The 275,264-nt window shown below is 34.8% G+C and overlaps 7 protein-coding genes and 1 long non-coding RNA gene across 10 annotated transcripts; 1 reads left to right on the plus strand and 7 right to left on the minus strand.

The window, feature by feature from the left end:
* Positions 1–9,904: 9,904 nt before the first annotated feature.
* On the plus strand, positions 9,905–16,401 carry LOC138323235 (four-domain proteases inhibitor-like). Its single transcript, XM_069267669.1, has 6 exons — positions 9,905–10,029; positions 13,463–13,832; positions 14,529–14,660; positions 15,215–15,376; positions 15,749–16,033; positions 16,210–16,401. The coding sequence occupies exons 1-6, from the start codon at positions 9,996–9,998 to the stop codon at positions 16,253–16,255; spliced, it is 1,029 nt and encodes a 342-aa protein (XP_069123770.1). The 5' UTR covers positions 9,905–9,995; the 3' UTR covers positions 16,256–16,401.
* A 6,198-nt stretch (positions 16,402–22,599) lies between these two features.
* Positions 22,600–33,968, minus strand: LOC138323244 (autophagy protein 5-like). The gene is made up of 7 exons (XM_069267679.1): positions 33,752–33,968; positions 32,594–32,721; positions 32,370–32,448; positions 30,277–30,439; positions 27,695–27,786; positions 26,940–27,048; positions 22,600–25,046 (listed from the first exon to the last, which is right to left on the minus strand). Exons 1-7 carry the CDS (start codon positions 33,857–33,859, stop codon positions 24,901–24,903), a joined length of 825 nt encoding a protein of 274 aa, XP_069123780.1. The 5' UTR covers positions 33,860–33,968; the 3' UTR covers positions 22,600–24,900.
* Positions 33,969–61,439: 27,471 nt separating this feature from the next.
* On the minus strand, positions 61,440–67,674 carry LOC138323263 (uncharacterized). The gene is made up of 4 exons (XM_069267726.1): positions 67,515–67,674; positions 65,195–65,261; positions 64,813–64,931; positions 61,440–61,924 (listed from the first exon to the last, which is right to left on the minus strand). Exons 1-4 carry the CDS (start codon positions 67,567–67,569, stop codon positions 61,734–61,736), a joined length of 432 nt encoding a protein of 143 aa, XP_069123827.1. The 5' UTR covers positions 67,570–67,674; the 3' UTR covers positions 61,440–61,733.
* Positions 67,675–77,460: 9,786 nt separating this feature from the next.
* Positions 77,461–112,902, minus strand: LOC138323252 (xaa-Pro aminopeptidase 1-like). Of its 3 annotated transcripts, none has more exons than XM_069267711.1 (22): positions 112,665–112,902; positions 103,194–103,315; positions 94,634–94,744; positions 94,012–94,075; positions 93,495–93,599; positions 92,801–92,893; positions 92,359–92,505; positions 91,501–91,596; positions 91,229–91,316; positions 89,541–89,673; positions 88,738–88,860; positions 88,329–88,412; positions 88,171–88,221; positions 87,456–87,517; positions 86,532–86,681; positions 86,102–86,162; positions 83,984–84,053; positions 80,798–80,902; positions 80,019–80,096; positions 79,668–79,744; positions 79,221–79,319; positions 77,461–78,670 (listed from the first exon to the last, which is right to left on the minus strand). In XM_069267711.1, exons 1-22 carry the CDS (start codon positions 112,705–112,707, stop codon positions 78,464–78,466), a joined length of 2,169 nt encoding a protein of 722 aa, XP_069123812.1. In that variant the 5' UTR covers positions 112,708–112,902; the 3' UTR covers positions 77,461–78,463. The 3 variants fall into 3 exon arrangements, with proteins under 3 accessions (XP_069123812.1, XP_069123802.1, XP_069123793.1); XM_069267701.1 differs by lacking the exon at positions 83,984–84,053 and adding an exon at positions 85,156–85,225; XM_069267692.1 differs by lacking the exon at positions 83,984–84,053 and adding an exon at positions 84,159–84,228 and having other exon boundaries at positions 112,665–112,901.
* Positions 112,903–123,089: 10,187 nt separating this feature from the next.
* Positions 123,090–125,979, minus strand: LOC138310237 (uncharacterized). The gene is made up of 2 exons (XR_011206378.1): positions 125,890–125,979; positions 123,090–124,632 (listed from the first exon to the last, which is right to left on the minus strand). It is a non-coding gene; the product is annotated as an uncharacterized lncRNA (long non-coding RNA).
* Positions 125,980–134,747: 8,768 nt separating this feature from the next.
* Positions 134,748–186,447, minus strand: LOC138323268 (tyrosine 3-monooxygenase-like). The gene is made up of 11 exons (XM_069267738.1): positions 186,201–186,447; positions 151,159–151,425; positions 147,880–148,066; positions 144,888–144,976; positions 144,459–144,526; positions 143,115–143,165; positions 140,623–140,768; positions 140,151–140,286; positions 138,698–138,824; positions 137,687–137,916; positions 134,748–135,098 (listed from the first exon to the last, which is right to left on the minus strand). The coding sequence occupies exons 1-11, from the start codon at positions 186,261–186,263 to the stop codon at positions 134,930–134,932; spliced, it is 1,533 nt and encodes a 510-aa protein (XP_069123839.1). The 5' UTR covers positions 186,264–186,447; the 3' UTR covers positions 134,748–134,929.
* Positions 186,448–200,386: 13,939 nt separating this feature from the next.
* On the minus strand, positions 200,387–224,038 carry LOC138321298 (phenylalanine-4-hydroxylase-like). Its single transcript, XM_069264934.1, has 15 exons — positions 223,865–224,038; positions 220,834–220,908; positions 218,746–219,117; positions 218,218–218,257; positions 214,432–214,442; positions 213,844–213,939; positions 211,462–211,529; positions 210,184–210,234; positions 207,877–208,022; positions 207,045–207,180; positions 205,030–205,156; positions 204,691–204,786; positions 202,686–202,819; positions 202,103–202,218; positions 200,387–201,571 (listed from the first exon to the last, which is right to left on the minus strand). Exons 1-15 carry the CDS (start codon positions 224,036–224,038, stop codon positions 201,495–201,497), a joined length of 1,719 nt encoding a protein of 572 aa, XP_069121035.1. The 3' UTR covers positions 200,387–201,494.
* A 3,544-nt stretch (positions 224,039–227,582) lies between these two features.
* LOC138323276 (protein henna-like) lies at positions 227,583–244,772 on the minus strand. Its single transcript, XM_069267750.1, has 13 exons — positions 244,619–244,772; positions 237,804–237,917; positions 237,281–237,470; positions 234,791–234,879; positions 234,438–234,505; positions 234,192–234,242; positions 233,047–233,192; positions 232,478–232,613; positions 232,023–232,149; positions 231,507–231,602; positions 231,033–231,166; positions 230,554–230,669; positions 227,583–229,172 (listed from the first exon to the last, which is right to left on the minus strand). Exons 1-13 carry the CDS (start codon positions 244,670–244,672, stop codon positions 229,123–229,125), a joined length of 1,371 nt encoding a protein of 456 aa, XP_069123851.1. The 5' UTR covers positions 244,673–244,772; the 3' UTR covers positions 227,583–229,122.
* Positions 244,773–275,264: the final 30,492 nt, after the last annotated feature.

Raw genomic sequence — 275,264 nt, forward strand, 5'->3', positions numbered from 1 at the left:
TTTGAACTCGGGACTTTTTGGTGTGTAATTACGGGGAAAGTTTGATAACATTTTATAATATATGTACCCTAATTTTCTTTTGTTGATTACACGGACCCTGAAAAAGATACGGACTTTTATGCGGCATTAAAATAAACTTTTCCACGTTTGTGGAATATCCCTCTCAAGGAAGCTAAATCGGATTTAATCCTCCTTGATTAAAATGACAAAACCATGTACCTTTGCTATTGGAAATTTTACGTCCCCTCCCGGCTCAAATGTTTGTTAACATTTTTTTATGCTTTTTTTTTTAAAATTCAATAATGAATGCAGAATCAAATATATATGGAAGGCCAATCAATTTATGTGTATATAATTTATTAATTTAATATTGAAACATGTTTTGTTTTGCTGAAAATTTGCAAAAAAAAAAAAAAAAATAATATCAATACAAAATATTCATGAATTGTAATTTGATTGTTGTTGTTTTTGTACTTGCTGAAAATGAGAAAAAACCGTGTGTGGAGCAATAAGTATGTTAAAATTTGAAGTTTTTTACAACTGGCTGAGACGAATTAGAATTGACTATAACAGTCACCTGAATATCCGATATGCAGGTCAGTTATACATAATGCTTTTTGCTTTTAAACAAACAAATAAATATGTCCTCCTATATAAACTATGGTAAAGACACCTATCTACCCCTGGGGAAAATTCCGGAGACCACCAGGGCCCTGACAAATTCACAATATTGGTATGAGGGCCTCTGTCGACCCTGCCATGTAAGCACAAAAGCCGTGTCTCTTACACACATACTGTTACAATGTATTAGATTTCCTTGAAAAGCAAATTTGGGGGCTCTCCGGAAGCTTATAACTGATTGTTTGGAATAATATAATATGGAAAATATACTATGAAAGAATGAGTATTGCTAACAATATTTCAAATGTTGGAAATGAAACCAGACGTGATCCGCGGACAGTTATTTTTCCCCCATAACTCGTTGTGACAAAACGACTAAGCGTTTTCTTTTGTAGTAAAGACGTAAGTAAGAACAAGTCACGTGACTTATACCATTCAATCATGCTCATTGGCCGAAAAAAAATAAGGACATTGGTATTACACATTGTAGTGGGTAACCTAGTGCACATCACATTGATGTGTGTGTTAAACTTCCAACTAGAGTCATTTCTCTGGACATGGTATTTAAATACATACTTTCGCCTTATGTTCTCTGTGTTAAATAGTATATTTAATGAGCCCCCTAAAGCAGGTAAATAATTATATATAAATATTAAATTTCTGAATTCTGAATACGAATACTTAGCCGGGAAGTAGCCGATCTTCGCTGATTTTAGATTAGACGGTTTAGACCCTAGTGAATTGGTCAATTCGTATTATATCATTTATTTACCAAAACGTGAAAAAGGCAGCTTTACACTCATTTCGTTTCATTTATTTGTAGTAAGTAACAACAGTGCATATGTGCAAGTCAAATGATAAGCATAAGCCAATATTAATAATATTTTGGAGTCCTAAAAATTTTTCAAACTAAATCAATTTCGCTCCGAAGAAATGGCAACAGCAAAGACTCATTACCCCACCATATTTGGCAGTAAACACAAAATCACGTGATCACTAGTGTTACCCATGAAAACAATTTTATATACGCCCAATGGACATTGAATGAGTATAAGCACGTGACTTATTTTACTGCGTATTGACTACAAAGAACGCATGTTTTTACACTGAAACGAAAATAGATGCAGATTGTATCGCGAGTTGGAGTTTAAAACCGCGTCCCCGGAGGATATTAGCCCAAAGTTTGAATTTGAACCATTAAAGACCGTAACAAAAATTTCGTTGTGCCTTTATATAAGTGTATCGAGGCAGAGATTTACATTTCAAATCTCTGATCGACGGGGTCATATTTATGTAAACAAGTAAACGCTGGTTTCCCCAACGTGATTGTGTGACCTGTACTGTGACCTTTATGGCTTTTAAATTACGTAACTGGTTTTTTTTCGGATTCACAAGAAACATACAACATAAAAAAAAATCTTTTTTTTTTTATTTTATTTTTTATTATTTTTATTTTCATTCCATTCTTTTAAATATAGTATAGTACGGGATTTGTACTACATGGACTTTGGTACGAATGCCAATCAACAAAACACACACAGAGCTTTGAAACGAATTTTCAACCCACGGTTATATATATTCTAATAATTCGTTGTACACTTCCTTAGCTCGGGCTAACAGCTACGTACACCGCAGGCTTACAGTTTCATGGCCGGGATGTGCAGGATCCACATTTTTTTTTAAAAATCAAATGAATAAACGACTTGAATTAACAAAATCAACGTCGATCTACTGCTGTATGGCGCCTTGTTGCATATACACAGTGTGCTCTATGAAAGGTGTCGGCCTTTGATTTCCACTTTCAAACACGCAATGTCGAACATCTTTTAGTTTTAGATGTCGACATCAATAACTGACTAAAGTCGGTGTCACACCCGAGCATAAACACATTAATCGCCGAGTTAACCGACTGTCCTACATAAATATCTTGGATTCATTATGTGGGCATGTACATGTGGTAAGGTCGACATATTCTTCTGTTTATGTCGACATATACCGATACATGAATTTCGACTTAATGCCTTAACGGTGTCGACATTATTAAGTCGTAAGTCGGCAAATCGATGGCAGAAATATGCCACCATAAAATTGCAATATTTTCTAATTTTCGGATTATACGGGCCTTCGAACTATTAGGCCTTAGCGGTTCAAGTGACCTTAAAATTAACAGATGACGATTACTGCGTACTAAACAGACGGCGTGACCAGACCATTATTACACGATTATCATATAATAAACAAATTATTGAAATTCATAGTTCAGAGAAAAAATACTTTGACAACTCTCGGTAAAGAAATTGCTATATAAATTTCTTCATCTAGGTACAAACACATGCACACAATTATTTTCATTAGCAATCCAATATGGCGAGTTGTGATATCCATTGTTTGCGAATGTGCACAGGAAGGCCGACAAGTCGACACCTCGACAACACGACAAGTCGACAACACGACAAGGCGACAACACGACAAGTCGACATTTACCGCGACAACACGAGATTCTGTACGCGCTAATTAGCGTGTTTGAAATGTCGACTTGTCGTGTTGTCGACTTGTCGTCTTGTCGTGTTGTCGACTTGTCGCGGTTCGAAAACGCGACTAGTCGACATTTTAACTGTTAAATCTCGGGTTGTCGCAGTTTGAGACCGCGACAACTCGACAAGGCGACAACACGACAAGGCGACAACACAACAACACGAGATGGCCGTAATCAGCCACCATAGTTCGGGTATCTATGATAGTGCAACTAATAGTCAACCTCCCTCCTAGTCACATGTTCAGGCAGGCATGCCAGATCATAGCAGTGTGTGCGTGTGTCAGAATTATCCTGAGGCACTAAATCTTTCTTCGAAAAAAGCCACATTCTTCCAATATAGAAGTTAATAGAATATACAATGTAGGGTTGATGCTATGCATTTCTGGCCCTGGTTGTAGCGTGGTATGAAGGTTTATTTACACGAAGGTGTAATATTTCTAGAGAGCTTGCCAGGGGGAAAAATGAGGGTAAATAATATAAGACTCTTTCATATGTGGATATGAAGAATAGAGATATTCTACCCATGGGTCACAAAATGTAGTAAAACCCGAGGCTTGCCGAGGGTTTTGCAACATTTTTATGATCCCGAGGGTAGAATATCCCTATCCTTCCTATCCACTTATGAAATAGTATTTTTTCGTTCATACCTCTATGTTTTATTGCAATTTTACAACTATAATATCCCGCTATTTTGAAATAAATTCGAAGAAATTCACGACTAGAAGTAATTTTCCATACATGAAAAATAACGTGATATTTTCAACACAAATTCCGTTGTTTTCTTCTTTTATAGTGAAACCAGTCATATTTGTAAAAAAAATGCTGAAATTTTACCAAGGAAATAGAGAGTTTGTTGACGCCGTGACGTCACGAGGCTTTATTGCATGGGTAGGCATACAATACAGCCTCATGCGACATGAGTGTATTGCCCTGGACCAGCCAGTATTACACCCGTATGTATGAAAGAAATCCCCATAACTCACTGCCATCGGGAACATCGATGACTGATTATGCCAAATTATGGATGATTCACTACTTTTTTGGTAAATATTAGTTCAATTCGTGATTGGTAAAATTCGTCCGTCATTGTTGTACAATCAAAAGGAGAGATAACCCCCTGTGAAAGATGGGTGGTCACCTTTGAGGCACGCCCCACAGGGCAGTATTTTATTTCCCCCCGGGATAAAACGATGCTTTATTTCTCGGCCATGTGATATGTTTCCACTAATAACAAACACTTATAAAGATGAGTTATGATAATAAAAGTAATAATATTTTATACTGCCGTAATAAACGTGTCAGAGCGTTAGAAATAAACACTTTCTTTCAGTATAAATGTTTCTTTTTATGGCCATATTATTCAACAATTATGTCTTAATGGTCGCAGTTCAGTCCCCGTATATTATTACATAACACAGGCACCACATTGTCGTGGCCTTCGTCATTTTGCATTATACCTTGTTCTAACAAACAAAGAAAAAATACTTTTAACTTGTTAAAGGGACAATTTAGTCTTAAGATGTATTAAAATTTGCATATGTATCGGAAACAACCCAGTTCTAATGTAATAGAGTAGTTGTTATTATTATAAAGCTCACTAAGGTGAAATGTGTGTGAAATGTTGAATTGCTCGCTGTCCGCCATTACACAAATATTGTGAGCGGACGTCTTGCATGCCGAGCCCTGGCAAGTGACAGTGGAATGATGTAAACTTTGTCTAGAAATGCTGAAATCGCTCTTACAGTAGTGTGTGTTTACCTTATAAGGTGCATGCTCTTGTCTGATAAACATTTCCATCAACTCCTCAATGGTTGTATTTTTAACCTACCTTATTACGGCTCGGTTATGGGTACAGCGTATGTATTGTACCTCCTTAATCCCATTGCTATACGATTAGGAATTTCAACTTTGTCAATTAAAATAATACTACTAACATTTATGCCACACTTTGTCTGTAATAATTTAACAAAATTGGCGACAAGCAGAAATAGTCTATCCACTTTAAGAAATTAATTAAGTGTGTTTTTTTATCCACTCAGCATCCTCATTTTATGAAATTAATGTAAAAGTAAACTTGGAGCAAGCGAATCAAATTAAAAAAAACAATGTGTACGTCTTTATATTGAACTGATCGTTCATCGCTGGTGTCATTTGATTATTTACGGGAATGTTTTTATTTACTGATGAATAATAAAATTTATTCTTAGTTTTCATACTTAATACGTCTGTCTGCCTTTTTTTCTTCGTACCTTTATACAGAAAAAATCCGAGGATAGCCAAAAACCCGACGTTATCATGACGTCACAATAGAGACATCGACAATCCGTATCGATTATGAATAATAATTCCTTAGAAAATCAATGGAATTATAAGCATAAGCAGTATCTTCTATTTTCTTCAGGATTTGAAATCAATTTTGTTTGCAAACTTTGGAGAGAATCTGCTACGCGTAATAACAGAATTGACTGTACCTAGATGTCATCAATAGCAGGTTTGACTGTACCATGATGTCATCAATAGCAAGTTTGACTGTACCACGGTGTCTTCAATAGCACGTTTGACTGTACCACAATGTCATCAATAGCAGGTTTGACTGTACCATGATGTCGTCAATAGCAAGTTTGACTGTACCATGATGTCATCAATAGCAAGTTTGACTGTACCACGATGTCTTCAATAGCAGGTTTGACTGTACCATGATGTCATCAATAGCACGTTTGACTGTACCACAATGTCATCAATAGCAAGTTTGACTGTATCATGATGTCATCAATAGCAAGTTTGACTGTACCACGGTGTCTTCAATAGCACGTTTGACTGTACCACAATGTCATCAATAGCAGGCTTGACTGTACCATGATGTCATCCATTGCAAGTTTGACTGTACCACGATGTCTTCAATCGCACGTTTGACTGTACCACGATGTCATCAATAGCAGGTTTGACTGTACCACGATGTCATCAATTGCAGGTTTGACTGTACCACGATGTCATCAATTGCAGGTTTGACTGTACCACGATGTCATCAATAGCAGGTTTGACTGTACCACGATGTCATCAATTGCAGTTTGACTGTACCACGATGTCATCAATAGCAGGTTTGACCGTACCACGATGAGAGTGCATAACACTTTATTTTTCATTGGAAAAACAGCATTGTGTAAAATCTCTCTTTGAACAGTCCCATGTTTGGATACCAATTTCGGCATCCTGCAGTTTGTATTCTTTCTCTTCTGTGACCAATAATTAGCGGTATAAGGAGCTTAAAATACTTCTTCTCTTAGAAGTTCTGTAGATAATTTTAGTAACATCATGCACTTTTGACCTTCGGCATCACAAGTAAATATAACGAATTATGATCAACTGTTGTCAAGTGTATTGTCTTTGCGGGCAGAATCTATTTTATAACTGCCTTAAAACATAAAAGCTACCAAAGCATGTGGACAACATCGTTTATGATCTGTACCAGATTAAGGTCAATCTTGACATCAGATGCCCACAAACGATCACAGCAAGGACACAGATTTAACAAACGGCACTGTTATCTCACTGGACTTTATTCCCTGTTGTACACAGGGCGCAACGATATTTGACAAGATTTCTCAGAGTAATGTCCACAGACAAACACGTAAACCATTCATAACATGTACGCATGTTTATTTTTGTTTTGTCCTGGATTAATGTCGATTTATAAAAGAAAGACTCCTTTGTCTTAGTACATGAATATAATACCAGTAAAATAAGGAGACGATATCAACTTTATATAAGACGAGAAAAAAATTACACAAAAACTTTATCCAATACTTTAATGAAACATTATGAAAACTTTAGTTATAAAGAAACATTTCCAAAGCGCTGTCATCAAAGAAACATAGCAAATCGTCAAAATTTGTGACGTCGTCGACAATAATTATCGCATGTAATGATGACGTCACGTCAATTGTCTAGCGTGTGAGCCGTCTTTTTTCCTGCCCCGGCCAAAAGACAGTTATCTTTTCACGAGCAACTGGGGGATAGCACTGTCAAGTATGGGAGAAATGTCAGTGACCTCCACTTACATATAAAATGCCTAAAAGTCTTAAGTACTATCATCGTTTATACACTATACTGCAATAGTGCAGATATCCAAATACTGTCAGATGGTTTTCTATGGACATCGATCATTATTCATTACCAGTTTGACTGATCATATTGGGGAACGTTTCTGACTGCAGTGTAAATGGTCGATGTACGCAAGTAGTAAAATGATATATCAGTATATGTAAAGCCTATATATAACTATAGTTTGTGGCATCAGAATAAGTTGGAAAAGTAGCGAGGCCAGTTCTAAAAAAATATAAATAAATAGATAAATAAATGGGAAAAAAACCATTAAAAACGTAAAAAAAAAGTTTTAAAATGGATAATTAACATAAGGGTTTGATTTTCTTTGACTTTTACTCATCTCTTCCTGATTTTTTTTTACATTAAGATACATATTATTAGAATGCTACTCTGTAAATCTATCCCTATATGACTTCATACAATCTTACAAGGACATGCGGATATGATCGATGACGATCGCTTTTGTGTATGGATACTTCGAAATATTAACATTTGGTTTTTTTCAGACTGGTAAATCAAAATAGTCCTTTGTTGTGGCAAGGTGACTAACTAGACAGCGCCATCGTTAGATGATTTCTCAGTTTTACCTAGGAGTCAGAATCCACGGGCTTCCCACAAGGATTCGTGTTTAATAAGTACTAAAACTAAGGAGGTACCGGGGGATTCATTGTTGGAAATCATGCCGAAGAGAATAGTTATTTCACATGTTCAATTGCCTTTTGTGATAAAGGACGTGCTAACAAGTCCTCCAATGACAAAGAGATAGGTTATATTTAGAGCCGGTAAGCTATTTCAATAATTTCTAAAGCGATATTTGTCATCCTGTCTTCTTGGTCAAACTGGATGTCCACTGACATGTTTGTACCTAGCGGTCATATGATGTGTCGGTAATGACAATGTTTATGGCAATGTGACAAGGCTAACGAGGTGTTATTGCAGCACATAAACACAGATGTCCTCAATAGCAAAACCAGGCGTGCTGTCAATGCCACACCTACCATGTTTTATATGTCCATGGTTCCATAGGGTTTCAGGGCTCTATTTAGAAGGTAAGAATAATACCTTTATATCATTGAGGTATATGTTTAACTTCAATCGGTAACAATAACAGCATTCAGATAACTAAGACGGAACAGTAAAAAACTTGAACCAACTTTATAGGATGCCCTCCGAGGCTATAGAGGGAAACTCGTTCTATCCATAACGATAACATAAAAAAAAACAAAAAAAAAAAAAAACAAAAAAAAAAAAAAAAAAAAAAAAAAACATTCCCAGACAGTAACGACAGGGATATACAATATTCATTGCGCCTGACTTATGTGTCCTGACATAAATGTTGAAATCTTCATCCAATCGTAAAATTCCTTCTCCCATGTTCTTTTTCTGTTGTCTAGCTGGTGGTCTTACGTCTATCGTTGTTCCTGTTAACTTGTGTACAAATCAACGTGAGTCCGTCAATTTTGACTTTATATAAAATGGAAAAATATACCTTACAGTAGATGTATTTACACATCGTTCCCTTTAATGAACATTTTTTTTTATTTTACTTTATTTATGTTACAGTAAGAATGAAAATGAACAGCGCAAAAAACTGAAGTCGACTTTTATCATCAAGAAATGTCATTATATTTGGGGATTAGCCATCCTACAGAAAAACTGTAATTAGCTACAACAAATTCAATGAAATATGGTCCCGCTAACATCATGAGATGAATTTACCATTATATTTTTAGTGTATCTTTAAAGAGTATTTTAGCGTCTTTAAAAAAGAATTACGTAAATGTATAGGGTAAAAGCAATTCTCCAAAATCTATGAGTCTCTGTACCTTTCCTTTCAGATAAACCATTTGCATTTTATCCGTTTTTCAGAGAGTCATATGACGACAGGAAAAAAGTCAAATGATCAATCCATATCTGTACAATAAAGAAGTTTGCTTTAGAGTCTAGAGATCCAGTCCGTCAAATGTAAGGGGTAATAGGGAATAAAATATTTACACAAAACTTCACCAAGTTATTTTCACTTGTGAAGTTGTTGTTATGTACACAACCATAATCTCGTCAATCATGATACACTTAAGGTATAATCAGCAAAACGTGAAGCATTATTATCTCAATACTCCGGGAAATATCCCTCTCATATTTTGATAATTTCGATTTTTCCGGATCATCAAGTAATTGATGAAACTCGCTGTATATAATGATGGATTATACGTTTAAATGAGTAAATCACGACAATTATCGGACATATTTGACAAAGATCATGAATTAAAATTAAAAGGTGAGATGGACTAATAGCGAGCAGATTGAAATAATACGTTGTGATACGCGACATACCTATTTCATACAACGTCTCCATGACCAATGGGAATTCAAGATTGCAAACGTATAAATAACAATAAGTTGAGAATAAATCATGAAAGTTGTTTTTGTATGCACCGTTGCTTACAGTATTGCTTATGCCCTAGTGGTATGAAATGATGAATTAGTAATAAAAAAATAAACTGTTATGAAAAAAACACTCCAACCTAAGTACATCCATCTGTTAAAAATAGACCAGACGATGTTGCGTTGGGGAGGTAAAAGTAATGTCTATATGGCTCAGGACGCTCATACAAAAGGCCGTTCTAAGTGCAGTATCGCTAGAATGTCTCCCGCCGCACACTAGCTGACTGCACCAACTAGCGTCTGGAGTGCCGAGAGCGGTATTTTATCCCAACTCATTGTTTTCATCAAAATGACAAAAATCACTCTTTTACTTTTTTTACTAGGTAAGTAGAGTACTTTTAAAAAAACGTAAATTTTGAACGTCATTTTAAAGTTTCAAAAATCAACAAGAAATAATATAATGTATATGTTATATATTAAATATATCTACTTATTTAACACAGAATCAGAATAATTATAAAGATAAATTATTCCTTAAAGGATTTTGCATGAAATTCCAATGGGTAAAATGGCCGATAGTGAATAATATTCGATACGATAATGTTAAATTGAAACAATAAATGTACAAACCGCCACACCAAATAGAATTGAATATATTCAGTAGCTGTATCACAAAGTGGCGCTTCTGATTGTGTTTAAGTTTTTATATAGATCTAGCATTTACCTGACAAATTTGGCATATCTACTACAACATGCTTTTAAAATTCTTTTCCTTTTAGTAAAATTGTGTGGCAAATAGTACTCAATGGTTCGCAAATTAAGATAACGATTTTGACATTCTATTTTACTAAACAAGAGTCGAAATGATTCAAAATAAAATGATAATATGTTGCAGTATATAATTACTTACAACCTTATAACAGATTCTTTTATACATAATTCGAAACAACAATACAATTATGTGAAAAATGAAATAACTTAAAAGAATGCATTGCATAAATAATGTACACGTAAATTAAAAGTCTGTAGTGTAAAAATCATTACCATTTTCTATTATTTGAAAAATATATTATCATACTATATGAATTGTAATCTAACAAAATAATCAAAATTATTTCTCGTGCTGTTTCGATGACAAGACTGCTATCAAATTACCAATATTTATATTGTGTTTACATGCCCTCTGGAATGCATCCAATCAACCAACGATTCGGCTATTTGAAGTGGTCAGTGGTAGCAAATTGGTTGATCTGGATCTCGAATTGTTTTCGTATTGATCTTGTGAATTTATTGCCTTCTTCGGCTTCAACGCCTTTCTGGTATTCTTTGAGGCGGATTACAAATCCCGGACATGATACGCGTAGCATTCTGTGATGTCTTCTTTGAGTATCTTATCCGTCGGATCTACGAGGATATTGCCAAGTTGCATGGTGGTAGCAATGTCATGAGTACGAGAGATCTCACGAATGGTCTCAGATAGCCGTTTATGTATGGAATGACTACTTGGCCTTTATGACTATTCTTGTCGTTGGTTTTCCTATTTCCCCCCTTTTTCTTGCTTTCTTTTAGTTCTTTATCTACCTTCTCAAGTGCTGAAATGGGATATTCTTATGTTTTCATGGTCGAGGGTATGTGATTCTGTTATTTGATTTTGCACTGTTGGTCCGTTAAATTCATCGTGTAGCATATTTTCAGCAGTATACGGACGACATCCAACTTCTGGTGTAAGGGGTTGGTGTGATTGGAGGTTGAGGTACATTTTGTATGTGTTGTTTTGATTTGCGGTAGACCAGGTGCAAAATAACTAAAAGAGTATCAAGGAGGGGCATTTATATCTTCCTCGCATGATACTGTTAGTGATGTTCTAAATATATCGCTTCCACAAACTTGCATTCTACCGAGGCAGTCGCTATGTCCTCATTCTCCAGATGTTCCATACTAAATGTTGGGATCGCTACCCGTGGCACATGTTGACCAATGTACAAATGTCGAACAATGTAAAAACAGGTATAACGAACATCAAACTCTAGGTATAGTTTGATGACGGATGAGACTACTGCCTTAGTTGGCTTATAATACGAACAAAATGCGTACAGAAGTAAATTAAAACGTTTATTAGTAAAAAAAATATTATGAAAACAAGAAGCCTGTGAATCTTTGTGTCTTAGTAATAAAAACAAAACTAGAAATTTTTGTTACTATCCGTTTCCCAGTGGTTCTTGCGTTAGAATATTAATTTGTACGTTGGCCAGGCTGATCTGTGAACTTTGTTACATGAGCTACAGTATTTTATTGTTGTTACAAATATGACACTTAGTTTATCGTTATGTTTTATAAATCCGGCGATAAAATTGGAAATAAATCTGACAAGGTATTTTCCTAACTTACATACGGATTGGCAATAATAAACGACATTAACTTCCCCACATCGTTCACGTTTGACATTTGTTATCATGTCCAAGAAAAAACTTACCAAGTGAGCATTCACCATAACCTCTCCGGACAATGGGTTTGTAGCTTACTGACCATTACGGTCACTGTACGAAATCAACCATAGTAAAAAAAGAGGCACATGTTTCCCAATCCGTTCTTGCTAATACATCTCTCCTAGATATAACAACAGAATTATAACCTATTTACAGTTTGTAGTTTTACTCTGTCTGATAATAAGTAATGAACCAATGGAAAATGTATGGCTGTAGCATGAAACAAAGTGTTTGATGTATCATATAAAACTGTTTAATATTCTTCATGATTAAGAATCATTTTTGCATTTGCTACCGACAGAGCATAAACGATACTCATTATTTGAACAATAACTTATGCTTAATCGTGTATATATATGGCTAATTAACTCAAAACTATAAATGAAATGTAAAAAAAAAAAAAAAAAAAAAATGTAACTGAAGAAAAATACTGATTCGTCTGTTTCTGTTTCCGACAGAAAAAAAACATTCGTCAGTAGTGTACCATCGTAGCATCTTAAAGGTTTTAGACCCTTTTAAAGATGCTCCACCGCTGACAAATGGTATTTTTTCACTATCAAAAACAGAAGCAGACGATTTAGTAGTATTTTTCTTCTGTTACAAAAGTTACTTACTTTACACCATTAACACCATTGAAAAGTTTGAGCTTCTAATTTTACTTCAAGTTAAAAATATGAAAAATAATTAATTGCATCCCGAAAAAATTCCGTGGCACTATATTCTATATGAAATGAAGTACTGATTGCGCATGCACCAAAGGCGAAATAAATTATTTCATATTATTTTTGTGTTAATTAGGCATAAATATACACGATTAAACACAAATTATTGTTCGAATGATGAATATCATTTATGCTCTGTCGGCGGTGGAGCATCTTTAAAGTATCGACATTTGGTTTGCCTATATAAGTCTTCCAATGTATCCATAACATAGTTGGAAAAATAGTGTTAATGCATCGGACCTTACGTTAATAAGTACTACTGTTGACTTGTAGAGTGTTGTGTTATTTGTAAATTCTGGGAAAATATGCAAAAAAAAGGCAAATACAATGTATTTCTATTTTTACGGTACATGTTTCAATTTTTTAATATAAATTTTAGTTTTGAACATATATGGTACATTTTGAACAAATATTTATAGCTTTTGTCCATATATATTTACATTTAAATAGTTTTGAATATATATTGCACTTTTATGAATATGAAATTAATATTTTTGAACCGATTTCTATGTCTAAGAACAAAATTTTGACTTTTAAGAACACGCATTTTATTTTATAAATACTGTAAAATTTCTCGTTCCATAGTAGATGGTTATTATTTTTCACAGGCTCCATTGTTATTGTACAATGCCAACGTGCACCGTCAAGTCGTGGCGGACCACCCCCGCCACGGAGGGGAGGAAGGCCTCTCCCGCCCCCTAACACGAGATATCAAGGTCCCCCACAACCCCCACAAAGACGTATGCAACCCCTACCTCCGCCACAAGGTAGACCAATGAGCCCCCCTAAAAATAGAGCCATGCCACCTCCACAATTCATGCCGCCACCAGCAAGTACATGGGGAAGAGCACGCCCACCTCCTCCAAATCCTTATAGGGCACCAAACAGACCCCTTCCACCTCCACCAAGGAACTGTTCCTGGAGTCCGCTGTGTGGTACGGACGGACATACCTATCCGAACATATGCCAGATGCCACCGTGAGTAAGGATGAAACCAATAACTAATTATAGTGTAAAGCAAGACTTAATTGATGAATTATAGTGGATCTTGTCACCTGTGTAAGGTAAAGAGGATAAATCCGTTCTATAGTCTAATAAGTCCGCTTAACCCGCTTATATCAGTCGTTTTTATTTATTTATTTTTTGCCTAATTTATAGGCAATTTTTTTTTTCGGCGGACTAGTGTCTAATTAAAGATAAGACAAAAAACTGTATACAAGTTTTGTGAAAAAGATTCAAATACAACATTCAACAAAATTATACAAAAGACCATTTGTTAGTCTGTGGAGTCTAATCCGGGCAACAATGAAATGTGTCTGACAGTATTAATGGGATCTAATGTCATTTGGCAGATATCCCTGAGAAACAAACAACTAGGTGGCCATTTGAGGTGTTGTAGTGGACATGTTGACATACACTGTAATAGGTGTGGACTATTTATTAACCTTGTGTGTATATTTCACCGTTTCTCAAAAGTGACGTGCAAGGACACTTGTTATGAGTCTCGTGTGATTGACAGTATATATATTTCATTTTCTCTTCACAGAATCATTTCTTCAAGTTTATCCGTCTATCCATTGTACATTATAATGCTAGAAGTAAAAGTGTAGTTTTCAAACAACAAAATCATCTGAGCGTGTCGATTAAGTGTTTCAAAATTTGCCATTTTAACAGATATGTAAGAAAGGCTTGTGATGGTAACTGCCCATGCTTTGTCCCTCCTCCATGTGGATGTGTCTCCACATATGCACCAGTGTGTGGTACCGACGAACACACGTATGACAATTACTGCAAACTCAGATGTGCGTAAGTATATCGAAAGACAGACCAAATTGCGTATCATCGCCATGTACCATAATAGTCAATGATGTCCACTGACTAAGTTAAATTGCAATAGGTTTTTATTTTACAAAGTCAAATAAAACCTCAAATTATATCAAAAATACTGATATTTGCATCTATAATGCAGTGATAGGAGTACACACAGTCAAGCAAAGAAGCGAAGTTGTGGTCTACAATTTCATTTCATGTTTTAGAGTGTTATTCTTAATAACAAAGTGACTTCATATTCAGATATGTTTTCATCTGAAAAAAACAAAAGGTTGTTCAGTGTCATTCATGTCTATCAGTGATTTAAAATGTACTCAAAGCTTAATCAAACTTCACAGCTTTTAAATAGATTACTGAAGAAAGAATCACGTCAAAATGTTCGCCCATTTGATATGTCAGACTTATTCAAGATATACTTCATAGCTTTGAATCAATTAGTCTACCTACGATGACTTAGTCCATGATAGACAGCAATTAGGTAGCTATATAGGAGTTTTGATGCTTCATCATTTACACGTTTTCGATTATAGAAACCAAGTAGAAAAGTGTAACGGCCGTTGTCCGTGCCCAACGCCCGCTCCCACTACGAAGGCTCCCACAACTCCTCCCTGCTTGTGCGAGAACCAGCCGTACAATCCAGTATGCGGCAAAGACAGCAGGGTATACAACAATGACTGCGAAAGGAAATGCGCGTGAGTAAAACTTTGTAGGGGTAATCAAGCGAAATTACATTAATTGTGTGACAAAGGTTAGACGGTTATACCAGTCTCGCACAATGTATCAGGTAACTTAAAAAGAGGTCTATGCTCGATTTATATGAAATCACCGAAAAACTACGTGTATTGGTTCACTCCGACTCGATTTGTATTCCATTGACATACCATAACGATATTTTACCTGTGGAGAGACACTAAAACTATTTCCTAATTTTTCTGGTGTAATACTGAATTATGCTGTATCATGTTTTCAATTAGAAAAGTAAAACTAAATTGTACTATTGTATATGTGTTCTCTTAGAGAAAAGTAAATCTAAATTGTGCTTTTGTATCCGTGTTTTCTTACAGAAAAGTAGAGCTCAATTGCGCCGGAGTCTGTCCATGTGAGAGAGAAAATGGTCAAGTGGAGATCGAAGGAACGCGCCACCCACCACGTAGCACCGCGCCACCGCCACCTCCTACCGTCGACCCATTTGCTTTCTTTTTCCAACCTTTCCTTTTCCCGACAGTTCAACCCGTTCTACCTCCTGTGCAGCAAGAATCGAACTCCTGTTCACAGTGTTGGCTGGATGGCGAGCGAGTTTGTGGTGGAGACGGACGCACTTACTTTAACGACTGCTTTGCCCGTTGCAAGTAAGTAATATATTTGACCATTTCATAGTAGCGTATATAACCAAGTAACCAGGAGCTCTATGCCTATGTACATATCGCCATTTTTAGTGTTTGATATTCTTTTATATGTCATAGTGGTTGGTAAAGGAGATATCATATTAGTTTTCCATCTACATGTATCTGTACTTTATTTCCAGTGACGCCGAAATCAAGTGTTACTCGGAGTGTCCATGTGGTCAGTAACCCTCGCATGTGAGACGTTTATGGTATATCTATGCCAATCTATAGCGCACAGGACTGAACCAGTAAATTCGGACCATGCCATTCACACAAAACAAAGTGTTGTCAATAGCTTCATGTGTATTGTCCATTTAATTGTGATTAAAATCGTTTTGTTGCAAGTTCGTTTTCCAGCTGGGGGATCTTATTGGCGGTGAAATACTATAATAAAATATCAATAAGTCTTTGGTTTAACGGTGAAATACGATAATAAAATATCAATAAGTCTTTGGTTATACGGTGAAATACGATAATAAAATATCAATAAGTCTTTGGTTTTGTTATGTGTTTTATACAAGCCATAAACTCGATTATTGATTGCTTGCCACGTATTTAAAAAGATATGATCCCGACTGTCTTCATATTAATGGAAACAAATCTGCTTTGTATGTTTGCCCTACTATGTGTACCTGTATGGGTAAACGATCGAAACGGTACCTATAGGAGTAGATGATCTTTAGCAAAACAAGTATTTTCTTGTTGAATTCCCAATACTAGTATCATTACATGTATTATTTTGCAATTACATGCTAACCGATAATCAAAGTACTGAAAGTACTGAGAGCTTAAGGCAAGTGAAGAAATTTAATTTGCAGGTATTCAGATGAGTAGACATAAAAAACAAGTGTTAGCTACCCAAAAAGCTAAGAAGGCTACCATACAGTATTGTTTATTAGGAAGCAATGATAGGAAAGCTTGACAAATTGTTCTTTTCACAGTTACCTAGGGTAGCTGCCATAGTTCTTATTCTCATTTTTGAATAATGATAATTCAAATGCTTTCACATTCAATGTAAAAGATTATCAACTTCATGATATTCATGAAAGGGCCACTAGGCTACCTTTCCGAAACAAAAAAATTAAATATCTTTTTATAACGATTATAATATAATAAATTGAAGTTTTGCCTTGTGGCGCAGAAATGGTCGACTAACCCATTGTAATTATGACGACGCCAGGAACATAATACAACCTGCGATATGAAACTTAACCTTTTATTTATTTCAATAAAGTTGTTCATAATGTGAAGAGGGCCTTTTCCTTATGCTAACAAGTTTTCCGTCAAATATACACTATACTGATATACATTTACATGTACTTGGACAAGTTGGTGAAATACATAGTATACAAGCATAACTTTTCGGTTAAAACTGTACTTTACTTTAGCGCATACAGATCCACAAATATCCCCTAAGTAAAGCCTAACTTTGTTTCAGCATCTCCCATGTACCGACATTTTTTACAAGTAGGTCATGGCCATCTAGCGTACAGTACCAGTTAGGCTATATCTAGATGCTCCACGTGCTCCCGGCAATGTTTCTATTCAGTACGTGTAGCGACGCCTTATGTGATTTCTGAGAATAATGTCCAACAACCAGAAAAAAACATTCAGACTTCTCTGGGTTTATCTAATGATAATTTGTTTGCAATGATTTCCCCACTGGTACCCCTTACACACATGAAATCTTCAACAACAAGTAACCAATTTTTTGTTGGCCCTGCAGGTAGGGCGTTAGAATTGTACCTGCTGCCCTTATTGCATGATCGTAAAAGGTGACTAAATTTAGGATCTTATCTTTTCTATTCTTCCTAACTTACTTTATCTTTCCCAATGCCTCCATTGGCACCGCCTCACTTTTGGCCTTGAGATGAGCGTTCGCCCCTGTGAGGAAGGCTCTGGGTTCTGTTCCCTGGCCGAGACAGACCAAAGTCTATAAAAGTTGTAGTTTCCGCTCCTGCTTAGCGTTCAGCATAAGGGGAGTGGGACGACTGGTTTGCCCGTTGTCAGTATAATGTGACCGGTTGGGGAGTGTTGTTTGGTGTCTTCAGTTGCATGCTTCAGTGATATAGCACTATAAAAAGGGCAACAGTTCCACTATACAAGAAGACACAACATGAATTTACTGCAGTCTCCCAAAACACGCACCTCGCACAACATTCACGCAACACACTGCATACATAGGAGGCCATAGCTGTTAATAGGACGTTAATTAATCAAACAAACAACACGCGTAAATCATTTGGGAAAGCCAATCAAAGTGCAGTGATAGGGAAGGCCACACGCCCTGCGCCATACGTGCATTTGTTGGATAAATGACGCATCAAAAAACATACTTAGACATTTTGATTGATCATCGGTAAGATATTATGGTTTTTGAGACGGACCCCGGTTTCTAAACACGATGACGTAAGGTCTTTTTTTATTGGTTCCCCACCCGCTGATTTGTCAAATGTATACAGAGGTTATATGACATGTATTACAAACCACTACTGCATTGAAATATCGAGTTTTGTTTATCGTTTTTTAAGATAATGTAACTATTTATCGTGTTCTGCCTTCGAGTGTAAGCGGTTTTCATCTAAATAAGCGACTTGTCACGTGACACTCAGCAATGGTATAAGCGGTCCGATGTAAACAAAGATGTCATAACGCAAAATCTGATACTGTTCGGGGAGTTCCCTGCCTTAGAACCTAGATGTAAATCTGATACTGTACTTGCTGGTCGAAATCATCTATGAGAGATAATTTCCATTCTTTTTACTCAACAGCTTGAAAGCGACAGAGACAATTTCTTTAGCATCCCCCCGATGTGGTCGATCACATTCACGTAACTTTATCTGAAGAACACCTGAACAACGCAACCACGTGCATTACGCTAGTAATCTTCAACATCCCTTCCGTATTTGGAGACAGAAACAGTTAAATTCGTAAGCGTTCATTTCGTTTTGTTTCTACATTAAATAAATTGGTCTTTGGGTCGGTATATGAACTACATACCACTTATGTTTCTGATTTTGTATTTGACAAACAATGACGCATGAAGTGAACTAGGTAACATGGCTGTGTATTTCTGCTAACATACATATAATCAATGTTTTGTTTTACAACAAGAAAAAAAAAAAAGTTTAATATTACTTCTAATTTTGAAGCAGTTTCTGGTTAAATTATCAGTGAACAAATTCATCTGCTAGCATTATTTACTTATTTGCTGAATCAACAGTACACTGACTAATGAGTGACTAATAAACATTGATGATACATGCTGATGTTAATTTTTGTTTTCGCCTCAATGTCCCTAGAAAATGTTGTTTTGGCGCATTGTCTGATCAAATGTCCCATCGAAATTTTATTTCAAGGGGACATAGTCGCATAGTAACAAATCTCCTTCCCTATCACTGAAGTGAACTGTGTTTAATTATGTTTATTCAAAAATACTTGAATAAAATAACATAGCATAACATAACAAAACATTATTTTTATTTTACTCTTTAGTGATACATGTCCATCTGAACGTATGCTTTTTGATATGTTTTTACATACCGTAAATCTGTTCAATTGCCAATTTACTTGAAACCTGCAGTCCGCTAATTATGTCATGTTCATCATTAGATGTTTTGCAACACTACGGTCAATTAGACAGAATTGTAACCCTAGATCTGACAACAAAGTTGTCTAGAGCTTTATATATCTGCCATTGCAGCTAGTTAATACATGCCCGGTATTATTTCACTGCTTCTTGATAATCTCAATTCTTCAACATTTTGAGTCTGCTGTGGATGACTAGGAAATATTTGGTCCTGTTATTTTAGAATTTAACAAAATATGCAATAATTTCAATAAAAAGTTATAGAGTCCTCTAACATAAACTTAAAGAATTTTGTTCAGTTCAAGTCAGTTGTGGAGTCTTGTTTACAAGTAATTTGAGTTAATATATTAGCATCATTTTTAATCTTTTTATTTTTAACTTTTATCAATATTTTAAGCTCATGTTTCCAGTTTTTAAATCAGAGATAATAATTGTCTTAATAAAATCTAGCCTTATTAGTGATTACACTTGTCTCTTAAACTTCATATACACACATGTATATTATGTACAAATGTATTGTGTATGCATGATTGTGTAACAGGAGAGGAGAAAATGTAGCGGCCAGACCGGGATTCAAACCCGGGACCCTCAGAACACTAGCCGAGTGCTCTACCGACTGAGCTACCTGGTCTCCGATGATTGACCCAGTCCAATCCTGCTACACTCCTCCCTCCTTTCTCGAAGTCTTCATCCTCGAAGACATACGAGAATCTTCCAAATACCACCAACGTGGGTTATTTAGTTGGGTGCAAATTTTGTAACAGGAGAGGAGAAAATGTAGCGGCCAGACCGGGATTCAAATCCGGGACCCTCAGAACACTAGCCGAGTGCTCTACCGACTGAGCTACCTGGTCACCGATGATCGACCCAGTCCAATCCCGCTACAATTGTATCTCTATATTGATTAGCTACTGTTGTAGCAGAGTCAGTCAGAAGGTGATATCTTTTCCTCTACAACAGTAGCTATATATTAATTGATTACATCAATATGCTAATTCATTGTCATGTATGTTACACACTATACAAAATCCTACATACTGTTATGTTTTGTGATGTGACACTCCATTACCACGGTATCAATATGGACAATTTGGCAAATTAAATCTGTTACACCTACTGAATTAAATGCATTAAATTGTATGTCATAAAATTAGAAAATAATGCTAGCAGTTAATTTTTGTCAACTTCGAATTTGAAAAGGAAACTGCTCCAAAATATAAAGTGTTCTTGTTCTTGTAATAAAATAAAACATCTATATCACATACGTTAGCAGAAATACACAGAGACACGTAAGTTCACTTCATGTGTAATTTATTTACTGTAGACAGGTATAAGCAAAACGAAATGAACACTTACGATTTTTGCTGTTTCTGTGTCCAAATACGAATGGAATGTTGTAGGCCTTGATTATTGCCACACGGGTCGTGTTGGGGAAGTACCCGGGTACCCGTCAAAATACACGTAGGAACCATGTGTAGGCTTCCCGGTCGGGCATCCGTCAAAATACTGACGAAACATACTGATACTGAGTGTTAGATGTCTGTGTAAACGTAAAATTCAGTAACAAGAAGTATAAAATAGCACTCTTTTGTTCTATTTTACTCACAAAGGATGACACTTCATCTGCTAACGACATGTTCACAAGCAACATTGTTGCAATTCTTATTTCCCATGATCGGAGAAGTGATCATGAATGGCGCACATGTTTACTTTCACTATCGGTATGCTGTATATGACAACACCAGAGGCTATCCGAATGAAGACTACGTCACTCTTTTGTACTTCCTGTTGCGCATGTGCAGTAAACAACATCTGTCACGGACATTCTGGGATCTGTCAGCTTGTTACATTACGATTGTATGATGTTACCGATTGATATTAAATTGATATACCAATGCCATTTGCAGTATTGGAGAATAAATCTCTCACATTTCATTATGATTACATTGAAATTTGCTCCATCTGCAGATCGCCTCAAACAACATCGGTAAATTGTACCACTAAGCTAACTCACGGAGTTGATACGTTCACATAGGAATACGTTCACATACTGTAGGAATACATGTCGAGTATCTAGGTACGGATCGGATACTCAAATTCGGGTACACGAGGACAAAATTTAGTACCCATACCAACCCTACTTATACATACTTAAATCCTGTCAATTCCTTTATTTAGTGTTATCTAAGCTTAAACTAGAAGTTCATCCTATATGCAAATGATTGGCGAGAATTTAGGTCATCGATCGCTATCATTCATGCAAATTATTCTCCCTATTTTCCATTAATAGACAATGATATTATAGCTTTGGACACATTTTTGAAACTATAACACTTAAGGAAATACTACAGATTTTTTTCATGCAATCGTAATTACACCATGACAGCATATTTGCTTTAGAAAGCGGATTTTTTGGACCTGAGGTGTAGTACTTTTTCACGCTAGGTGGTGTCGTAGTCGAAAAGGAATTTCCAGTATTTCCGGTATCGCAGGCAATGACAAAACGCTGTAAGGCTATATAGCCTTAAGCGTAAAAAGTGCTTATGCCATATCTTCGGCTCTGTATCAAGATCTTTGTCGCAAAGAATTAGTATAAAAATAATGAGGAATGCTTTCAATAATATTCTGCCAAAATAAAGACCTATCATGAACAAATGAAGTCCGAGTCTGCCTTTATGATGTACGATCCTGTTTTTAAAACTGATAGTCCGACGTACAAAAAAGAACCCCATTTATACACAAGTTATGCACGATATTATCGAAATAAAAGTCTTACTGTCACATTACGATTTCATCCAGATATAAAAGGCCCATAGGCCTAATTATAAAGGATCATCTGACTATTGGCACAACAGAACACAGTCAAAGTATTCGATAGAAAAGGCTGAACATGCTCAGTTTTCGTTCAACTAACAATTAATGCATTGTAAAATAAGAACCCTTTAGTAAGTTGTAAGCGTCTGATGTATTTGACAACTGTGACCTTAAAAAACACCAAAATCATTCATTTGAACGAACTTGGTAGCTTTTTATTTGAGCATGCTACAATCCCATATTGATTGTGGCATTTAATGATTATATGCTGTTTGATCCCCGTGGCCGTGAATTTAGGTCTAGGTTAACTACATGCCAAATAACTGATCTTTTTCAAACATTTTAGGCTATTTGACCCCTGTAACCTTGAAAGAAGGTCAATATCGTCCATAAGAGCAAACTTAGAGCCTAATATCAGTAAGGCACATGGATATGTCTCAAGGTCTCTTATTATCAATAAGAAGTCGTTAAAACAAATTAACCCTATTTGACCCCTGTGACTTTGAATTAAAGTGAAGGTTATTCATGTGAAATTCATGGGTTTTGATAGCCATCTGACTATTGGCACAAAACAACAAAGTCCCAGTATACAGTAGTGGCTTACAATAGGTGATACAACGAACAAGCTGAAGCTTTAAGTTTCCAATATTATTGATGACTTTGACCTTAATAGTAGGTTAATTCTACTATGCTACAGGCTCAATATAACTACTGTAGGCCTCAAGAAATTGAAAATTTTAGCCTATTTGACACCTATGAACTTAAATGAAGGTCAAGGCCTTTGTTTGAAAAAAACTTCATCCCTGCATGCATTTCAAGATTTTAGTCTATTTGACCCATGTGACCTTGTATGAGGGTTAAGGCCATTCATTTGAAAATACTTGCTAGCGCTTCATACCTGCATGCTACAGACTAAATATCAGCACCCTGGGCTTTTCGGTTATTGAGAAGAAGTAATTTGAATGATAGATTAACACTCGGAAAACAATGACGAATGGAACATGATAACTATAATTTGTCTCCTGGTGTGACCTAATAAAAGAAAATGAAAGTTTATTTTACTTTGTTAAACATATCAGTAAAAATTACAATATAGACAGTGTGTCAGAAAAAAACCCATGGCCAGTCATAAACGTAACTGTATGTTAATCTGAGAGTAATTTTTTACACTGATAATACAAATGTACAAAATGTACTAATTGTAACATTCGCTTAATTAATCAGGATTCCTTGACTCTGTGCTCTAAATGACCCTTTATGCACAATGAACACAAAGTATAATTCTAAAATATTTAATGGTGTATCAATGATTTCATTTTTACATTTAGAATTTCTGAAATGATCTCTTAAAGAATACTCCATGTTTTAGAGTCCTTTAACAATTTCATTTGTGTATGCACGACACCTCACCCCTTCGTAACTGGATTGTTAAGCTGTCTAATAAATAGCTCATTTTAGAGTTTTCTTTTGCAAATGTTTCTATTAAAGGTGTGTGTGTTCAATATTATGAATTGGATTTCAAGAACACTTTTGCTCCTTAAGCTTTGGTAACACAATTTTTAAAATGATATTCCTTCAGTATCCTTTTTGGGAGAATTTATAATTTCCTGGCGGGAAATATTACTGAGAATAGTGTATTTCAATATTGAAATCTTTATTTGATATCAATAAGAATAAGATTTAGGGAAACTTCTTGAGCTAGTTGTGCGTAACTAATGATTAATTATCGCTATAACTACATGTTAAATCATTCTGATTTGATGACCATGTAACCATATCTGTTATGATAAATGGAATGCATATCAGTCTTTGGCTCAGGTGAACTAAAAGCGACGTTACACATAAATTAAAAAATGAAAATTTAAACAACTGCCTTAATATTAACTTGAAATAAGCAGACATGATCTCTATATATCAAAAGCTACATAGTTATCAAATGTAGCAGAAAAGGAAGGCTCTAATACACCTCCTGAACATTTCCTTCAGGAATGAACATATTTGCTAGCTTTATTTTATACCATAGATTTCCCTATCAGTTTGTATTTCCTTGAAAATTCATCATTTTTCAGTGCCAAATGCAATGCATTAAGTTCAATTGATGTCAGAAATTAAGTATATTAAATTTGAGTTTTCAAGTTTCAGGTGCATTGAAAAGTGATTTTTAGCAAACATACCATATACACATGAATTACTACTGCATACCCTTTATCGTAAAAGTGAATGTATTCAGCAATATGTAAACAAATCTTAGCACAGGGTATAACGTCCATAGGTCACACGTACATCATAGTCTAACACTCACAGTTTCATAAACATCAGCAGCATTGTAAACAAGCTGAACGCTTAGAACGTTAATAGATATGACTGATCACTCATACATGTACACACAGAAAATTATATTATTATCAACTAATGGGTTATGATATTGTCAGCCCTTCTCCACTTTTGGTCTGTCCAATAAACATATGTGGAGGTAATTATCAGGATAGCTAAGGTGTTCTGACATCCAAAGTAGGGGTGTATCCAGACATGGCTCTACTCCGTGAAGAACAACTCTTCTAGAAAATGTTTTATCTGTAAATACAAAACATGCATTCTACTTAAACTATAGCCTTTAAATCCTTTTTTTTTCATATGGGTGATATAGCTTGATTAGTTTCTCAGAAACAAATTTATTATTTAACATGAATTTAACCAAAACAACCATTTTTAGCACTGCCCCCTTGGAGATTTGAACCATCAAATGAAACCATTTTGAATCACAACTTCATAGGTATGCTACCAGTCTTTGGTCAGCCCATTTGTACAAAGATTCCCATCTCACAAGGATGCTGCAAATGCAATATAAGTGCTATCCAATGCTTAGTTTCAGTGAAGTCATTTATATGGAAATAGCCAAACTGACACTTTTCCAGGCCTCAGCCCTCATGCCCCCGGGGGTTCAGCCCTAGCATTTATACAATTTTGAATCCCTATCCTATAAGTAATATATCAATGCAATATAAGGATGATACCATTGTAATACAAGTGCTATTCAATGCTTAAATATGTAGTTTCAGAGAAGAAGTCATTTGTATTGAAATGGCCAAAATGACCTTTAAAGCCCCATCCATCAGTCCCCTGGGGTTGGTCCCACTATTTGTGTCACTTTCAATCCCAACCCCATTAAGATACTACAAATGCAAACAAGAGGCACAGAGGGCCTGTATCACTCACCTGGTTTGTAATGTTAAGTTATGTTCTGAACCCAGGTTCATTGTTTCTTTTCTCAAGAATTTTTACCTCCAATATACCTATTGGGTCCCACTCTTTCTGTTCCACAGGGTCAGAGCCAAAATTTATATAAATTTTGTTACTCATCCCCACAGGATGTTTCTGCTCAAATTTGGTTACAATCTAAGCAGAACTCTATGACAAGTAGTGATTTAAATGATTTATCTCTATTTCCCCTATTGGGCCCCGCCCCTCCTGCCCCCAAGGGGTCAGAGCCAAAATTTATACAAACCCTGTTCCCCTTCCCCCAAGGATGTTTCTGACCAATTTGGTTAATATCCATGCTGAACTCTATGAAAAGGAAATTCAGAGAAGAAAGCCTTTATATGGAAATAGTCAAATTGATCCTTTTTCAAGTCAGGGGGCCTGGCCTTTGGTTCCCAATAGTAGACACCAAAAGTCATTTAAAAACTATTGGACTTGTGTGATCCTGAATGAAGTTAAAGAAATTCACTTGAGCAAACTTAATAATGGCAAGAAGTCTTTTAATATTCTTTTTCATATAATTTGTTCCCTATGACCTTAAAGGTCAGCCCAAGTCATAAATTTGAAAAAAAACCTTTGTAGTTCTTCTCCATAATTGCATGGTTTTCACGATTTTGAATAACAGTCGAGGTTTTTAATTTGATCCTATTTGGTAGCCATTCATCTCAGGATTCTTCTGGCCTAATATCCGGTATATTTTTGGCATGAAGTTGATCAAAGAACAAGAGGCCCAGAGGGCCTGTATCGCTCATCTGGTTATTGTAATGCTAAGTAATGTTCTGATTACAGGATCAATGTTACTTTTCTGAAAGGAATTTAAAGATTTACCTCTAATTTCCCTAGTGGGACCCATTCTTTCTGCTCTAGCAGGGGTCAGAACCAAAATTTATACAAACTATGTTTTCTTCCCCCAAGGATGAATCTGGCCAAATTTGGTTACTTGCCATGCAGAACTCTATGACTGGTAGCGATTTAAAGGATTTACCTCTATTTCCCCAATTGGGACCGCCCCACCTGCCCCCATGGGGTCAGAGCCAAAATTTATACACACCTTGTTCCCCTTCCCCCAAGAATGTTTCTGGCCAAATTTGGTTACATTCCATGCAGAACTCTAGTGGACCCCTGTGACTTTAAATAAATCTAATTGTTAAAAGCTTATATGGTAAAATTCATTAAAATTCTTAATTGAAGTCTCATCAATATCTTTACCTTCATTCCACATATTAGGCACAACTTGCATTAGGAGGTCCCGGAGAGTTTGGTTGTTTCCTTCTGTCGAGACAGGTCTAAAAATCTGTTGTATATAGCACCTCTCGGGCTGTGATATGAAAAATCAACAATAATATACAGTATAACCCTTCTAACTCAATTTTGCATTCCTCAAATACCCCCATCCCCCATCAATGAACTGATTGTGTGGTCAAGACTGTACCCCTATATGATTTAATGTAATAAAACCCTGGATTGCTCATTCCTACCTAAATATTCAATAGTTATTACTAATTTGTTGTTAATAATTTAATTTGCATACCGATATTTCAGAAAATGCATTTTCATAATGCTTCTATCGTACGGATGCAGAAGTTGTTGATTTGCGCAAATAAAAAAAAGGAGATTTTCTGAATGAGTGTTCCATAGTTTCTTGTTATTAATATTCAATTTCAGTCCTATGCTGACTAGTCTATTTAATCTTTTAAAAGTATGCAACTTATTTTATTATTGATTTGCATATGATAAAGATCAATTATGATATTCATCTACATATATATCATATTTTCTGGATAAAAAGCCGCAACATTTTTTCTGTGCTGATTATAATTTAGAGAGGCTTACATGTGGACAAAACTAAAATCTGACAATGATTTTTAAAAAAAAAGTTGTTTCTTGTTGGTTTAGGATAATCTTACATTGAAATTATCTTTGGGAAATTATTCAAATGAAATACATGTATTTTTTATACTTACCATATAAAATCTATAAGGGATACTCTTAAACATATCTTCTCCTGCTGATTCCATTAATTTCTTATTGACTGACCAAAACTGATCAAATTTCTCTGCAAAAGAAATATGAATTAAGGCAAAACTTTATAAGAGTGCTTGCTGGGCCCAGTTTCATTAACATTTCTTAACTCTAAGGAATTCCTTAACTTAAATTTCCCCGTAGAAAAGCATTACAAAAGTTAAGTAAAGAGCCCTGTTATTTCTTGTTAAGTGTCAAAATTGATTGATTTAAACAAGAATTATGTCAACTGTTTTAACCAGAACTTACATATGTTCAATGAGGAAAAGTACATTATAACGAAAAGAATTAAGTGAAAATCTTGATGAGATTCCTAAACTTAATTTTGACAAAAGCCTATATAGCTCACTAAACTCAAATCACTGATAATTATTTGGAATAGGTCAGTAACCCCTATTGGAATGAGAGGACCAAAGGAATTTAACTGTCATCTGACAATAATTGGAAGTTTGTACAATTCATATTGCTTCTAAAACTAATGGCATCAAAGTAAGTCTTTTAATATTCTGTAAGTATTGTTTGCATCTAAATCAGAATGCAATTATAGTGAATTTACAGGCAAAATGAGATAATTATCAAGTTGTTTCACCTATTTGATCCCTGTGACCTTGAATTATTTAAGTCCAAGTTCATTTATTTGAACAAACTTTGATTTGTAGTGCTGCATTCCAGCATGCTACATGCCTAATATCAGGACTCTAGGCCTCTTAATCATTGACAAGAAACCATTTACACTAAGCCAAGGCTCTAATTAATCATTGACAAGAAACCATTTACATTAAGGCTCTAATTAGTCATTGACAAGAAACCATTTACACTAAGCCTCTAATTAGTCATTGACAGGAAACCATTTACACTAAGCCTCTAATTAGTCATTGACAAGAAACCATTTACACTAAGCCTCTAATTAGTCATTGACAAGAGACCATTTACACTATGCCTCTAAGTCACTGACAAGAAACCATTTACACTAAGCCTCTAATTAATCATTGACAAGAAACCATTTACACTAAGCCTCTAATTAGTCATTGACAAGAAACCATTTACACTAAGCCTCTAATTAGTCATTGACAGGAAACCATTTACACTAAGCCTCTAATTAGTCATTGACAAGAAACCATTTACGCTAAGCCTCTAATTAGTCATTGACAAGAAACCATTTACAAGAAGCCTCTAAGTCACTGCCAAGAAACCATTTACACTAAGTCTCTAATTAGTCATTGACAAGAAACAATTTACACTAAGCCTCTAATTATTCATTGACAAGAAACCATTTACAAGAAGCCTCTAAGTCACTGCCAAGAAACCATTTACACTAAGTCTCTAATTAGTCATTGACAAGAAACAATTTACACTAAGCCTCTAATTAGTCATTGACAGGAAACCATTTATAAGATTTAAGCATACTAGATCCCTGTGACCTTGAATAAAGGTCAATGTGACCTTGAATGGAGGTCAAGGTCATTCATTTGAGCTTCCAAACATGCTACAGTCCCATTATCAGGCTTCTAGGCTTCTTTGTTATTCATAAGAAAGTGGTTGTATTAAGATATTAGCCTACTGGACCCCTGTGACCTTGAATGTGGGCCAAGGACAATCATTTGAACAAATTTGTAGCCCTTTATACCAGCATGCTAAGGGCCCAATATCAAGTTTCTCTGACTGTTTATAATGCACAAGAAAGTTGTTTAAAGATTTTAGCCTGTTTTGTCTATGTGATAAACAGTATATAACTACGGTGGTTATAAAACAAGAAATTCATTAAGGGGACAATAAAGTGAGGATTCATCTGTTACATAACGACGAAACAAAATAACGCATATATTTATTGTTCTACATTTCTTATGAAACATGTAAATATAAAATTTGAAAATATCCACAATGTTGTGAAGTATTTTTAAATTAATTGAAACCATTGAAATCCAAAATCGTATTGCAATACCATTTAGCAGGTACAACAATGTACGCTGTACTCAAACTTGAGCCAATGTCATATGAATTAAACAAATGCAATACGTAACCAACAAGAAGTTGGTGAAAAAGTTTTTGAGACAGGAGCATGCACATAACACGGTAAACACACTACTGTAAACTCGATTTAAGTATTTGTAGACAAAAGTTTCTTAACTCCACTAGCAAGGGCCAGGGTTTGGCATACAAGACACCCCACCATAATATATAATTGCGGACAGCAAGCGAATTTGAACATTTCACACACATTTTTTCACAGTGGGCTTTTTTCTGGTGGCATATCACAGTAAAACCAACTAATCTCACTTTCATTACTAACAACTGATTTGTTTCTGATATATGTGCAAATCTTAATGTACTCTAAGAATGAATCGTCCCTTAAAACTCATTAAATATATTAATATGCCTCTTAATATCAAAATATGGGATGTGTTTCAATATATGTTATATTACATAGCTACGTACTCATGTTAGATCCTGTACAGTATTTGGATACCAAGCTGAGTACATTTTTAATGTTTACTTCACCAGTTAAACAGAAATCTAGACATACCATGCAGGAGACCAGACCAAAGTTGCTTGTGATCACGTTTCTGCATACTGTTGATAACCTGACCACGATGTTTGAGTGTATCTGCTTCTTTAACTGTAGAAATGAAGTGTGATTCCACTACATCTTTACTGCTACAGTGTAGCAAGTCCTCTTCAGGAAAACACTGTGGATAACATAAGACTTTAAACATGGGGGGCCGTATAACGGTCATCTGAGAAACTTTTTTTTTACAAAGGATGATAAAAAAGCTTACAGTATTTCATAGCAAAAATTTAAGAAAGATTTCCATTTTGATCCCCGCCCCTCTGTCCAATATGATGGGATAGGCCTCATTCATTTGAAATTTGTTTGTCCTCTCCAAATAATGTTTCACACCAAATTTGGTTGTTATTCATACAAGCATTAAAGGCCCACTACCTCTGCAGAGAAAAATATAACAGTTTCTTAAAACCATGAGAAAATATCTATCACCAAATATATGCAAGATTTTTCTGCATATTATATAATAACAGTGAAGAGTTATTTCGCTGTTTTGCCATCTGGCGCAGTGGTAATCAACTACCGCGCAGTATCTAGGATGTTGGCGGGAAACATAAGACATAAGCCTTATGAAAATTAACATTTTATTTATTTTAATCAGATTGTTCAGAAGGTGATGATAAGTGTTTATTAGCGGTAAGTTCATAACTTTTGCGACTCAACAAAATTATAGATCTCGTTTTACATTCCCATTTTATAAAATTAAAAGCGGTTTCAGAAAGGTAGTGGACCTTTAAGATTTAAAGGAGCTGATTAATAGTTGACAGAAGAAGTGATGATGGACAAGTGGTGATGGACAAAGTGGTTATGGAAAAAGTGGTGATGGACAACCTGGGGATAGACAATGTGGTGATGGAAAAAGTGGTGATGGACAACCTGGGGATAGACAATGTGGTGATGGATAAAGTGGTGATGGACAAAGTGGTGATGGATAAAGTGGTGATGGATAAAGTGGTGATTGAAAAAGTGGTGATGGACAACGTGGTGATGGACAAAATGGTGATAGACAAAGTGGTGATGGACAATGTGGTGATGGACAACGTGGTGATGAATAAAGCGGTGATGGACAAAGTGGTGATGGACAACCTGGGGATAGACAATGTGGTGATGGACAACATGGTGATGGACAACATGGTGATGGACAAAATGGTGATGGACAAAATGGTGATAGACAAAGTGGGGATGGACAAAGTGGTGATGGACAATGTGGTGATGGACAATGTGGTAATGGACAACATGGTGATGGAAAAAGTGGTGATGGACAACCATGGGATAGACAATGTGGTGATGGACAATGTGGTGATGGACAAAGTGGTGATGGACAATGTGGTGATGGACAACATGGTGATGGAAAAAGTGGTGATGGACAACCTGGGGATAGACAATGTGATGATGGACAATGTGGTGATGGACAAAGTGGTGATGGACAATGTGGTGATGGACAATGTGGTGATGGACAACATGGTGATGGAAAAAGTGGTGATGGACAACCTAAGGATAGACAATGTCGTGATGGACAATGTGATGATGGACAATGTGGTGATGGACAACATGGTGATGGACAAAGTGGTGATGGACAACATGGTGATGGACAATGTGGTGATGGATAGAGTGATGATGGACAAAGTGGTGATGGACAACATGGTGATGGAAAAAGTGGTTATGGACAAAATGGTGATAGACAAAGTGGTGATGGACAATGTGGTTATGGACAATGTGGTTATGGATAAAGTGGTGATGGACAATGTGGTGATGGACAAAGTGGTGATGGACAAATCGGTGATGGACAACGTGGGGATGGACAATGTAGGGACAGGCAACGTGGAGGATGGACAAAGTAGTGATTGGCAATGTGGTGATGGACAAATTGGTGATGGACAGTGTGGGAATGGACAAAGTGCTGATGGACAAACAAGTGATGAACAGATTAACACACATTTGACATCATAGTTACAAGACCAAGCAAGTTAATCATTTATCTATACTGACTTAATTAATCACATATTATTTCTCTACGACATCGTAGGAATTAGGTATGAAGTGGTTATACACACCTGGAAATGTACTGTTACACACCAAGGCAAAATGTCTTTGCAGGCAAACAGGTCAAACAAAAGTCCAATAGGATAATGCCTGCAAGAAAAGAAATCATAACATTAAGGTATTATCATCACGAACTTTGCTTATGCTGATAAAACATGTCAAAATATGTGTCAAATTTTATATTTTATGGAATAAGTCTTCATTCAAACAAACTGAAAAATCCATATATACTCACCATTTTAAAGGTTGACCCTCATATTCAAGCCACATTTCACCCTGCTTTTCTGAGGAAACATACTTCACAAAATGTTTTTGGATTTTATCTGTTACTAAGGGGAAGTAACTTAGACGAGGCATCATCAACTGTTGAAAAATTATAAGACAACGGTTTAATCAACAGATTACCAAAAGGACCTTAAAGATGCTCTATCACCAACAGAGCATTAACTATACCCATCATTTGAACAAAAACTGATGCAAATAGTTTGTTATATGTGTTTAATTAACACAAAAATGGAGCATCTTGAAAGAAATCATATCAGTCAAAGTACTGAAAGTGTTGTATACAGGTATTCCTTATTGCTATTTGCAAATATTTCCCTTTCAAAAATGTTTTAAGGATATACCGGTAGTAATTTAAAAATTGTTAAGATGGATCATGGCACCTGCCATTGAATGGTCTTCACAGTCCAAGATAGGTGAGCCAAAATCTGATTGAAACTAATTTGGCAAGAGGATCTTCAGTATATTTTAATTATAAGAAATTTCTTCTACAGTACATATACTTTCCAAGAAATAGTGATACAATTAGTCCTAAAATGAAATTTGCATATAACTTAAGGCACAAAGAGGAACCTGCAAATGAAATTTAGCAGTAACAAACTTCAACTACATGTATCAAAATCAAAGATGGCTACCAGTCGGTCATCTTGTTGACTAATTGACAGATCAAGCTCAAAATGGAATATGCACAACTATAGGTCCTATATCGTCAATATAACATTACATTACCTTCATTTTCATATTTATACAGTAGTTTAAGAAGTTCCTTATTACAATTGCAAGCAAAGAGTTTTTAATAAGGAAAATTAAGATACAAACCAATTTGTCAATTTGATTTGATAAATTGATATAGCTGAAGGATTAATTCTTAAAATATTTAGCATGGTTATAAAATGATGTTAAGCCCTATCAATCAATCAATCAATCAATCAATCAATCAATCAATCAATCAATCAATCAATCAATCAATCAATCAATCAATCAGATATACTTAACGTTACAATTTATCACTTTTTTTGTGTGTACATGTACCATATTAGTTTCATTCATTATTTGTAATTCAGAACTCCTTTACACTTGGTGTTTATATACATTTATAAGGAATACCGACATAGACAGATTCTGGTTGCTCTGATTCTACATCATCTGGAGATATGGAAAAGCACACAGGTATTCTTCCTTCCCAAATCTCCCGCATTATTTCCCGGTCTTCTGCCATATCTTGATTTAATCCACCATCATTTCATCAGCCATATCTATATATATAGTAAATCCACCATCATCTCAAGACTCAATGCCAAGGCAAGCAAACTGAAAATCATACAAATCAATATTTTACATTTTTGTATTTAAGGATTAAAGTCTCTTTCTGGTGGTTCTATCGAAGGATAAAGTTGAGTAGGGTATCGATATTTGGAATGGACCGCGAAGCGGTCCATGAAACAAATATCGATACCCTACTCAACTTTATCCTTCGATAGAACCACCAGAAAGAGACTTTAATCCTTATATTTACAGTCTTAACTATTATTTTCATAGCTCAAAATTTACCCTTAATAGTGTTTATGGCATTTATAAGACTAAAATTGAATTATATCGTTTGGTTCCGACAGGCATTTCGAACAGCCACTTGAAGTGGCGGAAATTCCCGCCAATTTATCAATGAACATACCCAATAAAATGAGTTCCGTCTGATGAAGCATATATCTGAGGTTTTCTCGGTATGGAACTATAAATCATTTTATTTATCTGTTGTTAAAAACACCATGGTGCAAAGCAGTTTGGTTTTAATATTTTGCTTCGTATGATTTCACACGCTTACACAATTCATAACGTGGCAGGATATTTAACGTAGTTGTGACGCGGCGTCCGATTCAAACCGCCTGTGTCAAGGAGGTGTGACAAACAGAGAGAGTTTCTTCAATTTCGTGATCACTTGAGTTCTACTTAATCAGTTCACGTTTGAAATTTCTTGAATACACGGATGTTTACATAGTTCCATGTCATTCTTTCCGGATTTTTGAGATTTTCAAATGTATCGGACGTCGTTTCGAGGAACATGTACAAACACAGGTAGGCCCACTACTGTAAACGTTTACTGTACCGCTCTCAAAATGTTAGCTATATTTATATTGTTGTTTTAAACACTTCAATAAATATTAGAGGTATCTATTACAAGTATTGTAAAGCTACAATTGAAGGATTCCGTTTCATTGATATTTCGATACACCCAAACGTACATTGTGTATGTAAGTCCTACTCTCGCCGATTCACAGTAGATTCTAGATAACGTACAGGAAATGCATTGTCGTGCTAGGTCGTTTTGGTTACACTTATCCAACTCAAATACTGGCGTGTTCTGACATATCTTATCCATTCGCGTACAACCAAAGATGTTAAAAATACGAATATAATGTAGATCTAGGCTACATGTTGTAGAGAACAACACAGACTCACAGACACACAACATGTAAACATTGCGACGTCATCGGAATGTGCAAAACTGTACATTGTACAACATTGTTTATTTATCATACGCACGGAAGCATTGCTCAAAGAGGTACGGTAGTAACATAAACAATGTAACTTTTCTACATTTGTATTTACACACGTACATGTATATGTGTTCAAACCTATTTTGATACATGTACATGTTCATCGAACGTACGTTCGGTTACTGTACTGAAAACACCAAAAGTTTCTGATTTGGACCATCATAAATTCATCCGCGCGGCTCCAAATTGCGCGTGACATACTCAATTTATCGAGAAATAAAGTTGAGTAGCCTTTGGTTGAAATCAACGGGGTTTATACTATCAATTCACCACTGACTGTAAATATTTTACAATGGAATCAAAACCGAAAATTAATTCAATATATGTAAACAATATGTAATTATCCAGAAATGTACAGAGTTTTCCCCCAAATTATACAGAATATGCTATAGTTCTATTACAGTAACACTTACAGTAGTTGAAAAGTTATGATCAATATTCAGTGTTCAATGATCAAATAGTTTATATTCTGCTCTGTAGTTACAAAATATAGCTTGACTGGTTCTCCAAAAATTGATACACTATGGCCAGTTGGTATTTAAGTCTATTTTCAAAACAGTTTGAGCTGATATCACTGTATTTTGTAAGGGAGTTCCAAAATACATGCCACTCTCAAAGAATATGAATAGTTTTTCCCAGTAATGAGTTTGATTGCTGTCACTCCGGGAAACATTTTTTTTTATAATTTCGTTTTTGTTATTTTTTTTGTGACAATTAATTATAATATATAATATCTGACCATAATTTCATACATTATAGGGACAATTCAGTCTAAGAGTACAATTAAATTAGTTGGTTTTACTGTAAACTGACATGCCAAAAAAGCTCACTGTAGTGAAATGTATGAAATGTTCAAACTCCCTTAGCTTACTGTCCGCCATTACACATTTTGGTCAGATGTCTTGCATGCCGAACCCTGGCCCATGCCAGCGTATTAAAGAATTTTTTGTCTAGGATCTACTCAAATCGCTCTTGCAGTAATGTGTTTACGTTACTAGGTGCATGTACTTGTCTAAATATAATTTCACTAACTCCTCAGTGGTTATATATTACATTTAAATAACGTACGTGACTTTGGCTCGGGTATGGGTACAGCATACATGTTATACCTGCTTAATCGTATTAATCAACATTTTGGAATTTCAACGGCATCAATAAAAAAACTTAACAATGTCATAGGATTTGTCTTTAAATGAATATAGAACGATACATTTATGTCATATTTTGCTTCCTGGTTACGTAACATAATTAGCCTCATTGAATTATCCCTTTAAAGAGGTAGTGTAATGTGGAAGCAAACCTTAAATAAAATCATTGATTAACCATAAAAAATACTATAACACGAAGCAAAAAATGTTCCGGTGCGTCATTTCACATATAAAAGGCGTTAAAAGTAATCTCCGTTCAAAAACATACCTTTAGAATTTTCAACTTTAGGGAATTCCCCTTTTTACCGGAAGTGACGTACTGTGAGCAACAGATTACGTCTGTGTTGTGACAACACGATGGCTTCGTGCTCGATGCGTATCCATTTGAAAACATTGTATTATAACTCATCGCCTTTTTATATTTGAATTTATCTTTTTACGTACGTATACAGTTTTTTTGTATTCCTAAGCTGAAGTTTTTTTCATGTAAATGTGATAAAAATGGCAAGTTTTCGGCACAAAGGATGACGGTGCATTGTTGCAGCAGGCTGCAGCGGTATCAGGACATCTCGCACTTGGAGACCTCGGTACTTGGGTTTTTTTCACCTCGACATTTTCCCGATATCTCGGAACTTGTCGGTATCTTTGTCGGTATAATGATATAAAGATACATCATTGGCCTAATATTTAATGCCTCAACTATAAATCCTTGTTATATGAAATACTGCAGTAGATTCTACCCCTTTTATAATTTACAGAATACGAACATAAATTGTAAAAATTAAGATTGATTATAATTTTCGACACTTGTTTATACATGTACAAGAATAGTTCTCTTTTCTTTTAAAACTCTAACCAACGACGAAGATCTAAATCTTATGTCATAAACACACGTGTTTCATGGTACAATAATAATGTACATTGTAGTTCAGACTTCCGAATGTGTCAATTTACGATATATTTATACATATAAATATTCATTAACAACCTTAATGCATGTTATCATTTTTCTTTCAAGTCGGTTAATTATAAGCTCTGCAGTTATCTTTCATATCATACAATAATTAGTTTACGGCAAATTAAATCCTTAAAAGTATCTGTCAGTGATTAATGGTAAAAGATACATGGAATGTAAATTATGCTGTCGACAGACTTTTGAAGCGTGTAGTAACTTACAAAATATCGACTTAATCCCGATCTTAAGTACTAGTTAATCGGTAAGAGAATGAAATATGCTTCAATTTCTTGATTTCAGCATTTTTGAAGATGACATCTGACAAGTGGTATTTTTTTCTCTATCAAAAACAAGAGAAGACGACTTTACACTTAGTATTACAAAAGTTACTTGCTTTACATCATTACCACCATTGAAAAGTTTGAGCTTCTAATTATACTTCAAGATAAAGATATAAAAAAAAAATAATTGCATCCCGAAAAAATCTGTGGCACTATGTCCTATATGCAATGAAGTACTGAATAAGTATGCACCAAATCAAATTAATTTATCATTTGTGTTAATTAGATACATGTATATACATACGCGATTAAACACCAATTATAGTTCAAATGGTGAGTATCGTTTATACTCTGTCGGCGGTGGAGCATCTTGAATAAATTGGCTGTAATTTATTTTTCTGATATTCACAACTGGAATATTTGCAATATATTGATCATCGTATCGCTATAAGTCTATACAATGTAACAACCTGTCATTTGACACGAACACATGCATTTTTATGTAATAAATCTTGTACCGAAGTACATGTATATGTTGGGTTTTTTTTTTTTTTTGCGGGAGGTCGCCGTAGATCTAGAGGTCCCGCCCCCGCCATAGCATTGGCTACAAGCCTCGATGTTCACGTGTCAGTCAATTATAATTACCAACTGATTGACGAGGTGTGTTCCATTGGTTACTGAATCATTTATTTCTGCAACCAAACCGAAGCATATGATATGAAATGTGTCGCTATACAGAAATCTTCAAGTATATGTTGCAAAAAACTTTAATTTACGTTCCGGGACTTGTATTTTGCATAACCAGAATAAAATACCTATCACTGTAAAATCTACTAAATTTGATGTATACGCCGTAAACTCCCTATGAACGGAGCAAATAGTGAACAGCTAACTTTAATTTGATTGCTGTAAAATCTTGCGATATTGGAAATTAAAGCTCAGATATGTCAATGTCTGAGGCACGTTCATGTCTTCTCAGTAACAACTTACAAATGTACCTAGCTTCAGTTAACATTTTATGCAGAGAGAACGTGGTAAAACTTTCTTGTACATATATGTTTGTGGTTAAAAAAACTGAAAAGTTACGTGTATTTGGCCTATGACATTGTCGAAATCAATTCTTTACGTTTGCAAATTGCAATTAATTGTAAAATCAGATTTCCTGGTATTGTATAATTTTTTTTAATATATTTCATGCCTTTTGACATATTTTTTAGTTGATTGTCACAGTTTCGTTATTTAACCAAATTTAATTAAATTCCGTATGATCGTAGATAAAAATTTGCAGATTCCATAATAATGGTATGATTTTCCGTGGTCTATTTAATTTATATTTTAATGTTACATGCATTTTTATCGCCAGCGGAACATGATATTGACGTCAATTTTTTGTTAAGCACTAACACAGAATTTATGGAAAATTCGTTGAAAAACGAACGTGAAATTCGACTGAAAATTAGTCAAAATGCATTAAATATCATATATAAGAAAAGTATCAATAATATACTAAAACGAACATTCTTAAAAGTGTGCAATATAGCGATTCCCCTTAATAAAAAGCTATTCCTTCGTTCGCGGTACCGCCAGGTGGTCGCTCTCACTGCCTTGAATGTTGCTCATATGACGTCACAATGCTTCGAAGCCAAACCGGAAGTTGCGTTGATTGTTTTTCAAACAGGTGCAAATGGGCAAATTTCGATCTTAAATATCTCGAAGATTTCTGGATCGATTTTCATAATTATTTTTTTGTTTTTGTTGGATTAAAATTTTCTTTCTGAATAAAGGAAGGAACATTTCCATTACACTACCTCTTTAAGTTATAGCATTCCTTATTGTATACTCCAATGAACATTTTGTTGGTAGTTTCTTAAACATATAGCTGTCTGCACACAATAAAATTCTACAGTTCAGGTAGGCATCTTAATGCTCTTAATTGGACATTTTCATAGCATTGGATATTTTTATAGATCTATAACTTGACAGTTCATATCTTTAGACTTTACAAGGTGCATGCATGCAATTACAAGAGGCCCAGAGGGCCTGTATCGCTCACCTGGTTTTTTGTTAGTAATTATCAGAAGACTCGACAATTAGAAAAAATAAGCAAAATTGACTCCCAAAGTTTAATTTTGAATCACAACCATACAATGATGCTATTGATACCATATTAATATGCTATCCCAATAGGGCTGCCGCGGTTAACCGGTATATTGGGGTATTGCGAATATAACACCACCAAAAATATTGATACCGCGAATACAGTTTACCTGTGATACCGGTTTTTTTTCGATATATTTTTATTGAGTATTCATTAATTTCATTAATTTGATATAATTAAGTTAAAACGTCCTGTCATTAAATCAAAAACCCCAGCAAGTTGTAATTTGTTTTCCTTTCCGATAATATGAAGCCATGTGGGTTTCGTTTTCATTCGGATTCTTGATGGTCGGTCAAACGTTTGTAACTAACGTGTATAATGTTCAAAATGAGTTCAAACATTTGCTTGACGTTGAGATATTAAACAATATGAACATTAGGCTAGGGGTTTCTGAATATTAATCAAGTTGAATTCGCTCCTTCAATCAAACAATACGGGAATATATAATTTCTCTTAAAAATAAAAAAAAAACCACATTTAAGGGGTGCCGAGTGAAATACCACTGGGCTGCAGGGGACTTTTGCCACCAAGCTAATTCAGGCTTCATCGTCTCCACCACACCAATTTTCAGAATTTTCCCTACACGTTGTCAAAAAAACAACCTCTTGACCAAAGCGAAAATCAAAGCCACCCTTTTGAAAGGTGTAATCTCGAATCGGTAAAAAGGTATTTTTTGCCAGGGGACAAAATTGTAGTAAAATTTCGGTTCAAGTATTTAGGTTCAAAAGTTGTAAAAATATTTGCAGGGGGGGGGGTCACTATCATGTTTAGATATTGGGCAAGTATTAGGTTACGAATTAGTTCCTGTAGGCCTTGCTTTTTCAACAGGGAATCGTATTAAATTTTTACACAAAACAACTCATTTTTTAACATTTGAACATTTTTGTTACTAAACAACAACATGTTGAAAAAATCGATGTTAAAAATACCATAACATAGCACGGTAATGTTATTGATATAATGTAAAGGGTGTTTTTTATTATGGATTATATACCAAAAATTAAACACCAAGATATGTTAAAGGTCAAAATATTTGTCATTTATATCTCACACAATACAGTTGTTGTGTATCACAATATATGTGGTACGCTTATGTCGTATCGCGGCAACAAAGCCCTACTATCCAATACAAAGGTTCTGAGACTAAGTAATTATATGAAAGTAGTTTAGCCTTATTGACCTTTTTGGACCTCGACATTCTATTTGCCGTCTAAGCCCCGGGCTGTCCAGGCCCTATCATCTGTACAATTTCAAATCCCAAACCTATAAGGGATGTATACCCAATTGCAAATATAAGTTGGCTCTTTTCCGTTCCTTAGTTTTTTGACAGTGGGAAGGAATGAGTCGGGTTTATATGGAAAATAAGCTTAAATTTTTAACCCTTTTTGGGGAACCCCCACGCCATCCAGGGGACCCCGCCCCGCAAGTTATTGAGGCGTATAAATCCCATGTTTTAAAGTTGCAGAGGGGAAAAAAAGTTCATTTTATTATGGAAAATTTGAACACATTTGGACCCCGTCCCCCTTCAGGGGGCCCCGCCCCGGGGTCATAGCCCCTATCAAATAGCCCCTACAATTTGGGAAATCCCCAACCCTATAAGGGGGGATGCTAACCATTGCATTATGGGTGCCTATTTTTACCCATGGCCTTAAGTTTGCAGAGAAAGAAAAGGGTAGGTTTTATGGAAAAAAGCACAAATTGGGGGACCCCTTTTGAGGAGGACCCGCCCCCTCAGGGCATCCCGGCGGGGGGGTCCAGCACTATCTTATTCATACGCTACTATGAAATGGTCAAATATATAATTACTTACTTTGCAACGGCAAAGCAGTCGTTAAAGTAGGTGCGTCCGTCTCCACCACAAACTCGCTCGCCATCCAGCCAACACTGTGAACAGGAGTTCGATTCCTGCTGCACAGGAGTGTAGAACGGGTTGAACTGTCGGGAAAAGGAAAGGTTGGAAAAAGAAAGCAAATGGGTCGACTGGTAGGAGGTGGCGCGGTGGCGCGGTGCTTACGTGGTGGGATGGCGCGTTCCTTTCTCGATCTCCACTTGACCATTTTTTCTCTCTCAACATGGACAGACTCCGGCGCAATTGAGCTCTACTTTTCTGTAAGAAAACACGGATTACAAAAGCACAATTTAGATTTACTTTTTTCTCTAAGAGAACACATATACAATAGTACAATTTAGTTTTACTTTTCTAATTGAAAACATGATACAGCATAATTCAGTATTACACCAGAAAAATTAGGAAATAGTTTTTAGTGTCTCTCCAACAGGTAAAAATATCGTTATGGTATGTCAATGGAATACAAATCGAGTCGGAGTGAACCAATACACGTAGTTTTTCGGTGATTTCATATAAATCGAACATAAACCTCTTTTTAAGTTACCTGATACATTGTCCGAGACTGGTATAACCGTCTAACCTTTGTCACACAATTAATGTAATTTCGCTTGATTACCCCTACAAAGTTTTACTCACGCGCATTTCCTTTCGCAGTCATTGTTGTATACCCTGCTGTCTTTGCCGCATACTGGATTGTACGGCTGGTTCTCGCACAAGCAGGGAGGAGTTGTGGGAGCCTTCGTAGTGGGAGCGGGCGTTGGGCACGGACAACGGCCGTTTACACTTTTCTACTTGGTTTCTATAATCGAAAACGTGTAAATGATGAAGCATCAAAAACTCCTATATAGCTACCTAATTGCTGTCTATCATGGACTAAGTCATCGTAGGTAGACTAATTGATTCAAAGCTATGAAGTATATCTTGAATAAGTCTGACATATCAAATGGGCGAACATTTTGACGTGATTCTTTCTTCAGTAATCTATTTAAAAGCTGTGAAGTTTGATTAAGCTTTGAGTACATTTTAAATCACTGATAGACATGAATGACACTTTACAACCTTTTGTTTTTTCAGATGAAAACATATCTGAATATGAAGTCATTTTGTTATTAAGAATAACACTCTAAAACATGAAATGAAATTGTAGACCACAACTTCGCTTCTTTGCTTGACTGTGTGTACTCATATCACTGCATTATAGATGTAAATATCAGTATTTTTTATATATATTTGAGGTTTTATTTGACTTTGTAAAATAAAAACCTATTGCAATTTAACTTAGTCAGTGGACATCATTGACTATAATATTATGATACATGGCGATGGTACGCAATTTGGTCTGTCTTTCGATATATACTTACGCACATCTGAGTTTGCAGTAATTGTCATACGTGTGTTCGTCGGTACCACAACACTGGTGCATATGTGGAGCCACATCCACATGGAGGAGGGACAAAGCATGGGCAGTTACCATCACAAGCCTTTCTTACATATCTGTTAAAATGGCAAATTTTGAAACACTTAATCGACACGCTCAGATGATTTTGTTGTTTGAAAACTACACTTTTACTTCTAGCATTATAATGTACAATGGATAGACGGATAAACTTGAAATGATTCTGTGAAGAGAAAATGAAATATATATACTGTCAATCACACGAGACTCATAACAAGTGTCCTTGCACGTCACTTTTGAGAAACGGTGAAATATACACACAAGGTTAATAAATAGTCCACACCTATTACAGTGTATGTCAACATGTCCACTACAACACCTCAAATGGCCACCTAGTTGTTTGTTTCTCAGGGATATCTGCCAAATGACATTAGATCCCATTAATACTGTCAGACACATTTCATTGTTGCCCGGATTAGACTCCACAGACTAACAAATGGTCTTTTGTATAATTTTGTTGAATGTTGTATTTGAATCTTTTTCACAAAACTTGTATACAGTTTTTTGTCTTATCTTTAATTAGACACTAGTCCGCCGAAAAAAAAAATTGCCTATAAATTAGGAAAAAAATAAATAAATAAACACGACTGATATAAGCGGGTTAAGCGGACTTATTAGACTATAGAACGGATTTATCCTCTTTACCTTACACAGGTGACAAGATCCACTATAATTCATCAATTAAGTTTTTGCTTTACACTATAATTAGTTATTGGTTTCATCCTTACTCACGGAGGCATCTGGCATATGTTCGGATAGGTATGTCCGTCCGTACCACACAGCGGACTCCAGGAACAGTTCCTTGGTGGAGGTGGAAGGGGGTCTGTTTGGTGCCCTATAAGGATTTGGAGGAGGTGGGCGTGCTCTTCCCCATGTACTTGCTGGTGGCGGCATGAATTGTGGAGGTGGCATGGCTCTATTTTTAGGGGGGCCCATTGGTCTACCTTGTGGCGGGAGGTAGGGGTTGCATACGTCTTTGTGGGGGTTGTGGGGACCTTGATATCTCGTGTTAGGGGGCGGGAGAGGCCTTCCTCCCCTCCGTGGCGGGGGTGGTCCGCCACGACTTGACGGTGCACGTTGGCATTGTACAATAACAATGGAGCCTGTGAAAAATAATAACCATCTACTATGGAACGAGAAATTTTACAGTATTTATAAAATAAAATGCGTGTTCTTAAAGTCAAAATTTTGTTCTTAGACATAGAAATCGGTTCAAAAATATTAATTTCATATTCATAAAAGTGCAATATATATTCAAAACTATTTAAATGTAAATATATATGGACAAAAGCTATAAATATTTGTTCAAAATGTACCATATATGTTCAAAACTAAAATTTATATTAAAAAATTGAAACATGTACCGTAAAAATAGAAATACATTGTATTTGCCTTTTTTTTTGCATATTTTCCCAGAATTTACAAATAATACAACACTCTACGGGTCAACAGTATTACTTATTAACGTAAGGTCCGATGCATTAACACTATTTTTCCAACTATGTTATGGATACATTGGAAGACTTATATAGGCAAACCAAATGTCGATACTTTAAAGATGCTCCACCGCCGACAGAGCATAAATGATATTCATCATTCGAACAATAATTTGTGTTTAATCGTGTATATTTATGCCTAATTAACACAAAAATAATATGAAATAATTTATTTCGCCTTTGGTGCATGCGCAATCAGTACTTCATTTCATATAGAATATAGTGCCACGGAATTTTTTCGGGATGCAATTAATTATTTTTCATATTTTTAACTTGAAGTAAAATTAGAAGCTCAAACTTTTCAATGGTGGTAATGGTGTAAAGTAAGTAACTTTTGTAACAGAAGAAAAATACTAAATCGTCTGCTTCTGTTTTTGATAGTGAAAAAATACCATTTGTCAGCGGTGGAGCATCTTTAAAAGGGTCTAAAACCTTTAAGATGCTACGATGGTACACTACTGACGAATGTTTTTTTTCTGTCGGAAACAGAAACAGACGAATCAGTATTTTTCTTCAGTTACATTTTTTTTTTTTTTTTTTTTTTACATTTCATTTATAGTTTTGAGTTAATTAGCCATATATATACACGATTAAGCATAAGTTATTGTTCAAATAATGAGTATCGTTTATGCTCTGTCGGTAGCAAATGCAAAAATGATTCTTAATCATGAAGAATATTAAACAGTTTTATATGATACATCAAACACTTTGTTTCATGCTACAGCCATACATTTTCCATTGGTTCATTACTTATTATCAGACAGAGTAAAACTACAAACTGTAAATAGGTTATAATTCTGTTGTTATATCTAGGAGAGATGTATTAGCAAGAACGGATTGGGAAACATGTGCCTCTTTTTTTACTATGGTTGATTTCGTACAGTGACCGTAATGGTCAGTAAGCTACAAACCCATTGTCCGGAGAGGTTATGGTGAATGCTCACTTGGTAAGTTTTTTCTTGGACATGATAACAAATGTCAAACGTGAACGATGTGGGGAAGTTAATGTCGTTTATTATTGCCAATCCGTATGTAAGTTAGGAAAATACCTTGTCAGATTTATTTCCAATTTTATCGCCGGATTTATAAAACATAACGATAAACTAAGTGTCATATTTGTAACAACAATAAAATACTGTAGCTCATGTAACAAAGTTCACAGATCAGCCTGGCCAACGTACAAATTAATATTCTAACGCAAGAACCACTGGGAAACGGATAGTAACAAAAATTTCTAGTTTTGTTTTTATTACTAAGACACAAAGATTCACAGGCTTCTTGTTTTCATAATATTTTTTTTACTAATAAACGTTTTAATTTACTTCTGTACGCATTTTGTTCGTATTATAAGCCAACTAAGGCAGTAGTCTCATCCGTCATCAAACTATACCTAGAGTTTGATGTTCGTTATACCTGTTTTTACATTGTTCGACATTTGTACATTGGTCAACATGTGCCACGGGTAGCGATCCCAACATTTAGTATGGAACATCTGGAGAATGAGGACATAGCGACTGCCTCGGTAGAATGCAAGTTTGTGGAAGCGATATATTTAGAACATCACTAACAGTATCATGCGAGGAAGATATAAATGCCCCTCCTTGATACTCTTTTAGTTATTTTGCACCTGGTCTACCGCAAATCAAAACAACACATACAAAATGTACCTCAACCTCCAATCACACCAACCCCTTACACCAGAAGTTGGATGTCGTCCGTATACTGCTGAAAATATGCTACACGATGAATTTAACGGACCAACAGTGCAAAATCAAATAACAGAATCACATACCCTCGACCATGAAAACATAAGAATATCCCATTTCAGCACTTGAGAAGGTAGATAAAGAACTAAAAGAAAGCAAGAAAAAGGGGGGAAATAGGAAAACCAACGACAAGAATAGTCATAAAGGCCAAGTAGTCATTCCATACATAAACGGCTATCTGAGACCATTCGTGAGATCTCTCGTACTCATGACATTGCTACCACCATGCAACTTGGCAATATCCTCGTAGATCCGACGGATAAGATACTCAAAGAAGACATCACAGAATGCTACGCGTATCATGTCCGGGATTTGTAATCCGCCTCAAAGAATACCAGAAAGGCGTTGAAGCCGAAGAAGGCAATAAATTCACAAGATTATACGAAAACAATTCGAGATCCAGATCAAACAATTTGCTACCACTGACAACTTCAAATAGCCGAATCGTGTGGTTGATTGGATGCATTCCAGAGGGCATGTAAACACAATATATAAATTGGTAATTTGATAGCAGTCTTGTCATCGAAACAACACGAGAAATAATTTTGATTATTTTGTTAGATTACAATTTATATAGTATGATAATATATTTTTCAAATAATAGAAAATGGTAATGATTTTTACACTACAGATTTTTAATTTACGTGTACATTATTTATGCAATGCATTCTTTTAAGTTATTTCATTTTTCACATAATTGTATTGTTGTTTCGAATTATGTATAAAAGAATCTGTTATAAGGTTGTAAGTAATTATATATTGCAACATATTATCATTTTATTTTGAATCATTTCGACTCTTGTTTAGTAAAATAGAATGTCAAAATCGTTATCTTAATTTGCGAACCATTGAGTACTATTTGCCACACAATTTTACTAAAAGGAAAAGAATTTTAAAAGCATGTTGTAGTAGATATGCCAAATTTGTCAGGTAAATGCTAGATCTATATAAAAACTTAAACACAATCAGAAGCGCCACTTTGTGATACAGCTACTGAATATATTCAATTCTATTTGGTGTGGCGGTTTGTACATTTATTGTTTCAATTTAACATTATCGTATCGAATATTATTCACTATCGGCCATTTTACCCATTGGAATTTCATGCAAAATCCTTTAAGGAATAATTTATCTTTATAATTATTCTGATTCTGTGTTAAATAAGTAGATATATTAATATATAACATATACATAATATCATTTATTGTTGATTTTTGAAACTTTAAAATGACATTCAAAATTTACGTTTTTTTAAAAGTACTCTACTTACCTAGTAAAAAAAGTAAAAGAGTGATTTTTGTCATTTTGATGAAAACAATGAGTTGGGATAAAATACCGCTCTCGGCACTCCAGACGCTAGTTGGTGCAGTCAGCTAGTGTGCGGCGGGAGACATTCTAGCGATACTGCACTTAGAACGGCCTTTTGTATGAGCGTCCTGAGCCATATAGACATTACTTTTACCTCCCCAACGCAACATCGTCTGGTCTATTTTTAACAGATGGATGTACTTAGGTTGGAGTGTTTTTTTCATAACAGTTTTTTTTTTTATTACTAATTCATCATTTCATACCACTAGGGCATAAGCAATACTGTAAGCAACGGTGCATACAAAAACAACTTTCATGATTTATTCTCAACTTATTGTTATTTATACGTTTGCAATCTTGAATTCCCATTGGTCATGGAGACGTTGTATGAAATAGGTATGTCGCGTATCACAACGTATTATTTCAATCTTCTCGCTATTAGTCCATCTCACCTTTTAATTTTAATTCATGATCTTTGTCAAATATGTCCGATAATTGTCGTGATTTACTCATTTAAACGTATAATCCATCATTATATACAGCGAGTTTCATCAATTACTTGATGATCCGGAAAAATCGAAATTATCAAAATATGAGAGGGATATTTCCCGGAGTATTGAGATAATAATGCTTCACGTTTTGCTGATTATACCTTAAGTGTATCATGATTGACGAGATTATGGTTTTGTACATAACAACAACTTCACAAGTGAAAATAACTTGGTGAAGTTTTGTGTAAATATTTTATTCCCTATTACCCCTTGCATTTGACGGACTGGATCTCTAGACTCTAAAGCAAACTTCTTTATTGTACAGATATGGATTGATCATTTGACTTTTTTCCTGTCGTCATACGACTCTCTGAAAAACGGATAAAATGCAAATGGTTTATCTGAAAGGAAAGGTACAGAGACTCATAGATTTTGGAGAATTGCTTTTACCCTATACATTTACGTAATTCTTTTTTAAAGACGCTAAAATACTCTTTAAAGATACACTAAAAATATAATGGTAAATTCATCTCATGATGTTAGCGGGACCATATTTCATTGAATTTGTTGTAGCTAATTACAGTTTTTTATGTAGGATGGTTAATCCCCCAAATATAATGACATTTCTTGATGATAAAAGTCGACTTCAGTTTTTTGCGCTGTTCATTTTCATTCTTACTGTAACATAAATAAAGTAAAATAAAAAAAAAATGTTCATTAAAGGGAACGATGTGTAAATACATCTACTGTGAGGTATATTTTTCCATTTTATATAAAGTCAAAATTGACGGACTCACGTTGATTTGTACACAAGTTAACAGGAACAACGATAGACGTAAGACCACCAGCTAGACAACAGAAAAAGAACATGGGAGAAGGAATTTTACGATTGGATGAAGATTTCAACATTTATGTCAGGACACATAAGTCAGGCGCAATGAATATTGTATATCCCTGTCGTTACTGTCTGGGAATGTTTTTTTTTTTTTTTTTTTTTTTTTTTTTTGTTTTTTTTTTTTTTTGTTTTTTTTTTATGTTATCGTTATGGATAGAACGAGTTTCCCTCTATAGCCTCGGAGGGCATCCTATAAAGTTGGTTCAAGTTTTTTACTGTTCCGTCTTAGTTATCTGAATGCTGTTATTGTTACCGATTGAAGTTAAACATATACCTCAATGATATAAAGGTATTATTCTTACCTTCTAAATAGAGCGCTGAAACCCTATGGAACCATGGACATATAAAACATGGTAGGTGTGGCATTGACAGCACGCCTGGTTTGCTATTGAGGACATCTGTGTTTATGTGCTGCAATAACACCTCGTTAGCCTTGTCACATTGCCATAAACATTGTCATTACCGACACATCATATGACCGCTAGGTACAAACATGTCAGTGGACATCCAGTTTGACCAAGAAGACAGGATGACAAATATCGCTTTAGAAATTATTGAAATAGCTTACCGGCTCTAAATATAACCTATCTCTTTGTCATTGGAGGACTTGTTAGCACGTCCTTTATCACAAAAGGCAATTGAACATGTGAAATAACTATTCTCTTCGGCATGATTTCCAACAATGAATCCCCCGGTACCTCCTTAGTTTTAGTACTTTATTAAACACGAATCCTTGTGGGAAGCCCGTGGATTCTGACTCCTAGGTAAAACTGAGAAATCATCTAACGATGGCGCTGTCTAGTTAGTCACCTTGCCACAACAAAGGACTATTTTGATTTACCAGTCTGAAAAAACCAAATGTTAATATTTCGAAGTATCCATACACAAAAGCGATCGTCATCGATCATATCCGCATGTCCTTGTAAGATTGTATGAAGTCATATAGGGATAGATTTACAGAGTAGCATTCTAATAATATGTATCTTAATGTAAAAAAAAATCAGGAAGAGATGAGTAAAAGTCAAAGAAAATCAAACCCTTATGTTAATTATCCATTTTAAAACTTTTTTTTTACGTTTTTAATGGGTTTTTTATTTTCCCATTTATTTATCTATTTATTTATATTTTTTTAGAACTGGCCTCGCTACTTTTCCAACTTATTCTGATGCCACAAACTATAGTTATATATAGGCTTTACATATACTGATATATCATTTTACTACTTGCGTACATCGACCATTTACACTGCAGTCAGAAACGTTCCCCAATATGATCAGTCAAACTGGTAATGAATAATGATCGATGTCCATAGAAAACCATCTGACAGTATTTGGATATCTGCACTATTGCAGTATAGTGTATAAACGATGATAGTACTTAAGACTTTTAGGCATTTTATATGTAAGTGGAGGTCACTGCCATTTCTCCCATACTTGACAGTGTTATCCCCAGTTGCTCGTGAAAAGATAACTGTCTTTTGCCGGGGCAGGAAAAAGACGGCTCACACGCTAGACAATTGACGTGACGTCATCATTACATGCGATAATTATTGTCGACGACGTCACAAATTTTGACGATTTGCTATGTTTCTTTGATGACAGCGCTTTGGAAATGTTTCTTTATAACTAAAGTTTTCATAATGTTTCATTAAAGTATTGGATAAAGTTTTTGTGTAATTTTTTTTTTCTCGTCTTATATAAAGTTGAAATCGTCTCCTTATTTTACTGGTATTATATTCATGTACTAAGACAAAGGAGTCTTTCTTTTATAAATCGACATTAATCCAGGACGAAACAAAAATAAACATGCGAACATGTTATGAATGGTTTACGTGTTTGTCTGTGGACATTACTCTGAGAAATCTTGTCAAATATCGTTGCGCCCTGTGTACAACAGGGAATAAAGTCCAGTGAGATAACAATGCCGTTTGTTAAATCTATGTCCTTGCTGTGATCGTTTGTGGGCATCTGATGTCAAGATTGACCTTAATCTGGTACAGATCATAAACGATGTTGTCACATGCTTTGGTAGCTTTTATGTTTTAAGGCAGTTATAAATAGATTCTGCCCGCAAAGACAAAACACTTGACAACAGTTGATCATAATTCGTTATATTTACTTGTGATGCCGAAGGTCAAAAGTGCATGATGTTACTAAAATTATCTACAGAACTTCTAAGAGAAGAATATTTAAGCTCCTTATACCGCTAATTATTGGTCACAGAAGAGAAAGAATACAAACTGCAGGATGCCGAAATTGGTATCCAAACATGGGACTGTTCAAAGAGAGATTTTACACAATGCTGTTTTTCCAATGAAAAATAAAGTGTTATGCACTCTCATCGTGGTACGGTCAAACCTGCTATTGATGACATCGTGGTACAGTCAAACCTGCAATTGATGACATCGTGGTACAGTCAAACCTGCTATTGATGACATCGTGGTACAGTCAAACCTGGTACAGTCAAACCTGCAATTGATGACATCGTGGTACAGTCAAACCTGCTATTGATGACATCGTGGTACAGTCAAACCTGCTATTGATGACATCGTGGTACAGTCAAACTTGCAATGGATGACATCATGGTACAGTCAAACCTGCTATTGATGACATTGTGGTACAGTCAAACGTGCTATTGAAGACACCGTGGTAAAGTCAAACTTGCTATTGATGACATCATGGTACAGTCAAACCTGCTATTGATGACATTGTGGTACAGTCAAACGTGCTATTGAAGACACCGTGGTACAGTCAAACTTGCTATTGATGACATCATGGTACAGTCAAACCTGCTATTGATGACATCATGTGGTACAGTCAAACGTGCTATTGAAGACACCGTGGTAAAGTCAAACTTGCTATTGAATGACACCGTGGTACAGTCAAACTGCTATTGATGACATCATGGTACAGTCAAACCTGCTATTGATGACATCTAGGTACAGTCAATTCTGTTATTACGCGTAGCAGATTCTCTCCAAAGTTTGCAAACAAAATTGATTTCAAATCCTGAAGAAAATAGAAGATAGTGACTATGCTTATAATTCCATTGATTTTCTAAGGAATTATTATTCATAATCGATACGGGTTGTCGATGTCTCTATTGTGACGTCATGATAACGTCGGGTTTTTGGCTATCCTCGGATTTTTTCTTTATAAAGGTACGAAGAAAAAAAGGCAGACAGACGTATTAAGTATGAAAACTAAGAATACATTTTATTATTCATCAATAAATAAAACATTCCCGTAAATAATCAAATGACACCAGCGATGAACGATCAGTTCAATATAAAGACGTACACATTGGTTTTTTTTAATTTGATAAATTTGATTCGTTTACTTTTACATTAATTTCATAAAATGAGGATGCTGAGTGGATAAAAAAACACACTTAATTAATTTCTTAAAGTGGATAGACTATTTCTGCTTGTCGCCAATTTTGTTAAATTATTACAGACAAAGTGTGGCATAAATGTTAGTAGTATTATTTTTTAATTGACAAAGTTGAAATTCCTAATCGTATAGCAATGGGATTAACATACGCTGTACCCATAACCGAGCCGTAATAAGGTAGGTTAAAAATACAACCATTGAGGAGTTGATGGAAATGTTTATCAGACAAGAGCATGCACCTTATAAGGTAAACACACTACTGTAAGAGCGATTTCAGCATTTCTAGACAAAGTTTACATCATTCCATTGTCACTTGCCAGGGCTCGGCATGCAAGACGTCCGCTCACAATATTTGTGTAATGGCGGACAGCGAGCAATTCAACATTTCACACACATTTCACCTTAGTGAGCTTTATAATAATAACAACTACTCTATTACATTAGAACTGGGTTGTTTCCGATACATATGCAAATTTTAATACATCTTAAGACTAAATTGTCCCTTTAACAAGTTAAAAGCATTTTTTCTTTGTTTGTTAGAACAAGGTATAATGCAAAATGACGAAGGCCACGACAACGTGGTGCCTGTGTTATGTAATAATATACGGGGACTGAACTGCGACCATTAAGACATAATTGTTGAATATATGGCCATAAAAAGAAACATTTATACTGAAAGAAAGTGTTTATTTCTAACGCTCTGACACGTTTATTACGGCAGTATAAAATATTATTACTTTTATTATCATAACTCATCTTTATAAGTGTTTGTTATTAGTGGAAACATATCACATGGCCGAGAAATAAAGCATCGTTTTATCCCGGGGGGAAATAAAATACTGCCCTGTGGGGCGTGCCTCAAAGGTGACCACCCATCTTTCACAGGGGGTTATCTCTCCTTTTGATTGTACAACAATGACGGACGAATTTTACCAATCACGAATTGAACTAATATTTACCAAAAAAGTAGTGAATCATCCATAATTTGGCATAATCAGTCATCGATGTTCCCGATGGCAGTGAGTTATGGGGATTTCTTTCATACATACGGGTGTAATACTGGCTGGTCCAGGGCAATACACTCATGTCGCATGAGGCTGTATTGTATGCCTACCCATGCAATAAAGCCTCGTGACGTCACGGCGTCAACAAACTCTCTATTTCCTCGGTAAAATTTCAGCATTTTTTTACAAATATGACTGGTTTCACTATAAAAGAAGAAAACAACGGAATTTGTGTTGAAAATATCACGTTATTTTTCATGTATGGAAAATTACTTCTAGTCGTGAATTTCTTCGAATTTATTTCAAAATAGCGGGATATTATAGTTGTAAAATTGCAATAAAACATAGAGGTATGAACGAAAAATACTATTTCATAAGTGGATAGGAAGGATAGGGATATTCTACCCTCGGGATCATAAAAATGTTGCAAAACCCTCGGCAAGCCTCGGGTTTTACTACATTTTGTGACCCATGGGTAGAATATCTCTATTCTTCATATCCACATATGAAAGAGTCTTATATTATTTACCCTCATTTTTCCCCCCTGGCAAGCTCTCTAGAAATATTACACCTTCGTGTAAATAAACCTTCATACCACGCTACAACCAGGGCCAGAAATGCATAGCATCAACCCTACATTGTATATTCTATTAACTTCTATATTGGAAGAATGTGGCTTTTTTCGAAGAAAGATTTAGTGCCAGGATAATTCTGACACACGCACACACTGCTATGATCTGGCATGCCTGCCTGAACATGTGACTAGGAGGTTGACTATTAGTTGCACTATCATAGATACCCGAACTATGGTGGCTGATTACGGCCATCTCGTGTTGTTGTGTTGTCGCCTTGTCGTGTTGTCGCCTTGTCGAGTTGTCGCGGTCTCAAACTGCGACAACCCGAGATTTAACAGTTAAAATGTCGACTAGTCGCGTTTTCGAACCGCGACAAGTCGACAACACGACAAGACGACAAGTCGACAACACGACAAGACGACATTTCAAACACGCTAATTAGCGCGTACAGAATCTCGTGTTGTCGCGGTAAAATGTCGACTTGTCGTGTTGTCGAGTTGTCGACTTGTCGTGTTGTCGCCTTGTCGTGTTGTCGACTTGTCGTGTTGTCGAGGTGTCGACTTGTCGCCTTCCTGTGCACATTCGCAAACAATGGATAACACTCGCCATATTGGATTGCTAATGAAAATAATTGTGTGCATGTGTTTGTACCTAGATGAAGAAATTTGATAGCAATTTCTTTACCGAGAGTTGTCAAAGTATTTTTCTCTGAACTATGAATTTCAATAATTTGTTTATTATATGATAATCGTGTAATAATGGTCTGGTCACGCCGTCTGATTAGTACGCAGTAATCGTCATCTGTTAATTTTAAGGTCACTTGAACCGCTAAGGCCTAATAGTTCGAAGGCCCGTTAATCCGAAAATTAGAAAATATTGCAATTTTATGGTGGCATATTTCTGCCATCGATTTGCCGACTTACGACTTAATAATGTCGACACCGTTAAGGCATTAAGTCGAAATCATATCGGAATATGTCGACATAAACAGAAGAATATGTCGACTTACCACATGTACATGCCCACATAATGAATCCAAGATATTTATGTAGACAGTCGGTAACTCGGCGATTAATGTGTTTATGCTCGGGTGTGACACCGACTTGTCAGTTATTGATGTCGACATCTAAACTAAAAGATGTCGACATCTGGTCTTGAAAGTGGAAATCAAAGGCCACCCTTTCATAGAGCACTGTGTATATGCAACAAGGCGCCATACAGCAGAGATCGACGTTGATTTTGTTAATTCAAGTGTTTATTCATTTGATTTAAAAAAAATGGGATCCTGCACATCCCGGCCATGAAACTGTAGCCTGCGTGTACGTAGCTGTTAGCCCGAGCTAAGGAAGTGTACAACGAATTATTAATATATATAACCGTGGGTTGAAAATTCGTTTCAAAGCTGTGTGTGTGTTTTGTTGATTGGCATTCGTACCAAGTCCATGTAGTACATACCGTACTATACTATATTAAAAGAATGAATGAAAATAAAAATAAAAAAAAAAATAAAATAAAAAAAAGATTTTTTTTATGTTGTATTTTCTTGTGAATCCCGAAAAAAACCAGTTACGTAATTTAAAAGCCATAAAGGTCACAGTACAGGTACACAATACACGTTGGGAAACCAGCTTTTTTACATCCCTCGATCAGAGATTTAAATGTAAATCTCTGCCTCGATACACTTATATAAAGGCACAACGAATTTTTGTTACGGTCTTAATGGTCAGATTCAAACTTTGGGCTAAAATCCTCCAGGGACGCGGTTTTAAACTCCCAACTCGCGATACATCTGCATCTATTTTTCGTAGTAAAAACATGCGTTCTTTGTAGTCAAACGTAGTAAAAAAAGTCACGTGCTTATACCTCATTCATGCCATTGGCCGGAATATACAATTGTATGATGGGTAACTAGTGATCACGTGATTTTGTGTTTACTTCCAAATATGGTGATAGTTTGCTTGCCATTTCTTCGGAGAAATTGATTTATTTGAAAATATTTAGACTCCAAAATATTATTAATATTGCATGCTTATCATTTGACTTGCACATATGCACTGTTTTACTATAAATAATGATCTGAAATGAGTTGTAAAACTGCCATTTTCATGTTTTGTAAATAAATGATATAATACGAATTGACCAATTCAATAGGTCTAACCGTCTAATCTAAAATCAGCGAAGATCGGCTACTCCCGGCTAAATTCGTAGAATTCTAAATTTATATTTATATATATTATTACCTGCTTTAGGGCTCAGAACATATACATATAACACAGAGAAAATAAGGCCAAAGTATGTATAAATACCAGGTCAGAGAAATCACTCTATTTGGAAGTAAACACACACTCATGTGATCACTAGTTACCCACTAATACAATTCCATATTTATTTCGGCCAATGGCATGAAATGAGGTATAAGCACGTGACTTGTTTTACTACGTTTGACTACAAAGAACGCGTGTTTTGTACAATTATGGGGAAAATCCTCCGCGGATCGTGGTTTCATTTCCACCATTTGAAATTGTTAGCAATACTATCATATCATAGTTTATTTTCCATATTATTTCCAAACAAATAGTTATAAGCTTCCGCATAGCCCACTTAGCTTTTTGGGAATCTAATACATACATGTATGTACACATATACTAAGAAACACGGGCTTATGTGCTTACATGGCAGGTCTCAAGGCCCTCTACCAATATTGTGAATTTCATGGCCCTGGGGTCTCGGAATTTTCCCCAGGGGATAGGGTCTTTACCATAGTTTATATAGGAGACATATTTATTTGTTTGTTTAAAAGCAAAACATTATTCATAACTGTGTATATCGGAATTCAGGTGACTGTTAGACATTCTCAACTATCATCCATTTGTAAAAAATTCAAATTTTAACAAACTTCTTCTCCACAACACGATTTTCTCATTTTACAGCAAGTACAAAAACAACAACAATCAAATTACAATCATGAATATTTTGTATTGAATATTATTATTATTTTTTTTTTTTGCAAATTTTTAGCAAAACAAACATGTTTCAAATTAAATTAATACACATATTTGATTAAAGTGAATAGTCGGGCAAAGAAAACCAGTCTAAATGCGTCCATTGGCCTTCCAAAAGTTCTCACATATTAATACGACGGCCAAGTTCTGCTTAGTTTCCCAGTTCTGACCATTAAAGTAAAGAACAGTTGAAAGCATTGAAAGCGAGGCTGCGTGGAAATGTAACCACGGACATATTGAGCCGGGAGGACGTATTAGAATTTCCATACTTTAAATTAATTTCTTCGTATGCAGACAGATTTTGACGAGAAATTTTATTTTTCCATTTCATAAGAAATTACACTCGATACATTCACACCATTTTTACCGACTTTAGCCATCCTTGCCCGACTGTTCACTTTAATATATTTGATCTGCATTCATTATTGAATTTAAAAAAAAAAATTAAAAAAAAACACTTTATAACATAGCAAAGGTACATGGTTTGTCATTTTAATCAAGGGAGATAAATCCGATTTGAAGGATTTTCCACAAAGTGGAAAAGTTAAAGCCGCATAATCCGTATCTTTCAGGGTCCGTAAATCAACAAAGGAAAATTAGGGTACATATATTATAAAAAGTTATCAACTTTCCCCTAATTACACACCCAAAAAGTCCCGAGTTCAAAAGAAATTAATGATTAAAAATTCGATATCCAGAGTGTTTGAATAATTCACTTTCCATGCATTATTCAACCAAAATTTAGACTGGTACATTTCCTGGTCAACATCAATTATAATTTCAACACAAATTTATTAGATGATGTTTCAAGTAATGGTCGAGTATATATACATGAACTTTGACATCTGCCATGGCACAACATGTAATCTTCAATTTATCAATGTTTCACAATCAAAGTCTACTCTAAGCCTTCTGTTTCAGATGGTGGAAATGAAACCACGATCCGCGGGGGATTTTCCCAATAATGGCACAAAACACGTTTTCTTTGTAGTCAAACGTAGTAAAACAAGTCACGTGATTATACCTCATTCATGCCATTGGCCGAAATAAATATGGAATTGTATTAGTGGGTAACTAGTGGTCACATGAGTGTGTGTTTACTTCCAAATAGAGTGATTTCTCTGACCTGGTATTTATACATAATTAGGCCTTTTGAAGAAGATCTTATTTTCTCTGTGTTATATGTACATGTATATGTTCTGAAACCTAAAGCAGGTAATAATATATATAAATATAAATTTAGAATTCTACGAATTTAGCCGGGAGTAGGCGAACTTCGCTGATCCTAGATTAGACGGTTAGACCTATTGAATTGGTCAATTCGCATTATATCATTTATTTACAAAACGTGAAAATGACAGTTTTATAACTCATTTCAGATCATTATTTATAGTAAAATAATACATATGTGCAAGTCAAAATTATATGCATGCAATATTAATAACATTTTGGAGTCTAAATATTTTCAAATAAATCAATTTCTCCGAAGAAATGGCAAGCAAACTATCACCATATTTGGAAGTAAACACACAATCACGTGATCACTAGTTACCCATAATACAATTGTATATTCCGGCCAATGGCATGAATGAGGTATAAGCACGTGACATTTTTTACTACGTTTTTACTACAAAAAATAGATGCAGATATATCCCGAGTTTGGAGCTAAAACCGCGTCCCGCGGGAGGATTTTTAGCCCAAATGTTGAATCTGACCATTAAGACCGTAACCAAAATTCGTTGTGCCTTTAAATAAGTGTATCGAGGGATGTAAATATTTATGTATATATATGGACAGGGCAAGCTAACAAGTAAAGCTGGTTTCCAAATGGGTATTGCGTATCTGTACTGTGACCTTTTTGGCTTTTAAATTACGTAACTGGTATTTTTCGTGATTCAAAAAAATGAAATCTTGAAAAAATAATTGTAATATAGTATAGTACGGTATGTACCACATGGACTTAGTACGAATGCTAATCCACAAAGCACACACACAGCTTTTAAAGGCCCATTACCTTTCCGGAGCAAAATATAAAGGTTTCTAAAAAAACATTAATAACATCAGAAAATGCATACCGATGACCTAAAATAAGGTTATGACACCAAACATATGCAAGATTTCCTGCGTAATATATGAAAACAGTGGAGAGTCAATTCGCTGTTTTGCCGTCTGGCGCAGTGATAGTCAACTACCGCGCGGTATTTAAGAGGACGGCGTGAAACATAATACGACCCGCGTTATGAAAATAAACATTTTATTTATTTTAATCAAATAGTTCAGAAGGTGATGATAAATGTAGTATTAACGGTAAGTTAATAATTTTTAAGACTCTACAAAATTATCGATCTTGTTTTACATTCCCATTTTAAAAATTAAAAGCCGTTTCGGAAAGGTAGTGGGCCTTTAAACGAATTTTCAACCCACGGTTATATATATATTAATAAATGATTATGGCCAAGAGGATGGAAATTCGTTGTACAAAGCAGAGTCCTTTTGCACTCTAACTTCCTCAGCTCGGACTAACAGCTACAATGTGTACGTACACGCAGGCTACAGCTGCATGGCCGGGATATGCAGGATCACAATTTTTAATTTTGTAATCAAATTATGGTGGCATATTTCTGCCATCGAGTTAATTTAGGTCGACTTAGGGTAACTCAACTTTGACTAGATAGTTATGTCGACAAGTCGAGTTATAACATGACTTGTTGAGATATTTATGTCGGTAAGATGAGTTTTAACACGACAAGTCCACATATTCATATTGGAAAGTCGAGTTACACTATCGCGACTGACTATCGTGGATCTCGTCGTAATAAGGTAAGTCAATTTTCCAGGATGTAAGTCGACTTTCCGTAATGTAAATCGACTTGCCGACATAAATATCTCAACAACTCATGATATAACTCGACAGGTCGACTTAATTATCTCTGCAAAGTTACGTTACATAACTCGACCTAAAATAACACGATGGTAGAAATATGCCACCATATCAAATATATAAAAACTTTTCTGAATTAACAAAATCAACGTCGAACTCTGCTGTATGGCGCCTTGCTGCATATACACAGTGCCCTATGAAAGGATGGCCTTTGAATTCCATTTTCATGACCAGATGTCGACATCTTTTAGTTTGGATGTCGACATCAATAACTGACAAGTCGGTGTCACACCCGAGCATAAACACGATTAATCGCCGAATTACCGACTTTCTACATAATTATCTTGGAATCATTATGTGGGCAGGTTCATGTGGTAAGTCGACATATTCTTCTGTTTATGTCGACATCTTCCGATATGATGTCGACTTAATGCCTTAATTATGTCGACATCATTAAGTCGTAAGTCGGCAACTCGATGGCAGAAATATGCCACCAATATGGTCTATGGTATAAGCACTGACTTCAGTTTTCCATATTCAAAGATAGTGGCTATTTCATATGATTTGCGCATGAGTAACAGGAAGGCGACAAGTCGACAACTCGACAACACGACAAGTCGACAACACGACAACTCGACAACACGACAAGTCGACATTTTACCGCGACAACACGATATTCTGTACGCGCTAATTAGCGTGTTTGAAATGTCGACTTGTCGTGTTGTCGACTTGTCGTCTTGTCGTGTTGTCGACTTGTCGCGGTTCGAAAACGCGACAAGTCGACATTTTAACTGTTAAATCTCGGGTTGTCGCAGTTTGAGACCGCGACAACTCGACAAGGCGACAACACGACAAGGCGACAACACAACAACACGAGATGGCCGTAATCAGCCACCATACCGAACAATTCCAGTCTTGTAGAATAACCTTTAAGGATTTGAAGGTGTCACATTTAGTTTATTAAATGTCCATTCTTTTATAGTTCTACCACACTGACACATACTCCAACATGCGTGTAACGTCACCAGGTAGCATAACAAACTAGTCATACTACGGCGGGAAGAGGAAACCTGTCATCACATTCCAAAATTCGACAAAAGATATTCCCAGACCAGTATTCCTAAACCACATCACTCCTCAAATTGTATGGGTTTCAGAATTAAGAACAAGACAAGAGAGACATGGAGTTATATGTGCCATAATTTTCATATCGGTACATCAAGAATAACTCTTCATATATTAATAACCACTAATCTATAATATGTGTCGATAATGTTTAGAATTCAATTTCATAAATTCAACTAAGAGCTCAAAATGAACTTTAATAAGTAGTAATACCACAAATAATATTTCCGTCAACTGTGCAACAAAGTGAATACACACTGTCAACCAAATGAACTAAATTCAGGTCTACAGCATCATTTCACATATTTACAGCCAGTACAAAAATATCAGAAACAAGTTTTTTTTTATCATATTTTGATTGCAAAATCACTGTGGAAAACTAGATTTTTTTTTTCATTTCGTAAAACCTTATTTGAGATTTGAGACAAAAATGTATATAGTATTGTAAAATTACCATTGGCATACTAGTAATTTAGAAATAGGCTTCAAATCAGCTCAAAATAGTTTTCAAATGTGTTAATAGTTTCCACATATAGCACGATAACCAAAATCGAGGGCAAAAGTCAGGAAATAAGCCACATTGTATCTATCGTAATTGTCAAATCGTCAATGAAATGAATCGAAAGCTTTTACTACAAAATATAACTTTATTGCAAAATGAATAAATATTAGTTGCATGTAGTTAAAAATAACATTAACAATTTTCATATTTTTTCATAATTGTTATCAATGATGACGTGGCATGTTGATGAGGGATCAGGACTGTGTGGATATGGTGACGTCTGGGTAAGATGGCGGATCCTTTGTGTACGGTGGGCAGGTAGACACCGACACTTTAGGTAAGGCTGGGTCGCACTGGATGTCTGTAAATGTGTATGGTGGCGGCGGGTCAGCATCCGTGCCATCTTGGACAGTAAATGATATCGTTGGTATTCGTGATGTTGTTGCTGTGTAAAACAAGTATTGATATATTATATTTTTGCTGTAAACCGTCTTTCTATTGCTTGCGAATTACTTTCGCAATCCAAATGAATTCGCGAAAGTTTATCTCCGCAAAACTAACATCTATATCATTGTTGAGATTGGAAATTTTCAGTCATGTTGTAAATTCCGCGAATGTTACTCTTCGCGAACTTGTTTTGAAATGGAATTCGCGAAATTAAGTAGCCGCTAAAGAAGGTTGGTTAACAGAATTGAACCAATGCACATGGAGAGCATATATAATTGATTCTAACACATACCAAGATATAAAAATATAGTTCGGAAGATTGTAAAATCCATCTCGGTATAGCGTTTAACAATTTAAAGATTATAAACATATATTTGGAATGTTATTTTCGTGGTACTATAGTAGGAAAACAATAATAGGAAACAATTTGATACTTATCCAAAGAAATGTGTTATATTTGTATCTCAGTCTGGAATCACGTGACCACAAATGTGATATTTCAATAAATCAAATGTGGCGGAATCATCCACAAAACGAGAGTGAGACAAAAATTGAGCAGAGCATTTAAAGTATGATGATGATGTAGTATCAATGAAGTGTTTCGAATGCTCTATTTTTCTCACTGTATAATTGTTTTATTTTCTCATCTTGAAGAAATTGTGCATTAAAATGTATATTTATTTTGTGTAACATGACAAGTTATTGTGTTGTATAGGTACATGTGGTATGAAAATATATGCAAACAACCGCTAACCTAACACCTTATACAATTTATTAAAACGGAGGCAGTATACCATGATATAAAATAACCAATTAACATTTATTTCCATAACAACTTTGACCCTATATATGTAAACTAGATTACTTAATTTCAAAGTGTGACAACTTCTAAGTAGGAAAATATCATCTATTTTAACATCTATAATGCTGTAAGTGCAAACAAAGAGATATACTAGTAATTTTTTTAAATATATGATATTCCGTGATTTCATAATGTTCAGATCTACTCTGTTGTTTACGCCAAAATTACTACTAATGATCCCTACTATTATTTTTGTTTCAGTCATTTAGGAATTGGTATACAAACACATGTAAATGATCAATGGAAATAGGTTTTGATAGAATGGTGTGTATCCATACACCAAATCAGAATGGCAAATTCCCATGAACTGGCTTATGGATCATACTTAAAGTTATATTTCATGCTAATTTCACTGTAACGATATGTCGCTTAAACATTTGATATTTGAACATGAACAGGTAAATTGATGATTTAGCTCCCCCAAAGCATATGTCGGCCTATAAAAGAACCAAAATCTAGGGACAATATATTCCTAGTTTTGAATAAAGCGCCGTCAATCACCGTCCTGTTCAGTACCTTCGGTTTTTGTCGGAATTCCGAATCGTATCACGTGACTGACGTCCACACGACCTGCTCGTGGTGAGCCAGGTAGCTAGCGTAAGTGCACATGTGTTTGTTTACGCTTTCCTTCTGGCTAATATGAGCAAATCATGCTGGTATATGTCCACAAAGTGAGTGAGTATTTGAAATATCTTATTCACACATTGCTGTAAAATATTGTATGTATCAAATATTGTAAAGTTCGATCATTATTTTCTATGTAGATCCAGTCTGCTGTGGTCGAACAAATATTTTGTTTATGAAAAATTGTTGACATCTTCTCTTGGTTTCACAACTCTCGTGTTACTTCGAGGTTGTCGCGGCGATGTTCGGAAGATTTCGGAAATAATCGGCATCTTTCGAGACAATTTTTCACGTTTACACATTAAAAAGATTTTTTACGTTTATAATAAAAAATGCTTCCAGTGCTGCAACCTTTATAAAAAGTGTTAAATTAGAAAGTTTAACACTCAGACAGACGGAGAAAAATGTGTATAACACTTGAACAGTTTTCACCATGACAAAAAGAGCGAAAGTTGTAGACCATAAACTTTAAAGAATAAGCATATTGATGTTATCGATATAGATTTTCAGTCGCGGGTAATAATACATAAAAAATTATATTATTGCAATAAGAATGGAGAAGGTAAAATGGATAAACTACATGAATCATTTTCTCCAAACAAACTTAAGTCGAAAACTGAGTTAAGTCAAAATGGTGATATAAGTTACGTAAGGAGAAAAATTCGAATGAAATTTTGGTAATAATTTCCTCTATTTTCATTGCAAATTCAGAGAAAAGGAAAGCTACATATATTATCTTCGTCGGTCATTTGGTGTGGTCGGCAATGGGAAAGATATAAACAAAATGTAGAAAATTGCGTATCTAGTTAATCTGCTATTTGATTCATGCAAAGCTCACTTTTGTGGTCAAGTGATTTCCGAAAGTCTGAAATAATATTTGTAATTTCCAACTTTGTAACTTCAAAGTTAAACATAAACAAACGTCAATGGAGAAGGTTGTTAAGTAACTTTATTCTAAATCCCCCCTCCTTTAACCGAACTGAAATATGTATGAAAGCAAAACTGCCATTTATGTAAACTTTAGTACAAAGGTAGCAAGGTGTCTGAGTGACAGGAAATCCATTATTGTGAAGCGAACTGTGATTGTCACGTAAAAGATCATACAACGAGATGCTGTGGAATGTGTATTGCGAATGTTTTAAGGGAATTGACTATGTCTTTATGATGAATATATCAAAAAGGCAAATGATATATAATCAAATTTCAGCTCCCTGTCGAATGCCTTTCTGTAAATTCTAATGTGACTTTTACAAAATCTATATCAAGGCTAGCTTTTTATATAGGCCATGTCATTTTATAATTACATCATAGATATTTGACATCATGCACTGAATGCTTCGATACTTTGTTGTTAATGAATTATCCTTCTACATTATAAGACCGATATACGTCATACTCACATCTTGAAAATTTCCTTTGGCAAGCCCGGATAGCATGTGATATTATGAAGACAGTCAAAACGAGTATGATAAGAGTAATAACAGGGGAGGCGTAGAATAAAATCACATTAGATATATCTCTGGAATAAAAATGAAGCCATAATAAAATATATTTTTAGTATTACCTTTGTATTTTATAATTTCTAAATAGTAAATATTTGTATGAAATATTCTTCATAAGAAGGTAATACAATAATATATAAATGATTTACCGGGGATTTCAGATTATTCCTTAATCATAAATTCTATATAATTCATAAAACACATTTTTAGGTAAAGTGGCATACAGATTGCTTCACAAAGAAGTTCATATTCTCAATTTATGTAACATTAATACACTCACGTTTGGGCAGTCGTTGTGAGTAGTGGTGACAGTGTTGTACTGTGGTAGATTTTTTGTGCTCGAACAACTGCAAGTTAAAGAAAATTATATTAGAAATGAGGATGAAAAATGCATTTTATTTAAATTCTGAACAGAAAGCTGGAAACTTAGAAGAGACCTTGATGACTGAGTAATGGACATTTGATTTTAATTAAACTTAATTAGATTTGTCTTTGTCAAACAATTTAAAGTATTATATAAGAACTTTCATTTTATTGCGAGTATTTTTTTTTATCATATTTACAATACGCATAGCTTCGGAAATAAAACAAATATTTATATATAACATTCATTTTCAAATACACCGTTTGTCAGCTTCTCTGTAACAGTTCGTTATGAAAAATTGACACGAATGAAATTGTCTTGTTTTTTGCCAGATGAATTGAAGCTGTTGTGAGTGATTTTCTCCTCTCATTTCAGATATTAAATTTTCTTTTTTTTTTTTTTTTGAAAATTCATCGTGGACGCAATGTAATATAAAATAAAAGGGAAAAGGTCTTATAATTCTTCACAATTTGCAAATCAAGAGTATTGGTTCAACATGTTAAACCACTGTATTTGACATGCTTTAATGCCAAAATGACAGATGGAAATGCAGAAACACTGTTCAAATAGATCATGGCATTATAACATGCCGAAACACTGAATTTAACATGCGAATACGCCATATTAATATACAAAAACACTAAATTCGGGGTCGATATAATTATAGTAATTAGTTCAACTTATCATTATAATTAAGTCTATTTATCGTGATAAATATGCTTACTTGTCACTATAATGAAGTCGATTTATCGTAATAATTAAGTCGACTTATGATAGATAAGGCGAACTTTCTTTATGATTATCTCGCCAAATTTCTCATAGTAAGTCAAAATACATGTACGTTAATTAAGTTGACTTATATTATGTTAATTACTTTGCTTGATGTAATATAGGTCAACTTATCGCTATACTTTTGGCGGATCTATGGCTAAATGTTGAGTGATGGCAGGAATAGGCCACCATACATAGCATAACGAAAACAGGAATTCATGTAGTATATGTGAACCATATGTGATCAGCTATGGCGTTCCATTGTTATATTATGCATGTGTATGAGGTAATGTTTTATAGAGTTAAATGTACGTCGCTGAGTGTTTTAAATAGGCTAATCCAAACTAAGTTCGCACACATGTGTATACACTGTAAATGAATACTTATTATTGTAGAAAATCGGGTTCAATACATAGTTATGTATGTGTTGTAAAGAAAAGTCCGTTACGGGTAGGATCCGTCCTGGACCTCCAGTGGTCTCAGGTCAGTCATTACATTAGACGATCTGTTTTACTCCAAGGATATATTTATGTAACATGGCTCATGCGTGAGGAGGGCCATTGTATAAGTATAAATATCGAGTGATGATGTTTTTCATAAATGTTTATATATCTGGTTCGTCACCAGTAAGTAATATATAGACGGTATAAATCAAAACTTTATCGGCCATTAACCTCTAGAGTTGTTAATTACGTGGTCTTCATGAATTAAACAACGGTGACCATAAACGAAGACACTCGTTATCTGTGTTATTTGTAGACGAAAAAGGTAGATGCATATATAGGCATCTTGTTGCTTGAATGACATTTTATGTGTGACAGTGGGGGTAGTAGCCTAAGTTTATTGACACTGCTTTATCTCAATATGTCACAGTATCTGTATACATGTATGTCATCTTTACACGCTCAAGTATCTAACGTTTCAATTTTTATTGTAATGATAATGGCTGCATCATATTCAGTTGAAGCTTCATAATTATACAGGCAGAACATTTGCATACTTTGTTTTACAGATGAAATACTAAAGTATATAACTGTTGTCAACTCAGCCTGAGTATATTTAAAGTTTTCAAAACGAATTACTATTTGGTTTCTAAATGACATTAATCAAGTAAAAGCGTTACCAGGTTTTTTCCGGAAGTTATGACGAAAAGAGTTTCATGCATTATAGAAGTAAAACATAATAAACAGAATTAAAATGTAACAATGGTTATCGCTTTGACTAAACTTCTTTTTATATATTTACGACAATAACTTCCTTATTTGTTAGGAAGTAATTTCAATATAGCATAATAGTATATGCTTACTTTATAGCACTGAAGCACAACGTAGATTTGTTGATTTGTTGTAGAACAAGTGGCAAATGGCATATACAAAAATGTACCACCATTACATAATCACTTAATACAATTCTAATATCTATAATACATTTTAAGTAAATATGTACACAAATCGATGTCACATACCTTCTATAATGTATATCAATATCAAAATCACCGGTTCGATAGTCGGTCCTGCCATGGTCTAAAACTAAATTGCACACATTAAGCCTAAGACTTCCTGTAAAGTGTGTATGTATATTGATATACTAAACAAGTACCCGTGAACGACCGATAAACAGGGGCACTGGGGTGGAACGGTCAACTATATAGAGGCACACGTGAACTATTACATGTATATATATGTGTGTATTGTATACGGAGTCGACTCAAAAATACAACCCAGCACCACTTATGTTCAGTGAGTTATACAAACTACAATAAAATGGGAAATATGAGTAGTAACTAAACATTACACCGAGTTATGTATGAAGTAAACTAACATTTATGTTGACCTTTTTACTGTTCCAAAATTATAGTTATCTTAAGTTAAATGCGTCAGTGATGAATAGTTCAGCAAAATGTTAACAATTATGTGTTTAAATTGATCAGAATCTATTGTTATATTTTTTAAATATTTATACATACCGTCTTCGCACAGGGTTATCTCCCTTACGGTTAGATATACATTGTGACGTCATTATTTTGTGAGCGAAACTCTTGTCGTTTCCTCTGAAAAGTATGACATTACGCTCGCAAACAGATGACATCATAATCAATTTCTGTCCGCAAGGGTAGATAACTATGAAATACGCCAAGATAGAATATTATGATCCAATACTTACTGTCTGCCAAATGGTTTTCTCCCGTGAATGTGTTAATATGACCATATAATTATCGTCGTATATAAATATTCCTGACCTGGTTTCTATTGACACTATCGTGCAGCTAGTAATCACTACTTTGGTTCTAATGTCTAATTCATAATATATGGTATGGGTGTTTAAATGCAGTCAGATAATCATAAAACCAGTATATTATTTTTGTTTTGATATCATTTATAAAGATTATTTTTCATATTTGTATTCTTAAAAATGAGAGAAAGGTAATATAAGTAAAGTAATAAGACTTTCTCTTATTTATAAATCTTATACATTTGAAGTCAATGTTGCCTGCATCATCTTGGCGCTTCTTCTTTAAGAGATTTTTTCTTCATATGTATATTTATATTTGAGTCGTATCATTGTGTTGTGCTATGGGCTCTGCCCGATAATGTGTGGTGAATATGTAGATATTCACATGATTTTTTTGTCTATGTTACACGGATTATTGTGCACAGAGGCAGTGCGGCCCATTAAACATACAAGTATTTATATGACCTTGGTATAAACAATGACATTGTCATATCATATAACCGAAATTATTTTGTCTTGATATCCATGTAGTAATATCGTATTTCGCTATGTAATGCACGATGGCGTTTATCTATTTATTTTTTGTTGTTGTTGTTTTTTTTTAAATTTTTTTATGAAAGTCATTTAATACAAACGTACCACAGTCACCGACACGTACATCATCAAATTCTTTCTGATATGTATCTTTTAATCTTATCATATACATACCCATTTACAGCCCACTACTTACACACTTACATGTTCAACATAACGACAAACAAGACAGTTCATGCATACAGTACTACAGATGTACGCTAACTGGAAAGTACTTACACTCCTGCTTATTTGAATTGCATAATAACAAAATATCTATCACATTTACTTTAAACATAATATACATCCACATTCTCTTACAGACATCTACTAGTTTATATACTTGAATATTACAATACTGTAATAGACAGAGCCAATCTTACACTCACTTACATACGCAAGAAGATTAAGAAGAGAGAAAAGTTAGAAACGGATGGAGTTAAAAGGTGATGGAGATTTTTTTTAAATTCCTATCCTATTCACGGAATAATAGGATAAAAGGAGAGATAGAGAAAACATAAAGGAGGATGGAAACTATAGCAACCCCTTAGAGGCTGGGTGGTGGGTAGGGTGAAGATCAATTAATGCACAGATAAAAGAGGAAAATACTAACCTTAACAACTCAATGAAACAAATAAATTCGTCTTAATTAAACATTTGCATAAGTTATCCCACTTCTTCCACTCATCTAAAATCTTGTATTTTGTAACCTAGATTTTTTTGTTTATAGTTTTTTTATTTACTTTTTAGTGACCTACAATAGAATACAGACAATATTGGATATTGAATGATTTATTTAAATATCTACAAATATAAATGTACTGCTTTATAAATAAAATAAATTGATTCTCAACTTTAAAATCTAGACTGTTGTTATTATATAGCTTACCAAATATAAGAGTTTGTTTATTCATTGTAAAAGAAATATAAAGTGTAATTAACAGCTCATCAAGAGTTTCGATAACATTTTGTACTTCATCACAATCCCAAAATAAATGCACAATTGTTTCTCTATCAGAATGGCACATATAAGAAAAGGGGTATTTACTAATTTGATTTAAAAAAAATAGAGATTTGGTTCTTAAAATGTGATAAAAAAATTATGAACTGTTGCCATTGAAGGTTTTTGTTATTTGATAATTAAGACTCTGACTTCAAGTGTTTCTGTGGTATTTAATAATTCATGAAATATTTGCACTCCCTTAGGCGAGGTCAGTCTGCACGTCTCAGCTACAAGCATTACCTCAGCTCCTTCCACCACCTGGATTTCGACAACCTCAAGATCTTCGTGCACTCCCTCTCCCACAATATCGGGATTACAGCAGCATCATGGCGCCTAATCTCAATACAGTCAACCCAACAATCAACATGGTTTCCCTGGTAATGTTCATCCTCTTGGTGATATGTACCTTTCCTGCCCAGGCAACCAACAGAACCACACTTAGGGATGTGATACAAGAGGTTCCCCTAATCGTAACGAACTCATAAATCCTACACTAAAGGTAATATTTCTGAGTGTTTGCGGACGACCTAAGTCGAAATTAACGGAATTCGATCAATTAATTAAATCGTGTGACATTCTTCTTTTCCTAGAAAGTAAATCTAATGAATTTGATGTTTTAAACTTACCGAAAGGTTACTCATACTATGAAAGACACCGATCTAAATTTAAAAGACGATCGGGTGGTAGCGTTATTGTATACAAGAAAAGTATTGAATATTTACTACATTTTAAATCTAGTAATTTCTAATATGTACAATGGTTAATAGCATCGAAATCCTTGTTAAATCTTGACTAAGATATATTACTCGGTAATGTCTATATCCCATCTGAAACTCTAGATACTCAACTATTGACGCCTTTTCAGAAATAGAGCAAGAAATGACTATTTTTTTGTAATAGCAATACGCATGTATCACTTATTGGAGATTTAATTTTAAGACTCAGTTGAGACAAGATTATATTGAGCCTGTCGATAGCCTTTTTGATGTGTTAGTTATTGATGAAAATAAACATTTATTCAATGTTTTACATGGTTTTGAATAATTAAATGGAATGAAGATAAAGTAAATGTACTTCTAGAGTGAACAATTAAAAAAATAATTGAGTTTTGTAAGAAAATTAACATGTACATTGCTAATGGTACAATTGGAAAGGACCAATTCATAGAGCAAACCACATGTAATCTTATTGTGTCATCTGAATTATTCAATTGAATCAATGAATTTGAAATTTCTTATTTTGATCCTTTGTTTTCGGACGTACATTACAGGATTGAGTTAAGAATTTTTGGAACTCCCACACATTGCCAAGTTCAAGAATGTCCTAATAAGAACACGGACAATAATGGGTATATAAAATGCAGAAGTGATTTGAAAGATGATTTTATTGAGTATATTGTGAACGAGCAAAACGATAGTATGGATCTACTAAATAACGCAGTAGATCTTATAGTTATAAACCTGCTGACCACATTTCGCGAGATCAAATAGATAATGTCATACACAACATAAGCAATATTTTCACAACGTCAGCTTCAAAGGTATTTGGTAAAAACATTATCGTGCTAGAGGTAATAAACAGACCAGTAAACCATGGTACAATAAACAGTGTGATAAATTTGGGAAAGAATGCCATGCAGCAAAAAAAGAATATTGTCGGATAAAAAATGAAAACAATTTAAAAGAAATTTAAAAAAAAGTTACAATATAAAAAAGAAAGACAGAAAAGTTACAAAAAGTACTTAAAATATATGGAACAGAAAATAAGAAACTCTCCGAAACATGATACAAAATATCTTTGGAATATCTTAAATAAGCTATCAGGTAATGAGAAGGTTAACAAAGCTGATCTAACTATACAGGAACTCTCTGAATACTTCAAAACACTTCACAATAACGAGTTTGAAGAAGATGAAGAGTTCCTAATTGACGAAGTAACCGATAATACATATCCAAATTTTAACGAAGACATAAGCGACGATGAGATTAAAGAAGCTGTAAATAAATGAAAAAAAAACTAGTGATATTGGTGGCATTGTCAATGAATATATGAAACATACTTTACACACATTTCTTCCAGTATATTCGAAAAATTTTAATGATGCTCCGCCGCCGACAGAGCATAAATGACATTCATCATTTGAACAATAATTGGTGTTTAATCGCGTATATATATTTCTAATTATCACAAAAATAATATAAAATAATCAGCATGCCTTTGGTGCATGCGCAATTTGTACTTCATTCTGTGTAGGATATAGTGCCGCGGAATGTTTTCGGGATGCAATTAATTATTTTTCATATTTTCAACTTGAAGTTAAATTAGAAGCTCAAACTTTTCAATGGTGTAAATTAAGTAACTTTTGTAACTGAAGAAAAATTTTGATAATGAGAAAATATTATTTGTCAGCGGTGTAGCATCTTTAACATTATACTTAACACAGGTCTAGTTCCAACAGATTGGACTATCGGCATAATTAAGCCTATTTATAAAAAAACAAAGGTGACTACTACTCTAGTTTCGTGCTTAGGTAAGCTTTTCAGTTCTACCATAAATGATAGACTTACTAAATTATCAGATGAAATTAAACTTATATCACAAGCACAAGCCGGGTTAAGAAAAGGGTACTCAACAACAGAAAATTTCTTTTTATTACATACTCTTATCTCTATCTATTTCTCTACAAACAAACAAAAATATATTGTACATTTATTGATTTTAAAAAAGCCTTTGATACGGTGTGGCGCGTTGGATTATGGAAAAAAATCTTTCTCTATTAAAGGGATTTTTTTTAAAAGTTATATTTTATACGAACATACAAAATCCTGTGTACGCAATGGAAATGAAATGTCAGATTTTTTGTATATGTAATGTTGTGGTTAAACAAGGCGAAAATCTCTCTCCGTTTTCTATTTTTCTTAATGGTCTTGAATAGTATCTTCACCAAAACAATGTGTCATATTTGAGTGAAATTGATAGTTTATCTGAAGATGATCTTGGTATGTTTGTGAAATTATTTGTCATTTTATATGCAGATGATACTGTGGTGATGTCAGAATCACCTTAAGGTAGGTCCATACTTTTGAAAATCGCGCCAATTTATATGACGCTATACCGGAAGTTGCGGGGGTTGTTTTGAATTCCAGAATGGTTTCCGATAACCCACGACATCACACTTGGATATTTTTTCAATGGGTGAAAATTGTCTACATATAATATTGAATGTTTAAAATCATTAAATAAATCAAATAAAAGCAGTGAAGTGAAAACTGTATGCTATCTCTGTGGTTTTTGCGGTCGATGTCGTAAATGGGAATGGATTTTTAAACACCGGAAGTGGCGTTCGTCGCTATAAATCATAAGAGGGGACCCGGCCGGACCGAAATTCCGGAATTCTAAAAAAATCGCATACGGATTTCCTTTAAACACACAATTTGGAGAAAATCATAAAAAAAAACAGACATAAACCAGATATAATATCACAAAAACGTATGAACTGATGTGGAATGTTTTTTGCGGCACGATTTTCAAAAAATAGTCAAATATAACCCATCTTAGCACTGGATGAAATGGGGGTAGGGTTGCGAGTTACAAACTTCAAGCTTACAAAATTGTGAAATTTTGATCGAGGACCCCGTGTTTTTATATGATATTTGAAAAACATATTACCTTGGGCATATCATATACAAATATTGTGAAATTGACATGGGTTTTCATTTCCTTTTTGGTCTATTCATTGATTTTTTACGGGCGAAAATATGGCAAAACATGATAATTACGTAGAGAAAGGGTCCTGGGAAATAACAAAAATTAGTTAGCATTTGTAAAAATAAAATAGTTTTGTATATTGTTCTATCGTAAGAAATTTAGGACAAAAAATCAACAGGATCGAGACTAAATTCACCCTAATATTACAGAAAACATAATTTTACGAATTTTTCTATTTTCAGTCAGCAAATTTGCATGGATGGTATATTTCAAGCTCAAATATCTCAAAAAGTAGTTCGAGAACACCCATTTATCTTTACAGATTTGAAATCTACATGAAAAATGCAAGAAAATAAGACCTGTTAGAAAAAAATGACATGGGTTTTCCCAAAAGTATGGAGCTACCTTAAGGTCTACAATGTGCACTTGATTGGTTTCAAAGTTATTGTGAAGAGTGGAAACTAACTATTAATACACAAAAGAAAAAAATAGTAATTTGAAAAACGCAAAAGTAGACGGCAATATAATTTAAAATTATTTAATGATCAAATAACTCGTGAAGATTCTTATCCTTAGTTTGGTATATTGTTCAATTACAACGGCTCATTTGCTAAAACAAAGAAAAAATTAGATGACCAGGCAAAGAAAGTACTGTATGCGTTGTATACGGAAATTAGAAAACATCCCATTATCAATAGATTTACAATTGAAATTATTTGACTCACTTGTATCTCCTATTTTGTTGTATACCAGTGAAATCTAGGGATTTGAAAATGTAAGTATCATTGAGAAATTTCATTTGCAATTTTGTAAAAAAAAAAAAGAAAAATCTTCATGCTCGAGATAGTACTCCTAATTTTATGGTTAATGGATAACTTGGTAAATTTCCTTTAGAAGTTGAAATCAAGATACGGATGTTAAAGTTTTGGCACAAATTAATTACAGGGGAGATAACCTTTCTAGTGTATTTTATTGCCTTACACTAAGAATGCAAGAAAACGATACTAAAGAATGTAAGTGACTTGGTCATATAAAATCACTGCTTAATGAAACGGGTTTTAACAATATATGGCCATTTCAAAATACAAGTCCGATGAATAGAGCATTATTTAAAAAAGTTGCTTAAACGACGTTTGTGTGATCAATATATTTAAAATTGGTTTTCTATTCTTGAAACATCGTCTCGCGGACAATTCTAGTCTACCTTTAAAAAGCCGTTTAAACTTGAACCATATTTAGTAAAGCTTGATTTCAAAGAACGTGTTACAATTAGTTTAAACTTGAACCATATTTAGTAAACCTTGATTTCAAAGAACGTGTTACTATTAGTTTAAACTTGAACCATATTTAACAAAGCTTGATTTCAAAGAACGTGTTACTATTAGTAAATTTAGGACCTCGAATTTAAAATTTCCTATTGAAACTGGTAGATGGGCTGGTATACCACGTAATAACCGTATTTGTTTACTATGTAATAACGGTATTGGAGATGAATATCACTACTTATTTCAATGAAGTAATGCAAGTGTAACTAATAATAGGTATAAATATATTCCTTAATACTATTATACAAATCCTAGTTTACTAAAAGGAGGTATGTTTGAAATCTGTAATCGAACTCAACTAACAAGAGTCAGTTATTTTCTTAAACAAATAGAACAGTTATGTATTTTAAAGTGATCAAAAAGTATGGCGTACTTGTTATATACACCTGCATTTCGATTACTTGTATGTTATTACTTCTTATTATGTTGTGATATAGCTGATTATATATGATATAACATTGAATATACAATTGTATAACTACTACATGTACATGTTCAATCTATTTATTCTCTGTACAAAGTATTAAGCGTTCAAGTTTAAGTACGAACTTAAGTAAAATTGAAATATATTTAGTGGTTATGCAATTGTATTACACTGCCATGGCTACGCTAAAAGTCAATGATATGAATTATTCAACATATACAATTATAATATTAAAATATTGATAAGGTTGCTTGCCTATACTACAATCATACATAACTATCGATGACTATTTATTATATTCTCTAATGTACGTAAAATATATTTACCCTGTCTGCCATGTATGTTTTGTATAAATTGACATCTTGTGGGGCACACAAAGGAGTGCCCAGAGTGTATTAATAAAATATGACAAATCTTTGTGTTTCCCAGTAATGATGAGATATGTGTCGGCAAAACAGGATATAGCAATTCAATACCACTTGTGTTAACAAATTGTAAATATTTTTAATGGCAGACAATATTCAATTATATTTCAATATATTTGTATTTATGTTAAATCTAACTGTTAACTCTTTATACTGAAAGAGAATATTATAGAGACGATATCTTTCTATAAATCAGTAAACACCTTCGTACCAGTTTCAATAAAAGCCAGCCTTACCCCAAATTCGTATATTGTTGTTAACCAGGGATAGTTATCACGTTTCAATGTGTTTGCAGACTTTTGACATTACTTTTTTGTCGTTGTTTTGATAAATTTTCTTGTAAAACTGTGTGTCCAATAACACTGTCTGTTATCTGCATTTTATAAAGTTAAGCGTTCGTTATGACGATATCACCTTCTTTCTCACATTAACTATACTATCATCGTTTATATGTATGCATACAATAAATAAGCAGATTTCGGAATCGGAAAACAAGCCCAGAGTTTATTATTGTTTGTCTGGTCTCATTAGATTACTTTTTTCATTTTGCTTTGATAAGTTTTTGTCTTCATAGGTGATCTTTTCAAGAGTTTCAAAGACAAAATCTTGTGATTTACTCCCAGCTTTTTTATTATTGCATTTTGATTAATTCTTACTAGATCCACTTGGTGCAGCTGTGTGTTATATATATGTGTTTCTCATATGTATATTTCATTGACCATCAAGTGTGTTACCGGAACTTTGTACGTTGTTTTGTATTGTTCCGGAAATATGTGTCCGGCCATCACCGGAAATTGTTAGGCACCTGGGACAGTTGAAAATAAATGTTGGAAGAAGACTGGCGTCTTTTTGTTTCACTGCAAGCGAGTCCCCATAACTAACTAATTTAAACACGACGTGTGCAATAGTTCAGTTTGCCTTTAAATGTCCGAGTGTATTCCTTGATATCAGGTTTTAGTTTTTGTGGATTATATTTTGAGGATGGTGTGTATTTTAGTCCTCTTAATAACAGCTTAACTTTCTTTTCTTTTCATTTAGAGTATCGGTAGACAGATTTATCATTTTCGGATCTATTCGTTCATTTTGGACCTTTGCCATTGCCTTGGTTTGCGGGTGCCTAAACTAATGTCTGGCGTTTCTTCCTATGTAGGTAGTTCCTGTTCGACGGATCTTTTTGTTGATAAGTTCGACATTATAATTCGTTTCGTTTCTTCTGATTTGTCGAGTGTATATTTGTGCTCCAGTAGGTGTATAGTTGCCAACCCTTTATTTTTCTTAAAGATTTTGATGTTAGTTCCTTGGCGATTGTGTACATAGTTTTGCTGGTTGTCTGATACGGTTGATGTGTTCTTGTACGATTCCCTTGCAGCTTGGTTTTTGTGAACACCCATTTGTGTACTACCTGCGAATAGCTCTATGGTTTCATGCGTTTGGGCTGGCGTTGATTTAGCTCTGTGGTTTCATTTGTTTGGGCTGGCGTTGATTTAGCTCTTGGTTCCTGTTACTTTCGTCTTCTTGTCGCGTTCGAACGCAAATATTTGGGTAGATTTCCGTAATACTATGTTTTTGTCGCGTAAATCGACCATAAATATCTCACCTTTTAAAAACAAAAGCAGACTTTTATAGAAAACTTTAATTCGGTTAAAATAAATATCAAGAGACACTAGATAATAGGGATGCTGAAATGTTGTTAAAAGTTATGTATAAAGTGAGAACGACAATTAGATCGTTATCTATATTTTATTTGGGGAATTAAGTTGGTACAAATTAACATTATTCATGAACAGTGTTGGTAACAAGAGGCCCAAGGGCCTGCACGGTCATCTGACAATGCAAACTACCCTTTCCTTAGAATCATACACCTGTGGAGCAGTTTCAGCTAAATCGCAATGATAGTATTTGAGAAGAAGTTCAAAATGTGTTTTCAAGATGGCGGCCATCTTGAACAGATCAACCCGAAAAATAATAGTTATAGTTATAATAGTTATTTCAGGAAGTTTCAAGTAAATTGCCCTGTTAGAACATAAACAGATGACCTTAAATACAGAGTATAAAAGATAATAAACGTGTTTTGATATATAACTACAAATGAGTTGTACATTTACAAAATCATTAATTATAAATGATTAAACATATTTCTTAGATATGTGTTCCCTGTATTTACTGATAGATGTTTAATTGTAATTCAGATAGGAATCTTTTATAGCATATTCATATTATACATATACATTGTATATGAATAAATGTATTATTATCCTACAGCATTAGTACAACACATGTAAAATAGACTGTACATTGTTTTGAAAAAGCTATTTGGTGTAACATGTAAAATACATTGTTTTGAAATAGCTATTTGGTGTGACCAATGTAAACGACATTGATTTGAAATAGCTATTTGGTGTGATAGTAAAAGACATTGATTAAAATAGCTATTTGGTTTGACAGATGTAAAATACATTGTTTTGAAATAGCTATTTGGTGTGACCAATGTAATCTACATTGATTTGAAATAGCTATTTGGTGTGATAGTAAAAGACATTGATAGAAATAACTGTTTGGTGTGACAGATGTAAAATACATTGTTTTGAAATAGCTATTTGGTGTGACCAATATAAACTACATTGATTTGAATTAGCTATTTGGTGTGATAGTAAACGACATTGATTGGAATAGCTATTTGGTATGACAGATGTAAAATATATTGATTTGAAATAGCTATCTATTTCAAACAGATAAAAATAAGAATTGAGAGATAAGAACAGCAACGACCAAACTAACGAAGGCGGTCAGCTGACTTCCGCTTCCGGTCTCGTTTTCTAAACTCATAGGAACTGTCCGCGCAGACAGCCAGGCTGCAGCTAGAGCGTCATCACTCAACAAAGGTCCAATGGTGTCCTGAACAGTTCTGTGGTAGGCATTGATCCAGTCAACCTGAAACATGATTACAATGGATATTTGCATATTACAGAGTTAGCTCCCTTGCGGGTACGTATCCATTGTGACATCCATATTTTTTAATGCAATTCACGTCGTTTTCTCCGAAAATTATGACGTTACGCTTGCAAAACTCATGATTTCACACCTACCCGCAAGTGCATAAAACATAATGTAATATGCAAATGAAGATTATATTGCAATACAATAATGTGATATATGGCATAATTCTGTACTGTTGTGTTTTTGTATTCATTATTATATTCAGGAATACTGAATTGATAATAAATTAAATAGGTCATGATTTACCCCCTAGGAGGTGTTCAACAACTGATATATACCACTCAGCCATAAACATAAACAAGTGCAAAATAATTCAAAGAAATTTGTATATCATAAAATATATAGTATATTTACCTAATGCTCATAATTGTTGATTGTATGATAGTAACCCCACATCAGACGAAAAACCGATGGTAATTAAACATTATAATATATATAGTTAATTATAAAACACTGACTCATCGAATTAAGATTAATGACAAACCTCTCTTTGACTCAATAAAGCTTTATTGATAAGGTGTGGCTCGTACGGTACCATGGTGACTGTCTCAAAAGTAAGAAATGTAGTTCCGGGAAACTGATACTGCAAAAGGAAACTTATTTCAAATATCGACAAACTTTTATAAACAAATTTCAGTGTAATAGACAATCATTTGAAAATATATTTTCACGAAATATTTATATAAACACATGTGAAGTTATTGAGGAAAGGGAGGTGACTCTTATTGATGTATAATCCACGAATGGAAGAAAATTCAGGATCAAATTTGAACAATAAAAATGCATTATTTTAGTAATATATGGAATTAATTTTTTGATATGCTCATCCATTTTCTACCTTGCATCATGATTTGTTAAATTGCCAGCAGCACTGATGAATATTATAAGGATTCAATTTAATCTATGTCTTTGATTTCTGAGATGTATCTACCTTTGTCGTTGCTTTTTTCACCATGACAATATTTTCCAAACGAATTCCAAATTTCCCGTCCTCATAATAGCCCGGTTCTGTTTGACATAGAGTACAAAACAAATAAACTAATCATTTGTTCAAGTATACGATATAGTAAGTTTGTTGAAAATACAAAAACATAAACTAGGTCGAAACGATAATTCCTTGTCAAAGATTGATTAAGAAACAAAAGATAAATTTTAGCACAATATATCTTCACATGTATGTGTGAAAATACATTCATATGATTCGGACGAATCATTCTTTATAAAACAGGACTTGTTTTAAAACCCGGAACAATCTTTCTCGTACACAAAAATATATATTTACCGTCGGAGAAAAACTGGAATTCATCGAGTGGTTCATCGTGGATAAAACTCGCATGAGACAGGGATATCCTTCCGGGTCCTGAAACATTGTGGATTGATAGTTATTTGTTAATTTAATGATTTTCAATATTAAGATAAGAATTAGCTTCGATCGGCATGGTTTGACTTTGTAAACCAATATTCAACGTGGTGAGCACGTCCTGCGTGATCATGCTATGTTGACATCAATTTGTACTCTATTGGTACCATGTAGACATAATCCGGAAAATGTACACTCTATTGGAGACACATTACAGGTGCAATTCAATTTGTTGTTAATTTTGTTGCTTCCCATCATTTCAATCTATCAGTACAGGTAACACTAGTAATTAATGAGAATGGGAAATGGCAAACTTAAAGATGCTCCACCGCCGAAAGAGCATAAACGGTACTCATTTTAACAATAATTGGTGTTTAATCGTGTATATATATGTCTTATCAAATATAAATTAAAATAATTTATTTGATTTTGGTGCAGTCAGTAATCCATTCCAAATAGGACATAGTGTCATAGTTTTAATTATAATTAAGCTAAAACTTTTCGATGGTGGTATGGTATAAAGTAAGTAACTTTTTTAACTGAAGAAAAGTACTCAATCGTCTGTTCCTATTTTTGATAGAGAATAAATACCATTTGTCAGTGGTGGAGCATCTTTAAGAAAATTCCATTCATCCTGATTGTTCTTTTATTGTTTTCGCATGCAAACTTACGGAGACGCTAAAGTAATGTTACAAACGTACCCTCGTGGACACTGAGGAACATCCCTATCCCATGGCCCGTACCATGTCGATACTGCAGACCAACATCCCATAGAGGCCGTCTGGCTATTGTGTCAATTTCACGGCCTAAAAGGAGGATAAATGTTAGGATGGACAGAGATATTAACTTTTAATATATTTATTTTTCTTAAAAGGTTGCCCACTGAAATATCGATTAATAAGATGTTTATTAAGGCTTTTATTTAAAATTTGAACCAGCAGTTTTGTACTCTCAATAACTCTACAGGACTGGTTTTCTTAAAATACAATTTTACACACATATTTTCAAAGCTTGATATTGTAATAACAAACAACAACGAAGTAAACTAAACCAGATTTTTTGGATCCTCAAGATTACCTGTACTGTAAATCTAAGAAAAAAAATCTTCTTCTGAATCCTCAATCTACGTTCAGCTGATTATATAATTCGCTAGGGGAAAGAATTATTCTATGCCTATATATATATCAAAGACATAATAATGTTGATGACACTAGCTTACACATGCTTTTTAGTAAGATAATATGTGATCAACTGAATCATATTTTAAAACTACAGTACTTTTATGCATTTTCTCAAAACATTATCTAAATATTATCTACATGCAGTAGTTATGTTTTATCGTACATGTATACATAAAGTCTTATATTCCGAACGTGTTGGTGCTTATTGGAGATCATATTCGCTAAACATGATACATGTAGACATCTACATACACAATATACATGAAATATACTTCCACATTGTGAACAAACATTAGGGGTGGGCAGAGGGAGTGATGAAAATATTTCTGTATTTGTAGCTGCTTTTATACCAAAGGGTTACTTAGCAAAATTGGAATATCTTTATTTAATTATGTATCTTCCTTAAAGCACATGCATGTAGATTAATTAACAACTGTCAAATATTCACGGTTTAACGGAGAATAACAGAAAATGTTAACAATCTTATCTCTTGATTGCTATGAAATCTCATTTTATTTAGTACGAGAAGGTATCGACATATATCAGACCGTTTGTATGAGTAATGCAATTTGCTTCGCAAAATATACATATAGATGTAGCTTATTGTTATATTAGTCTGGTCAAATTCAAAGATCTGACAACATTTTTCAAGTTTGTCGAAGCTTCACCTACCTTTGATTTTCACCTGGTATCAAGCTTTCGGCAAACCGAACTAAGTACAATCTCGACAAATTCGCCATTTATTGACTATACTATCCTGATTTTAACGTTAAAAGGTCAGAAAAAATCGTTTGGCGGATCTTCATGGTCACAAAAGAGTTTTCATGTGCAGTTCCGAATGCAATTGGCCCGAGGAGGTCCAAGCGAATGGCGCATTCGATCATGCACTATTCGGTACGTCCTTTAAGCACTGATGTCACTATTTTTAGGTATCTGGCTAGCCAGAGACCTTAAGTTATAGGTTCTGGAAACTACTATTTTGCGAACCAATCTATTTTTAGTAACCGTGATGTGTTCTCAACTTATCATCTGGAACATAAAATTTGTGAAACAATATAATTTTAGTAACAGTGACCTTTGTGGTTGACCTTTTGACCCCAAATTCACTACCAAACTGTATTTTCCCATATCCTACCATTGTGTAAAGTTTGATTAAAATCCGTTGATTTTTTCTCAAGTTATCGTCTGAATTTTTTTTAAAGTCTATATTTTTAGTAACAGTGACCTTTGGAGTTGACCTTTTGACCCCAAATTCAATCCCAAGCTGTATTTAATTTCCCATATGCTACCATTGTGTGAAGTTTGATAAAAATATGTTGATTTTTTCTCAAGTTATCGTCTGGAAACGAAATCCGGACGGACGGACGGACAGAATAAACACTATAGTCCCCTCCGGTTTCACCGGCAGGGGACTAATAAACTACAAGAGTACAACATTGCCAGGGACCTACGAGGTCATTGGCTTCTAGTTTAATTGCATTGGGGTATGACCCCGATGAAGTTTACAAATAGTGACATCTTTTTTAGAATAATCAATGACATAAAACACGTTTTAATGTACAATTCAATTGATTTTTTAAGGGATTCTTTTTTCCAATACGCAACGTCAGTGTATCTATTGTTACGTCACGATAACGTCGGGTTTTCGGGCCATTCTCGGATTTTTTTTCATAGAGACATAGAAAAAAAGAATCGGCAAATCAGAAAGCGAGAAAAGTAATCACAAATGAATTACTTAAAGAGGTGTTCATATGTTTGAGATGTTTTCTATGCCAAAGTCTCAGAAATAATCAGGCTTTGCAAGTTGTAATTAGGTAAATAAAATACTTTCTTAAATCGACATGAAACATCAATTAAACAACAGGCCCAGAGCCATGTATCGCTCAACTGTTTGTTATGTTCAGTAATATTCGAAATCAAATGTACAAGACTTAGTGTTTAATGTAAATATTTACTTCCAATTTCCTCTATTTGAAAATACCCTTCAGGTCGCAGGAGGTCAGAGCAAAAAATTTATACAAACGCTGATTCCCTTAACCCAAAAATGTAATGGCCAAATTTTGATTTCAACAATTGGACTCTGTCTTATCCCCTTCTCAAAAGAATATTTTGGCCAAACTTTGTTACAATCAAGGCCGACATAAACTGTATATTAGGTAGCTATATATAGAATTTACCTATATTTACTCCTATTGTGTCCTGTCCCTCCTGTCCAAGGAGAACACATCAAACATTTATTTGTAGGACTTTCAACATTAGCTTGAACACCACAATTGGTGTAAATCCATCAGCTACTTTATAACTGGTAGCAATTTAAAGTTATTCCCTCAATGAAATGTGAACGGACGACGGACGCCGCTCCATGGCTTGCTTAAGTTCATCTACCTTTCGGGCTAAGACAACATTTAAGCAAACAACTGATATATTATAAGCAACACTTCAATAGGATAGATACTTATCACTGCACTCAAGCTGCATGCAAGAAGAACAATACATCAAAGCTTTATAAGCAAATATTAAGCGTACTTGAAGGGCTACACTGCAGCTACACTAACCCATTTGAGTGAGTGCATATTTCAATTTTCCCCAAGGGTACATGCTTAAACCACACATTCAGTCTATACTATATAGTGTGTAAGTGTGCTTCAGTCATAAACCAAATATACACTATGCTGGTGTGAATCATGAAACGACTGGTAAACTCACCTAAATGACCTCCAGTAAACACAAGGTCAGCTAAGTCCACGTGGCCCATAAGCACACGTGTATAACATTCCTATATCAAAAAGACGCTTCATTATTAACATGTTGCTGTAAAGGCTATTATGTGCTTTACTTGAATACATAGAATAGCAAGCCATGCACATGGGCATGTGCTTACCAACATGACCGTTGACAAAGACGAGATCGGCGAAATCTACATGACCCATAAGAACACGTGTGTAACACTCCTATAATAAAGAGAGTGATATATCACTTAATGGTGTCTCCCCTGTCGTCTTATATTTTACTCAGATACCTAAGACGTATATAATTTTTGGAAAATGATAAATGAACAAAGCAATAGTCTATGTAAAACAGACAAAAAAACAAAAAACGAAAAAAAAGCCTCGGGGATTCATTATGCCACAGAATATTGGATGAAAAGTTTTGAAATATAAATTTGTTCTTTAGTATGTGTCCCACGAATTAAATTAAAACAAACAACCAAATCATCATTCTTTGAACATATTTATATTATAAAACAAAGTGAGAGTAAGGAACTCTCAACACTGTCATCTACAAACCTTCGGCACAGTTGTAAGTACGTGGATGTACAAATGAAACGATTATTTATAGACTAAGTTTAAATCACTTGTATGTTAGTTATAAACTTCACCATTAAATTCATTAAACAAATAAAGACCCATCGAAACGTTGTAAAATAAATGATTGGATATAAGCTATAACAAAAGCACGAAGCAATACATGGTCATAGAAAACATAATCCACTACGGCGGTTTCGAGATCCCAAACTGATGTGGATAAAGTATTATTTACCGTTGATTATCCCACCTTCCGGTGATGGTGACGTCATCTTTAAACATCAATTTTCGTGACGTCATCATCACAGGCAGGTGGGACTAATCCACGGTAAATCGTATTTCCCCTATGTCGTTGTGAGATTTCGAAACCGCGTATTGATGTAGTTGTCAAATCAGTGTTGTGAGCATAGGATGTGTCTAGCAATAGAACGATATGCATTAATCAATGCATTTGGATAAAAGTTAAAATATAAGTTGCATAATATAAAGCAATAACATAGACTAGCGAATACATAAATACTATCACAATAAACAGACAAGAGTGACAGCATAGTGATATCCTCCATCACTTACCATAGAGGTTGGTCGGCCACAGAAATATGGCCAGATTGACATGACCTTTTAACACTAATGTGTAACATTCCTGTAAAATGTACACACCAATGTAACATTGCTTTATAATGTAGCATTTATAAACATTTTTCATTGTGTCGATATTCTTATCCAAAGAGGATTTTAAATCCATTTGTTTGCAAAAGTAACTTTTGGTGAAAACACATCCTTTTGACATAGTTTTAATTTGAAAATAGAACACTTCAATATCAAGAAAACTTTACCACACTAAATTACGTTAATTTTCCAAAAGTTAATTCATTATATATTTTTGATTATGATAAGTACATAACCTGTATCATTCAAGTATTTAAACAAAAATAAATATGCAAATAAGCACCCCTTCTCTATCTTCCATCAAATTATATATTTTCTAAAACATGCTGAATGATAGCTAACTTGATGGAAGTCTACGTTGGTGAAAGATCAACATTTCTCCCATACTTGACAGGGTTATCCCGTGGTTGCTAGGGAAAAGATAACTCAGACAGTGACGTCATCAATACATGCGGCGACTATTTTACGCACAGCGATGTCGACTGAATTTTTACCATTTCTCGTTAAAGTCTGGGAGAAAAAATAATCTTACATGGGCCAGTCAGGTGGACAGGAATACCTCAACCCTCGTGAAAGATTTTGATCATCAACCCTTGACAAGCCAAAATCTTTCACTCGGGTAGAGATATCCCTGTCCACTTGACAGATCCATGTAAAATTCTATTAATCAATAAATATACATTGCATTGCATAAACTTTTTACTTTTACATATTTTTATTCTGATAACATTTATGTTGAACAAAATCCTAATGAGGCGTTAACGCAGCAAATATGTTAAAATGATTCTTCAGCTTTAAACTTTGAAATTTATTTGAAAATAAACTATATCTGTAATGAATGGTAACCTACCTTTTCAAATGCTGTGGGCGTACCGAAATGAAATGTTCTGGTAACATCTGTAGTCCCATCTCTGTTTCAGGTAAGGAATAATACATAACTGTCGTCAGACACTACACGTTATATTTAAATCAAAGAACGTCATTCTTTCATGAAGAAAATTCATTAAAACCATTGTTTGAAAATGTTTGCACTATTAAACATTTTCGTTTGAAAGTGTGATGTTACAGAACACATATTCAATATACAAACTATTTAAGATATTCAAAGACAGTTAAATCTAATTTTAATTTTAAGGTTAAATTGATATTTTTGCATTTGGTATTATATCTTAATACATGCAGGAACATGGGGAATTACTACAAGACCACGTGATTACAAGTTGGCTATCCCCACGCTTACCCCATTGAGATATAACAGAATAATGAGGTTCCAAACTTACAGGTACTGTCCACCGGAGTCGAGGAGGAACATGTCGGAGGTAGTAATCGCCTTGTCTGTATCATTGGTAGGGAAGTAGTGTATTACTGCTCCATTGGAGCCCGAGCCGGCTATGGTTGAGAAACTGAGGCCACGGTTGTCCTTAACAGCCCTATATAAACAGATAAATATCACAATGGTTTTATGATAAAAACTATCACCATGGGATATAGAACCATCGGAATGAGAGTTTAACATCCAACGGTAAATACAAATAACCAACCAAAAAGTCAACACAAAGATACTCCTTTACGGACGATGGAAGTCTGCCCAAGAACCATTTATGATGAAACCAAGTCTGTTATGAAGCAAAATTACAGTACACCCGTAGAATATTTAAAATGTTCCAGGGGATGCTATGGTAAAATTAAAGATGCATGTTTATGACGGGATTCGTTTTTCATCCAAAACGTTATCAGACTAGTATTTTATGTCATTAATGATATTATAAGAAACTCAAATTACGATGACAAATATTTCGGTAAAAAGTCATGAGAGATCAGAGGTCCTGTATAGCTCACCTGGTTAAGATAGCAAATACATTGTACTAGAAAAACTCAAGATGATATCTTGAATTCCCAAATCTACAGCGTAGGGATGCTACCAGTCAAATATGAGTTATATCTATTGCTTAGTTTCAGAGACAAGAGTTTCTGATCATATAATCCCATCAACGATAATATCAGTAGTAGAGATGTAAAGGAATTCGCTCTATTTTTCCTATTGATCTCCTCCGGTCCCTGGGGATCAACATCTTTATGACTTGAAGACTAGAGGACGGACGGCGGACGACGGGCGACGGGCGACGGTCGCCACGGTATATCATAAGGTTACCTGGTCCTGCTTAATATTGCGTTATGTTTTCAAGGTGGGGTGTAATACTCACAGTCTATGCTGTTTGAGGTCGGCCGCGGCTCCAACTTCTGTCCAACGCTTTCCTTCTTTTACCTTGAAAGAATGAATATTCCTTTGTCCACATGATTTGCTTTCGTATTGAAAATGTGGTGAAATATTGGTTAAAGCGCATAGTCTTTGATAAAGTTATAATAATTTTTACTTCTTATGATTACTAACATTACTGAAAGTAAATCAACACATTTATTCATTCTACAGTACTGTGCCATAAGTATGCAAATACCATCATTGTCCCGTTGGTTTCAGTGCTTTTTCATATTTTTATTTTTTATTATTCTAATGAGGTATTTCATTCAATAACAAAGAATTTTGAACTGGTAAAAGAAAACACTTTCTTAGTAATGTTTTGATATAAAAACGATTGTTGTCCGTGTTCTAGTTTTCAAACTACACCAGAAGTTGTAGACTCAAACCTTTAATGACATCATTTCCTTCTTTATCCATACAAAATCATGTCAACAAAATGCAGTCTCCATCTTCAAAAAATGGCATCTTTGCAACCAGTTTATGGAAAATATGTATTTACTATCAAAATTGACATTTTATTTCATCCGATCACATTTTCTTTTTGGCAAAGAAAAAACACTAAAAATAACCCACCAAATCCAATGGAAAAATTGTTATTTTCATACTTATGGCAAGGTATAAGGTAGTACAAAAGTTTACAAACTTGGGACTTCACTTACTTCTTTCTCAAGTTTTGCCAGAAATTTGATGAGGGCAACTGCATCTCGGATCTGAAATGAAAGTAAAGGGAACATATAATTAAAAATAATCTAGGTTTCAAGTAATCTAGAAAAAATTATTCATAGTAGGTCATTAAAATTAACATGTAGTTACATACGTGTGAGTTTCTCATGCCTTGTTGTTCCACAGTGTTTTTCTGTGCCTTCTGCAGAGCCGCCGGTGTGTTGTCTTGTATCACTCTCTGAAATTACAATAATCAATGATCATTTATATATAAATAAATTATTTGAATATCGATGTGATAGTGCTAGCGTTCTAGGTATATTGTGAGTGAGTGATTCGCCATCAGTGAAATTTAATATAATCGCAGAAGAGTCTTAAATATAATACAATAATAATAATAATACCAACTAGTTAATTAATATCCCTAAATTGTATTAGACTCTTTCTTTAGGAACACGTTCAAAGTCCCATATACTTATTCATTGACTGAACACTCATTGATTCTCTCTCTCTATGTATATGCTTAATAGTATCATTCCACGTGCTCACGTGCAGCACCTTACATCGGCTGGAATGCTGTTATAAATAGCTCGGCTACACCCAAAGGACACCCACGCATAACCGTTTGTTGATGACACAGCAGCAGTTAGGTCTGTATTTAGTTGCTGGGTGCTGTATTCTTTAACCTGAAAGTTGCAATCATGATTAAGAGATGATAAAAATTGGACCACTCTCCAACATGTATTAAATTGGTGTAATTGTTTCGTTCAAAATACGAACGATACATTCAGAGCACACAGAAAAATTAAACATTTTATTTGACTAACATTTTTTATTGATTCTTTTGGAAATGTAGATTCATATTTTTGCTGAAAATAGAAGAAAACATATGTTGGCATGCTTGATTTTGAATTTAAAAAGAATGCGATGTTTACTATTTACTTCGTAAATTCTATCGCAGAGTAGATATTGAACATCAAATTTTGATTAGATTGAGATACTGTGAATTTAAGTATAAAATATGTTCCACCGCCGACGAATGGTATTTTTCTCTATAAAAAAGAGAAGACGAATCAGTATTTTTCTTCAGTTAAAAACGTTACTTCATTACCACCATTGAAAAATTTAATTCAAGATAAAAAATAGTATAAATAAATAATTACGACCCGAAAAATCCATGGCACCAAGCCCTATATTGAAATACGTACTGAGTGTACATGCACCAAAAGCAAAATAAATTATTTAATATGCATTTTGTGTTAGTAAGACACAAATAAGCACAATATTATTATTGTTTAAATAATGGGTATCATCTGTAATATTTTGCCCCCTTTTGATTGGCCGATATCAGGGGTATTACACCTACTGTAACACACAGTCCTGTACGTCCGCTACAGGAGCCGCTCGCACCAGTGTTAAGGTGCTCTTGTACCGTTTCTGTCGTCGCAGCATCTGTGGGTGTTGCACCCAGCTTATTGGCAAAATCCTTTATGTATAATCTGCAACATGTACAACTTTAGCATATACCTCATTATCTTGCTTTAAAATTTAATCGCGGACAAAACAATTGAATATATTTAATTAAGATCATTTTTTCTACTTATAAAAGGTATCATATTAGGTATATGAAGTTGTTCAGTAGAACATTTAATTTTAGAGTTTTGGTTTTACGATGTAAGTTGGTAACGCGGGAATTCACGATGTGTGATAACTTTATTTTTTCTGTCTTCCTCGCTAATACATCTACTAATGAAAGCAATTTGAACCTGCACCACTTTGTGCTTTGGCAATTGGAATCAAACATATATATAGTATATCAAATTGAGCATGAATATCAATGTCATAAATCCTTCCATCACATAATTAACAGTGGAAAAACTACTCAGTCATGTATAACAAGGGGCCAAAATGAGCTTTAACGGTTATCTGAATAGTAATACAATACACCATATAGGAATAGTACACAGAGACAGAATAAAACACCAAATGGGCTTAAACACTCACACTTTCTTTGAATAACAATTAAGACATTGTATACTAATTTAATAACTTTTCAGTTTCAATTGTCAGTTTTTCATATAATTGACCTAATAGGTCAAGGCCATTCTATTGAACAAATTTAAAGTGCTTCGTCTAGCATGCCACGTGATCTACATCCGAATAATTTAAGCTTTTAACTTTTTGAGAATTTGTTTGAAGATTTTCATCTACATGGTCTACATGTATTTGATTTTTCTGACATTGACAGTAGGCTATCCTTTAATCCAACTGGTCACAGGTTCAATACCTGGTCTCTTGGCCTCTTAATTATTGATAAGAAAATTGTAGCCTATTTAAATCTTGTGACCTTGAATGAAGGTCAAGGACATCCATTTGAACAAACCTGGTAACCCTTCATTCCATCATGCTACAGGTCCAATATCTGGTATCTAAACCTTTTAATTATCAGCCATTGACAAGTTCGTTCTTAATGATTTTACCTTGAATGAAGGCCAAATACATTCATTTGAACAAATATGATACCATTTCATTCAAGCACGCAACATGCTATCAATGGGTCTCTTGGCCTCTAAGTTGTTAAAATATTTAAATAGTTCAGCATATTTGACCATTATGACCATGAATGAATGAAGGTCAATGTCACCCATTTGAACATACGTGACATCCTTCCATTCCAGAATTCTACAATACTGATATCATGTCTCTATATGCTTAGTTATTCTCTTAGTTATTCATTAAATGTTTAAAGTTTAAACCTGTTTGACTCCTGTGACCTTGGAATGACGCTCAATGTCATTCATTTGAACAAGTCTAGTAGCCCATTGATATATCAGTGTCATGGGCCTTTTGATTATTGAGAAGATATCGTTTGAATGTAATGTTTATGTACGGCGAACGACGACGGACGACGTATGATGACTACAGGTATAGGTCAGGCTGACCCTTTGGTCACATATGACGTAAAATAATCAAATTATGAGGAAACTACTAAATGCAAACTTTATAATCTATTACCACGATCCCAAGTAAGAAGTAAGAGGAAACACTACTTACATCGTTGTATTAGCAGCCCTGTTCACAATGGCATACGAAAGGAAGAACGGATTATAGTCAATGTCGGAGGCTCGTAAGTTAAATAACCCTGGAAGGTTAACACAAACAAATATAAAACCATTTCAAATAATATCACATCATGTTGCATCAAGAAGTATTCAACAGCATTCAATAAATTATCCCGATGAAGCAATATTGCAGAAATATAATTAATGTGTAGAAAGTAAGAAAAAGTACAGAATCGTCATATCACAAATGATAAAAACAATTACATGCTGTTTCGTCTAGTCCTGACACGATCAGTATATCTGCATCCTTTTCTGCCATGGCTGTGTGCATATCGTTGATTTTGTCTTCCCAAGATTTCCCTGATACATAAACAAAAACAAAATACTTTATGAATATAAATAAATCAAAACACAGCATAAATTCTTTTGTTCTTTTTGTGTCATATTTATAAGAATTTACCAACAAATGGTCTATCAGTGACCTGTAGCCGGTTTATACTAGGATTTTGGACCGCTGACTGGTTTATATGTGATAATATTTTGGACAGTCACTGATAATAAACCAGTTAGGTATATTCGTATTACAACTTTGAGCGTCCAAATATAAACACTATTGCAAAACACTTTTATATACAGCTGTACTACGACGGCACAGAGGTGACACAAGAAATATATCTTTTAATGTAGGGTGAAAAATGTATTTAAATGAAAACTATTTTTATTGATGGAAGGCAAAAAATATTTTATTTCATGTATTTCGATTTTTTTTTATCTTTTACGCGAGCATGTAAAACTTACGTGAGCACATAAATTTTACTACATGAGCACGAAAAATTTATTATGTGAGCACGTAAAACTTATTATTTGAGCACTTAAAACTTATTATTTGAGCACATAAATGAAAAACATATTTTTCACCCCACATTGAAAATATGATCTTCGTCTTACATAAAAAAAGTATTTTTGTCCTACATAAAGAAATGTTTTTAGAGTCACCTCTGTAGTGTCGCCGTAGAATTTTCCTTAAAGTAATATTCTTAGCTAGATCCCAAATCATGTCTAGTGAAAGCTATATTTATATCTCATTCTTCCTCATATTTCCCTTTCCACGGTTACACGTACCTGCGTACTTCAGAGGTAGGGCGTTGATCGGGGAGTTAGGTTGTGCTGGGCGGCCAGTAGTCCAAATCTGGTCTATCAGGTCCGGGTTAACTCCTCTCAAAGTTATGCCTTTTTTGTCAAGCGCTGTCGACATTTCGGTCCATTCAACTAAAATGTGAAGAAAACGTGTTTACAGCAGCTACGTTGAAAAAAGTATATGATTGATTTAAAGTCAATAAACCTTCTGAATTGTAACAAAATATATCTTATTGTTTTCAAAAAGGTTTCATGCTATCCGTCCGCAAACAGTTTATAAATTAAAACTAATTAACATTGTATAGTCGATTATAGTTAAAATTACATTACCTTTGGCAAACTTACTTGCAGAAACTTATCACAGAAACAAATGGAAAAGTAATATAACTTTAAGATGATCAGATCCGATTAGATCTTTCTAGCTTACTGTTTTTGATCAGATAGGTGTTGACTCCAAAACTCTGACCGCTCATCAAATTGGCCTCTACCCATTCCGTAACTGAGGGGACACCGTCCTCCCCTACAACGCAATTAGAATTGTTGCAAAACTGTTTTAGATCTTCAGTGTTGGGGTCAGTGATTGATATTTCTTTTACAATATCAGATTTTGACATAACTCCATTTCTACCAATATTGTTTAAAGATGAAAGTGTAATGATAAGGGAGACAACTCTTGTTATTCATATTGGCGCCTGATTTATAGATGTCCCAAGTATTTAAAAAATACCATTCGGAAGTCTGCAGTCTTCTTTTGCACACCAAAGTTGTATAACGCTGTACGATAACCTACATGTGACTAAAATAACACATACCGCTGTTCAAACAACAATGCGCTTTGAAATGCAAGAAAATATTCTACGTAACACGATCGTTATGGTGCGTTAAAATAACTTTTTTTTGTCACAATTTTTCAAACATCACTCATTTGTTACCAAATTTTCAACTTGAAAACCAAACAAAAATCATACCTAATAAAGTCGAATGTTGTGACTTTGAATGGAAAATGTTTTTAAGTTAAATGACTGTACGTACATGCTTAAAAAATGTGACATACCTTATTTTCAAATAGATAAACCTTTGAATCAACTTTTACAAAGACTAAGTATCTCGTAGGGCCTGACCTTGTTTCATTAATATCCAATTACAGTCGAGTTCGTCCTCAGCCTGGAGAAAGTACCGTCCGTCAGTCCACATGGCAGCTTTATTCCCCAGAATTACAGCACGACCTTAAAAACAAATATATACTTTACTCCCCAGAATCACAGCACGGCCCAAATAAATCCTGTAGAAAACACAGCACGGCCTGCAAACAAATCAATATTTATTTCCCAGAAACACAGCTCGACCTGCAAACAAAAAATTCTGTTTTCCCCAGAATCACAACCTGCAAACGAAAACAATACTTTACTTCTCAGATCAACAGCACGCCCTGAAAACCCCCCCAAAAAACCCACAATACTCTACTGACGGAAACGCGACGGACGGAAGAGGAACGCCGCACTAGCAGACATGAACATAAACACATAATAAACATGATAACTACTTTTTTGGTTATTATGATATCCCCAGAAAGAGTTAAAGTGGAATGATAATTACAAAGGCTTTCCTTACTAAATGTGTAAATAAAAGAAATTATACCTGCTGATCCCGACATTCCAGAAATGAACTCCCGTCGAAGGTCATAGTTCGAAGGGTACTCACTCTAAAATTAGAAACAGACGAAAGCTTAATGATGTTATAGCTGAAGTTGATTACCCTTGTCAAACTCCTAAACAAGCACGTGTTAGTCGTTATATAATATTATTATGCTAACATTACACTTATCTTTACGAATACATAGTTTCTGTTAGCCATAAGTAACAGACGATATGTTTATTTGAAGGCGGAAACTTATAATTAATTACAAAGATATAATGTCGTAAATAGTGCGGTTTAATTACCAGCTACAGATATCATTTTTTTACAAGCATAATACCTTAGAAAAACCTTTTGCGGTGAGCTTTACAATTATTATTAAGCTCGTGTAAAACTCGTTTGAATTAAAAAAAATGATCGGTTGATGATTTCAAAAAAGGGGGATTTCCGTCATTCATCAGGAAACTACAATTTTCATTTGTTATATTAACCCAATATAATATAGCTAAATACCGACATTGTGTTTCAATTAACTTACAATCAGAATGATCATCGCTTTGTACGTATTTTTATATAATGTTATTTTATCGATAGCATATCTCTAGATCTCATTAGTTCTACTAACCTGATGAGCGTCCTCCGAGGGCACGAGGTAGCCACTGATACCGGCTGCTGTAAAACGGTTACGAAGATCAGACAATCGTTGGGTCGTATCAACCTGGATGGCGGGTGCAGTCTACAACACGTACATTTATGTTTAGTTATTATGGTTTGTATGTATTTGTGGAGTCTACAACACGTACATTTATGTTTAATTAGTATGGTTTGTATGTATTTGTGGAGTCTACAACACGTACATTTATGTTTAATTATTATGGTTTGTATGTATTTGTGGAGTCTATACACAACACGTACATTTATGTTTAATTATTATGGTTTGTATGTATTTGTGGAGTCTACAACACGTACATTTATGTTTAATTATTATGGTTTGTATGTATTTGTGGAGTCTACAACACGTACATGTGTAGTATTTTATACATTTATGTTTAATTAGTTATGGTTTGTATGTATTTGTGGAGTCTACAACACGTACATTTATGTTTAATTATTATGGTTTGTATGTATTTGTGGAGTCTACAACACGTACATTTATGTTTAATTATTATGGTTACTATGTATTTGTGGAGTCTATACACAACACGTACATTTATGTTTAATTATTATGGTTTGTATGTATTTGTGGAGTCTATACACAACACGTACTTTATGTTTTTATGTTTAATTTATGTATGGTATACTTTTGTTATATTATGTATTTGTGGAGTCTACAACACGTACATTTATGTTTATTATTATGGTTTGTATGTATTTGTGGAGTCTACAACACGTACATTTATGTTTAATTATTATGGTTAGTATGTATTTGTGGAGTCTACAACACGTACATTTATGTTTAATTATTATGGTTGGTTGTATGTATTTGTGGAGTCTATACACAACACGTACATTTATGTTTAATTTTAGTTGTATTATGGTTCAACTCATTTGTTATATTATGTTTGTATGTATTTGTGGAGTCTACAACACGTACATTTATGTTTAATTATTATGGTTTGTATGTATTTGTGGAGTCTACAACACGTACATTTATGTTTAATTATGGTTACTATGTATTTGTGGAGTCTACAACACGTACATTTATGTTTAATTATTATGGTTTGTATGTATTTGTGGAGTCTATACACAACACGTACATTTATGTTTAATTATTATGGTTTGTATGTATTTGTGGAGTAACTCTTATGGTGTATGTATTTGTGAGTCTACAACACGTACATTTATGTTTAATTATTATGGTTTGTATGTATTTGTGGAGTCTACAACACGTACATTTATGTTTAATTATTATGGTTTGTATGTATTTGTGGAGTCTACAACACGTACATTTATGTTTTATTATTATGGTTTGTATGTATTTGTGGAGTCTACAACACGTACATTTATGTTTAATTATTATGGTTAGTATGAGTATTTGTGGAGTCTACAACACGTACATTTATGTTTAATTATTATGGTTTGTATGTATTTGTGGAGTCTACAACACGTACATTTATGTTTAATTATTATGGTTAGTATGTATTTGTGGAGTCTATACACAACACGTACATTTATGTTTATTTGTTTAATTATTATGGTTTGTATGTATTTGTGGAGTCTACAACACGTACATTTATGTTTAATTATTATGGTTTGTATGTATTTGTGGAGTCTATATACAACACGTACATTTATGTTTAATTATTATGGTTTGTATGTATTTGTGGAGTCTATATACAACACGTACATTTATGTTTAATTATTATGGTTTGTATGTATTTGTGGAGTCTATATACAACACGTACATTTATGTTTAATTATTATGGTTTGTATGTATTTGTGGAGTCTATATACAACACGTACATTTATGTTTAATTATTATGGTTTGTATGTATTTGTGGAGTCTATATACAACACGTACATTTATGTTTAATTATTATGGTTTGTATGTATTTGTGGAGTCTATATACAACACGTACATTTATGTTTAATTATTATGGTTTGTATGTATTTGTGGAGTCTACAACACGTACATTTATGTTTAATTATTATGGTTTGTATGTGTTTGTGGAGTCTATATACAACACGTACATTTATATTTAATTATTATGGTTTGTATGTATTTGTGGAGTCTACAACACGTACATTTATGTTTAATTATTATGGTTAGTATGTATTTGTGGAGTCTACAACACGTACATTTACGTTTAATTATTATGGTTAGTATGTATTTGTGGAGTCTACAACACGTACATTTATGTTTAATTATTATGGTTAGTATGTATTTGTGGAGTCTACAACACGTACATTTACGTTTAATTATTATGGTTAGTATGTATTTGTGGAGTCTACAACACGTACATTTATGTTTAATTATTATGGTTTGTATGTATTTGTGGAGTCTACAACACGTACATTTATGTTTAATTATTATGGTTTGTATGTATTTGTGGAGTCTACAACACGTACATTTATGTTTAAGTATTATTATTTCTATGTATTTCTAGAACAGTCTCAAAGAAAATAATCTAGCCAATGCGTGGTATTAAACACAAGTTTTTCTCTTGTCATCATTGATATTATGCAGGATTACATAGTAAAAACATTACATTTCCTTCTTATATCTTTTTTGTTTTTATCTTTTTCATCCTTTCTTTGTTTCTTTGTTATGGTTTCTAAGGAAACAGATAGGTATAGGTATAATGGCATTGCTTCTGAATCAGTTGCTTTTTAATTTTTTTTTTGATTTACACAATGTATTTGAATGCTCTGATAAAATGAAAACTTCTTAAAAGAACAAAATCAGTGTTTCACATGGGCTCCATGCCACTTATTGTCACTAGACCACGGTCACGCCTACATTTGTGAAGTGTCTTAAGATCTTCGAGGGTTTAAATCTTAAATCTGGAGCAAAACTAACTTGCTTTTTACTACGAAGTATTGCAGGTTTTAAGAGAAAACACAATTACAGTAAAACACGGCTTAACTAAATCACTTCGTTATAATTATAGTTCGTAATGTAAACATTGTACATATTACATTCATGTCATAGGAACCTTGATATGTAATGAGAATCACCACGTCTGAACCTCACATTCATTGTATGCTGTTCATAATAAATGTGTTAACTGTTTTTATAAACTAAACATATACGATTTAATGTACTCTTAGACTGAATTGTCCCTTTAACTGTATTTATAAACTAAACATATACGATTTAACGTACTCTTAGACTGAATTGTCCCTTTAACTGTATTTATAAACTAAACATATACGATTTAATATACTCTTAGACTGAATTGTCCCTTTAACTGTATATATAAACTAAACATATACGATTTTAATGTACTCTTAGACTATATTGTCCCTTTAACTGTATTTATAAACTAAACATATACGATTTAATATACTCTTAGACTGAATTGTCCCTTTAACTGTATATATAAACTAAACATATACGATTTTAATTTACTCTTAGACTGAATTGTCCCTTTAACTGTATTTATAAACTAAACATATACGATTTTAATGTACTCTTAGACTGAATTGTCCCTTTAACTGTATATATAAACTAAACATATACGATTTTAATGTACTCTTAGACTATATTGTCCCTTTAACTGTATATATAAGCTAAACATATACGATTTTAATGTACTCTTAGACTGAATTGTCCCTTTAACTGTATATATAAACTAAACATATACGATTTTAATGTACTCTTAGACTGTATTGTCCCTTTAACTGTATTTATAAACTAAACATATACGATTTAATATACTCTTAGACTAAATTGTCCCTGTAATAACTGTATTTATAAACTAAACATATACTATTTTAATGTACTCTTAGACTGTATTGTGCCTTAAACTGTATTTATAAACTAAACATATACGATTTTAATGCTGTTGTGACAGTCTCATCAGATATTTAATATCAATTGAAATATATCTTACAATTATCATAAATGTATTTAAGACACTGTTAGCGTACTTTAAGCGGTAGTTTTATTTTAGCGGTAGATTTTTTAGCGGTTTAATTTTTAGCGGTAGTTGTTTTTTGCGCTTTATTTTAGCGGTTGTTTTATTCTAGCAGTAGTTTTATTTTAGCGGTAGTTGTTTTAACGCTTTATTTCAGCGGTTGTTTTATTTTAGTAGTAGTTTTATTTAGCGGTAGCTTTCTTTTAGTGGTAGTTTTATCTAAGCGGTAGTTTTATTTAAGCTATAGTTTTATTTTGGTGGTAGTTTTATTTAAGCTCTAGTTTCATTTAAGCTCTAGTTTTATTTTGGTAGTAGTTTTATTTGAACGGTAGTTTTATTAGTAGTAGTTTTATTATAGCAGTGGTCTTATTTAAGTGCTTTTCACGCTGCCTTTGAAGTGTTAATTCAGCGCTGAAATTTGTATAATAGTATTTCTGGTATTAAACCAACGAATTGTGCTAATTAATATCCGCGCTAACAAACCATGATTTACAGTTTTCGCATTTGCGCTAAAATGAGTATGTTTACAGTAGTGTTGCCTACACTGTTAGACCAGGGAAATTAAGGAAGACCCGGTGTATATACAGTAACATTAGTATATACAGTTACATTTCCTTTGATTGGTACTCTCTACGAAGGTCGAGATATTTACGTAAGTGGTTTAAGTTATTCTGCTGAATCAATGATACATGTACCTAGGATTGTTGTATAACTGTTATTTAGTATGAGGATGTAAATGTACAAAATACTTTCATTTAGTTAACAATTTTAATAAGAACATTACGCATAGAGAATATGTTTTTAAAAATGTCATTTATTTAAAAATTTACTTGATTTATTCTTTCTATCTTCAACCTCACATGGTTAATGCATTCATAAAGAAGTTCAAGATGTCAAATATAATCGACTTGTTGACAATGATCAATTACTGCTGAATGACATGTTTTTCCTGTGCGAGGATCCCGCTAAGGGATTTGTTATCAGAATCTGAAGTGTGTATCTGACCTAAACATAGTATGTTTATTGTCTCTGCAAGATAACAATAGTTCCAGAGACAATAGAAAAATCTTACTGTTATAATCTGCCAAGTCAAACATCAAAAGACCTCAGTAAAATAACGACTGGAATCGTTTCAATACCTCCCTGGTTATCTTCAATACAAACACAAGGGAGAGGATAAATAACGCCAAGGTGTCTGTTGTTTCATTTTGAAGAGATAGTTAAGATAAGCTATTGCGGTCAGTCTCATAAGTGGACCAACTACTACGTATTATAATTGACGGTCCCCTTTGTCACTGAAAATAATGTTATCCCGATTATAAATATTACACATTGATTGTAGGAAAACGACAAAGAATGTAAATATCATATCCTATATTTCACGTTATAAAACATATCTCAAAAACAGTCGGAAGTCGAAATAACCAAAATAACAATCTGACTTGCACACAGACTTTCAGAGCTTGGTCCCTGTTTAAATGTTTAAAAATGCCACATATATTAATACAATGGTGAATTTATTACTGACTGATGTACAAGTAAAGCTTGTTTTTGTAGTGTTCCAGCAAACTTAAACATGTCACCAAGTCACTGTAATTTATACTGGTGTACACAATTCCATACGATAATTGTTTAATTCTCCAAGTATTAATTAACTATTCCTCATATAAGATATACTTTTGATAATAATTACAAAGTATTCGCAACAGTTTATACTTCATCCATGGGTTAATTATCACTGTTAATCATGGAAATTAGCTTGTATATTAAGATAAGTAAATATAAAAACAATATTTACCCCACGTGTCAGGTTATCTAATGTGATTAAGAAGTAGATAATACTATTAATTATACTTTTAAAAGTTTAATGTGAACAATGTAGTTTTCAGGGTCGAAATGAAATTACAATATGATTTTGATGTTTTGGATTAATAGCGCAATTATGTAGGTCACTAACTGAAGTCATCGCATCAGAGACAAAGAGGTTACGCTCATTTTCTTATGACGGAAGGTAATGACAGAAGATAATCTTTACTTTAACACCTCTAAGTTATTAATTCTAATTTATTTTTCTTGATCTTGCAATAAATTATGATATGATAATATAAGGATCGAAGTAAGTCCGCTGATTAAAGAATTAACCTTGTTTACATGAACATGATGTTCTATCTTAAAATACAAGTACAGAAAGTAAAAACGTTGATGTGACAAGAAATAAGCTCAAAGAGATAACTAAATGTCAATTTTAACGTTTTAGTGGTGTATTATCCAGCAAGCCTTACAAAGATATTTAATAATGCAGAAAATAACCTCTCATATCAAAAGAGGAACTTAAAAACTATTATAAGACACATGATAGAAAATTTGACAGTTTCGACAAGAACTACACATGTTCAGAGCAAGTGTCATAATCTTATCTATAGTAATGAAATCATGTTGTCGAGAAATAACAAGATTGTAGTTTTGTTTGTAATTATTGATATTGAGAACAATGTCATGGAGACCTAAAAGCATTGTAAAACAAACTATAAACAAGAAATGCTTTATTCTCAGTTAATACCAGCTTATCTAATACTTTTTACACATAACAGCAGTATTTCCGCTGTCGCTGAATCGCACCTTTACAAACTCGAAATTCCTTAAAATAACTCAAAAAGAATTTTGGCAGCTACAGAATTCCTGTTGTGCATTTTTTTGTCTAAAAATAGTGTGTAGAATGTGATATTAACCTTCCCCGTTAGGTGAGTAGGATGTGATATTTACCGCCCCTGGTAGAAGAGAAGGGTGCGGTATTTACCGTCCCCAATAGTTGAGTAGGATGTGATATTTACCTCCCTTGGTAGGTTAGTAGAATGTGATATTTACCTTCCCCGGTAGGTGAGAAGGATGTGATATTTACCTTCCCCGGTAAGTGAGTAGGGTGTGATGTTTACCTTCCCCCGATAAGTGAGTAGGGTGTGATATTTACCTCCTCCGTTAGGTGAGTAGGATGTGATATTTATCGCCCCCGCCAGGTGAGTAGGGTGTGATATTTACCGCCCCTCGGTATGTGAGTAGTATGTGATATTTACCTCCCCCGGTAGGTGAGTAGGACGTGATATTTACCTCCCCCGGTAAGTGAGTAGGATGTAATATTTACCTCCCCCGGTAAGTGAGTAGGGTGTGATATTTACCGCCCCGGTAAGTGAGTAGGTTGTAATATTTACCTCCCCCGGTAAGTGTGTAGGGTGTGATATTTACCGCCCCCGGTAGGAGAGTAGGGTGTGATATTTACCGCCCCCGGTAGGAGAGTAGGGTGTGATATTTACCGCCCCCGGTAGGAGAGTAGGGTGTGATATTTACCGTCCCCGGTAAGTGAGTAGGTTGTAATATTTACCTCCCCCGGTAGTGAGTAGAGTGTGATATTTACCGCCCCCGGTAGGAGAGTAGGGTGTGATATTTAACGCACCCGGTAGGTGAGTAGGTTGTATATTTAACGCACCCGGTAGGTGAGTAGGTTGTGATATTTACCTCCCTCGGTAGGAGAGTAGGATGTGATATTCACCGCCCCGGTAAGTGAGTAGATTGTGATATTTACCGTCCCCGGTAGGTGAGAAGGATGTGATATTTACCGCCCCCGGTAAGTGAGAAGTATGTGATATTTACCGCCCCCGGTAAGTGAGAAGGGTGTGATATTTACCTTCCCCGGTAGGTGAGTAGGGTGTGATATTTTCCACCCCCGGTAAGTGAGTAGTATGTGATATTTACCGCCACCGGTATGTGGGTAGGGTATGATATTTACCGCCCCTGGTATATGAGTAGTATGCGATATTTACCTCCTCCGGTAGGTGATTAGGATGTGATATTTACCTCCCCCGATAACTGAGTAGGGTGTGATATTTACCGCCCCCGGTAGGTGAGTAGGGTGTGATATTTACCTCCCCTGATAAATGAGTAGCATGTGATATTACCGCCCCCGTTATGTGAGTAGTATGTGATATTTAACACCTCACTGTAGGTAAGTAGGATGTGATATTTACCGCTCCCGGTAGGTGAGTAGGATGTAATATTTACCACCTCTCTGTAGGTAAGTAGGATGTAACATTTACCGCCCCCGGTAGGTGAGTAGGATGTAATATTTACCACCTCTCTGTAGGTAAGTAAAGTAGGATGTAATATTTACCACCTCTCTGTAGGTAAGTAGGATGTAACATTTACCGCTCCCGGTAGGTGAGTAGGATGTAACATTTACCGCTCCCGGTAGGTGAGTAGGATGTGATATTTACCGCCCCGGTAAGTGAGCAGGATGTGATATTTACCTCCCCCGGTAGGTGAGTAGGGTGTGATATATACCTCCCCCGGTAAGTGAGAAATATGTGATATTTACCTCCCCCGGTAAGTGAGTAGGATGTGATATTTATCGCCCCGGTAGGTGAGTAGGGTGTGATATATACCTCCCCCGGTAAGTGAGAAATATGTGATATTTACCTCCCCCGGTAAGTGAGTAGGATGTGATATTTACCACCTCCCGGTAAGTGAGTAGGATGTGATTTTTACCTCCTCCGGTAAGTGAGTAGGATGTGGTATTTACCACCTCCCGGTAAGTGAGTAGTATGTGATATTTACCGCTCCCGGTTGACAATTTGGTCTATCCGATGGTGACATGTTACGGATTCTATTCAGTTCAACCGTTGTACTCCGTTTAGATCGCTTACGGATACCATCATCGACGGTTAGCACTGAAGCACCTAGAAGTGAAAAAGGCACTAAGTAGATTTGGGTACAATGATATAGTGGTATAAAATGAAAACAACTGTTAGTTATGCGGGTTAGAAAACATTTTCATTCGTTAATTTTCACAAGCAGCAATATATTTTGTTCAACTATCACTGTAATACCGATTTCTTTCACAACAATAGCAAGCTTTTTTGTAAGAAAGTTCCTTACCGTTTTGATATGATCGAATATAGAACAAGAGGCCAATGGCCTTGTAGCACGATGGTCTAGTTAATTAATGTTCAATGATTGGTTTTCACTAATATTCTTGATTAACACTTGCACTGTTTAAACTAATAATTAGGAAAATTCAAATGACGACTGGTATTTTTCTTCAATGTTGGTATTAATATCATACAATTTTTTCAAGACGGATGTCATTTCACAAATGTTACTTTATACAAAATATAGATCAACAGTTTTATAAACAAGAGGCCCATGGGCCTTAACGGTCATCTGACTATTGGAACAATACAACAAAGTAATTTAAATATTTTAGCCATTTTGACCCCTGTGATCTATGAAGATCAAGGTCATTTTTTTAAAACAAATATGGTAGCCCTTCATCCCAGCGTGTCACAGGCCCAATATCGGTCTCTAGGCCTCTTAGTTATTCACAAAAAAGTAATTTCAAGACTTTAGCCTATTTGACCCCTGTGACCTTGGATGAAGGTCAAGGTCATTCATTTGAACAAATTTGGTAGCTTTTCATCCCAGCAGGTCACATGCCCAATATCAGGTCTCTAGGCCTCCTAGGTATTCTCAAGAAATCTTTTAAAGATTTTAGCCTATTTGACCCCTGTGACCTTGGATGAAGATCAAGGTCATTCATTTGAACAAACTTGGTAGCCCTTCATCCCAGCATGTTGCAGGCCCAATATGAGTATCCTGAGCCTTTTGGTTCTTGAAAAAAAGTCGATTAGAGACTTTAACCTATTTGACCCCTGTGACATTGAATGAAGGTCAAGGTCATTGATTTGAACAAACTTGGTAGCCTTTTATCCCAGCATGCTGTAGGCCCAATATGAGTATCCTGGGCCTTTTGGTTCTTGAGAAGAAGGCATTTAAAGATTTTAGCCTATTTGACCCCTGTGACCTTGAATTAAGATCAAGGTCATTCATTTGAACAAACTTGATAGCCCTTCGTTCTAGCATGTCAGGGGCCCAATATCAGGTCTCTAGTCCTCTTAGTTATTCACAAGAAGTGGTGTAAAGATTTTAGCCTATTTGACCCCCTATGACCTTAAATGAAGGTTAATGTCATTCATTTGAATAAACTTGGTAGCCCTTCATCCCAGCATGCTACCGGCCCAATATCAATACCCTGGGCCTTCTGGTTCTTGAGAAGAAGTTGTTTAAAGATTTTAGCCTATTTGACCCCTGTGACCTTGAATGAAGGTCAAGGTAGCAAACTTGGTAGCTCTTCATCCAAGCATGCTACAGGCCAAATATCAGTACCATGGGCCTTTCGGTTATTGAGAAAAAGTTGTATGAATGAAAAGTTTACGCACTGCGCACGGCGGACGGCGCATGACGACGGACGGTGCATGATGACAATAGGTCATCCTGACCCTTCGGGTCTAATGACCTAAAAATGCATTGATTTGTACAGAACAATTTTTTTTCTGAGTAGGATTTTAGTATGGTCGTATTTACATAATATTGTAATATTATAAAACATAATTAGGGAAACTTTTTTCTATGTGATTGTATCTCTTAACTGCCTTAATCTTTTCTTAAATTTTATTTATTTAGTATGAAGTGGTACTGTCAGCCATATAAGTTTCCCATAATATATTGCGTTTCTCATTTAAATATTACTACAGACAAAGAAGAAATGAAATGTATTTTAATTCCCTAAAAATAGAGTTTATGTCTGTTTGTCGCCAAATTTTACCAGTTCCGTCCTAATCTATAACTACATGTCTCTGCCAAATTTCATTGCTGTTTATGATATCCTATTCACAAGGTAATTTTCAAAACCAGGGGTCATGCTATAAGCTACGATGGAGCAAAAACAATTTGTACGAACTAATACAGCTTCTCTCTAATCATCATATTTTGTCGTAAAATGTAAATTAGCGGAATTATTGGTAGGTAAACATGATTGAGATAGTAATCATGGCAACCTTATCAGTTACATATTTGAAACTCTAGCTACTGCAAACATGTATAACAATTAAATTACACCATAAACTTATATTGCCGTATTTTGATTCTAGTTATCGAGGTAAATACCACCAGTAAATTGCTTTACTATCTCGGTGATTAGACATTTTATAGTGGTTCTCACAGAACATGTCACCATTTAACAATATATTGCACCCTATTACGAGCGCATCGGAGGATCATTTTTAAGGAATATGATTTAAGTTGTACAATAAAACGAGGCATTTTTTTTTTTTTTTTTTTTTTTGCATTTTTCTATTGAAATATAACTTGGAGCCTATTATTTTTTTAGTTCACATGCGAATTTTATGAGTTTAACGTCCTATTAACAGCCAGGGTCATGAACGGACGAGCAAGTTTTGTTGGTGGTGAAACGTTGACATACAATATACACATTAACTAGTCAATCCAAAGAATGATATTAACCTGGCCCAATATATGGGATACTACCAATTAGATTAGAAACGAGTGTTGTGAATGCAGTTACTGCAATCAGAAACTAGGTGTTTGTGTTTACATTCTGGGAATGCCATATTGTCACAAATTTTCTGTTTGGTTGAGAACAATAAAGAAACGACTTTATAACTCACAAATATTGGAATAATTTTTAGTTTTCAAAATTACCCATTTACTATCATTATTTTCTTAATTCGTTCAGCTAAATTCCATATATATAAATACAGATGTAACAATGATCCACTTGGGGATAAATGAAACAACTGTGAAAATGTGTGAGTACATGTTTTTTTCAATGATTATATAATCGTGTTTTACTAACAGAGATTCATACTTAAATGCCTAGATGTAACAAACAATTCCCACGCCTTCGATTCCTTCTTATACTTCTGTATTGGTTTCAGTATCTGTGAGGAATATGTCGTAAACATATTTTGAAAGAAAAAAAGACTGGGTTTCGTTGTTTTTTATTTCAAACTACATGGTAACCTTTTTTTTATTTCACACTACATGGTTCACACTACATGGTAACCTTTCAAATACAACATCGTTCGAGTTTAAAACAAATTTTTGTTCTGTAACAATTACAGTTCTGGTAGAAAAAATAACCGGTCGCTGTGCCTTCCATATTATTGGGATTTCACCTGGCTATACATAATCTGACCTTTGACCTGCATTTAATATCAACTTAATTCTTGCCTATATATAATAAACACTTAAAGAGATTTTTATTTTCGGGCTCCTTTTATATCAAGCAGGACTCTGAGACATTTGACATACCAAAACATTAGGCACATGGGCCTCAACAGTTATTTGACTATTGCAGACAAATTAAACATAATTCGCTTATGCGCGTTATGTCTGCAATCCTGGGAGAAATATTGGACCATAAATCGGGCAAGAAGGCAGGTCAATGTTTAATTCAGACACGTGTAAAGCAAACAATTAATATTTTTGACTTACATCCGAAGTGTTTTTGATTAGATAGTCCATCGATAGTTTTGTTTTGATAGAGTATTCATGAATATCGTCTGAATTATAGTTTCATACTTTTAAATTGAATATTTATATGAGAATCTGAGCAAAAACGAAGATGTGTGTTTTCCCCTGGTACAAGTATAATATGTAACTGGCACATCATTATACGAACCCAAGGCACCATCACGGTAGTAGGTAGAGATAGATACTACGAACGATATTCAAGGATAAATATGGAAAGAAAACATGTTGTTGCATTATCTACATATTTAATCTGACATGTATAGAAAAACATCCCTAACATGATGCATTAAGGTGAAGGATGGTTGATTCACGCAGACACCTATTGGGTATCATAAACCGGCGTTTAATGTAAAAGGATATATTTCCATCAGCCTCACGAAATGTTAGCACGAGACGTAACCCAGATATGTAGCATAATATGAGAAAATTAATGCATTATCAGCACAACGCGATATTACATAGTCTCGACTAAGTGCGTATGGCTGTTACCGATGTACAGGCGTATTACTGTACAGTCATGACACAAATCGGTTTACAATTATTTCAAAATAACAATTGGTACGTTATATAGATAAGCCTCAACCTGTACAATTTGTGGGGGAGAGAACTGTATCGAGGCCCGTCAGTGCCGGGATCTGTTCTCTCTCCCACATATTGTACAGTTTGAGGCTTATCTCTAACTTAAAACATAGCAAATCTTTGTGTTAATAAAGTTCACTTTTATATCTAATATAAGCCAGTTTTTTTTTTTTTTTTTTTTTTTTTGCTTTTGTCTATGAGCTCAGGTAACTCGTCTATTGTGCATTCAACCATGACAAATCCGATATAGACAATGACAACATAGAATTACCTTTGCCTGGGTTATATGTGATGAATATCATTCATGAACGGAATGCATAAAGCATGCTTTTGTGTTGGACAACTATCTGTAAATTCATTTTCACCATGTCCGGCAACAGTGATGAAGCGATATTACTTTCTCAATTTAAGCGATGTATAAAGTTGGCTTTAATGACTTTTATTGCTAAAAGGACATTTCTTTCCAATGTCTGATGTGGTAAAGAATGACATATGAAACTAGACTTGCAATTTAGGCGTTAGTTTGAAAGCGTTTAGCTAAAATGATCGCATATAGCAATGATTTTCAGGCCAGTTCAAAACAGTCGGTGGCCCCAGAACTTTCATTAAATTCAGAGGATTTAAAATTTCGACTTCTCTAAGGACAATTTTGGATGTATTTATACCATGTGCAATTTCATTCAACAAGCTAATGGGATTTAGGTGAAATTCTGAAATATAGTTAAAACACCAATATAAGTGTAAAAAGTGGTGTACAAAACAATAAAGTCTCAGAAAGCGGAGTTAATGTTGTAGATAAGCGTTAAATGGTGAATTCGTCATAAGATAGAAATTTCTATACAGAAATTCTGTGGATGTGTTTAATTCCGCATCAATAGAGGATTAAATTCTCTTCATATTCATCATGTGAACTTTTTTCGCAATTTGAATTAAAAGAATAATGGAATATTCCGGCAGGTTGTGTGTTGTGTGTTAAATAATTATGGGATTATGCCCGGAGATGACATACTCACCCGTTTTGTGTAAATCTCCCATAAGTTACCTTTTACTGTGTTATAAGTGACTGTCTTATATTAGAGTCACATATAAGACAGAAAAAGGTAACATATACGACAGTTACAGGTAATGGTTCGATAATCCGGGAGTTAAAGTATAGAAACAACAATAAATGACATTAGAACTATGTTTAAAAACCAGTGATAGTGTTGTCGCTTGAATACGAATAAATCTAACAGTGCAGTGAGATTAGTCTAAACAGGAAAATGTATATATATATAAAAAAAAAAACTATTGTGAGGGCATGTTCGCGTGTGATAAGATTTCATTGACAAATAGCGGACATAAACCGTCTCGAAAAAGCGTCAGACATGCGTAGAACCTTATCCCTATATATTGCGAACCTAATCCGATGTGGAAGATTAACCAAATACGCTGGCCTTCTTTAATATTTAAAGGCATATTATATGGGATTGTATCATTAATCAAGTATGCAAATTAACTTCCATGGGAACTTATTACGTATTGTGTAAAAAACATATGACTAGGATCATTTAAGGAGTAAAACAAATGGTATCATCAAGTTAAAAATGACTTTTACTCATTTATTTTTTCGTCGAATCTGTATTGTACATGAACTGGTTATAACTAACTTATTAGCCCCATATCTCAGCATGCTACATACCTAATAGCATGTATTTAGGCTTCCTGATTATTGACAAAATGGACAAAGAATGCATACTATTTGACCTATATGACCTTAATATGAAGGAAGATCAAGTTCCTTCATTTGAACATCCTTGGTGGCCCTTCATCCCAGAATGCTACACTAGCCCAAAAAGTCGATTAAAGATTTCAGCCAATTTGACGACTGTGACCTTGAATGAAAGTTCCTTCTTCTGAACATCTTGGTAGCCCTTCATTCTCGCATGCTACAGACCTAATATCATATATCTTGGCATTTTATTTACTGACAAAATGTCATTTAAAAATAAGCCTATTTGACCATTGTGACTTTGAGGAAAAATCAAAATTCTTCATTTGAACAAACTTGGTAGCCCTTCTACCTAGCATGTCACAGGCCAGATATCATGTCCTCAGGCCTCTTAATTACTGGTAATAATTAATAGTTGAAAGATTTTAGCCTATTTGACCCCTGTTGCCTGAAATGAAGGTCAAGTTTAAGGTTAAACATAAGAATAATATAACTTCGTTTATGAGTAAGAGATCACAGCGACTGTAATATTATTGCCCTTTTAAATCATTCAGTGAATTTCTTTGTGTTGAGGCTGTTGTTTGATTGGTCAGCGCGAAGTAATGAACTGCGCGTGTAATCCAGATTTACAGTCTCTCCCACCACGATGAAACCTGAATGACATTGGAAATGTAAGAATGAAACAAAAACCTCTGGTAGATCAGGAGGAATCATTTTGGGTTATTCTATACTACACACCTTACCCTATTTACTGTATTTAAGTATATCATTACAAATCTAAGTGCGTAGCCTATTTTATGTAACAAAGAATATGGGCGTTATACCAATATAGAAAGAAGTGAGTTTGTGACCTTCATCGTGATATTGAGGATGAATTCCATTTTATTCTCGTTTGTCCGATTTACCAAGATATTACAAAGAAATTTATAAAGAGATATATATGTATTACGCGGAAACCCTTCCGACTTATTAAGTCAAATTTTAAGTACTACAAATATAGAGGACTTTAGTTTGCTGAGTGTATGTAATGGAACTACTCTGAGCCAACATTTAATGCAAATATGTCCACTCTACTTCATAAGTGCTGTGTCCTGTTAGTATGCCATTTATATTTGTGCATTCAATAAGTTGAAAAACTTCATGCAATAAAATAATTTGACTTTTTGACTAACACTCTTGACTTATTTTCAAAGCAGGGTTTATGTTAGCCTTGAGTAAATTGTAGGTCATAAAGACTCATTGAATTGTTATGTAAATATGGAGTCACAAATTGGCCTATACTGTACCCGCATAAGCGAGGCAAGCCGAATGACGGGCTTGGCTTGTCGGTGCTAAATAGTGACGGATATTATCGAAAATATTTTGAATATTCTTAATCATTATATTGTTGCTAAATAAACGCCCATTGTAATATTTTGAGGTATTAAGTGTAACCGTGGTGTTCAAAGTCAAAAACGGATTTTTTTTTGCTGTGAAAAAACTAATAGGAAAAATGGATTCACTATAGAAGTTTTGATATGAAGGCCATCCTGTATGACAATACATGTCATTGATATTACTCAATAGATCTTTTCATTTTCACCTCACTCAACCCCACCCTCATCCCCCCTCCCCGCAATAAAATACATGTAAGTGAACTTCAATCATTTCTTTTCTGAATGAAGATGCTTGGTCACGCGCTGACCTCTGAGCGACGTCAGAATACATTTTGACATTGAAATTACATTACTGGCCTAGTTTCTTTGCTTCTTCTTTGGCTTACATTGACGATTATGTAAAGGTGAATCTGTAGGGATGACAGAGCGTGATAGGGATTAAATTGAGATTTGTTTAATTTGAGGAAAACGATAAAAGATGTTAGCAAAGATTAGGACATGAGGGCTTCAACGGCTACTTCAGGAATATATCCTCGAGTTTGGTGTACTATACTGCTGCTACAGGGAAGACATTCCATCGAGTTATTGTTTGTGGGAAAATAGCATTTGTAGGTGTCCTTTGTAGCAGTTTGTCTGAATAAGAACATGATTTGTGTTTGTAGCCGGTCATTTAAGTTGGTGCAGCATGTCTGTGAATGAACATGTGTCGTGATTTTATTTGTTTACCTACAGTATCTGGTTGCTTTCCGGTTTTCCCTGTCTGATGAGTTTGGTTTGTGTTGTGGGGGCCCATATAGAAGAGCAGTAATTCAGTTTGAGTCTTACTAGTGCTTTGTATGCGTGTTCTTTTATGTGTAGTGAATTAAGTTGTGCTTATCTATTTATTTATTTTTTTGCATTTGTGGTGATATTATTGTCCCTATTTTCACTCGGCCTAAATATTTACTTGAGTGTGTGGAAAGTGTAGTGGTTAGTGTTGGTGTATTTGTTAGTCTAGTATTATGGTGATGATATTACGTTACGCCCTTCAATTCTGAATGAACGTTTTGCGATGAGACGTATTAGTGATATCGTTGTACATTAAGGAAGACAAACAAAAAAGTTTAATTGAGTGTTTGTTAATGTGTGGCATGGCCGAAATCAGTCATCATAAAATAATCATACTTTGATAAACGATTTATTTCATTTTGTCCATCTATGTATCCTGTTATGCATGTAAGGTTTAAATTTAAGACCAGATTACTTTCTTAACCTCCCATGCGTAAAGTAATAACACTCACCAGTGTACAGGTCATTTTCTTTGAATTAGATATTCAAATTTAAACAAACAATAAAGTATTTGAACTTATTTCATAACACATGTACAAAGATTTATGCTCAACAAACAAATTGTCTTTTTTATCTGTACGTATATATGTACATAAGAAAAAAAAAGAAATAAAAAAACACCACAGAATGTTATGAGAATTCTAGATCATCACACGTACGTCTACATGAAATCCGAGGCTTGATTTCAAGCCAGGCCTATTTGCGACTCAGGCTTATTATCGAATCTTTTGAATAATAGAACAACACATTCGCAGTTTTATATGATGCACTGGCTTCAACATTTTTTGTAACAGGTGACACATTGTACATGTAGGAACTTGTAGTATTTATATGTTCCTTCTTGTTTGGATGCTTACAAAACTTTTGTTTAATATATTGGCTTAAAGCTCATCCATACTATTGGGCCCCTCCTCAAATTCTGTATTGTGACATAAACCATACACCTGACTGCCACATGATGTATGTATTAGCGGCCTATCTGTTTTACATATTACCGCCGCGTACAAACGTGCATCCGAGCATCCGTCCCTCCGATACACCTTACACGATGTCCTGATAACGGATTCTTAGGGGGAAGGGGATTACGCTTCTTATGCCCCGTGTGTCTTCAAAATGAACATCTTCGAAGGAATTAAACTTTTTTCTCTATAGTCTAAATAAAAATAATATTTCAGCACAGTGCATTAGATGTATACTTACCACAGACAACGACAAATACGAAGAGCAAGCTAGCACCCCTCATGGCTGCTTGGAGCGATATTTACTCTCCCGGTAACTTCACCTCTCTTTACAGCAGTAGTCCCGCAAATTATGTTGTTGATATTCAGTTGGAAGAGCCATGCGTCAGTGATACTCAGAAGAGGCGAAAGGTTATGGGGTCAGAGTTCAACAACCTCTATTTAAAGGATTTTTGTATAATTGTTTTCACGTTACATGTATTAAGTTAAATGTATGATGTTCTATATTTGTCTTGTTTACACTAGCTGTTGTATTGTCTAAAGCCTATCGTGTAGTATGCAATGGTAAACGGGTTTTCTTCCTAACAAAAAGTATATAAGAAGAAGGGAGATCACTCTCCATTGTCTATGCAACAAAGTGTTTCATTTATCGGAATGGATCGAGTAATTAGCATATATACTTTAAGACATTCCTGCATATAAATTCGTATGCGTGTAACGTAAACATGTATACTGTATCTGTATGTATCTATAATATCATTACATTATCTAATAACAGTGCGAATGGGTGAACTTACTACCGTAATCTCACAAAGGACTCTTTTTATTTCTTTATTTCATCAAAATATGAAGAGCAATAGACATAACATAAAATGCGCATACATCTCACACGACATAGACAGGAAAGATACTTCGGTTACGCTCCTTCAATAATGACACACATCGTTGACATAAACACTTTATATAATAATAACCAGGGCTGTTAACTATATACAACACAATATGTAATAAACAAAAAATGATCATTCGGGGATATAATCTATTACATACAACTAATGAGTTACACTCCTCGTCCTATATCATCCTAGAGTTTGTACAATAATGAATACAACACAAAGCAATGTAAATAGCAGGTATATGATACTACACTGTGAGGTTGCCCTTTTTGGCTCTCGAATCATTTGATTTCTTAAATTACAAAAGTATGAAGAAATAAAATTGTTGCAGTTGAAATGTTTAGTACATCCTATATCTACATGCAATATGCCTACCATCCGAAATATGCATAAATTAGTTAAATTTGAAAAAGAAGTAGTTTTTCTCTCAGCGCAATCTTGATCAGACTCAATATTTATTCAGGATTTGTAGGTACCTCAGATCTTTATGGTTTCTAGATTAAAACAAAATCAACGAAATTTTTCATAATTTTGTATATTTATGATGGTTTCCATAACAATTACAGCTGCAATGTTACATAACCATCATGCCTATTGTATCAAGGATTTACATGAACATGTACTTAAAATTTGATATTCAACAATTTAATCACCAGATATAAGATTTAAAAATTTGACGGATTTGAGGACCAAAGCAAGCCCAAATCATACAAAGTCCATTCAGTTCAAAGTAAAAATTTCCCCATATATCAATATTTCGACCTTTGCCATTACTCGCGATTAAACACGATACTGGTTCAATAATGGAACTTTGCTTTATCCAGTGCACAATTGCAATTAAAATCTTATTTTTGTGATAGCCACCGATATGACAGTAGCATAAAATATGCTGAAATGTGTGGATTCTACATGATTACAGATACTGACGTTATCACATTAAACACGAGTTGTCGAGCCAGTTGGTGTTCCAGACTTGACCGGAACAAGAACGTTATACCATCGGTCAGGGCAAAGTTATCACTGTTTTTTTGTTTTGTTTTTTTGTTTTTTTGTTGGTTTTTTTTTTCATTATCATTCCGAAACAAAACATGACATTTTTTAAAAACAAGAACAACATAAGAAAACTTACACCGATGGTCTAATTAAGATGAGTTTACAACACTATCAAATGCAAGTTTTCCCTGCATGATCTATGTATATAGAGTGTTTGTAATTGTACAGTGTCGCCCTCATTTTTTTCCATCCACAGCGTAAATATGGCATCCTAGCTACCATTTTCGTAATCTTGTGACCGCGAACAGCTAAATATAAGCTTCTAGATTTGTACACTTGTGACCTCATTCCCATAGTATCACGTATTAGTCGGAATCTGCATTGCTAGGTCTATAAACACGTGCATGGTATTTAAATTCAAAGGATTTCAACTTCTGGACCCAAGCTGGAAAGGTAAAGGTACCGAAAAGTCTTCATTATTTCTTCACTGACCTCTGCTGACACCCTGTTGACACTGGTACATGTACAATGGAACCTTGCACATTTTTCTTTACAAGATCATAACTATCATACCTATAGACGAACTTTAAGACAGATATCCCTATTTTTAACAAGAAATTTCAGAAGGGCTCCGAATCGGGACTTTGAGATTGGTTGTAAAACACATTTACAAATAATGGGAATGCCATGCCAGAATGCCACGGACCCGTTATATTAAGGACATACATACGAGAATGGAGACTTCCTCTTAGACCACTAAAAGGAAATCATTTCACTGTTTTATTTCATAATTCAGGCGTGCTGTATTTCTTTCATGAAAAGTTGGCAACATTTCGCAGAATCCATGAATCAAGTCAACGAGTTCTAAATTATCTGAAACGTCTTTCTGTGTTGCTTGATGCAAAGCTCCCGGACTTGTGACCTCTCTCTTATGAAACTTCATAGAGAAGATGGAAATGCATGTAAAGAATATGAATAAGTACTATGTACCATTATCAGCCTTTCAACGTGATGTGTTGACAACTTGGATGATTTAATATGGGGGACAGTGTTTACCTTTTACAAGACGCTGATTACATCATAATCACATGATGCGAAGACATGCACCATTTTTGCATTATTCTTTGAGCAATAACCAAGCTGTGAAAAGAGCAATGTTTGAGACCTTAAGCCTGGGGGTACTCAAACCCAAGTGAAGAATTGATGAAAACCACAAAAATCGTAGCCATGTACCATAAATTCAGTGAGTCCGTTTATATTTAATATATATATATGTGTGTGTGTGTGTGTGTGTGTGTGTGTGTGTGTGTGTGTGTGTGTGTGTGTGTGTGTGTGTATTTCATATGTGGATGACATTATGCGGTATAAACTTCATATAAAACCCTTCTTAACTGAAGCTGATGTTATGTTCTCAACGAATCAGCCAAACACATGGCTGAAAAGTAAGGACACTGTAGAAATTAACTACAGGATGTATACTAATATGTAGATAGAATACCAGAGTTGTATAAGCCGCGTACAGACGAAATAAAAAGGGGGCTTTTAAGAGACACTTCAAAAAGAAACAAAAAGAATTGAGCAAGCTTAAAATCGCATTTGATCTATTGCCATTTTGCTTTGGGGGTTTTGGCAGACAGTCAAGTAACATGGAAGGACAGAAAAAAAAAACTTCAAAATAGCATGTTATTTTCATGTATGGAGAATTGACTTGCAGTCGGTGTTTTCAGCGAACTTATTTCAAAATACCTATTGTAAAATTACAACTCACAAACACAAACTTCCAAACGCAGCCTACATTCTTTATTGATTCTGAATCAGCCATTTGTGGTTTATAATGCGGGGCCTTTGAAAATTTTTTTGTAGTTTTTGGGAATGAATTAAAGAACACTCTGCTAAAAATGAAAATTGATAAGAGTCCTCACTCAGACGGTTAACCATTGGATTTTTTGAAAGTATTTATGAAATACATACCTGAACTACAATACCTGATACATTTGATACCAAGGTAGCTACTGTATAACATACGACAGCATTGTTATTCATTAGGCCTTATCCCTTTCATAATTAACAACATGGCTATCTAATGAGTAGTTATATAATGACCCTAAAAGAATTTGGTTTCCAATTAGGATTTACATTTACGGACATATGCTATTGTAAATAAGAAACACTTTTGTTTGATCTACACAATGTAACCTACTTGAAAGCCGCACATGTAAACGTAGATAATTATATATTAGTCCTAATTTCTAACTCTAAAATTCGTATCACTATCACATTATATCATATTATTTATAAGCACTCTTTTAATGCTACTACTAGCTCCAAGCGTTGATGGTTGTAATACAGAATGAATTACAGAATACTTGCTGCAAAATCATTTGTATAAAGAATTAGTAAATCAAACAACAATCTATTTGCATTTTGTAAAAATATCGAAAAACAATCGCGCATATATTTTGGGACTGTGAAAATGTAACTTGATTGAACAACTAAGAATTTCTATAATTGCTAATAATTTAGGTTTTTAGATTTGAAAAACAGTATTTCATTTTCGGGATAACGCACATACTAATTTTCATATTGAAAATTTGATACTGCTTCTAGTGAAACAATACATTAACAACTATAAACGTCATGAAAAGAAAATTAAATTAAACAGTCAAAAAATATATGAGAAATTAACATTAACTTAAACCTCAGAAGAATCATGTATCCATTAGTAATTAAACCACAAACACTCGCAAAAGTCAAATATTGATTAAATATCTAAATAGTAACCTTGGAAAGACATCTGACCAGGGTGTGCCCCCTCCTCCCTTTCTGTCATGTCCTTGGTGTGTATGTTTTGCTTTAACAAGAATATCTCCACTAGTTCACTTTGAAACTACACTTCTACGAAGGGAAGTAGCTCTTGATAGAAGAGCACATTTGAGCAATAATTGGTGTATAATCATGTGTATATCTAATTGACACAAAAATGATACAAAATTATTTATTTTGCTTTAATGCACTTCATTACATATACGCCATAGTGCCAATGTAGTTTTTTTTCCGAACACAATTAATTATTTTTGATATTTCTATTTTAAAGTATTAGAAGCTCAAACATTTCAATGGCGGTAATGGTGTAAATTAAGTAACTTTTGGAACTTCAGAAAATACTAATTCGTCTGCTCCTGTTTTTGATTGAGAAAATACTGTTTGTCAGCGATGGAGCAACTAACGACTATACCATTCTCGATATTCCAGGGGTTCCGATCACTTATGATCTCTACACCCCTGGACTATCTCATAGTAAAACTGGAGGCAACAGAACAGAACAGGTAATTTAGTCGTTTGATGTACATCAAAAGAGCCGTATAACGGTACACTTTGGTCGGCTATGTGGCTTTGATGTTAGGCGTCGCCCTCTCTGTAGTCTTCAAAGGGAATATTTGCTGGCCCTCGATTGGTCAAATGTTTTCCGTTGAGCTACCTTCAATTTCACTATGAGATAGTCCAGGGGTGTAGACATCGTAAGTGATCGGAACCCCTGGAGTATCGAGGATGCGGCTATACTAACATTGGGCGAATTAGTCGTCTCACTCCCGGTATGCTGAGCGTTTATAGACTTTGATGTGTCTCGGCAAGGGGATAGAACTCAGAGCCTACATCACAGGGGCGAGCGCCAAACAGAATGACAAAAATGAGGTATAAAGTCAGTTAGGAGAGGGGAAAAGCTAAGATCCTGAATTTAGTCGTCTAAGTTACGAATCAATAGGGGGTACAATTCTAACGCCCTACTAGCAGGGCCTCAAGCGTTTGCGGACAATACGTTAGTCCATTGAGACATTACGATTGATTAAGAGGCATGCTTACAGTTTATATAATGGTATGTTTGCATTATTGAAGATTTCACAGGTTGTATGTTCCAAGAGAGACAACTCGTAGGTAATCTTTGTATTGCCAATGTTCACAACTATCATTGTATAGGCCGCTTTACCTGCCTATATTATTAGAATTTTGTTTTCCTAATTAGGCAAAAAAAAAAAAATGAAAAAGCCTAATAATATAGATAGGTTTAGCATTGTACATGGTCAATGGTTTAACATTGTACATGGTCAATGGTTTAACATTGCTCATGGTCAATGAAAGTTATTAGACAATTTTTACGTTTACTATTTATCATATTATGGGTATAATACTTTTTCATGTATAAATAATTTATATTCGGCATAATGGTTAGTGACATGGTTAGGAAAAAGTAACATACCACACTACATTGCACTGGCACTTGCACTGTCGAAGTACTATCCGATCGTGCAGGTTTTTTTTATATTTTCTAAATATGTTTATTTTCGGCATTGCTGGTATATACTGTATATTTTCAGTAGTTTGCTGGAGATTTTGAATTCCATGTTCATCGGATACTTCTCAGATCTTGCTTCCGGATTGATCTCCGGTTTGCATCTAGTACGCTTTAAAAGTATATTTAGTTCAGATGTTAGACAGAGAAATCTTGATGAAATGCTTGCAGTTAGTTTCTCTGTGGGTTTTCATGTCTAAATCAGATACACTGTTCCACTCACATTAGACATTACCATGTACATTCTTGAGCGTGATTTATTAGTGATTATATTACTGTACTTTACGATGGACAGAAACAAAGAACTATACGATGTACATGAATACTTCAGCTTTCATAGGGGTAAAGAAAATGATACACTTTTCATAAAGTGGTAAGGTTCTTCTTTGAAATGCATGTAACATTAATATGTATATCATTGCTATAAGTACCATCTTGGCATTTAATCGTTTTATTAGCCCAATGAACCTTTTCTAAATTAAAACAATAACTAGACGATCGTTCAACATGTTCGTATCATTTTAATAAAGATCTTACCCTTGCGTCCGTATATCATATTAGCTCATTTTTGTTCGTTTATTGTTTTTCATTCATCTTTGTTTTGTATCGTTCGGTTTATTATTTCCCACTGTTGAGGAGCTTACTAACTTGAATGAACATGTCTTTTAAGATCTTTACTGTTGTGGTCTCAAACCACTTTGTCTTGCTGATGATTGATGGTGGTTTTCGATGTAGTCCAGAATGTATAAGAATATTCATTTTAAAAAAAGGTTAGATTTAGTAGTTTCTATATTCATTTTCCAGTAATCAGGCACATTTGTAATGTCAGTGGGATTTGATTCTGTTTATGTTTTGCACTTATGACTTACCTGAATCTGTTAGTAAAACATTTTAAGAATTAAGTTTAATATACCTCTTTGTTAATGTTAGGGGCGTATATATTTATCAATAACACTTCTTTGTCATCCTTTTTCATATTCATAATAATGTATCTACCATCCACATCTTTACATCAATGAGTTTCTTGTAAAAAATTACATCAATATAGCTTTCGTAGCAGATGAACATATTATCACGTTTCTTCTTATTGTTAAACCCGTTATCATTACTTGATATAAATCGTAACATCATTATTATTATATATTTTTGTGTTTTTTATTTTGTATAAAACACATTATTTTTTCAAATTAAATTATCCTGTCAAAGTGAAATTGTTGAGCGAATTTGCAACCCAAATTTTGCTCCTATTCTTACTATAAATTATGCTGAATATATTTTCATTATGCATAATGAGATAGAACCGAAATTCGGTCGCAAATTTAACAGAAATAATGTGTTAAAACATTTCATTCCATTAATATTGTTAATACTAGATCTTTAAGATCCAAGTTAAAGTCTTTTACATAATATATTGAGAGATACAATACATGTTCGTATCATACATACTGGATTAGTGTTTTTGGCTGTTTGCTTTCACTCTCTCTTGAGATAGATGACTCACTCCTGGATTTATTTTTCTCCCGAGCAGTGAGCGCCTCCAGTTTTGTTGTGTCATTCACACAGTCTAGGAATGTATCTACCATCATCTTTGCTCCTTTGGTGTTCACATAAGGCCGTCTTTGTCAAACAGTTTACCGTTGTGATCCCTTTATCTAGAAATTCTGTACCATTATCAATGAATTGGAATTCATGTTTTTGACAGATCTTCTGAATTAAAGAATTTACAGTTTTTTTCCCGTTGATCTCCACTCTGTCCTGTAATGTTCCTCGGTAGGATGCTTTGTGGCTCGCAGTCTTGGATTTTTCCTATGGCTTATATTAACTATGTCGTGATTGTTTGTGTTTATGGCCACGCGTAAGGATGACAAAACAGTTACTCTAGTAAAGCAGTAGCCAAACGAGTAAAATGACAAAACACGTTGGCAAGTGCTTTTTACTAAAGCAGTTGCCATGACAATCACCACAAATATATGTACAACTACAGTTTAGTAAAGCAGTTGCCATGTAGGCTGATATGGGCCATCGTAGATCTGAACCATCATATATAAGCATTCATATTCACACATTGTATGTTTTATGACAATTTGTGATGGTGAAAATTACAAGATATACAACTTAAGGCTCTTGTATGACCGCATTTATAGTATACATTCATTGCTTGGAGCCATATACAAACTTAAGGATATTTGGATGTTAGAAAATGTGCAGCGAAGAGCTACTACGCTACTACATGGATTTAGAGGTCTTCTCTTTGGAGAGCAAAGTTAACATAATCAGCAATTAAACACAGAAGAACTAGAGGGTATTTAATAAACGGTTTTTTTTAAGATCTCGAAGAAAAGCTTTGACGAAAACGACACCTCAAACTTGTTTGTCTACGATACCAATGAAAGAACACGGGGACATAATTCGAAGTTGTACAAGCAGCGTTGTAATTCAGAACTCAAGAAAAGAAAAAACTCGTTCACTTTTAGAGTAATTGATACCTGGAAAGGATTGCCAGATTCAGTCATGAACAAAGAAACAAGGAAAGAATTTGAAATCCTGCAGGACAACCTATTTTTATAAATTACATTTTTACTTTACCATTGACGTTATATGATCTGTGTAATATGTCTTATCATATGGATAGAGAGGCTGTCAACATACGTTCATACATTTTCAGTTAAATTCAATTAAATTCAATTAAATGTCAAAATAATCCAAGAAAAGGAATTTCAGTTTTTTTAAGTCTCGCCCCAAAATAGACCTTGTATTGTAAGATGCTAATCTTGCATTATATATTATATATCACATGAGATATTATAGTTCTCTCTATAAAAGCCATCAATTTTCGCGAAAATGTTTAGTAATGATTAATCGACACGTACGTGTTAATGCATCAATTCTAAGAGGAATGATGTGGAACTAAAATTTTGTTTTAATATACATATATCAAGATATTAATCAGGAAATTAAAAAAGGAAGAACCTGTATTTTAACCAACAGTAATTTGCTTGAAACCTTAAACGGAAACACATGACTTTGTATGAAAAAGACCACAGGAAAAGTATAACGTGTCATCGGAAGTGACGCGAGTGCATTTAGAATGTCTACATTGTACATCCGAATAACTGTCTACAAAGGAATATGTTAAGTAGTTTTAATTAACATTTGATATGCAAATTGACACGGCTCTTTTTTTTCGCAGGAGTAAAATTATTGAATGCTGTTATTAACAAATATCAAAGATCTATCGTATAACTAGGATATGTCATCTATATCATACAGCTAGCTATGATCCGTCATACTGTGTTGCTAGGACCTATCATCTGCTGCTTTTGCGGTTTGTATCAAACTTGGTGTAAAATTCGACTATACAAATGAATGTCAAAGATAGATTAATGTTGTATGGTCTATGACTTGCTGGTTTTTTTTTTTTTTTTTTTTTTTGTCAAACAAAAAGCATTTAGTGTTCTACACATATTTTCTGCTGCCTCATAACTTTAAACAATTAAATTTAATATTGATTTCACAAAATTACACATTTAAAATAGCCCAAAAGTCTCCGAACTGTTCGATCTGTACGGGTATTGCCGATGTTGGTCATGTGATACGACTCGGGAGGTTCCGATATAAACAGTTATCGATCGCCGATGTCGGTCACGTGCTGCAACTCTGTTTTCCGATATAACCCGAAAGTTTTAAACATGACAATGGTCTATGGCCGCTTTTAAAATACATGTCATTCCTTCCCTCTATCTGAATGCTACTAGGTATGTCGGTGCTTTTGTGGATCTGAATCATCAGATATATGCATCCTTATTCACACATTGTACAGTTAGAGTAAAGAAATACATGAAATACAGCTTTAAGATAATATGATGGTACATGTACTTATTCACGTACCACGTGATACCCGATAACGTTTGTGCGGGACTAGTATCTCCAGTGGTGATGGAACGTAACTCTTTGTAATCTTCCTGCTGAAATGACGTTATCCCGCGATAACGTCATTTGACGTCATTCCATTACCAATAGAAACAATAGTCCCGCTCAAACGTTATCGGGTATCACGTGGTACGTGGATGAGTCCCATTCATTGAGAATAAGACAAAAATTTGATTGACGAAAATCACAAAATGTATTAAGTCCATTAGCCCTCGGTCATTATCTGTAATTTTACAAGGGCTATATAACACCATATGGACCTAAAACAAATGTCCTTAGTTTTTATATTAGATATGCCGTTTCTTTAACAAATGTCAAAAACAATCTCCAATGGGCATATTAAATACAAGAAAAAACATTGGTCAAATAACACCACCCTGAAGAATGCAGCATTTGGACAATGAAAAATTGGAAACACCGAATTGATATGCAATATACATGTATAGAAAGTCACGTGACGATGTGTTAGCCAATGAATATAGTGGAGAATCAGAGCATATTCAATTTTTGTATATGCTTTATTTCGTTTTTTTAAACCCGAAACATACAAAAATACAACATGTATATTGTCGTTGTTATACAAAATTATCAATGGAGGGATACTGACTTAATGGCACATGCACAATTATGATTTCTTTACATTAACAGAAGCTATGATTACATTTATACTTCTACATTTCGATTACATTCTGAACTGTTATGCTATATATTCTAAAATACAATGTAGCGTTTACTGGATTCAGTAGTTTGGGTATGGTCCTTTCATCAAATAAAAGGGATATATTTGATCATATGTCTATACAAAAGCTAATATTATTTCATTAAATATATCAATATATGTACATCAAACAAAATATTACTTAAACAAGAGACTCAGAAGGCTTGTATCGCTCACCTTGGTTATTTCAGCATGACAAGCTTTTGTTTGTTTGATTGTTTGTTTGTTTTAATATCCACGTCATTGTAAAGCCAGATTCATTTAAGAACGTGCCAGATTTGATGGTGGAGGAAAACCGGAGAAAAATCACAATTCTCAAAGATGCTACATACAAAATAAGGGCATTCTCAATATTCAAATAATAAGTAGTTTATAGCAATATAAACAAACTGGCCTATTTCTGCACCGCCCCACAAGCCTCATGACCAGCTCGCCCCGCCCATTTGTACAATTTTGAATTCCCACCCAATAAAGATACTAAATACAAGGAGACGAGCAATATATATTGGTAATTTTCAGAGAAGATGTCGTTTGTAGCAATATCATCAATTGACTATTTTGTCCTTGCAATGAGGCCCCAGAGGAGTTAAACCTACCAATTCATGTGTTTAAAATGTGTTTAAATTTCAATCAGCGGTTTTCATGAAGGAGTCAATTTTGTAAATTGCTGACGAACGACGAATATCGGACAACGGACGCCACGGTATGGTATAAGCTAACCAGTTCATTCAAACTAGACGAGCAAATAAAACAAAGAATGAAAATTACATGAATTTGCTGAAATAGTCAACGTTTGGATACATTTTGCTCTTTTCGTCCACCAACAGATAGGATGTGTGTGATAATAGACAAACTTTGTTGGGAGAATCTGTACGTCAACTATGATGTTTCCTGATGTTCATCGAGGTAATCTCCGACAAAGCCAACTCGGACCATGTTTTCTCTTGCAGCATCAGCACCAAGCTTGGACATGCGTAAGATAATACAATTGTGTGCTCTGTATACACAAAGGGGTGTTTTTTCCTTCTGTGTGAGGTCTTTGTCTACCTTTTTCCTTTGTAGACAAATCATTTTCTCTTCATTCTTAACATAAGTATATTTAATTCCATTTAACTCGAAGCCTGTCTGTTGAACCGCCTCTAGCTCCTTCCCTCCCGTTGTAATGATCACTCCTAGTTTTGCAATCTGTTCCTTGGGAAAGGAAAGTGCTTCAGGGTGCTCCGCATAGGGTACTCCATCTGTGTTATATATCCCAGCAATGTAGGAGTCGTCTTGTCCGTCTATTCCTTTCAATGATGTCTGAACATATGCCTTCCAACTCATTCTGTAGAGACACACACATTTGAATTTTTTTTTTCTTAATTGACTATGAAAATTCTCAATTTTAAATGTCTCCTTTTAATATCATGTTGGACGTCTCTTGTTTTAATTTACTGGTCCATGTAAATTCATAAAAATGGCCAATATCTCATAATTGAGTATTAATCATACATTGTTTATATGTATATATTATATTCTTACATAAACCACATTATTTGGCGATGTGTAAACATAGTTTGATACCATTTCCTAGTACACTGATATAAGCTACCATGGCCACTATGTAAAGCAGTTCTTCAACAAAACTACGGGGAAAGTATAACAAAACTACGGGGAAAGTATAACAAAACTACGGGGAAAGTAGAAGAAAAAAAATATAGATAATAATGAAGCTAATTACAAAACAAAGAGAACAAAAAATATAGATTGTAAAGAAACTCATTATAAAACAGAGAAGAATAAAAAAAAATATAGATTGTAAGGAAACTCATTATAAAAAAAGAGAATGAAATAAACTATAGATTGTAAGGAAACTCATTATAAAACAATGGAAACAAATTCAACTAAAATTGTATAGATTGTAAGAAAACTCATTATAAAACAAAGGGAACAAAATGAAATATGAAAATATAAGGAAACTTATTATATAACAAAGAGAATAAAAAAAGATAGATTGTAAGGAAATTTATTATAAAACAAAGGGAACAAAATAAACTATAGATTGTAAGGAAACTCATTATAAAGCAAAATCTTAAAATCATTTAATTTACATTTCTATTGGTTAGATATTAAGGGTTATTTTTCCATAGATCAAAAGAATTGTATATCAAGCATTATGACGTCATACATACAGAACAGTTTCGCGGGACAATGTAAAAGCGACACAGACATTGGTCAAACTGAATTATTAGATAAGATATCAATGTGCCACACTTAATGTGTTTATTGTGTAAAAGTGAGTAAATCACGGAAGTTCATGCCTAACTAGTACCTGATCGAGTTATTATATTTTGGGTTTATGAAAAAATATACAAAAAAAACCTCAAGATATTGGGAATAATGCTTAAATAGACTTTAGATTGTTAGGAAACTCATTATAAAACATAACAGGTATTTAGACATACTTAAACGCTGGTCATATAACAGGCATCACAAAGAAAAAAGTTAAACCCGTAAAAAAATATAGTGTATGGATGCATGTCTGAAATGTTTTAACCAATGCACGGAAGAAGTTTTATGTACAACTCAGCAGTCAGCTTACCTTGTTAACGAGGTGTAGATATAGACCGATGCCAAACTTAAACCGTCGCCGATAGGTAAGGATACTGAAGACCAGACAGTTCGAAGTTGCAATATAATCGGATATGCAGGAAGAGAATATCTACCGGTAACCGGATATCGCCATACGCGACTGACAGGCAGAATGTGTTGTGACGGAAATTGAAGTTGACTGAGCATACTTAAGAACTTTTACTTAAGTCAATCGTTTATAAATCGAAATTATTCATATCAGAAAAAAAGACCGAAGTGTTTGTATGCATATATACACAGCTAGACATCTGTACATTTGAAAACATATATATGAATCGTGAAGACGGGAAAAATCTGTGCGAACATTGCGAACATATATAAGAAATAATTACGGGGAAGAGGCAACGGGTCGCCAGCAAGTAAGACAGAAAAACTCTTTCAAAAGTAATCAATTCATCTAAAAGAAAATTATCAAATATCATATCATTTCATTGGCAAAGAGACTAAAGTTTTGTCCAACTCCTATTAAATGCAATAATGAATAACTTTAAAATTTTGTATAAACAAACTTAGACTTTGTGATAAATTTGCGTAAGAAGGCAAAAGCTGAATAATTGAAACAGCTAATTTAGTTTATAACAAATCCGAATATAAATCCCCCCAAAAATTCAGATAGATATTTAGAAGATGTTATTGATAGTTTGAAGGAGAATTTTTTGCTTACAGATACCCGGGGGTTAGGACATTCTGATCATATGACATATGATTAAGGTCAGGTCGGAGTCCTTTGAGAGTTATGAGTGGGGAGGGGGGTTTAAACAGGAGAGTCAATTTTCTGTTTGGTCCAGTTTTGTTAGAACCAAATGATATTTTTGAATGATTTTTCATGAATTTTAATGCATTGTTATGTTGAAAATAAAGCAAATTGTAAACTATAACTTATTGTTGAAAAATAGGTCACAGTGGACCAAATTGGCCTAATTTCATTGCGCGCCCTTCGCGGATTATCTTGGTATGTAAAACTGTCATGGCGGCGTAAGGGGTCATCGGGACCTTACACTGAAATCGGCATTGAGATTCACTAATTGGCACATTCTGATTTATTCTCATCCAGTACGAACATTCAAACAGAAGAAAAAGTTCTTCACCACAAGAAGTGTGAGATATGGCTTGAACTATGAGGCAATGGCATTTGCTAAATATGTAGAAAAGAAACCATAAAATAAATTCTAAACAAATATTGACATGTTCTAGTTAATAACTCTGATGTTGACCCTGTAGTATTGAAATGTAAGACACTTATAGCAAGGTGAGGTATATGTCCAATTATTATTGAATACAGTACATACAGTGTTTAAAATGATTTGCAATTTACCGTAAAGGCAAACATGAATTGTAAAACTAAGTGTGTGATAATGCTATAATTTGTTCTCTGTATGGTGAATGTTACATCGGTCGAACTTGTAATGAACTAAGAATACGCATGACTGTTTATAGACAGTATCAGTTATTGCGTTTGAAATGTGAATAGACTGTGTGCGAGAGTGAGTGAGAGTGTGTGTCTAATTTTATTAGCATGACTGTTTATCGAAAGTTTATGCAGTTATTGCTTTTGAAATGTGAATAGACTGTGTGCGAGAGTGAGTGAGAGTGTGTGTCTAATTTTATTAGCATGACTGTTTATAGAAAGTTTATGCAGTTATTGCTTTTGAAATGTGAATAGACTGTGTGCGAGAATGGGTTATAGTGAGTTTAATTTTATTATCATGACTCTTTATTGATAGTACATGCAGGTATTGCTTTTGAAATGTGGATAGACTGTGTGCAAGAATGAGTGATAGTGTGTGTTTCATTTTATTAGCATGACTCTTTATTGACAGTATATGCAGTTATTGCTTTTGAAATGTGAATTGACTGTGTGCGAGAATGAGTTATAGTGAGTTTCATTTTATTAGCATGACTCTTTATTGACAGTATATGCAGTTATTGCTTTTGAAATGTGAATTGACTGTGTGCGAGAATGAGTTATAGTGAGTTTAATTTTATTATCATGACTCTTTATTGACAGTATATGCAGTTATTGCTTTTGAAATGTGAATTGACTGTGTGCAAGAATGAGTTATAGTGAGTTTAATTTTATTATCATGACTCTTTATTGACAGTATATGCAGTTATTGCTTTTGAAATGTGAATTGACTGTGTGCAAGAATGAGTGATAGTGTGTGTTTAATGTTCTATTGACAGCCAGGGTCATGTAACGACGAGCCAGGTTTGTTTATTGGGAGAGCCAGATAACCCGGAGAAAAACCACCGATCAGCTGTCAGTACCTGACCTTGGATTCGAACTCGGGACTCAAAGGTGGAGGTCTTGTTGTAATCTGTCGGGACTTCATAACCACACTGCCACCGCGGCCTCCAATGTCTATTGGGTGAGAGTCGCTACATCATGTATGTTGTATAATAAATGTTTATAGTATGGAATGTCAGTGGTAGGAATGACAGACAATTTATGTCCCCTTGTTATATACAATTCTGTTGCAAAATGTAATTTAAACGGAAGAATTTAGACAATAACCGTAAAATTAGAATGGAATTGTAAGCGTGTCACTAGATTATTCACTGTGTATGACCAACAAAAACTCTGTAACGACATCGATGATTTGTAAGTTATTGTTTTATTGTATTTAGTCCTCCTAAAGTGAACTCTAGCTGAACGAGCACGTAATGGAAAGCATGTGCATTGTTTACGAACATGCCTCATGGATTGCAATTCAACTCTATGTGATAAATATACACAGTGCTCCCCTTAATGTGTGAAATGCACGAAGTCCTTGTAAAAGAAGTAGACTCCGGCTGATGCTATTATTAGGTGAAGATAGGCTTTCCGTTTATTTCATTTTGCAACGGCAGTGCACAAGGCTCGTAAAAGATGCCGCATGTGAACGCTTTCCCAGTAATTTGAAACCAGAACAGACACATATATTTAGTTTAATGTGATGTGTTTGCCGTTCTATTTCGCTGGTCAACTCGACCCCTGGGAATTCTCTATGACGATTTAAAATCATCATTGTTCAATGGGCACGAATGCTTGGATCTGTGTCTATCGACATTCCCCAAAGTAATCTAATATCAAATATATTGATTAATAGTTCATAGGCATTGAACGTGACTAGTATGTGTATCAGAAAAACTACCCATGCGGAAACACTCTAGAGTTCTGTTCTGATTCATTTTACTTTTACTTATATTTTTTCTGATACCAAGCTTCCTGTGCCTAAGATAAAATCACAGCAAATATCATTTTCAGCAGAAACATTTAGAATGAGATTAAAGATACACCAAACTTAACTTTGATGTTCAATAGATTCATTGATCTTTCATCAATTTTGTTTCGAAAACCTGAATATTCCATTTTCAATTAGTCTCATAATAAGCCTAATATGCGTCAGGATTCCCGACTGTTGTGTCAAATAACTGCCTTTACTAGATTTGATTTTAACTTTAAAATATTTAGGCATAGTGTGTAGGTTGTACTAGTGTGATAAAATGTTTGTAAAGGTGTTCTGTTCATATTAGATCTTCTGAAACGAATCTCCAATTTGGAGTGATTTTATCTCATGAAAATAACACCCATATGTAATGTATAAGAAATGCGTATAGTTTGTAAAGTACAAAATAATTTGTTATTAATCTGGTGGACCAACAGTTTACTAGAAACTTATGTTTGAATGTAGCTTTACAAAGCAGTGAACTTTTTTTTCTCGGAATCATAATCAAACCAAAGGAGGGTCCATTACATTTTATTTAGTGGTCTCAAAAGCATTATACATTGTATTTTACAAACACGTCATACATCAACAATGTACACTTAAAGTCCCAATATACGTATCATACAGACATTTATCATGATTCAGAAAAATGTTGAAATAAGACTAAATCGATCAGTGTAAATATGGACGGTAACGTTCAGAGTCTATGATAAAAATAATCAAACAAATTGAAATAACTTAAGTCGGTCCCACACTTTACTCTCGCGCTTCATGTTGAATTTGCCTCTGTTCAGCTGGCATTCATTTTGGCTATAAATGCCAACTAAAAGACGTTCAATGCTTATATTTACATTTGGTTATAATTGTATGACGAAATCCCAAGGGGTTTTCCATCTGTAATAAATTCATCATTAGTTATCGTCAATGATGGAACAGCCCTTTGGACAGCCGTTTCCTGTGATCGCTGGCACGACAATGGGAATCATTCACGCCAATTATGTCATTTTAACAACGATATAAGCCTTAAAGGTAGGTTTCGCCCAATGAAATATAAAGACTACGAAATTGAAATTTATCCTATACATAGAATTAATCTTCAGATCATTTTCAATGCATACAGCGGACAATATGGGTGGTCAGTTGCCTAGCTTGACCAGGAAAATACTCCTCTAAAAATAGAGCGAAGTCAAGCTTTACATAGAACATGACGTATTTTTTCCAAAACGAGGCCGCAGCAACAAACGGAAGCGTGCAACAAAATGCCAGATAGAAGTGACAGTCTTGCCACGGCATGTTTAGTTAAAAAACAACAACAATAAATCGAAGTGCGAGGGACTGTTTATACATATCATATCATACGCTCGCTAACTTTGTACACCAAATATACACGTAGTTAGTCTGCGGCTGTTTGTGCGCTGGCATATGTGTTGAAATTTAACTCACCACGTGCAATGCCGTTACACGAGTCCCAACAGATCCCGGCAAGTTCCGCTTGAGATGTGGCTTCTGTTTCTTCTATTGCTACATGCCATCTCTGAATTTAATTCCCTATAGATATCCTAGGGTGCTACCTAATCCATTATAATTTCCTCCACTTTGTTGCCGATTCAGATATATTTTTTCATCGCACACACTTTCGTTCAGCCATTTTGTTTACTTTTAGTGCGTGACAATGCGCATGCGCCAAACTTCGATCAACACAATCCATCGCAGCTTCATTTGCATATTATTTTGTCTGACGGACACCGTAATAAATCAAGAATTTCCTTCAATTTTGTATTCAAGACACATTTGTTCAATCTCAAACACATAAAGAAATTAAATTGAGATATTTTAATATGTATTTTTCATCTTTTCTTCCGCTTATCGCATTTCACAAAAAAAATATTTATTTGGTTGGGCGAAACCTAGGGGATGTCTCAGAAACAATTTTTGAAAAAAAAAATTCGTTTTTATTTTTTTTTAAATTTCAACTGCATGTTTTTAACTTGCATTGTCAGCTTTAAGTGGGTCCCACACTTTACTCTCGCGCTTCATGTTGAATTTGCCTCTATTCAGCTGGCATTCATTTTGGCTATAAATGCCAACTAAAAGACGTTCAATGCTTATATTTACATTTGGTTATAATTGTATGATGAACTCCCAAGGGGTTTTCCATCTGTAATAAATTCATCATTAGTTATCGTCAATGATGGAACAGCCCTTTGGACAGCCGTTTCCCGTGATCGCTGGCACGACAATGGAAATCATTCACGCCAATTATGTCATTTTAACAACGATACATATGTATAAGCCTTAAGGCTTCTGGAGGCGTTTCCTGGCACCACGTGATACCCGATAACGTTTGTGCGCGACTATTGTTTCTATTGGTGATGGAATGACGTCAAAAGATGGTATCCCGCGCCAACGTTATATCAGTGGGAAGATTACAAATAATTACGTTCCATCACAACTAGAGATACTAGTCCCGCACAAACGCTATCGAGTATCACGTGGTACGTGAATTAGTCCCATTGTGACGTCACAAGGATATTTACGTCAGATTGTTACATAGTGGGACTGCAGTGACTACGTGACTAAATGTGACGTCATGGTGACTTCTCACATGAAATTTCCGACTTCTGTTCGACAACAATCTTACGTTCTATGGTGACCAGTTGAAATGAAGCCATGTTTACAAGCATTCCGTTTCAATAACTGCTGTACTAATGCTACTAAAATCATTATAGATGTCCTTGGTATAATTTTTTACTACATCTGCAAATGGTATCAATATCAGCGGTCTATTTTAACCTAGGTTTACTACAACTACATGTAGTTACGTATATTGGGACTTTAACACGAAATCAGACCCCTACAGTATGTACATATCGTTACTTCCATTCCTGACCGCTACAACGAATACATAACAGAAATCATTTAGTTAATCCAAATCTTGACCGCCACGGCGCTTATCGATCATCAATTCCTTCCATATTCCACCCAACCCACTACGGCAAGTACTGATGGTTAATTCCATCCCTGCCCACCACTGTGAGTACTGATGGTTAATTCTATCCCTGCCCACTACGGCGAGTACTAATGCTTAATTCCATCCCTACCCACTACGGCGAGTACTAATGCTTAATTCCATCCCTACCCACCACGGCGAGTACTGATGGTTAATTCCATCCCTGTCCACCACGGCGAGTACTGATGGTTAATTCCATCCCTACCAACTACGGCGAGTACTAATGGTCAATTCCACCCCTGCCCACTACGGCGAGTACTGATGATTAATTCAATCCCTGCCAACCACGGCCAATACTGATGGTTAATTCCATCCCTACCCACTACAGCGAGTACTGATGATTAATTCTATCCCTACCCACCACGGCAAGTACTAATGCTTCATTCCACCCCTGCCCACTACGGCGAGTACTGATGATTAATTCAATCCCTGCCAACCACGGCCAATACTGATGGTTAATTCCATCCCTACCCACTACAGCGAGTCCTAGTGCTTAATTCTATCCCCGTCCACCACGGCGAGTACTAATGGTTAATTCCATCCCTGCCCACCACGGCGAGTATTGATGGTTAATTCTATCACTGCCCACTACGGCGATTACTAATAGTTAATTCCATTCCTGGCCACTGTAGCAAGTACTAATGTTTAATTTCATCCCTGCCCACAACAGCGAGTACTGATGGTTAATTCCATCCCTGCCCAGTACGGCGAGTACTAATGGTTAATTTCATCCCCACCCACCACAGCGAGTACTAGTGCTTAAATCTATCCCAGCTCACCACAGCGAGTACTAATGGTTAATTCCATTTCTGCCCACCACGGCGAATTCTGTTGGTTGATTCCATCCCTGCCAACCACAGCGAGTACTAATGGTTAATTCCATCCCTACCCACCACTGAGAGTACTGATGGTTAATTCCATCCCTGCCCACCACGGCGAGTACTGATGGTTAATTCCATCCCTGTCCACCACGGCGAGTACTGATGGTTAATTCCATCCCTACCCACCACGGCGAGTACTAATGGTTAATTCCATCCCTGCCCACCACAACGAGTACTGATGATTAATTCAATCCCTGTCCAACCACGGCCAGTACTGATGGTTAATTCCATCCCTGCCACTACTACGGCAAGAACTGATGATTAATTCAATCCCTGCCACCACGGCCAATACTGATGGCTTAATTCCACCCTGCCCACTACGCCGATTACTAAAGGTTAATTCCATCCCTACCAACCACGGCCAATACTGATGGTTAATTCCATCCCTACCCACTACAGCGAGTCCTAGTGCTTAATTCTATCCCCGTCCACCACGGCGAGTACTAATGGTTAATTCCATCCCTGCCCACCACGGCGAGTATTGATGGTTAATTCTATCACTGCCCACTACGGCGATTACTAATAGTTAATTCCATTCCTGGCCACTGTAGCAAGTACTAATGTTTAATTTCATCCCTGCCCACAACAGCGAGTACTGATGGTTAATTCCATCCCTGCCCAGTACGGCGAGTACTAATGGTTAATTTCATCCCTACCCACCACAGCGAGTACTAGTGCTTAAATCTATCCCAGCTCACCACAGCGAGTACTAATGGTTAATTCCATTTCTGCCCACCACGGCGAATTCTGCTGGTTGATTCCATCCCTGCCAACCACGGCGAGTACTAATGGTTAATTTCATCCCTACCCACCACTGAGAGTACTGATGGTTAATTCCATCCCTGCCCACCACGGCGAGTACTGATGGTTAATTCTATCCCTGCCCACCACGGCGAGTACTGACGGTTAATTCTATCCCTGTCCACCACGGCGAGTACTGACGGTTAATTCTATCCCTGCCCACTACGGCGAATACTAATGGTTAATTCCATAATTTCATCCCTGCCCACTATGATAATTCCATCCCTGCCCAATACGGCGAGTACTTATGGTTAGTTCCTTAATTTCATCCCTGCCCACTGCGATAATTCCATCCCTGCCCAATACGGCGATTACTAATGGTTAGTTCCTTAATTTCATCCCTGCCCACTACGACAAGTACTGATGGTTAATTCCATTCCTGCCCACTACGGCGATTAATAATAATAGTTAATTCCATTCCTGCCAACTATGGCAAGTAACGATTGGTACATGCAGTAGCTGGGAAAATAAGACCGTCTTCATTTGGATACCATTATAATTAAAGGGACATAACTCGTCAATCCTTAAAGTGCTTCATTATTTCTAATGTGGTTTGTTTTTAAACTTTGTTTTTAATATCTTACTTATTTTGCCTTAAATTTGGTGTTAAAATATAAACGAACAAGATCATGATTTTATCTTAGTGATCTGGCTAGTTTGAATGCAACATGTTTTACTTTTACTTTTTATTACTTTTACGCCATGAATTATGATTTGTATCCATTAAACAAAGGTTTTCGTAATGACCACGTTGTATGATTTATGTAAAGATTGACCAGCTTAGGTTCGTATAAACAGTAACTAATTAGGTTCAAATTATGTTTGGGCATGCCAAGACTCGTAGACTTAAATAGACGTAAACACAAATAGGAAAGTTTTCAACTGTAAATAGAACAAGTGATCTGGATATCATACATATGTATATGTCGCAGGTTACGTATCGATACATAACAAATGTCTGATTAATGATGAATCTATCAACGAACTCCTTATTATTGACAAACATGTTTAACGTTAGTATCGCCATTATTGCAGACCACCATGCCAAGATCATGTCCGATCGTTCAAATCCAGCAGAGCAATTCAGTCTCACGACACAATTTTCAGTACCTTCGTAGCTTTTTGAAGATAGCCGATGTCATTCCGAACGGCTAAAGCAATGGCATCTACAGTTTCCCCTTTATCTAGTTGTTGGATAGTCTGTGTGTAGGGATCGTACCGTACCTCCGATCGACGAGGAATATTGGCCGCATATTGTCTGAAAAAAAAACCTAGTGTGTTATCAGACAAAAACAACTAAGATTTCAATCGCGATCCATCCTAATAAGCAAAGGTACTCAAAAATTACTTGTAAAAAAACCCCAATACATTGCAAGTCTAATCGATCAAAAAATCCCTTTAACGGCTGTTCTGAAACTTTTGTTACAATATCATGAGTGTTACAGCTTATAATTGTTACAGTCGTTATGTTGCAGTAATTCCTTCTTACACTTAATGAGTGTAACACGCTAGTTATAAAAACTCCATTACAGCTATCTAGCCTTTGAGTGTAAAACAACCTTTACACCTATCTATCCTTTGAGTGTAACATACTCGTTATAAAAAAACCTTTACACCTATCTATCCTTTGAGTGTAACATACTCGTTATAAAACCTTTTACACCTGTCTAACTTTTAGTGATCAGGTGGTAGTGGTTAAGCCACTCGTCTTCCACCTAGCCGGACTAGACGTGAAAAGATCAGTGGTCACCTACCCGAACACGTGGGTTTTTTCTACGGGCACTCTTTCATCCTCCCCATTGAAAGTGATTTGTTTAAGATGTATAACATGTTTCGCAATAGATGTAAAATAAGTCAGGTTTATATCATATATAGTGAAAATTAGCTGTTAACAAAAACCTGCAACGCCTGTCTAACCATAGAGAATTTATACCAGTTATAAACGTCAGTTATACCTGCACAAGGACCTAGTCGTTATTTTTTAAGGATAGGGTAGCGTAAAGAATGCTCAACAATCAGAATTGTCACAAGTCCAATGCTTTCAGTTAGTTCTTTTGAATTCAAAACCTAAAAAAGAATGATGCACTATCGATTTTAAAAATGTAGATGTACCGATTTTCAAAAGAAAATGTTTTAAAGAAGCTCCAATCGCCGACAGAGCGTAAATGATACTCATTATTTGAACAATAATTGGTGTTAAATCGTGTATGTATATATGTCTAATTAACACAAAAAAATCATATGAAATAATATATTTTCCTTTTGGTGCATGCAAGGTCAGTACTTCATTCCATGTAGGATATGGTGCCACGGATTTTTTTCGGGATGCAATTAATTATTTTTAATAATTTTATCCTTTTTTTAATTGTATATATTAACATATATACATATAATTTTTTCAATGGTAGTATTGGTGTAAAGTAAGTAACTTTTGTAACTTAAGGAAAATACTAATTCGTCTGTTCCTATTTTTCATAAAGACAAAATTTATACCATTGGTCAGCGGTGGAGCATCTCTAATGTGTTCATGAGACACGAACTTTCAATAGGAAATGATAGGTATATGTCTTTTAGGACCCTGTTTATTGGCAAGTGCGTGACTTAATCACGGGTGTGACCAGAACGTGATGTGTACGGGCTACACATATGACTCGCCAACCGTGCCAAGACATGAAACTATGTCAATAACAAAATACCACATCGTTAAAGCCAGTAGACTGACAAACAGTTGGTAATTATATTGACGTATTTATATCGAAATTCGTGACAAAGATTATATAGCTAGCACTACGAGTTATCGAGCGGTCAGTTTGGGTTTGGCAGCGCCTAATCTGCCCAATAGATTCCAAATTTCACACAATACCAATGATCTTTTATCATATTTATGACAGAAACTCACTGACATTATCCGATGGCAATCTATTATTGAATACTTCCAATGGAATCTGATTCCAGTAAATGTTTTCCCATTATGACTATCGTTTCAAACCTTGTGAATGCCACTGTATAGACGTGAGGTTTCCATGAATTGATATTTATCTGATGCGGGTAATTAAATAAATGCCATTAGAACAACAAGGCCAGGCTTTATTTATATCCGAAATCATTAGCAGATGATTAGTAAAACTGCATGGCGTTCGCTTTACACATTGGCGTCATTGCTGGCACCGGGTTTAGTTTTTAATGTCGTATTTTCATCAATCGTCTTTCGTCATCTTATTATCTTCCTCATCTTATTCTCTTCCATGTACATGTATTTAATTGAGCACAATTTGCTATTACATTAAAATCGTCAGAGGTGCGGTGGGGATGGGATACAGAATATGGGAATTCAAAATCTACAGCAAGTCAGGAAGGGATGACTATTGAACTTGTGTTAAGATAAGTTATCTTTGGTAGAACAACAAGCCTTTGTTATGCCGCCAATGTCGGTGCAATTGTCATTGGCGGGTTTATGTCCCAAAATGATGGATAATTTATCTTACCCATACGGAGCTAGTAATACTTTATATCAGAAGAATTATTTACACTTATTTTCTTTTTCTTTTGGTCGAATCCGTTAGTATATTTTTAATCCTTGTCAGTTTATCATTGTGCACGAACGTTTTCATCCAATACATTTTTTATATCTAGAGGCATCCTGGATACCTCAGGGGTTATTTTCAGTGTCGTTATATCAACCACTGGACGATCTCATAGTAAAACTAAAGGCAATTCAGGAGAAGGAAGAAAGGGCCTTGAAATATCAAAATAGCAAAATAGCAAAATAGCAAAATGTGTCCATTGACTTATTATTATGTTGACTTCCAGAAAACTGAAGGAAATAAACAACATTGTGTTACCTACCTCATCTTATGCATCATATCATCAAACGACTCCACGTAGAAATAGATTGGCTGAAGATCATCGTCCGTGTATTCCTGTACGGCCGTTTTAGCAGGATCAAAAGGACGCTGGTCAGGCGCATCTGACAGGGCATGTTTCAGTTCGCCGTACGATGATAGCGTCCCAGCTCCGTACGCCCGTAATTCGCCATTTTCTTTACACAAACCGAACTCCACTGTAAACCAATATAGCTGGAAGAAAATATCGATGGTCATTACTCATATCAGTTTCAAAACGTTTGAATCGACAGATAAATAATCTGACGAAAATTATCTTTTATTTGATTTGTAATCTCAGGTGACAAAACTGTCAATACATTTTTATGAGCCATTACCATTTTAATTGAGCTTTCACCAATTATTTAAAAAAAATTACTGTACGAACAAATTAGAAATAAAAGTTTTAAATGTTTGATGTATTTTCTATACTGGTTAATGAAAGATCTTTATTTTTAACAATTGATCGCAAAACACTGACGATGTTTTTAAATTCGCATTTCTAACACGAATCGAACATTTATACAAACAATTGACGTTTGTGTATGTTTGAACACAAGAACAAAGAGAGATTGAATTTTTTTTTTCGATCTAAGTCCTCTACTGTAAAAATAATCTCTATAATATCTCGGCATCTTGATAAAGAATACTTCAAAAGGTGCAAGAAACTTGGATCGATACGGTTCTAAGTAAGACAGTTATGTGCTGTCAAAGTATATGCCATACTATAAGACATATCGGTCTCCCCACACATGTCCTATCTAATACCCCGCGCTGGAATGTAAAATAGTTGTTGTAAATTTGCATTTGATTTATTTAGGGGGGAAATGTGTTTTTATATTCAAAACGACTGAAGTTATTAAACATATATACAAAACATCACTATTTTTAAAGATGTAAAATACATTTCGTAGTTGTTGTCTGTTGATAAACTGGAATCGCAGATGGTCAATGAAATGCAAGCATTTGATCTCACCGTTGCAAATTTCTCAATATCGGCATCAGAAGCCCCGAGTGTGGCGAGACCGATTTCCTGTGAAAATTGTGCAAATTTTACGTCAGCTAGCATTGGCACATGTCCTAAAAGTTCATGAATGCAGTCTCTGCAAAACAAAAAATAATTCTTGTTATGCTTTTAATCGAATTTTGTATATCATAGGTTTGCATATCAAAAAGACAATGAATCTCCATTGAGTATTCATAAAAAACTATATATTATTATAACCATATACTGAATGGACCATTTAGTCATATCGTGTATCAGGTACAACAGTAAGCTACGTTACAGCGCTGTCAAGGCTCTGTGAGCAAATGGAACCTGACATGGGGATAATGTAAACGTATTTTAGTGCAATTTTAAATTCAAACGCAAATGCGAATATCTGTTAAGGATGATTTATGAGCGCTGATATAAATTTGCGCAATTCGGTGGTTCAAAACCGCTAAAATAAAACTACTGCTAAAATAAAACTCCCGCTTAAATAAAACTACCGCTAAAATACTACTATCGCTAAAATAACTAAAATAACACAACCTCTAAAATAAAAGAACTGCTAAAATCAAACTACCGCTAAAATCAAACTACCACTTAAACAAAACGATCACTAAAATAATACTACCGCTAAAATAATATAACCGCTAATATCAAACTACCCTAAAATAAAACTACTGCTAAAATACTACTACCGCTAAAATAACACAAGCTTTAAAATAAACTACTGCTAAAATCAACTACCGCTTACATAAAACTACCGCTTAAACAAAACTATCGCTATAATAATACTACCGCTAAAATAATACAACCGCTAATATAAAACTACACGAAAATAAAACTACCGCTGAAATAAAAATACCGCTAAAATAAAACTACCTCTAAAATAAGACTACCTTTAAAATTATACTACCACTAAAAATGAAACTACTGCTAAAATAATACAACCGCTAAAATAAAACTACACTTAGATAAAACTACCGCTTGAATAATGCTACCATTAAAATAAGTATGTTGACAGTATGTGTATAACTCCCAAACGATATAACTTCTATAATGGAATTAATGGCGAAAAACAGTGTTATCTTTCCATCTAAATTCAATTGTTTTATTACCTTGCTAAATTCCCCCTGTAAAAACATTCTTTTAAAGATAATTTGTCCGATTGATGTTCAAACGTCATATTAAAGTCGAAACTCAGACTTAAGTCCAAACTTAGACTGAAGGTTTCATGATTCCGGGTACAGACTAATATAGAGGCATTTCCTATGCGGAAACAGTCCTCATTAATCGTGATTAAGTAAAGAGAACAAAGTAGTTTCACGCGGGCACACACGCCAGATAAACCACCGATCAAATTAAAACAGTTGTTTATGTAAATACAGAACCCACACCAAAGGATTCTAAGGAATATAAAACCACAGAGATAGTTACTTACGGTTCCGGAGAATGATCTGGCTTGGAACCATGACGGACATACTGAGTACATTGGAAAACACGGAAGGCAAGGCTAGCCAAGAAGTCCCTTGCTGACAGGAGTCCGGAAACAGGTCGAAGCTGGAATCCGGTTCTTCCTGTAGTAGATGATAGTTGATAGCAGAATTAGTGAATTTAAATAAAAAAATTAACATTGATTCTTCTCGATTACCATGAAAAGGTAAATCGCAATAAGCCAATCTGTCAAATGTTCTGGGTTTTTTAAGACATAAGAAAGATTAAAAAGTGCTATTAGTTGTTAGTTATATCGACAAAATCTTGCAAGTCGGGAACACCGTTTCTGAATATACATAAGAATTGAATATTGTCAAATTTGAAACGATTCGTTTGTCACAATTTGCCTTCTAGTGAACCAAAGTCTAGACGATAGGAATCAATTTATCAATTCAAAGTGAATGTTTTACGTATCTCACTTTTCAAATAATTGGATACGTCTTCTAGCTGAGGAATCCTAGTTGGGCAATATCCACATTCTTTCTCGAGAAGTTTGAAATTTTCTCTGTGTTCTTTGCATGCATGTGTCGGGAAAAAGTCCACAAGGCGACTATAAACATGGTTCCTAAAACGAATAACAAATTAATGTTTACTATTTGATTGCTCCAATCGTGCGTACCTTCTGTAAAAGGAGTAATGTATTAAATACTGTCTCTGTCACTCTGAGGACAGAGTCGCTAGTAGAAGCATTGCGTATTATGCCGATGTTCCTAGCGCTGGTTAGGGTTTAGCTTACACACAACCGTCTCTCATCAATGATTATGGAAACAAAAATGAAAAAAAATGTAATATATTGTAAACTCACTCTGTCCGGCCACAATTACTATATATAAACTAATCATACCGAAGTCTAAAGTGATATGATTGACATTCAAAAGATGACTTTTGTGACGTCACTAATGTTATCCTGGACACTGATCACCGTCTGTTCATTCTTATGGATAAGTCCATTGTTAATTTAATAGGTTTCTTTGTCTAACCACAACAACTTTAAACGAAACCATTAAAATAAGTAAATAATGTCTTTTTATGAATTCTATGGTCTAAATAGAACACAGATATTTGGGTTTATGAAGTCATAGACAAAAACAAAAGCAAAAAAAATCATCATACGAGTATATAACTATTGAGAATTAGTTAAATCTAAATAACTTAGTGAGGTACTAATTATAGACCCTCGTGCTTTTACTTATTTTTACAATAAAACAAACTCAGTTGTGGCACATTGATATTTTGGATAGTTGTTTAATTTGGCCAATGGCTTTTAATATTTCCCGAGAAAACGTTATGAAGTCTTAGTAATCGACGTTCAATTATTTCAATATACGAAAAAATAACTTCAAACTTCTAACCAATGAAAATGAGTTGAATAGATGAAATTAAATAATTATCTACTAAAACGTTAATACCCTTACATAGATATATACATATATGTATATACAAATAGTTATCCTGATTTTTTTCGATTTATTAAAAAAGCGTGTGAATCCTTACGCGAACAACAGTTATTGATCAAGCTGCATTGTCAAACGTTACAAGTGCTGACGCATCACCCCCACAGCCTCCCATGGATGTGACATCGCCACACAATCGTGTAACGATCGTTCTAGGACATTTTGATGACCGACGTTACATTAACACAGAGAGATAGATTCGATCGAACCCCTTAACTACAGGCATTGAAAACTATCGTCTGTTTGTAATAAATGGCTCGAGAGTAAATGAGGGTTTTAGTTAATGTTGTGTCAATAAGAAAAATACACCCTTCATGGTAGACATTGCCATGAAGCATTGATTTAATTTTGTAACTGATATAAATTAATAATTCAACAGATTGAATGTTTACCCTAGTTGAGCAAACACTGTTTGTCGTATGAACTGATACAGCTTCCCCTTGATTCCTATATTTATTTATTGATCTGAATGAGTATTTATTCTGTCCGGGACTGTTTGTATTACTAAAACAACTTTGACAATGGCAATTTCATAAACAACGGGGGTGTATTATCTGAACACATATCCGAATTACACCTTGTCCACCGGAGTGGACGGGCCTATCATTTTATACAGCAGACCAATTGTTGGTGACAATAAAATCGCATTTCTAGAGTAATTTAGTTTGGCTATTATGATATTAATGACAATATGTTTGCTCAAATAGTCATATGATTGGAAATTAGTATTGTATCACCTGAACATAAGAAAAGTCAATAATATCTTTTACCTGTTGTATTTATTATCGTACTATTAAAACAATATATTTTCCTAGATTACACACGACCACTCGTTTGGTTAAACTTTGTATACCCCACTACACACTTTTGTTTCTATTAAGCTGTGAAAATTGATTGACAAAACATAGGCAAATATATTCATACGTAGAGATATAATGCTTCACGGATATCGATAACCAGATATTTTGTTTCATTATTGAACGATCCAAAAAATTCCATGTCTATAACGAGGCCATTTGCTTCGTTACCTTCAATATCAACATTGTATAACCACCAAGCCGTGGTGGATTATAAAGTGAGAAAGCCCACAATGTAGAACGAGGTGTGAATTACATGATGATATGGTCCAGATTTTACACTTGAAAATCGAATAAAACATACTTTTGATATTTCAATAACAGGTAGTCATAGATTTTTAATAAAATCAATGTATTCCATATTTTTGTCATATTAAAATGAAATGTTCTCTTGCATTTCAATATATTTACATTGTCATTGTACCTTTATATTGCTACTAAACCCAATGTATGATAATTTTCAGTATTTACATTGGCGGCTATGAGGCTAGTACTAACATTTCATCTGAGTTCAAGAGGTCACAAATAGACTGGGTTTGCGTTTCGTTATGAAAATTGTTAACAGAAAGGGAGTAATTATCTACATAAGTATATACGTACCATGTCTGTGTTTCTTCCTCTGTGTACTCGACTCTTGGGATAGGCTGGCCACTGAAGGAACATTTTATTAACATCAATTTCTCATCAATTTATTTCTATTATGATTTTCTTCTTTACTTGTATAACAATTTAGTGGTTTTTTTTGTATATATTTTGCATCTATTTGTATGACCATCATCCCCCTAAATCACATATAGATGTTGGATTGTACTAGTCTTGTTGGAATGTAAGTGATGTAATAACAACGCTGACTAACGGAACAAAATGTGGATAATAAGTACTGTTACATGTACCAGTCAGGGCAATTATATATTACATTGTGTAATATATATATCACTGTCTTATAACATACGTGCCCACCATTTCTGCACATTTCTCTCCAATCCTATCTATCTGAGCTCGTTGTTCAAAAGAAGATGTAGGCTAAGCACAGCATAATGACAATGTTCACATTAAAATAAAAGAAATCTTGTAAAATTAACTTCAAAAAATTACAGAAAAATCCGAAGAAATCCGTTCTATACCTTCTTGCACATTTTAAAGAATAGATATTTACAGGTTTGGCGGCAAAAGAGAAATGACAATTTCACTAATCATGTGATTAGGTTTAAGGTCGGTAATACATATCGGTCGTTATCAGTTAACTCCATATCTCGTGACATGTACAGATATATTTGTTTTTTAATTTTTCATTTTTATCAGACATTAGACAGCCTGGATGGCTTAACTTGATCACGTTTTAATGCAACGTTGCATAACTACAATGTCCAATAAAATTGACGTTTTACATTTATAGCGTACATCTTCACGGTGCTATTTTGAAATGTTTTATTTTTCTCGTTATAAAATAATACTTTTGTTTTGTTCTGAACCATCGTCTTTAAGTTAATGTTTTAAGACCCCATATCAAAGCATTTTCTAATGAATTCCCCAATCCATCCTAATTGTCCTGTGCCATGATAACCTATCGATAAATACTGAGATGAAGGTTTGATTCCACTTATCAAATGCTAACACGAATCACTAGAAAATATATTGAAAGGTCGTAAGCTAAGTAACTTACCTGGTTTCAAAGGGCTCATTGGGATAGTGTATTGATTTCTAGTAATGTATTCATACGCAGTATTAGGCTATAGTTTATTGAACTTTGTACTTTGATTTGCTCCTTCAACATCAAAATGCTCTTACGTTTTATCTATTTCTAACAATAACTTCAAAGTGTTATTTTTATACCGATGTTTTAATGAATGACAAACAAGAGGACAAATAAAAAGTCATGGCCATTTACTGAACGAGCACTCCATTGTATGATAGATTATTCACTGTGCTTTTAAGTTTACATACTTTCTGTATTCAAATGCAATGTCGGCGATCGCCTTCCTCCTTTCACGGTACTCCATGTCCGTAAATCCCTGAAAAATACCGGAGACGGAAGTCGGGATACATCTACTACCATTAGCTAACTACAGCGACATTAATTAAGTTGTAAACTACTTCCGGCGGTTGATAGAGCCAAGATTTATTTTCGAATCTTAAAACATTTCGGGACAATTATCTACATATATACAAATAAGATAGGACTTTTATGGGCCTATGTGACAAGGAAAATTGCAGAACATACTGAACCTAACAGTTATCAATGATTTACAGCTTCATTCGAAGGGTGGTTTCTCAAGCGCTAATAAAAAGACCTAAGATCGATAAGGCTAAACTGAGATGTGAGACACGGCTAAGAAACAGTGTACGTTGTAAAGAATATAAATAATCACTTACCGGATGATCATAATCCAGATCGGGCTCGAACTTAGTAACTAAGTGTGTACAGTTGTCTAATTCCGAAATGTGACGTGGAAACCAATCATCTTGAAAATAAAAAATAGATAGATATGTATGAAATTTAATTGGACATAAGTGAATGGTACAGTGTATATGAAAACGAATAAAATAGAAAATTACAAATTCATATTTAACTACTTCAAAGCGGTACAGGTTAAACAATTCAGTTTCATCCACACCTTGATACTTACATATAGATGTATCCACACCTTGCTATATAAAATAAATCCACACCTTGATATTTATAAATTATAGATTTATCCACACCTTGCTATAGATAGATTTATCCACACCTTGCTATAGATAGATTTATCAACACCTTGCTGTATATAGATTTATCCACACCATGATAAATATAGATTAATCCACACTTTGCTATATATAGATTTATTCACACCTTGTTATATATAGATTTATCCACACCTTGCTACATACAGATTTACCTATACCTTGCTATAAATAGATGTATCCACACCTAGGTACATATAGATTTCTCCACACCATGCTATATATTTATCCACACCTAGCTATATATAGATTTATCCACACCGAGCTACATATATATTCATCCACACCTCGCTATATATAGATTTATCCACATCATGCTACATATAGATTAGTCCACACCTAGCTATATATAGATTTATCCACACCGAGCTACATATATATTCATCCACACCTTGCTATATATAGATTTATCCACACCGAGCTATATATAGATTTATCCACTCCTTGCAACATTTAGCCAACAGACTGCAACTCCCGGTTCTATTTCCAAAGGATCATGCAAGTATCTGATACCCGAAATAAGTTTAATGGTTTTAATGACTGCCGTGGGATAAACACAAATAAATGTAACGGTTTGTAGTGACTGCCGTGGGATAAACACAAAATAAATGTAATGGTTTGTAGTGACTGCCGTGGAATAAACACAAAATAAATGTAATGGGTTGTAGTGATTGTCGTGGAATAAACAAAAAATAAATGTAACGAGTTGTAATGACTGTCGTGGAATAAACACAAAATAAATGTAATGGGATGTAGTGACTGTCGTGAAATAAACACAAAATAAATATAATGGGTTGTAGTGACTCTCGTGGAATAAACACAAATAAAAATAATGGGTTGTAGTGACAGTCGTTGGATAAACACAAATAAATGTAACGGGATGTAGTGACTGTCGTGGAATGAACACAAATAAATGTAATGGGTTGTAGTGACTGCCGTGGAATAAACACAAATAAATATAATGGGTTGTAGTGACTGTCGTGGGATAGACACAAATAAATATATAGGGTTGTAGTGACTGTCGTGGGATAGACACAAATAAATATATAGGGTTGTAGTGACTGTCGTGGAATAAACGCAAATAAATATAATGGGTTGTAGTGACACTCGTTGGATAAACACAAATAAATGTAACGATTTGTAATGACTCTCGTGGAATAAACACAAAATAAATGTAATGGGTTGTAGTGACTGCCGTGGAATAAACACAAATAAATATAATGGGTTGTAGTGACTGTCGTGGGATAGACACAAATAAATATATGGGTTGTAGTGACTGTCGTGGGATAGACACAAATAAATATATAGGGTTGTAGTGACTGTCGTGGGATAGACACAAATAAATATATAGGGTTGTAGTGACTGTCGTGGAATAAACGCAAATAAATATATAGGGTTGTAGTGACTGTCGTGGAATAAACGCAAATAAATATAATGGGTTGTAGTGACACTCGTTGGATAAACACAAATAAATGTAACGAGTTGTAATGACTCTCGTGGAATAAACACAAAATAAATGTAATGGGTTGTAGTGACTGCCATGGGATGTACACAAATAAAAATAACGGGATGTAGTGACTGTCGTGGAATAAACACAAAATAAATGTAATGGGATGTAGTGACTGTCGTGGAATAAACACAAAATAAATGTAATGGGTTGTAGTGACTCTGTGGAATAAACACAAATAACAATAATGGGTTGTAGTGACAGTCGTGGAAAACAAAATAAATGTAACGGTGTAGTGACTGTCGTGGAAAACACAAATAAATGTAATGGGTTGTAGTGACTGTCGTGGATAAACACAAATAAATAATAGGGTTGTAGTGACTGTCGTGGATAGACACAAATAAATATATAGGGTTGTAGTGACTGTCGTGGAATAAACAAATAAATATAATGGGTTGTAGTGACTCGTGGATAAACACAAATAAATATAATGGGTTGTAGTGACTCTCGTGGAATAAACACAAATAAAAATAATGGGTTGTAGTGACAGTCGTTGGATAAACACAAATAAATGTAACGGGATGTAGGACTGTCGTGGAATAAACACAAATAAATATAATGGGTTGTAGTGACTGTCGTGGAATAAACACAAAATAAATGTAATGGTTGTATGACTGTCGTGGAATAAACACAAAATAAATAGGGTTGTAGTGACTGTCGTGGAATAAACACAAAATAAATGTAATGGGTTGTAGTGACTGTCGTGGAATAAACACAAAATAAATGTAATGGGTTGTAGTGACTGCCGTGGAATAAACAAAAATAAATATAATGGGTTGTAGTGACTGTCGTGGGATAAACACAAATAAATATAATGGGTTGTAGTGACTGCCGTGGGATAAACACAAATAAAATAACGGGTTTGTAGTGACTGTCGTGGGATAGACACAAATAAATGTAACGAGTTGTAATGACTGTCGTAGAATAAACACAAAATAAATGAAGGCTCTGGCTTATCATTAGAAACCATTATATAACCTTAACATTGTAGTTTTCACTGGGTTACGATTAACAGCAATTGGGTTTAAAATGTCATTTTAAAAAGAATAAAGAGTGAAATATATACACCGTTGTGTACATATTATGAGAAAGAAACAATGTGTAATTCAAGTGAACTAGAATATATTTATTTACCTTTTTCCGCGGTGTGCGATTGTTCATTTAATATCACAATATCATTGACTTGTGGGTTCTGACGTAATAAATTTATCAATGGTGTCCATTTTTCGCTCGTACTGATGGCTTGCAGCAGAATTTCATATTCACAGCCGGTTTTCTTAGACTTTCTTGACTCGATATGATCGATGGTAACATTGGTGTTCTGTAAAGTCAATTATTTCCAAGATGTTAAATAGTTATATACATTAGTACCAGTGAACCTTGTAAAGACGTACAATTAGCATTAGTTAAGGCCACAAATGCCGATATATTAATGCTTAAAAATAAAGTAAAAAATGCAAAAAGTTGTATTCCACCTATTGAAATGATCGGTATATGTATGATTTCATAGATTCATATTATCTGTATTCTATATAAGAATCTACAAGACTAAAAATTTACTGTTTTACACAATTTTCATTTGACAACTTATAGAAATACTATCAGAATGTATACAACCATCCCAAATGTTTTAAACCAAATTTCATAGCAGATGAAACTTCATTGTTGCATTCAGATTTTCATCTGCTTATTTTAGAAGGTTTTGCATTTTCATACTTATATTTTACGTATTTCATCAAAAGTAAAATTATCCTAGGTATTTTTATTTTTCAAAAACAGTCTTTCCGTACATTTTGATTGATATTACCCAATTTACCAATTATCCTGCAGATATGCAGTCAAACTTCTTTAGTTCAGCAGACAGCATCCGATAAGACTTATAAGCTATGCTACAACTATAATGTTTTATTTTGTTTAGAAACACAAACAATATGTACATCAAATTTAGTCTTTTATGGTATGGCAAACGAATACATGTTTAGTATTTATCAATCTCTCCCTTACTCTGTATCCTTGTTTTAGCATACACATTTCACTAAATTAAGGTCTATGTTATTGTTTACACCATCAAATGTTTTTTTTGGATGTATCCAACCCTCGCTTTAAGATATCATGTATAATCTACAAAAAAGGTGAAGGAATTTATCAATTCATCTTGGGTATCTTTTAGCCAATTGAAATAAGCAATACATATATGTTTTCCCGAAAATTGTCGTATTATTTACATACGGTATACCGGTAATTCAAACATGATTCAACTTGAATGTTTTATATATTAGAAGAGAAGAAGATATGAAGGGGACTTTGGGCGAGAACTGGAGTAAATAACCCCCAGCAAAGGCAGTTATGGATAACATGACCATCAGCACAAAGACGAATTCATTCACCGATGCTGACAATGTTAGCAACACACGGATGGACACTATCGACAGAAGTGGCTTACCAAGAAAATACAAGACCTGGATATACCAATATGGAGTATTACCAAGGGTATTTCGCCGTTATAATTCTATGATATACCCGTGACAACTGTCGAGGAAATGGAATGGCTGGAAAGCAGGTACCTTAGGAGAGTGTACAGTTCTAGAGAAGTAAGCTTCAACTTCCCCTAACTCTTAGAGTGACTACGGGTAAAGAGTATGGATATTAAACCAGAGTTCGTGAAGTGGCAGAACAAACACGATTGGTTAGAGCTACGGGTACGAAGACATGGTAAGTTGGCTGAATTCGAAAAGCCCCAGCCAGCAGAAATTCTCATGGATATAATTTGGTATCGGAGGCTAATACTTCAACTAAAGTTTGTTTGCGACGTATTGCCGACTCCATCAAACATGGAAAGATAAGAAAAGACTATCCAGCTTCTAAACAAACTATGTGACAGACTAGTCAAATTGGAGCATAGCCTTCCTTCTTGCTCAAAGACTCAGGCAAATGGTCGATGCACCTCCAAGGATTGTAGTGGACAGCGACAAAACAATTAAGGAAGGAGGAGCCAGCTGAGGACGGGACCATGGTGCATCAATGCCATTCATTAAGAGAATAAATCACTTAGCAGTTTGTATTTGGTGTGTTCTAATGAAACAAGCTATAACAGGAGTGCTAACAACGCCTATAGACTGTCTGTGGTAACACATACAAAGTATGGAAGGAATGAAAATCAACAAGAAAATGCAATGATTCTCCATCTAGATAATTTAGGTATTTGGACCAAGACCAAATCTAGTGGAAAATTTGTAGCTAAGCATATCAGGTAAATTAGTGTAAACTCATTTGTTAATGTACCGAGACGGACTTTAAAGACATACATTGCATGTACATCAATAATTAAATCAATTGTATGCTTTGTTAAGTACAGGTGACACGACTAGTTAATGAGAACATCTTTACGGAACAAGGCACAGTACATCATTCTTTTAACAACTTGAGGAGTGTAAATTGCGTTTAACAGTGGTCACGTACTTCAAGCATTGTGCTTTTCCAACATATGGATGCAATATCGCTGTTCCTATTAATATAACACTTATTTATATATAAAAACGAAATTGTGATTTATGAAGATTTTATTAGGTACATACATGTAATTTAGAATATGAATGATACAATAAATGTTTAATTTGTTCATTGCCTAAACCAATAGTATGATATTGAAGTCCTATTTCAGAGTCAACATATGACCATTTATGAATGAGAATAATTCACGTACCACGTGATACTCGATAACGTTGTGCGGCACTACTATCTCCAATGGTGATGGAACCCAACCCTTTATCATCTTCCCGCTGAAACGACTTTAGTGCGGGACGTAATTGTACAACGTCATTCCATTACCAATAGATACAATAGTTCCGCACAAACGTTATCGGGTATAACGTGGTACGTGAATTATTCCCATTAGAGGCTTTCTCAAAACAAATAAATGTGAAAATGGTCCTTTCAAGCTGCCATTGATAACGTTAATACATTCCTTTATTTGCATTGATGTAATCGGTTCAATGATGCCACTGATAAACACGACTATTTACAATGATCAATTAAAGTGTATATGTTTGGCAACAGCACCAAGTAAGAACGGGTCTTCAAGTTCAATAAGTGTCTCCCTGAATGACTTCAGTTAAACAATTCGTCTAGGAATTAAATGTCACGGATAAAATGAAGTTCATTTTCCAGAATTATCAATGGCCTGTTGTATTCCGCCATTATCTTACTGCGTTTAATATGTATCCCATGATTGGAGCTTCATTTTGAAATAATGAATTGACGCTTTCAAATAGTGTCGGTTTTTTTTCCATTTATTTATTTATTTCTAAATCAGGAGAGATACTGTTCCTTCAAATCTTGTAACAAAATAAAATATTAAACTCTTTACTTGTCATTTCTACATACAAGATGCCAACTGAAATAATTCAAACTTACCTCAAACACTCTGAGAATTTTGGCGAGAGAACTGATTCCATCTTTAAGAGTAATGATGATGGTGGTGCTGACTAGATTCCCTGTTTCTGTGGGGGATACTTTATCACCATTCTGAATAAAAACTTCTTCCTCTTCGCTTATTGATCCTGTTGTACTTGTCTTTTCTTTGACACTTAAATGCTTTTCTCGTTTTTGAAACTCAATGTTCGTAACTGTCTCAAATTTTGCATCCTCTATCAAACTCCTCCTTCGCCAAGATCCTCCGTGCTGCAACCGCAGAAAAAAAGAAATAAATCAATGAATCAATTTTTTATCCAAATTTTGGATCAGAATATTTATGTAAACATGGTTGGAAAGCAAAATCCAGACAATTATGCTAATTTAGGAATTATATATTCTGATATCTTTAATCTTAAAAACGTAGTCTCAAGTGGAATACACTTGTAATTTGTTTATTTTTCATTTTAGAGATGCAAAATATCTATAAAACTTCACCGATGTTCCAACACTCCATCAAGTCCAAAGTAGAAAAATAACTAGGAAGTGGATATGAATTTTAAAAAAACCGAATATCAATAACGGTTGGGTTTAAGTATAATCTACGCTGTAAGCGGATTAATGTCCTTTAGAGTTATGTTCGCAATAAGTACAAATATCAGAGAAACTATGTTGCTACTTGTAAAGCTGTTTTGCCCCCTCATTACCAACATAATCCAATGTTTTCAATACAACCCATAGAACCAAACTGTACATATTCTATTGAGGCATCCCCAGGAAAACACACCAGACTCATTGACGTCATAAGATTAGTTAAGATTTAGTAGATTTCTCATTCTATGAACTAACATAGTAAGCAGAATAAACTGTCGATTCGTGCCCATTTATGGCCTAAAAAATTGTCTGAATTGCAGAAAGTGAAGCTATGTATAGAACAAACCGGAAGTAAAGGTCGTTAAAAGATTCAGCGTCAGCGAAGCGTTTAAATCTAAAGACCGCAAAGGTTTTAGTACATGTACATGGATGTTGTTAGTTCATATTAAATTCGAAGGTATGTTGTCACCACGAACGCTTCATGAGATTTTCTAACCAAATGCATTGGAAAATTGCGAATAAGCAGATATCTTGATTTGCTTGAAATGGTTTTCCTTTTGCCTTTTTCCTTCTTTGATTATCTTATTTTGTTTTCGCTTTAACTATCAATTTTAATACTGCTATAATTGACATAGGTCGTGCAGGTTATTAAGAAACTTTAATATTTCCGATGACAGTTTTGAATTCTTATATTTTTTTCTGCGGTGGTAGGTTATAAAGTCAACCCAATTCAATATTAACTTCTTATAATTATACATTGAAATCCCGATTGGTATTGTTCTGGTTTTATTTCTTATTATTTCAACCCTTTTCAATTAATCTTATTAATCTTTTGAATACTTCAATACGTCTACTGGCACGTTCGATTTTAATCGGTAACATTCAAAGTCAAGGTCACAAACTAAATTAACAATATTTTGTCCGGCTATATATCCACCTCCCAATCCGAACGATTTTTTAGTTTATCAATATTCACATATACTTGAAAGTATGAAATACAGTGGCTATTTGTACTTTTCTAAGGGACTGTTTGTAGTAATGTCAGATAGATGTGATCTGCGTACTGTGATAGTAAGACTTAAGAGTGATTTATTTGATATCCTAGTTCTTCTGTTATTTCTATATGATAAAGTTGTATAATGTAATCGAATCGTCTTATCCATAGTCATGTTGATAATAAAATATGATAAAAGGTTTATACATCTTTATAAAATGATATTAAGTAGTGTTTTATAGCGTTTCCAGACCTCAAAACCCTAATAATTTATCTCTGAGTTTTCATGAGATCAAATTAAACCCCTTTCCAAAATCTACCATTAAAACCAAACCTTGAACTTTCTTTTCTTTTGTGCATTGCATAACGTCATATAATATATATATATATGTATCCCTATCTGGATCTTATTAGTTAAGTTACCAAGAACATATCGCAATAACCTCATCAGATGCCCTTAAATTATATACACGTACAAGATCGAGTGTTAGGTCTCCAGTTCTATAGCAATGCAAGCAATTATACCATAACGCTGTGTAATTGATTGTTCCTAATGTGTAATTGATTGTTCTTTAAATTATATATATAGTATCCATATATCAAAAAGTCATGTTATAGCTCGACTTGCCGACATAACTATCTGGTCAAAGTTGAGTTACCCTAAGTCGACCTAAACTAACTCGATGGCAGAAATATGCCACCATAATATATATCCAAAGTTAATGTTTTGTCTATTTCATCAATAACAATCAAGTCATCTTATTTTCTAGATTCAGAGATCTCATGGTAATCTTTCTTGAATAATTACGAAATTAGAAAAAAACTGTATTTATTAAATTTTCGTAAACACATTTAAATATTTGAAAATATTCTCCAGCTTAATGATATAGCTCCACCTCTGAGTTGTGCTTTTGGAATATTTTTGACAAAACTTTCTATTTTCTAAACAGCAAAAAACATCTGGTACGAAACAACGGGTACATATGAATCTTTTCTATAGTTCATATGGTGTTAGATCGCCCACGGAGATTAAATACAGTAATGACCAAGGTCAATATTTTAAATTCTATAAGGGCGATATAACACTATATGGACCGAAACAAAGGTTCTGATTTTTATATTAGATATGTCGTTATTTAACAAATGTCAAAAACAATCTTTATATTAATTGCATAGAACGCCACCCTGAAGAATGCAGCGTCTGGAAAATGAAGTTGGCAAAGACATAATGATTCAATGTTTCTAAAAAAGGAAACACCGAGTAAATATGCTATATATTGAATGACACGTGACCATGTATTAACTAATGAAAATAGTTGGAAATCGGGGTATATCTAATATTAATAATTATCCATTTATTGTGTGATACAATACACTGTACACATAAAATATTACACAACTATAGTCAAATATTACTCCACTAAAGACAAATATTACATCACTGAAATTAAATATTACACCATTGTAATACAATATTGCACCACTAATCAAATATTACACCATTAATTAAATATTACAACTCTGTAATCAAATATACACCACTGCAATCAAGTATTATAGCACTGAAATAAAATATCACACATCTGTAATCAAATATTAACAACTGTAATTAAAAATCACACCTTTGAATTTAAATATTACATCACTGTTATCAAATATCACACCACAGCAATTAAATATTACAGCACTGAAATTCAATATCACACATCTGTAATCAAATATCGCACCACTGAAATCAAATATTACAGCACTGAAACTCAATATCACACATCTGTAATCAAATATCACACCACAGCAATTAAATATTACAGCACTGAAATCCAATATCAGCAATTAAATATTACAGCACTGAAATCCAATATCACACATCTGTATTCAAATATCACACCACAGCAATTAAATATTACAGCACTGAAATCCAATATCACACATTTTGATCAAATATCGCACCACTGAAATCAAATACTACAGCACTGAAATCCAATATCACACATCTGTAATCAAATATCACACCACTGAAATCAAATACTACAGCACTGAAATCCAAAATCACCCATCTGTAATCAAATATCACACCACTGAAATCAAATACTACAGCTTTGTAATCTTCAAAACAATATAATAAAATATTTCAACATTTTAAGACCCCTATAATCAAATATCACACATCTGTAATTAAATATATCAGCACTGTTATCAAATATCAAAGCTCTGTAATCAAATATCACACTTCTGTAATCAAATATTACAGTAATTTAATCAAATAATACTTCACTGTAATAAAAAAAATCACACCACTGTAAACAAATATTGATTCACCTTAATCAAATATTACAACACTGTAATCAAATATCACACCGCTGTCAACAAAAATCACAGCACTGTCATCAAACAGTACAATAATGAAATTATATAGTACATTACTGTAATCAAATATTACACTACTGTAATGTTTAAACCACTTTAACATAAAAGTACACCACTGTAATCAAACATTAAACCACTTAAGTCAAATATTACATCAATGATATCAAACATTAAACCACTGTTGTCAGACATTAAACCATTATAACCAGACATTACGCCACTGTAATCAGACATTACACCACTGTAATTAGACATTACACCACTGTAATCAGACATTACACCACTGTAATTAGACATTACACCACTGTAATCAGACATTACACCACTGGAATAAGACATTACACCACTGTAATCAGACATTACACCACTGAAATCAGACATTAAACCACTGCAATCAGACTTTGTACTGTAATCAGACATTGCATCACTGTAATCAGACATTAAACCACTGTAATCAAACATTTTACTGTAATTAGACATTACATCACTGTAATCAGACATTAAACCACTGCAATCAGACTTTGTACTGTAATCAGACATTACACCATTGTAATCAGACATTAAACCACTGTTATCAGACTTTGTACTGTAACCAGACATTGCATCACTGTAATCAAACATTTTACTGTAATCAGACATTAAACCACTTTAATCAGACATAACACCACTGTAATCAGACATTTTACTGTAATCAGACATTACACCACGGTATTCAGACATAACACCACCGTAATCAGACATTAAAAAACTGTAATCAGACTTTGTACTGTAATCAGACATTTCATCACTGTAATCAGACATTTAACCATTGAAATTAGACTTTAAACCACAGTAGTCAGACATAACACCACTGTAATCAGATATTACACCACTGTACACAAACATTACACCACTGTAATCAGACATAACACTACTGTAATCAGACATTAAACTAATGTAATCAGACATTAAACCACTGCAATCAGACTTTGTTCTGTAATCAAACATAGCATCACTGTAATCGGACATTAAACCATTGTAATCAGACACAATAAACCACTGTTATCAGACATTACACCACTGTAATCAGACATTTTACTGTCTTCAAACGTTTCACCACTGTAATTAGACATTTTACTGTAATCAGACATAACACCACTGTAATCAGACATTACACCACTGCAATCAGATATTAAAACACTGCAATCAGACATTACACCACTGTAATCAGACATTAAACCACTGCAATCAGACTTTGCACTGTAATCAGACATTAAACCACAGTAGTTATACATTACACCACTGTAATCAGACATTACACCACGGTAATCAGACATTACACTACTGTAATCAGACATTAAACCACTGAAATCAACATCACATCACTGTAATAAAACATTACACCACTCTTATCAGACATTAAACTACTGTAAGCAGACATTACACTACTGTAATCAGACATTAAACTACTGAAATCAACATCACATCACTGTAATCAAACATTACACCACTGTTATCAGACATTAAACCACTGTAACCAGACATTAAATTACTGTAATCAGACATTAAACCACTGTAAGCAGACATTACACCACTCTAATCATACATTTCACCACTGTTATAAAACATTAAACCACTGTAATTAGACATCACTCCACTGTAATCAGACATTAAAACTGTAAGCAGACATTAAACCACTATTAGCAGACTTTTAACCACTGTAGTCAGACATTAAACCACTGTTTTCAAACTTTAAACCATTGTCATCAGACTTTACATAACTGTAATCAGACATTACACCAGTGTAATCAGACATTACACCAGTGTAATCAAACATAACACCACTGTAATCAGACATTACACCAGTGTAATCAAACATAACACCACTGTAATCAGACATTTAATCACAGTAATCAGACATTAAACCACTGTTATTTAATATTACATCACACCAACAAGCGTACACGCATTACAGGAGTATATTGGCGTGTCCTTGGACCATATCATCCCCAGCAAACATCACGCACATAGGACGTGTAATACGTCGCCCCTGTCACTCTCCTGCGTGCTGATTTAATCAGACATATCATGACCCACGTTGTTATCAGGTTTTCTCGTGTATTGATTCCATCACTATCTGTTCCCACGGTCATCTAACACATGGGTAGATAATAACGTAGATTTGATACCAGTGTCGTCTGTAGATAGACCGCTGATAGTCGTCTTATAGGAAGTGGTAAAAACAATCTCAAAATTTCTCTTAATGACATTGGATAATAAATCACTATAGGCTATTTTTAGAAGACTTTAAATCGTTCTGAGAACATACCATACATGTTTATCACAACTTGTACTGACAAGTCTATCTGTGATTTTGTGATTGAAGATATCTTAATTTATATACAAAAAAATTACTTTGGAACGTCCTAAGCGAGTTATACTGAAGACAATTAATTAATCAATCAAATACTTTATCTATACCGGATACAGCTTTTCAACACTTGCCGCGACTGGTTGATCGCCCAGATTCCTTGAATTCAATTTGCTCTGCAAACACGGCGAAAACGTCACTTAGCTTTTATCATTAGAATCATAGCTCGATTCCGATTTTCTTTTTAGTTAGGCTTAACACCATTATCATTACACGATTTTGCTCTTTAACTTGTAAAGCAAGTAGCGGAAATGGCGAGCTTACAAACGCGCCGAGGCATGAAAAACACAGTATTTGTATGGTATTACCGAACCGAAGGCGGTGTATCAGCAATGTAGTTAACATGGGGTCCGTTTGTTTACCGGCGTCTAGTGGAGCTCTTTAACCGTTAGACTAACCTGATGACATTTGCAAACTAAATATCGCGAGCTTTAGAAAAAAATCTTGTTTGTGCATTAGATATCACATTGTGGGAGAGAATTTAATGTTCCGAGCATGGCGCTGGGAATGTCGATATTGGAGAACTTGAGAAAAGTTGTTTCGACAGATCTGTCACAAAGATCTACAGGAGATGATTTAATCCCATTTCCATTGTTTTTTTACAATGTTACGTTATACACAAGATAATATCCCGCAACTAGAAACAATAATTTGAAAGTGCATTTTCATATCATCTCAGAGCTCAATAACTATAATGATTATCATCCGTAAGATATCAGTGGTTATAAGGCACTGATCACAGGAGTGTAACTCTCGTGGAAATATCGCCAGCATCAAGGTTATCGCATTCTACATAATACAAACAACTAAACCAAAGAGCGACACCCGAAAATAGATAGATCGCTTGAAACGTTATGGCGAGTTATATCAATAATAATACGTTACTTGTCGTAAAGTCGCTTATTTACATTCCCTTTTAATCGAAATAAATGAAAATAGATGAAGTGCTATATTTGTCTCCGGATACCATTCTAGGAGTTTGTGATTATCGATACAAATGAGTAATCCACATATATAAATTAAAAGGGGCTGTTCTCTGTTCAACAACGAACGCGACGGAATGTGCGTTTTATTATATTATAGACATACATGTTCAAAACATAATAGCGTATTCCCTGCATCCTTGCAAATACATTTTTTTTATTTGGTGTAAATCCATGAATATATGTGTTTAAAATTGACAAGTAGATAAAGACTAGGATTTTTTATTTAAATGTGACAAGAATTAATTATATCGTAAATTGAAAATGTTGAAATGCTGTTACCTGATCATCCTGGTTTCGACATTTCAGGTATTTATTTGGAGTTTATTACTTTAATCCGTTGCATAAATGCTACCGAGGCAAATTTTCTTTGGATCTATTTCACATGAAAAGTTCACATGGAAATGACCTGACAATTCCAATAGTCATTTTATATTTGAAGTCCAATTCAAGTCAAATTAAGGTCATATCAACAAGGAATGGACGTCCTCGTCCCTTTTAGGTCAATTACAATTGTAAAGAAATTCACCTGAAATGGACCCGCAATAGCATTATAAAACAAGAAATACCAAAGGAAGAAAATAACGTTGTGGCAAAAATATAATAAAATGAATAAAGAATTATTTAGATATTATACTAAATATAATCGTTTACTTTCTGTAAATTAGCAATTTTCCCCTGGAAATAATTATGACCTAACTCGGGTATGTCTGGAAGTTATGTGGTCTGCTGTAATTTTGAACGATTAAGCTGTCCAAAAGGATTTCATGTAACTTCACTGAAGTGTGCTTAACATTGCTTCTTTAACTATATTTTGTTTTGCTATGGCAATCTAAATAAATAAGTTTTCTAAACAAAAGGTCAATAAACCTTTATAATATGTTATGTAAGACCATTAAGTTCTGTATTTCTCAAACACATAGACAGCCGTTGCTTGTGATGCATATCCAACTCATTTAATAACTGATGTTCATGTCACTAGTACAACATGTAACATCAGGTGTTTAATTACCATATGTGTCAAAACAAAATTAAAACAACAAAATAGTTTATTAATTTTACTCTTATTGTCTATGGCGTGCCGAACGTTGTAAAATTCAATAAGTAAAAACATTTGTGTTAGAAAAATTGTTTGTAATATATCGTTATATGTGTTAAATATTTCTAATTTGTGTGTAAAAACAGTAAATGTTGGTATAAATTCTGTGTGATATATTACAATTTTTTTACACAATTGTTTTCACTTATTGAATTTTGCAACGTTCAGCACGCCATAATTGTCATTATGTACCTTTTTAGTTTGTTATTTTTAATTAATTTATTTTGTATAAGCATATCATTCCAAAATTATTTATTTTTAAACGATCTATAACTAATATTTAAATGCTGATTGAATTTAATTAAACAAACATGCCACAAATCGATAATAGTCTGAAGAAAAACGTGTAAACTATCGATTGAAAACACCGAACATTACACTCTGCCACATAGATAAGTAGATGTTACATTGGTTACATTGTATAACTACAGCTACGTATCCGCTTCCTCTCGTGTAATAACCGTTCACGTTATATTATCTACATAATGTAAATTCTGATTGTACTTTAAATAAACCGTCTTCGCGGTTTATGATGAGAGTCCAACTCAGATATTTGTGTTACATCTCTATAATCTAAAAAAGTATACAAATGAATACTTATAATTCAATTTACTATAGCTAATCTCTTCAAATCTCTAAATTTACTTTGGGACTCTTTTGTCTATGAAATCATTACGCCGTTATCTCAGTCAATCAGAAGTGACGTTACAAACGGTGACGCCATTTTTCCTTTATCGTGTAAAGTAATTTCAAAGCCAATGAAAATGCTCTTTTCAAGCAAAATTGAGTTCTATACATACTTTACAATCATAAGCCATCTTTCGACAAGACATGGACGATTGTATCCTACAATCTGTGTTTGCTTATTAGGCACAAATCATGTTCATAAAGAATGAGCGTAAGCCATCGCCCAATTCATCAACTGATTGCCCATTGACGGGCTAAAAGGGAAACAAACAGCGCAACAGGTGAATAATAGCCCGTCACACCTGGCTTTGGTATTCCGGAGGTATAGACCGGTCCCTCAAGGAGCGACTCTAACAACGCTTATTATCTAATATTAACACAGTAAATCAGACATCATGCCAGAATGTCAACCAACGCAACAACTACAGCATGCAACAAACCGACACCGGAAATAGCAACTTCCTTAACACTAGCACAAGTACAAGAACAACCAAAGTACATAACTCGCCCAGGTACTGCAACATAAGATTGAAGAAACATTTAAAAGTGGAACATTTTTCGGTTCACGTTTGCTTGAAACATTTTCTGGAATTGATCGTGGACCAAGGTAGCTCTCCATGTTTAATAACACGGTATAAAACACAAACGGTGACAAATGGTATGGTTATAAATTGATTAGGCCACTGTACCGTAGTCTGGTAACTCCGATATTTAACAATCCGCTACACACTATCATACCATTTCTAATCCTAGCTATATTTGAGTAGATTCAATATAATGTAACTTACCAGATTTATTATGAAAACCGAAGTAGTTATGAAATAGATCAATTACTTTATTGCAAATGAGTAATGAAATAAACCAATGGACAGGCCCAGACAATTTCTAAAAAAATGATAAATATCACTCATTTAAACACTGTTTATAAAATAGCCTCAAAATGCATTAAAAGTGAAACTAAAATGTTTTAGATTAACTAATTTGTGCAGATCAAACACGGTTTGATACAGGCAAAAATACAACATAAGATTAGTGTATGATATAAAGCAGTTTGCACAGGGAAAATATTCCAGGTATGTTTCTTATATTTAGATTTAACAAAAAGTGTTTGATAATGTGTATTGAAAATTTGTAAATAAAGTATTTTAGTTTTGGTACAGATGTCTAACGAAACTAACCATGCTGATGACACTATGACGCGGTTAAGTTTCACCTTGACACGTGGTGAACCTTTTAAATAGTAAGTCTTGGGATTATTGCTGCTGCCGAAAGAGTGAAGGACAACAGCTTGGACCCGACTATATCAAGACTCTCATAGCTTCCCGTGACCAATCAAAACTGAGTTTACATTTTATTAATTGGAGTGTGCAAGATAATTAAAACAATTAACCAATGAGGACGAGCTTAACAAAGTCGAACTTATAAATCGTGGTATGTCATTGATATGCACCTGTGCAAAACACACAGGTTACTAAAACCTTTATGACAATAACCATTCCAAAATCTATGTATGTAAAATTTTATATTCTATTTCAAAATTGTATTTCTTAATTTAACTATAAGTAAGATTAAAGTCCATTCGTTATAAATTTACACAAAATAAAATAACAGTGTTTTTTACACTTTGACAACACTCTACTTACACCGAATGCTTCAAAATTATCGCTACAAAAATCTGTCAATAATTGAACACTTATGTAAAAAATGGCTTTAAAGCTTTATATTGAAAGTCATTTGAATAGAGCGCATGACTTACAGAAGTAAGGCAGTTCTAACGTACTAAGTTCGTTATACACACATTACAGACATCTTATAAGAACGTTAATGGGGAATGAAAATAACTACATTATAAATATGAAGGGTGAGGATGAATAATAATAAAAAAATATTTTGTCTTTATAAATAAAACAATAACAAAAACACAAACCCTCATATTAATGTGCATATATATGTGTGTGTAATGCTTACTTGTTCCCGGACATTGCCCATCGTATACGAGAGCGTATGTCCCATGACACAACATTACAAATCATCCCAAACTAACAACTCATTTGGAACACAAACACTACGCAATGCTAAAACAAACACTTTCCCTTTTATCGCAGGCGCGGACGGATGAGAGCGAAGCCCCTCGATAGTATATAGGATTGGGGGCTATATAACTCAAGTACCTTAGTTGGCTAGAGACTATATTTACATGACCAGGCGTATTGGGGAATGATGACAGGGGTTCACCCATTGTTATAGGATAATTACTTTGAGTTTTGTTTTCTGCTGCCATCACAATGAGATCAAACCATTTACGAATGTCAATAGATATTGATTGCTGGAACAACAAACCCTGATACTGCGAGTCACCCTGTCTAATTCCGAACGCCTACGATAACAACATTTTAGTAAGGATTTGTGTGTTATTGTTCAGATTCCTGAACCAAAAACCAACAACGAGGCGTCCTATATAAAAGTCTATACTAGGAGATTTCATCTAAACATACCGATGATTTTTTTTTAGTTTTAACATGATTGAATGATAAAAATAAACTACAGTGTATATGGGGTACGGACAAAAGCTCTCTCTCCCCTCCCGACAAAACAAAATACCCTTAGGACAGAAGCAAAATTGTTCAAAATAGGACATAATATAGAAATTTACTGGATTATAAAGATTTTGATAACAATTTGATACATTGATATATTAATTTATAGAAAAAATGTAAAACAAAAATGATGTTATACTAATTATGACACTATATGATAGAAATATTTTGGAATTAGACAAACTTTCCTAATCATCTACATAATCCATGCAAGCATCAAGCTGTTAGCCTGGTAGGTGTGTTATTATTAAGAAAATATTAATGGCTTCTTGTATATATAACATTCCAATGTCTATATATACATATGTGAACATGTTTTGTTAATCTTTCTTTGATACTAATAACTCAAAAATAAAAGCAATTCAAATGATCACATCATAATTATGATTTTTTGTTATGTTTGACACGTACTCTTCTCTAATAACACCAAAATGCACCAAATAGCAGATAAATATTAAAGAAATATTAAAACAAATAAGAAAAGCAAATTACTTTACAAAGAAAGTCCTTTTGTCCGGAGGAACTTTTGTCATAGGAGATTTTGTCCTAAGGGGCTTTTGTCCGCGGGGGGCTTTTGTCTTACACTCGTGTATACATGTATATAGATGCTATTTCATTTATATCATTATGACGTCACAACAACGGACTTCCACCACTGATAAACATTCAAGCTTATATATTACATCAATGCTATACGTATTGAATCTGAAAATTCATGAATAGAGAATCTATTTTATTTTTGCGTTTCCAGTCTTAATAAACATCCTTTTTATGATGTTATTACAAACATCTGCATTTCTAACGAATTTTTTTTTAAATCGCCAGTGCGATGACATTTTTGCCATATCAAGTTCATTTCTACTGTAAACCCTTTAAAGGTTCACTGTGATGGTAAAATCAAGAATGTAAGATGGTAGTTTCATTCATATGCTCTGACTATAACAACACTATAAACTTAATAGTGCTAAAAGATTGTTTTGTTTAAACATTGCTATTTAATTTCATTCCCTATCTTTTACAACATTCAAAAATACAGTGAGACTATATAATATAGTTAGATAACTACATAGTTATGAAGTTCTGATCAGGATACACATCGTACGAGTAAGAAAATTTTCAGTGTTTGTGTAACAAAAGGATTACTTAGACTATACTTTCCAACCCGAATTTTTTTTTTAGAAAAATGACAAATGAACCTTTTTAATGTGCTTAAAATGTTATATCTTGATAAATCTAGGTTCGATTTTCTTACAAATTTTCTGAATAAATACAAACATGTTATTCTCCTAGCTTTCCGTAACAATTGAACTTTACAATTTTGATTTGGTTTGTTTTTTGTGAGGATTTTAGGGCGTTTTAGAGACTCTTTTTGCCTCGTTAGAACAAAAATATTCCAACAATGAATTATAAATGCATCACATCTGTAAATAAGACATACATCATAGAACATTGGTTTTTAATTTACAGGAACAACATAATACAAATATCCACTTTGAAAGCTAGAAAAAAGAGATTCAATGTCTTCGAAACTGTCACAGAAAATGGAAACCAACATGGTCATTTGTTTGTTTAGTTTTACGTTCTATTAACAGCCAGGGTCATGTAAGGACGTGCCAGGTTTGTTGGTGGAGGAAAGCCGGAGTACCCGGAGAAAAAACCACCGATCAACGGTCAGTACCTGGCAACTGCCCCACATGGGATTCGAACCCGCATCCCAGAGGTGGAGGGCTTGTGGTAATATGTCGGGACATCTTAACCACTCGGCCACCGCGGCCCCTTATGATATAACCCGTGATAGCTCAGTTGATAGAGCGGAGGACTGTAGTGGTAAAACTCAAAGATGGTCATTTGATAAAACAAGTATAACGAATATTGAATTATGGGATGTGGGGAAATTTTGGGTGGCAGCACCACACCACGTGGGCAATTATAACCTTATGCTGTTTTTGTAGCTGTAGTATTTTGACATATAAAAGAAATGATGAAAAGTAACAAATATTGTAATGAAGAAAATGTAAAGCAACCGAACTCCAATTGTAGGTATTGTAGGTTTTAGGAAGAGCAACCCATTTTAAGCTACAACATATCATAGAAAGTTAGTTATCAGGACTTTGTTTAGCGGCGTTTAATCTATTAATACGTGGTTCATATGTGGTAGGAATAAAGTTTGCTGCTTTCTTAGCAAATAAAATGGAGTTACTTTGTGTTGCTATTACTTAAAAAAAACACTGATTTTGTCAATTTGTCATACTTATCAGAAAATTAATTTGGAAGATAATGCTTTATCTTGTCGTGTTTATGCTCAAAACAGTGACATTCTAGTGAAAAACACATACATAGTGTCAAAAAGCTATCTTAGATTAAAAACAGTTCAAAAGCAAGCCCCATCATATTATTTTTATTCCATTTCTAACTTCAGTATGAACTACTTTTTCGAAGAATCTGTTTTAAAAAGGTTTGTCATCGGAAATATTGAGTTCTCAACATAAAAGATCTTTAATATCCGCTCATCATTTCCTATTGTGGTGCAATTATTTAAAAATAAATGAATAAATAAATAAATAAATTGACATACTTATGACGATAGTGTCACAGTGTCAATTAAATTCTATAGAAGAACTTGTATGGTATGAAAATGACGTATCAAACATTAATGTCCGATATCTACGTAGTGAAAACACCACCTTGATCAATAGCCATTATATATGTACAGATCTAAAATGAAATATATGTATGCAACTATTTATCTTAATATCTTTTATTAGATTTAAACTCGTTCATGTTTTAATTATTGTTTGTGTCCAACAAACAAATTTGCATTACATGATAGTTAATACGATTGCACATGCAATAATGCCATCAGCAAAAATCATGCAAACTAAAGCAAAGATGGTAGCTGAAGGCTAAATGAAGATAAAATCAAATGTAATACACCCCGCATTTATGTTCATCCTATGGCGTGTGAGAATAACATGTATCATCAACATGACCGATGTTACTACGACAAACGGAAGTGACATTATGTAGAGTTATTTGCAGTTGTACTTTGTTAAATAACAAAAACAAGATTTCTGATTGAGCCTCTCATAAAATAACAACCAGTGAAAAGAGATTTCTTAGGTTGTTTATCAAGAAAAATGAGGTGGGACTCGGGTACGAGCTTTTGGTTAATAGGCATGCCATTATATATTACCTCTAATAAATTTCTTCCTTTTTTCGCCAATTGAATTAAATTTGCGTGGCGTGATATATGCACACGGTCAATGATCATATTAACCATTCCATTTAACATGAAATACTGTACAAATCACACAAATGTTAGTTGTTAGTGTAGAATACAATTATACTATTGTTATTATTATCATTATTATTTTATCTAGTCTCCCTTCGATTTAATTATTTATCTCTTTTGTTATTCATTCCTCTTCTCATTTTACCTTTCTTGTTACGTTCTTTTAAAGGTTGTGTTCAGAACGGAACAAATAAAGTGCTTCCGGTTAAATGGTGAATAATTAACAAAGAAAATCAACACATGAACGGTCGGAAGCTGACTGGTGATCTGGAGGTGAAGGTGAGTGGTAGATACTTTGGACTACCTAACCATCGTTGCAAGAAGACGACACTCATACAAAATTATTTGATTGAGGTTGTTGTTAGGTCTACAGGATATTTTAATCGTGTAAAGACGAAGCCATTCTAGCCTAATTGGATAAGGAAAGTAATAACACCGGCCTTGAACATCTTTCGTTTTACAGAGCTGACATTGAACCCAGCTACATGGTTCCATATTATTGGACTTTGCTTTATGACATTGTATTATTGCATATGACAGTTATGCTATGAACACAAAGATGTCTGGTGTCCGGCCGGGGACCAGGCCAAAATCATGCCGGGAGACATTTTAAGCCTAATCGGATGGAAGGGGGTGGCCAAAACATTAGATAGTCAACCAAAGCCTTTACAAGTTAATAACCACTCGGAAATCCACGTGTCAATATTGCTAGGATTGAATTGAAATGGCTATCAAATATCTTTACATGCTTTTAATGGTTTATTTCAATAATATTTCAGTCATTCACAAAGAGTACTAGTCTTTGTTTTAATTTCTGTTGAACAAATGTATTCAGGTTTTGTCAGAACGAGCCATGTACAATTTGTCAAGCTCGTGGTTTTATTGCTAACACTCCATCTGTAGAAATACATTTTAATTCATTTCGCTCAAATGACAGAGTGTAACGTTTGAGAGTGAATTATGTCATCAATTTATTATTGAAATTTCGAGGGCGTCCTCGTCCATATTTTTTACGCCGTTCTGATTAAAAAAAGAATAACAAAATCTGAGAATAATATTTAATAAATGTCAAACGCTCTCCTTTGCTATTCATGTGTCTCAGCCAGTGTTCTTTCTTAATGAAAAATCAATCTAAGTTAAATAAGGAATCCCAGCTTTAGACAGGCTGACAGATATGTTAAGTGTCGGCTCTCTTAACATGCGTTGTCTCGAAAGGCCAGAGATTCTAGTGAGATTGCTTCTCTTATGGATAAATTTCCGGTATTTCGACTTGGTCGGATTGACAGCCTTACTGCAGTGTAGCCACATCCAATATTGATAAGGTTGGTAACGAAATTCCCGGGACAAAGCCGCAATTTCCTCTGAAGCATTTAATCTTTTTGTTCGTTCTTCAAAGGGATGAAGACAGCAACTGACTTTATTACGGGGAACTGAACGAGATCCTACTTTAGCTTAAGTGACAAAAATAAACAAAATAATCACTCTGCCTCCTATATGTTACCCTTCAGTTTACTACAGATACTATTTTTTCTGGATTTTTGATAATGTTTTTACAATTCGAACCTTTATGATACCACACAACGTCAATCAATAATGCGACACGTACATTAAATACAAATAGGTCATTTATTAACTTCTAACTTGGATCAAGGACCTCTTTAATGTTCGTCGTCTTTATTCATTCACCCCTAAAGTCATATTTAGACTCTTCTAAATAAAACACTAGCCCTGTCCATTATGAAGTTGCAGTGGTGAATGGGCATGATTTGTTTTAAACCAAATCCATAGATTCGCTTTATATACAACACACTTAGAACAACAAACAGTATGTCAAAATTTCGCCAAGTTATGGCTTATAAAACTTTTATAACTATAAAGCCATGTGAAATGCGATACTTATTCCAGAATAGATATACACGAGCCTTTACATTGTATTACTTCAAAGAAAACAAAACTCTCATACAATTTTCATGAAGGTGTGATTATAAATAAATTGTCTTTGAGGCCATACTCTATGTCGCCTGTATCTGGCGAGACATTTTTATAACAAATTTTCCATTGACTAATATACAGCAGGTGGACTACCAACCACCACAGGAACAGTACTCCACTACGGTTATTTGACCTTAATTGGACTACCAAATAGTGAACTACGAGTGTGAACATTAATCACCATGTACACACTATTCATTGTCTGAATGGATCACTAATACAAGATTAAATTCTATGCAAAATGCTTCTATTTTGTTGTCAAGTGATATTATGAAAACGAATACAAAACAAGAATCAAGTACCAATCAATCTCACTATTTTTCTTGTGTTCTGTTTTTATCATAACAATTTTCCCTAAACGAACCCCCACCCCCCAACAACAACAACAACAACAATTTCCTTATTATAGATCATTGATCACTTGCCAAAGAAAGATTATCTTACTTTTTAATTGTTACATAGTTCTTTTCTCTGACAGAAACAAACAGGAATTTATTTAATGTACAATATGTTTCCTCTCTGTGCTATAGGACAATCAACGGTTATTTTATGTTGCTGCATGGAAATACCCCTATGGGGAGGCTGAAGTTTGAACTAAACGGAACTCGGAACCAGTCCCGAGTTCCATTTTACTTAAACGGAACTCGGAAATAGGAGTCGATCGAAAACTAAATTAAAGCGGATTTACCACTACTAATTCATGAATAAAAGACAACAGGCAGCATTTCTAATATGTCCAAAGCACATTGACTGCTTTTATCTAAAATGATAGAGCATTTCCTTAAACGGAACTCATTTTACTTAGACGAACTAGGTCCACGGAAATAGGAGTTATTTGAAAACGTATTTAAACTGACTCAATCACAAAGTATCTATGACAAAACACAACAGACAACATTTGTAATATGTTCCAATCACATAAATTGAATTTCTTAAATTTCATTTTAAAAACCAAATCCTTAAACGGAACTCGGAACTGGTTCCTAGTTCCGTTTAGCTTAAACGGAATTCGGAACTCGGAACCAACTTCAGCCTCCAAATGCACTTGTGTGACTTTTCCAAATGCTGAAGCAAAAATTCACAGGGAATTCTATCCCTCTCGTTAAAACAAACGTTAATTAAAATAAGTGTTTTATTACAGACTTATCAAATCCCAATCTTTACGTTATTTTATCTAGGTCTTCAAAATACACACACGATGAAAGAAATACCTTTATTTAATTTATTAACTCCAATTCAACTCTGCACAAATAGTGTTTCTAAAGTGAATGTAGCTCTTTGTAAATGACACCGATGAACGTGTCCTCAATAATTTGTTGCAGAGATACAGATCATTGGTGTGGCCCATTACCTGCTGATGACAGGGTGATCAAGTGTAAAACTTCTTTCTCATAAACTCACTGGAATAAACAGAGTGCTGGATTATATATATATATTTAACCATTGCCTCGGCCGGGAATCGAACTTAGGACCTCTGGATTATAAGTCTGACGTTCAATCGATCGAGCAAGAAACTCTGGGCAACATGGTATTTTTCCAGGGTCGGGTTAGATCGAACGCAGTAACATGTATAGTGGCATCGTGGTATGTGTTTACTTCTACAAAAAGAAGGGTACCTATAGCAAACAGGAAACATAAGCTAAACAAATTTATTGAACTTATTTCATCAAAGCAAAAGAATTGATAATAGGGAGACACTCAAAAATAAAATATGATAGGAAATATGATGTTGAAAAAAAGGTATCAATTAAAAATGGATATATTGAGAAATGACTTTTTCTCATTTTGTCATAGAAAAAAGCATTTGAAATGAACATATAATACCTATGTAAGTTTTAAACTTCCTCTATTTACCGAGTTTTATGAAGTTTTGTATTAGCAAAGATATTAAACAGTTAAATATAAATATTGATTTTCCACATTTACACGTTTAAAATAGCTCGGAAATCTCCAATGCACGTGATGCAGCTCGGTTTTCCGATATTATCCGGAAATGTGAAACATGGCGTTGATTGTGGCGGTTCTTTCAAAATTTGTGAAAGGATCTCTTTCACGAACAATGGAAATTTGCCCACGAACCAGTTTTATTAAAAATAAATATTATATGTAGCAACATAAATACAAACCTTCGAAATACATTTAAAAAATTCAAAAGGTCCCAAAAGGGTTTTTTTAACACAAAAACTTGTAATGGTGTGATTTGATGCCATCGCCAACACTTTGAAAGCACAATATTTTGAAAAACAACAACATTATATATATAAACCAATAACAATATATAGGTTATAAAATCATATATTACTTGACATTTAATGTAACTAATGAGTATTAGATAAAATTAAGAAATTATTTTCTTTGTTTTCTCAATTTTATGATTGAAAATGGCCATGATACAACCATGGTTTAATATTGCTAAAAATAGACCTTGCAATATTATAACCTTTAAACAACAAATTTACCCGCCCACATATGTTCTGAAATTTTCACAATATTTACTTCAAGTAATGAGCCAACGTTTAGAAAATATTTTTGGTGCACTCAAACTGGAAGTGGGTGAATCACCATTGTTAATAATTGACATGGCCGAAAATAACGCTCAAAATTTCAACATTTTTGTCTTAAAAATGTAGCCAAAATTCTATATGTTACATTTTGCCTACAAATTTGTGATCATTTTTTATTTTTTATACTCTTTAGAAAATAATACAGTTTGACGATATTAAACATTATTTTGATACCTTTTGGATCAAAAAGGGAACCCTGTCACACACCTATATTGGGCAACTTTAATTTGGCCATAGCACAGGCCTCTGGGACCTTTAAAAATTTTAAACGTATTTCGAGGGTTTGCATTTATGTTGCTCCATATGAGGTTTAATTTTAATAAAATTGGTTGGTGGGCAAATTACCATTGTTCGTGAAAGAGGTCCCTTCCTGCGACACTTACCACCACGTCTATAGTTTATTGGTGCTTTTAGGCATCTGAACCATCATATATAAGCAATCATATTCACACATTGTATCTTTTATGACAGTTTGCGATGGTGAAAATTACAAGAAATACAACTTTTATAAGCCTTTCTGGTAAATTAAAGATGTGGAATGCTTTTTTTTGTAGATAATACCCTGAGTTACTGATTGAGAAAATCAACTTAAAATGAAAATCTGCTATTATTGAATCGCTGAAAGGTAACATTTGGTTTGAGTCGGCCTCCCATGTAAGTATAACAAGGAGGTTGTAATACAAAAGATGGCGACTTTCATAAAGAAACAATGAATCTATTACGCTTGTATTTTGGTAGTGAACAGGAAACATCTCCTGGATATTCCAAAGAATGCCGTGTGGTCCGTTCTGTGGTCGTGGCTTTCAATGATTTTACAAAGCATAAAGCATATTAAGCTTAAATCAAAAATCAATACAAAAGATAAACATCGAACACTTACAACTCTAATCTTGCCGGTCAGTGCTCAGACACTTATGCTAATTATACATGATTAGCGGGTCCAAGTGTCATACCTGGTTGAACCTTCCAACTTTGTTTAGTCTCTTTACAAAATACAGTGTATATTTACAACATTCAACAAATACAACATAAAAGAGTGCCCGTTATATTACTCGATTAACTTAGTGACAAACCGATATAACCACTGCGGTTATAGCAATGTCAAATGTATAATTGTAAAAGTTTTCTTTGTTTTGCTAACTTTTCCACAGAATGGCACTAAAATCTTTATGATATATGCAATTTGTCGTGGTGGGCTTGTGGTGATATGTCGGGACATCTTAACCATTCGGTCATCGCGGGAATGAAGCATGACGCCGAACATCACCAAGAAAAAAGAAAATACGACCGGTCACATTATACTAACAATGGGCAAACCAGTCGTATCACTCTAATAACAGTGAGCGTTAAGCAGGAGCAAAAACTACCACTGGGACAGAACCAAGAGCCTTATCTATAGGGACAAAGAGTACAATTCAAAGGACTAGAAAATTCGGTGGATACGGGATCAAAATATGGGTATGAACCAGTACGTTACAGGCAATGTGTGTTACAGTGTATTATACACATCACCAGCATCTGTCATGATTAGTGTGTTACAGTGTATTATACACATCACCAGTATCTGACATGATTAGCGTGTTACAGTGTATTATACACATCACCAGTATCTGACATGATTATGTGTTACAGTGTATTATACACATCACCAGTATCTGTCATGATTAGTGTGTTACAGTGTATTATACACATCACCACCAGTATCTGACATGATTTAGTGTGTTACAGTGTATTATACACATCACCAGTATCTGACATGATTAGCGTGTTACAGTGTATTATACACATCACCAGTATCTGACATGATTAGTGTGTTACAGTGTATTATACACATCACCAGTATCTGACATGATTAGTGTGTTACAGTGTATTATACACATCACCAGTATCTGACATGATTAGTGTGTTACAGTGTATTATACACATCACCAGTATCTGACATGATTAGTGTGTTACAGTGTATTATACACATCACCAGTATCTGACATGATTAGTGTGTTACAGTGTATTATACACATCACCAGTATCTGTCATGATTAGTGTGTTACAGTGTATTATACACATCACCAGTATCTGTCATGATTAGTGTGTTACAGTGTATTATACACATCACCAGTATCTGTCATGATTAGTGTGTTACAGTGTATTATACACATCACCAGTATCTGACATGATTAGTGTGTTACAGTGTATTATACACATCACCAGTATCTGACATGATTAGTGTGTTACAGTGTATTATACACATCACCAGTATCTACATGATTAGTGTGTTACAGTGTATTATACACATCACCAGTATCTGTCATGATTAGTGTGTGTTACAGTGTATTATACACATCACCAGTATCTGCATGATAGTGTGTTACATGATTAGTCACCAGTGTTACAGTGTATTATACACATCACCAGTATCTGACATGATTAGTGTGTTACAGTGTATTATACACATCACCAGTATCTGCATGATTAGTGTGTTACAGTGTATTATACACATCACCAGTATCTGACATGATTAGTGTGTTACAGTGTATTATACACATCACCAGTATCTGTCATGATTAGTGTGTTACAGTGTATTATACACATCACCAGTATCTGTCATGATTAGTGTGTTACAGTGTATTATACACATCACCAGTATCTGACATGATTAGTGTGTTACAGTGTGTTATACACATCACCAGTATCTGTCATGATTAGTGTGTTACAGTGTATTATACACATCACCAGTATCTGACATGATTAGTGTGTTACAGTGTATTATACACATCACCAGTATCTGTCATGATTAGTGTGTTACAGTGTATTATACACATCACCAGTATCTGACATGATTAGTGTGTTACAGTGTATTATACACATCACCAGTATCTGACATGATTAGTGTGTTACAGTGTATTATACACATCACCAGTATCTGTTCATCCAACATGATTAGTGTGTTACAGTGTATTATACACATCACCATATCTCAGATTATCAGTGTATTACACATCACAGTATCTGCATGATTAGTGTGTTACAGTGTATTATACACATCACCAGTATCTGTCATGATTAGTGTGTTACAGTGTATTATACACACACCATACATTTAGTGTGTTACAGTGTATTATACACATCACCAGTCTGTTATCTGACTGACATGATTAGTGTGTTACAGTGTATTTATCACCATACTGCAGATTATGTGTTACAGTGTATTAACACATCACCAGTATCTGTCATGATTAGTGTGTTACAGTGTATTATACACATCACCAGTATCTGTCATGATTAGTGTGTTACAGTGTATTATACACATCACCAGTATCTGACATGATTAGTGTGTTACAGTGTATTATACACATCACCAGTATCTGACATGATTAGTGTGTTACAGTGTATTATACACATCACCAGTATGTAGTGTATAACATCACCAGTATCTGCATGATTAGTGTGTTACAGTGTATTATACACATCACCAGTATCTGTCATGATTAGTGTGTTACAGTGTATTATACACATCACCAGTATCTGTCATGATTAGTGTGTTACAGTGTATTATACACATCACCAGTATCTGACATGATTAGTGTGTTACAGTGTATTATACACATCACCAGTATCTGTCATGATTAGTGTGTTACAGTGTATTATACACATCACCAGTATCTGACATGATTAGTGTGTTACAGTGTATTATACACATCACCAGTATCTGTCATGATTAGTGTGTTACAGTGTATTATACACACACCACCAGTATCTGACATGATTAGTGTGTTACAGTGTATTATACACATCACCAGTATCTGTCATGATTAGTGTGTTACAGTGTATTATACACATCACCAGTATCTGACATGATTAGTGTGTTACAGTGTATTATACACATCACCAGTATCTGTCATGATTAGTGTGTTACAGTGTTATTATACACATCACCAGTATCTGACATGATTAGTGTGTTACAGTGTATTATACACATCACCAGTATCTGTCATGATTAGTGTGTTACAGTGTATTATACACATCACCAGTATCTGACATGATTAGTGTGTTACAGTGTATTATACACATCACCAGTATCTGTCATGATTAGTGTGTTACAGTGTATTATACACATCACCAGTATCTGACATGATTAGTGTGTTACAGTGTATTATACACATCACCAGTATCTGTCATGATTAGTGTGTTACAGTGTATTATACACATCACCAGTATCTGACATGATTAGTGTGTGTTACAGTGTATTATACACATCACCAGTATCTGTCATGATTAGTGTGTTACAGTGTATTATACACATCACCAGTATCTGTCATGATTAGTGTGTTACAGTGTATTATACACATCACCAGTATCTGACATGATTAGTGTGTTACAGTGTATTATACACATCACCAGTATCTGTCATGATTAGTGTGTTACAGTGTATTATACACATCACCAGTATCTGACATGATTAGTGTGTTACAGTGTATTATACACATCACCAGTATCTGACATGATTAGTGTGTTACAGTGTATTATACACACCACCAGTATCTGACATGATTAGTGTGTTACAGTGTATTATACACATCACCAGTATCTGACATGATTAGTGTGTTACAGTGTATTATACACATCACCAGTATCTGACATGATTAGTGTGTTACAGTGTATTATACACATCACCAGTATCTGACATGATTAGTGTGTTACAGTGTATTATACACATCACCAGTATCTGACATAATTAGTGTGTTACAGTGTATTATACACATCACCAGTATCTGACATGATTAGTGTGTTACAGTGTATTATACACATCACCAGTATCTGACATGATTAGTGTGTTACAGTGTATTATACACATCACCAGTATCTGACATGATTAGTGTGTTACAGTGTATTTTACACATCACCGGTATCTTCCAAATCCTGAACAGACCAAGTATTATATAGTCAGTCGGTGATTAACTGTGTGACTATGTCTAACCATACTCGGTCCCAGGGGCAACCACAACAACCAGGCAACAATTATAAACGTTTTACAAACGCTGTATAAATCGTCATTAGGCTGCAGATTAAAGTGTTCCCATTGTGTTTGGCGAGTATCTGTTTCATCAAGGTCGTTTTAACCTGTTTTATCGATAGCAAACTTCGTATGGACCATAGAGAATGGCATTCAGCAAAAATATGCATTAATGTCGTAAATTGCAATACAATGACAGCAAATTAATACTTAATAAATGAATATCCTGTTTCTGAGGGTAAAATGATCCTTACTGGTTAGCCATCGTTTGGTGTTCTGTTACGTGTAGATCTGGTTGTTTTACATTATCTATCTCATGATCAGTGGTCACCCGGGTTCATATTATCACACGCGGTCACAAACGTTTCTTTTATATATTGTTGTCAATAATACATTTAAAGGTAAAATATATTTACATGTAGGTGGTCAGTACCAGTAAAACTGTGCTGGAATATGATGAACTTGTACTAATGAAAATATATTTCATATTATGGTATTTCCTTTTTTATCGTATAAAACAGCTGTCCCAACAATGACCTTCGCTGCAAACGTTGAATGACCAGCGCCAAATATGGCTACAGATGAATGTTAGTAGTACATATATTTTGAGTGTCTATTTTGTAAAAACAAAATGTTACAATCACCAGATACCACACACCACATGTCTATATTCCGAGATTGCAATACATGTTGTATTATATCCTCGACTTCGCCTAGGGTGACAGTGATATCCTAGGAATGACTTTAGGCACTATCACCCTCTAATGCAGGTAGTATTTATATAATGTTCCCCAACAAGTGACTGTTGTTTATCATGCATGTTTACCAAACTCTAGTTAATAATTCACAAATTTTGAAAAGACGCGAGCTTTAGCGAGTGTCATTTCAAAACTTAAAAATAAACAAAAGTTTAGATAAATATGATAATTAAGAGTCACTCGTTGGTGAACTCTCTTATTCCATAACTTATAACTCTATGTATTTCTACTATTGTAATCAGTTGCTTTCTATCACATTCAGGGAAACTTACAGCCACATAGCGCATCATAATACATATCTGTCATAAACTATAGCAACCAAATACCAATATAAATCAAGAGAGGTTAACAATTACCAAAGAGAGTCGCCCTAAGTGTTTACAAATACTGAGATGTGTAAACATAATCGATAATTAACTGATATATAATTCATCATATGATTTTTCCATTGTGAAATATACAATGTTATGTGATAAATATAATTTCCCATGAATTTTGGAAGGAAGAACATAAATCACCTCAGAGAAAATCCTTTGAAGTATATATTCTTTCTATTCGACATATATTATTAACGAAGTATTTCTACCGTCTTTATGTCACTTAAATTATTGCAGAATGATCTGTAAATATTCGTAAGCTCGATTCATACAATGTACTCAAAAACAAAGCATTTTTAAACGATGATTTCATTTCAGAATATACCTTAATGTTACTTTGATAGAAAGAATAGATTAATTCGTATACGACGTCGATTTTTATATCTATTTGCATTTTATTTTTTTTTTTCAATTACACATAAGTTTTCAGATTGTAAATAATTAACATAAGTTTCCTTGTGATGAGTGATTAAGTTAAGATAAGACTATGTTTTGAAGTAATAAAGAGAGAATTTAGTCTGTGAATGCATAAAAGTTTTGTATCAATTATACACACTGTGACCTGCCGACAAATGTTTACTGTGATCTGCAGGCGCGTAGCTACTATACACTCCCGTAGTCCCGTGCATCCACATCATTTTCCTGATCATTTTAAAATTGATACTGATTACGTTTATACACAAAATCTATGAGTGAAAATATCGTTTTACCTGAAATACAAATAATGGCATTGAGAAATACTGTCATATTCGGAAGTCATGGATTTTTCACTTTGCTGCAAATACTGTGAGCCGTGATACCATTGCTGGGGAATGAGATGTGTTTTTTTTACTTGAAATGATCCAACTTGATGCAGATAGATTACATCAATATATGCAGTGATGATATTCTTATTATATTCTAGTTATTCATATTGTATATTTTGTTCTTTGTGTTCTAAAATGTTTTATTCATATTTTTTTATGTTATTATATTGAGATGATACATGTATATTTGATATTTACATCGTATCTTTGGTATATGAATAACATTAGTAATATAACATAAATATCAAAGATATAATGAATATCGAAACCTAGATTCGCTCAAGATTCGCTCAATTCACATCGGTGAAATGTGACTTGTTGTGGTGTATTGATGGTTCTGTCACCTACACCAAGGTATAACGTACTTAATTTGTAAATTTCAAAGTATACAATACAAATAATAAAGTATACAATATAAATAATAAAGTATACAATATAAATAATAAAGTATACAATATAAATAGTAAAGTATACAATATAAATTGCAAGCATAGAATAAATATATCGCCACTGCATATATAGCAATGTTTGACACGCCTTAGGGAAGAGGGTAACCGGGTACGTTCAACTGAAAAATTGATTTGCATCCATATTATTTCAACCCAGGCTACACCCCTAATATGTGTATGCAACGCGAATAATACATGTAGCTCGTTCGTTGCCATTATCCATGGAATTCAAACCCGAACCCACGCCAGTAGACCTGAGTAAAGCACCTTAGTACTTCTTAAACCACTCTTATAGTAACGTTCCCTTTTCAAATGCTTAATCTTGTCTTAAAGTAACTTTTCCAAAGCGGCTCTTAATTGACTATTTTGTATATGTGAATGAGTAAACTGTATTTGCATTAAGATGAAAAATGGATATATACCCGCAAGGGAGATAACTCGGTAATATTCAAATACGAAATCACATCGTTCTTGCCTGATCTTATAGTAATACAAATAGAAATTTCAAAGATGTCAATTAAAATTGTCAACAATATTGTGGGATTTGTCAATGTATAATGTTTTATAAAGTACATATAACTATAGTTGTATGTAACATTTAGCTTAAAGATTATGTGACAGATTTTTACAGATATGTTGACAACTGGCGTAGTCTCCAGTGTCGATATTTAAAAAAAAAAAAAAAATCTATTAAATGACAACCTATCATTAGACCAGCTTTTTCATTCAGTGCCGATTGACAATATTTTTTAATGAATGTATGTTAGTAATATAAGTTTTAAGTGAATTATCTTCAACATCTAAGAAAGATGTTTTATGTAAACCGCTGGACCATGCTGTGCGTGTTTGTCGCTAAATAGTATGCGTCACAGGTTCAGACACTCTAATTAGCACCGATATTTCCGGATGTCAGGTTTCTCTATTAAACGTGCCAAGTCTCCTCCGATTTTAAACTCAAAGTCACCCTTTTAACTCTAATCTAATGAAGCTAAAAGTCAAGTTCTGTAAGAACTTCATATTTTCGTACAAAATAATATCCTCAACGGAGACTAACTACGAACAGTTGAAAACAAGTCTCGTGATTGCAATCAACAACTTGACACAGGAGAGGAAACACGCTACAAGGGTGACGTTTTATTGTGATGATTTTGGTTTTGAATGATACAGCATTTGTTGGCGAATCAGCGTGTCGTAGCTGGCTACATAACGATCCTTTTGAATTCAATAGAGACATAAAGAGACAAAATGGACAATAAAATCTTTCATTTTGGCGGAATTATCAGGGGATCGTGATACACAGAAATCACTTGTAATGCGTTCACTGTATAACTTCACATCAGTTGCCATGGTATTACGTTTTACACAAGAGAATAGCATTTTATTTTATTTAAAGGACGTGACGTACAATTGTATTGTTCATATGAGACGGACACATGCTTGGCTCCATGTATGTAATGACCCGTTAGGTATTTCTAATGAAGATCTGAATGGAAGAGATTATCAATACTAACTTATATAATATTTAACAAACAACAATAGGGGATCGGTGTTTTATCACCAATCTATCCCAGGGTTCATTGCGGCCCCACATTTAATCAGGGGATCGCAATGAACCCTGGGATAGTATGGTTTTACCAGTTCAACATATACAGAAAGAAAGATTAACTAAGGTCAAAAACATATGTGTTGCCATATAAACATATAGTTACAACACATAATTTATATACTTAGTGTTTTGTGAGTATGAAAATTTTGGCACGTACATGTATAACTTTGCTTAATGTAAGCCCGAATAATAATGCAATTTCTAAATAAAAACATCTTTTAAAAGTGAAAAAAATAGTAAATGCTATATCGCCAATTTGGTAGGAGATAATGCCGTTTTTATAGCACCATCACGCTGTAATACACAGCCTTGGTCATTGAAGTGAACAACTTACCCGGTTATATTATGTTATTGATAAAGGACATAGATTTAGAGTCCTTTATATCATATAACAACACAGCCAAATGCTGTGTAGCGTAATTTACATTATTTGATTCCCATTATACTGTTGGCCTTTACATAACTATTCCAGCTTTTGTTTTCATTTGTAAAAATTGATCTAGCCTTGAAGAACATAAGATGTAACCTGTTTTGTTATGTATATTTTATACACTGAAAACAATTCTGATTTTGTTTTTATAACAACTAGCAAGGTTAAAGACATTAATGTATGAAAAGCTACTTATAACATAGTCTTTGTATTATCTGACAGTGCGATCTGGTGAATCCTTCTACATCGATGATGTTATACCGAGAGGATCCATCAGCCCTTTATTTTTACATGCAGCAACAATTCCTATTTTGTTTATTTCTTCTAGTTGATTCTAGTATTGCTTATTTCAATATATTATAAAATTCCTAATTCTTGTTTCAAATATGTCACATGTGTGTTAAAATATAATATCCAGCGTATAAATAATGTTTCTAATCTGCGAGAAAAATAATAGGTAGCTTCGATCGGTGTCAAATCATTCTATTGCGTATCTATCTGATTTTCATTCTTTATCACATACAACTCAATCGCCTTCATGGTCATGTTTAATCCAAGTACCATCCAGTCGCCTCGCTCCGACTTTGCCATACACACGTGTTATCAAGTCACCCCCCTCGCTAAGTCATACACATGTGTTATCATGTCACTTCCCTCGCTATGTCATACACACGTGTTATCATTTCACCTCCCTCGCATTGTCATACACACGTGCTATCATGTTACCTCATTCGCTATGTCACACACACGTGTAATGTCACCTCCCTCGCTATGTCATAAACACGTGTTATCATGTCACCTCCCTCGCTATGTCATACACATGTGTTATCATGTCACCTCCCTCGCTATGTCATACACACGTGTTATCATGTCACCTCCCTCGCTATGTCATACACACGTGTTATCATGTCACCTCCCTCGCTATGTCATACACACGTGTTATCATGTCACCTCCCTCGCTATGTCATACACATGTGTTATCATGTCACCTCCCTCGCTATGTCATACACATGTGTTATCATGTCACCTCCCTCGCTATATCATACACATGTGTTATCATGTCACCTCCCTCGCTATGTCATACATATGTGTTATCATGTCACCTCCCTCGCTATGTCATACACATGTGTTATCATGTCACCTCCCTCGCTATATCATACACATGTGTTATCATTGTTATCAAGCCACCCCTCGCTATGTCATACACACGTGTTATCATGTCACCTCCCTCGCTATGTCATACACATGTGTTATCATGTCACCTCCCTCGCTATGTCATACACATGTGTTATCATGTCACCTCCCTCGCTATGTCATACACATGTGTTATCATGTCACCTCCCTCGCTATGTCATACACATGTGTTATCATGTCACCTCCCTCGCTATGTCATACAAACGTGTTATCATGTCACCTCCCTCGCTATGTCATACACACGTGTTATCATGTCACTCCCTCGCCTCGCTATATCATACACATGTGTTATCATGTCACCTCCCTCGCTATGTCATACACACGTGTTATCATGTCACCTCCCTCGCTATGTCATACACACGTGTTATCATGTCACCTCCCTCGCTATGTCATACACATGTGTTATCATGTCACCTTTCTCGCTATATCATACACATGTGTTATCATGTCACCTCCCTCGCTATGTCATACACATGTATTATTCATGTCACCTCCCACGCTATATCATACACACGTGTTATCATGTCACCTCCCTCGCTATGTCATACACACGTGTTATCATGTCACCTCCCTCGCTATATCATACACACGTGTTATCATTGTTATCAAGCCACCTCCCTCGCTATGTCATACACACGTGTTATCATGTCACCTCCCTCGCTATGTCATACACACGTGTTATCATGTCACCTCCCTCGCTATGTCATACACATGTGTTATCATGTCACCTCCCTCGCTATGTCATACACACGTGTTATCATGTCACCTCCCTCGCTATATCATACACATGTGTTATCATGTCACCTCCCTCGCTATGTCATACACACGTGTTATCATGTCACCTCCCTCGCTATATCATACACATGTGTTATCATGTCACCTCCCTCGCTATGTCATACACATGTGTTATCATGTCACCTCCCTCGCTATGTCATACACATGTGTTATCATGTCACCTCCCTCGCTATGTCATACACACGTGTTATCATGTCACCTCCCTCGCTATGTCATACACACGTGTTATCATGTCACCTCCCTCGCTATATCATACACACGTGTTTATCATGTCACCTCCCTCGCTATGTCATACACACGTGTTATCATGTCACCTCCCTCGCTATGTCATACACACGTGTTATCATGTCACCTCCCTCGCTATGTCATACACATGTGTTATCATGTCACCTCCCTCGCTATATCATACACATGTGTTATCATGTCACCTCCCTCGCTATGTCATACACATGTGTTATCATGTCACCTCCCTCGCTATGTCATACACATGTGTTATCATGTCACCTCCCTCGCTATGTCATACACACGTGTTATCATGTCACCTCCCTCGCTATATCATACACATGTGTTATCATGTCACCTCCCTCGCTATGTCATACACATGTGTTATCATGTCACCTCCCTCGCTATATCATACACATGTGTTATCATGTCACCTCCCTCGCTATGTCATACACACGTGTTATCATGTCACCTCCCTCGCTATGTCATACACACACCTCCCTCGCTATGTCATACACACGTGTTATCATGTCACCTCCCTCGCTATGTCATACACACGTGTTATCATGTCACCTCCCTCGCTATGTCATACACACGTGTTATCATGTCACCTCCCTCGCTATGTCATACACATGTGTTATCATGTCACCTCCCTCGCTATGTCATACACATGTGTTATCATGTCACCTCCCTCGCTATGTCATACACACGTGTTATCATGTCACCTCCCTCGCTATGTCATACACATGTGTTATCATGTCACCTCCCTCGCTATGTCATACACACGTGTTATCATGTCACCTCCCTCGCTATGTCATACACACGTGTTATCATGTCACCTCCCTCGCTATGTCATACACACGTGTTATCATGTCACCTCCCTCGCTATATCATACACATGTGTTTTATTCATCACCTCCCTCGCTATATCATCACATGTTTTCATGTCACCTCCCTCGCTATGTCATACACATGTGTTATCATGTCACCTCCCTCGCTATGTCATACACATGTGTTATCATGTCACCTCCCTCGCTATGTCATACACAGTGTTATATGTCATCCTGCTATTCATACACATGTTATCATGTCCCTCCGCTATGTCATACACACGTGTTATCATGTCACCTCCCTCGCTATGTCATACACACGTGTTATCATGTCACCTCCCTCGCTATGTCATACACACTTGTTATCATGTCACCTCCCTCGCTATGTCATACACACGTGTTATCATGTCACCTCCCTCGCTATGTCATACACATGTGTTATCATGTCACCTCCCTCGCTATGTCATCATATCCCATTCATACACGTGTTATCATGTCACCTCCCTCGCTATGTCATACACATGTGTTATCATGTCACCTCCCTCGCTATGTCATACACATGTGTTATCATGTCACCTCCCTCGCTATGTCATACACACGTGTTATCATGTCACCTCCCTCGCTATGTCATACACATGTGTTATCATGTCACCTCCCTCGCTATGTCATACACATGTGTTATCATGTCACCTCCCTCGCTATGTCATACACATGTGTTATCATGTCACCTCCCTCGCTATGTCATACACCGTGTTATCATGTCACCCCTCGCTATGTCATACACACGTGTTATCATGTCACCTCCCTCGCTATGTCATACACACGTGTTATCATGTCACCTCCCTCGCTATGTCATACACATGTGTTATCATGTCACCTCCCTCGCTATGTCATACACACGTGTTATCATGTCACCTCCCTCGCTATGTCATACACATGTGTTATCATGTCACCTCCCCGCCATCCATTGTTATCTGTCACCTCCTCGCTATATCATACACACGTGTTATCATGTCACCTCCCTCGCTATGTCATACACACGTGTTATCATGTCACCTCCCCGCTATTCATACACATGTTTTATCATGTCACCTCCCGCGCTATATCATACACATGTGTTTATCATGTCACCTCCCCGCTATATCATACACACGTGTTTATCATGTCACCTCCCTCGCTATATCATACACACGTGTTATCATGTCACCTCCCTCGCTATATCATACACATGTATTATCATGTCACCTCCCACGCTATGTCATACACATGTGTTATCATGTCACTTCCCTCGCTATGTCATACACACGTGTTATCATGTCACCTCCCTCGCTATGTCATACACACGTGTTATCATGTCACCTCCCTCGCTATGTCATACACATGTGTTATCATGTCACCTCCCTCGTTATGTCATACACATGTGTTATCATGTCACCTCCCTCGCTATGTCATACACACGTGTTATCATTGTTATCAAGCCACCTCCTAGCTATGTCATACACACGTGTTATCATGTCACCTCCCTCGCTATGTCATACATATGTGTTATCATGTCACCTCCTTCGCTATATCATACACACGTGTTATCATGTCACCTCCCTCGCTATGTCATACACATGTGTTATCATGTCACCTCCCTCGCTATGTCATACACACGTGTTATCATGTCACCTCCCTCGCTATGTCATACACACGTGTTATCATGTCACCTCCCTCGCTATGTCATACACACGTGTTATCATGTCACCTCCCGCGCTATGTCATACACACGTGTTATCATGTCACCTCCCTCGCTATGTCATACACATGTGTTATCATGTCACCTCCCGCGCTATGTCATACCCACGTGTTATCATGTCACCTCCCTCGCTATGTCATACACACGTGTTATCAAGTCACCCCCGCGCTATGTTATACACACATTTTAACATGTCACCTCCCTTGTTATTTCATACACATGTGATATAATGTAACCTCCTTCGCTATGTCATACACGTGTTATCATGTCACTTCCCTCGCTTTGTCATACATATGTGTTTTTTGTCACCTCCCTCGCTATGTCATACATATGTGTTATCATGTCACCTCCCTCGCTATGTCATACAAATGTTTTATCAAGGCAGCTCTGCATGAGATACATTATAATGACTGGAACGTAATACACAATAGATCTGTAGGTGATTGATATATTAGATATGCTGTACACATCAAAAATGTTTACTGTTAAAAGTTCTAACTAATTAATCCCAATGAGAGGTTTTGTCAAAAACAATAATCTACATGCGAGATCAACTTTAAAACAAGTATATCACTGATAAGGAGTTTGAGAAAACTCCTAAATATCATATTTGAATACATATATTACGACTTAGTAACAATGGTTATATAATGTTATCCTACAAACTAAACTCTATATAAAATATAGTTAAACATGAGAGAGAAAATAAATAAATATAAATACAATACAGCAACAAGGTTGACACACATTTGTTATACAAGGGTAATGATTTGTGCTTTTTATTATGTACGTTTACACAGACGGATTTCTGTATCTTAATAATATTAAGCTTGCCACATTCTTTACTAAAAGCAATTATTATGAAACGCTAAGATATATGTATCCAACAGAATTGATGAAAATACATGTTTTTAATAATAATATCATAAAACAGAATGGTTTTGTCTGATTTTAATCATATTAGAATAATCATTATGTTATTTTTTTTATAATTCTTGTGATATACAAAAATGTATGTGGAAACAAAAAACAGCTAAATAAACTTCATTTCGAACTTCATCATACATGTATTTGAATCCGACAAGAAGACACATTTGTATTGTTTAAATTATACATTTTCGTGAAAAATCCATGTGAAATATCTGGATGGTTTAAAAAATATGTATCAATCTTCTTCAGTTTAAAATGGCAAAACATTTTTATTCAACATTATAAGATGTTTGATACCTCGTGCTGTGAAGTGTACTTACCTCTTGGCTATAACTCTTTTGGAAGGCCAATCTCCTCTTTACTGTTTCTGTGTCCGTCGACATGATTATGTTGCACAAATATTTCAACGAAGAACTAATATTAGTGTATATTGAAGAAATATACTTGTTTGATAGATTCAGTGAGTTTAAAAGTTCACAAGATCGCACTAAGATTGGTAATTAATTTGATAATCAACAACGCTACTCTGTTGCGTGCCAACAGTAAACTGAGCGACTGCAGAATGCGGACCGGCATTTGAACACTATTGGTGGAGTAAAACTGTTTCTCATAAATTATTCCGAATCGATATATTATTGTATGTTAAACGTGTTCCAAAGATTGGCTCCTGTCTCTATACCGTAGTATTCATCAGCATTGATTAAGCTATAGAATAATTCTAGTACAAACTATTGTGAATTGAAACCAAAATCTATAAGCTCTGATGCCAAGCACTGCTTTAAAAGTGCGATATATATAGGGTGTGTTTGCTAGGTATGTATCGGGACATCAGAGGCCGGAATACTAGTGAGTGCCACTATCGTACAGAGCGTACCACACAAATATTCCAAGGACTATTCTTCCTAATGATAATATATAACAACAGTAATTTCTTACCTTCGTACCCTTTATTTCTTACTTCATACAAGTTAACTCTCGCTTCATATGATTATGCGTTTGTATACTCTTTCACACTGAACATATCTGCTCAAAGTTGTTAGACGCGTAGTTCTATTTGGTAAAGTCTATTTTTGTGATATATTTTATACACTTTCATACATGATTCGAAGTAGTTTTCATATTTTGTATAATGTATGTTCCCAAGTATTTTAAAAGAAAATCCTAAAATTATGTGTTGCTATTTTTTCTGGTATTATCATTATAGAGTGTACAATCGTCTATAACATTGCTCAAACTGCACTGTACGGTATGGTAAAAGGATCCGGACCATGATGTTTGGTATCTATTTCCGCTTGCGGTTTCATTCAAAACTAGTGAGTTGCAAATATCATAGCTTCATAAAAAGCTAAGAAGGCTACCATACAGCATTATTTATTAGCAAGCATTTTTAGGAAAGTTTGACGGATTGTTCTGTCACAGAAGCTGGCATAGTTCTTATGACAATGCAAAATATAATCAACTTTATGATATTTATGAACCTTTCCGAAACAAAAGTTAAAAGTTTCTTTAAAACAATTGTAACATACAAAGTAATAACATTGATAACGACGAGCTAGGATACAGTTACAACACCGAACAAATTCAAATCTATATATTTGAATTATCTTTGATTTAAATGTAGGCACAATTTATCACAACTTATAAAAGCCTTCTCCCAACAACAATGATATATAAATAATAAATGCGATAAATACAGATAAAAATTAGATAATGAATAAATACATATACATATTTTTAGAGAGAGTGAGAAAGAGAGAGGGGGAGAGAGAGAGAGAGAGAGAAGGAGAGAGAGGGGGGATTGAGGGAGGGAGGGAGGGAGAGAGAGAGGAAGTAAGGAAGAAAGATATTCTGGAGTTGATCGTTATGCATCCTATACAAAAGATGAAGTTGTCTTCTCTTCTTCTATCCGACCAAGTTTCTAGTTTCAAATTGTAAGGCGTAAGCACTTGCATATGATGGAAAACCCGTGACAATTCTTGCAGCTTCGTGTTGGGCTTTTTCTAACTTTTCAGCTTCTAAAATATTACAACCATCCCATAATTCACAGGCATAGTCTATGATTGGTAAAATGAAAGTAAAGTAAATTCTCAATAGAGCGTCTCTTCTTAAAATGAATTTCAATTTTCTCATAGTATTTATTTTTTGCATTACCCATTTTACACTAGAGTTCAAAGTTACACCCGAATGTGTATGACTATCCGTACAGTCTAAAATATTTCCGTCAAAGTCAAGTTCTAACATTTCATCTATTTCATTTCTATTCGAGATAAAATGTACGTCGGTTTTATCAAGGTTAAAAGTGACCAACTTTATAAAAAATATAATATATAGATTTGTTAACAATGTGCAGTGCCGTTTGTGTTGTGTACTGGTGTTTGAACAAAGGAGGTCACTGACATAGTCTGCATGGGAGTGCGTAAAGGTCAGGTCCACGTTAAGGTTAATTGCACATTTTGAGATTTATCTGATGTGCGGGGTGTGTTTATATAGTACAAAGTGTTTCTATTGTTTCTATACAGTAACATACAGATCACGTAAGGCGGTTTGCTAATGGTATGAACTATGTTTTTGTATCCTTCAAATCCTACTATTACAATACATATTTATATATTTCAATTTTAGTTTGTGGCATATTGTTTCATAACTCTCAATTACACACCTTTTGCTTCATATAACGTGAAGGGCTATATGACTATAGGAAGGACAGGATATTCTACCCGAGGGTCACAAAATGTAGGACCCGGTCTGGCCTAGGTTTTACAATATTTTGTGATCCTGAGGGTAGAACCTGTTCTTCTTATCCTCATGTGTAAGGATGTTCATCTCTCACATCTAGACCTTATAATCTCCCATCATTCTGATTGTGTCCTAAGTTCTAGGAAAAGTGTTACTGCAAACCATTTTATCAAACATGAAAAATATGCGATATTTTAACCTATTGGCGTCTTTATAACAAATTATACAGATACTACAAAATAGATCGTACTGATGTACGTAGTGAGTTGTTATCAATACATTGTTTGCTTTACACGATCTTGGATTGTTTTTACTCAATCGACAGGCAATTGTCTAGGTATAAACACATACATACATGTAAATAATGTACCTTGATACATGGCTAAAACATGGAAATCTAAACATATGGACCTCACTATCGCCGATATACCCCGACTTGAACTTGGATGTGTATAAAGACGGTAATGGACGAAAGATTTCTGTTACAAACCTTTATTCAATTTTTTTTCTATTTATCAAAGTGAGTTTCCTAGATTGTTGTGTTTTATGTAATGATAACGATATTTTCTTAGTGTTGTTCTGAATATTTTGCTGGTATTTGAAATTTGCGGAATCCAATAGAACGGCGAATATAGCGGAAATAAACCACTGCGAAATATAAACGTTATGCAGTTGTTCTTTTCATTTGTTTATTTTCGTATTGAATAGTTGAACAGTTAATGAATCGCGATAAGCTTCCATTTGAACCAAGGATCACAATGTTAGTGTAAACCTTTACATTTAAAATAAATAGTCGTATAAGAAGCCTTCGGTTCTGATTTAACTCATTTTTTCTTCATTTTTCATATTGCATGATGTCCATACAGCCGTGTTTCCTTTTCATCAAATGCATAATGGTTATATGTAAACCCAGAAAAGCTACTTTTTACTTCAAAGGTTTATGTTTTTTAGCATTTTCATATTTAGAATTCAGTCAAGTTACAAGTGTGCGAAAATACACGCTATTAATTATTAATAGAGTGATTGTTTTGGGTGAGATTATATTATATGATTTCATCTCACAGCGAGGCTGTTTTTCCATGGGGAATCAATGTAATATGCGGTTGTAATTACAGCTGGGTAATTCAAAACATGACCGCGGGTATTAATAGGATATTGCACTAGTAAGAACTCACTGGCAGTGTTATTGTACAACAAAGCATGTTTAAATTATCTCGTAAATTAACCAATTATATAGTTAAAAGACGGGATAACGACGTGATCGAAAATGATATTGACATAATGTGGGAACATTTTTTTCTCGGCATTCATTTATGGTTTAAATTCAGTTACTAAGGGTTTTTTTTTCTCCTTTCCTGTATAATATTTTATATAAGGTAGGATTATTACAATGGTGAATAAATTTGTCGTTCCTATCTCATGCGGCTGACGTGATATAGGGTGCAGCTATTAAAGTATTTACACTGAAACTTGAAAAATGTGGGTTGATATTTACATTCTCGATGATTCCAATCCGACCATTTCAACACATTTGAGTGAAAGGCTGCACTTAACGTGCGACTGAAAAGATTTAAAGGCAGTCAGCAGATCCGTAACTATGACCTTTGTGCAGCCTAATAGAATCTCTGTCCCTCATTTCATCTCACATTGTTTTCAGAATCTCACTAAGAGCTATTGTACACGTAAAGGTTATTGCATGGCTTTCAAATAGGGTCGAGAAATCATGCAAAAACTGACCAACTGCAGGCTTTTTAACCTCGACCGAAAAGATAGGTTCCATCTCTATACCCCAATATCGCATTGTTCTCTGTTACCTGTTCATAACATGCGTGTGAGTACGTTTTGATACTAGGGGTGTTCGGCTCATCAAGTAATAATCAGTTTGTCATTACCCATCGGATGTAGACTCTACTGTGGTAGCAAGAAATTTATTGGATACACTTTTCCTTTGTGAGAGATTGAAAGTAGTGACATTCCTTCGAATGTAGCATGACTAGTAAGCTGTAATGGTGTTCATGTGAACGTACCTGTTAAAACCCCTAACTGGTTAAGCGTAGGACAGAATCAATGACAAACGATTATTAGACATAAATAAAGTAAAAAAAAAAAAAAAAATTGAAAGCATCATGATTTGTCTCCCTTTCCATGAAACTGCATTCCACAGAAATGTGTAAATGTCCTGTTCTTTTACCATTGGCGTCCAACTAAAATCCATGAAAGGTGGTTTGGAAGTCTCGGATTGAGATTAAGGAAATTAAAAAAAAAATGTTTGTTGTTCTGTAGTACATTTGAAAAAATTCAAAGGAGTTTGCGATTGTGTTTCTTTTATTCCATATTTGATCAAATTTTACCTTTTTCATTGTAATAAACGCCCACAAAAAAGGATTGTGATCAAAAGTTATGATCTGTACCAAGTCTTAGTGAACATACCAGGCGACCAGGGACTCCAGAAGATAAAGTTAGCTTCATTGACAATATCAAATAGTCCAATCTTAATCAATCACTTGTCAACTTCATACATGTATGTAATATTACTTTATTAATTATGTTATAATGTTTCATATGGATTTGTTTTACATTGACTGTCACAACATTTGCTATTTTTACGTCTGTTGTTCAATATTTGTATTTTTGTCAGTTTTATAATTTGTGTCACCCACGTACACATATCCTGTTTGTTACTAAGAAATAGGAAAACAAAAACACTTCCTGTTGGTACAATGAACTTTAACGTGTTTCAACCTTACCTATAATCATGTCATATGCGTGAACGTGTTGTTTTTACGCTTCTTTATCTGTTAACACGTAAGGTAAGTCTAATAATGCGAGTCAAACGAGTACAGGTCTTTACGTTCAAACTGTGACGTATTGTTTAAGGATTTATTCGTGAATTCGTGATATCTGCTTTAATAATTAATAATCGCTGATGGTCGGGTGATACATTCATCAATTATTCAAGAAAAAAATCTCTAGCGTGACTGCAAGGGTTAGAGTGAACCTATTGGCAAAACTCATTTAGAAGTTGGGGGGATGATTAAAATATATAACTTGCCTGGTTGCTAAAAATTGTGCATCAATTTATGAACTTTTATTGCTTCGCCAAGGCTAGATTTTGAAATATGAAAATACGTTAGAAAGCGGAGGATTTTCATATCAAAGCCGTAAGCGGCAGATGGATCTTAAAAATGTAACGTGGTAGAATTAACATAGATGTCTTTAAACCAGCAATTAGTACGTGTATTTAACGGGTAAAATAGGTTTCATTCGAAACAGCTTTTACAAGTAAAATCGAAATGAAAAGAAAAAACATTCTATAATGTTTTATTCGTATCGTTTGTCTTTGAAAATTGTTCATCTATTCACATTTGAAACAGAAATTACATATTTTCTAAAAGAACTTCTTATATATTCTACTCTTGTAGAGTTTATTAATATTCTTTACTTTTTGCTAACGTTTCCCTTCGTTTGATGAAGACTTTTCATATTATAGTTGTTTTAAATGACAAAACTATAACTTTTATAGTGTTTAATGCAAATATTGGAAATTGCAAATATAGGCGAATATTGTTATACATATAGTTAAACCGTTTATAGAATTACAGGACGATAACATACATGAAAGTTTAGAAGACTGGAGTATTGAAACATGTATGCGTGTATTTGTGATTCATTGGACGTAGAGACACATTAGACTTCTATCTTAGCTGTAATACACAGATAATCCTAAATGTTGACAAAGACATTAACTGACGTCTTCACTTGAAAAGGCCTACAGATATACAGTCCTAAGAAAGCATAATTAGATCGCTCATTCACCGGAAACGGAAGTCTGGCGGAAGATGATGTTGGATGTATTTGGTCGATCAATTTAGGCTGGAATTGTAGCTATTCATGACTTATACAGCTGCATCCACAAGGATGGATATACCACTTATTGAAGCTGTGATAAGAAATTCGGATTTCAAAATTATCATCTAGTAAACATTTCTAAGTGGAAATGTCAAATAAGATTTTTGAAAAGTATGAAAATAAACAAGGAAATATCTTAACATGTATAGATTGAAATAAGACATTAACATATGTCGTCAATGTTAAATTAGGAAACATCGCAATGCTGTTTTGATAATACCTCTTTAAATGCTGACATATTCATTGATTTTTCTTTGTTAATTTGGATAGTAAATTATCCCATACCTGACAGGGTTATCCTGCGGTTGCTAGGGGAAAGACACTCTGTCTTTTACCGGGGTAGGGAAAAGACAGCTCACACGCGCTAGACAATAACGTCATTGATACGTGCCTAGATTATCGTCAAGGACGCAATTAATTGTCAACATTATAAAAATAATTTCTAATCTGTTTTTTTTTAAATATGGGAGAAAAATTATCTTACATGGGTCTGTGAAATGGACAGGGATATCTCAACCCTCGTGAAAGATTTTGGCCGCCAACCCTTGGCAAACCTCCACTTGACAGACCCATGTAAGATTCTTTTAATCATAACTTTAACAACTTCTCATTACAATGTATATTTCATTTACGAACATTTGTAATTTACATCAATATTAATATTCTAATATCTTCTCCGTTGGAAAGCAATATATGACAAATATTGTTTACAAGTAATTCAAAACAGTTATTTTGTATTTCATTGTCTCCAAATGACGTTGTGGATTTTTTAGTTATAATTTTATCAGTACCGTAACTATTACAGCGTGAAGTCACTTAGATGGTAACTATTGAATTATTTATATTTTCACTGCATCCCTCCTATGTGATGTCACTAAGCGCACACGACATTCATCAGTCTATGACCTGCCATCTGCTTATGATGACGTCATTATCGCTGTGACGTAACAATTGTCGTACCAGCAGATGGCTGTTCCGTTTTTGACGAAAATGATTTTTCATTTGTATAGATGCCAAATCTCAACAAATTCAACATGAAGAGCTAGATGAGTGCTAACTGAAAGACGTTCAGTGCTTAAGTAGACTCATCGTACATCAATGTCATGCTACAGATGTACCGATTTTAGGTCTTATTACAACTACAGAAAATCTCTAATACCTTTGCAAGGTCAACCGTCCTCATTGTCTCAATACAGGGGAGGACGCTATGTTTTCCGAGGTACGTGGTTCTAGAGTTTTTTTGCACATTTTCAGAAATACAAATAAATGTTTTGAATTTTTTATTAAAAATTTGATTTCATTTTGCTATTAGTAATCTCTAACTTTTAGTATCAGTGATGGCGCCTTATTTGAATTAACTTATATTTTTAATCCATTTTCATACACAAAATAAATGTCGTTATGTCTTACTTATCCTTTACAGAGATGATGACTTCCTTTACTAATGATATAGTTAATCTGACCGGAGCACTCGACATTGATGCAAGTTTTTTCTGTGTACTTCTACACATGTGCAAATCAAATAATACTCTTCCTTGTGATAAAAAAAGAAAAATGGGTTTGTTTTTCCAATGATTTAGTTTTAATATTCCTCATAGCACTCAGTTTAGTTGAATAATACATTTTAGTATCGTGCATTTGTTGATCGATTAACTGACTGCCACTCCCGAAACACTTAATTCAGAGCTTTGGTAGCGGATCAGCATCGCTACCACTCACCTCATTTATCCTAAATACCTCTCTTAGTGCAATTGGTTTTTATTAATCCAACTTGCCAACTACAGAAATAAAATGCTTCAATAACTATATCCCATTAGTTTTTCATTGGATAAAATAACCATTCAGATGACTGAAGCACTTTGGGCGCCATCTGTACACCATTCCACAATGGCGGTCGATGACTTCCGGAAACCCCGCACAGCCCACAGAAAAAGTTAACATAAATAGTTTATTAACCTACTATCGGTCTGCGTTAAGTGTCGCGTTAACGATTTTCTAGAAAGGACGGCGATGTGTTAATACAATACTGGTATTCGTTTAATTAAATGTATATAAATCCGTGGGAGTGAATGTGTCAAAGTTTAATCAAACATTCGGTTTTCTCGGGCGCCGTCGTGGTAACTAATGACATGAAATATATTTGTTTTAAACCCTTTAGATGTGCTTTAATAAGAATGTTCAAAAGTTGTTCGGAAGGGTCTTTCATTCAAGCAGTAAAATGATCCCAGTCGAAAGTAATCACGCTGAATATAAATATCGGGACGGGTTCGGTTGTGACACTGTCTTCCGCATTATATAACGAACTCCAGTGGAGTGTTCACGTTAGTATCAGGAATATCGGACTGTTTCTGCCTAAAAGCGAATATTTTTAAAAAAAAATGTAGAAATATAAGGATTCTGAACACAAATGCTTAATATATAAACGGAAAAAGTAGAGGTTTTGAAAATTAGTAAATTCACCAAATTATTTGAAATTTTTGGAGGTGATTTTAATAATTAAATATCATAATATTTCTGTAGCATTAACTGCATTTATAATGACTCATTGATTCAATGAATAAAAGTAGTGGGAGTAGACTTGTCGTCCTTGCTGTCAGTGGAATGGCATTGTCCTCATTGTAACAGATGTGATATTATGATATTAAAAGGAAAGTTATTGCTATTTTTATAATTTTGAACCACTTTCATCAGCGACAGTTTCCCTCAAAATGTAAATAAAATCAAAACACTTAAATGAAATGTTAACTCAACATCGGTAAATGAAATCAGAATAGTGACTTTGTAGTGAGACTAATATCGAAATATGAAGCGATTAAGAATCCAGGTGGTTCACAAGATTAAGTGTTTGAAGCTTCATCGTCGACAGATAGACCAAATTCAGGTAAACTCATCAATCTAAAAACAATATGGAGCAGTGACAATCGAACGCTAGGTATACCTAGAAGAGAAGCTTTAGTTTGGTTTCATCCTACAATGGGATTAAATCGTACAAGATCACTTAATACATCGGCAGTCGTCGTCGTCCTGTGTTTGTTACTTGTTCTTCTTCATTTACAGAAAATAAGAAACATGAGAAATTAAAATTTCTGAACACTTTGTAATAACGAACAGTTATGGAAAGCACTTCGCTTTCATAGTAAAAACATCATCTTTTCGTTTGAAACATGTTTTTGTAAATTATTTTGATCAATATATCTGCAGTTATAAATAAGGTTACATGAAAAATAGCATTGTAATGGAAAACTACAATATCATTGTGAAAGGGGAGTAACTCGACTCAGTAGCTGTAATCTACAAAGTCAAACAATGATTCGAGCAATGATTTTAGCTATTTTGATGTAAAGAAGTATCCGTTATAATAGCAATTTCTGTACAATATTAATGAATTATTTGTATTTTTGTCAGTTTTTAAATTTTGTCACCCACGTACACATATCCTGTTTGTTACTAAGAAATAGGAAAACAAAAACACTTCCTGTTGGTACAATGAACTTTAACGTGTTTCAACCTTACCTATAATCATGTCATATGCGTGAACGTGTTTGTTTTACGTATCTGTTCGTAAGGTAAGTCTAATAATGCGAGTCAAACGAGTACAGGTCTTTACGTTCAAACTGTGACGTATTGTTTAAGGATTTATTCGTGAATTCGTGATATCTGCTTTAATAATTTAATAATCGCTGATGGTCGGGTGATACATTCATCAATTATTCAAGAAAAAAATCTCTAGCGTGACTGCAAGGGTTAGAGTGAACCTATTGGCAAAACTCATTTAGAAGTTGGGGGGATGATTAAAATATATAACTTGCCTGGTTGCTAAAAATTGTGCATCAATTTATGAACTTTTATTGCTTCGCCAAGGCTAGATTTTGAAATATGAAAATACGTTAGAAAGCGGAGGATTTTCATATCAAAGCCGTAAGCGGCAGATGGATCTTAAAAATTTAACGTGGTAGAATTAACATAGATGTCTTTAAACCAGCAATTAGTACGTGTATTTAACGGGTAAAATAGGTTTCATTCGAAACAGCTTTTACAAGTAAAATCGAAATGAAAAGAAAAAACATTCTATAATGTTTTATTCGTATCGTTTGTCTTTGAAAATTGTTCATCTATTCACATTTGAAACAGAAATTACATATTTTCTAAAGTAACTTCTTATTTATTCTACTCTTGTTGAGTTTATTAATATTCTTTACTTTTTGCTAACGTTTCCCTTCGTTTGATGAAGACTTTTCATATTATAGTTGTTTTAAATGACAAAACTATAACTTTTGTAGTGTTTAATGCAAATATTGGAAATTGCAAATATAGGCGAATATTGTTATACATATAGTTAAACCGTTTATAGAATTACAGGAAGATAACATACATGAAAGTTTAGAAGACTGGAGTATTGAAACATGTATGCGTGTATTTGTGATTTATTAGACGTAGAGACACATTAGACTTCTATCTTAGCTGTAATACACAGATAATCCTAAATGTTGACAAAGACATTAACTGACGTCTTCACTTGAAAAGGCCTACAGATATACAGTCCTAAGAAAGCATAATTAGATCGCTCATTCACCGGAAACGGAAGTCTGGCGGAAGATGATGTTGGATGTATTTGGTCGATCAATTTAGGCTGGAATTGTAGCTATTCATGACTTATACAGCTGCATCCACAAGGATGGATATACCACTTATTGAAGCTGTGATAAGAAATTCGGATTTCAAAATTATCATCTAGTAAACATTTCTAAGTGGAAATGTCAAATAAGATTTTTGAAAAGTATGAAAATAAACAAGGAAATATCTTAACATGTATAGATTGAAATAAGACATTAACATATGTCGTCAATGTTAAATTAGGAAACATCGCAATGCTGTTTTGATAATACCTCTTTAAATGTTGACATATTCATTGATTTTTCTTTGTTAATTTGGATAGTAAATTATCCCATACCTCACAGGGTTATCCTGCGGTTGCTAGGGGAAAGACACTCTGTCTTTTACCGGGGTAGGGAAAAGACAGCTCACACGCGCTAGACAATAACGTCATTGATACGTGCCTAGATTATCGTCAAGGACGCAATTAATTGTCAACATTATAAAAATAATTTCTAATCTGGTTTTTTTAAATATGGGAGAAAAATTATCTTACATGCGTCTGTGAAATGGACAGGGATATCTCAATCCTCGTGAAAGATTTTGGTCGCCAACCCTTGGCAAACCTCCACTTGACAGACCCATGTAAGATTTTTTTAATCATAAATTTAACAACTTCTCGTTACAATGTATATTTCATTTACGAACATTTGTAATTTACATCAATATTAATATTCTAATATCTTCTCCGTTGGAAAGCAATATATGACAAATATTGTTTACAAGTAATTCAAAACAGTTATTTTGTATTTCATTGTCTCCAAATGGCGTTGTGGATTTTTTAGTTATAATTTTATCAGTACCGTAACTATTACAGCGTGAAGTCACTTAGATGGTAACTATTGAATTATTTATATTTTCACTGCATCCCTCCTATGTGATGTCACTAAGCGCACACGACATTCATCAGTCTATGGCCTGCCATCTGCTTATGATGACGTCATTATCGCTGTGACGTAACAATTGTCGTGCCAGCAGATGGCTGTTCCGTTTTTGACGAAAATGATTTTTCATTTGTATAGATGCCAAATCTCAACAAATTCCACATGAAGAACTAGATGAGTGCTAACTGAAAGACGTTCAGTGCTTAAGTAGACTCATCGTACTTCAATGTCATGCTACAGATGTCCCGATTTTAGGTCTTATTACAACTACAGAAAATCTCTTATACCTTTGCAAGGTCAACCGTCCTCATTGTCTCAATACAGGGGAGGACGCTATGTTTTCCGAGGTACGTGGTTTTAGAGTTTTTTGCACATTTTCAGAAATACAAATAAATGTTTTGAATTTTTTATTAAAATTTTTATTTCATTTTGCTATTAGTAATCTCTAACTTTTAGTATGAGTGATGGCGCCTTATTTGAATTAACTTATATTTTTAATCCATTTTCATACACAAAATAAATGTCGTTATGTCTTACTTATCCTTTACAGAGATGATGACTTCCTTTACTAATGATATAGTTAATCTGACCGGAGCACTCGACATTGATGCAAGTTTTTCTGTGTACTTCTACACATGTGCAAATCAAATAATACTCTTCCTTGTGATAAAAAAAGAAAAATGGGTTTGTTTTTCCAATGATTTAGTTTTAATATTCCTCATAGCACTCAGTTTAGTTGAATAATACATTTTAGTATCGTGCATTTGTTGATCGATTAACTGACTGCCACTCCCGAAACACTTAATTCAGAGCTTTGGTAGCGGATCAGCATCGCTACCACTCACCTCATTTATCCTAAATACCTCTCTTAGTGCAATTGGTTTTTATTAATCCAACTTGCCAACTACAGAAATAAAATGCTTCAATAACTATATCCCATTAGTTTTTCATTGGATAAAATAACCATTCAGATGACTGAAGCACTTTGGGCGCCATCTGTACACCATTCCACAATGGCGGTCGATGACTTCCGGAAACCCCGCACAGCCCACAGAAAAAGTTAACATAAATAGTTTATTAACCTACTATCGGTCTGCGTTAAGTGTCGCGTTAACGATTTTCTAGAAAGGACGGCGATGTGTTAATACAATACTGGTATTCGTTTAATTAAATGTATATAAATCCGTGGGAGTGAATGTGTCAAAGTTTAATCAAACATTCGGTTTTCTCGGGCGCCGTCGTGGTAACTAATGACATGAAATATATTTGTTTTAAACCCTTTAGATGTGCTTTAATAAGAATGTTCAAAAGTTGTTCGGAAGGGTCTTTCATTCAAGCAGTAAAATGATCCCCGTCGAAAGTAATCACGCTGAATATAAATATCGGGACGGGTTCGGTTGTGACACTGTCTTCCGCATTATATAACGAACTCCAGTGGAGTGTTCACGTTAGTATCAGGAATATCGGACTGTTTCTGCCTAAAAGCGAATATTTTTTAAAAAAAATGTAGAAATATAAGGATTCTGAACACAAATGCTTAATATATAAACGGAAGAAGTAGGTTTTGAAAATTAGTAAATTCACCAAAATATTTGAAATTTTTGGAGGTGATTTTAATAATTAAATATCATAATATTTCTGTAGCATTAACTGCATTTATAATGACTCATTGATTCAATGAATAAAAGTAGTGGGAGTAGACTTGTCGTCCTTGCTGTGAGTGGAATGGCATTGTCCTCATTGTAACAGATGTGATATTATGATATTAAAAGAAGAGTTATTGCTATTTTTATAATTTTGAACCACTTTCATCAGCGACAGTTTCCCTCAAAATGTAGATAAAATCAAAACACTTAAATGAAATGTTAACTCAACATCGGTAAATGAAATCAGAATAGTGACTTTGTAGTGAGACTAATATCGAAATATGAAGCGATTAAGAATCCAGGTGGTTCACAAGATTAAGTGTTTGAAGCTTCATCGTCGACAGATAGACCAAATTCAGGTAAACTCATCAATCTAAAAACAATATGGAGCAGTGACAATCGAACGCTAGGTATACCTAGAAGAGAAGCTTTAGTTTGGTTTCATCCTACAATGGGATTAAATCGTACAAGATCACTTAATACATCGGCAGTCGTCGTCGTCCTGTGTTTGTTACTTGTTCTTCTTCATTTACAGAAAATAAGAAACATGAGAAATTAAAATTTCTGAACACTTTGTAAGAACAGTTATGGAAAGCACTTCGCCTTCATAGTAAAAACATCATCTTTTCGTTTGAAACATGTTTTTGTAAATTATTTTGATCAATATATCTACAGTTATAAATAAGGTTACATGGAAAATAGCATTGGAATGGAAAACTACAATATCATTGTGAAAGGGGAGTAACTCGACTCAGTAGCTGTAATCTACAAAGTCAAACAATGATTCGAGCAATGATTTTAGCTATTTTGATGTAAAGAGGTATCCGTTATAATAGCAATTTCTGTACAATATTAATGAATGATTTTTAATTTTTGATTAATTTCCAATTAAAATCTAACTCAAGGTATATGGCTTTTGTATTTTATTATATAAGCTTAAGTACAATATACATTTTTTTATCATTATATAGATTGATAATCTTATATTTACTATAAGATTATAACAAGAAATCCCATAAACAGAACAAAAAAGCACCAAATGGCTATGAACTAAAAGGCCATATACAATACTAAAACAAAACACGGGGTGTTTTATGACATAAAACTATTAAAGTATACACTACTGCCAGTACTCCAGTTCTATTATACACACATATTCAAGTGTAATTTATTATTACACAAATACCCATAGCTTTATATATATGTAAATTAAATAATTCTATGAATAAAAAAAGAAAAAAACTTGTAAGTGTAACAGTTGTACAGTATCGTAACAAAATCTTTACGTTACCTTAATTTCAAAGAATCCAAAAAGGGGTAAGAAAGGTTATCAAATGTTTGGCAGTTTGATTAAGAACCTTACCATGATGACTGAGTCTTGTCCCACACTGATTGAGATTATTTCCTCTCAACCTGTTTGTTTTCTGAGATGTATTTATTGTTGATAATACATAAATACACATTGACGTGATGTATTTAAGTGCCATATATGTGGCGTCAACCCAGTATTGTCGTGATGTCCAACAATTGGTCTGTTCGTGTAGGTTGTATTGCCATGGGTAAGATAGTTTTCTTATCTGGACAAAGACGCCTGATAAGAGTATAATGGTTTTTCCTATTAAATAATGTATTAATCCATGATTAATGTATAAGTGAAATTAACATATTTTGTAGACAAACTACTATACACGTTACGTATTCATTGTATTCAAACCAGAAATATTTGTGATACCTAAAGGTTGTCTCTTTGAAATAACATCACTTCGGGCAATGTGCTTGATGCACGTTATTCAACCAATTTTCCCAGCCCTTCTCCAATGCTATCCAATTTGTTTAACGCGTCTTCTAAGAGGTTTAAATCACCTGTAAAAGGAAGAGGTGGCTTTATTATATTCAATGACAAATACTACTTGTAATATATATTATTAGAGAAGTCTCCACATCCCTTAAATCCCCTATATGAAGGGTATTTTATGAGAAATAGCGGTAACATACTTCAACTATCAAAATCCATTATGACTGCCTGACAGCCATCTTACCAACAGATCAGTCCTAAAATAGAATATGTACATCTAGGGACACAATGTGCTACCACAGCTATACTGATAAAAAGAGCCATTTTACTCTAAGTTTGTAAAAAGTAATATTTTTATATGTACTTTTTTATCTTTTCAACTATGGAAAATTACTGAGACAAAATTTGCAAAAGTTAAATCGAGAATTTAATCAATTATTAAAATATGTAATAAATGGAATTTTTCTTACTTATATAAATGATAGAAGGTATGACAAACCATTTGTAGACTAAATTTAGGGTCAACATGTGTTATGGTAAATTAGAGGAACAAACTGTTGCCCGAGGCAGTTATGTCCATCATGTTATCGCAGGTGTACCTTTGATTCTTCGCGTGAGTTTCAGAATCTGGTTCTTATTGTCGATGACCTCCACAGTCTGAGTGTAGGGGTTGTACCGGACAGTGAAGGGCCGAGGGATCGTGTCCGCATACGCTCTGAATTAACAAAAAACGTCGAAGTTTAGGTTCGTGTCAAAATCATCACACATATATCACCCCAAGTCACCATTCTATTTTCAGTTGTCAACTTCATTTGTTCAATAAAATACAGTTTAATATCGTTAAATTAAAGACAATAACTTGGAAAATTTTATTGGTTTAAAAGGTTTCACGACATTGATATGTACTTTTTACTATGTTATACCTCGAAGGCTTATACTGATGCCACTCACTTATTGAGATTTGGCTACATGTAATTGCAGGGTATAGCCTGAAGTCATCATTTTAGTCTACCGGTTTATCACCACGCGGGCAGAATCAATTGTTTTTACTTTAACATCAAATATTTAGTTTCTTTGACTAATGTCAAAAAGGATTGTGGTATGCATAATAATTACAATAAGAACAATTATATCAATAATACAAACAAAGGTATGTATCTATGGACGTCAATGCCATCTAACCTGATCTTGTCTTTGGCATCCTGGAAACTGTCGGCGATGAAATACACAGGCTGGAACTCCGTTATAGGGTAGTTCTGTTCTGCTGTTTCCGAAGGCTGGAACTCCTTCCGTTCAGGTTTATCTGACAAACAGTACTGTAAGGTATAAAAAGATGGCCTTATCGGTCACCTGTACGGATTGACACAACGATAAGTTATTTGTAACACGTTTCTTCCTTTCCACACATCAGGCTCTTAACGTCAGTCAGAATTTATGTGACCACATACAATATCAAACACCAGCCTCATTGACATTAACGGTCATCTGACCGCCTTGGCATCACCTTAATCACCTTAAATGGTAATAATAAAATATGTTGTTCAATATGGCGACTTTGGCATCAGTCTTCTATTTTTGATACATGGAACTTTTTTTACTTTAATGTGTCTAAAAATAACAACATTTTTAGGCTGCCCTTCCTTCCATGAGTACCAGTAGAATTGAACAAGGTAGACTCTGGGTTCTGTTCCCTTACCTAGACACACCATAGTCTTTAAAAGTGGTAGTCATAGTTTTGCTCCTGCTTAGCTCTCAGCACTAAGGGATTTGGACAATTGGTTCGTCCGTTGTCAGTATAACGTGACCTAGTAGGGTGTGTTGTCGTCTCGTAGCACTATAAAAACCTGAAGAGTTCCACTGTGGAAGAAGACACAACACGAACATCTCTCACTAAAACAAGGACAAGAATTCCACTATACAAAAGATACAACAAGAATATACCACAGTCTTCCACTTTTAAACACTTTGGTGTGTCTCGGTGAATGAAGAACTGAATGAAGAGCCTACCTCACAGGGCCGAACGCTCAACCGAAGGCCAAAAGTGGGGAGTTGTCGATGGAAACGTTAGGAAAAATAAAATAAGTTAGAAAGTATAGAAAAGAGAACTTAAATTTAGTCACAGTTTAGGCTAGCGCCATATCCCACTGAAGAATGAAGAACTGATTTAAGAATTAATTATATATCCACTATAGTGTATGTTGTTTCAAGTGTTTCCAAATGCGTACAGCTATACCGGTCAGTGTTTTCGCATGTGAAATGTAGAAATATAGTTATAACAGTGACATTCAACAATAAAAACGCCATCTTATCATTGAAATTTTGTATAATGTCATAAACTGAATCCAGCTTTATCTTTGTCTCTCGTTCATATATATCTGATCAACAAAAAAGATGAAAATGTAGGGCACAGTGATCTAGTTAAATATTTGTTCTATTTAAACATTAAAAACTTTTAAACTTTTTTCATTTTACAACGATTGATTTTGTAGGTTGCGTTTTGATAGTTTGTACTGCATGTGTATATTTACGTGGTCTAAGGGACTAAGTGACGGGGATAAATTATTTCATATTCTATGAATGGTATCGTCTGTCAACTTAGCATCATCTGTTTTTACATGTGTGAATGTTTTCAAGTATCTTTTGACTCTCTTTTGAGACGTCATAAACGATGTTAGTCATGTGACTTGATAGCAATATTAATATCATAAACTAAATGTTATGGTGATAGCATTCATGTTGTTCATTTCATAAACTTCTAAACGTATGGTTTCATAAAATTACTTTATCCCATTTTCATAAACTTCTAAATTACGTATGTTTCATACCATATCATGTTAGCTTTATTCCCATTTTCATAAACTTCTAAATTACGTATGGTTTCATAGCATGTCATGTTAGCTTTATTCCCATTTTCATAAACTTCTAAATTACGTATGGTTTCATACCATATCATGTTAGCTTTATTCACATTTTCATAAATTTCTGAATTCCGTATGGTTTCATAGCATATCATGTTAGCTTTATCCCCATTTTCATATTAAACATGACATTAGCAATACATTATCATACTTACAATCAAATGTTAGTCATTTTTCTTATAAGTTCAAACCAAATACAGTTTTAGTTTATAGACATAAATGTATGTTTGAAATTGTTTTAGAAATATTTCTTTACTTCGAATACGAACCTGAAGTTCACCAAATGAAGATAGGAGACCAGCTCCGAACGCTCGTACCTCGTCTCCTTGTCGACAGAGACCGAACTCGACCGTGAACCAGTAACACTATGAACATACAATCATCAATATTACGGAATCGTAAGGAATCTGACGAATATTGGAAAGCGTCCATTATTGACGACCCGTCCGGTGATCCGAACTAATAAACATCTAATTTATTTCAGCTTTTACTTGTACGGCTGCATATATTATATTTTTATGATAAGATTCTACACATTCAGTTGCATTAGAGATATAAGATAAATCAGATATATATTTTTTTCTGTTTTGTTTGTGATTATAACTTACAGTACTGAGTTTCTCTATGTAGTCGTCTGGGGCACCCAAACTTGCCAGTCCGATCTCCTGAGAGAACCGTGCGAATGTCGGATCTGCCAGGAGGGGCGCGTGTCCAATCAGCTCGTGACACACATCTCTGAAAAACAATAAACGCAAGGTTGGATATTGTTCAGTTATGGAATATAAATTGAATATAGATCTTATGTTATTTAATTAAACGCAGACTGCAACTTGTAATGATTTTATGTTGGTTGAGGTATTATTTAAAGTTATTTTCAAATTAATTAATTTCATATATGTTAATTTTAATAAAATACAACCCCGCTACAATAACAAAACTGACTGAAAAAGACCAAACTTTCGAAGAAAAATTAAACTAAAGGAACAAAAGCAATGCTCAATTAAGATTCCATATTTCTTTCTTTCCAAAAAGTTTAGAAATGAATGTATAAAAGTGGACTTTTTAGAATGGTTAATCATAAAAAAATAAAAGTGAATACAAGCATTGATAGCTGGAAAATAAATGTTTTATATACTCGGACGTAGGTATATAACAAGCCTGTATTTTTCGGGCAATAAAGCTTACCAATTAAAAACAAGTCTACATGTTTGTTGTACAGTTGTGGGGTATGGTTGTTGTGCAACAAAGCGAGATTAGAGCAGCTGCGACACGAGGTGGTGCACTAAAATCACCCACATGCTATGTGCACTAAATCCCAACCCCTGTGTTTAAACAATGGTTATAACCACAAGATACTTTATCAGATAGGACTCGTGTAGCCATAAACATAACACTGACGTATCAAAAGGGGATATTATATGCAATCACATGCACGGTCGAAACGTCAGACATACCAGCTTTTCGAGTGGCAATCGAAAGAAAAGTTTGACAATCGACTAAGGGTATGTTATTGTTTTGAGACAACTCGTACCTCACACACTTTTCTGTAGACATAGTGCCTATTACATCAAATCTAATAAAATAAAACACAGATTCCTATTATCATTACGTTTGATAAAAAGGATCAGAGAAAATCCCACTAGGGGCCACGTCCACGTGATCCTTGATAAAGACCAGTCAAATTGCTGCCCCAAAACTTTCACACCTAAGGTCATCTCGCCCCAAGAGCACAACATAGCTTACCGTATATGTATACTGGGACGAAATGTCGTATACACTTGATGCAGCAAGGTGCAGAACCTACACGTGGTCGTGAGTACACGTGGTATAAAGGTCACCTGAACATGACATGACCCCTCATGGGACGCTGTCAGATCCTCTAATCACCGGAGTGGTCATAAGGATCTGTATTTTGATCAGATTTCCTATCACATATTGCTGTTCACAGTCGTGGTTCCCTAGTGACCACCAATCTCTCTACGGCAGGTTGCTCCCATTCTGACTTAGAATTGAGGAGCTTGTCAGCAACTGATCCGTGTATAGCGACCGCCTCTGAAACTTGTCGTTCGAGTGGCTTGGAGAAGGTCTTGATGACTTCACACTTGAAGTTTCTAATGTCACCTTCGTCTCCTGGGTGTTCTTCGAGCAAGTGCTTAGCCAGAGCATTAGAGAGATTACCACTCTCTACTTGGCGCCTGTGTTCCTGGAACCGGGTATAGGCATTTCGGCCGGTTTCACCAATGTACTCAGCCACTGTGTTGTGCTTGGCACAGATTTTGCATGTGGCTTTGTACAGCGCACCGGACCGGAAATGTAATGACCCACCACCAGAACCAGGGTTGCTCTGACACAGCACACACTCTCCTCGTTGACACTCATCACCAATTTTAGTGTCGGTACGAACAAGTTGCTGCTTGATCGTCTGCCCACCAGTTTCAACCACCCTGATATTCACGTCAAGTCTGGGCCCCTGTACCGCTGTCACCCCTCGCACACGTCTGGCAAGTTCTGCACCAGGAGTTGATGGTACGAAAATTACGGTGTCAGCTGGTTGGTCAAAAACAAAGAAAACATGAGAATCTTCTCTAAATCTATCATTGCACTGTATTGTGGATATACTTACGGTTCAGGAGTGTACGTAGGTTTGGAACTATGGCGGATGTATTGAGTAGCGTGGATAACTCGGAACGCCAGCCCAGAAAGGAAGTCTCGTGGGGTCAGTAAACCAGCGACTGGTCGTATGGAAAAACCAGAACGCTCTGGTAGGGGAAAAGATGGTAAAGGTTTGGTAAATACAATAACAAAACCACAAGTTGTCTTATGGTAAAACCAGAACGCTCTGGTTGGTAAAAGATGGTAAAGGTTTGGTAAATACAATAACAAAACCACAAGTTGTCTTATGGTAAAACCAGAACGCTCTGGTTGGTAAAAGATGGTAAAGGTTTGGTAAATACAATAACAAAACCACAAGTTGTCGTATGGTAAAACCAGAACGCTCTGGTAGGGAAAGATGGTAAAGGTTTGGTAAATACAATAACAAAATCACAAGTTATCGTATGGTAAAACCAGAACGCTCTGGTTGGTAAAAGATGGTAAAGGTTTGGTAAATACAATAACAAAACCACAAGTTATCGTATGGTAAAACCAGAACGTTCTGGTAGGGAAAGATGGTAAAGGTTTGGTAAATACAATCAATATTTCACCTCTTTCTATGATTTTAACAGATCAACTCAGCTAAAAGGTGTAAATATTTGTTATTGATATCGTTGACGAAAATCATAAACAGATGGAATAGATATTGTTCATCTTGTAAAACCACATCTATTTAATTTATTCACCATCTTCTTTTTTAACACCAGTAAGAAGTTTTCAGAAAAGCAAACTATTTAGTACATGTTCTTATTACCATAGAAATTAGACCTATTGGCATTGTGATACAAAAATAGTTGCATTACCTTTGAGAAACATGGAGACGTCCTGGAGTTGTGGGATGTTGTCCCGTCTGTATCCACAGTTCTCTTCCAATAGAGGGAATATGTGATTAAACTCCCGGCAGGCGTGTGTAGGGTAGAGTGCAGTCAACTTGTCGTATATCGTAGTCCTAGTCACAAATTAAAGAAGTTTTGAATATTTAATGAATTTTCATCTAATATTAAAGTTTATGGAACGAGAAGTTTTAATTTTGTCGAGCCTCAATGAATAATTGATATCAATCTGATTAACATACATATTTTCAAAGCCGGCATATTTTTAAGATATTTTTGACTGTAAGAAACCCAAGGTTTACTTTCGAGACAGGATTATTTTCGACTTAGTGGACCGATTTAGTCTTATTATCGAGATTTTAAAGTATCTTCATACTCATCCGTTTCTATGGTAACAAGAATATGTATCTTGACTAGTCAGAGGATAAGGGAGTCAACTCCAATGAAAGTGTGACAGTTAGAAATTAGTGGTAACCCAAGTTGAGGAGTCTATTATTTCCCGGTCATTGACTAGACAATACTCAATAAACTGGCGTCATGAGCAATTTTACTTTGTTCACGAGAGTAACATTACTGAAATTGTGCAGAAATTTCATGGTTTGTGTTTTATTATGTATTTAACTACAAGTATCTTCCAATGGAATCAATCTTCATAATGCACGTACTATGTAATGATTGTCTACAAAGCTCTGGCATCTATAAGGATCGTTGGCTCCATAGGAAGATGGTTTATGCTTATATTTACATTATTAACTCATTTTGGATATCTCCGCATTAAAATTGTCAAACTTAGACCAGGGAAAGCGTTTATCAACAGACAATATACTCCACAAGATAAAATAGCCATTTTGATGGTGACCAGTTGACGTTACCATGTTGACATAAATGACCTCATTATGTTAACGATTTGGGTGTCAGTTATACCCTCATATACTTCATTTTGGTTTGTTTCGTTTAAAGTAAAAGTGGCAGGGAAAGGTAAATATTAGTTTATAAACATCATATTAATAGCCAGGGTCAGTTAAGGACATGCCAGGTTTGTTGGTGGAGGAAAGCCAGGTCTAAAAGTAACATCCCATATTATCACTTTGTTTCTTGTTAACTTGCATGCAAACCATGTGTTTGTGAATTTTAGTTCACAAAAGAGATAAAAAAAAGTAGGTCAAAGTGACCTAATCCATCATACGTTCAATTTCAGCATCAAAAAACTTTAATGATTTTACTGCAGGATGTTATAATTGTGCTTGCTTCCCTATTCCATAATTATTAAATCTGGAATCTTTATCACACCACAAACAAATAGCATGTATTTATTGTGCAGTGTGAGAGTGTATTTCTTTGAAAATCACTGGTGTGCATTGATAGGAAAATGTTTGTTTGGCATGAGAAATCCAATAGAGCCATGACAGAATGATTCCAGATTTAGTCGCCTTTTACTATCATGCAACGGGGCTTAAGGGCAATTTTAATATTCTTTTTACATTGTAGGTGTAATTCACTGAAATCAAACTAAATGACTTGCTTTGAACATGAAAACCCTAGAATATGATACGTAGCAGACGAGAAACTATTCATTAAATATGACCTAACGTATCCACGTCACCCAGCCCAAGCAAACACTTCAAAATATCGTTTCTACTCAAAATCAATTGCCGCTAATCGGAACTTAAAAATGAAAAAAAAATTCATCCTTTGACTTTTGACCTCTGAATTTACCATAAATCCAGAAAAAAACAGATGTTCTGTATAGTATTCTATATGCAGCTGACCCTAAGTAACTTCATGAAAAATGTGTTGTGTATCACTGAGTGGCCGTAAATCGGCCCAAAGTGATACCTCTTCTTTAGGTGAGAAGTAAAAAATGAATCTTCAGCTCGTTATCCAAGTAAGATTAAAGTTATATTTCGGATAGTCTGTATTTAAATGATACATTATATTCCTTGTCTCACTGGCATTTAAATAACGTACGGGAAATGTATAGATAAATACCAGATTGCGTAATAACTGTTATTAAATACCGTCACACTTACACAGATTCAATACCTAAGATAAAAAGAAAAGACTTTGATAACTGTCTTCTGTAATCTTTGAAATGATACAAGAAAAATCTGTCTTTTAAAATTAGGATATGTTGCAATCTTTCTGTTTATATAGGCTAAACTTTCAGGCTGTATAATTATTCTTCGACGACATAAATAACAATTACTTTCAAGGTATGATACATGTACATGTATATTGATCTTTCGAAATGGTTTCTGAAGTGAATTATGAGCTCACCATGTTTTGACTTCATCTTTGGTATATGTCACCCGTGGTATAGCATCACCACTGAAATGGAGGTTTCATATGAAATAATAATATTATGACTGTTCGTCACCATAATAAAATCTTTGTTACTATAAAAGTTATTGTCACTGCATTCTGTTACTCACACTCTTATAAAGAAAATAAGGAACTTATAATTTGTAAGTCAGATTAACACGAGAAAGAGACGCCTCCCTACTATAAGTCCGCATCAAGACCACGTATGGTGCATCAAGTTCGTGACCGAAGTTTGGTTGTAGAAACTAAAGTATAAATTACTGTATTATATGTGAGTGTTTCAGTGACTCAGTAAACATGGAATAGATACAGAAAAAGGAAACAGATTTACGTATTGATATAATCACAATCCGACTTGAAGTCGAATAAATTAGGACTATCTTAAATATTTAACTTCGCAAAATACATTCAAGGTATGGTAAGGGTCTTTTGTGCCCCCCCCCCCCCCCCCCCCCCCCCCCCCCCCGCTTTTTCAAACTTTGTTATTTTAAGATGTTAATCTTGTATTTCAAATATTAACCACATACCTGACATAGTTGATAGTGCTATTCTCTAATACAGCAGTTCTAGTTGCCATGGCAGCCATTTTATAATACATAAATTATGCACAATGTGAATCAAAATTGGCATTTTTTATGCAGTTTTATATCTAGTTAACATAGAGCGCATTCTAGAACAAAAATATTTCTCAAAAATGATGTATTCTTCGTGTCTGCTAATTTCTTTAAAATAATAAGTTTGTTCTAGGTTGCGCTCTATTGCTTTGAAAGGAAAAACTATCAAAAAATATCCTAAAATTGACCGAATTTTCATATTTGCTTAATTTATGCAAAGATACCATGGTTATATAGCAAAAATATACTTTCAGTCAACAAAAATATCAATAAGTTTTTATCAGGGGCATATACAATATTTCAAACGCAAAAAAAATATTTTCTAAATACTTAATTTGAAATTTGGTAGATTTAGGGGCCAAAAAGAGCCATTACCATATCTGTTAATTAAATGTGTGTACGATCTGTTTGTTTTGTGCGTATGTATTGTTTGTTTTGTGTGTACGTAGTGTTTGTTTTGTGTGTATGGACTGTTTATTTTCTTTGTGTGTACTGATTTTTGTGTGTATGTACTGTTTGTTTTGTGTGTATGTACTGTTTGTTTTGTGTGTACGTATTGTTTGTTTTGTGTGTACGTACTGTTTGTTTTGTGTGTACTGTTTGTTTTGTTTGTACGTACTGTTTGAAATTGAAGGCTATGTCGGCGAATTCTTTCCTCCTTTCTCTATACACACTGTCAGTAAACCCCTGTAAACAAAAAATCAATTATCTTCCCTACTCTATTTACGTTGCAGGAGCCAATAGTTAATCCTTACATAATAGAGGGTAAGAAACTTTTTTTGAAAACCACTTGCCCGTATTTGAGATTTCAGTCTAATTTTCCCCCAAAACAGGGTAATTAACATTAAAACCGGGCAAGTTTACACCAATTTTCACTTGCCCGGGATCATATTATACTGTTATCGGCCCATCGGACATGGGATATTTCTTGCCCTGTTAAAATAAAACCAGTGTAATGAAAACATCACTGATTAACACAACTTCGACAGTAAAACAGAGTAAATATCGTGACATCAGCAATAAAACAGTACTAATATCGTGACATCAGCAATAAAACAGTATTTATATCATGAACATCAGCATTAAAACAGTATTAATATCGTGACATCAGCATTAAAAACAGTATTTATATCATGACATCAGCATTAAAACAGTATTTATATATCGTGACATCAACAATAAAACAGTACTATAAATGTGACATCAGCATTAAAACAGTATTTAAATATCGTGACATCAGCATTAAAACAGTATTAATATCGTGACATCAGCATTAAAACAGTATTTATATCGTGACATCAACAATAAAACAGTACTATAAATGTGACATCAGCAATTAAAACAGTATTTATATCATGACATCAGCATTAAAACAGTATTTATATCGTGACATCAACAATAAAACAGTACTATAAATGTGACATCAGCATTAAAACAGTATATTATATATCGTGACATCAGCATTAAAACAGTATTTATATCGTGACATCAACAATAAAAACAGTACTATAAATGTGACATCAGCATTAAAACAGTACTAATATCGTGACATCAGCATTAAAACAGTATTAATATCGTGACACCAGCATTAAAACAGTATTAATATCGTGACATCAGCATTAAAACAGTATTTATATCGTGACATCAACAATAAAACAGTACTATAAATGTGACATCAGCATTAAAACAGTATTAATATCGTGACATCAGCATTAAAACAGTATTTATATCGTGACATCAACAATAAAACAGTACTATAAATGTGACTTCAGCATTATAAAACAGTATTAATATCGTGACATCAACAATAAAACAGTACTATAAATGTGACATCAGCATTAAAACAGTATTAATATCGTGACATCAGCATTAAAACAGTATTAATATCGTGACATCAGCATTAAAACAGTATTAATATCGTGACATCAGCATTAAAACAGTATTAATATCGTGACATCAGCATTAAAACAGTATTAATATCGTGACATCAGCATTAAAACAGTATTAATATCGTGACATCAGCATTAAAACAGTATTAATATCGTGACATCAGCATTAAAACAGTATTAATATCGTGACAATCAACAATAAAACAGTACTATAAATGTGACATCAGCATTAAAACAGTATTAATATCGTGACATCAGCATTAAAACAGTATTAATATCGTGACATCAGCATTAAAACAGTACTCATATCGTGACATCAGCATTTAAAATAGTACTAATATCGTGACATCAGCATTAAAACAGTATTAATATCGTGACATCAGCATTAAAACAGTATTAATATCGTGACATCAGCATTAAAACAGTATTAATATCGTGACATCAGCATTAAAACAGTATTAATATCGTGACATCAGCATTAAAACAGTATTAATATCGTGACATCAGCATTAAAACAGTACTTCAATATCGTGACATCAGCATTAAAACAGTACTAATATCGTGACATCAGCATTAAAACAGTACTAATATCGTGACATCAGCATTAAAAAACAGTATCAATATCGTGACATCAAACATTAAAACAGTACTAACATTGTGACATCAGCAAGTAAAACAGTATTAATATCGTGACATCAACATTAAAACAGTACTAATATCGTGACATCAGCATTAAAACAGTATTAATATCGTGACATCAGCAATAAAACAGTATTAATATCGTGACATCAGCAATAAAACAGTATTAATATCGTGACATCAGCATTAAAACAGTACTAATATCGTGACATCAGCATTAAAACAGTACTAATATCGTGACATCAGCATTAAAACAGTACTAATATCGTGACATCAGCAATTAAAACAGTATCAAAATCGTGACATCAACATTAAAACAGTACTAACATTGTGACATCAGCATTAAAACAGTATTAATATCGTGACATCACATTAAAACAGTACTAATATCGTGACATCAGCATTAAAACAGTATTAATATCGTGACATCAATAATAGCATTAGTTACGTATACTAATATCAAATGCACCTACCGGGTGATCCGAGTCAAGCTCCGCACCATAGCTAAGAATCCGGGTGGACAACATATCTAGGTCACTAATCTTTCTTGGAAACCAAGGAACTGTATCGGCAATATATACAAGAATAACTTTCCATGATTCACTTTCACAACCAAACACATTTAAATGGTACCAACGAGAAGCATTTTCTATGGTTTGTATAGAACATTTATATGTAACTACTTTATATCAACTCAATATACTCGAAGCAAAAATATTGGTGAAAAGGCGTTAACTACAGCTAAGGATTTGTAAGCAGTACATGTATATAGAGGAAATATTTACTATATATCGGTGCAACTATTTACTATCATATATGACCGAATGAATGTTAATATTCATTAGAATATGTAAATTGCTCATTTAAATGTGAGATAAAATTAGGACATAGTAACGATTTATTTCATTTCTAGTGAAATCTCCCCCACCATCCACACTTGGGTAATTTTTGGCAATATGAACAAATATAGAGTTTAGTGTTTGATTTTGGTTTAAAACTAAAGAGTACAGTTAAACCTGATACTACGAAACATCGATATATAAAGGAAGATAATTAGTTAGCTTCCTCTTATCTGCAGGAGACAGCCATATTTGAACCTGCTGAATTTGTCAATAAAGTATTCATGATACATTGGTGGTTTTTTCCTCAATATCACCTGTACTCATCAATCATTGCCTATTAACAGCAAGTCCAATTAAGACTTTTTGTCATTAACCCTTCAGTCAGTATCCATATGAATTTCTATATTTGGATCTGTCTCAATGTTATGTATATCACTGTATATAGAAGACAATTTAGAATGTTTGACAATGGCTTATTTACTAGATATCGGTGTAACTATTCCATAATCATTTATGATCGAATGAAGCAATGTTAATATTCCATTAGCATACGTTATGAGAGCTATTTTGGTAATAGTTTTGCCAAATTAGTACTCTTATTTATCAATAGGAGAATCAATTTTTTTTCAAATTAAGACGGAGAGCTTTCCAATTACACCTTTTACGTTTTACCGTCCAGCGCTATATGTTGGTTTTTAAGAACCCGCTAAATGTCGGTGATTAGTGAACGGAAGACATGCGATTTTAAGCGTCTTTCGTGACGTTGCTTATGTTGTGAACGAAACCAGAAATTCAGCGGTCTTTGACGATGTTGTTTAAACAGACGGACGGGACGAAAACGTTAAGATTTAAACAAACGCAGGAAACAAGACAACAAGAATTTTCACTAAATGCTTATTGTGAGTATTCTTTTTTATAAAACAATGATAGTTAGCACTACTGAGTAGAAGCTGATATGCTATTCTACTGTCGCCGATGACTGTTCGACTTTTTGCTAAAATCAGTTACAATGTTTCAATAGTTTGCAAATACTTAAAAACAAATTTTGTTGCTAGATTTTTTTGTATAATGAAATAAATACTACCTGCATTAGAGGGTGACAGTGCCTAGTGTAACCCCTCGGAATATCACTGTCTCCGTCGACAGTGATATCCTCGGGGTGACACTAGGCACTGCCATCACCCTCTAATGCAGGTAGTAGGCCTATTTATATAATTGTATTTCTAGTGACATCTCCCAAACCATCCAGCCTTGGGTAATTTAGCTATAAAGCACTTCTGAACTTCCAGAAATTGGTCGGTTTTAATTTGCACATATCATATCACGATTTAAAAAATAAACGTTTTAATCTGTAATATTCTAGTTTTATCGATATATTTTATATAGATGGAGCCTAATATGTAGTTTAAGATGTGGATAACTTTAAACAGGGTCAGCATACATGGCCGATAATGCCTAGAAAATAGGTTTTGTAAACATTGTTCATCACATGAACATAAGGACGAGGTCCACTTATTTGGACGGTGGTTTCAAATTCAACTTGAACTAATTATCACTTTTACATACTCAATCATGTGTGACGACTTCACTCAAATATCGACCTCGTATTACGAAACTTTCAATATAACATGACAACACATACGTAGAAAAATGTATATACTACTATATAACGAGCATTTTACAAAGCAAGACTATAAAAGACGAGAAAGGACACCTGCTTCTTCCGTCTCGTCACCCTGTGTTAGGTCAGATAATGTGACCGTAGGATCGATCGTCACCCTGTGATAGGTCAGCTATTGTGACCGTAGGATCGTCACCCTGTGATAGGTCAGCTAATGTGACCGTAGGATCGTCACCCTGTGATAGGTCAGCTAATGTGGCCGTAGGATCGTCTCCCTGTGATAGGCCAGCTAATGTGGCCGTAGGATCGTCACCCTGTGATAGGCCAGCTAATATGACCGTAGGATCGTCACCCTGTGATAGGTCAGCTAATGTGACCGTAGGATCGTCACCCTGTAATAGGTCAGCTAATGTGGCCGTAGGATCGTCACCCTGTGATAGGTCAGCTAATGTGACCGTAGGATCGTCACCCTGTGATAGGTCAGCTAATGTGACCGTAGGATCGTCACCCTGTGATAGGTCAGCTAATGTGACCGTAGGATCGTCACCCTGTTGGTCGCTAATGGTCCGAGATCTATGGTCAGCTAATGTGACCGTAGGATCGTCACCCTGTGATAGGTCAGCTAATGTGACCGTAGGATCGTCACCCTGTTAATAGGTCAGCTAATGTTGGCCGTAGGATCGTGACCCTGTGATAGGTCAGCTAATGTGTCCGTAGGATCGTCACCTGTAATAGGCCTGCTAATGTGGTCCGTAGGATCGTCACCCTGTGATAGGTCAGCTAATGTGGCCGTAGGATCGTCACCCTGTGATAGGTCAGCTAATGTGGCCGTAGGATCGTCACCCTGTGATAGGTCAGCTAATGTGACCGTAGGATCGTCACCCTGTGATAGGTCAGCTAATGTGCCGTAGGATCGTCACCCTGTGTAATAGGTCAGCTAATGTGGCCGTAGGATCGTCACCCTGTGATAGGTCAGCTAATGTGGCCGTAGGATCGTCACCCTGTGATAGGTAGAACCAGCTAATGTGGCCGTAGGATCGTCACCCTGTGATAGGTCAGCTAATGTGGCCGTAGGATCGTCACCCTGTGATAGTCAGCTAATGTGATCGCCAGCTAATGTGCCGTAGGATCGTCACCCTGTGATAGACCAGCTAATGTGGCCGTAGGATCGTCACCCTGTGATAGACCAGCTAATGTGGCCGTAGGATCGTCACCCTGTGATAGACCAGCTAATGTGGCCGTAGGATCGTCACCCTGTGATAGGTCAGCTAATGTGGCCGTAGGATCGTCACCCTGTGATAGGTCAGCTAATGTGGCCGTAGGATCGTCACCCTGTGATAGGTCAGCTAATGTGGCCGTAGGATCGTCACCCTGTGATAGGTCAGCTAATGTGGCCGTAGGATCGTCACCCTGTGATAGGTCAGCTAATGTGGCCGTAGATCGTCACCCTGTGATAGGTCAGCTAATGTGGCCGTAAGGATCGTCACCCTGTGATAGGTCAGCTAATGTGGCCGTAGGATCGTCACCCTGTGATAGACCAGCTAATGTGGCCGTAGGATCGTCACCCTGTGATAGGTCAGCTAATGTGGCCGTAGGATCGTCACCCTGTGATAGGTCAGCTAATGTGGCCGTAGGATCGTCACCCTGTGATAGGTCAGATAATGTGGCCGTAGGATCGTCACCCTGTGATAGACCAGCTAATGTGGCCGTAGGATCGTCACCCTGTGATAGACCAGCTAATGTGGCCGTAGGATCGTCACCCTGTGATAGACCAGCTAATGTGACCGTAGGATCGTCACCCTGTGATAGGTCAGCTAATGTGGCCGTAGGATCGTCACCCTGTGATAGGTCAGATAATGTGGCCGTAGGATCGTCACCCTGTGATAGACCAGCTAATGTGGCCGTAGGATCGTCACCCTGTGATAGACCAGCTAATGTGACCGTAGGATCGTCACCCTGTGATAGGTCAGCTAATGTTGCCGTAGGATCGTCACCCTGTGATAGGTCAGATAATGTTGCCGTAGGATCGTCACCCTGTGATAGGTCAGATAATGTGGCCGTAGGATCGTCACCCTGTGATACGTCAGATAATGTGGCCGCAAGATCGTCACCCTGTGATAGGTCAGCTAATGTTGCCGTAGGATCGTCACTCTGTGATAGACCAACTAATGCGGCCGCATAATCGTCACCCTGTGATAGACCAGCTAATGTGGCCGTAGGATCGTCACCCTGTGATAGGTCAGATAATGTGGCCGTAGGATCGTCACCCTGTGATAGGTCAGCTAATGTGGCCGCAAGATCGTCACCCTGTGATAGGTCAGCTAATGTGGCCGTAGGATCGTCACCCTGTGATAGGTCAGCTAATGTGGCCGTAGGATCGTCACCCTGTGATAGGTCAGCTAATGTGGCCGTAGGATCGTCACCCTGTGATAGGCAGCTAATGTGCCGTAGGATCGTCACCCTGTGATTAGTCAGCTAATGTGGCCGAGATCGTCACCCTGTGTAGCAGCTAATGTGGCGTAGGATCGTCACCCTGTGATAGTCAGATAATGTGGCCGTAGATCGTCACCCTGTGATAGGTCAGCTAATGTGGCCGTAGGATCGTCACCCTGTGATAGGTCAGATAATGTTGCCGTAGGATCGTCACCCTGTGATAGACCAGCTAATGTGGCCGTAGGATCGTCACCCTGTGATAGACCAGATAATGTGGCCGTAGGATCGTCACCCTGTGATAGGTAGATAATGTTGCCGTAGGATCGTCACCCTGTGATAGACCAGCTAATGTGCCGTAGGATCGTCACCCTGTAATAGTTCAGATAACCAGCTAATGTTGCCGTAGGATCGTCACCCTGTGATAGACCAGCTAATGTGACCGTAGGATCGTCACCCTGTTATAGGTCAGCTAATGTGACCGTAGGATCGTCACCCTGTGATAGACCAGCTAATGTGGCCGTAGGATCGTCACCCTGTGATAGACCAGCTAATGTGGCCGTAGGATCGTCACCCTGTGATAGGTCAGCTAATGTTGCCGTAGGATCGTCACCCTGTGATAGACCAGCTAATGTGGCCGTAGGAATGTCACCCTGTGATAGACCAGCTAATGTGGCCGTAGGATCGTCACCCTGTGATAGATCAGCTAATATGGCCGTAGGCTTACGAGGTTGTTCCACCAAAGTCAGACGTTTTGCCGGTTTATGTGAATCACAATCGACGGAGACATCATATCCGTGTTGATCTTCTTTAGATAGGTGAGACTCGATGTGAGACACATTTGCCTCCTGTTGCTGAAATAATAATATGCTTCCAGTAAAATATAAACAATTTGAAGCTATCGATTTTAATATATGTAATTATTCTTATTAGTGGACGCCACTGATAACTATTTTTAGGATGTTTGATGTAAAATATTTTCACCTATATGGTAGCTGATATCTGCCGTTTCTTTATTTCGTTGTTTCGCCCCGATAGAACGGTAACCAGCGTTATATCGCCCTGCTTGTCAGCATCTGTTCTGTGATGATAGAAACGAAATATGCAATGACAAGCAGGAGTTTTTACCCCACCTTAATGTCGTCTTTTTGTTCCGGAAAAGATCAACCTTGGGGTCAGCTAGATAGTAGTATACTATTCACATCCGATTCCCTAAAGGCTCAGAGGAAAATTGTTGCAACTACCGTTTTCGTTGTTTATAAGTCTTAATTATTTAAATATTAGAGTAAAATTATATAGATCATTTTTCAGTTTTCGCCTTAAAATCGTTCGTTAGTGAATTTCAGTTCAGAAAAGAAAAAAAATGAAGGATCACATATGACCTAGTCAAGCATTTGTTTTATTTTCGAATAAAAAAAAATTAACGATTTTAGTGAAAACTGTCATTATGCAACGATTTGCTAGTTTGAGATTGGTGATAAGTACTGCGTATGACCTCATGTTGACATGATCTTCTAAAGGGTCATATTCGATGGTATCGTCTAAATCTGCGGTCTTTATCTCGTGAGTACCTACATCAGTATAATTTAGCATTATATGTGGATCTTGATTTGTTTAAGATTACTACATCCTATGGTGACATAGGCTGGGTGACTGGGATATATCATGAGACCCTTTCATGTTTGGATGTAAAGGATAGGGATATTCTACCCAAGGGTCACAAAATGTAGTAAATCCGAGGCTTCCGAGGGTTTTACAACATTTTGTGATCCTGACGGTAGAATATCCCTATCCTTCATATCCACTTATGAAAGAGTATTTTTCTTTCATACCTCGGCGTTTTATTGCAATTTTACAACTATAATATCCCGCCATTTTGAAATAAATCCACGACTGAAAGTCAATTTCCTATACACGAAAATTTACGTGATATTTTCAACACATATTCCGTTGTTTACATCTTTTATAGTAAAACCTGTCAAGTTTGTGAAAAAAATGTTTAAATTTTACCGAGGAAATAGAAATTTTGTTAACGCCGTGACAATATGAGTGTATTGCCCTAGCATAGATTGGCCAGTATTACACCTGTAGATATGAAAGAATAGGTTATATTTAATGAATGGTATCGTTTGTCAACTAAGCATCTTCTGGTTTTTCCGTGTTTGTTTTATTCATTAAGTTTTATGAGAGAATCTCAAGCAATACCCACACAGCACATTTGTTATAATTTTGTCTACATGATAGTAAAAACCCGTTAATGGAGATCTTTATCTCGTGAATCTAGCAAAAGACATCTAATATTCAAACATTTAGTGTACAGAGTCGGGGTGTATTTCTTAAAATACTAGTTTGCAGCGATAGGAAAGTCTTACGAGAAACATATTTTGTCAACTCCACAGGCTACAAAACATTGAATAGTAATACCTGAGGTTATTTTAATAGAGGATAATAAATCAAGTAATGATACAAATAACATGGACTAGCGCCATTTAAACAAAATATTTTCTTTTTTATCTACATTAACATTAATAAAACTATATATCGCAACAATATTTTAAAGCCCTACTTACATCAATCCCGTTTTCTAGTTTTTCAGCTTTTGTTGTTGACACATATGCGTCCATCTTATCGCGTCTAAGGGGTATCTATGATTGAATTGTTACAACTGAGCAACATACCAGTATGCTGAGGAAACGATCTCATTTGTCAAAACCAATCACATGACAATTATCGACAGATGGATATACACAATGTCTTAATACTAACACGTCGCACAATATTTTGATCTAAGAGAAACTGCGTAAAGTTGTCATAAAGTCACAATTTATTTTCGTTTGGAAAGAGAGCTTTTGATAAAATATTTTAAACACGTGTGAATCTCATAGGAAAAGCCAACAAGACGGTCTGGAGCTTTTTCTGTTGAACCTGATTTTAACATGTGTAAGATACAAGACCACCAGAAGAGTAAAAGTCCTATCTCTTACATGTCGAATGGGCGGGTAATGGAACTAGGTATAGAAGAACTCCGAATCAAAAGAAGGACCGTCTATAAAAATACTTGTAACAACCCATAACCCGTCAAACAGAGATGGTTAAAGGCGACTTTATTTAGGACCTACCTATATTAACTTACTTCTTCTTTCTCTCGTCTCCCATAACACCCTCTCAAGTTTGGCGTTCAGTTGAATACGATAGCTAATATGTGCCATACATGGGCACTTGACCTCTGAAATCTCAACATTAGCGTTTTTAAAAGAATTCATTAGCGATATGTTTGGTTTCTGTTAATGCTTTTATTATTCAAAAAATCTATATGGCGGACAAATATGGCCGACAATAGCTTAGGCTATGTCATTTTTCATATTCATTTATTTTGTCAAACTCCCAGAATTATCAATCCGGGACTTGATTCTGCATGCACGATAATGTACTAAGATTGCTGGCTTACATATGCATCCTGTAGGTAGAAACAAGGAGAAAGAGGACAAATGCGTGGTAGAGATACAATGTATACCTTTTGTTTGGCTTGTGAAACAGGGGAAATGAGGAAACTTCCATCGTGGCCAAAACACAGACAGGGTAGCAGAAGACGGCATGTAGCTGGCAGGTAGTTTTACACGATATTATGATCTGATTAAAATACAGATCCTTATTATCACTGCGTTGGATAAAAGATCTGACAACATCCCATTAGAGGTCATGTCCATGTGACCTTTGGAGATGGCCAATCAGATTTCTACATGTAAAATCTCGAAGGTGAATTTCAGGAGACGAAATTGTTTTTAAAAATCTGTCATATTTATTTTCGTGTACGTAGTCATCTCGCCCAAAGGGCACAACAAAGCTAATTGTATATGTATGTTGGGGTGAAATGGCGCTGTCAATTAATGTAGCAATGTACAGAAAGATCCTCTATTGAACAGAGTGGTTATAAGAATCTGTATTTCAATCAGATTGACCGATATTGGGAACGGGAATTGTGAAGTCGTAGTGAACTTCGTATCACAACAAAACTGATATTACGATGGAGATTGCGATTAGATTGCATCTAATAATGTTCCTAGTTGTTCCTTGAGAAGGAAAGTAAATGAGAAGTGAGTGGTAAAATCTCTTTGAAAGCTGTATCAACCTCATAAGGAAAACCACTTGTTAGAGACTTTAAAAGTACCATATCTTCAGGCGAGCTTCTTAAGATACTTTAATTAGCCATCTTAGGAGAAGGTTGATTTTGGCGTAATGTCCTCATAAGCTAATTGCAGCATCCATTTATGCGAAGCTGTTGTAGTGTGTGCATTTCAGTCAATTACAGAGACATCCATATTTACATAAAGGACACGTCTTTGTATATTTATCACATAATCCGCCTGATATCCAGTGATTTTGCCCGTGTAATATTTTTGCATATGTCACTAGTGTAATATAACCTGGAGCGATTTTTTTTGCTGGAAATCCATTGTGACGTCAGACAGAAACAATGAAATGACGTCAGGAAAAATGACGTGAGGTCAGGATAATGAGAATGGCGGGACAGATTGCGTCTTCTGCTGGATTTTCGGATTACATTTTGACGTGAAATTCTTTGTTATGTAGGTATTTGTAGATATGTGATAAAAAGTATCTTAAACTTGTGTTCATTTCATATGAGATTTTATGAAACTCGTTTCTAAGTTTTAATTTTTGCTCGCCAAGGCTAGCAAATAAAAACTTCTTAGACTCTTTTCATAACATCTCACATGAAATGAACACTCATGTACGATCATATATTTATAATCCGATAGACATTTGATGACAAGCATGACGGAGGTTTTAAAGAAACAGAAAAGAGAAGCTTCAGATTTTTTATATATATCTCTCCAAAAGTCACCATATACCTTTTACGTAATTTTAATACTGATGTGCTGCCCTACAAGATAGAACATAACAATTACCAATGTTTACATGTAAATGATAAATCATTTGATATGCCCGTATTTAAACACGACATATTAACGAGAAATCGCTCTAGAAACAGCTGATGTTACATACATGAAACATCTGTTCCTTTATATTTGACAGCTATTTGTTTTAGCCCTATGTTAACAGTTTGAATGTCTTACCATGATTAAAATCGAGCTAACATTAATATGTGTAACGTCGTATAATATGTAATAGGAGTGGGATCTTTGACGCGCCATACTGTATTGTTCGCCATCTCACATCATACAACAACGCCACCTAGTGTGCAAGGGAGTAGCTCATTATTTTCAATTCGACGAGTAGTGTTCAATATTTACAGACATTCAACTATCGTTACATCTCCCTACACAATTTCATATTTCTGTAGATGTATCATTATGAATTCATATTCATGAAGATTGTCAAGTCACAGATTTCAACCTCAGCTTCAGTTTGTCTTTGTTGATTTTGAGATTAATTTCTGACATCATCCATCACAACAAACGTAAACCAGGATATCGCCATGTATGATCATAGTACAATTTAGTCCTGCTAGGGCCTCGTCGACTCTACGCTGACACTCTTCTGGTACTGGACTGATCCCAAAAGTTTCCATCTATATACACCAAAAGTTGTTAAATAGCTTCTTTCATAGTCCAGATCTACCTGACAGAATCCATCCTTTGCATCAGCTACTGTGAATATCCCTGCCTTGTGTAACTCTGGTAGTAAGGCATCAATTGTAGGGTTTGGATTATGATTACGTTTCAGTACCTGGTCCAGCGGATTCTTGTCGATGCAGAGTCTGACCTTCCTTGATGGTTTTATGACTACCACCATTGATGCAATCCATTCAGTGGGTTGTTTAACTGGTGTAATATAATAATGTTCACTGTTTGGAGACTCTGTTCATTGTATTTCTCAGTTTGCTGGATACACGTGTCGTGTTTTGTTGACTGTAATGAGTCCCATTTACTGTGAAGCATGTGAATCTAGGATGGATGGACGTTTCCTTTTATAACCAATGAATTCAAAAGGGTACCTTTTTTTCCACTTGCCAAGATATTTTAAACGATAAGACCCCTACCCCAATGTACCATTTAACAAGAGGTGCAGAGGGCCTGTATCGCTCACCTGGTTTGTAATGCCAAGTAATGTTCTGTATTCAGGCTCGTTGTTTCTTTTCTGAAGGAATTTGAATAATTACCCCCTAATTCCCCTATTTGGCCCGCCCCTCCTGCCCCCAGGGAGTCAGAAACAAAACTAATACAAGTTCTGTTCCCCTTCCCCAAGGATGTTTATGCCAAATTTATGACAAGTAACGATTTATAGGATTTACCTCAATTTCCCATATTGGGCCCCGCCCCTCCTGCCCCCGGGGGTCAGAGCCAAAATTTATACAAGTTCTGTTCCCCTTCCCCCAAGGATGTTTGTGGCCAAATTTGGTTACAATCCATACAGAACCATGCAGGAAATGTTGACGGACGGACGACGGATGGACGGACGGACGGACGACGGACGACGGACGACGCGCCATGACATGATCTCACCGGCCCGACGGACGGACGGACGGACGACGCGCCATGACATGATCTCACCGGCCTTTTGGACCAGGTGAGCTAAAAATGAGTCATATATATTCATAAAATTTTCTGTTGAAATAACTTAAAACCATAAAACGCATTTGTAATTTATGCAATGATATTCAAACATTTGATAGAGATTGTCATCTTCACATGTCAAGGCAAGATAACCCATTACACTCCTAACTAAGCCATGACAAAATCCGCCGCTTTGACGGTGGTTTACTACTGCTGCCATCTGGAGGCAAGAATTTTCACTATAGTCCCGTTACTGGTCGATGACGTAAATCCTGACCAATCAGAGCGCTCGGTTTTTTCTGAAAGGTCGCTCATTTTAGCGCTACTTTTAATTTCAGACAAGCACGCTGATGATTTGTAACGGGCGCTCTGGTTGTGCTGTCGATTCTCACCGCAGTCAATCAGGGTGCGGGTTTCCGAGGCACCGGAAAAGCGGGACAAGAGGCCAAGGGTTCATCGACATATGTCGGTATCGCTTTATAGGCGAAGGTGGAGATTGTGCGCAAAGAGTTTTATAGCGTCTGGATAGCACAAAGAGATGCTGAACAATGTTCAAGTTAAAATCGGCAGTATCGGGTACGTAGTTGTGTATTTTACTTGCCAACGGCGTCAGTCAGTGGGTATGAGTATTATTCAATATTTGATGCAAGAGGTTACGTTTTGTCTATAATGAACGTGTTAATTGTACCAAACCATAATCGTTCATGATCGTGACTCTCTGCCAACATTGAATCAAACGCTTATTTATTGTTTAATTATATGATAAACTTGTACGTACATGTTTTTAAGACATATGTGATGCCTATTTTGTTGACCAGCACAATATCAACGTGACGCGACTCAAATTAAAAAATACTTTTTTTAAAGATAATTGTGAAAAAAATCTACCATGTACCTGTATTTAGACTTTTTTTCTTTAAATTCCACAATTAGATGCTTTAAGTTTTAATTTAATGATTTGATTACTTGTCAGCAGTGCACAGATTTATAAAAAGAAAGCATTGAAAGTATCCCCGGTACAGCCCTGTGTCTCAGTAGGTTCGAATAGCCAAAATGGAACACCTCTTAGATATAGTTTGATTAATAAATGGAACACCTCTTAGATATAGTTTGATTAATAAATGTCTACACATGAAAACAAATGTAGAACACCTCCTAGATATAGTTTGATTAATAAATGTCTACACATGAAAAAAATGTAGAACACCTCCTAGATATAGTTGATTGATAAATGTCTACACATGAAAACATGTAGAACACCCCTAGATATAGTTTTAATTACATAAATGCTCCAGATACAGTTTGATTAAAAAATGTCTACACATGAAAAAATGTAGAACACCTCCTAGATATAGTTTGATTAATAAATGTCTAGACATGAAAACAAATGTAGAACACCTCCTAGATATAGTTTGATTAATAAATGTCTAGACATGAAAAAATGTAGAACACCTCCTAGATATAGTTTGATTAATAAATGTCTACACATGAAAAAAATGTAGAACACCTCCCTAGATATAGTTTGATTAATAAATGTCTACACATGAAAAAATGTAGAACACCTCCTAGATATAGTTTGATTAATAAATGTCTACACATGAAAAAAATGTAGAACACCTCCTAGATATAGTTTGATTAATAAATGTCTAGACATGAAAACAAATGTAGAACACCTCCTAGATATAGTTTGATTAATAAATGTCTACACATGAAAACAATGTAGAACACCTCCTAGATATAGTTTGATTAATAAATGTCTACACATGAAAACAATATGTAGAACACCTCCTAGATATAGTTTGATTAATAAATGTCTAGACATGAAAAAATGTAGAACACCTCCTAGATATAGTTTGATTAATAAATGTCTACACATGAAAACAAATGTAGAACACCTCCTAGATATAGTTTGATTAATAAATGTCTACACATGAAAACAATATGTAGAACACCTCCTAGATATAGTTTGATTAATAAATGTCAGAACACATGTAAAAATCCAATGTAGAACACCTCCTAGATATAGTTAATGATTAATAAATGTCTACACATGATAAAAACAATGTAGAACACCTCCTAGATATAGTTTGATTAATAAATGTCTAACATGAAAAAATGTACACATAGTTGAAATAAAAAGTGATTAATAAATGTCTACACATGAAAACAATGTAGAACACCTCCTAGATATATAGTTTGATTAATAAATGTCTAGACATGAAAAAATGTAGAACACCTCCTAGATATAGTTTGATTAATAAATGTCTACACATGAAAAAAATGTAGAACACCTCCTAGATATAGGTTGATTAATGAATGTCTAGACATGAAAAAAATGTAGAACACCTCCTAGATATAGGTTGATTAATGAATGTCTAGACATGAAAACAATATGTAGAACAATGAGATTTCAAAGAGACTGAAACATTACCAGAGCAAATCCTTAATACAATGTTTATAACTTTAGGCATTTGAGAAAAATAGAATGTTTCTATTTCCCTTTCCTATAAGTGAATTCGAGCGGAACTTATGCGGGAACTTATCTTGAAATAGAAGTTGTGTGTAAAGGGGAGTAACTCTATTATCGTGGACAAGGTTTTGGTCATGAATAGATATAATGTTGTTCTATACATGTATTTTTTTTTATAAAATTACAAATAAGGTATATATAATTTTCTTCACGCGAAACAGCTGTCAGAATGTTTTAATGGTTGAAATGCCTATGTAGGTAGTTATTTATTTCCGGACACTCCGCTTTTATGGATTAAAAAGAACAAAGCAAATAGATTTCAGTTTTATTGTAACACCCTTCAAAAAGTCTATATAACTTGATGATAATCATTCAAACTCTGCTTAAGTAAGGACAGGCTAATTTTGATAATATACGATGTTGTATAACCTTGTTTCTGATTGTTGACACAATCTTTTTTGGTGCCAGCGTTGGAAATGTGCTGAAGTTAGGATCAACATTTTAGCATATAAATCATTGCAATTACTAGTAGCGAGGTCAGCTATATCTGTAGAACCATTCATTCAATATACATGTAAAAAAGAATTATGAATATTGAGCTTTTGATATCGATTTGATAAAAGACAATAATTTAATACAATCTGTAAGGCATCTCTCAGTAAACATATAGCTAATTATACAGTATGTAGCTGTCATTGAAATTGTCAATAAATTTATTCAGTTCATTTAATATCTCTTTTTTTTTGTAGATTTACACACCAAATCGTAATAAATAGCAAGTGAAATGGTGGTTTTTTAATTAAAAAATCCGCATAAAAGAGAAGATAAAATGGAATGTACAATGCATAACTAATAAAGTAAAACAACGATATTAATACTGATAAACAAAAAAAAAACAAAAACAAAAACAAAAAAAATACTGATACACAATGTTAAAAATCATCATATATATAATACTTTGAGTATCGTAAGCATATGTACATGTTAAGCTCTGATGCATATTCTACTACTACATGTCTATACACCTCAAAATATATTAACTTTCCACACAACCTACGGCAATTAAAGTAAAACAATCGACCAATACTGCAAAGTAAAATAATCGACCAATACTGTTAAACATGTTTACAAATCATGAAAATGTATAAGATTTACTCCCATTATGATACCATTATTTAAATGCTGATACAAAATAATGATTTCAATGATGTAAGACATTCGGTTGTTATTGTTTGACATTTTCTCTCTCCTTCGAGTCGGCCAAAAATGGTAAACCCTGGTAGGTAGGTGGATAGATCAAAAGTTTAGTCTTATCATCTTATAATCACAAAATAATTAGGATAGAGCTTGCAACATCATAACACCGAATTCATCAAAAGATAACATAACTGGACCCATTGATACACATGTACATTTGATAATCAATAATAACAATTATTTTAATCAATTACAAAGACCACGGCGTTGCAAAATCTCCCAGTGTGTGTTTTTAGTTTTACAGGTACTTTATACACTATCTGTGAGCTTTTCATCTCTTCAACCTTTTTTTAAATAGTAAACGTAACAACTAGGGCACAAGTACACATGCCCAATTGCCTTTTGAAATAACAGAAAAAGAAAGTAATGATTATTTCGGTTGAGCAACTAGTAGTATTTTCCATATACAGAATTTAAACACAATCGATCTCTGGACAGTTTCTATGTGGTTTTAACATCTCCTTTGTAAATCTTTTGAATGGAATGACATTAAAATTAGTTGCCGTCCTTTGCAGAATACGCTTTGATTTTAATGTTTAATCTGGCAATGTCTCTACATGCATCAAATGAGAATCGGGGTCTCTCAAGAAATACAATCAAATCTTCCCCACTTTCCTCAAAGCATCTTCAAGAAGGTTCAGGTCCCCTATAAAATAATAATATAATGAAGACATAAAAATAGTTTCATAGGGACAGTGTCAATTTACAGAACGCGTCAGAACATGTCCATTTCATTTGGACATATAACTTTCGAATAGACTGCACCAGCGGACATGTCCAAATTTCAGTCTATTATTGCCTAGGTCCAGCAGTTCTTGGACTTTGCAATCGAATGCACCCGGAAAATGAAATCGAGAGATAATTTTCGCCGTTCTTGAACCGATATCAACAAGAATCTGCTTTTCAAGCTTTTACTACATAATTTGAGAAAGTTCCATTAACTACTTTGTGAGATATATTACAGTAACAAAATTCAATTATCAAAATCCAAGATGGCTACCTGTCGGCCATCTTATTCACCGATCGGTCCTTAAATGCAATATGCACAACTAGACCCCTAGAAGAACATCCACATACCATTTGAGACAGATCCCTTCAGTACATTCTTAGACATAGCGGAAAAAAACATTCAATTGTCAAAATCCAAGACGGCGTCCTGTCGGCCATCTTGTTCACCGATCAGTACCAAAATGCAATATGCATAACCAGGGACCTAGGAGAACCTGCACATGAAATTTGAGACAGATCCCTTCAGTACTTTCTAAGAAATAGTGGTAACAAGCTTCAACTATTAAAATCCAAGATGGCGTCCTGTCGGCCATCTTGTCCACCGATCGGTCCGAAAATGCAATATGCACAACTAGACCCCTAGGGGAACATGCACATGAAATTTGATACAGATCCTGTGAGCACTTTCTGAGAAATAGTGGTAACAAGCTTTAACTATCAAAATCCAAGATGGCCGCCTGTCGGCCATCTTGTTCATCAATCGGTCCCAAAATGCAATATGCTCAACTAGGCCCCTAGGGGAACCTGCACATGCAATTTGAGACAGATCCCTTCAGTGCTTTCTGAGAAATAGCTGTAACAAACTTCAATTGTCAAAATCCAAGATGGCGGCCTGTCGGCCATCTTGTTTATCAATCAGTCCCAAAATGCAATATGCACAACTAGGGCCCTAGGCAAACCTGTACATGAAATTTGAGAAGAATTCTTTTGGTACTTTCTGAGAAATAGCGGTAACAAACTTTAAACTATCAAAATCCAAGATGGCGGCCTGGCGGCCATCTTGTTAACCGATTGGTCCCAAAATGCAATATGCACAACTAGGCCCCTAGGGGAACTTACATGTGAAATTTGAGAAAGATCCCTTCAATACATTCTGAGAAATAGCGGTAACAAGAATTGTTAAACGGACGGACGGACGGACCACGGACCACGGACAAAAAGCGATTTGAATAGCCCACCATCTATGAGACCGGATAATCAATAAAAAAATACACATTACATGCCACAGACATTCATACCTTTGATTGTCCGAGTGAGGTTCAGGAGCTGGTTCTTATTGTCGATGACCTCCACAGTCTGAGTGTAGGGGTTGTACCGGACAGTGAAGGGCCGAGGGATCGTGTCTGCGTACGCTCTAAAGACAAATAACAAAATCAGCAGTCATTGTTCAGTCAAGGAAGACTAGCAAAAGGACACTTTTAACCAAACGTAAAACGAAAATTCACTGTTTTAAATGACTCAGAGATCCATTGCTCAGTCAAGGTGAAAGCATATAAATTATATAACTGAAAGGTTCCTACAATGGAAATCATGTATCTAGAATAAACAAATAAACAAGAATATGTGGTCATATTGTGATTGCGATTCAATAATGGAATAAAAGTGACGATTTGGACATCTTTAGTAACGAAACGGAAATAGAAGAAACACATCTGCCATTGCAATAATTTCATTCGCGACATGGACACAACATCGAAAATAAAAAGTAAAAAATTACCTCATTTTATCTTTTGCTCCTTCGAAACTGTCGGCGATGAAGTATACCGGCTGGAACTCAGTAATTGGGTATTTCTGTTCTGATGTCTTAGAGGGTTCAAACTCCTTCAGTTCTGGTTTCTCTGACAAACAATACTACAAAAGGAAAATGTAGAATACTGGAATGTTTAAGTGACATAGATTATGTCAATCAAGTTTATTTTTGAGCGTCATCTGTATCAAATGTCTCAATTTCAATATTGCTTTAACACATTCTCTTCCTCTCTATACTGTAAACAGAAGTATGCTAAATAAGGCCATCAGTTAAAGAAATCTCACAGTGTTGTATTTTCTATTCATGCTGAATTCATTTAGCTCATCAATGAAAAAAATCAATGTAGTTCCCATAATAATAACTGTTTATATTAGCATAATTTACAAATGATTTTTGTTCTGTTGAAAAGAGATAAAATTTGTATACATGTGAAGGTAGTACCTGTAACTCCCCAAAGGAGGACAGAAGCCCGGCGCCGTAAGCCTTTAGTTCTCCTTCCTGTCTACACAGACCGAACTCCACCGTAAACCAGTAGCACTGTAATTGTATATATTAATCAATCAATCAATATTTTATTTTAGTGTAAAGCATCGAAAAAATATACAGTTATTGATAAAATAAATGTACTAATGTTATTTGATGCCCAGCCGATATCGGCTTATGAAAAGGTACATGGAGTTCAAAATCCTCACTGTTACAAATATTAAAACTATGTTAAATATCACATTATATAGATATTACTGAATCGGCCGTCATCTCCTGATATACATCCTGCACAATATTTATTGAAGTATTTGTATAATTATCATATGTATTTTGCTTATGACCCTAGCTACTACACAACGGCTGTTCTGTCAACCTGCTGAAAAATGATAAAGGAATAAGCCATACGGGTGTCTTGTACCCGGACATATTTAGGCGTTGCTTCCAATAAAATAGATCGTAAGATTAACTTACAGTAGCGAGCTTCTGGATGTACTCATCGGGGGCGCCTAGACTAGCCAGACCGATCTCCTGAGAGAACCGTGCGAATGTTGGGTCTGCCAAGAGGGGCACGTGACCGATCAACTCATGACACACATCTCTGAAACACGTGATCAATTTTACGATTTAAAAAACGCACAAATTATACCATAACAATATGCACTGTTAATGCATGACCTCAATTAATACTATTATTGTTGGAGTATGTAGAATACTAGATAATAACTGCTATCGCCACACCAACACAAAGGAAACCATATTTAAAGGATATTTCATAGCTAAGATAATCATTGTTCCGATTTATTTTGACATTTCTCCTCCAACCCTTTTCTTTTTAAAGATGACATTACATTGTATCGGACAATGTATCAAGTGCTTTATTGGGTAGTATGTGTATGATTCGGCTGATTCCATCAATAAGAACTTACGGCTCTGGGGTGTACATAGGTTTGGAACTATGCCGGATGTATTGTGTGGCATGGAATACTCGGAACGCCAAACCAGCCAGGAAATCACGTGAGGAGAGAAGGCCAGCTACAGGTCTGACGCTGAACCCAGAACAGTCTGTTAACAGAGACGAATCACCCGTAACAACTACACATAAACAGCCATCACTTAACTTATATCATCAGCATGCATTTACACCTGGAAATGTTTCGATTCCTAGAATACATCACCACTCATTCTACAACTGTATGATGGTATGATAACGGTATTCGATTATATATCATTATTCGCAACATCTCCCCACTTCAATTTACAAGGCAAATATTTGGAAATGTCATCTGTAACAAGTCATGTTATCTTTTTAGGACATGCAAATTCTGAAAACTATTTCGCACATTTTGTTTCCGTCAAGATTCTTACATTGATTTTCCTTCCAGATTTAATGTTTTTATTTATCTATCAAAACATTCAATATGGCAGAATATTTTCAAGTTGTCAATGTAACAGGGTGAAAATTAAGGATATGTTATACTGATAAATGATTTGCTACCTTTCAGGAACTTTGAGATGTCCTCGAGTTGTGGGATGTTGTCGCGTCTGTATCCACAGTTCTCTTCCAATAGAGGGAATATATGATTAAACTCCCGGCAGGCGTGTGTAGGGTAGAGTGAAGTCAACTTGTCGTATATCGTACTCCTAGGAAATAGAGCAGATTTATAATTATACTTCTACTATTAAATTATATCGAAATTATTTTGTGTAAAACATAGGTTATTATCTAAATTGATTAAGAAACTTTATCTCGGTCCTTATGAGCATTGTTATATCGCCTATTGCCAATACTTCTGCCACGTATAACGTCAAACGGTACAACAAGAAAACTAGAGGAAAACTGACGCCCTGTAGCATGCCAACATCCGAAAACAAACCAATTTGAGAAAAAATCACATATTTGAGTTTGACAACCCCCACAAAGACTTTTGGTTTTATTTTAAGTAACTGTCATTTTCGCATACGTGCTTTTATTATTTCCTTGTGTGTTATAAGGGGTTTGTTATGCATTGCGAATGTTGAAATTTATAGATTAGTTTATTATATTAGATTTAAAATGACACCATATATTTAAATATGGTGGCCATGTTCATTCAAATCCTTCTTACAGTTTTTGTGACAAGACTAAAGATGGATAAAGATCAGTGCATCAGGTGGGCAACATCTGGTTAAAATCTTGGCCGCTCGATAACTCGTGACGCCCCGGTCTGGCTGATACGTGTCCCAGACAGTGAGACATGGGATACTAGCAAAGTCAAACGATTTCTGTTATGAAACACATATCCCTTTATGTGCTGGGAACACTATACCTATATCTAAATTAATATATCTATTTATTTTTTTCCAAATAACCAACAAATGTGTTACTACGACTGTAAATTACCATGTATGCTTCACAGTAACAGCGGCTGCAAATTACCATGTATGCCTCACTGCTGTTGCTTTTATTTGACTCACCGATAAGATTAGATCAAATGCATGAATCGCTTTTACAATTGGCTTAGTTGCTAAGAAGCTAACGAAAGGGTTTTTTCCACAAAACTAGAATCTCTAAGGACATTAAAACAACGAAAAGTCGAAATCATATATATTCAAACTGAATATTTGGTACAATGACAATTAAAATCATAAAGGGGGGCTTACCATGTTTGGATTTCTTCAGGTGTATAAGTCACTCTTGGAATTTCCTCTCCACTGAAAAGGGATAGTTACAGATATCAGTCAATTGAAACAGTTTTCGGTCCAAAACGACTATTCTCCGGAATCAGTTTTTAGTATTTGGCAACGAAAGACATCATCTTAACATTTAAGTTGGATATAGGGGACCATTGCCTTGTAGACACAATAAGACGAGCTATGGGATAATACATTAACATAGAGGATACATACTGTTTATAATGGAAAGCAATGTCGGCGAACTGTTTCCTCCTCGCTCTGTAGACACTGTCCGTAAATCCCTGTACAAACAACAGACACCTCATACACTATGTCACTTTTTGGCCAAATTCTTTTGGAAAAAAACGTAGTTGATAAAATATTTCAATTAAATAATAACTAAACTGCGTATAAATCCGAACACGTCATAGCGCATATGATTGTGTCGCTGCACTGTAAACTGAACTGCAAATATTTTGCCCAAGTAACTGAAACTTAAAAGCTCTCTCGTTTCTGTCTATGTCGTCCATGTAATAACAGACATCTGGACACCTATTAGTCTCACCAACATTCTTAGGAAAGCTTACCGGGTGGTCACTGTCAAGCTCCGATCCGTAGCTTAGAATCTGGTTAGCAAATCTGTCCAGCTCGCAGATCTTCCTTGGAAACCATGGCACTGAACAAAGTAATTTTAATTCATCTTTTAATAGACTCTTTATTTTATGGCGCCATTACACTGTATGAAATATTGCGTATTAATCTTACAATGTTCCAAGGCATAATATATAGTAAGTAGATTGCAGCATAAGTACAACTCTATGATGTCATAAATTCCCCATTCAAATGTTTTCTCACATGTAGATTTTTGGAAAGGGAGTTCAAGCAATTGCAGAAATTGAAAAAAACATATCTGTGTACTCGTTTATATTTGAAATATTGTCAATCAAAGTATTGAATTGAATGTTATTTTACGGTAATTTTGCAGTTTTCACCCCATCCACGACAAATCAAGAACAATATTTCACAAAACTGTGACATGATGTATATGAATGTTTGCAGAATTGACAACAAGTTTGTTGTCTTTTAGAAATTTATTTACTCCGAATGACAATATATTTCTTAGTCATAATTTTGTTGTAAATAATATTCAATACGTATACAGATAAACTCATTTGACAACAACGTATACAGGTAATGTATTGATCAGTTTCAGAAAACTTAAAAGATCTATAATTTCTACTGGATATTGTTCAAGAGTAACAATGAATGACGCCATAGTTGTACTAGCTATAATACAATGTCAGTTAACAACAGATACAGACACGTGTAAATATAGAAGAAAGGGGTCTGCTTACATGTAAATATAAGAACAACGGAATGGCAAAGCATACCAGACGCCACTTAAAATATCACCAATAAATTGTTATGTTATCAAAATGTACCGATTGCATTTGCTACGGCACAGTAAGACATGACTTTTTCCCACCATTCACTGATTTGTCACCAGTTTTTGGTCATGGGAAATGTCTCTGTCATCTAACCTTTTGAACTTGAAGACAATTATGTGACGCCATGACTTCATGCGGTTTGACCGTGGTGTGCATTGTCGATGACGTCATCAATATTGACGTGTAGACGACGGAACCATATGCATGGCGCGGGGAAATTGTTTCTTTTTAGTTACTTTCTCTTCTTTTTCTTTTGTATGTGGGAGAAAAAGAATCATTCCCTACCTATGGGGTGTGACAGCAAAATCACAACCCTCGGGGGATATCCTGAATGTCCAACCCTCGGCAAGCCTCGGGTAAGACGTTCACGAATTACCCCTCGGGTAGTGCTTTCGTTGTCACGCCCTCTAGGTAGGGAAAGATTCTATCAATCTTAGCTTGTGATGCTATAAGGCAGTGATACTTGTATATTAAACGAAAATACGTTTTCTGGATTTCTTTAAATTACCTGTATAGATTCAGAGTGTGTGTATATGCATAAGGTAACACATACGTGTGTGTTTGGCCTTAATTTCAGTGGACAGACATAGTTTCAATGAAGAAATCTAGTTAAATTTATCGCATTCAAAGTGGAATAAAGGTATGTGAATATAGTGTTTCGTATACAAAGTTCGAGAATATACTGGAAGGAATTATGTACAGAGTAAAATATGATAAACGGAATAAGGATGACTTTTTAGAAGCAGGTGTGCTTTGTACTGTGGATAGAACAATGTTTTCAATAAACAGCGGAAAAGCTATTCCAGTTACGATTAAACACAATTTGCAAACAGAACTAACATTTCAAAATAACATGGAATTACTATACAACGAAAAATACACGCAGTTAAAGACAAATGGTATGACAAATACAAGCGGACAGTTTTAAAACAGTGCTCGGAATATTGGCAAACAACAACGGACAGTATACACGTTAATGTTGGCAGTACCAACTTTACAGACAATTCTAATTGTTCTAGTCAATCGGTAATCGCTACCGTACTTCAGTAGAGCTCGATCGATACACAAATCGAGGTAAATGGACTGTACATAGTAACGTGGGTCTAACTTATTGGTGCGACTTATATACCAATGTAACTTATATGTGTACAAAAACTGAAAAAATGATAAAAAGACAGCCTTTGCAAAAATACGGTAGTCATAATATGCTCACTCCTCGGTCCCGACTGCAAATCGCACTGGTCGTTTATGCATTCCTGGGTACACACATCATTTTCTGCGGTTTTATATATTATAAGTCACTAACCATGAAATGTATATGATATTGGTACCCTATCGATACAAAACAAACTGTTTGTGGTCGTGTTTGAATATAACTGATCGACCATGGTAACATAATAATATTTTATCATTTTATATGTAGCATAAACACCAATTGTATATTGTGTCATCTATTTTAGTCCATGTTCTTATTTACATTTAGTTGTATTGAAGCGCTTATTCTGTTATTTAAAATAAACAGTACATGAATGTCAACGAGGTCGCCATGTATTCCAAACAACAATTATCTTGTAAACCCAACTACAAACTAGCACAAGCAACAAAAACAGCGACATTATTAATAACTACCTGATCCCGGTCCCTCGTCCGCACCATCTCTGGTTAAAATCTTCAGTGTTGTTGTCCGCTTGCGGAGTTCGTCGACCATCGCCTTAAATGTGGCCTGTTGGTGAGAATCACAGTTTACGAAAAAGTCGTAACTGCTATTTCCTCTCTTGGACGGACGGGATTCGATGTGGGACAGATTGACCATGTGTTTCTGTAACAGCCAAAAAACAAACATACTGAATCAGCGTCAGGTGTAAATGGACTGTTAACCGGCTATCTAGTAACTGTCATTAACGCTACACAATCTTTTATGTTTATTTGATTTGTATCACAATTAACACATATTCTATACTTGTATCCAGTTCATGTTACTCTTAAATTGATGTCTAAATTAGAATAAATCAATTTTACCACTATCAAAATCGACTATGCATTTCTAAAGTAAAACTACTTTTTGCTTACTGCTCTTGGATTGGAAGTAAGTATCAACATTTGAGACGAAGAAAAAGTTTGACAATGTTTACCAGAGTCTATCTGATGTTACCTTGAAGACCTTGAGGCAGTCGGCCAGTGCCCCAACACCCTCGTTAGTGGAGAACAACAGACTGATGGCGTTGTGGTCGTGGTCCTCTTCAATGTAGCCATGATAGGTCTTGTTCTACAAAAAACATACACCGTCATCATACTTCAAATACAATCTAGCCATGATAGGTCTTGTTCTACAAAAAACATACACCGTCATCATACTTCAAATACAATCTAGCCATGATAGGTCTTGTTCTACAAAAAACATACACCGTCACCATACTTCAAATACAATCTAGCCATGATAGGTCTTGTTCTACAAAAAACATACGCCGTCATCATACTTCAAATACAATCTAGCCATGACAGGTCTTGTTCTACAAAAAACATACACCGTCATCATACTTCAAATACAATCTAGCCATGATAGGTCTTGTTCTACAAGAAACATACACCGTCATCATACTTCAAATACAATCTAGCCATGATAGGTCTTGTTCTACAAAAAGCTTTCACCGTCATCATACTTCAAATACAATCTAGCCATGATAGGTCTTGTTCTACAAAAAACATACGCCGTCATCATACTTCAAATACAATCTAGCCATGATAGGTCTTGTTCTACAAAAAACATACACCGTCACCATGCTTCAAATACAATCTAGCCATGATAGGTCTTGTTCTACAAAAAACATACACCGTCATCATACTTCAAATACAATCTAGCCATGATAGATCTTGTTCTACAAAAAACATACGCCGTCATCATGCTTCAAATACAATCTAGTCATGATAGTTCTTGATTTACAAAAACTTTCACCGTCATCATACTTCAAATACAATCTAGCCATGATAGGTCTTGTTCTACAAAAAACATACACCGTCATCATACTTCAAATACAATCTAGCCATGATAGGTCTTGTTCTACAAAAAACATACACCGTCATCATGCTTCAAATACAATCTAGCCATGATAGGTCTTGTTCTACAAAAACATACACCGTCATCATGCTTCAAATACAATCTAGCCATGATAGGTCTTGTTCTACAAAAAACATACACCGTCATCATGCTTCAAATACAATCTAGCCATGATAGGTCTTGTTCTACAAAAAACATACACAGTCATCATACTTCAAATACAATATAGCCATGATAGGTCTTGTTCTACAAAAACATACACCGTCATCATACTTCAAATACAATATAGCCATGATAGGTCTTGTTGTTCTAAAAAAAACATACACCGTCATCATACTCCAAATACAATCTATATCTACCGTTAGTCGATTTGGTACACAAAATGAAAGAAAAAGTTGGACGATAGAAAGAAATTAATTCAAAAGACTTTAGATATTTTATTTAAACATATTTTATTGTGATAGTTTATATATACAATGGGATTGGGCACACGTATTCCAACTTATATGAAGCCATGTCCCTAATTGTAGATATATTGTAGACTAGTGGTTAAAATATGTTAAGAAGGTTTTAAATATGACATGATAATCATTTAAACTTATTAAAACAATTATGAACAATTATATTCGGTTGGGTTTTCATTATATGCGGTGCATTTAGCTCTATATGTGCTACTTTCTTCATTATATGCAGTAGTTCAGTCTTTATATGCGGTAGTTAGTGTTATATGTTGTAGATATACCATTATACGTAGTGGTTTTTACTTTATATGCGGTACATATGTTTGTATATATATAGCATATAAAGACTTATGCAACGCCTATAAAAGTAAAATCCAAATATAACAGTTGATCCCTAAGACAAGTCTGGCGTTCCATATAACCGCTCAATCAATAATATATTTTGTGTTTTTCAAATAGCGGTTAACCTAACCCTCAGTGACTTGTTTTCACACATAAAATATAAGGTAATATCAGTCTACCATGAATCGTCTAAAAAACATATATTATAAAATGTCATCGAAATCGTCTTGAAATCACAACAAGAGATCCCAGAGGGATGGTGACTGTCACCGTTGATAGATATCCATCGGTTACATGAAATATGAATGTTCCCTCTGATTTCCTCTCCTTTGCTTTTTATATCAAAACTAATTGAAGAGCTGCCTATCAGTCATTGTGTTGACGGATATTATCTAAAATAATATAAAAACATAACTAAGTCCCAAAAGGAGTCTAGGTATGAAATTTGAGACAGATCTATATATCAGTATATTCTGAGAAATAACGTTAACAAACATCAACTCTCAAAATCAAAGATGGCTGTTTATCGTCCATTTTGTTGATGGGTCGGTCCCTAAATGCAATATTCATATAGGGATTGGATTTCGTTTTAATGTTAACTCCAATCCCTATATCTACACTCACACGGATTTTTATTTATATTTTTGCAATAAAATCGTCATTTGAAAGTGACGTAATTATTCAATAAATGTCGGTCAAAAGTGGGAGGAGCTTACTCAATTGAACAGCAAATAATGACTCTTCACGAAAGATAGAATTATTCATCCGCGACAAAAAAAAATAATATTTTAGTGTAAAATAAACATGACAAAAAAGTAAATATCAGAGATAATTTTATTTAATCATATCAGAACTTTAAATAGGTATTCAATTTTGCTAAAATTTAATATATAGCGTAATAACATAAATCATTTGTACTCGGCCACATGTCTGAACTCGGTGACCGTTATTGTGCAGCGTGGCAAGGCTGACGCACACTTACACACTGGAGTTTTCCGAAGTTGTCAAAACACCGATATTCAAGTAGCTAAATTTGTTTGAGATTGTCGTCTGACTTGACGATATTACATCCTTCGGAGCCATGTGATTATATAATCTACGCTTAGATCCATCGCCATCTATAGATGGAACAACTTCACTTATGTTCGATGGATACAATGTATTTGTGGTGACGTGTGATTGTCAACACGTGGATTACTAGCGGTGCATGTTTTATGATACACATGATTAAATTCTCAAAGAACAAAGACAAGAGAATGTGTTTATAACTTACCTAGCTCTTTCAGAGGGTCTTACGCCCGCCAACCCCAAAGACTCGATCGTAGGACCGGTCGGGATATTTTTCCCCGTTTCTTTATACAATTGTTAATTTTAAAAATGGTTGTTTCATATATAAATATAAAACATATATGTATTGTTTACATTTTCCCCAAATTCTATGAAAAACAGCAATATACACGTAATGTTACGTCAAAATGTAAACAAAGCCATGTGTTTCTTTTTAAAAAAGTAGCCCCTTTACGTTGCATAGAATATTTTCATACGCAAGTTTAAAGTTCAATGTTACAATGCAGTTATGGTAAACAAAATCGGCTAGTACTTACGTATAGTGATCAAGCCTAGCAAGTGTAAATATAAATATATGGCCCAAATGAAAGGTACATATGAAATTTGAGAGAGCTTTCTTCAGCACTTTTGAGAAATAGAGATAACGGGAACAGAAGGACGACGGACAGTAAGTTATTTGAACAGTCCATACAATACTGATTGATATAGTAAGATATAACGCTGTGTGGTGTATTATACACTATAAATTACATTGCCACATCTGTCATCTTAAAAAGTAAATTATTCTAAATAGAACATACTATATGTTGATATACTCATTTGTAAACGTGTGGCTGAATATGTATGACACTGTCTATATTGGATATGTTTATTTCTTGTAAAGCAGTGCAATGAAATGTCATTAGAAATAAAAGAAATATATAAAAAAAATCCTGCATACCTGGAAATGTCTGTTTCAAAAGACGAATATTTCAAATCTGTCAGAATCTTGACCCACCATATGGAAATTAAGCAGTTGTATATACATAATGATGGCATTCCGTCCTATCAATCTAACACACCAGGGACACATGTGTAGAAAATACACTTTTTGTGGTCACAGATAAACTGCGTGAAATTTACTTCTCGGTGGCGTAACATGTAAATTATATGGATATTAAATGCATGGTCCATTGTTTTCTGGTTTAACATTACAACGTCTAGCATAAACATCTAACGTTAATCGGTGAAATAGCGGTGATCGGTAAGAGGAGCCGAAATAGGTAACAAAAGAAACGCACACACAATGTTGTGAATTTCTGTTATGTTCTCTTTTTTGGACGTCGATTGTAATTGGTAACATTGATGTTTTCTGTAGTATTAAGATCGGGCAGTGGAAAAATGCATCTCCTTCGGGTTAATAAAACCTCATACCAAGGCAATTCTCAATCTCGTCGTTGATAAAACATACAGCGTATAGGACGTTCATAATCAGTTGTTCCTGTTGGCAACTTCATCGACAACGTCAGTTATACACAACATTTGTCGCAATAATTATTTTGTTTTTAAAAATCCGTATACCATGCAGAACACTTTAAATGATAACTGCGAGTAGTGTTGCGATGTCAAAGGTCATATCATACTGTAGGAGTAGTGAGGCGATGTCAAAGGTCATAGTATACGCTTTGCGATTCCAAAGGTCATAGTAGCTGTAGGAATAGTGGAGTGGTGTCAAAGGTCATAATATCCTGTAGGATTAGTGAAGTGGTGTCAAAGGTCAAATTATACTATATGAATAGTGGGTTGGTGTCAAAGGTCATAATATACTGTAGGATTAGTGGAGTGGTGTCAAATGTCATATTATACTGTAAGAATAGTGGAGTGGTGTCAAAGGTCATAATATACGGTTGGAATAGTGGAGTAGTGTCAAAGGTCATAGTCTACTTTAGGAATAGTGGAGTGGTGTCAAAGGTCAAATTATACTGTAGGAATAATGGGTTGGTGCCAAAGGTCATAGTATACTGTAGGAAAAGTGGAGTGGTGTCAAAGGTCATATCATACTGTAGGAATAGTGGAGTGGTGTCAAAGGTCATAGTATACTGTAGGAAAAAGTGGAGTGGTGTCAAAGGTCATAGTATACTGTAGGAATAGTGGAGTGGTGTCAAAGGTCATAGTATACTGTAGGAATAGTGGGGTGATGTCAAAAGTCATAGTATACTGTAGGAATAGTGGGGTGGTGTCTAAGGTCATAGTATACTGTAGGAATAGTGGAGTGCTATGAAGAAGTTGTTACGAATGGTGCTTGCGATTGCAAGAACGTCATTCTCTAAATTAGACTAAACTTAAGTAGATTTAGTGCAGGATGTGTTACAGTATTTGTTGGCTTGGTCCACGCGTCTATCGGACCCCACCATTTAAACGGTGACACTAATCTCGATACCCTGTCACGGCAAGGAGCCAATAAGTTGGACAATAACGTTTTTATAGATTATCTGCTCTCAAATGGTGTGTTTAACGTTCTACTGTCAGGGCCATGTAAGGACGTACCTGGTTTGTTGGTGGAGGAAAGTCGGTGTGCCCAGAGAAAAACCACCGCCCAGCGGTCAGTACATGGCAACTGTCCTACATGTGATTCGAACTCGCGACCCGGTGTATGTGTGTGTGTGTGTGGGGGGGGGGGGGGGCTTGTGGAAATATATAGGGGACATCTTTTTTTACCACTCGGTTACCGCGGGCACATCAAAATAGTGGTTGTTGAGTCTGTTTTTGCAATAAAAAGTCGATTGTTTTGACAGTATTTTTGTATATCATGTAGTATATCTGTAAATAAAGGTGAAATTGCGTAAATAACACGACGCATGTTTCAAATATCCCGTAAACACGCGGTTATCTAAAGGTTCTGCTCGGCTCTACTACTTTATATAATTACGTATCGTAATACATAGCAATATCTTCAGTGTGGACAAATACTTTAAACTTAAGCTATGATATCGTTTTCATATCTCATTGAGGGTTTTTCCCATTCTACACGTGTTGCTATACTGGCCGATATTTATGTAATTTAGAGGATGAAACAGTTAGTCAGGTCAAGTATACCATAGGTCAGTAAAAGTTGTCAGTGACAGATGTCAGACTTAAGCTGAAGGCTATACGACGGCGGGTCGACATAACTTTACAGCGTTATATCGGGGAATTATTCATCACATGGGATATACGTGTTAGCCATGTACGAGGTGGATCGTCGTACACACTATCATCATACATACAACATCTACATTACATTTTAGTTTCAGTGAGCTATCTTGATTTAAATGATTACTACACAGTAATGCTAATGAATAAAATAGAACATTGCGAGAAGATAATATGGAGAAGGTTGGAAGAATGGGATTAATCTTACATACTAACGCCTAATCCTCTGATAAATCTAGCGAGTTTAAGATCATCGCATTCAGATATTCTAATGAACTATTCACTACGTCATTCGTGTTTGTTCTGGAATCAGTAATCCTCCCATTAAGCCAGATTATCGGTATTTTAACAACCTGTGGAATACATGTGTACTTGGATTATTAATTTCTATATAGATTCTACATCAGTTTATCTACTAGCGAACCTACACATAAACTAGTACATGTATCAATATCTGGTGGAGAGGTCCAAACAAACACTCCATAAATGTTACACTGCACATATACAGCTGCGCTTATCTGATATTTGCACAGATAAAAATAGTAGCACGGCAGAACGAAAGCAGGGCAAAAATCAATACAGTGTCAACCAAAACCACTGTCTTGATTTAAAATGCCCGAGACATCGATACACATAAACCACGGTGTTTTAGTTAGTCTAGTGTATTGAACAGTTGTACACATATAGCATTCAGTAGGAACAATAGTTAATGGGTTCTTTATAGCTTATATTAATTGGCTATATCATTTTTGGCCTAGTACCAAAACAGGACGTGATTTTACATTGCATAAAAATACCAATGACTTTCGATATTTAACAATTATGATATAGGTTAATATGATTAGTAATAAAACTATAGACTACACCTACCGAAGTACCGTTGTCTACTTTGGCTCGTTTTGCTGGAGAAATTCCTGCGTCCATTTTGTCCTGTCAAACTTAAACCTCAGCTGTATTTACAGTCGTCCTTCACGTACACACACCCACGTCAGGAGTTCTCTGATTGGTCCATACAGTCACACCTCCAATACTAGAATACTCTACAGGCTGTTTCATAAATGTAAACATACATATAAATATACAATGTATACACACGTCTGAAATGAAATACTTAACAAACCTATATACATAACGAATTTATTTGTATTTTCCACAATAAAAAGAATAAATTTTGTGTTAATTAATCTGCAATAGAGATTTTGGTTCCCCGTATCAATTTTAGTTAGTCATGTCGACTAGGAATAACGTTGTATAATTCACCTCCACAGACTTGTCACTTAGTCGGCTGAGTGTATCTTAAGGATCTGACGTAATCCACTTGAGATCACATGATATATATGTATATATAAGTGTCATATGTTGGTAATAAAACTTGTTAATTCACCTGTTATAAAGCAGTGATAAAATACATTAGGATTTATCAGTAGATTCATTACATGAAGTGAAATCCAGTCTAAATGCACATATAGATGGTTATTGTAATACTCAGTACCATACATACTATATAGACTTCAACAATGTAAGATAATATCTATATTGTTTGCAGTTATATATCTGTATTAGTTTGCTGATTTGTATGGTCAACATAAGTTTGAAATATAATGTCTAATGCCAAATACTCAATTTAAGTGACTCAATCTTTATATGGTTTAAAGCGACATCAGTATTGACATCGGGGAAATTCTTATGTTTAAGATGAGTTTTATTATGTCTTTTGTTGTAGTTTATAGAAAGGTTTCCCTATAGCTGACTGTGTGTTTGTAAGTAATGCCATATCAGTAGCAGTGGAACAGGAAATGAATTACATATGATGGCCGTCATGGATTTCCCCTTGGACAAACTATGTCAGGGTCGTTTCAGGGAAGTTGAAGCTAAATCGCTAATTTAATTATGTTTATGTATGTTTTACGAATAAATATGTAACCATCCACACTGTATGCTTAATACATCATGCTGATAATCTCATCTCTTATCATACATACAATTCTGTCAGATAGCAAATAAAAATCCTAAAATGTTTATACTGGTAAACCGTGAAGAATTTGAGCTCGTTGAAATAACAGGCTGAGGTTTATATAACAACAATTTCTACAATTGACAATATTTTGTATATATATGTCAACAGCACTGAACAGAAGTGATGGCAATGACGATTGAGATATATCAGTCCACTGCTCAATCCATACAAAAAATCGGTGTTGGTTGTCAAGTTCGGTAAATGGGATGAGCGAACAGCTAAGTCATATTTACTATTTGTCAATCATTTAATGGTTCAGACCAGCTAAATGAAGTAATTGGATACGTTTATCTCCAAACAGATAAGAAAAGTAAATACGTGCGTGGTTAGCAAATTATGCAAAGATATAATTCGATCTCGTGATAAAATTGAACATAATATACATATACAGTAAAATTTTGCTATAACGAATACAATGGGACCAGACGAAACAATTCTTTGTAACAGAAATTCGTTATAACTTTTCCGAAACTATAAGTTAAAATTAAGGAGGTATTTTTCTGAGGTTTCAGTCCCGTTGAAGTCTTGTTTCGACATATATCAAAGAAATTATGAGATTTTTTTAATAAAATCTTTCAATGTCTGTAGCGAGTTACCAGTTGCAAATTTTGTCAAAAAAATTCATTTCTATTTTTAGTAGTTTTTTCCTGTACGGGAATTATAAGAAATTGACCATTTGGCGGCCATTTTGAAATTGTGTCTTTTACGCTTTGAGTAGAGCCGCAGTTTTAACATTCTTTACTGAAATTGTTTTTACTTACATCATCACTGTGCCAGTATTTTTAGCTGTATCAAGCTAATTTTTACTGTTAATCTTTATTGGGTTCGTGGTAATTAAAATATTGAGTATTAATGTGTGAAGTGATACACTTTTGTCACACTATTTTTACATTTAATGGTAATTAGTTTAAACATATTTTATTGACATAAAATGACAAAAGGATAAGTCATTAAGTTTTACCAACTTATATGCGACTTCTCCTGAAATATAGAAAATATAAACATACATAAATGAATAGTCACGTGATTACATGGAACAAAATAGTATGAATTCACATAAAACACCAAGAACATTAAACTAGTAAGAGAGAGGGAGAAAGATAGAGATTAATCCCATTAATCGGGTGAAGAAATTGATTTGTACTATTAGTATTCGTGTGATACCATTATAATATATAAAACAAGCGATGAAAAATGGGAAAAAAAATCTTGACAACTTGTAATGATATAGGAAATAAGTAAGAGAGCGAAAGAGAGAGGGGGGAGAGAGAGTGTGAAAGAGAGAGAGATAGAAAGAGAGAAAAAGATAGATGAAGAGAGAGAGAGTCGATCAATCAAATCTACCCGTTCTTACCAGGAATTGCTGTACAGCTTTTGCAATTTTCATGTTATTAATGATTGAAATGTTAAGATCACCTTTGCATAGAATATCAATGTTAATGGCGCCTTCGTACCACGATAAATCAGTGTTGAGAAGTGCTCGATGATTGGCATACAGAGGGCAAACAATAAAGAAGTGATAGCTGTCCTCACAGGGATGTCCACACTGACAATATGCAGAATCGGTAAGATTTGCTCTAAAAAGGTCATATTTTAGGGAACTTGCTCGGTTTCTTAGACAACAATGGAGGATATTAAGTTTTCTTGGTCCATATGTTGCAAAAGGAAAATTAAAATTTGAATTTGTTTTCAGGGATTTCATCATATTTAGTTTAAAAGAATTTATGGAAGGAGAATTTCTAATGTTATGGTCTAAAACATTCCAAAAATGTATAGTAGAGGGAAAAAATGAACTTTGAGATAATTGTAACCGATAGTAGTGTTCTCTTATTTGATATGCATTTCGTAAGTTATAAGGGGTTAAATTACCAACATCATCAGGCAATATATCTATGAGGAAACTTGGTGCCATACCATGGACTATTGAATATAACATCGAAAGTTTACGAGCTTCACGTCTCTTAGAAAGTGGCAGCCAACCGGTTTCGCGGTATAAAAACTCAGTTTTAGTAAAAACTGGAAGCCCTGTAACAATCCTTGCCGCTTCTAACTGAATATTTTCAAGTTTTAAAGAATTATTTACTCCGCAGTTGTCCCATACTTCACACGCATACTCAAGCAAAGGTCTTATATAAGTGAGATACAGTTTTTCCAAGTTATTTCTTTTTAGAATTAGTTTAAGTTTGCGTAGGGTTGCTATGTATTTAGTTACTTTACTTGTGATATATTCTATATGGATATTCCACTTACAGTCGTTAGTTATAATAACACCGAGGTGTTTGTGATTATTAGTAAAATGAATGGGAGTGTCATCAAAAGTAAGGGACGGGTTATACGGTAACTGACGATTAGATATGACTAGAGCCTCTGTTTTAATGGGATTGAATTTCATCAACCAATCTTTCGACCTTCGTTCTCGATTAGAAGTAAGTTCGAGGATGAGTAAGAGAGTGATGTATCGTCTGCAAAAAGCCTAGTTAGAGAAGCAAGATTACAACAGATATCATTTATGTATATCAGGAAAAACAAGGGTCCAAGTACAGAACCTTGAGGAACACCAGCAAGTATTGTTTTAAAAGAAGATAATGATTGTTTTACAAAAACCGCTTGTTTTCTGTTACTCAAGTAGTTACTTATCCATCGAAGAAGTTGACCTGATATACCGTAATTGTTCAGCTTATGTATGAGACCCTTATGCCATACCCTGTCGAAAGCCTTCGAAAAATCACACAAAATATTAAAATGGAATGTTCATACTTTTCTAAGGAGGTAATTATTGAGTGGTAGATTTCAATAAGCTGATGTGAGGTAGAATGCATGGATAAAAATCCTGCCTGGTATTTATAGATTAAGTCATTATCAATCATGAAATTATAGATGTATTTATATACTACACGCTCAAATAATTTACCTATACAGCTTAGAAGAGATATTGGTCTGTAATTAGACACAATGCTGGGGTCATTAGATTTAAAAATAGGCATAACATGAGCAATTTTCCATGCGTCAGGATATACACCAGACGAAAGGGAATAATTAAATATAATAGACAGAGGCACACAAACTTCATTTGTGGCTAACTTCAACATTTTATGACTTATACCGTCAGGGCCTGACGCTTTTTTTAACATTTAATATATCTAAGATGTCTAAGATTTCACTGGGAGCAATATTTATTTCGGATAAAACAGAGCCAGTACGACTATCAAATAATGGTAAATCTTTATCTAATTCATTTGCCGGTAAGTTGGAAACAGAGCTAAAATAATTATTTAAAAGTTCACATTTACTGTCGTTATCATATATCATTTCGTTAGTGGTACAGTCCAATAACGGGGATATCTCTGTGTTCTTCTGTCCTTTAAGTATATTTCTAAGAAGTTTCCAATATATCTTGGGATTGTTATTGTTATTATCTATCACTGTATCAATATTATCGTAGAAAATTTCTTTTGCCCTTTTTATCATGTTATTCACTTTATTTCTCATATGCTTATAATTACTCCTATTTCGATCTGTCCTATGGTTAAAAATATTTTTTTAAGTCTATCTCTTTTTCTCATATAGAGTCTGAGGAGGCTATTCATCCACGGTTTGTCTGTATCTCTGACCAGAATTTCTCTACAAGGAATACATTTACTTATAGCATCAAGAAATGTTTCAGTCACACTATTTACATCCTTAATGGTAATTTGGGCACTTCTATTTTTTACTGTAAAATACTGAAAATAACAAATATTCAAACGAGGCAAAAAAATAAGCACATGGACCCCCATTTTTCTGCTGATTTAGAAAGAACAACCCTTTCTCTGTTGATATGCAAAATATTAACAAAAGTTTAACACCAGAACTTTTTCTATAAAGCCTTAAATTTGGCAAAAATGGCTGAAAATTGTTGCTCAAAATTCAGGGGTAGGTGTAGCATATGTTTTTATTCTGAGAAAAAACTAATAGTCTTATTTATCAAAACTGTCATACTTTTAAAGAAGACTACAGGAAAATAAATTCTACAAATATTCATACATATCAAACACTTAATAAGGAAAATATGGCTTTTATCTCTTGTGTATATGGCCAAAACGGCAAAATTCCCATAAAATCCAATATTTTGTCTACTAGGTATTTTTTAGTGACAATAGCTTAAAAACGAGCACATGAACATTTTTTTTTCTTTCGTTTTCTTTTATGGTATGCACTTCTATTTCCAAAAATCTATATGAGAAAAAAGTTTATTACCAGAAAATTTTGACTTCTCAGAGGAGTACATCCTTAAAGTAATAGACTGATTGCACCCAAAATCAATTTAGTAAAACTCACAAATTCCAAAGTCGTCAACGATAATAATTTTTGGCAGATTTTCCCCATTGATTTTCTATCAATGGATTCCCTTTTTGGACACAAGTTTTACTTATATAATCAAAGCTACATCCAGCACTTTCAGAACAAAATTCTGGAAAAAATGTTATAGAGCAAAATATTTGCTTGACGGGACCACGAAATCACATCATATCAAAAGATCATTCGTTAAACGTTTTCCAAATAGAGATTGAACAGTATTTTGATCGCGTTAAAGGTGGTATGAACGTAATTGGATACAGACATACATAACAATGTATATTCAATGTAGCGCGTAAGCTCTACATGTATAATATGTCTGTATTTGCGTTCATGCCACAAACAAGATCTTTACCGAATGGCTATTGATTAATGAGTACAAAATTCGATATAAGAACAAACATCTTAACCTGTATCGTAAAATATGTTATCGAGTATGGCAAGCCAATTTAACACCTATTGAAAGAGCAAGGTATATCCCGTATTTAATCGTATTAGATAAGATATATGTATATATATATATATAATATGAGATATATATATATATATATATATATATATGAGATATCTAATATATATATAAGGTATCTTATAAAGAATAAAAGATATCTCATATAGTATATCAGATATATTTTATAGTATATAAGATATCTTATATAACATATTATATATTTCATATAGTATATAAAATATCTCATATATTGTATAAGATATCTCATATAATTATATGAGATGTCTTATTTAGTATATAAAATATCTAATTTAGAAATTAAATAAGATATCTTATTTATGTATATAAGATATCTCATATAGTATGTAAGATATCTCATTTAATTTTCTATATATCTTATATCGTATATAAAATATCTCAATTAATATATGAAATATCTTATATAATTGAAATATCGTTGCTTTATATAAGATATCTTATATAAAATGAAATTTTGTAGCATTTCAAACAGAAACTAATTTCTCCATCGAGCATCATTCGAAGCACTTCGGTGCACACCTAAGAACCGTTAGAAGCGGCGGAGATGGCGCTGAATGGGAGAATCTACCGCTGTTTGGTTGAGGGGTAATTCACCGATATTTCCATTACTCTGGTTGTCGGTTCGGTCATATCGGCAATAAATATAATGGCGGCCAATCTACATGCATACTTTTTTCTTGTTCAATCAAACGCTTGATACTGGCGTAGCATGCGAAGCCAACAAGAGTCTAGAAGTATACTGTACATGTCTCTCTGTAGACTCATGAGATATATTTCGGGTAGGGAGACTTCATTTTAGGGCTTTGTTGAAATCTCGTTCCTATATATGATATCTTATATAGCAACGAGATTTAAATTATGTAATATATCTTGAATATTATATATAAGATATCTTATATAATATATAAGACATCTAATATAGATAAATTAAATGATATATCTTATATACTATATGAAATATCTTTTATCGTAATCAGAATATCTTATATATATGCATTTAAATTTAAATGTCATGTTTGCTTGCCATAATCGAGATTCAATAAATACAATACACAGTATGCTATATAAAGAGCTGAGATCAGCTTAAATGTCTCGTATTGCTCTAAAATAAGTTAATTAACAATCTTCTTCTGCGTAACATAAAAAACACTGTCTTGGCTTAATAATACTGAATATCGGGATTTTCAGTTAATAAATTAAATTTGGCATCACTATCACAGTTTTAAATATTATCACAGCTACCATAGAAAGAAACCGATTCATTCGCAAGTCACTATATGTGTGACAGACACAAAGAAAATGTACTTCGCTTTTTCATTTAGATTAATCGGAGGCCTGCTATATCGACCAGACTCTATCTTTAGAGGCGCACTTCCTCATCGCAGCTTGGTCAGAGCACTGTGGTAAGCTCCAGGCATGTATGTTTTCATATAGAATGAGCTGGTCTTAGGTCGTCCTTAAACTTTCTATATGTTCTTGACTTGTTCCCGTTAGGATTCTCACGATCTTCCACAATTGCCAAAACCACTCACTTTCGTTTGTCTGCTAAATTTTAGATTTGATTACATTCATGACATGTTGCGTGGGCTTATACCAAGATTCAAAAATGAACCAAATACCATACTGATCACCCAGTCTCAGTGCTCTCGCGTCCCATGAATTTCGTTTACACTTTGACCAGACATGGCCCTTATGAAGTAGTCCCCCATCATCTACGGAATTAACACGACGGTCTTACTACACTTACATCTACGTCTGTGTGCTTCCTTCGTTGGCGGGTGGATCGGGGGTCCCTAATATCTGTGGCTAGTTGACTTCACAAAAAATACACATATCAGCAATTGTTTTCTTGGGAGTCCCATTTTTGTTGTAATATGAGTGACTAGACGACGATGAACTGACGAGTGAGCTTGACATATGATAGACTGAAATGAGTAAGTGAGCTGGAGAGAGGGATTAATGGTGTGAAATGAACCAGAGAGAGGGTGTCTGATGAGTAGAAAAATACAGTCGTATGACATGTAATGTATTGCCTATTTTGAAAATGTCATTGTATTTATCCTCACTGTTATTAGATATTGTAAATGTATATAATACTTGTTTTATCAACATACATGTATTTTTCTTTGCGATTGGTTATGTTAAAGCACGAATTAAATTATATCCTGAAATAATATTATACAATACTAAAAGTGTCCAGAAATACAGAGACGGGAATCCTGATTTTCAGTATTTATTTTGATTTTATAATAGTACTGCCTCATTGTATTACACAATAAAAGCTAAGTCGTAAAAAGGTGAGCTTGCAAAATCTGCCCACGCTCCGATTTTTTTTTTTTTTTTTTTTTTTTTCAATTTTGCAGTGTTATGGTCTAGGTACATAAATACTTTATATGTGCTTTTTATATGTATCTTTAAAAGAAAAGAAAATGAGTTAATTAATATCCATTTCATAACAACAGAAATATTGCGATTTCCTTGTTAGAAATACAAACATGGCTGCTTGCATGTGTATCACTTTGCTTTGCCAACTTTTGACTTATAAATCATGGCTAGATACTTTTGTCAAATCAAAAGTCATAATTTAGTTACCTTTTACAACAATCCTTTCATGTTATGGAACATTGTTGCAAATATGTTGTGCATCTTTGTTTAACAGCAAGTGTTATGTGCAGTGCACTTTCACTACGGTAATATAGTAATGACGTATAACGGGAGGCAACTCGAGCTTTCACGTCTTTCATCAGATAGGGTTCGGTTTACTCTGGTATGTTCTCAGGAAAAAAAATGGAATTAATGCTGACTAGAAATTTGACACCACATGTATAATTTCTATATGTATTTGTTTGAATTGATCTTAAATAAATAATTAAAAGGTAGCTATAAATAATTAATTCCTGCAATGAAAGGCCTAATAGCAATGACGTTTTAAGTGAGGCAACTCGAGATTTAACATCTCTAGATGGAAGAGAGCGTATTAATTTAAACAGATATAGTTCGCAACGTCAACCAAATAAAAGACTTTTGCAAACACATTTAAACCTTTTTTTGATATATAAATCATTAAAACAAACATAATCACTCATCATTTTATAGCATCAATTTCGTACCATTCAATTAGATAAATAAACTAAGAAAATCTACTGCGGATGAATGAATTAAGAAGGCTTTGTGTATGATTTCCGGGAATACACAAGATCTGAACCAAGATCAAAACGAAATAGTTATAAGTAAACATCGGAAAACATCACTGATTGCGTAATTGTACACATCGATTATCGTTGTGACAATTATTATACATGTGTGTTTTATTATTTTATACCTTCAATTAGGGTGTGAAAGTAACAAAACAGCATTTAATTTTCATCGCGGATTCCTATTGTTGTTTTGATGTGCTCAGGCTTGCTTAGCGTAACTATGTTGCTGTTTCACAGCATCAAAAATATCTAAATTTCAAAAAAATCAGAGTTGCTCATTTTGTTACCATGGAAACCAAGCATTTCGAAAGTGTTCCTATGTTATTCAGCGTACTTTATAGCCCCTATATACCAATTTTCACTTAACTATGACAATATCTAGATTTCAACAAATCAGGGGCCTCCATTTTGTTACCATGGTAACTTATTTTTTTGAGAGTGATGCTATGATATTTAGCATACCTCATACTTTGTACCAGTTTTCACTTCAATCTGACATTATCTAAATTTCAGCCAATCAGAGGTTTCCATTTTGTCACCATGGCAACCAATATTTTCAAAACTGTTACCATTATATTAAGCATCCAAAATTATTACTATATATACTAATTTTCACCTAAATTAGACTCTGGAATCTTAAGTTGGAAATGGTTAGCCAGGTATATTAACAAAACAAATGTCTGTTGCTACTGGCACTTGCTATGTTTAAAACACCCATAAACTGTTTTCCCGGATTTTAATTTTGAAACTAATTTACACATTATGATAATTAATAATGTCCTGAGAGTATTTTAATGTAGGACAAAATTGTGGACACCTCCTTTAATAAGGTAAAATGTGATGACGAAGAGCAATATTTCGTTTTTCATTTTCCCACAAAATGTTATTGTTTTGTTGAAATAATTATTTAAAATAAAAATTTCCGTTAAAAATCTGAAAAGAAATGACTGAGATATAAAGATATATACGATCTACTCAAATAACTTATGAATATATGAATAAAAAATATAGAATATTTAACAAAGGATGACCTATTTTGACATATCTGTGAAGGTAGTTTTATTGAAAATGAAAACATTTAAGATTTCAGGCTCTTTGGGCCTTTTTTTAAAATCACAGAAGGATAATGTAGCCTTATTTTAAGGGGCAACTAGTAGTACTTTCGATATGCAAAGTTTAAAGAAAATTGGGCAGTTTCTATGAAATTTTTAACATTAGGTTGAACACCACCATTGACAAGTTGCTTTGGAGGGGATACGGTAAGAATAACATCCACAAATTTCCGGTGAAAAAAATTGAAGTATAAATCAAGAGGAGCCAACACCGGGGGTTTAAATTTACATCGTAATATTAATTAAGCATAAAGTCGTATCTAATGTGCAATGAAATAGAATCTAATGTACAGATGTAAGCATGTTCAAACAAATAAAAAGTAAAAAAAAAAATAGTCATTATTACATCATTTGTTGGTTAGGAACTTACATCTGTTGTAAGTTTTAACTTTTTAGTAGAATACAGCATATTCTCTTTTATGAGATGCAAGAATCTGAAGATACCTTTGAGATGTCAACATTGTCCCCATGCCATCATGAATTTCCACGCCCCGACTGAGGACATTTTTGTTGAAACGGGGCTGATATAGTCTTTGTATAATTGTGCAGGGTGATTGTGAAAAGAAAATTATCGCTCTTTCCAAAGGTAGTAACCGTTTATGTGAAGACTTGCTATAAATGTCATTTTTAGCCACTAAAGCTAGATGGGCTAGAAGTTTTGTGTCGTGGAACTATCCACCCTTTACGTGTATAGTACTTTGTAGCATAGGATTTTTACCGATTTTTTATCTAAGACCTCTAAAACGTCTCAAAATGGTCTCTCTGGCGGGCCCATAATTATATAAACTGTAACTAACTCACTGGTGGGTCCATAACTATACAAACTGTAACTAACTCTCCGATGGGTCCATAATTATATAAACTGTAACTAACTCTCGTACGGGTCCATAATCATATAAACTGTAACTAACTCTCTGGTGGGTCCATAATCATATCAACTGTAACTAACTCTCTGGTGGGTCCATAATTATATAAACTGTAACTAACTCTCTGGCGGGTCCATAACTATATAAACTGTAACCAACTCTCTGGCGGGTCCATAATCAAATAAACTGTAACTAACTCTCTGGTGGGTCCATAATTTTATAAACTGTAACTAACTCTCTGCTGGGTCTATGGTTATATAAACTGTAACTAACTCTCTGGTGGGTCCATAATTATATAAACTGTAACTAACTTTCTGGTGGGTCCATAATTATATAAACTGTAACTAACTCTCTTGTGCGTCCATAATCATATAAACTGTTACTAACTCACTGGTTAGTCCATAATCATATAAACTGTAACTAACTCTCTAGCGGGTCCATAATTATATAAACTGTAACTAACTCTCTGGTGGGTCCATAATTATATAAACTGTAACTAACACTCTGGTGGGTCCATAATTATATAAACTGTAACTAACTCTCTGGTGGGTCCATAATTATATAAACTGTAACTAACTCTCGAGTGGGTCCATAATTATATAAACTGTAACTAACTCTCTGGTTAGTCCATAATTATATAAACTGTAACTAACTCTCTGGCGGGTCCATAATTATATAAACTGTAACTAACTCTCTGGTGGGTCCATAATTATATAAACTGTAACTAACTCTCTGGTGGGTCCATAATCATATAAACTGTAACTAACTCTCTGGCGGGTCCATAATTATATAAACTGTAACTAACTCTCTGGTGGGTCCATAATTATATAAACTGTAACTAACTCTCTGGTGGGTCCATAATTATATAAACTGTAACTAACTCTGGCGGGTCCATAATTATATACACTGTAACTAACTCTCTGATGGGTCCATAATTATATAAACTGTAACTAACTCTCGAGTGAGTCCATAATTATATCAACTGTATCTAACTCTCTGCCGGGTCCATAATTATATAAACTGTAACTAACTCTCTGCTGGGTCCATAATCATACCAACTGTATCTAACTCTCTGGCGGGTCCATAATTATATAAACTGTAACTAACTCTCTGGTGGGTCCATAATTATATAAACTGTAACTAACTCTCTTGTGGGTCTATGGTTATATAAACTGTAACTAACTCTCTTGTGAGTCCATAACTATATCAACTGTATCTAACTCCCTGTCGGGTCCATAATTATATAAAGTGTAACTAACTCTCTGGCGGGTCCATAATCATATAAACTGTAACTAACTCTCTGGTGGGTCCATAATTTTATAAACTGTAATAACTCTCTGGTGGGTCTATGGTTATATAAACTGTTACTAACTCTCTGATGAGTCCATCATTATATAAACTGTAACTAACTCTCTGGCGGGTCCATAATTATATCAACTGTAACTAACTCTCGTGCGGGTCCATAATTATATAAACTGTAAATAACTCTCTGATCCCTGTGGACCTTGACTGTTAATAGGGCACAAAAATACAAACACGTTAAAAAAAATCCCAAACCAATTATAAATTATTTCATTTTTTTCTGAAGACTTGCTTGAAATGTGATTTATTAGCCGCTAAAGCTAGGTGGGATTGAAGTTTTGTGTCGTGACTTTCCATCCTTTCAGTTTCGCGACTTAAATCATATATATTGGATTTTGAGGTTGGTTATTTTGTTTTACGTCCCATTAACAGCAATGGTCATTTAAAAACGTACCAAGTTTAGGGGACGGGGAAAAACTGGAGTATTCGGACAAAAACCTTCGACCTGCAATCAGTACCTATCATTTACCCCAAATAAGGTTCAAACACTCAACTCAGATGAGGAGTGCCTTCGGTAATATGTCGGAACACATTTACCATTCGTTACGGCTGACCTTCCATTTGTCATAGGTAATTATATAAAAATAATGGCGTAGATCAAAACAAATTAATACAAAACACTACATCTTCACTGCAATGAGAGTCATTTAACCACTATATAGAAGAACTAAATAGATTTTAACCAGTGTTTTTACTAAGGAAAACATTTCATTCATCCCTGAAGTTCAAACTAAATAAGAAGAGAATATCCTTTCTACCCTGAACATCACAGAAGATCTAGTCAAAAAGCGACAAACCAACAAAAACATAGGACCTGACAACATCCATCCCAGACTATTAATATCTGACACTTAAGCCAAGCCATTGTCAATCATATTTTAAAAAAATCGATGATGCAAAAGTACCTAAAGTTTGGAAAGAGGTCAACGTAACCGCAATCCACAAGAAAGGAACAAAGAACTTAGCAGAAAGCTACCGTTCATAAGCCTCATTTCAGTAACCTCAAAAATCAAGGAACATATTGTGAGAGATGTCATCGTAATCCACTTGTAAACTAACAATATCTGTAGCAAATATCAACATGGCTTCCGAAAAGGACCTTCATGTACAACCAAACTAATAGAAATGGTAGATAAGTGGACAGAAGAACTATAGACAACAAAACGATATTGACATCATCTACTTAGATTCCCAAAAAGCTTTCGACACTGTACCTCATCAGAAATTATTCAATAAAAAATATCAGGATACGGAATCACAGGAAATCTAATAAAATGGATTCAAGATTTTCTAACATACATTCGATCATACAGTGACATTTTAATGTTAAAACAATCTAATAAAATGGTCCGACGACTGGTAACTGAAATTTAATTTCAAATAGTGTAAATACCTGCGTTTAGGAAAAAATAAGCAAAACACTGGAGACTAAGTGATGGATAATACATCAATCCCACAAGTCATGAAAGAGAATGGTATTGGCGTTACCATCGATCAACAACTGAAATTTACAAATCATATCGAATCATCAGCTAAAAAGGCCAACCAAATTCTAGGAGTAATGAAAAGAAGCTTCAAATACTTTAATAAGACGTCGTTCTGTAACCTGTATTTATAAAGCCATGGTGAGACCACATCTGGAGTATGCATCTACCGTTTGGACAACAAATACTAAAAAAAAAGAAAAAAAAAGATTAAATTACATTAGAGAAAGTACAGAGGCGTGCAACCAACCTCATCAAAAGTATCCGAAACAAATCTCATTAAAAATGGCTACTAGCTTTTGGTCTGCCAACACAAGCTTGTGAAAGGTCGTTCCAGACTTTTTATCAGGAAAAATAGTTTTTCCACGACGAATCGTAAACCATTGGAATTCTTTTCCTGAAAGTGTCATTTCATCAGAAACCCTAAACCAGTTTAAGTCCACACTAAACGGTCACTGGAAATCCAAGCACGAAAAGTTCAACCTTACCTGCTATGAGAACATACAACCGCCCAATAAAATGAACACTACACTATTTAAAGACCTCGACGACATGTAACAGGTATACCATAGATTGGAACGTTTGCCGATGTCGTCAAGAATTTCCCGGCATTAACATTGATAAAGATTGCCTAAAATTTCTCCGTGCTGTTGCGATAAGGTTAATAAATATGGTGTCAAACGCTTTCTATAAAACTTTTGGACGACAACATGCGGTACGGCAATTTCAGTAAGATACATGAATACAGATGATCAAATCAAAAAAATTCTCTCGTGAAGGTTTCTCAAATTAGCTGACGTTTTTAAATGAAATTTTCTATTTATATCAGTATTCATCCTTGTTAGATTATTTGCCGATATCCTCCTGGCCATCATACTACATCTTTTGTAAGATATAACGGTTCTTATTGAGTCCTATTCTGATCACCTTAAGACCTTCATATCCACGTGTCTATGTAAATCATGTGCATGTACATCTTGAAACAAGTCGTAACAGGCTAACATACCTTTTGAATCTATCTCTTTCAAATCTTCGTATCGTTCTTGCTGCTAGGTATACGTCTGCACGGTCGGAGTATCAAAACGGTCGCTGGTGTTTACAAAGTTTAAGTTTAAGGAATTCAACATTGATTTAATTTTGTGTTGTAGACCGCTTAGAAAATCTGTTATTGCACATACATTTGTAGGGTGTTGAAAGTTTTTAGATTGACGAGTAGTTAAAGATTTATTGGTCAATGGTGGCCTCATCTCTTATTCGTGATTTCCAGGATATATTTTTTAATACTGCTTAATAATGACATTTCTTCCTATGTGTGGGATCTTTCTTTTACATGCAGTTAAGGTTTCGATTGGTGGCCAAAACGGGTAAGTTTCTATGATAACTTAAACGGACAATTCACTCTAAGAGTACATTAAAATTTGCATCTTTATCGGAAACAAACCATTTCTAATAGAAATTGGATGAGTTTGCTTAACTGCGGTACCAGTCATGTGAAATGACACATAGCGGTCGGATGTCATGTATACCGAACCTTGGCCCTTGCTAGTGTAGTAAAAGAAATGTTTGTCTAGAAATATTCAAATCGCTCTTACAGTAGTATGTTTACCTAATTTGTCTAAAAATAATTCCATCAACTCCTCAGGTGTTATGTATTGATTTTGATTAACGTGCATGACTTTCGCTCGGGTATATGGGTACAGCGTACATGTTGTAATCATATCGATCAACGATTTGGAATTTCAACTGTATCAATCAAAATATATAACAATGTCGTGAAATTTGTCAATATTTCTTGTTATATGTTTCATAAGGAATGTAGAGGGATACATTTATGTCATTTTTTGCTTCGTGGTTATGTAACAGAATTAGCCTCACTGAATTGTCTCTTTAATCCCTCGGTAGATGATTCGTTAATGCGAGGGTCCTTACTTGCAGTCGACACGAGATCATAATTTCTTACACTTGGGTTGGTGAGAAAATCCTGGTCTAAATCCGAAGGAATACCTCGGTATTGATATGGTTGACAAATTTATACAGTCGCATAATACGTTGCAATTTTGAAGCAGGGTTTACACAAAATAAGTCTTTCCACATGAGGTTGATCCCGAAACATTTGCAGCAAATACAAACTGCCGCTGCTGGTGTTGCAATTGTCCACTAAAGATAGTTTGATAAAGCCAGGATTTGACCACCCCTGCATATCAGCAGCAAGTTTCCATCCCAGGGTGCAACATGCCCAATATCAGCTAGATCTCTAGGACTTTTAGTTATTGACAGGAAATGCGATTTAACCTTATTTGCCCTATGTACCCTTGAATTAAGGTCGATGTCGTTCATTTGAACAAATATGGTAACCTTTTATCCCAGTATGGACAAGGCCTTGGTTATTGTCAAGAAGTTGTTTAAATACTCCAGCATCTGTGACCGCTGTGACCTTGAATAAAGGTCTCTTAGTTACTGACAATAAGTCGATTAAAGATTTTAGCCTATTTCACCCCCGTGACCTTGGATGCAGGTCAAGGTCATTCATTTGAACAAACTTGGTAGCCCTTTATCCCACCATGCTGCAGGCAAAATATCAGGTCTCAATACGTGGCTCTTAAGTTATCGACTAGAAGTCTTTTGACGATTTTCCTATTTGACCCATGTGGTAATGAATGAAGGTTAAGTTCATTCATTTCAACAAATCTGGCAATCCTTTCTTCTTAGCATGCTACAAGCCCAATATCAGTATCCTAGGTCTATTTATTTAGAGATGGCACATGGTGAACGACAACAGACGAAATATGATGACCTTTGGGTCAGATGACATAGAAATAAAACAAATTCAAATTTAAATTATTTTTATTAAGTAGTTTCACAGCTATTTTCCTACACAAATATTCAGGAATCATTACAATACAGAATTGATTACAGTTTCTATATTTCACAACATGCAAAGGAAGTAGATTTGACACTTGCTCCATACAATTCCTATGGCAACACATCATCACATGACCATTCACATGACCAGATATCCACAGGAGGTAAACATTCCAAACTTATAGCAACTTATTCAGCGCATAATTATGTACAAAATGTAAATGCATAAAGGTAATTAAAAATATTGTGTTTCCATGATAACCACACTAATAATACATATACATATCTAAAGTAAGCTCTAGAAAATCTGCTAAGAGGACTACCAGTCATGTATGGTTTGGGCTCTTTTTGGCCTCCAAATACATCAAATATATCTGTTAATTAGTGATGACATTGTTGAATTTCATACATCGATTACATCCCTGAAATTATAGACATTGTGGTTATTATCATTGCAGAATCAGTTGCTATGGTAACTATCATAAATATGCATAAATTATGATATTGTGGAAAATCTGTTTATTTTCACCATTTTCATACAGAAACCATAGAGTGCATACCTGATCAAATTTTATATTTCTCCTAAACATTAATCCGAAGAGCCTACATGTTCTCGATAAATATCATTTTTGCTCAAGATTGTGATCTTTTGTTTCATAGACAAAAACTATAAAAAAAAAACAAATTTCCAACTTATCATGTCAACTATTAATTCATCACAATATAATCAGAGATATACAAAATATTTCGAATACAATGCTTAGTTTAAAAACATTGGTGTATTTGGGTAAAACAATGGGGCCAAAAACATACATACTCTTTTTTTCGTAATCCACATGCATAATTCAACCTTAGTGACACAACAGATGCTAATTAAAGCTTGTTGTACACTCATTTTGTCCTGGTAACACCCAGAGCATCATTTGTCTGTTACAAAAATAGATGGAGCTTTCTGTCAACTTCTCCATGAAAGACGCTTTTGATGCTGGCTATTGTCTCCGAACTATCACATATTTGGCAATTTATATAAAATGGGTTTACTCTACATAAGAGCATATCCCGATGCATTTGATTTAAGTCAAAAGGTCAATGCTGACCTATAAATAGCACTGGCTGTGCTTTATATGTTAAGCACAATGTGTGTAAATATAATTTAAAAGGCAAAACAAAATTATACATAATACTGTTTTAGGCATAAACCTGCGTGTAAAACATACAATCCCCACAAACTGATCAATGGTGACTTTTTGAGGAAACTGGCCCATGTCTTGGCCATGTTGCATGGTCAGGCATTTTTGTATACTTATCGCAAAAAAATCGTCTTCACCTGGTCTGTATGTGTTTAATATACATGTATATAAATTTTATTTATAAGACTGCTTTGCATGATATTTGTTAAGGAACTTTTTTTTTATTTTACTTTGCTAATTTCAAGAAAACTGAATTCATAGAATGTCTTTTTCAAATAGAAATCATGGTTTCATACTTACCAGAATGTCTTAATGTAAGTATTGATATGATATAATGATGCTTAGTACAGATTCTAATAAGAGAAATTCTTTAATTACTTATTGGAACTTTTGCTCCTTGTTATGAGCATGAAACATGTTTCCTATATACCATGGACATTTGAGAGAGTATACAGGAGTACCATACTGGTCGACTATCAGCTGGAATGTGAGATTGTTCAGGTCCTGGAAATACAGCTTCCATACAGGATACCTTCATCATACTCCATCCTCGGAGGGGGATCATAGCTTGACTAGTTTGGGCAAAAGATATCTTTAAAAAGAAAAAATAATCCTGTGCAAAATAAAGTTTTTTGGTCTGAAGTAAAGAAAGCAAGATTACTTCTACCAATATAGAAGAAAAAGAGGAGAAAATAGATTGAAATATTTTTTTTTTTTACAATAACATAGATAATGGTGTTATAAGGATGCATGTCCAGAGTCCAACATGTCACTGTGGAATACAACCACCTCCATCGTCCACTACTGGTCAGACTATCAGTCACTAGCCACTGGTGGACAATGAAGGCTGCATTTTCAGCATTCTTACAAGGTATATCATGTTCTTCTAATATATGAATGTAAAAGATTTTGCATGAAAATACACTGAACCCAAATTTTCTTGGTCAATATCTTAAAGACAGAAAGTGGAAGAAGAATGAAAAGAAGGAAACAGAGGTAAATATAAGGAAGAGAGACTGACCTTGTATAGAAGCTATCTACTCTGCACACTACAATAAACCAATCACAGACAACTAGCAATAGCAAACTGAAGGTCAGTCTCCTCACTAGACCAGATATCTGTATATATAGCTATCATCAATATTGTACAAACCTTGGGTCCAACATGTCACCGAAGGCCAGTCACCTCCAATCGTCTGTCTGTGGGACGGACAATTGGGGAGCCATTATGTACAACACCAATAGATAACCTGATGTAGACCTTGTTTACCAAACTGACAAGGACTACATGGTTAGAAGTGTAGCTATACTGTCAGATGTCTGTGTACAAACAATATGACTACCACAACTGTCCGAAATAGAAACATATCTACCAATTTTCCATTCACAACGAAATCACCACTAAACCCAACGAAAAGCTCTAAAGTGAGCTGGTACATGGTGATGTGTTTGTTATCTCCAACAGCTGTCTGTATCATTATGGTGGGAAAAGTCCCAACAACAAGCAATAAATATACAATATTGTACAGTTGCATAGGGAATGACTGTGTAGACATAAACCCCATATGCAAAAGTATCAACAATAAATGGTAACAATTAACAATAAAGAGAAACAACAACAACAATCAATATCAGGCAATTTAAGGGTTTTAAATGGCCAGAGGTCAAAGTTCACCTGTCTGGAGCAGACCCTAGGTCCAGCATGTCACCCAGGGAGACACAGAGACCACGTCTAGATGGTCAAAGGTCACTGACAGATCATTCTGTCAGTGAGCCAGGCCCATGGAGACAAGGTCAGAGGTCATGTAAGCTCCATGACCTGGTGCTTTAACAAACAATGGATAAGGATGCAAGTTGGTACAGTCTACCTTGTCGCCATGGTAAATGGCAATCAATCATGTAAGCAAACCTTAGGTCCAACATGTCACCTAAGGAGGCAGATCTGCAGAGGTCAAAAGTTACCAAAGGTCATGTATTATAGAGGTAAAATAAATGAGCCAAGACAAAGACAGACCTTTACAGAAGCAAAACGTGTGCTTACATTCAAATGCTCAGTACCAAAATAAGCACAAGATATGGCTGAATCAACTATAATGGATGTGTGGAGAGAAAAGGTACAGTCAATGTAAAAGTGTTAGTCTGTTACAGACAAGGGACATTACTCTGTCTGTATCAGAGTTACACTGCCAGTATTAAATGCCTATTTGTGTGTGAAGCCTGGCGAGGTTTGGCAGTAGAGGGTACCAGGCACAGTTAGTGTAGAAAGAGGCCATCAACATTATACCATGGCCTTCACTTCAAAACACATAAAATGTCAAAATATAATTGGAAAATAGAGCTTTAAAAAGCAATATATAATATCTGAGATCAAAACATATATACTTATAACGTAGACATGTACAATTGTTATCAACATTGCTAGAAACATAATGCATATTCAGGGTTTAAAGACAAACTTCTATCAGTTACACATCCCAAAGCCACTATGTGTACAATATATACATATATTTACAGGATAATTATTTACAATTGGCATTCTTTACAAATAGTAAACAGCTGTATAGCTTATTTACAACATGTACAAACGACTACACATGTTTAATCTCATATTGGAAGTGGAATAGCACATTTTTCTTTGGACAGATGAAACACTGTAAGTAACAGCTAACTTCTACTGATGTGTTATGGAAAAATCACCCATTTCAATGATGCCACTCTTTGATTTATCACCAAGGAAACTTTAGGATTAGTTTTGTTTTTATCATATTATTTTTTAAGACATATCTTTATCTTTGATGTTTTGCCATGTTAATTAACACTTATAATTTCCGTAGCTGGTTAACGTTCATGTGAACTTATTTAATCTTTACTTGACAATTAGTCATCAAAATATTATTTAATGAACATGTTTGCATACACTATACACAAATTGAGTACTGAATTATTTGACAAAAAAGCAAATTAATAATAAAACCAAAATATTTCCAAGACTGCAACCACAAAAAGGTAGCTTGGAGGGAATGGTTTATCTTTTAAGATGATATGCTCCACATTCTATGGCATTTAGGTTAGGTCACAGGATTCAACCTGCAATGATGAATCTGAGGGGAGGACTGAGGGGATATTCCACATTTATTCAGATCAGACCGCAATATATAACAAGTAGGGCCACCGTCTGGTATAAGGCTGAGCATTATCAACACACAATTTATCATTCAAAAATCACAAAGTATGAACACACTAAAAATTAGAATCATGATTAACATGTGGTTACCATGGAAACAGAAGTAAGAACAATGTATTTTGCAATTAGCACCATATTGTAACATGGAAAAAGAGAGGAGACATATGCAGCACTATCTCATTAATCCTCCTCTCCGATAGGTCAATGTGAGGTCATGTGATTAATTATGATGTATCACCACTGGAACAAATTCCTTGGTCCTACAACTTGATGTACATACAGGGACCAGTCTATATCAAACAAGTGTCACTATAAAGTATACTGGCAGCAGATTCATAACCGACTACTACTCTCAAAACAAAGGATATCTACATTTTTCCTTGTACACTGCATTGTGAAATCTTACACAAGAAAATATACATTGGTTTAAGTCTTAAATAGGCAACAAACAATGAACTATCTGGGCCACCTGTTAATATTTCATGTCCACTGTATAGAGTGAGTTAGCTTGACATTGCGCTACAGGAACAATACATAAATATATTATATAGTCGTTAGCTTTTGTTAATTTTACCATCATATATACATATATATATATATCTTTATATAGTATAATTTAAGATACTTGTTCATTTAAAGGTCAAAGTTCTCAGAGGTCAAAGTTATAAAACCATAAAACTTACCAGAGGTAACATCTATATTTATCAGTGTAGTGTACTTTTTGAACAAAAAAACTTCATAAGTTCACATACATTCCATAAAAAAACAAGAAAAAGAAAAAAAAACATCGCTAATTGACCTTCCTTTCTATTATACATGTAGGTAATGAAGCGTCCATGTTATTACTCTCGGTCATTTATATGTAACCTTTTATTGACCAGGTATCTTCTACATTCTGCAACTTTTTATACCAGGCTTCATTACATTACACATAGATTCATTAAGATGATCTGATATTTTTTTTTCATATTTTTTCAAATGATCTGGAGATCGGGGAATTCAAAATAAGATTGGATAAGTTCGTCTTCAAAAACTTAGTCCAAATGGTTGAAATATTACCAGTGAATCAGTTTCATAGACTCACCCTGTGTAATAGTATAATTACACATATATCACAAAGATTCTTTATAAATTACTTTCTGTGATTGATTTCTAAAAATTTCTTTGAATTTTTAAAACTTTGAAATAAAATTTGGTGAATTGCCCAGAATATCAAAATTTACTAATCATTATGTTAAATAATGATTCAAAATTGCTCAATGATACTTTAGATACACATTCATAAACTGATCATAAAAAAAACACCCAAAAAAAAAAAAAAAACCAACAACAGTTTGCGAATATAAACTTAGCCTACAACTGCTGCACATACTGAGCGATAACTTCTGCCAAATAAATATGTGATTTATCCGTCAATATGAAATGTTTCAATCTGTCTAACTGTTTGCAGGGACGCTTATATATTTCCTGTGGCAGTATAAAGTAGTACACTTTCATTCTAGGTTAAGTGAATCAATCTTTTCCTTCCCAACAAGGTAGCTTTACTTTTGAATGTCATCTATAAGAAAATAGTTGCAGGATAAACAGAATACACAGTTAGTACATAACAATACAATGTTTTATTTCAGTGCTGACCTAGTCTTACAAAACTAAACCTTGTATCGTAAGATACTAACCATATATTCTTTATTTCTATACTACCATAATTTTTGTTTTACAACCCATTTTTTTCCTCAAAATTTCGCTCTTTTGTTGTCTTATACTTTATACCATGTATCCATGTTATGTATCAAGGCTATATATACATATCTGGTAAAGGAGATAATTTTTGATGACAGAAAATACTAGTTTTCCAATATCAACCAATACCTGGGTATGGCTTGATTTTCATCTGTTATCAATGAATTTCAAACCCAAACAGATTACAGCCCTGAATACTCTACATAGTATTATATACACAGATTTAGGCGTGATTAAAGGGAAGATGAAATTTAAACACACTGTATCTCTGTCAAATCATAATAAAAGTAGCAAATAGTGATAAATTCTATCTATAGCTTTAATATCAATTTACATATATAGATATAATTTTATACTGATATATTATAGTTTATTTATCAAATAGCTATATACACATTGATGCTAAGCTTATAATAGTTACTTCATATACATAATAGACTGAACCTACTATTGACAAGAGATAAAGTGTGAGAAAACTTACATCAGACAGGTACATACAGAAAACCTATCAAACAAGCTGAGAGAACCAGGGACAACAGATAATATGATGGCTTTTTTTCCTGCTAAAACACTTTTTGCAGCTAACAACAATTACGTTTCAAGTTAATACCTGTTAATATGTATCAGTTATCTATGTGTGTAGGTTTGCAGTTGCACTCAATCACTTTACATCTTTGAATGTATGGTGACTCAACTCATCCGATGAGAACAATCATGTTCCTACGCTGCATGACACCTCTCCATCTGTTGGTCACCATGATAGTTCTGCATGGCTGAACGTGTCGTCTACACAGTGCAATATACCATACATCCACACACCACAGGGTTATATCAAACAAACCCAAACAACATGTGCTAAACTAAGTTGAAGAAGCTTTGCTTTTCCTGACCCAGAAAACATCCTGGCAGGAGCTAGAGTAATCTGTCTTCAGGACCTCTACAGTAGAGCCCCACACAAACCGCGATACTAATATTCGTCCATGCATCTGTGTCTGTTGTAGTGAGATGAACTCTCCACACTCTAAGCCGAGGACAGACACATTAACTCTCACACACATGCATACACTCCTTGTAATTCCAAATGCTACTGCATCACTGCATCACTAACAACATTGCACCTTCCGTTAAAGTCTGTGTAGTCTGTTGACTGGTGGTGTAACCAGACCCCTGAAAGACTACTTTGACAGTTTGCTTATCACTCGGATTAATGCACCATTCTCCTCCTTTAAGCGCTTGTTATCCTCTTTAAGTTGATCCATTTTCTGTAATAGTTGAAAATTATAAATTAATTATGAAGGTATGTATCACAGGAAGTGTATAATTGTACATGATCTTTAATACAGTGCATCAATTAATGTTAATCTACTTGTGCTAGTATTTACGAAGATGACAAGTGATAGAGTATAATTATGACAACTTAACCTAAATATAGTAGAGTTATCTCCCTTGATTTACATTCATTGAACTTTTGATACTACATATGCCACTGTGGGGAATCAGATGACAACAAAAGTGAACTTTCCATGTATCAAATATGGCAGAATCAAATATAAATGAAAATCAAGATTTACCCACCTTTCCATCTTTTTACAAACCTAACAAACCCTTTGACTTAAAGACCATAGTCATCATGATTTGGTGTATGGATACACACCCTAACACACCCTAGGACTTAGGACCATAGTCATTATGATTTGGTGGTGTGGATACACACCCTAACACCCCCTATGACTTAGGACCGTAGTCATCATGATTTGGTGTGTGGATACACACCTAACACACCCTATGACTTAGGACCATAGTCATTATGATTTGGTGTGTGGATACACACCCTAACACACCCTATGACTTAGGACAGTAGTCATTATGATTTGGTGTGTGGATACACACCCTACTAGACACACCTATGACTTAGGACTCATAGTCATTATGATTATGATTTGGTGTGTGGATACACACCCTAACACACCCTATGACTTAAGGACCATAGTCATTATGATTTGGTGTGTGGATACACACCCTAACACACCCTATGACTTAGGACCGTAGTCATTATGATTTGGTGTGTGGATACACACCCTAACACACCCTATGACTTAGGACCATAGTCATTATGATTTGGTGTGTGGATACACACCCTAACAAACCCTATGACTTAGGACCATAGTCAGTCATATGATTTGGTGTGTGGATACACACCCTAACACACCCTATGACTTAGGACCATAGTCATTATGATTTGGTGTGTGGATACACACACCCTAACACACCCTATGACTTAGGACCGTAGTCATTATGATTTGGTTGTGGATACACACCCTAACACCCTATGACTTAGGACCGTAGTCATTATGATTTGGTGTGTGGATACACACCCTAACACACCCTATGACTTAGGACCGTAGTCATTATGATTTGGTGTGTGGATACACACCCTAACACACCCTATGACTTAGGACCGTAGTCATTATGATTTGGTGTGTGGATACACACCCTATGACTTAGGACCGTAGTCATTATGATTTGGTGTGTGGATACACACCCTAACACACCCTATGACTTAGGACCATAGTCATTATGATTTGGTGTGTGGATACACACCCTATGACTTAGGACCGTAGTCATTATGATTTGGTGTGTGGATACACACCCTAACACACCCTAGGGACTTTAGGACCTATGTAGACCATAGTCATTATGATTTGGTGTGTGGATACACACCCTAACACACCCTATGACTTTGGGACCGTAGTCATTATGATTTTGTGTGTGTGGACCGTAGTCACACCCTAACACACCCTATGACTTAGGACCGTAGTCATTATGATTTGGTGTGTGGATACACACCCTAACACACCCTATGACTTAGGACCGTAGTCATTAGGACTGTGATTTTATTTGGTGTGTGGTGGATAAACACACCCCCCTATGACTTTAGGACCAATAGTCAATAATGATTTGTGTGTGGATACACACCCTATCCCTATGTAGGGACCATAGGTTCATTATGAATATTTGGTGGTGTGGATTACACACAATGACTTTAGGACCGTAGTCATATGATTTGGTGTGTGATACACACCCCTTAAGACATATAGGACCGTAGTCATGATTGATTTTTTGGTGTGTGGAATACACACGCCTAACACACCCAACTGACTTAGAACCATAGTCCATCATGATATTGGTGTGTGGATACGAAACACACACACACCTAAGACAAAGGACCATCTATGATCTTGATGGAAACACACCCTAACAAACCATAGTCATTAATGATATTGGTGTGTGGATAACACAACCTAACACACTCTATGACTTAGGACCGTAGTCATGAATGATTTGGTTGTGTGGATACACACCCAACCTCACCCTGACAAGCACCCTATGACTTAGGGACCCGTATAGTCATTAGATGATTTGTGTTGTGTGGATACACACCCTAACACACCCTATGACTTAGCGACAATGTAGTCATTATGATTTGTTGTGTGTGGATACGATACACATCCTAACACAGTGGGGGGGCCCCCTATTACTATAGGACTAGTAGTCATTAAGATTTGGTGTGTTGGATACACACCCTAACAAACCCTATGACTATACGGACCGTAGTCATTATGATTTGGGGTGTGTGGATACACAGTCCCTAACACACTCTACATGATGACTTAGGTGACCATAGTCATTATGATTTGGTGTGTGGATACACACCCTACCACACCCCTAACACAACCCTATGACTTAGGACCGTATAGTCATTATGATTATTTGGTGGGTGGATACACACCCTAACATCACTCTATGGGGATACTTAGGACCGTATGTCATGGTATGATCATTTTGTGTGTGGACTTACACACTCACCTAACACACCCTATGACTTAGGACCGAAGTCATTATGAATTTGGTGTGTGGATTATACACACCCTCTATCACACGTCTATTGACTTTAGGACCGTTTAAGAGTCATTATGATTTTGATGTGCTGGATACACAATCCGAACATCACTCTATGTCATTAGGAACCTTAGTCATGATGATTTTGTGGTGTGGATTACTATCCGTAAACAAACCTCTATGACATAGGACGCCGTAAGTCATGGATGATTGTGAGTGTGGCTACACACCCTAACAAACTCTGTAGGTGGATCTTAGGAACCATGAGTCATTATGGATATGGTGTGTGGGTAAACTCAGCAACCTCTAAACACACCCTAAGGTTTTTGGACCCATAGTCACATTTAGGATTTGGTGTGTGGATAACAACTCACTAACTCAAACTCGATGGGACTTAGTGACTCCAAGTATTCTTTTTATGATGTGGTTGTGTGGATACACCACTTATCGGAATCTCATCTCGCTATGAACTTAGCGACCGTACTAGTCCATTCAGGATTTTTGTGAGCTGCGATACTCCTCCCTACCACACCCCTATGACTTAGGACCGTAGTCATTAATGTATTATGGGTGTGTTGACTACAGCACCCAAACACACCTCCTACGACTTCCGACCGTTTAGTCATATAAGATTTGGCGTGGGGATACACACACCTTAACGGTACCACCTAGATTACTTAGGACCGTAGTCATAGTCATTATGATTTGGTGTGTGGGATACACACACCATAAGACACTCCCTGACTAGACTCATAGGACCATAGTCTCATGATGCATTTGTTGTGGGATACACACGCCGCATCCCAACCTTCCGCCCTTAACCTCACACCTCATGACTTCCGAAGGACCGTATAGTCCATGATGAATTTGGTATGGGTGGTATACCACACGCCTATTCACACACCTAGGGGACTTTAGGGACCGTCGATTTCCATTATGAATCGTGGGTGTCGTGGTTACACACCCTAACACACCACTAGGACTTGGGACTCCTAGGTCCATTATGATTTGCGTGTGTGGATAAACACCACTCCTAGTCACACCCTATGGACTGTAGGACCATAGTCTCATTATGATTTGGCGTGTGATACACACCCTAACACACCGCTAGGAATTAGGACACGTAGATTGATTATGATTTTGTTGTGGATTACACACTCTAACAAACCCTATGACTTAGGACCGTATAGTCATCATGATTTGGTGGGTGTGGATTATCACACATCCTAACACACTACGCTATGACTTTAGTACCGTCAGTATAGTGCTATTAATGATTTGGTGTGGTGGCATACACTACCTCTATGACTTAGGACCGCTACGTCATTATGATTTGGTTGTGTGCGATATCATACAACCTAACACACCCAGAGGACGTAGGACCGTACGTCCATTATGATTGGTGTGGCTGGAGATTACACACCCTAACACACCCCTATGACTTAGGACCTATAGTCTTTAATGCGATTTTTCAAGTCAATTCAAAGATACTTTATATCATTATGGAAATACACCAAAAACAAATTATCTTGTCATTATCTACACTAATTCTTATGGCAAATTCAGGTCAATTGGTAACTGCATAATAACATTACTGTCGTCCATAGAAGGTTTTAGGGCATTGTGAAAACATATTCAGCAAGAAAGTGGAAAGTCGAGTGAAATGGTTGATTGTCATGTGTTTGAGATTGTTTCGCCATTGATTAGATTTCATGGAAAATAACTCACCTTTGGTCTGTCCCACCGCGGATTTGCTGACAGTGAATAAGATAAGTGTATGCTTCGAAAAACTATAATAATAAAGCTGATTAAACAAATTGATACCTTATGTGATAATTGATAAATAACATGAAAACTCACGCTAAAGCTTCAGTCAAGATACTACAGCTCCAAAAACCAAGCAAAATTTCACAGCATGTCTTGCATAATAATCTATAACAAACCACTTATTCTTAAATTCCATTACACTATATGTTTTTAAAAATGTCCATCCATAGCCCACAGCAATATAAAGCATTGTTTTTATGGGAAATGGGTATGAAAAAAAAGGGTGAGCATGTGAGGCAGTAAGTTGTACTTATAGTGAATAAAAATGCCATTTTGTAGATTTTCAGAGCGCTAAGAGAATCCCAATATTGTACCATTTGGCCGACCATATGGCGGACCCGTATTTTTGTATTTTTTTTGACACATGTCATAATATTGTACATTATAATTGTATATTTAATATCCTTTGTATTACTTTTTTTTTCATTTAATATATCTGTTATTTAAAAATGTAAAAAAAAAAATACATGGGCTTAATTGAATTAATATGAGATATCTAATATATATATAAGATATCTTATAAAGAATATAAGATATCTCATATAGTATATCAGATATATTTTATAGTATATAAGATATCTTATATAACATATTATATATTACATATAGTATATAAAATATCTCATATATTGTATAAGATATCTCATATAATTATATGAGATGTCTTATTTAGTATATAAAATATCTAATTTAGAAATTAAATAAGATATCTTATTTATGTATATAAGATATCTCATATAGTATGTAAGATATCTCATTTAATTTTCTATATATCTTATATCGTATATAAAATATCTCAATTAATATATGAAATATCTTATATAATTGAAATATCGTTGCTTTATATAAGATATCTTATATAAAATGAAATTTTGTAGCATTTCAAACAGAAACTAATTTCTCCATCGAGCATCATTCGAAGCACTTCGGTGCACACCTAAGAACCGTTAGAAACGGCGGAGATGGCGCTGAATGGGAGAATCTACCGCTGTTTGGTTGAGGGGTAATTCACCGATACATTGAAAACACAGAAGCAGTTATTTCCATTACTCTGGTTGTCGGTTCGGTCATATCGGCAATAAATATAATGGCGGCCAATCTACATGCATACTTTTTTCTTGTTCAATCAAACGCTTGATACTGGCGTAGCATGCGAAGCCAACAAGAGTCTAGAAGTATACTGTACATGTCTCTCTGTAGACTCATGAGATATATTTCGGGTAGGGAGACTTCATTTTAGGGCTTTGTTGAAATCTCGTTCCTATATATGATATCTTATATAGCAACGAGATTTAAATTATATAATATATCTTGAATATTATATATAAGATATCTTATATAATATATAAGACATCTAATATAGATAAACTAAATGATATATCTTATATACTATATGAAATATCTTTTATCGTAATCAGAATATCTTATATATATGCATTTAAATTTAAATGTCATGTTTGCTTGCCATAATCGAGATTCAATAAATACAATACACAGTATGCTATATAAAGAGCTGAGATCAGCTTAAATGTCTCGTATTGCTCTAAAATAAGTTAATTAACAATCTTCTTCTGCGTAACATAAAAAACACTGTCTTGGCTTAATAATACTGAATATCGGGATTTTCAGTTAATAAATTAAATTTGGCATCACTATCACAGTTTTAAATATTATCACAGCTACCATAGAAAGAACCCGATTCATTCGCAAGTCACTATATGTGTGACAGACACAAAGAAAATGTACTTCGCTTTCTACTTCATTTGGACAAAAAGGACATTATCTTTCATTTAGATTAATCGGAGGCCTGCTATATCGACCAGACTCTATCTTTAGAGGCGCACTTCCTCATCGCAGCTTGGTCAGAGCACTGTGGTAAGCTCCAGGCATGTATGTTTTCATATAGAATGAGCTGGTCTTAGGTCGTCCTTAAACTTTCTATATGTTCAT

This window comes from Argopecten irradians, chromosome 1 (assembly GCF_041381155.1).
Source record: "Argopecten irradians isolate NY chromosome 1, Ai_NY, whole genome shotgun sequence".
NCBI classification, from domain to species: domain Eukaryota; kingdom Metazoa; phylum Mollusca; class Bivalvia; order Pectinida; family Pectinidae; genus Argopecten; species Argopecten irradians.

Coding starts and splice junctions, on each gene's coding strand:
- LOC138323263 (XM_069267726.1), bottom strand. CDS start 67,569: ATGGCAGGACCGACTATCGAACCGGTGATTTTGATATTGATATACATT. Junction 64,932..65,194: donor CTCACAACGACTGCCCAAAC/GTGAGTGTATTA, acceptor TTTTTATTCCAG/AGATATATCTAATGTGATTT. Junction 61,925..64,812: donor CCAAAGGAAATTTTCAAGAT/GTGAGTATGACG, acceptor TGTTTTACACAG/CAACAACATCACGAATACCA.
- LOC138321298 (XM_069264934.1), bottom strand. CDS start 224,038: ATGGTGGTAGTCATAAAACCATCAAGGAAGGTCAGACTCTGCATCGAC. Junction 218,258..218,745: donor CACAGGGTGACGATCCTACG/GTCACATTAGCT, acceptor TGCCTATCACAG/GGTGACGATCCTACGGCCAC. Junction 201,572..202,102: donor ACTCACGCGAAGAATCAAAG/GTACACCTGCGA, acceptor TTCCTTTTACAG/GTGATTTAAACCTCTTAGAA.
- LOC138323252 (XM_069267711.1), bottom strand. CDS start 112,707: ATGAGGGGTGCTAGCTTGCTCTTCGTATTTGTCGTTGTCTGTG. Junction 84,054..86,101: donor CGCCCACAGCATTTGAAAAG/GTAGGTTACCAT, acceptor TTTTTGATATAG/GAATGTTATACACGTGTGCT. Junction 80,097..80,797: donor GTTCCTCAGTGTCCACGAGG/GTACGTTTGTAA, acceptor ACAATGTTTCAG/GACCCGGAAGGATATCCCTG.
- LOC138323244 (XM_069267679.1), bottom strand. CDS start 33,859: ATGGCAGAAGACCGGGAAATAATGCGGGAGATTTGGGAAGGAAGAATA. Junction 32,449..32,593: donor GAGGGTCAACCTTTAAAATG/GTGAGTATATAT, acceptor CTTTTCTTGCAG/GCATTATCCTATTGGACTTT. Junction 25,047..26,939: donor GCCTAATATGTGGAATGAAG/GTAAAGATATTG, acceptor TTGTATTTACAG/ATAAAACATTTTCTAGAAGA.
- LOC138323268 (XM_069267738.1), bottom strand. CDS start 186,263: ATGTCGACGGACACAGAAACAGTAAAGAGGAGATTGGCCTTCCAAAAG. Junction 151,426..186,200: donor AAAAGAGTTATAGCCAAGAG/GTAAGTACACTT, acceptor CTGCGGTTGCAG/CACGGAGGATCTTGGCGAAG. Junction 137,917..138,697: donor ATATTGAGAAATTTGCAACG/GTGAGATCAAAT, acceptor ATTTTCTTCCAG/CTATATTGGTTTACAGTGGA.
- LOC138323276 (XM_069267750.1), bottom strand. CDS start 244,672: ATGGACGCAGGAATTTCTCCAGCAAAACGAGCCAAAGTAGACAACGGT. Junction 234,243..234,437: donor ATTGCTTTCCATTATAAACA/GTATGTATCCTC, acceptor ATCCCTTTTCAG/TGGAGAGGAAATTCCAAGAG. Junction 231,167..231,506: donor CCTCCTTTGGGGAGTTACAG/GTACTACCTTCA, acceptor TTCCTTTTGTAG/TATTGTTTGTCAGAGAAACC.
- LOC138323235 (XM_069267669.1), top strand. CDS start 9,996: ATGACAAAAATCACTCTTTTACTTTTTTTACTAG. Junction 13,833..14,528: donor AACATATGCCAGATGCCACC/GTGAGTAAGGAT, acceptor CCATTTTAACAG/ATATGTAAGAAAGGCTTGTG. Junction 15,377..15,748: donor GACTGCGAAAGGAAATGCGC/GTGAGTAAAACT, acceptor GTTTTCTTACAG/AAAAGTAGAGCTCAATTGCG.